The 246,100-nt window shown below is 47.6% G+C and overlaps 10 protein-coding genes and 3 long non-coding RNA genes across 35 annotated transcripts; 6 read left to right on the top strand and 7 right to left on the bottom strand.

The window, feature by feature from the left end:
- The first annotated feature begins 9,282 nt into the window (after positions 1-9,282).
- Positions 9,283-42,349, top strand: PATZ1 (POZ/BTB and AT hook containing zinc finger 1). 12 transcript variants are annotated; one of them, XR_003571055.1, is made up of 9 exons: positions 9,283-10,580; positions 12,972-13,035; positions 16,212-16,283; positions 18,625-18,796; positions 24,382-24,519; positions 26,349-27,548; positions 28,877-28,998; positions 37,045-37,148; positions 42,294-42,349. XR_003571055.1 is itself a non-coding variant. In XM_027881969.1 (7 exons), coding segments are annotated over exons 1-7 (1,857 nt in total). In that variant the 5' UTR covers positions 9,283-9,288; the 3' UTR covers positions 27,471-27,870. The 12 variants fall into 12 exon arrangements, 2 of the variants coding, with proteins under 2 accessions (XP_027737770.1, XP_027737769.1); XR_003571058.1 differs by lacking the exons at positions 37,045-37,148; positions 42,294-42,349 and having other exon boundaries at positions 26,349-26,731; positions 27,469-27,548; positions 28,877-31,598; XR_003571056.1 differs by lacking the exons at positions 37,045-37,148; positions 42,294-42,349 and adding an exon at positions 31,132-31,598.
- On the top strand, positions 39,699-46,251 carry PIK3IP1 (phosphoinositide-3-kinase interacting protein 1). The gene is made up of 6 exons (XM_027881979.1): positions 39,699-39,904; positions 40,051-40,158; positions 40,252-40,371; positions 42,294-42,479; positions 42,597-42,675; positions 44,636-46,251. The coding sequence occupies exons 1-6, from the start codon at positions 39,808-39,810 to the stop codon at positions 44,835-44,837; spliced, it is 792 nt and encodes a 263-aa protein (XP_027737780.1). The 5' UTR covers positions 39,699-39,807; the 3' UTR covers positions 44,838-46,251.
- Positions 46,252-46,983: 732 nt separating this feature from the next.
- Positions 46,984-77,416, bottom strand: LIMK2 (LIM domain kinase 2). Of its 4 annotated transcripts, none has more exons than XM_027881972.1 (16): positions 77,356-77,416; positions 74,783-74,882; positions 61,593-61,728; positions 60,225-60,334; positions 59,828-60,019; positions 59,312-59,417; positions 57,853-58,049; positions 57,003-57,189; positions 55,066-55,152; positions 54,236-54,367; positions 53,918-53,974; positions 53,685-53,750; positions 52,702-52,876; positions 51,254-51,309; positions 49,556-49,713; positions 46,984-49,013 (listed from the first exon to the last, which is right to left on the bottom strand). In XM_027881972.1, the coding sequence occupies exons 1-16, from the start codon at positions 77,369-77,371 to the stop codon at positions 48,857-48,859; spliced, it is 1,932 nt and encodes a 643-aa protein (XP_027737773.1). In that variant the 5' UTR covers positions 77,372-77,416; the 3' UTR covers positions 46,984-48,856. The 4 variants fall into 4 exon arrangements, with proteins under 4 accessions (XP_027737773.1, XP_027737775.1, XP_027737771.1 ...); XM_027881974.1 differs by lacking the exon at positions 77,356-77,416 and adding an exon at positions 67,888-68,637 and having other exon boundaries at positions 74,783-74,885; XM_027881970.1 differs by lacking the exon at positions 77,356-77,416 and having other exon boundaries at positions 74,783-75,968.
- LOC114056638 lies at positions 69,224-83,567 on the top strand. Its single transcript, XR_003571064.1, has 3 exons — positions 69,224-70,259; positions 81,502-81,680; positions 82,972-83,567. It is a non-coding gene; the product is annotated as an uncharacterized LOC114056638 (long non-coding RNA).
- Positions 78,646-91,487, bottom strand: RNF185 (ring finger protein 185). 3 transcript variants are annotated; one of them, XM_027881976.1, is made up of 8 exons: positions 91,381-91,487; positions 87,627-87,792; positions 86,527-86,755; positions 84,890-84,908; positions 84,168-84,280; positions 83,575-83,629; positions 81,530-81,647; positions 78,646-80,236 (listed from the first exon to the last, which is right to left on the bottom strand). In XM_027881976.1, exons 3-8 carry the CDS (start codon positions 86,703-86,705, stop codon positions 80,139-80,141), a joined length of 582 nt encoding a protein of 193 aa, XP_027737777.1. In that variant the 5' UTR covers positions 86,706-86,755; positions 87,627-87,792; positions 91,381-91,487; the 3' UTR covers positions 78,646-80,138. The 3 variants fall into 3 exon arrangements, with proteins under 3 accessions (XP_027737777.1, XP_027737779.1, XP_027737778.1); XM_027881978.1 differs by lacking the exon at positions 87,627-87,792 and having other exon boundaries at positions 91,381-91,478; XM_027881977.1 differs by lacking the exon at positions 91,381-91,487 and having other exon boundaries at positions 87,627-88,475.
- A 1,237-nt stretch (positions 91,488-92,724) lies between these two features.
- Positions 92,725-96,714, top strand: CUNH12orf43 (chromosome unknown C12orf43 homolog). The gene is made up of 6 exons (XM_027882035.1): positions 92,725-92,905; positions 93,279-93,327; positions 93,747-93,845; positions 94,455-94,528; positions 94,848-94,938; positions 95,323-96,714. The coding sequence occupies exons 1-6, from the start codon at positions 92,725-92,727 to the stop codon at positions 95,690-95,692; spliced, it is 864 nt and encodes a 287-aa protein (XP_027737836.1). The 3' UTR covers positions 95,693-96,714.
- A 661-nt stretch (positions 96,715-97,375) lies between these two features.
- Positions 97,376-112,943, bottom strand: HNF1A (HNF1 homeobox A). The gene is made up of 10 exons (XM_027881975.1): positions 112,479-112,943; positions 105,460-105,659; positions 104,591-104,777; positions 104,176-104,414; positions 103,264-103,421; positions 101,406-101,607; positions 99,996-100,187; positions 99,624-99,745; positions 99,198-99,339; positions 97,376-98,635 (listed from the first exon to the last, which is right to left on the bottom strand). Exons 1-10 carry the CDS (start codon positions 112,811-112,813, stop codon positions 98,508-98,510), a joined length of 1,905 nt encoding a protein of 634 aa, XP_027737776.1. The 5' UTR covers positions 112,814-112,943; the 3' UTR covers positions 97,376-98,507.
- On the top strand, positions 110,462-118,568 carry LOC114056636. Its single transcript, XR_003571063.1, has 3 exons — positions 110,462-111,262; positions 114,513-114,641; positions 115,259-118,568. It is a non-coding gene; the product is annotated as an uncharacterized LOC114056636 (long non-coding RNA).
- Positions 118,569-121,689: 3,121 nt separating this feature from the next.
- SPPL3 (signal peptide peptidase like 3) lies at positions 121,690-175,526 on the top strand. 2 transcript variants are annotated; one of them, XM_027881966.1, is made up of 11 exons: positions 121,690-121,909; positions 153,303-153,380; positions 158,761-158,855; positions 161,552-161,671; positions 164,218-164,296; positions 165,012-165,124; positions 170,010-170,116; positions 171,084-171,247; positions 172,207-172,406; positions 173,451-173,560; positions 174,239-175,526. In XM_027881966.1, exons 1-11 carry the CDS (start codon positions 121,887-121,889, stop codon positions 174,308-174,310), a joined length of 1,161 nt encoding a protein of 386 aa, XP_027737767.1. In that variant the 5' UTR covers positions 121,690-121,886; the 3' UTR covers positions 174,311-175,526. The 2 variants fall into 2 exon arrangements, with proteins under 2 accessions (XP_027737767.1, XP_027737768.1); XM_027881967.1 differs by having other exon boundaries at positions 121,691-121,909; positions 158,761-158,849.
- A 962-nt stretch (positions 175,527-176,488) lies between these two features.
- LOC114056629 lies at positions 176,489-178,845 on the bottom strand. Its single transcript, XR_003571052.1, has 2 exons — positions 178,027-178,845; positions 176,489-176,700 (listed from the first exon to the last, which is right to left on the bottom strand). It is a non-coding gene; the product is annotated as an uncharacterized LOC114056629 (long non-coding RNA).
- A 1,248-nt stretch (positions 178,846-180,093) lies between these two features.
- Positions 180,094-193,713, bottom strand: ACADS (acyl-CoA dehydrogenase short chain). Of its 3 annotated transcripts, XM_027881962.1 has the most exons (13): positions 193,484-193,713; positions 192,882-192,995; positions 192,293-192,404; positions 191,881-192,053; positions 186,394-186,554; positions 185,282-185,431; positions 184,995-185,106; positions 184,466-184,617; positions 184,023-184,193; positions 182,676-182,813; positions 182,328-182,423; positions 182,028-182,084; positions 180,094-181,446 (listed from the first exon to the last, which is right to left on the bottom strand). In XM_027881962.1, the coding sequence occupies exons 1-13, from the start codon at positions 193,692-193,694 to the stop codon at positions 181,294-181,296; spliced, it is 1,800 nt and encodes a 599-aa protein (XP_027737763.1). In that variant the 5' UTR covers positions 193,695-193,713; the 3' UTR covers positions 180,094-181,293. The 3 variants fall into 3 exon arrangements, with proteins under 3 accessions (XP_027737763.1, XP_027737765.1, XP_027737766.1); XM_027881964.1 differs by lacking the exons at positions 191,881-192,053; positions 192,293-192,404; positions 192,882-192,995; positions 193,484-193,713 and adding an exon at positions 186,850-186,898; XM_027881965.1 differs by lacking the exons at positions 180,094-181,446; positions 182,028-182,084; positions 182,328-182,423; ... (4 more) ...; positions 185,282-185,431; positions 186,394-186,554 and adding an exon at positions 187,005-191,047.
- A 6,932-nt stretch (positions 193,714-200,645) lies between these two features.
- Positions 200,646-207,558, bottom strand: MLEC (malectin). Its single transcript, XM_027881961.1, has 5 exons — positions 207,336-207,558; positions 203,943-204,121; positions 202,421-202,597; positions 202,206-202,263; positions 200,646-201,016 (listed from the first exon to the last, which is right to left on the bottom strand). The coding sequence occupies exons 1-5, from the start codon at positions 207,538-207,540 to the stop codon at positions 200,787-200,789; spliced, it is 849 nt and encodes a 282-aa protein (XP_027737762.1). The 5' UTR covers positions 207,541-207,558; the 3' UTR covers positions 200,646-200,786.
- Positions 207,559-212,617: 5,059 nt separating this feature from the next.
- CABP1 (calcium binding protein 1) lies at positions 212,618-239,317 on the bottom strand. Of its 4 annotated transcripts, none has more exons than XM_027881959.1 (8): positions 238,482-238,756; positions 226,135-226,382; positions 221,292-221,468; positions 217,705-217,735; positions 216,882-217,025; positions 215,530-215,639; positions 214,977-215,124; positions 212,636-213,241 (listed from the first exon to the last, which is right to left on the bottom strand). In XM_027881959.1, exons 2-8 carry the CDS (start codon positions 226,177-226,179, stop codon positions 213,216-213,218), a joined length of 681 nt encoding a protein of 226 aa, XP_027737760.1. In that variant the 5' UTR covers positions 226,180-226,382; positions 238,482-238,756; the 3' UTR covers positions 212,636-213,215. The 4 variants fall into 4 exon arrangements, with proteins under 4 accessions (XP_027737758.1, XP_027737760.1, XP_027737761.1 ...); XM_027881960.1 differs by lacking the exon at positions 238,482-238,756 and adding an exon at positions 235,116-235,557; XM_027881957.1 differs by lacking the exon at positions 226,135-226,382 and having other exon boundaries at positions 212,618-213,241; positions 238,482-239,084.
- Positions 239,318-246,100: the final 6,783 nt, after the last annotated feature.

Below are 246,100 nucleotides of genomic sequence, written 5' to 3'. Positions count from 1 at the left end.
GTGTGTGTGTGTGTGTGGCCTGTGATCTCCGTGTGTGTGTGACCCGTGCGTGTATGATCTGTCTGTGAGATCCGTGTGTGGATGAGATCCGTGCGGGTGTCCGATGCAGCCGCGGTGCTGTCGATCCGGCCCGATCCGGCTGTGCGGGAGCTGTGCCGGCGGCTCGGGAGCGCTGCGGGCGCGGCTGAGGCGCTGGGCGGTGAGGGGCAGCCGGGCTGCGGCGCCGGGAGGAGCCGCCGTGAGGCGATGGGCGCTCGGCTGCTGGACAGGACAGCGTGAGGGCAGCGGCCCCGCCGGTGCGTGAGCAGCGGGGCTCTCGGTGCCCGCCAGGGGAGGAGGCTGTGCCCCGCCCCGCGGTGAACCGGCCCGGCCCCCGGTGCCGCAGCGGTGCCTCGCCAGGTGTGTAGCTGTGCCATCCCGTGCCTGCCGAGCCGGGCGGCGCTGCCGCACTGCCCGCGGCGGAGCCTCCCGAGCTGGTGCTTTGTCACAGCAGCGCTGTGCTGGAGCGTCCTCACGGCTCCCCCAGCCCAGCCCCGGCCGTACCGCTTTGCCCCAGGGACATCTGTAGCTGTCCGCTAGATGCGGGCTAATTAAATAAAGAATTTTTTTTTTTTTTAATGGCCCCTTCAAGCTTTAATGAGCCAAGTATTTCCAGCTTTTGGTAGTATCATAAGAAGCCAAACAATTGGATTTCAAATATAAAGTATTTTTATAACATAAGGCAATACATTTTTGTCAGTGTTCAGGATTTTGGTCTCTAAGTTTGTTTCCCTGTCGTATTATGTCTGAATTGGAATACTTATAGAAACCTTTTTCTCCATAACTCAATATCCTTTCCAGGAAAGATCTTCTGTCTCCATTTATTGCAAAGTCTGTTTTTATACAATGTACCTGAATGTAAATGTGCTTTTTAAACACAAACACACTCTCCTGGGCCCATGCTGTGAGAAGGGACATTTGCAGAACCACCTGCCACATCTTCAGACGGGATTCTGAGGACCACACAATTGGCAAAATTTAACAAGCCTTATAACAGTTTTGGTAGCAGAATTGTTATTGAATCATTAAATCTTCTTTAACTTACAGTGAAAAGAAAAAAAAAAGTGCTAGTGCACTGAGAACCAAACTGCTATTTTCTGCCTCTTTCTGCCTCTGCATTTCACTGCTTGTCTCATCTTAATCGAAAAATCAGCCTTTATTGTCATAAACTCTTTATAGTAGGAACTGTCATTAATAAAAGCTTATAGAGAGCTTACTAAAATAGAATCTCAAATAAAATGGGATTACTATTCCTGGTAATGTTAGCTCAGCTAAGCTAGAGTAAATATAAATGCACCTACCACTGTATATTTGTTCATGGTTTTCTAATTATTCCTTTTGAACAATATCCTTTTCCAACATGGGACACAGATTTGACCCTGGTATAAATTTTTTCCTACTTACTTCAGATGGAGTTGGACTTGTTTTTATGCCTCAGCTGAATTCAGCCATGCAATCAGTCCACATTTGTGGTCCTTTTTAGTAAAAGGAAAAACACTGAGAAAAATACAAATTCTGAATGCTCAAACAGGATTTAAGACCACCCCTCTTTTTGCAGGAGATGATGGTTAACTTCAGAACTTGTTGCTAGAAACACCACCAGTTGTTCTCATAAACTCACTCCAAATCTCACATACTGAGTCTAACTACATTTTTTTTCCCAAATGTGGACTGAATGCATAAAGTTGTCAATAAAATATATGGTTTGAAAACTTAGTTACAGGGGGGTTTTTTACTTTCCTGGTTTAGGTATTCATAGTGTTCTTAATGCACAACTGCTCAGTTTGTGCCCTTACGTCCTTTTTTACAGGAAGTTACTGAAGAAAAGGTCCTACAGGGAATTTAGACATCTAAAAACTTATTTCAATGTTAAGTATTTTCCTTAATTACCTGAAGGGAATAAGAGTTTAATTAATACAGATAATTAGTCTGACTTTTGGTAGCCAAATGAACACTTTCTAATTGGTTAGGATATCTTAAGTAGTTCATATTAGTTTTTAACAGCACCATCTTTTGAGCTTCAGAAAGGCTTGTTCAGTAGAGATTGGTTCCAGGTTGTGAACACAGTGACATCATTTTTATTTACTGTGATGACTGCTGTGAGTTTTTTAATAGAAAGGTGTTTTATGTGATGTGGTGCTTGGAGAACAGGCTGGTTATGACCACTGGAAATAAGGTGTGGCAGCTGGAGAGTGACTGAAGGGTGGGTGACTGGGAATGGATAAGGGAGGTCCTCTGAGGACAGCAATCCAAACTAGAAAATGGAGTGCAAATGATAAAAGCTTATTAGAGAAAAAAAAAAAAAAAGTCAGAGAAGGGAAAAATCAAGGAAAATATTAATGGAAAATTGGATATAATGTCAGGAGAGGAAAAAGCCCCCAGTGGAACCTGAGAGAAAATGAAAGGAGATGCAAGAGACTGAGATCTGCTTGAAAGGTTAATTGAGCTTTATAGTGGGCACTGATGGAAGCTGGAGCATGTGAATTGCCATTTTTTTTAATAAAACATTTATATGTTTTTTAAATTGAGCTAATTCCATTTAGGCAATCTAGAGGGAGTGCAACAGGGGCTATACTTCCAAAGGCTGGAACTTGCACAACAGTCCATTTCCCTGGTGACCAAGTGTCAGACAACACAGAATGAACGTTCAGACCTGGAGAAAAACCCAGACACGATTGAGTAGCAAATGAAGGGCTAAGGGATGAACTGGCAGGACATAACTCCAGCACTTTTCTAATATTATTCTTAATAAAATAAGGAAAGCAATGTACTAAAGAGTATTGAGCAAGTGCAGATAGACTCTGTCTGACACAAAGGATGTCTCATGAAACAATTAAGGAACATGACACAGTATGGAATCACTGATTGGGAAAAACCAGGAATGTTTGTTTCCCCAAGCTCCAGTGACAGGAATGTGACTGGCATGGCACATCCCTCAGCAGCAGGATTGGAATGATGGAGGGCTGGAGAAAAATGGGCTTCAGAAATTCATATTCTGCACCCTCCAGTCCTGCTGACACTGTTTCTGAGCAAGTCATTTCCTTTACTTGTGCCTCAGTTTTATTTTTGCACAACAGGAATGTGCAGTTGCCGCAGAATAATTGAAACTTTGATGTTTCCATAGCACTGCCCTGCGAGGATAACTGGAGCTCACTTCAATAGCAGAGCTGAGTAGTGGGAGAAAGCATTCAGTGGTTTTCTGTCAAACTACCAGTTTTAAATAGGCTGCTTCATGATGGGTCAGATTCTGGAATTTTTTCCAAAATGAGTATTTTAGCCTGAGTAAGGGTTTTACTTACGTGAGATGGTGAGATGCAAGCTGAGTATATTGAGAAGAGGCTTGCAAGTCTTATGGATAACCATGTAAAATTTAACACCGTAAAATACAGGGTAAATACTGTGAGTATGAAATTAATTGTGACAACTCGTTTATGCTTCATTAAAATCACATAAAGACCTTTCTTAGGAATGAGCAGTGCGTGCTCACCTAGTTAGGTATTTTTAATTTTTTTTTTTTCATATTTTAGATTCTAATAAATAGTTCAAATACTTGTGGATATCAAGTTTACTCCCAGCGCTCTGAGAAGGTCATTTTAGCCAAAGAGCCACTCTGGTAGTACAGCACTTGTGGTTTTGGTAATTCACCTTATGGCAGAGCTGCAGACTATCCTGGCAAACAGCTGATTCTGTGGGTGTGTTTGTGGGCTTGCTGGGGCTGCATTTCTAGCTTATGGGGGGATTTCTGCAGGATTTCAAAAAGTGAGAGGGAGGTGACAGGGAAGAAATGGAATCATGACTGCAGGTGAAACAAGGCTCTTGAAATTTCATATCCTCTCAGAAATTATCACCAGCCCAGACAAAAATAACTGTATCAAGTGATAACCGTGACCTGAGTACTTATGGTTTTAAGAATTATGGCTATGGGACCGTAACCATCCTGCCAGAGTTCCCTCACGAAAAAACAGGGTAACTGCAAGTTAAGGCATGTAGAGAATCAGTTCATTTTAAAGTTCATTTTTCTGGTTTGGGGTTTTTTTCCCTTTGCAGTTTTTACAATTTGGCAAATTTGCCCCTTTTTTCCCCTATGAATTGTACTTTGATTTGAGAGCTGACTGCTAATTAACCATATTTATGTATTTCAGGGGAAAACTGATCACACTGAAGAGAAGACAAACCTGTAAGGAGCTGACTAAGGGCCAGCCTCACACCCGCTTGGAGGAAAGAGCTTTTGAGAACCCATCATGAAAAGGTAAGACTTTTTATACCTGTACTATTGAATCTTCAATGGAAGCGTAATACTGATTGTCTGAGGTGAAGCTGATACAATTCATATCCTAATTAACTCTTGAGGCAATCAAGAAAGTTGTGTATCTTATGAAGGTTGTAAAACCTAAAGATATATCCATTCTTAGTTGTTTTCCTGGATTAACTTTTTTCTGCCGGTTTATTTGGTATCTATGGAGAAGCTGTCCTTCTGGGGACAGCACAGGAGTTTGGCTCTTAATCTGTAAATACCAAACCTTGCACGTTTAGGATTGTATTGTAATGTATGTTTTACATAAGAAACTCGTCTGTCAGGTTTGCTTAGCCAGGCACGGATGTCTAATTCATGGGGAGGCAGCGAGATGGAGCCCTAGGTTGTATTTCCACTTTGACCAGATCCCTAATGGGGCAATCTTGTTTTCAATGGCTCAGGTTGCATTGGTTCCAGGCAGTCTAGAATAAGTTAAACTGGGCAGAGTGAAGAAATGAGGGGAACAAAAGGCAGATTAAGTATCAAAGGTTGGCTTCCAAGACTGTGTTAAATTAGTTTAACAACACAGAATTCTGAAGTTTAGCATCAGCTCCCCGGACTTTGTTGTGGACTGCCCTGCAACAGACGGACTGCACAGCACATGAGTACAGTGAGGAGAGGGATCAAAAAGAGGAAAAACAAACAGTGCAGTTTTCCTTTTTTTAAATAACTCTTCCCGCACACTTTCCACAGCATCATAGACCTCCCTATTGCTGTTGGCTTTGTGAGGGTGCTGGGTATTTTTAAACAAGAGTTTTTGTCTGCTTCAGTGGAGAAAGCTGACAAATCACTAACCCACGTCTGGGTTGCAGAGGACACTGTGCTGTCTCCAAGTCTGAGACTCCTTGCTGCTGGGGTTGGCACTCTCAAGGGATGATTCCAAATAAAAAACTGAGCAAGCTTTAAAAACTAAATTTAAGTAATCATCAACCTAGTAAGTAATGAATGCTGAATTAATTGCTTGTTAGATCTGTAGCAGTTAATTAAAACACCAGTGAAAGCTCAGAAAAACTGACAGCTACTCGCTGAAACTGCAAGTGTGCCATGAAATACACAATGTCGTGTATTTTTGTGGAACACACATAGAAAGGAAATGGTTCATATGACTGATTAGCTGGCACAAGTGCTATGCACAAATGTCTCTGCTAATATTATAATCCATGTGAAATAGTGACTAACCTTCTTAAAGAGTGCAATAATGGAACTATTCTGAAAAATTTCAGTAGCCTCAAGACCTACACAGATTCATGAGTTGAGAGTGTTGAACTAATAGGTATGAGTCAGCTCTAATTAACATATATCCAAATATGTTGGAATGGATTTGACTGTAACAGTCTTTTGTTGCCTCCTGTATTTGCACACCAGTTTAAGGTCTGCACTCCTGGGTAAGGCCAGTAGCAATTGATCTGCAGTGAAGCGAGCAGTGTACAGTGTGCAGTCCCAAATGGCACACACATGTGCAGAGCACAGGAGGATTATTAATACTATTGAAATACCAATCAAAGTGCTTCAGCAGGCACCAGGCAGCTGCAAAACATTTAGGGACAGCTCAGGAATTCCCATGAGCAGAAGTGAGACAGGAAATAGTGAGAAGTTGAATAAAGTAGCTGAGGAAAATGCCTTTATTCAAAAGAGAGATGAATTCAAAAGAAGTTCAGCATATCCCAGCACAGAAGTCAGAGAAAATAGATTAGGAATAATCTGAAAAGGGGAAGAAATCATACATGCTTTTCAGTAGAATTGAAATTTAATACTTTCTTCAACATCAGCTGGAACTTTCTCTTCAAACAGTAACTAGCCAGTTGTGATGGTAAATGAGTTCAAAAGTAATCATTCCTGTCTGCTTATACAGTTATATGTGGAGAAATGCCATTTAGCCATCATATTAAACTCGGGGAACTTCACCTTACCAGTCTGTTTATAGTGAAGAGCCAGATTTTGTCTCAGTGTGGCACAAACTGTTTATTGTCAGAAGGAATTTGGCTACGTTACAACAAACACTAGAGCTGAATGGCTACCTCGATATCTCATATTCTGAGCCAGGGTGAGTTTGGGGCCAGAAAGTGCTGTAAGGAGTGGTCCTTTAAGTGCGTTGGTGGAGCCCCAGGGACGGGAGGTCAGAGTAATAATGCTGGAAGTACTAACAGGAGTCAGCGCTTTGGCATGGCAGAGCTCCGAGGAGCCAAGGCAAAGGCTGTGATTGCCTGGGACTGCAAGGTGCTGGGGGTCATCCTGAACGAGCATCCGGCAACTGCCCGGAGTACGAGCTCCCGGAGTGCTGATCTGCCATCCTCGTGGCAAGTGGGAGGGGGTCCCTTGCCAAGGAACAGCGATGCTTTGGGGATTTCTTAACTTTTACCTAGAGAAACAGGCAGAGTGTGTTGGATGGTGCCTTTTAAACAGGAGGGTTGGAAGCTGAAACCAGAACATTCCGTGGCAACTGGAGAAAGTTCTGAGGAGAGTGCAGTGAGAGCGGCAGGACCCCCCCCTCCCCCTGCCTGGAGGAGAGACAAAGAACAGGCGAGGAGGGAACTGAAATAGGAAGCAGGAACCATGTTAGGAGGCTGGGGGCTAAAAGAAAGCAAATTAATAAACCACTGGGGGAAAGGAGCACAACTGTCCAAAGCCACTAGGAAAGATAAGCAAATTCCAGATTCTTTAAGTGCTGCGTGTGTGTGTGCAGCCTGGCTGGTGTGTTAAACATAATCATCTTCCTCGCTGCAGCGAGAACTACTCGTGTGTCTGCACACAGACGTACAGAATATGAGCACTGTTATCTATTTAATGTGGTGTATTTAAGCTGGGTTTGTCAGCATTGCTACCACTCAGCCCAAAATTTCTAAAAATACATGTTCATATCAGGGTGTGTGCACACATAGTGCAGTAATAAAAAGCTACTGGTAATATTCTGCCTACAGCGGGGACAAACAGTTGCTATCAAAAGCAGGGAAAATCTGGAGCACAGGCTGAGGGCACTGTGTGGCCTTAAGTGCTAATGTAATATTTTGGAAGTTGGAAGCTTGGTGCGCTCATTTGCACATCAGTACCCAGAATGCTTTTTCAGTTCCACCACTATTTAATTCAAGTGCTGGGTTTGAGCTTTTGGAAGACTCGGTAGTTTGTGATGCCCTCACATGTGCCAAGTTCAGTATTTTCCACAGAATAGTTTAAGTGACGATATTAGACTGTGAATAGGTGGTCCAAGGATTCTTAATTAGGCTTGATATTACAAATGCAAAAAAGTGCCCTCGAACAGTCCCTTCCCTCCCCCCCCCTCCCCCCCCCAGTGTTGTCTTTAACAAAACAAAGAACTCTGTTTTGGGAATGTGTGTGTTTGTTGGGCGGGGGAAGATACTTCTTCAAAACTCGGGGAAAAATTCTTCAATGAGACAGAAAGCAGATTTCAGCTGCAAATGAGTAATGATGATGATGATGATGGAAAAGCAGCTCTTTCATAGAGAGACCTCGAGCCCACAGAAAAGATTCAGCACTAGGACAGTCCAGGCAACCCGGGGCAGTGAATTCGGCGGTGCATTGGGAGTGTTTAACCCGGGCCCGGGGAAGGGTAACTCGCGGGAGCGGGAGCCCCGCCGCGCTGGGGCGTGGGGCGCCGTGGGAACCCCGGGAGCGCGGGGCCGTGCGGGGCAGCGGAGTGTCCCCAACATGGAGGCACTCGGGGCTGCCAAGTGCCCGTGCCTCCCGCAGCCCCCGGCCCGCGGGTACCGTCCCTCCCAACAGCTCCCGAGGGGAGGGCATTTTTGCACTGGAAGAATTCCCGCTGTACCCCTTCCCTCCCCCACAATGCCGGCGCCTCGCTCTTGCAGCGAGGCTGAGAGTTGATCGTGGTACGGGGGGTGGGGGTGAGAAATGCAATGAAAGACCGGGGGGAGGCCGGTATGCTCTGCAGCCCCTGGCCCCTCTGGGATCGGCTCTCCTCGGGCGAGCCGAGGAGGTGGGGGCCGCTCTGCGCCTCTGCAGCTCCGGGAGGGTTTGCATTGGACGATTCGCGCCTGGGGAGGGGGGGAGGTTGCCTGCAGCCCCCCCGCCGGCCCCTCCTCCTCTCCCCGGCGGGAGGGGGGCCTGGGGGGCGAGCTGCAGCCCGGATATTTGGGGGAGGGGGCGAGCGCAGCCCCGCCACCCCCGTGTGCCGCGGGCGGGGGCCTCGCTGCCGGCTCGGCATTGGAGGATCGGTGCTGGGGAAGGGGGAGACTGCAGCCCCCAGCCCCCGCGGGCGGGCGGGGTGGGGGCCGGCCTGCTGGCTCTGGCTGCTCTTGCATTGGCGGATGCGGGGAGGGAGGGGGGCAGGAAGCGGGGGGGCAGGGGGGAGCCCGAGTGGCTGGAGGGGGGGTCTCTATGAATAGGGTGGGGGTCTTCTCGTCCAAAGAAGAGAGGAAAGTTTGCGGCGCCGGTGGTGAGGGTGCGGCGAAGCGGGCGGGGCCCGGACCGGAGCCGGCGGCGGCGGCGCTCGGTCGGGGAGCAGGAGCCGGGGGGCCCCCGCTGGATTTTTGTAGGGGGGGTGGTATCGCCCCCTCCTTCTCCTCCCCCCAGGGGTGAAAGTGCAAGAGGAAGTGCAGCCGCTGCCATCTTTCCTCCGCTCCAAACACACAGGGACGGACGGAGCCGGCAGCCCGGAGCCGCCGCCGGACCCCCCGTCCCTCCCGGCCGCCGCCGCCGCCGCGCGCGCCCCTTCCCGCGGCGGCCCCGCGGCCGCAGCGCCTCGTGGCGGCCGGGCCCGGGCGGGGCTCGCGCGGCCGCGCGCGCGCCTCGGCCGCCCGAGCCTTTTGTCTCGCCCCCCCCGCGCCGCGCGAGCCCCTCGCGCCGTGCAGGGAGCGCCGCGCGCGCCGCCGCCGGCCCGGGCAGGGGCGGGGAACGAGCAGGAGGAGGCGGCGCGCGCCGCCGCGCGGCCCGAGAGCGCGCGCGCCCCCTGCGGGCGCCGGCGGGGCGGCGCAGCCCCCATGGAGCGGGTGAGCGAGGCCGCCGCCTGCGGCCCCTCGGCGGGCTGCTACACCTACCAGGTGAGCCGGCACAGCGCCGACGTGCTGCACAGCCTCAACCAGCAGCGCAAGAACGGCGGCCGCTTCTGCGACGTGCTCCTTCGCGTGGGCGACGAGAGCTTCCCGGCGCACCGCGCCGTGCTGGCCGCTTGCAGCGAGTACTTCGAGTCGGTGTTCAGCGCCCAGCTGGGCGACGGGGCAGGTGGCGGCGGCGGCGGCGGCTCGGACGGGAGCGCGGCGGAGGCGGCGGCGGCCGGCGGGGCCGCGGCGGCGGCCGGCGGCGCCCCCGGGGGCGGGCGGGAGCTGGAGATGCACACCATCAGCTCCAAGGTGTTCGGAGACATCCTGGACTTCGCCTACACGTCGCGCATCGTGGTGCGGCTGGAGAGCTTCCCGGAGCTCATGACGGCCGCCAAGTTCCTGCTGATGCGCTCGGTGATTGACATCTGCCAGGAGGTCATCAAGCAGTCCAACGTGCAGCTCCTCGTGCCCCCCGCACGCCCTGATATTATGCTGTTCCGTCCGGGGGCCGCGGACCTCGGCTTCCCTCTTGACATGACCAACGGTGCCGCTTTGGCGCCCAATGGCAACGGCATCGCCGGCATGCCCGAAGACGAGGCCACGCGGGCCGCGCTCAGCGCCGCGCAGTCCTCCCTGCCCGTGCTGCAGGGCGTGGACCGCCTGCCCATGGTGGCGGGACCTCTGTCCCCACCGCTGCTGGCCTCGCCCTTCCAGAACGTTGCTGCTAGCGCTCCCACTTTAAGCACCAAGAGGGGCAGAGGTCGTCCCCGCAAGGCCAACCTCTTGGACTCCATGATGTTCGGTACCCCGGGGGGCCTGCGAGAGGCCGGGATCCTGCCTTGTGGCCTCTGCGGGAAAGTGTTTACGGATGCCAATCGTCTTCGGCAGCACGAGGCTCAACACGGGGTGACGAGCTTACAGCTGGGCTACATAGACATCCCACCCCCCAGACTGGGTGAAAACGGTGTCCCTGGTCAGGATGACCCCGACGCACCCCGGAAAAGAAGCAGGACGAGGAAACAGGTGGCCTGTGAGATCTGTGGCAAGATTTTTCGGGACGTGTACCACCTGAATCGGCACAAGCTGTCGCACTCTGGCGAGAAGCCCTACTCTTGTCCGGTGTGTGGCTTGCGGTTCAAGCGGAAAGACAGGATGTCCTATCACGTTCGATCTCACGATGGCTCTGTGGGAAAGCCCTACATCTGCCAGAGTTGTGGAAAAGGCTTTTCCAGGTAAGGCGGTGCCCGTAAGGACCGTAGACACCAATGGAGACCTAGGAAGTTGTCTTTCCTATCCCTTGGGATATGTGCTTAGGATAGACTGTTCCATTTTAAAATGTCTCAAGAAGTGGGACTTGCATCATTTCCTCTGGGACGCTATTCTGCAGTCTCCTGAAAGGGTTTAAAAGTAATTAAGACGTAGAACTGGGAGTCACTTGGCTTCTGGGGAACATGCCCAGCTTTGTCCCAGACTTGGTGTAAGCGTGTCCTTGGGCAAATGAGTCTCTCCCTCAAATGCCTCTTCTGTGAAATGGGTATTGAAATAATTACCCGTGTTACAGAAGTGCCTGGAGACCACTGATTTGTAGGTAGTTTGAAGGTGCTGTTGAAGTGCAAAATAAAACATCTCAAGATTATTCTTTTTCTCGTATCCATTTTAAATTTTCTTTTTCTTAACTTCCCTTCATTTCTCTTAGTTCGTAATGTTTTTTATCACCCAAATGTGAAGGAAGAGGTGAGATTTCAAAGGCTGCAGCATCAAGTATCTTTTATTACATGATCTTTGTGTCCTTTGGGTTTACATCCTTCTGAAGGGGATCCTGTTTCTGCCCTGCAACATACGTAAGATCTGTGCATTTAATGTTGCTGATTTTCTGTTGTCGCTGTTTGTGGGAGCTAATTTAATGAGTAGTTTGGTCCACGTAGTTGTGTTAGTGGTATCTTGTAGTCTGAGTCAATGAATTTGAAACTCTTTTGGAAGTTTGCTGCTCGCTTTGAGATTAGAAGTACTGGGGGGGAGGGGGATGCATACACTCTATTACTTCAGTCAGTTTTCTACAGCCGTTGCCTTGCTCTAGCAGGAGGGAAGGAGTCAAGATATGAAAACAAATCAAAAGGCCACCAGGCTACATAAATTGTGGAATTGTGCCCCTGCAAATCGTGGAATTCTGCCCCCACTAGTTCTCTTTTTAATAGAGGGACTTTTTGTTAGAGGGACTTTTTGTTATTGAAAGAAATTATGAAAATGTAGCCCTCCCCTCCTTTTTTTTTTTAATCGGCAATAATTAGGGATGCATCTCCATAAGGACTGCAGATTTCATGATGGAAAGTCACAAAATGAAAATTTCATCCATGGCTAGAAGTGAAAGCATTTTTCTTATTATAGCGCTACCTGGGATCGTGTACCAATTTTTATTGTTTTTATTGACTCTTAAAAGATTTCTGCTGTTGCTGTATGAAAGGTTTTTGTCATCAAGGGAGAGGATACACGTTGAGCTCTCATTGTTCCCAGCAACTTAACGTGGACAGGCAGGAACGCTGTTACAAAAGTAAACAACAAAAGTGTTTGCCTATCTTTGTAAAATCGCAGCATGAATGAAAACTCCAGACTTTAGGTTTCAGTCCTCAGTCGTAGGAGCAGCCACGGGAGGCTGGAAGCGTGATTGTCTAATTTTAGTCTGCTTTCCTTTATTCAGTAGCGCAGCACGTGGGGTGGCTGGGCTGGGGGTAGGCTGAAGGACCCCAACCAGTCTGTCCGGTTCCACCACTCCAGCCCATCGCTGGAGCATCGGCTTTAGGAGCCTCACTGCAAAGTTCAGCCTCTTCTCTGTCTGCAGTGCGTGAATTCCATCCCGAGCCCTCTCATTGGCGCAGCTGCGAAGCTGGGGGAGGAGAGGGTGGGGAACTTGTTTCCAAGCAGTTTTGGCCTCATACAATGAAAAGCTTTCTTCCCACTAGGAGAAACTCCCACCAGGAAAATCTGCAGCTCTTCAGTCCTTTCTTCTTCAAAGTAGGCTTTGCTCCTTGTGTAAAATAGTCTAACTTTTTTCAGTAATAATTTGCTCTTCCATTGCACCTTCTAGTTGGGACCTTCAGAGCCCTTTGTTTGTATCAATGCAGTCTCCCCGCTAAGTTGTGAGTTAGGACAGTATTTTTTCATCTTTCAGGTGGAAAATGTGTTACAGCAACAGAGTTTAGGCTCAGTCTTTTTGCACAGAGATGCTTAAAGTTGACTTTTTATATCCGTGTTTGGGACATAAACCAAAAAGGTCTGATTTTCAAATATTCAGCAACTGTAAATCAAAGCGCCCTGATTGTCAAGATCTAAATAGGATTTTGGAAGGGGACATGCAGGCTTGAAAAACTGTGACTTGTATTTCCCATTTTCTTTGATCATTCAGTCATAATTTCTTCCTGAGAAAATGCTGCCTTTTTAGCAAGTTGGAGAGGGTACATAACAAGGTAGAATCCCAGTTGTTGGTGATCTGGTTCTTGGAAAGTTAAATATCGTTATATTTGTAATAGAGCCAGCACTGGGATTTTTTTGGTGTTTTTTTGTTGTTAAAATTGTAAGTTTATTTTTAGTATTTGTTTTAAGTGTGCTTATGTGTATTTTCCTTTAAGGCCAGACCACTTGAATGGACACATCAAACAGGTGCATACCTCAGAGAGACCTCACAAGTGTCAGGTAGGAGCCAGAGGGGTTTGGACTGATGTGTGGGTGATCTTTGGCATAGGATTTATGTGTGCAGCCAATCTGAAGTACCAGTAAAGATTCCATGTGTGTGTGAGTGGGGATAAATGCTGGTGAAGAACAGTGTTCCAGTGACAGCTGCTTTACATCCCTCCCGTCCCCTCCTTTTCTATCCCCTCCCATCTCATCCCAGCCCCTCCTGTCATCTCCAGCTTTGGTCCTCCTGCTTCCCTCCCTTCTTCCCTTTCCCTGCTGCTCTGTCCCAGTCTCCCCCTGGATCTCTTCCCCAGCCACCTGGCCTTGGAGTCAGTGGCACTGATGATTCCCTCCACCCCCCTCCCTTTTTTTTTAATTGCAGTTGTTGCCATCAGGAGGCTCCAATGCCAACTTCATTTTTTTTTTTAGAATAACTTCAAATAAAAATAATAATTATCGTAACTTGTCAAGATACCAATTTTTTTTTACCCACATAGCCTTCAGAACATTGCACTGAGCAAAATTGGAAGCTGTTTTTTATCCCAGGGTGAATATAAACAACGGCATCACAATATCTTTTGTCATACAATGTCATAATGCTGTATATAGCTTTTTGCAGCTAATAAATTATTTGTAAGGGTTTGAAAGATCAAATGAAGGGATATATTTTGTAATTCATTTATGGAGAGATTTAAAAGGTGCAGGGAAGTATCAGTTAACACCAAAGCTGAGAATCAGCTCCACTATCATACACTGCCTTCACACAGATGTTGGGCAAATTTCTCTAACATTTCTTGGGCTAAGAGTCTCCAGGCTTGGTTTCTGCAGAGAGATTTATTTAGTACTTAGTACAGAAGTTGGAGCAAGATTATTCTCTTTTTCTTTGAAGACAAGGATTTTTTCTCCTAAAATATTCACCCACATTTTATGAACCCAGTCAGTCCTACAGGACTGCTGCCTCCCAATATGCATTTTTGCACGTTTTGGTACATCTCTCCTATGTTTCCTTCAAATTGTGAGAGTTTTGAAACATTTTGCAATTTTAATCATCCAGTGAACAGTTCTCCAAATAGCTGGAGCCATCTGAAGGTTTCTGTTGATCTGTGGAAGCCCAGCACCTCTGAAAGTCAGGCCACAGAGCCATCACTTTGATTTAACTGTATGGCCTATATAAAGCTTTAGATTGGTTTAAGCTTCTTAGGATGATTTAGGGTTTATAGATTTATACAAATTGGAAAATTCCACTCATAAAAACACTTCCCAATTTGGGGACAGCAAGGGGTCTGGGTGGATGAAGACAACCACAAATTTTTTCCATAACCATGTGTTTGCCCACAAGGACAAAAATGAATGTTTAGTCCCAACATGGACAGAAACTCATCAGCCTTTTGCCAGTTGATACCAAGGTGACACAGTTTATGAATAACACTGATAGATGTGAATTATCCTTTGCCAGCTGATGCCTGATATTTTTTTTATAGTTTCTGATTGATTTAAGCATATTAAATATAACCTCTCTGTGAATCAGACACTGAGAGCTAGAGAGTAAAGAAATGTGGAAGCTAAGATTGTCCAGCCCAGCTGAACCCCATCTCCTTGCACTCGTGTGTTCTGTGACAGCAGTTTCTAAGAACAGTCTCTCATCCCGTGCTGTCTGAAGTGCCATTACACTGCATGCACTGTTCACCTCAGTTACAAGGCATAGGCTACAGGTCATGAGCATCAGGACAGAGTTGAGGTTGTCCTTCAGGCTTGGTTTGCTCTTGATTTTTGACTGCTTAACCCTGCAAAGTTAATTTTTTATGAAATTTAAGGTGTAGAAAATTTGTTAATGACCTGTTGTGTGTCTTTGCAAAAACTACTTGGTAATATGTTGTCAGATTTAGAAAGTCTTCTTAAACATGCCCAGAGCTGTACATGGTACAAACACAGAGGGAGTGCTGTCACACTGAACATTTGTTTGGAATATGAAAGCTGAGGTGTAAATTGATAAAGTTCTTGTGATTATCTCATAGCCACTCACGCTTCTGTTCCAGGATGTGTATCTAAACACAGGATCTGGCCACAGAGAGGGAAAATAGCTTAATATTGGCATATTGTTTGCCCATTTGCCATTCCTTTTTTTTCCATGGATTTTGTTTGTCCAATTAGCTCCCCATGAGAGCAGCCTGAGCAGCACTGAGCATCCTTTCTGAACCTGTTGAGTTCCCGCTGAAAGTTCCTGTTATTGTCATGCTTTGTTTATGTTTACTGAATTACTCTGTCAGTAAACAGAAGAGCATTCCAGAACCCTCTATTGCAATGGCATTTTTGGAATTTGTGCTCTGTTGTGATTTAAACAAAATCCACTGGCCCTTTACCTGGGCCCTCCTGTATCTTTGAAACCAGTAGATATCTGTGTTTTGTTGATGTGGCATCATGGTACCCTTGGAGTACCAAAACACAAGCGAGAAGGTATCAACCCAACTGCAGAATAAATAAAATGGCAGTATGAGGAGCAGGACAGTTCTAAGCTGAGCATCACTGCAGCAGCTGTACCTTTCAGTGCTCAGTTTGCAATCCTGCACTCAGCCCCCTAAAATCTGGGCTTCACGGCTCTTTCACAAGCATCCCACCTTTCAGCACCTGATGCCAAAGACACGACTCCAGCTTTTTCATTACAGTTCAAATAGACTCAGATTAGGGGAGGTCTCCCCAGAGCCAAGGCAGCTGAGAAATCAGCCCCGAGGAGTGGCTTTGGTGTCCAGGCAAATGGCGCCCTGGATCTTCTCCCCTGCATTGCTGCACTGATGATTTTTTTTTTTCACATTTTTTGTTCTTTTTCCCAATGTGCCAGTTTGAGTTCTGGCAGTAGGAGAAGGGGTAAGTCAGTTTTGTGCCGCAGTGGGATGGCTCTGAGTGCTGACTCCATGGGAAGGGTGAAGCTGTCGGCTTTGGCGTGTGAATGGGTGAACGTCAGGAAATGGTGATCTGAAAATCTGTGGATGTGAAAGAACAAGGGGACAAAGCAGAAGTTCGCTCCTTCTCAGAGACAAGAGACAGGTTGTTCTTCTGGCACATTAAATAAAAAATTAAAATGCAGGTTAAATTAAAGCACAGCTTAATTGGCATCCCAAGTCCAGTGCTTTTCCCATTGATTTCAATGCAGAATGAGTTTCTTCCTGTCCTAATTTCTCTTACTTCCTGCCTATTAGCAGGAAAATGGCAGCCACCATGGAATAAGCTCAGAGACATCCACATCCATAGAAAAGTTGAAACTTCAAGAGGTATTTCTTAAACAATGTTTTTTAAACTTTATATATTCTTTTTTGGTCTATTTATATACCTGTGCAATGTTTGATAGGAAAGCACTGGAGAGTTTTCTTCTATGATTAACAATTAATGATAAATATTTAGCACTCATTTAGCGCTTCACATCTTTTGTAAAATAAGACTTTTTTTTTTTCTCTATACCTTTTATAAATATTAACTATTTGAATATTAACTTTGGGGTTTTCCTTAAACCTAGTCCTGTTTCCCGTTGTTATGATTCAGCTAAACTGGTTCTTGCTTTCTCCACTGGGCTTAATTATTTTTTAAGCTTCTTCACAGATATATTTTCCCTATAGCTTATCCAAAAGTGAGCTTTGCACAGCTCAGCAGCAAGAGTGAGAATCAAACACAGAAATTATGATGTTGCCTTTCCCTAAGCTTTCAGCTTGCTGAGTTCCCTCTGAGTCAGACGTGGTTTCACCTCTGGCATCCCTGTATTTGTGTGATTTGTCTCTGATCTGTGTATGAGCTGGTGCCCCCCCAGTGCTTGGGAGGGGACGTTACTGCGGCTCAGTAGCTTTAGATTTACTGATGATGGATCTCTTGGCTGTCGTTGATTATCCAGTTATCTACCTTTAGCTGATATCCAACACACTGATTGCTATCAGTGCTGCAATGCTGCCCTCAGAGAGTGTTTACCTCTAAGAACATTTCAGTAAGTGAAAGCTGCACCTGTTTTGCTCAGCGCTGTGTCCTGGGATTGCAAAGGAGGAGAAACCTTTCACGGTCAAGACTTTGCCTCTTAATCCTAAACTACTTATAATTTATGGATCTTTGTCCCGTGAGCTTAGTTCAACTGTACCACAGAAATCCAGATAATTTTACTGTTGCCTTTTTAATTTCATTAAGTCCTGATCCTCTGAGGTGTTAAGTCTTGTGCTTGCTTCAGAGCAGCCTCAGCTCTTGGGAGTTTGCCACACTGAAGCATCTCACAGGATCGAATGAGTGTAAAGCCTGTTGAAATTGATAGGTACTTTTCAGCTGCCTTCAATGTTTTTTGGATTAAGCTCTTGATTAACTGAATTCACATATAATTATATGTGTTACCCTCTTCTGTATTATCAATTTCACTTATGTGACATTACAATTTTGAAATTTTACTAGGATTGTTACTTTAACAAGTTTAGTGAAACAGTGATTTAATTACGTATCGATACTTGAAAAGATAGACTACATCCAGTTCCCAAGTCACTTAATAGCCTCATATTATTTTTAGGGGGTTCTGGTTATGCATCTTAAAACTTCTACTTTATATAAAGGTGGTGCAAACGAAACACTGTCCACTCTTGACTGTCACTGCTGCCCCTTGCTCTGGTCACTGTGATGTGTGTTTGCTTTGGTTCCTGCTCTCACACTTGGGAAGTGGATCAGACTGTGTCTCCAACACTCTGTACAACCCAGGGCTGGGGGTTTATTTCCCTTCAGACCTCAGAGACAGAACAAGCCCCTGAGAACTGGCAGGCAGCTGGCACAGGCTGTGGGCAGAGCCTGCGTGCCTGCCCATCCTGGCATTATAAAAATGGGAGGGAGCCTCACTCATCACGTGGATTTCATCTGGGAAGGGGGCGAGTAGAATGGATATTATGCCAAATCAAGTTTGTTTCATGATAGTAAGTGGAACAGGATACCTTGATCAGGGGTAAGTTATAAACAGATTACAATGTCCTGCAGTTATTTTGATACCTGCTCAGTTCTGAGGCTTCACTTCTACAGTTTGTCTGCACTGCTGCTGTGGATACCAGGATGACTCTTCTACTGTCTCTTGTCATGTTCTCATCCCAGATAATTCTCCAATGCTTTGTTTGTATGTCTTCATACTCCAAAAGATTCTGGGTACTGAAGTCAGATTGATCACGTCAAAGAGTAGAATGTAGGGAAGTGACAGAGAGGACATTTTGAGTGGTCCAAAGTGATTGTAATGGCTCAGTGAAATGGCAGAAATTACTGTAAATGGAATGAAGTGGTTTGTGCTATTTCTGTTGTTAAATGTAATTTAAAATGTTAGTATCTTTATCCTCAGAGAGGAGCTAAAGCCTTACACTCTATCTTAAGTTTTACTGTCTGTAGTATGTTAGAGCTGTTTCCTTAGTTCTTTCAAGTAGTAACATCGCACCTTGTGCAATGTGTCGGTGATCCGAATTTTTTTATTTGTGGGGGAAAATGGCTTGTGCGTCATGTCGTTCGTGTCTTTGCTCAGGATCTGAGGTATTTGCTCTAAAGAACGCTAAATATATTGGACAATATCAGTGCTTTTGGCAGAGCTGATGAGTCACACGGTTCTCGTTGTACCTGCAGACTTGTAACGCTTCCTTTGCCACTCGTGACCGGCTGCGCTCACACCTGGCCTGTCATGAAGACAAAGTCCCGTGCCAGGTGTGTGGCAAGTACTTGAGAGCAGCATATATGGCAGACCACTTGAAGAAGCACAGTGAAGGACCAAGCAATTTCTGCACTATCTGTAACCGAGGTAATGAAGGAACTGTGCTTTTCTTTCCGTGGGCTGGGACAGCGCTGGAGGGGAGCTGTGGGGCTCAGTGACTCTGCCTGCAACAGGAGGAGGTTGTACCACGTGTGTGACCATCCCCTGAAGCTGCTGCAGCTGCAGGGCTGGCCTTGTCACCTGGCTGGCAGTTCCTAAAGAAACTCAGTTCAAATCTGAAGCAAATTGTTTCTAGACAGTTCTAAGAATTTTGATTATTAAATAGCCCCGATCCCTGTACAATAACCCCCATAAGCTGCCTTGCTGCTGTTCACCATACATCTTCTTTTCTATATCTGGTTAGACTTGAGTCCTTGCAATCAGTTTGGAAGAGGAATCTCTGAAATAACATCGAGTTGAAAATCCTACACTGAGCATAAACAGATTTGCGTCATGTTATCCAATCTTGCTCAGCCTCCTGGTGCAGCAGAGTCAAGTGGCTTCTCCCTCTTAACCCAAGAAAATGCTTTGTATTAATGTACATTTCTAAACCAGATTTTGTAAAGAGCACTAGAAATGTGTTTTATCTTTATTTGTACAAATACAGCTTTTCATAGTATCACAGAATATCTGGAGTTGGAAGGGACCCATAAAGATCATGGAATCCAACTCCCTGCTCCTTGGGAGACTACCTGGAACTAAACTATATGACTAAGAGCTTTTGAAGCTTTTCCATCTGTTTGTGGTATTCTTAAGTTGTAGAGAGTTGGAAATTTAGGTTTTGTGGGATGTAAGGCAAGCTGGAAAAATGATTTTGACTTATTGGTGTCTTTTTTTTTTTTTAATTATTAATACACAACTTCAAAATGCACTGTTGGCTCACACAGCTAGTAAGGGTTGGAAGAGGTTGCTGCTGTGTTTTGGAATCCTGTTTTTTCTGATGAGTTATTTTTTTTCTGATGTGTGTTCCCTTTTCTAATTTAAGAGATGTGAAATCTTTTGAGAGAGAGAATAAAGCTGTTCTGTGTTTGATGTGAGGACTGTTCAGGGAGCTTTTGGAGTTGATGAGTAATGAGAGACATTAAATTGAAAGGGAAGTATTTCTACTTGTTGAGCAATGTGTTAGGTCCTGAAAGTGATATTAGCAGTGTGAGTGGAAAAGGCATCTGGGTTGAAAATTTTGAGGTTCTGAAGCTCCAGTAGATGGTGTGAAATGAAGTTTGCCCTCCTTTTCAGCTTCTGAAAAACTGCTTAAGCTTATCCCGATTCTTTCTGTGGTAACAATGGAAGATCCTATCCAAGGTGCAGGTGCTGTCCTGCTCTCCTTCAGCTGTGCATGGTGCCAAACAGAAACTCCCCTGAGCCGGGAGGAATTGTCTCGTTTCCAAGATTTGCAGGCTTGAGTTTCGATGGAACTACCACTGGATGTCACTGCAGCTCTTTGGAAATGGAGCCAGGGTGACAAAAACAGACCCGGCATTCAAACAATGAAATGACCAAGGGCTTTATTCACATTTTACAAGTCGGAATGTACAGTGGAAATTTAAAAGTACTTTTCTCTGCAGAAGGACAGGGGACCTGTTGTACAGTCAGCTTTAGGCAGCTCCTTTCTTACAGTTTGTGTTTCACAGGAGTTGTCAGAATTGTGTACTGTGAACTTCAGTGTACAGCAGGGCTTAGAAAATGTAATTAATGTGGTGAATTCCTGTTAAATATCTACCCAGTGTTAGAATTCATAGGAAGGGGGAGTCACAGCCTGGATTTGTCAGATGACTGTGTTGTGAACTCACTGCTTTACGCTGTAAGTGTTGGTTACAGATTTATGAGCAGTGACAGCAGAAGTTTTCATCCCAAGCGTTCTAGAATCAAATCATGATGTTCATAGTTTTAAAGAGATATCTTTTAAAACTGTAGAGCCTGACAAGTCTAGTGACAGGTTTCTGGCTCAGGAACACCAGTTTGGTGGGCATTGGGACAGTCAGGAGCTGCACTAACCCCACTGTTGTGCCGTGGCTGCGCTGTTTGTGCAGTGGGCTTTGCTTTATCCTCCCCCTGTCTAATGTGCTGAGGTATCTTTTAATTGAATACAGTAACTGTCAACCTCTGGATATAATAATTGTCAAGCAAGAATGCTCTCCAAGCTCAAGCTGCTTGTAGAGAGAATTTTGGATGTTGGCCCACAAAAAAAAAAAAAGGCAAAAAATGGACAGCTGAACATTCCCAGTGTTAATGACAGAGCTTAGAATCCCTCAGTTGGACTGAAAGCTTTTCTGGGGAACTTAATTAAGCATCTCATGTTCTTGTAAAGGTTTAATGGATTTAGGAGGTGGGGCTGGAACTCAGTTCCTGACAGAAAGCAGCAGCCAGTGGTTTGCCATGTCATGTGTGTGCCCATTTGTTGATCGTATTTATTTCTTTTACAACATGGCAGTTCAATATCCAGAAATTACCAGCTGTGATTTGATGGGTTTTCCAGGTTATTTTCTTAATAATCATGGAAGCATTTAAATCTTTTAAATCAGGGAAACAGTACAATGGTTTTGATGGGGGGGGGGGGGGTGTTGGTTGTTTCCCACCCACCCCCCCCCCGGGATTTGATTGTTTTGTTCGGTTTTGGGGGTTCTTTTTGTTTTGTTCTGTTTTTTTTAAAGAATTTGTCCAAAATATACTTATAAAAACCTAATCCTCAAGCCTCACTTTTTAAGACAAATTCTCTTTATTCAGGTTAAATAAAAAAGACGTGCTCCTGTTGTGTTATTGCATAAACTTCTGTTACCATCCTTAGGAACTTTATTTGATTGTGTGGACAAATTCAAGAGACTCATGACTTTGGCAGGTCTAGAGCTGGTACTTCATAATAACAGGTGATCTCAGAAGTTTGGGGTCCTGTTTCAGATACAGACACAGTTTGTTCACAGAAATCAAATGAGTGAGGAGAAGGGTAAATATTCCAATCCCAAGTGGGATGGAATTTATTTTTACAATAAGGTGAATTCTTGCACTTTTCCTGGGGGATACAAAGTCCATTAAAGCAAGACATTCTCTGCATGTTCCAGCTAAATCTAAAGTAGAATTTTTGAACAAAGAGCATCCTGCGATTATTTCTCTCATTTATCTCCACGTAGAAGTTATGTGGGAGATCAAGGGACAGGTCCCATTTATATAAAGCAGATCATTTCCTCTCTGTGCATGTTTCTCTTCTGGTACAAGGAAATAATCTGTTTCTCAAAGCAGAGAGATGTGTAGGGTAAAACAAGAATTACATTCCTTCTCAGAAAAATGCTGCCACTATCCCCTGCACTGACTTTGTTCTGAAGGAGACTTTTAAAAGGAAGGGATTTTTGTCCATGAAGGCCCATCTTTCTAGGACAGGCATTCAAAACTAGTCTGGTGGAGGAAAAAAAGGCCAGTGCTAAGTGCTTCAGGAAAAAATTAGGGTGAAAACAACCCCCCCAAAATCTCCCTTTAAACAGTTTCCCATGAAGCAGTTGGCATTCTTATGGCTTTGATGGAAGTTGATGACTCACACGTTCATCTGCCAAGTGCATAAAGGGGAGCTAACACACTTTGCAGCAGTTTCCATTATATAAAACAATGTACTCTACAAATAGAATTGCAGAGTTCAGAAATAATATTGTGTAGCTGAGATTACAGCTTCAGATACTCCTGTGTCAGTCCTGGTGCAGAGAGCCACTGAATACCTGTACGTAGCCCTTTTCTGATGGTTGGCAGGGAGATCTGAGTGCATTGCTACATAAAAGAGGTTGAGCTCAGCATGCCTGTGGTTGCTGGACACGTAGGAAATAAGGGAAGCAGCTCGTAGGTGGAAGTGTCACTGTTCTGTCTGTACATTGTGCCCTTTTCTCTGCCAGTCAAACACTGGTTCTTTCCACATCTACAGAGAATTTTTGGTATTTATAAAAAACACATTCTGTTGTTGCCCAGTGAGGTTGTCCGTGCAGCGTTTGGGGTGTGAGGGCAGGTCTGGCATTATCCCCTTACAGGGATTCCCTGGATGCCTCGGCCTGGCTCATTCTGCTCCCTGGTGTTTCCAGGGTCGTATATGTTCTTGGTGTCTTGAATTGTGATGTATCTGCTGTTCTGGGCTTTTATCTTCAGCTCAGGGGTCCACAGGAACTGCCTCTTGGTCATTGCCATCAGCCTGCCCTTTTCCCTTCAGCAGCTTGCTGGGGAGTTCTGCCTGGCTTTGCAGGCCCTGGATACTCTTTGATCCTGGCTTGTAAGGAAGAGTCTGGGTAGAGGGATATTCTGTTGGCTACACATGGGGGAAATCTACTGTAAAGCCACGTTCAGGATGAAATTCAGCATCTCAAACTAACAGCTGCTGTCAGAAAATCCACCCTAGGGATGTGTGCAGGATGGGGTTCCCATCCTTCCTAAGATATCAAATGTAAATACAGTTACATCACTATAAAATGGCTTTACAGTAGAATAACTATTCGTATTTTAAGTGATTGGTATGAAAGTTCTCTTGCTGTAAATGCTGCATTGGTTTAAAAAAATCTAGGACTTGTGTTTTCCCTCTCCAGAAAGGGAACCTGGAACTCTGGGTCTGTGACAGTGAACCTTGTCCTGTGTTCAGTTGTTAAAGGAAAATGTTTCTTACGTGAAAGTGCCGTAATATTCTGTTCAAAATCTAACAGGAAATTCAGCTTCTTGTTGGGAGGTTTACCTGTGTAGGAGATCTTTAAAATTCCGTCCTCCTTGTACCTCATGTATGGTCCAAATGTACTAGTAATAATTGCAAATCTTATGGAGATTGAATTTAAAAGCATTCCAAAGTATATGTGAGGTAATTTATTGCATTAAAGGAAAAGGACATATTTGTGAGACTTCAAAAACAATTTTAAAAAGCACATGCACAGATGTAAAAAACCTGTTTTGTTCAGAAATCGATTGTTTGAAATACATGTTTTTAATTTCAGTGGTTTGGGCTTACAGATCAGAGCTGATAGAAATAGTGAAATTTATTTTTAATATTTTTTGTTTACTGTAGAGAAAATACTCAGGATGAGCTGAATGCAGGAAATGTGTTCCAAAAAGTACTGTACAACAAAACTGTATCCCTTAAAAACTCAGCAGTTTGAGCTCTTTGCCTTTCTGGAAGTCCCTAAAAATGCCAGAAACCTGAGGGGAAAGCACACCAAATACCGATGAGGGGTGTTGCTAAATGGCATTCCTTTGAATCTTAAAAGCATAAAATCAACTAATTGGAACTACCTTCCAAAGTATTATCAGATGATAAAGGCATTTTTAATTAAAATAAACAAAACAGCACAAAAATGGTGAAGAGGCATGGGTGCCTTTTTCTGTGATGTCTCTTCTGCCTTTTGTCCAGAAAGTTCCATGTCACCTGCTCAGTTTGGTTCCACAGACTTTGTTTTGAAGGAGTTTGTGCTTTCATCATGACTAGCAAACAGCAAACACAGTCTGATGAAAAGTGTGCAGTTCATGACTGCCTGATGACAGGAACCTACCTGAGCCCGTGCCAGGGAATTATCTGGTGTAAGGGCAGCTTTGAACGGGGAGCAGGAGTAAAAGATGAAAGAACAGGGAAGGCAGATGTGTGTCTTTGCTGGTGGCAGGATCTCATCTCCTTTTATCTTGTTTAGGTTTCTCCTCTGCCTCCTACTTAAAGGTCCATGTTAAAACCCACCACGGTGTTCCCCTTCCCCAGGTCTCCAGGCACCAGGAGTCCATCCCGAATGGGGGAGCAGCGTTCCACTGCGGCAGGACCTATGGCATCAAAGGCAAGAGACTCGCTGCTCTGACCTGCTGCTCTGGGCAGAGCTGTGTGTGCTGGGGTTGGGGCTGGGAGGGAGGAAGCACAGGGAAGCGCTGCAGACAAGCTTAGGGACATGCAGAGGAATTCCATAGTATCATGCAGGATGTGATATCTGACTTGGATAGGTGATGCGACAGGGCTGGGGGAAGGAGATGGACACGGAAGAGCGTAGGAATTTTTGGCAGCTTCTTTGATTTTGGAAATTGAAAAAGCCACGTTGGTTCATCTTGAGCCTCTCCCGTGGAGGAGCAGTGTCTGAATTTTGCCTGAGGGTGCAGATCATGGGCCAGTTCCTTAGTCCCACTCCACAGGAATCTCGTGTCAGTCAAACCAGGTCTCTGGTTTCTGGTGAAGGAAGGGGCAGCTGCAGAATGCAGTTCACAAAGACTCATCCTCAAGATTATGAAGGGCCATGCAACTCTCCGTAGCTAAACTTACACTTCTAAAAGCTGTTATTGGAGAGAAGAGGCAGAGGGTGGTAATAGCACTGGTACTTGTTTGTTTGTTTGTTTGTTTGTTTGTTTTTAACCTGCATTTAACTTCTGGGGGAAAAAAAAAGGAAAAATTATTATTGTAAGCCTAGCTAAAGAGTATTTAACTTCTGAACAAGCAAAGCAGTGTGTTTATCTGTGTAGAATAGCTTTTTGCCTTTTTGGTTTGAGCTGTCCGTGTTTGTGGTGAAGCTGAAACATCAGAAGATGTTTTGCTTTAAACCCATGGTCCTTACCTTTTTTCCTTGCCCAGGAGAACACAGCAGGCTGGGCCAAACAAAGTCTGTGCCATCAGAAAGCTACACATGTGCAATTTTTCCTGTCAAAGCATTACAGAGTTACTGCAGTAGCCCTTTGGTTTTGGGTGGTGTGCTGACTTAACAAGAGATTTACTCCAGCTCAGTGGTGTACTGATTTCATGCATATCCTGTTTGGTTTGTAATGCTGAGTCCAGAGCAAATCTGCCTTTTGGGTTGTGCCAAGTGGTTCTTTGGTCTCTTAGAGTTAATAGTAGGTACAGCTGATTTGTATTCAGGGACTGGTTCAGTGAGTATGTCTGGGTTTCTCACGCTCATTCACATGCACTGAGCAAGAAGTGTGGACAAACTTCCCTGGCATAGTGCCAGAGGAGAATGGGGAACACTCCAAACATCCCAATGGCTTTGGTAGGATATGTGTCCAAACAACTTTAAAACAGTGTCCCTGACATCTCTCCTTTTTCACACTACAGCATTTAAAGATGGAGCAATTTCAGATTGTGAAGTTCACTTTTAACAGTGTTGTACTGGTGAAAAAGAGTTCCTTAGACTCAGTGTAATTGCACTCAAACTGCAGGAGCTCACTGCTGTTGCTGAGTATTTTCCGGTTTCTTCCCATCTTGCTGCAGCTTTGTGAAGTTTCTCAAGGCTCTCCCCCAGAGTATCAACAGTATTTCAGAAGTGTGTGTGTGAACTGCACAGTTATAAACTCATCATTAGGCCCATCCTTTTGTAGTATCTGAGGTGTAAACATTGTGAGACATCTCTGAGATTCAAGAAGTGTTGTATAAACCAGAGACCCATTATGGTTGCATCCAGTATCATGACAAAGCCCTAATGAAACCCCAGCTGTTGCTCTGGGAGCAGCCTGGAAAGAGGACCTGTGCTCAGGGGCTGGAGAACGTGAGGGACTGGATTTTCAGCGTGTAACTCTGTCATGCCAGGCGTGAATGTGATCAGGTGTAACCAAGACAAGCTGTTTCAATGCTCAATAGCTGTTTGGGGCATGAGGTTCTGACAACTTCTCTCTTTTCTTTTTCCTGTAGAAGGCCAGAAATGTTCCCATTCGGACCCGATTGAGAGTTCTGATTCATACGGAGACCTCTCTGACACCAGTGACCTCAAGACTCCTGAGAAACAGAGCACCAACGGGTCCTTCTCGTGTGAGCTGGCAGTGAGCAAAAACAAAATGGAGACGGAAGGGGAGAAGAAATACCCGTGCCCTGAGTGCGGCAGCTTTTTCAGATCCAAGTCTTACCTGAACAAACACATACAGAAAGTTCACGTCAGGGCCCTGGGTGGCCCCCTGGGGGACCTGGGTCCTGCTCTGGGATCCCCCTTCTCACCCCAACAGAACATGTCTCTCCTGGAGTCCTTTGGGTTTCAGATCGTCCAGTCAGCATTTGCATCATCCCTGGTGGATCCGGAGGTCGACCAGCAACCGATGGGGCCAGAGGGGAAATGAGATCAGTGTGATCTTAGCAAAGCGAAGCAGCAGTCTGGCTATAGTGATAAGATGCTGTGAATGAAAGAGGAAATAATGAAATTGGGTTCTATAGCTGAGAATTTTTTATTTGTTTTAGCTTCCCTCTTTGTCTCATGCCCTACCCCCACCTTTAAACTTCCACTGGGGAGAGGGAGAAAATGCTTCTTAGCTGATAAATTACAGAAGATGGTGGCCTTGAATAGGAGATGTGACCCAAAACACTAAATGGAGCTTTAGAGGCTGCTGCTGGTGTTTCTCCGTGTTCCTCTGGAATGATGGAAAGTTGCCAGCTCTGGTGTGAGAACGAGGCAGTCCTAGTGACCGAGGCACCCGGGGAGCTACAGCTACAGGGAGCTATGGTTTTGTTCTCTCTCTATTCCCCACCCTCCCTAAACTACCCCAGAAAAACAGTAAGTTTTAAAAACAGACCCACTATTGAATAACATTGAAGTCAAATGCCCCGTGGTTCCTAGCAGGTTACAATGCAGTTGTCCTTCTAAAACCAGAAAAAATTTAAAGGAGGTGAGAGAATTCGAACCCCTTCTGCCTTTGTGAGGCTGTGAGTGCTGCAGCAGGACTGAACTGCTGACAAGAATCACCTTTCAGAACAGGTTGTTTTTATTACTTTTGACCGTTAAACTTGCTGTCAGGTTTTTAATTCTTTATTATTATTATTTTAGGACCTGTTGTAGTGAATTGCTACTGAAAAGCCAGTCTAAGGCGATACGCAGAGCACTCGTAAAGCAGCAGTCACATTAGGGTTAGTATTAATTTTTTTTTTTTTTTTAGATGTACCATAATTAATAACTTGGCTAGTTGGTTGTTTTAAGTCTATGAAAGGAATAGTTTTTACGAAAAGAAAAAAAAAAAAAAAAAAGGAAAAAAAAAAGGAAGGAAAAATACCATTGCAGTCTGGTTGACTGGTGCTCATTTTTCATGTGGGGACCTAGGGTATGAACACGATCAGCTATCGGGTTGACACTATGTACCACTGACTTGTTTAGTGTGAATAAACCCAGGGGTTCACAGAGTGATTTTGGTTTAATTGGACTCTATTAAAGAAGTTAGTATGTTACTTTGCATCCCCTCGTTTTGTCTGGTTTTTGAGCAATTCAGCCACCTGTCCGAAAGGTGTGCAAGTGAGAGCCAGTAAATAAGATGTTAATCCCACTCTACACTGTGCTGTATTCTGAGCTGGGCTTTTTGGCCACAGTCGTGCTCTCCTGATCTGCCTCTAGTCAGGTTTGCAAAAGCCAGTCTTGCTCCTTTCTTTCCCAAAGAAGGGTTCTAGTATAAGAGGTGGGAATTGCAAATCTCTGAAAAAGAGTTGATCACAAAACACAAAGAAGCTGGGCTTTAGGCTGTTGCAGGTTCCGTTCAATCTGAAAATACCACTTGTGCAGAAATAATGTCCTTTCTTGACCCTCCCTTTCCTCCCATGTTGCTTGTCAAGGTTTTATGTATCAAACCCAGGTATAAATGTTGTTTAACACAGGGTTAGGAGTTAGGAATACTCTGAGTTTTAATTATGGTTCTGCTGTTGATGCTGAAGGTCACATAGTACAGTTCCCTGAATTTGTTCCTAAATTTCCCATCTGTGAAGAGTTATAGAGAGGGTTAATGAGCAAAGGTTTAAGCAGTGTTTTGGTAAACTGCTCTGTGTTCTGAATGTCTCTAGAAGAGCCCAAGCCCCACCCCAAACTTGCATCCCATGGAACAGAGCCTGTGTCCATCCTCAGTACAGTCTGGAGCAGGACAGATCCCTCCGAGCAGGATCCACACCTGCTGCAGGAGACGTGGCTGTGGTAAATGGGATGGAGCCACAACCTGCTGTTGCACCACAGCCTGCCTTGCCCAGGTGCTCCTGATCCAAACCCTGCAGCTAATGCAGAACTGAAATCAGACACATTCCCATTTGGGTTTTATATTAGAATTATGGGACCTTTTGTAAGTATATGGATTTGGGAATGACCTCCTAAATTCTGCAGAATTAGAAGCCCCAGATTCTCTTGTTAGAAGCTACTTTTTTGTACTTGCTCTCCAGTATTATAAACCCAGGATGAATAATCAATGGCTTTCTCTTTATAGCACCAGCACTTTCTAAATTGAGAGCATGTTGCAGTGGACTTGATGTTTTGCTATTAATCTGTGTTGGGAGACTGAAGGACATGTTCTTCTCCAGTCATCTTCTCCCAGAATCCCTGGAATAAGTATGAGTCTCATGTAAAAGGAAAAAAGCAAACAAGCAAGCAAACAAACCCACCTTCAGACTAAAACTTCGTGGAATTACTGTTGCTGTACTGGTAAGATTAGTCGGCAGGTAGAAATAGAACATTTCAGAAAAGTGACAAAACATTTTAAAATACCTTACAGTACCTAGACAATGCTGAGACAACCTTGTAAGCTGCCAAGGAAGTCAGGCTGGAGCAGGCTTTCCAGTCAGCAGAACAATTCATGGGGATTAGCAGATGCAACTGCAGTCAGTGTTTCACTAACAGCTCATAGTTAAGCCACGAGGGAAGTTTCTGTTGAACTGAGGCTGGGTGCTTGAAGAGAGACGTTTGTGTCCCTGATGTTCCCACGTGCGCTTAAAGGGTCACAAAATTCAATTCCAAAAGCCAAATCCAGAGTATAGGACAGTTTCATCCTACATTTAGCTGCACTGACTTTAGTGTTAGTAGTGGGTTGACTTTTGGCCGTGTCTATCGATTTAATTTGGAAGGCTACAGAATCTGACCTGGTGAAACCAATGAACAACCTTGAACTAAAACCGAAGCCTTCTAAAACACCAACTGTGCATTCTGCTGTCAAAGAAAGTGCTTACTAAGGTGTCATGAATACACTGAATGAAAACTACTTACTTCTCAGTCTAGTGGACAGGGAAACAATTAGGCAGGAAGTTTACAATCCTGAAATGAGAGTTCTAGATCATCCTGGTGTAAATGGGAGAGATTTGTACCAGCGCAAGAGGCTGGTCAGGCTTAGTGCCAGCAGGAGGTTGGGCAGGTCTTGGGCAGTGCTGTGTTTTCAGGGCCCTGTGCTTCTTCGGGGGCATTACAGTTCCATTCTGGACAGTAATGGAACCTACATGCAAATCCTTTCTGTTCTGTACTTTGGGAAATGTCTGCTTCTCACAGAACGTGAGACAGATCAAAGAGAAAACCCAGCTCACGAGTTCAGAGGGAAGTAGGTAACATGCCCTGAGCTGCAGCTCACTTCTTGCTGTTCCATTTTAGTTTTAATTGCCATATCAGTGTATAGGTGATAGTTCTGATGCTGGCCCACCCTCCTTTCCTTGTCATCCCCTTTGGTGGGACTGCAGTCCGATGTTTTGAGTCGGTGCACGTTTCTGCCAAGGAGGGAACTTCTGTTCATACAAATCTGGATAATCAGAGTTGTAGTATTTGTATTGTAGGATCCCATAACCTTTTGTCTGAGGCTCAGTCTTGTGTATTAGGTATGATGAAAACATCTTCAGTCATTCATGATCTAAACACTAAAGACAGACAAGAAAGGAATAGGTGCTTATAGGTGAGTGAGTGACAGAAAGATGAAGGACTAAAAACCACTTGCATGCTTAAGTGTTGTGTTAAATGTAGGGGCGCAGATTTATCAGGCTTCTTTTATTGCCTGATTTGATCTTTATGTATGTTAATCCACAACAAATGCAAGGTAAAGCAATTTAATACGAATTTGTTCCGTGCTGAGTTAAATGAGGTGACATGACCTTGCATTTGTCATGTCTTAAATGTGTGCAAACAGACCCACCGGTGGGGCTCACCTGGGGCATGGGACTGTGGTGCATGTGAGCTCTCAGTGCCGAGTGATTTGCCCAAGATGATGTGGGAAATTGATAGCAGAACCAGAAATTGAACACAGATTTTTCCTTCTCTCAATCCAGTGCCTTAATTATAGTAGGGCAAAGTATTATATGTTGGGGGGGGGGGGGATTTGTTTGTTTTTTAAAGCCAAGATGGTGTGGAGTTGGTCTTCCTACCAATCTTTTGAATAATTGTAAATGCCCAGTCACAATTTTAGACCTGTTTGAGTGCCAGTGACTTAGGGAATATTTGTTATTTCCCATGTATTCCCTGAAATTATTGTTCCTCCCTCAACTGCTGTGGGCAGTAAGGAATGACTTGAATAGAAGAGCTGTGTAACTGAATGTCTATCTAACTCAACTAATTGAATTGCTAGTATGAAAGCTAACCTAGATTTTGTAGGCTCTGTTGTAACTTTAGTGTCTTGTTTTTTCACTAAATCTTTGTTCCTAGAAATCAGTATCTGAACTTATGTCTTGAGTCGGGAGTGGGGTACCACTTTCAGCTTTAATTTTTTTTAAGGTGCTTGCTTGAGGAAGTAGATGCCAAAGTAAACTTCAAAGGAACTCCAGACTTCAGTGTTGGAAGAATGAACGGAGAGCAAGAGCTCTCTTTGGGTTTCATGAGAGATAAATGGACAAAGTAAAAAACAGCCACCAAAATTCTAAGTCACGAAACTGGACAGAAAACAAGAAAAGGCTTTTCTTTACCGCCCACAAAAACAATCAGATATTTTCAATTGTTCAGCGTGGCAGAAACTCTGAGAGCAAGTGCCAAACAATCCCATGGAATGTGCTGGCTTTTTCAGCATTATTGTACCTTACCAGCATTATCAATATCCAGATGTAAATCGAGCCAGCTTTGTACTGTTCACCTTTTGCCTGGGCACAATAGCTGAGTTTTAATGAACAGAACATAAGCTCACAGTGAATCTCTGAGCTCATGCTCTCAGTTCCACTCTGGGAGACAAAACAAATGAGCAAAAAGGGAAAAAAAAAAACCACATTAGGAGAACTTAAAACAGATCCTGGAAGATTCCAGTGTCTCCTGAGAGAGTCATGGTTTTTATCCTGAACATCCTTTTCAAAACAAGATCCTTCAGCTGTTGTGAGGGAGCCTTTGGGAGCAGATTTGGCTTCCAGCCCCACGTGCTGCAGCTCCCTGTCCCTGTAAGAAGGTGTGTTTGGAGCATGGGGCTGGAGCCGGAGGGAGGGAGGCAGGGATGCTCCTGGTGTGAGCCACAGGTACTGCCACAGTCAGCAGCACCAGCACTGCAATGGTGTCCTGCCTGCTCCCCTGACACCCTCACCCTCCTCACATCCCTGTGCCAGTGTGGTACCTCCCCAGATGTGCCCAGCTGTGTGAGTAACTGTGAGTTCTACAACAAACCAGGGAACTATCTGGCTACAAAGAAAAAAAAAAAAACCAACCATTTAAAAATAGTGATGTGACATAACTGCAGAGTGATGCAGAGCAGGAGCCCTGCCTGTGAGGGGTTGTGGTGATGGCTGGAATGGTTCTGGAATGTTAGTGGAAAACCACAGTTGAGAGCTCTGTGTAGCAGGCAGTGACTGCCTGTTTGTAAAGAATTAACACCCTGTGTCATCTCCAGCCTCTTCCTGTGTTTGGTTCCTGTCTGTAAAATGAGACGATGATAACCCTGGGGTAAGGACGTGCCAGTATTTGATTGACATGCCAAATTGTGCTGCACAGTCGTGCTGCTGAACTCTGCTACAAATGTTTGGCCTCGCTGACTTCAGGTGTAATGCAAAGTTAAACAAACATCTGGTCACATTTTCCCTGAAAGGTGAGATATTTAAATTCATTTAAAGGCTGCCTGGCACTACTGATCTGCTCTCAGGGTTGATGTGAATGAAGCTTTCCCTGGGTGGCCTCTCTACTTGTACTGCAATTTTGGAGACCTGGAGGTGCTCTGAGCCGAGATGTGCTGAAGGAAGGAGGTAACTGGTACCTTCACTGATGTTCCAGTGACCCCCCTCCCACCTCCTGGTTTCCGTGGGGAACCTTCAGCCACCGGCAGCCAGAATTGCTCTTGAGCATCCTGCAGTCACACAGTGGCCTTGGGTAAGTGACTTTCTAATGGACCAGTCTCATGCTTGCTAACAGCCTTTTGGCTGCTGTGCCCACAAACTGGTGCCTTCTCCAGGCAATTTTTCCATGCCCTCTGCAAAGCTGTCAGGCTGACTGCTGGCTCCTGAGGAATCAACCGAGCCTTGCTCTTGGGCTCACAGTTGCTCTTCGGTACTGTTGTAATCTGAAAGTTTGCTGCAATTAGTGCAAATACCAGAGGGAGAAAATAAAAGGCTGTTCTCAGATGTCTGTAGAGTGAACAACTGAAACATGAGTGTGGGATGAGCCAGGAAAACTGGCATTTTCCCCTGGCTGCACGCCATATGGAAGAGACAGTGCCTTGGAAGGGAAGGAGCAGAAAAGTTTGCCATTGGCTCTGATGAATCCCAATCCTGCTTATACTGAAGTCGTTGGGAATCCTCCCATTGTCTTCAGTGTGAGCAAGAAAGGATCTTAGGTGAGGATGGATGACTCTTTCCCTACTTGAATGAAGTCTCTTGCCTATTTATGGGCCTGCTTCTATTGAAACCGAGCCTGTTTTAGCCTTTTTGGGTTCTTAGGGACCTGTTTGTATAAAGCAACTTACCTACCTATCTTTTTTTTTCTATTGTGTGTATTTTTTTGTATGTTCTGTTGGAAGGTGAAGCCTCTGTAGAAGGGGATACAAAACCTGATTTTTAAATAGTAATAAACCAAAAGAGAATTAAACTCTGCAGGCTGCATGCAATTCATTTCCTGGAGATGGAGAGTAGAGACCGTGAGTGCACAGAGAGATGGCCTGTGCTTCTCATATCTCAAAATCTTCCTCTCCTCAGAGACAGTTCCTGCCTTTGCACATCTCCACAGCTCTCTGTGAAAATCCATAATTGCAACACTGTGTACCAGGATGGCCTTATTTTGAGGAGGAAATCCTTTCTCTGGCACTGTGCAATGAGATTTCTTGTTTCAGCATAAGTGGATGGAGTAACAAGGATCTGTGAAACTCAGTATTGTATTCATTGAATGGCAGTGAGATAGAACCGAGACAGGATATATAAATACATTTTTGCTTCTGGCCTGCCCACCTCAGGTGCTGGGGCACTGCCCAGTGCACAGTGTTCTAACTCCACACCATTACAGTCTAAAGAAATAAGTGCAAGTATTAGGTGAAACTTTCCTAAGCCTTTGTTCCTTCCTGGCTTTTTACCTCCTGAGGATGTTGCCAGCTGGAGCTCTGACTTTCTAAAAGAGAAACCAGAAAGACCAAAATAACAACAGAGTTTTTCCCTGTTCTGTAAACATGCTTAGGGAACAGAGCGTTTGCTTTTGTAAAGAGATGTGAAACAGTCCCCGTGCATATGTCAGTCAGGAGAAAGGCTATCTCTGCATGCCTAGGGCATGTGTGTGACCCAGAGAAAGGACAGAGCTTTGCCTTTCCACACAGCAAAGAAAGGGCAACTTCCCAAAATCAACAACTCCTCCCGCAGCCTTCAGGCAAACACCTGTGGAGAGAGGTCTCAGTACCTGTGTGCCAATGGTTTTATCTGCTTTCAGGTCAGCTAAGAAAACAAAATCCAGAGGTGGGAGCTCTGCATTGTAACTCTGTGAGTCCTGCTCTTTATGAGGAAGAAGTAGCTCTGCTGCAAGGTTTGGTCTCTGCATCTCTGTTCACATGTTGAATTACAAGGACAGCCATTACAAAATGAGTCTCTGTTTCTGCTCTTACATTATGACTCCAGTCCTCATCCCTAAACCCCAGAGAGATATGAAAACATGTGTTTGGGGTTTTTTTATGTCTGCAAGTTTATAATCTTCCTGCCTTTCTGTTGGCTTGGAATATGGGTCACTTGCTTATGAGTGCCTGAGCTATTTGGACATGGTGTATTTTCCACAGGAACTGGGAGTTTGGCATATTTAAGTGCAACTCTAACCTCAGGCTTTCCACAATGGAATCTAACTCCTACTTTGATAATATTCCATGATTCTTGAAGTTTAAACAGCAGATTTTTGAGCTATCACCTCTGTTTGACTGTGAAATCGGATTCCATGGTAAGGGAAGGGTTGGTATAAAGATATTTAATAATCCAATTCACTGGAGGTCAATTTGAACAGATATCAGAACAGAAATCTTTATTCCTTTTGACTCAAATCTCCAGACGTTTTTGTGCTGCCTTGTCATGTTTCTCATGTGCAAGATAACCCATTATTTTTAGAAAGGCATTTTCTAACGAGTGAACGTTGGTTTATCAGATTGCTCAGCTTTGCCAGGTACTGCTGGGCACAGCAGTGGACTGAGAAACAAGAAAGCTACACAGGTACTTCTATACCTGAAAAAACAACTAAACAACACATTCTCCAATTTTTCTTCTTGCATTAATGCTTGTTTGTACTTTTCATCTAAGTCAGCTCTACACATGCAGAACTTGAGAACATCTCAAGTCCTTATGTGCATATCCACCTTCAGGATTCCTTCCCCTGGAATACCATTTCATAAGGTAGGTACTGCGTGTCTGAGGCTTTCAAGTACTTTGCAGACATTTAATAATTTCTGCCTCTGTGACATAAGTAGTATTAACATGGGAAACCAAGGCAGAAGCTTGCCTAAGGTCAAGCAAAGATCAGTCAAAGAATTTAGACCAGGGCTCCTGTTCTTGGCTCAGACCTATGTGTTCTCTGAGTAGATCACAGTGTCTTTCAAAATAGCTTCCCTTCCTCCCCCCTTAAACATGCAGGCTCTGTTTTTTGTCAATAACAATCTGCATCTGGGAGAAAAACCAAACAATCAAACAAACCAACCCAGCAAAAGCCAGTGCAATGGGGGACTGAACCACGGTTAGGCAGCTGTACCTAATTCCAAACAATATTGCTATGGTTGATGGTATCCTGCCAGGAGACCCCCCTTTGGACGGCAGGTAGAGCCGTGTCTGTGATCCAGGCACCGGGAAAGAGCTGAGGGCCGTGATCCACGGGGAGTCCTCCACAGCTGCCTCAGTGGGCCAGTGTGAACACAATGTCTGTGGGCACTTGGGCCCTTCAAACCCACTGAGAAGAGCTGTGGGAAGGCACTGGGCAGCGTGTGACAAAAAGGACAAAGAAGAGTTGCTGTTGGAGAGGACTGCGTGTGAAATTTCTGAAGTCAGCGAGTGTTTGGTGCTAATCTCTTAATGCTGGCAAAGTGGAGCTGCGGTGCTTCTCCCAGGAAACAATAGGCCCCACATTGCCCTCCCGAGGCCTCTGTCCTTTTAGTGCAGCCCACACAGAAAGCTCATCTGAGAAAGCACTCGCAGTTAGTGGAGCAACCCCTGAACCAGTCTGAACCAGTTCAAATATCGCATCTGGTTGTTTTGCTTCTGCAGACTTCCTTGTTAGTCCTTGGAGGCTGGGGCTGGCATTTACTGAGCAATAGCTCATGCTGTCAGACCGGAGGGGGAGGGAAAGTCTCTCCTTGAGCGTGTCAGCAGGGCCACGCCACAGTGCCATTGGATATTCCTGCCCCTCCACACCGGCTCCTTTGGAGTCACTGTCTCTGTCTCGATTTTGGGTTATACTCGGCTCAGTTTCATAAACTCAACATCTGATCCTTTTGTTGCAGCCCTGATGCTTTTTTCTTACATTCAAATTGTTTTTGGGTTAGAAATGAAAGATATTTGTTTACAACTCCTCCATCATTGCTTACAGAAGGCTTTTTACAGGTGAGACCCACCATAATTTTCATGACCAAGACAGAGGCAACAAAGGAATAGAAACCCTGTTTTTGTTGGAGTTGGAAGTACATAATAGTGTTTAGTGACATTCGATGCTTTAAGCACAAATTGCTCTAATAATCTCTTCATGGTAGGCGAGGTCTCAGGATGTACTTTATTCTTGAGCGTTGCAATTTATGAAGGAAGCGGAAAATGGTTTAGAAAAACAAGTTTTGAGGGAAAATTGTAACAATTATTTTGGTTGCCTAGGAATAAGAGAGGGAAACTTATGGGAACATGACATGTGTTCTATTACAAGGAGGGCAGTGGTCAGCTTTTTCCATTTTAAGCATTCCTTGTTAATTTGGCTAAGAAAGATTACTCAGATTAGAAAACTCATTTTGCTTACTCCCCTCAGTGTCTTATTTGGTCAGATTAAGTAATAAAGCATGTTGGTTCTTGCATAGGAGATCAGATGAATTTTTGCCCAGGAAGATCTGAAGGCACTAGGCTGTGGCCAGAGAAGGAGGGTGGGTTTGATGGGTTCTTGCAGAGTCATTCCAGAGCTGTACCTCTGTGGCTGCCTCCCTTGGCACAGCATGCTGTGCTAGGTGGGAGATGCCTTTTATTTTTCTATTTTTTCTTTAAGGAAAGTCTCAATGCACTTTGAATTTTTCCACAGGTGAAAAAAAGTAGAACAAACAAACAAGAAAGAGCAGCTGACAGACAGGAGAGAGAAAAAAAGCAGACACTGTTCATTCTGGAACCTGTATAAACAGCAGAAAGGTACCAGCTCACAGCTGAAACTGGTTCACACTGAGTTTAGGGAGGATGCTTAATGTCCCTTTTTCCTAAAAATAGTGTATATACTCTCCTGTGAAGTGTTTGTGGATGTGGGGATGTGCTGTGATACATGTATGTGTACACACCTACAGAATTCTCCGTGTAAACTGTGTGGGGATGTAGCTGCAGAGCTATTGGATTACATATAGTTTGGGTAGTTTAAAATCAAGTCCTGGGAAATAATGTCACGTTTAATCTGTAAAAGTGTAGCAAGAAGAGCAAACCCATTCCCAAGCAGCAGAAAGAGCAATTGAGTCTGCCTTTGACAGCTGCCACCTGGCATCCTATTAAACTTAACTCTGTGAAACTGCCAGGCATAAATCTTCCCTCATCCTGGAGAAAGCTAAAGATGAAAGAAAAAAATTATGCTTAGAAGTCAGTTGTGGAAAAGACTTTGATCTTTACCATTAATGTGAAGGTTTTTGCATTTCTCCCAGATTCCCCATTGTCCCTCTGTGGACTAGAAACTCAATTTGTTTTCTGCAACTTGGCTGGGTGTAATGAGAAGTGCAAATTTATCTTGTTACATGGCAAGAGAGCAGGGAAGATCTGAGATTTGTTTCCACAGAGATTAGTGCAGTTCCTGGATCAGTATGTACAGGAGGAGGTGCTTTCTGTACTACATGGAATGGAGGCATTAGTTAGTCTCATGAAATGAGCAAAAAGAAATTAATTGTGCGGGTTGGCCAGCCCTCTGCAAACTGTTGTGGACAGGCAGTGCTTCTGGATGCATGTGTGGCCCTGCAGTTTCTGCTGAATGGGATCTGTCCCATAAAATCTGTGATGAAGAGCTATTACAAACAGAAGGCTTGATTCAATAGCCCTTATTAACAATTCTTTCTGACTCCAGTTAGCCTTGCCTTCACAGAGAGTAACTGGAGAGCACCAGGAATGCAGGAACGGGGTGTCTGTGCAGACAATGAGCGTAATGCCACAAAGGAGGAATCTTAGCAGTTGGGACTGACACGCACAGTTGGGTTTTGGTTTATTGGTTTGGTTTTTTACAACCTGGCTGCAGGTTTGTTTTTTTTTTTTAATCTGACATTATTAAAGTAAATTTTCTGTAGTGGTAAATCATATTGTTAAAGCATGAATCACACACGAGTGTGTGCTGAGGCCTGTGGTCTCATACTCAGTGGTAGTGCTGCTTAATTGACCTGTTTTCCTCATCTACCCATCTGTCATGCTGATATGTCTGTGTTTTTGTGGCTCCATTGGGGACTGGATGCAGCAGATAACCTGGTTGTAAAGGGGTTAAAGTATTCGTGACCTGGTGAAAAAGGGGGGAAAAGTTGGGTTGGATCAGCGCCTTGAGCCAGCTTGTCACACAAGTACCTGTAGCAGCCTGAGAGAGCCCTGCCAGGATGGAAATATCTGGGAGGGGAAGGGAAAGGCCACTGCTCCAGCCAGCACTGCCCAAAAGAGTGATTCATAAAACACTGAACACAACCTGCAGCTTCCTGGCATAGAAATACTTTTTATGTTTTCAGTGGTTTCCATGTGATTTCAATGCACTTTAAAAGAAGGGAACTTCCCCGTCCTCTTCTGAGAAGGGAGGTTTGATTGTACCTCATGTAACAGAAAGGAAAGGAAAGCGCAAAGAAGTGAGGCGGGCAGGCAGACTGGCCAAGGTCAGGAGGAACTCTGTGGGAAAGCCAGAAATAGCACCTTGTGCTGCAGGCCTGTGCCTTGGCTACAAACCCATCAGTTGGCCCAGGCTGCCTTTGCGAGCTCATTGTCAAACAGCACCAAGTATTCAGTGGCTTGTTTTTCACTGGTGTAAAATAGAAGCATTGCTGAGGACTCCAGATGCTTGTGTACAGTCGCTGGTGTGTTCAGGAACAGAAGTATCTATTGTAACCCATTTGAAATGTCTGCAGAGAGGCTTTATCACAGTGGCTGGGTGCCTGCAGTAGAATTGCTCTAAAGCATTTTAATGCTGTTTACATTGCTTTTTCTATGAGCGAGCACATCTCTTGGGGGATGTGGAGTCAAAGGAAAGCAATGGATTAGCAGAGGTGAGAATGCAAACCTTTAATGGGGAGGTGCAGTGTGTACCACCAGCAAGGTCTCCTCTCTAGAGAAAAGAGAACTCAAAGGGAGAATCTGGGCAGGAGGATTTAGTCCTTCGTGGAAGTTCTCTATGGGAGTGACCAGTTTTAGGTCCCTTTAGACAAACACTTTCCCTGCCTCAGGCAGCGATTCAAGCGTAGTTCCGTGTGGGAAGTCTCTTCTGGCCCAAGACTTTTCTGCGACTGTCGGAGACGAGCCCAGGGACGCGGAGCTGCGCCTCGGCAGCGCTTCCCCGCGTTCCTGCCGAGCCCCACGGCCCGGCGGAGCCGAGCCCCCACCTCAGCGCTCGGTGCCGCGGCTGGGACCCTGCTGGGCGGCGGGGGAGCGGCGGCAGGTTGCCGGCTGGCCCGAGCCCTGCCCCGCGGCGGCCGCCCCTTCCCCTCCCGGGGGCGGGCGGCGGCGGCGGCAGCGTTAGGACCCGGCGGCGGCTGCGGGCGGGGGGGGGAAGCGCAGCCCGGCGCTTGTTTACCGGGGAGCGCCGGGGCAGGGCTCGCCGAGCTGCGCGGCCGGGCTGGCGGCGGCTCCGAGGATGCTGCCCGGGGCTCCGCGGCGGGCGCTGGGCGCTGTGCTGCTGCTGGGCTCGCTGCTGCTGCTGCCGCTGCCGCCGGCCGCCCGCGGCGCCGAGGGTGAGTGCGAGCGCCGGCCCTTTGTGGGGGACAAAGGCCGGGCTGGGGAAGGAGGGAGACCCCCGTGGGGGAGGGAGGCGGGGGCCGTGCTGGGGGCGGCGGTGGCCGGCCCCCCGCACGGCTCGGCTCGGCTGGTGTCTCCGCAGAGTGCCTCCGCGGCAACGGCGCGTCCTACCGCGGCAGCCGCCGAGTGGCCTCCGGCGGCGCCCCGTGCCTCAACTGGCTGAGCGTGCGGAGCCCATCGCTGCCGGCAGGTGGGTCCGGGCCGGGGGGCGGACAGGGGGGGCCCGGGGGGCCCGGGGGGCCCGGGGTGCGGCGGCCGCGCTGACGGCCCCGCTGCCCCCCAGCAATCAGCGAGGACCACAACAGCTGCAGGAACCCGGACGGCGCCGCCGCGCCCTGGTGCTTCGTCCGAAACGCTGCCGGAGACCCCGAGCGGCGACCCTGCGACATCGCCCCGTGCTCAGGTAAGAGCGACCCCCCCCGTCCTGCCCTCCCCGGGCATCCCTCTGCCGGGGGGGGCTGGGTTCGTCGCCAGGGTGGGGTCCCCCCTGCGCACAAACAACCCCGGGCTACGCCAGCACCTCCCCCGGGAACACGGCGTTCCCGGGGCTCCCCTCCAGCACTCCCCCATGTATGCACATCTGCCTCCCAGCTGTGCCTCGCTCCACCCCTACAGCTTTTCCATTAGTGCCAGAAAAGGCCTGTGGAAAGTCCCCACTCCCCCACATTTCACTAGTCACCATAGGGCTCTTTAGCGGAGTTGCAAAAGGGCCGAGGTCTGGGCATCTAGGAACGGCAGAGGTGTTGGGAGAGTCCTACTCTGGGGCATGTTACAGCTGATTAAAGGAGCTGCTAAACGATTCCTAGTGGGAATTTGAGTACAGGTGGGGGAAAGATCTTGGAAAAAAAGAGAATTTTAAGGGAGGACTTGAAGAAATGAAAACCCCAAACACTGGATTCCCTCTGGATAGTCACAATAGGAATAGTTTGCCAAGAAGACTGTAGCTGAAGCCTGTTTCAGGGAGAGGTGATGTCAGTGTTGACTGACGCCAGAGTAGCCACTTGGGGTTTTTTGAACTGTTTACTAATTTCTGAGTCCTGCAAGATTTACGCACTCGCCGTCCCTTGAGATTGCTGTCCTCGCGTGTACATACTTTTCCCACACACAAACACCCTCCCCTTTTCTTCACTTTGCTCTTTTTTTGCCTGCTTTTCCCTGAAGATGGAGCAAAACAAATGTTCTGCTGCAAAGAGCCTTACTCAAAACAGTCCTGCAGCTTTGGGATCAGGAGAGTTGCCTGCCCTTTTGGCCGTTTTTATGTCTAATGGGTTTGACTGTTTCTGTGTCTCACAGTGGGCACCTTTCCCTCTGCAACAGCTCCCTTTAGTTCAGCTTCCCTGGCTGACCCTACCTGAAGTTATTGTGCAGTGCAGGAGACCCTGATTTCCTGTCTCTAATCCCCCTTCTGTACTTCCATTTCACGTTCCACTGAGGCCTCAAAATGGCTGCAGGTAGAAAATCCACATGGAGTTATTGCCAGCTGTGGGGCAAAATCCATGTGGAGAGTTTTCAGGATTTATACTGTGCATAGCATTTCCAAAAAGTAGGGTTTTTTCCTGTAGAGCAGATAATAGATACCTACTCTACACTGTCACAGCTTCTACTGTGCTACAGCTTCCATTTGAACTGTGCCATGAAAGAAGGTGCTACCTTGAAAATCTTTCAATGCTGCTGATAAAAACCAGCACTGATAAAAAGCAGGGCTGGGAAGGGACCTGAGTGTCCATCCTTGGGTGCCTTTGGGCCCTGGCTGAGCAGGAACTTGCTGTCCTTACACTCACCAGTGGCTTTGTTGCCTGGGGGGCTGCTCTGACTTAGCCTGTCCAACATACTAAAGGAGTTTGCTGCTCCACTGCAAAGAGGGGCTGGGGGAGAAGAACATCCCCCACGTTGTTTTCACACCAGCTGGAGTCTCCTTCTGTCAGACTTCCCTGTGTCAGGAAGATTGAGGCAGAAGAGAGATAAATAGGCTCCTGGGAGATCTGGGATGGAGATTCTCATAATCTTGTTCACGTCTGTTCAGCATGATTGAAGCTGCAGCCTGTATATCGATCTATACATTAAATGAAGTCATTGTGCATCCCCTGGACTCGTGCCCTGAACCTGGGTTTTGTGCTGCTGCCTGACTTCTGTCTCATCTGTGGTGCTGCCTTGGACTCTTGGTTAAATGGCTTCATGTCAGAGGAAGGTGGGGGGAGGAGAGTACATTTCTTGTCTACTTTGGGAGGATTTCTGGCAACAACTTAAGAGGGAACAAACACATGTTGTTTTGAAGTACTCGTCAGTGCTTGGTATGTTGTATATATATTTTTTTCCTCTCAACAGATGCTACAGCTGCCACAGCCCCAGTCCCTACAGCAGAGGTTGGTGCTTCTCAGGAGGATGAGCAGGTGTTTGAGCCAGCTGATACCTTGCCCTCCCGGAGCGAGGCAGCCGCAGTGCAGCCCGTCATTGGGATCAGTCAGAGAGTGCAGATGAACTCCAAAGAAAAGAAGGACTTAGGGATGCTAGGTACAAGCCCAGGATTATGTGCTGGATCCGTTCCTGTAATTGTGTTGGGATGGATTTGTTTTGAAGCTCTGAAAGGTACTGCCTCTAATTTTGTCTCTTTTCTTTTTCTTCTCGCAGGGTATGTGCTGGGGCTGATCATGATGGTGATAATCATTGCCATTGGAGCTGGCATTGTCCTGGGATACATCTATAAGAGGTGAGTGGCTGTTCTCATTTGTCCAGAAGCTGATGTGTATAGAGCAGGAGTGTCTGAGCACCTGCAGACCTAATCAGATCCCAAGGAAAAGGGACATATGTTTGGTTGTGGGACATTGAGCAAGAGTTTTCTTTGTGCCGCTGAGGAAAGAACTACTGAAGAGTTAATCCCATTTTCCATTTCACCCATCAGTGTGGTGTTCTGTCCCATTTAAAGTTTCAAATTGCCCTCTTTATTCTTTGCTTTTTTGTGTGTGCATGTGTGCCTTGATGCGGCTTCCTCAGATGTGTTATTGGGAGCTGGAATTTATGCAAAGCTGGAGAGAGCAGATCCCAGGTGCCCTCTGTGATCAGAAAAAGAACAATCCTTCTAGCAGGCCACCTGTTCCCCTACTTTCTCTAGTCTAGCTTTAGAAAACAATTGGCAATTTTTTTGCCACTCGTGCATTGTATCCTGTGAAGCTGAATACCAACCAGCACTTCTTTTTGGTCAAAGTTCATTTTACCAAAGCTCTCGTATATGTAAGATCAGTTTTCATTCTCACTTCAATTACTGTTTCTTCATCCACTTCACTGTGTTGGATGGAAATGTTTCTGTAGCTCAGCAGCCTTTGAGGGAAGTGGCAGCAGCAGCTTAGTTGTAAGAGAGAGGGCAGGATTGACAAATAGCAGTGATTGTCGCTGCAGCGAGCGAGGGCCCAGGCTCCCTCCTCTGGGAGGGTTGGTTCTGTGTTTTGGCTGTTTGACAGCAGTCTGACACAACCAAGCAGAAGGAGCCCTTTCCCAAGCTGGGACACGTCCTTATGTAAGTGTTTATAATAAATGCCGACAGGAAAAAAAAAACAGAGGGAGGAGTGTTACATAAGGGGCAAAACACAGAGCGCTGCTTGTCGAGGAATCTGATTTGAGGTGTCACTTCAGAGAATGCTGTCTTGTGTGCTGGCAGGGACGGCAGCTGCTGCTGCACGCTCGTAGGCAGCTTTGAAAAGCAGCCAAAATGCTGACAGGAAACCCCAGCAGCTCCGCCTGGCTGGGATCACGAGCCCCGGGAGGAGCTCTGTGCCTGTCCCACCTCGCCGCTCTCCTGGGCGGCAGGAAGCAGTAGACCAGCGTTGGGCTTTGTCCAAGTGCAGCTTTGCTTCTCCAGCCACAGATTGCTCACAGCAGGACTGCAGTGCAGGTTTACTGTCTCCCTCCTTGCCTTGATGTCCAAATTGCATGTGCAAGCTGGCAGGTTTGGGTAGGTGTGGTGAGAAACCTTTAATGGGTTTGGTAGCTTTGGGTATACATAGCTTTTCTGGAGACAACATGCTATTAATGCCAAATCCATTTTTAAAGTGAGGCAGCTCTTCCTCAGCACAAATTACAGAGGTGTTCCTTCCCTTAGCAACAGGCAGGAGGCTGAGGTAGGTTTGAGAGCTGGTTGTGGAGTTAGGCTTTAGCTGCAGCAGCAGAAGGCAGGGCCAGCTCTGAAGTCAGCTTTAATACTTTCAGGGACAGCTTAATTCGCTGCAACAAAAACCAGAAGCTGTCACCAGCTCTGGTATTTGTTGCAGATGAAGCAGGTTACAGAAGCCTTTCTCCACAGCAGTGGGCTCTGCACTGTCTCACTGCTCCCCTGGGCCTGCACCAGGCTGTGCAGGGGGACTGTAAGGGATAAGGAAACATATGGCAGCTCCGTGGTTTGGAGGGGAGGCCTGGCTTTACAGTCATCATTTAGCAGCAGCAGTGTCAGTGAATAAGCCAGTTTGAGGGAGGGACAGACTTCACTTGGCTGCTTGTTTTTTAAAGATGCTCAGCTGCTTACAGTAGGGAATATTTCGGGCCCTTTTTAAGTAGCTGAAACAGCTGTTTATCTTATAGTAGAGAAGAGGGGACTCTGCTCTTTTCCACCTTTACTGAGACTGCCTCCAAGCAGCGGCACTCACCCCTTGCACATATGTTTTTTTATTTTAATGTAGGGGGAAAGACCTGAAGGAGAAGCACGAGCAGAAGGTTTACGAGCGGGAAATGCAGCGCATCACGCTGCCGCTGTCCGCCTTCAGCAACCCTGCGTGCGAGCTGGTGGAGGAGAACACCATCGAGGTGCACACCACCCAGACCCCCCTGGAGGACACGGGCAGCGGCCCCCTCATGGGGCAGGCGGGGACTCCTGGGGCCTGAGCAGCTCAGGCAGGCGATAAAGGCTGAGCAAAGCCTCCAGCTTCCCACTGTGAGTGCAGGGGGTGCGTGTGTTCGTTTCCGTTTTGTTTTCTTTTCGATGAACGCCGGCTGAGGGTGATGCAGAGGAACAGAGCAATGGGCTATTCATCACCATCTGTTGGAGGGGCACCGTTCAGTGCGTGACCGGCTGGGAACTGGTGTGGTGGACCCTGCTGCTTCCTCCCACCTATCTCCGTGGTGTGCCAAGGAGCTGGGGGGGATGATGGGCCAGGCTCACGACTGGCCACAGATCCCATAGCCCAGAGCGTGGTCTTGGCTTCCTCTGTTTCTGTTCCTTTCCTATTTAATGGTGTGCACTGTTTAAGTTTCAGCCTGGAACCCCAGGAGGGAGCAGTACTGCAGGGACTGAGGGGAGCTTCACATCAGACTTAGCTACATAATTACACTCTGATTATAGTTCCTGCCTTTTGCTTTAGTAGCTGAGAGCTGGAAGCACTGTCCAGAATTCTGCTACTGGATCAGTTTTATTTTCCAAGGAAGAGTTTATTTGAGGGATGTCTTTGGCCAGGAGCAGTGTGTTTAGCCCCAGTGTCAGTTTGGAAAAGCTCTCCTCAAGCTCTTGACAAATCCAGGTCTTCCAGGGCTGAGGCCACGTCTCCATTCCCCTGTGGTGGTACATGCACAGCCCCAGTTGTAGGTGTGGGTGTGGTCTGTGTGTGCCTCCTGCTCACTTACACAGATAGGAGACCAGGGGCCAGCAGAAGATACTTGTGGAGTGAAGAAACTGCCCTTCAGTTATTAGAGCAGGTAAACACTGAGGAATAGATATCCTCTCTGGAATTCCCTTGGCCTCCTACAGAGCCAGTGCTGGACAGAGTGGCCAAGCTGTGGAGGTCACCCAGCTCACAGTGCAGCAGCTCTGGCTCCAAGGGCAGGACAGGGCAGTTGTTTGGGAAGATCCTGAAGTCATGGCGTGGCTCCCGGCCCAGCCTCTGCCACACACACTCAGCTTGTGCAGCAAGACTACTTACTTACAGAGCCTGGCCCTATTCGAGAGGTTCTGTAATGACTATTATTAGCATTTCAGGGGGTTTGGAAGGGATGGTTGCTACAGTGTCTCCCAAGTGGCACCAAGGCAAGGCCAGTTCAGGGAAACACCCGTCCCCACCTCAGGGGATTCAAGCCATTCAAGTTAAGTTTTCTAGCCATCTGCTTTATAGCTGTGGGCCTAACAGGGAGCAGCACTTGGCAGCAGGGGTTTTAGTGTTAATGTTTGATTCTGAAAAGGGAAATGTTTTATTTTTAAATGCCTTTGAATACCATTTCTTTGTAAAATGTTTTAAATACCTCATTATGAGAAGGTGCAGACTGTGCTACCTTGTATTAAAGCTTAAAAGAAAAAATGCTCTGTAGACCTGTGTGGACTGTGGCTCATCTGTGCATTCCCCTGCCAGAGCAGCACCCTTTGGATTGTTGCAGATTGAACTGAGGAGAAAGGAAGATGCCACTTCAGTTTGCCAGGCCCAAAAGTAAATTCCTACAAGCAGTGCCTTCCCTCACCAGCACTGACATGGGACATAGAGCTCGTCTCCTTGCTGCCAGCAGCTGGTCTTGGACTGGGACACTGTTCCTGAAAAGCAGCTGGTGACTCAGCAGCCTGGCCCATGGCAAGACACTCTTGGTTCCAGCCCCTTCCTGCACTGACACGGGTCAGTTCTGCTGCGGTGCTGCTCAGCAGCAGCTCCTTCCCTTGGGAAGCACGATGGAGACGGAGCACAGCGCGTTACAGGAGCCACTCACAGAGCATTTTTGTTCACTTGTTGCCTTAACAAATGCCCTTGGACTGCATATTTCAGAATAAGAGGTTTCCAAGAACAGGCTGTATTTTTATCCCTACACTAGAAAAGGAAAACGAAAGGAGGCTCCATGTTCTGCTGATTCCTGTCCACCCTTAGAAACCAACCAACCAACGAACAGAACTGAACAACTTCTCCGGGTAAACAGTCCTACAGAGCCCTTGCACTGAGAGTCTGCAGTTGTGTGAATGTGGCAGAGCCCACTGACTCAGAAGGGGGGTTGTAGGTGGTACCTCACCTGGACACTGTTGATGTTGCCATGTTGTGACTACAAATGAAACCCGAGAAAGTTACAGCTTCCGGCTTTATTGAACACAGAGACCACAAACTCTCATCCTCAGAGCGTTCAGTTACTGCTTTTTAATTTAGAGCGTGGAGCTGTGCAAATCACAGTTCATAAACCCCACCCACACATCACCCAGGACTCTCCCCTTCAGGGGTCCCCTCACAAACCAGCCTGGGAGGGGGAATGAAAGGGCAAATCCTATTAATAATCCTGAATCCACTGGACCCAGTTTGGTGAGGCTCCTCCACTGACTCACAGCACAGGGAGTCCCCAGTGTTTCTAAAACACCACTACATGGACTAAAAACACCCCCCCTCTTGCACATCTGTTGTCATGAGATGGCTGGTCCCATGTTTTTTAACATAATACTTTAAACTCATGGGTAGGGGGAGGAAATCAAAGTAACAGCAAAGACTAACACCCATTCCCCACCATTCAATGCTGAAGGGAGGAGGGGGAGAAAGGAGCACACTCGAAATCCAGTTAAGAGCAGGACTTGATCCAGCTTTTGGTTCAGTTCTGCCAACCACACGAGCTACTGCAGCAGTAGCTTTACTTCCTCTCCCACCCAGGGAGGAAGAGAAGTACTGGAAGAAAATACACCCCCACCTACCTCCCAGTGACTCCAAGCCCTTTCTTCTCCCCCAAAGCAGGGAATGACCCTGAGGAAAGTTTCTGCTTGGAGAATCAGTTCAGGTGCTGCAGCAGCAGCTGCAAGAAGGACCTTCAAAGGGAGCAACTTGCACAGTCTGCAGGAAAGGATGAGGTAATGGCAACTGAATTACTCGTTCTCCAGCTGCCACTCCGGAGAGGATGGGACGTTCTCCAGCACTTCTCTGTTCATGACAAGTCCATCCTTTAAGTAACCTTGGGCAAGTCCCCTTTGCTGTTGTCCACACGCAAGGTCTGAGCCACTTCAAACCTTTTGCTTCCGGACGAGCACCTTTTGCCGCCCTTTCTGTCACCTCACGTCCACAGGCCGGGAGCTCAAGCAGCTTCAGCACTCCAGGAATGTCCCCAGCCAGTGCCTAGTGCAGTTCTACACATTCAGGTTCAAACACCTTCACCTGGGTAAAGTCTGGGGCAGGCAAAGTCACTGCAGGCGCGGGGGCTGAAGATGCCCCAGTGGCTCATTTGCTGCCTGCCTCATTCACCATCAGGAGGGGCAAGCAGAGCTCAGTCTTAGTGTTTCTAGGCAGGCTTTTGGAGGTATTCTGAGACTGATAAGGAAGAAAACCACAAAACCAAAACAAAAATCCATACATGCTTTCCCAGAGACAAGGTATTTCAGGAGAGCTGCCCAGTTCCTGGGGCTTTTCACTGTCTCCCCGATGCACGTGGGAGGTCAGCATCTCAGTGGGCTGTTCTGGGAAACACATGCACAAACATACACACGTGTGCTGTCCTGGTGGAGTATTTTGCTGGATATCCAATTTTCCCAGCTTTCTGAGCAGGGCAGTCAGTGGGAGAAGCAGTTCCAGAAGTGCTGGTTCTTAGCCAGGAGAGTCTCCTATAGCAATTCCCTCCCTGGCAGACAGGCCAGGGTGGCTTCACAGCTTGCAGCCAAGTTCTAAGGCACCACAGTAAAGAAGCCTGAAAAGGCCAGAGAAACATTTCTCAAGCCAGAAAAATAGTGTTGAGCAGCTTTCCTAGGTGCAGTTGGCAGGAAACAGCCCTTTTTGCTTCTGAAACACGCCAGAAATCCACAGTGAATCAGGATGTCCAAGAGGAGGAGCACTGGGTGGGGAGAGAGAGGCAATGCAGCAAACGCGCAGCGTGGTGCCCCGTTAATGCCCTGGAAGTGGCTGAAGTGCATCTCCCTCCCTGACACTCATCCCAGCTCCAATGGAAGCGATGCAGGCAGCAGGAAGAGCGGACTAGGTGGTGTTCTCAGGTAGCTTGTCCCGGGTCAGTCCATACTGCACACTCACGTTGTGGTCCAGCTCCTCCAGCTCAGAGGGAAGGGGGATGGCAAGTTCTCCAAGGTAGAGAGAGAGAGCTTCAAAGGAATCTTCCAGCTTGGAAAAAGGGGGCCTAGAAGCAGCAGTGAGGAAATGTGAGTGGGGAAGAGGAAGAATAACAGCATCTGGAAAGGCTGAGCCCGATGTCCTTCCAGACCACTCTGCCACGTACAGAGCCGTGAGCAGGGACATGATTCCCTCCCCATTCAGCTTCCAAGACTGCAAAGCCCCCATCTCTCTGGGCTACCCATTTGTGCAGCCAGTGATCAGGCTCTGGCTCTTTGGAACCCACTTGGCATCAACACTGTTCTGAATGTACAGGTTTCACAACTGAGATCAAAAGAGGAATTCACCTTGCTGCCAAGGGCTGCCCCTACTTTTGGTACCTGAAGGAGCCCCAATCACTCCTCCTCCTCTACACACTCTGTCTTGGAACTGTTTCAGAGATCTCCAGCATAAAGAGTGGCCTCTCTGCCAAACTGACGAGTGTAAAGTCTCTCCATGCGCAGAAGCCTTTGAACATTCCCACAGTAGGTTGGAATTGCCCTCCACCTTGGGAATACAGACACAATCCTGCAGGCTTAGGAAGAGGAGCCTTGCAGACCCCAAACCTACCTGCTCTCTGGCTCCAGCCTGCAGCAAATAGCAGCCAGAGGGAAAAAGGCTGGAGGACAGTCAGCAGGAACAAACTTCTCCCAGAACAGCTTGACATTAAGGCCAAAATCCAGTGTGCGTGGGAGACAGTCTGGGTCAGCATAAACCTGGCCTATGATCTAGGGAAAAACGAGACAAGCACTTCAGTACTGCAACAGGTCCAGAGTGTTATCAGAGAACTTCAGCAGCAAGCAGGGGCTCCTTCAAACTATTATGGTGGAAGGGAAAGAACAGAAACATCGTTCCTCCTGTCCAGTGGGGCCACTGGAGGCCCAGACCCCTTCTCCTGCCCAGGGTCTCTCTGCCAGAAGACACAGGATGATGTGCCCCTCCAGGGAGCTCGACAGTGTCTCACTGCTGGGGATGACACAGCCCCTGGTGACTGCAGGTGATCCACACAACCTGCACCACCATTCCACCTCTGCCCCGCTGCTGCCCCAGAACTCACCACCTCCAGCACGAGGGCACTCCCAGGGTACCAGAGGGAAGGAGCCCAGAGCAGAGCTCGGGGGTGATCTGGACTCACAAGGTCAGTGTCAATACAAACTTTCACAGGGACACAGCATTAGGTTTAAAGCCTCATCGGGTATCACAAAAAGGGTGTTATTTATACCCACCCAGGCTTTTTTATGTCAATAACTCACAGCAGGGCAACCACATCCTGTAACTAGACAGTGGCACACCCACTATGTGTTTTGGCAGGGTTATTTCCTTATCTGAGTGTAGACCTTTTTTTTTTTTAGCATTGTTGTTTTGGGGACAAAGAAAACATTCATGTGCTCCTACCCCTTTGTCTTTTTTTTTTTCTACATGAAACAATTGTTTTAATCCCACATACAGATTTTTCAGGTTCCTAGATCTATCACTCACAACCACAACATTCTCTGAGAGGAGGGCCCAGAGTAAACAGAGCTCCAGATGAGGCCACAAAGATTTATGCACAGACATTTGCTTTGTCCCCTTCATCCAAACGCTGACGATGAAACTGTGCTGGCATCCCCTGGTGTTCCTGTAACTGCTGTGTTACACATAACACCCTGCCTTTCATCTGTATTTCCACTGTCATACACACCTTTTAAACTGAAAACACCTTGTGGCTTTCAAGTGGTGCTTCTTGTTCTGCAGACAGAAAACCTGATAGAACAGTAAGACTGTGCATTGGCTCAGAAATAAACTAAGCCCACAGACTTCAGGGGGCAGCTTCATTAATCGACCTGCAAAGAGGTTTCTGCTTCCCTTCGTTTGAAGTGAAGTGCCATCCCCAGTGGAGGCCCTGAATTTGCTGAGATTGTGCAGATGATTATTCTTTCAGTGAGGCAGTAGAAAAAGAAAGTATCACATTTTTGGGTAATACTTTCAAATGGATAGCAGGGCTCAGTCAGAACTTGATGACTTTTTTACAGTTTCTCTCAGTCCAGGAGGAACCTCTGCATTTCTTTCAGTCCAGGAAGAAACTGGGACCAAGAAACTACAAGCCAGTTACCTCCCTTGAGGAAACAGAGGCAGGGTACGCTTGTTCTCCAGTCTAATTCACTGATAATGTGCTGCAGGTCACAGACTGCACACTCGGGCACAGAGACCTGGCTGATACCATGTGTGCAAGGAGATGGCAGTGGGGAAAGGGGCCATTAAAAATGCCATGTCACATCCTTGTCTTACCTCACAGAGAACAATCCCAAATGAAAAGATGTCCACCATCTCATCGTAGCTCTGGCCTGCAGGAAACATAAGACAGTCAGCTCTGTAAGACACAGTTGCCCATCCAGCTGTTCCAGGAGCTGCCAGGCCAAAGTTTATCTAAGCCTGTTCCCTGGAGGGCACTAAAATAGGTGACAAAGCAAAGGCTTAACTCTGAGCAGGGTGAGTCACCCCAAGGTATGTGCACACAAACTGCACCTTCCCATACACTACCACCACAGATTTTAACCTTGCTCCTTTCTTATCCTGGGGAATTGCAGCACAATGCAGGGCAGTGTGTTGTACAGACCTGGGTATCAGCTCTGAGCAAGCGCTCAGGATAAGTGTGGGAAGCTTTTGTCCATTCCCCTGGACTGCTGTTGTAATGCATCCCCACAGTGCAGTCAGTGCTCAGCTTCCCCAGCAGGCAGCGAGCGCCGGGTCCCTCTGCAGTGACTGCAGGGATAATAAATTACACACCGGCAGCACTTTGATCCCGGGAAGGCAGGCAGGCTCCAGCCTGCCACGCTCTGCTTACAGACACACCCCTCCCAAGCCGGTATCTGGTAAACAGAGGTGATGTCAGACTATGCTCTTGCTGTTCTCCTGACAAATGCCAGGACTGAGACAGGCTCTGAGAAACACCCCCAGACTCCTGGGCTCTCCAAGGCTCTCGGGCCTTGAGAGAAGGTGAACAGAACAGCACACAAGAAAGCAACATGGAGAAGAACTGAGCTGAGGGAGAAGAGCCCAGTCCTCCCTTTCCTGCTGGACAGTGCTGATACCCCAGCCAGCCAAACTGCCCAGCCTGATCAGACAGACCTGCTCATCAGGAGGAAATTGTGTCCATTGTATTCCCTCACTTCCAATCCTGCAGGAGCGGCTTTTCCTCTAAGAGTCTCTGCTGAACCTTAATGCAGCTGAGGGCTGTATGCCAAAACCCTGATTTCCCTGCACCGGGACAACTCCCACCTCAATCCTGAGGCTTCTGCAAACCTGGCAGCAGATGGCTTCTCCCTGGATCTACACAGCAGCACACATAAGCCTCATCCTGGAGTTTACCCATGCCCTGTTTCCAGGGGCCGTTCCAAAGCACGAGGCTGGAACAGAAATTGATCTCAGGTTCAGTCTTATCTCAGGCCTCTTTGTTTTTCCCTGTTATCTGGATTATAGGAAGCTTACATCTGCTGCCCTCCTGAAGAATCCTGCTGTCGAGCCAGAAACATTCCCTGGGCTGGCACAAAGGCTTACCAGGTCAGGCACTGCAGCTACAGCACCTGTGTGTATAAATAAGCTCCCACATTAGCAGGTCTAAAATCACTGGCTCTAATAGGTTTGATTGTTACTGGGGCCGGAAGCTTTCAGTAATCCTGTCATCCCTGTCCCCTGTCACAGCTGTCCCCTCCCCTGCTCCTGCTCTGGGATCTTACCATTGAGCATCTCCGGGGCCATCCAGTACGGGTTCCCCACCACCGTGTAGCGCTTCTTCCTGTCGCTCTTGCGGAGGGTTCGCTTCTTGGCCGAGGGTTTCTCCAAACTGGGCTTTTTCCTCTCCTCCACAATCAGCCGAGACAGACCAAAGTCGGCCACCACCACCGTCTTATCCTGCACAAGGGATTGAGTACAGCCCACTGATTACACTCAGCTCCTCTCAGGAGCAAAGAGGCTGCGATTCCTGTTTGCTGAGAGGGCAGCTGTTCCAGCTCCCTGCGGCCAGATGAACATACAAGATGCATAGACAGGTGTAAGATACCCAATTCACAATCCCAACCCATCATTTCCTCCCTTCATTGCCTCATTTCCCATGTGGTCGGTAACACTTATCCCTTCAGTTTGGCAACACTTGCCAGGGCAAACCTGGACCTTTCCTTTCAGACCTTCCTCTTCTACCTGGCCAGGAATTAACTTGGGCTTTCACCCTTGGTCATTTTTTTCACCCACATGCTAATCTATCCCAGCCAAGCGAACAAGGGCAAGGTTTGAGGGAATGAAGCCACACAAAACTCCTGAGACCCAGAATCTCAAAAAGAGAGAGAGCACACTCATGCACACTCCCACGCACTTGTCTGAATCCTGAGTGCCAATAAAAAAGTCATCAAGTGGTTAAAAGAACAGAAGCAGCTGTAGAGAACATCTCATAGCTGAGATAAGGAACAGAACTGTACTAACTCCGATGACTTACAGGAGTTGTTACCAAGGGAAAGGGGGGAAGAGAACAGAACACAGAAACAGAGAAAGCCAGATCAGTCTGGAAAACCCTGTGTGCAGATGAAGCTCCCTTGTTTAGGGCACTAGAAGCCTCTCTGAAATCAGTTCCACCCTGACAAAAGAGGAAGCATCAAGCAGAGAAAACCAGGGGAGGAAGATGCCAAGGAGAGGAGCAGCAAGCTGTGGGAACAGAGGTGTTGCTCACCAACTTGATCAGGCAATTGTGTGAATTCAGGTCTCTGTGAATGATGCACATGGAGTGCAAGTAAGCCTGGAACAGAGGGAGAAAAGCTGGTGTTAGGAGTTCCCAGGTGGGCACATCCCGTCACACTTGCAGACTTGAGAACCTGATGCCAGTAGTCAGGCAGGGTCTGCAGCCCCTCATACACCACCCTGCTGAAGCTGCTGACCCTGTGACAAAGGAACAGCCCAACTCACCATTCCAGAGGCAATCCCTTTGGCAAAGCTGACCTTCTGCTGCCAGGGAAACGGGTCCTGAAAGACAAGTCCTCAGTGGTCAGCCCTATCTTATAGCAGCTGGGGACAGCAATTCCTCCACACCAGGGGCTGTCACAGCAGCCACAGACACGACACAGCCCCGGAAAGAAGAGGTTTCCTGCCTCAGGCCCACACACAGCTCAGAAGCAGCTTTACCACACAGCTCCAAAGCAGACTAAGAACAAGCAGATCAGGCTGGAACAACCAACCCCCCAGTCAGGCTCACGGAGCACAGCTCTCCCAGGAATCCCAACTCACTGCACTGCGCAGGAAGTCCTTCAGTGTGCCCCCCTCGATGTACTCGGTGAGCAGGTTCAGCTTCTTGTCCTTGTACAGCACCCCAATGAACTTGAGCACGTTGGGGTGGTCCAGGCTGCGCATCACTTTCACCTGCAGGCAGAAACATCCCACCCCAAAGAGTGAATGGAACAAGTCCTGACAGATTGCTCTGGGGTGACAAGCTCTCCAGCGCTGAAGGTCCCCTCCAGAGATCAGAGAACACTCAAACCCCAACCTCAGTCAGTTAAGTGTTGCCTCTTCATTTTCACACCGTGCATTTAACCTGATCTTAGTCGTTAAGGAGAGCACTCTTGAGCTGGCCTAACTTTTCAGAGCCAGCAGCTGTCCAGGGCAGCTCTCAGCTCTGTACTGCAGGTGTCAGGTGCTCAGGGAGCTGCCTTTAAGCTAAATCTGACTTTGAAAAACATCGCAGGCACCACTAAGAAGATAGTTCAGCCTAAATACAGCGGGAGTCTTAAATATCTTATAGATATTGGCCCTCATCCTTTGTATTTATGCACAAGGCTCAAGGGATAAATCCTTTATGTACTGCACAGCTCAATTTGCCTCAGACTTGGGCTGCATTTTATCACTGAAAAATTAATGAACTGGAGCTGAAGCCACATCTATTGCTCAGGGTGAGTCACACTTCACTGCAGCAAACTTTCAGCTCACGTCAGCTTTTCCCCCTGCAATGTCTCCCACCTTGATTCCTGCCAGGCTGCTGGCAGGATCTCTCTCTCTAAAGAAGATGGAAGAGAGTTCCACCACACTACAGGCTCAGAAGCTTTTTGAAGTCTTGCCCCTACCTCTGTCAAAAAAGTCTTCTGTGTTTCCTCATCACAGCGAATCAGCTCCTTCATCACCATCACCTTTCCCGTTGCTTTGTGAGTCACCTGGCGGAAAGAAAACCCACAACTACAGGCAAGGTTCAAGAATACACAATTCCAATGCTCCTGCAACTCTTCTGAAAGAGAGGGCAACATTCCCCTCCATCCAGAGAAGAGGAATAGAGGTGGGAGAAAATTCAGAGGCCAAGGATCTGCCGAAAACTGTGTAAAATTTCTCCTTTTGGAATCCAGCAGATTCTGTTTGTGAAACAGAACCCACCTAAAGCTGACAGAGGATCATGCCAAGAAGCAGAGCTGAAGCCTCCTCTGGGTAACACAGTGCTGAGCATGCACACAGGCTGCAACTCTCCCTTTCTGTTGCTGAACTCGGACAGCTCTGGTTCCCTAAGATCTCCAGGGAACTAAACTAAACAACCACCTGGTCTCTAGGAACAGGAGGGACCAATGTGACCAGCCACAGTACTTGCTGCATCAAACCCAGTCAATCTGGAGCTTAAGAAAAGTGTCACTTTTTTTGCCTCCTACCCTTTAAAATAAAAAGCCTTTCAGAAAACCTCCAGAACTGCAATCCAGAACTCAAGACCCTGTTCCAGCATTTAGGAAGCTTATGAGCTCTTGCAAACACTAACTCTGTTTGGAACCGTGGGACATAACAAGGCTGGTATGGTGTGAGTGTGGAATAACATGGAATAGCACAACAGAAGCAAGAGTACAATATTCTCCTGCTCCATAATCGAGCATCCATACACAGGCAGCGAGCCAGGGAACACCACACATTTCAGCCAGGGACATGAAAGCCAGAGACATCTAAAACCCAAAGATGAAGGGCAGTGAAGAGACAAAGACAAGGCTCAGTGGGATTCTTAAGCTGACATACCAGCAAAACTGAAACAAGTGTCATCATGGAACTCCAGGGGGGCAGTTTGAACTCCCAGAGCATGCACCTCAACAGGATGGCCATGGGGCAGTTTGAGCAGAAAAGAAATGCCTTTGTGCCAGTAACTGTGGGGACACAGGTGACACAAACATGCGACAGAGCAAAGGTTCCACTTACCTGCACCTGTTATTTCTCTATGAGCAGAGGAAAAGAGAAATATGCTCATTAGTATGGATCGAAAGCAGTGGGGTTGTAGAACTGGCACATCACCTCCCGTGGAAGCATGAGATGCAGATGGTGGTTGGACACCCCAAGGTTATACCCTTGTATATGTAAGGAGAGATGTCCCATATCATGGTGAGTGCAATCTGAGTCCTGAGGAGCTCACAGCACCTTAACAAGGCAGAGGAAGCTGCCCCCTGGTGCCAGGGATGTTGGGACAGGAATTGCTGGAGCACCTCGTGTCAAGACCCCAGAGCTAAAATGCGAGAGAACTGCTATTTGATGGAGATTTTAACTGTGAAAGTCATGCAAGACCTGACCACTAACCCCACACTGACAAGATATTTAAGCTCTGCTGTGAGTTCAGAGATGGTCACGACATCAGCCTGGCAAACCCCAAGCCTGCCACACTGAGGGTGGGTGAGGAATGCTCTGGGGAGCTGAATGCACCTCCTGCATAAGGAAGATGCCTGGAAGAGAAGGTGTGGCCTGTCCCCTGTTCTGTCCCCCTCACCCAGGCAGCTGCTGTGGCACAGGCACTCAGAGAGCTGAATCTAACTCAGGAGATGAGTGTGTGTGGCCAAGGTTGGCACTCAGAGAGGACAAAGTCAAAACCATCTGCAGCCAGAGACACTCAGGGAATGAAACAGAAATGAATCTCAGAGCAAACCAGGGAAGATCCAAGACCAATCACTCTCAGCAAGGCAAACACCACTGAGACAGCAGTGAAGGATCCTGAGACAGGCACACATTGCTGTAACCAAAGTAAATTATGAATGTCTGGGGACCCCCTCACCTTGATTGCTTGTCCAAAAAACCCTTTTCCTAGAACTTCGCCATGAATCAGGTCACAGGGCCGGAAGATTTGCTGGGAGCAGCTGGAAGAGGAGCGCAGGGATTCAGAACGACTGATGTCACGGCTCAGCAGGAGTGGCTCCTTTGGAGAGCTGGGGCCAGGAGACTTGGAGATGCTGTTACTTCTCCTAGGAAACAAAAAAGGCAGGAAGATCAGGGAAGCTGCTGGGAAACATCTGGTCCAACATATCCCATCATTCCTATGTGTCCTTCAGTGCCCTTAATATCCCCAAAGCCAGATGCTCTCCCAGCACTGGGGAAGCTCTTTACGAACCCAGAGCAGATTCCGAGTCAGGGCTGCCTGACAACAACACACCTCCTGCACTGGCAGTCAGGGATGGAGCTCTGGGAAAAGGGGGAGGAAGCTGTGAAGACACAGCACTTGCTATCTCTAAACAAAGATTAAAACACTGGTAAAATGACTAAATGAGCACCTGAGTGCCCTGCTCATGTAAGACAAGGTCTCAGCCAGATTCCCCTTAAGGACACATCCTTCCCCAGCCATTTAAGGCCGGTAAAAATCTGACCTTTACATTTTTTTAACTGAAACTCAGTAGCTTTTCTCTGCTAACAGGAGAGTTCTTTACTTCTATTAAGGAAAGTCTGTCATCCTGAAAGGGAGTGGAGAGAGTACACATCAGCAGCAGAACCCAAAGCTCTCCATGGCTTCTCCACTGATTTATCCCACTGCCCACATCAGAGATAAGCCACGTCCCCACAGTCACGGCAGTGCCAGGCCCGGGCACAGAGCTGCCCAAGCCAGGCCAGAGGCAGCGCTTCCAAGTCTCTACCTGAGGGAGCGCCGGCGGAGCGTTCCTTCCAGGTTCTCCTTGATGTCCAGTGGGGACAGGGAGCGTGGGGAGATGGGTGGCTTTATGTGGCTGGGCAGGCGGGAGTCCAGGCGGAGCCTGTCCAGGCGCTGCGAGACGGGGTCGTGCTCTATCAGCAGCTGGAGGGTCTGGCTGGTCTTGCGAATCAACTCCTCCACCTGAAATCAAACCAAAGGACAGCGCTGCAGCACACAGGAGAAACACAAACAACAAGAGACACAGACAGCACCCTCAGGACTCAGAGGAGAGAGTTCAGCGAGGTCACCCCATAGCTGTGGTTTAGTTGTGTGCACCACAGTCTGTCAGACAAATCAGACCAGAGGCAAAGAAGCTCCTTGTGCTGCCCAATCCTTTCTGGTCAGCTCCAAGTAACCTACACAGAAAAGATGTGGACAGGCTGGAGAGGGTCCAAAGAGGGGCCACAAAGATAATCCAAGGGCCGTGAAGCTGCCACGTGAGAAAAGGCTGAGAGAACTGGGTTTGTTCAGCCTTGAGAAAAGAAGGCTGAGGGGTGACCTTTATCACCATGTTCCAGTGTTTAAAGAGTGGCTACAAAGACGATGGAGACTCCCTTCTTGCAAGGAGTTACGTGGAAAATACAAGGGGTAACTGGTACAAGTTAATCCTGGGGAGATTCCAATTAGACACAAAAGGACAGTTTTTCACAAAGAGAACAATCAGCCCTTGGAATAATCTCCCCAGGGAAGTGGTGAATTCCACAACATTGGACACTTTTATGTTTCAGCTGGACAGGGTGCTGAGCCATCCTCTCTAAACTGTCCTTTTGCCAAGAAAGATCAGACCAGAAGATCCTTGAGGTCCCTTCCAACCTGGTATTCTATCAAATGCTTGTTCCAAAAACTACACAAGTTTCCACCTCGAACAGTGCTGTAAAAAACAGCTTTGAAAGAGCTACACACAGATTTATCTGTAAGATGTCTTGTGCTCGTGTTCTCTTCAGCACCAACAAAAAATAAAACCCTTGGGAAGTGAAGGTAATGATGGTCTCACTCCACTCCTGCAGCATCACCTGATATCTGTGTAAAGCTCCCCCTGTGATCAGCCGGGCCCTTGTGAATAAACTGTGTCCTCTCAAAGGCTCAGAACAGTGCACTTCACTAGCACTACATGGGAAAGTTTTCACAGCCTCTCTGTCCTCTCTCCCAGCCCTGGACTTTCCTTATTGCCTCCCTTTACATTTGAATGCCACAAAACCATTCCTGCATCCTGACTGCATTTCCATCTGTTACATTTTCCTCTCCAGCTGGAAGGCAAAGCTTGTCCTCATGTCTGTTCCTACTGTCAGCACAGAGTACTGGGGCTGTACACACTGTGTGTAGGGTGGGAGAATGGTGTCAGGAAGCAGAGAAGGTGTAGGAAGGCAGAGGAGAAGGAGGCTTCAGAACAGAACTCCACCCACCTCCTCCACCTGTAAGGTGCGAATGGGAGCTCCGTTGATCTCCAGGATCCGATCCGCAGGGTGGATGGCATTTCGGACATCTGGGCTGATGTGCATCCTATTGACTCTAAACACGGGAATTACAGTGTGTGTGAGAAGTCAGTTTAGCCAAAATTATAAAAAAAAAAGCATCCCTTCATATTGGTGTTTTGCAATAAAACAACGCTTAATCAACCAGCACGGGGAGCTCCCACGACACCGAGTGCTTCGGTCTGGGCTGGTTTGGAGAGAGCTCGCCATGACCAATGGCAAAATTGTCACTCCATTACAATCCTCCAAATGTCTTGTGTCCAGTGAAGGAGACAGCACTGAGAGATAAAATTATCAGTTAAGGCGGTCACAAGACTGAAATGGAGACCAAACACAGATGAGAGGTCCCTGCGATGCCGAGATCCCCCCAGGACAGCAGTGGTGCAGGATCCGTCCCAGCTCCCCCTGCACAGACACGTCCCCTGCACACAGCCTGGGCATACTCACTCTTTCACCTGCACACCAGTGGCATAGCTGGAGCAGCCCCCCCCCTCCACAGACACGGAGAAGCCCCTCTTGCCATCCGTGGCGGCGGGCATGGAGATGAGGGTCAGTGTGTAGGGCAGCTGCTCCCGCAGGGACTCCGTGGAATGCTTTTCTATCATGGGCGTCAGCACGATCTGGTTGTGGCATTTCCCGCTGAAAGAAGTGAAGAAAGTCATCATGGCAGCGTCCTGTCCCTCCCTGCCAAACTCACACCTAAGTTCTCTCACTGACCACAAGCCGCAGCTTTTAGTGCTTACACCTTCCTGCTTCCCTCCCTCCAAAGGCAGCTTCCTGGCATTCCTTAGAGCAGCATTTGGCCGAACAGGGCTTACGCTCAGCAGGGAGCAGCTCCTCTTACCAGTAGAGAGTGGAATGTTGCACCAGTGCATAAGTGTCCCCATCCTCGATGATCACTTTGCAGCTCATACAAGCGAAGCACTCGGGGTGATACTTGTATTCGCCAGCCACCTACAGACGGAAAAGGGAGTAACTTAAGCAGGGCCAAAATCCATCAGCAGATGCAGCTCCTGTTTTCCTCTCTAATTAACGAGATCATCCACAGCTCAAAGTCAAGCGGCAGGTTTTTACTGGAGAGTTTTATTAGCCCGTTCTGTTTTTCCTGAACCCCATCCTTGGCACCTTGTTTGCAGAACTCCAAAACAAACATGTCAGCAGGCAGGGCAAAGCTGGTGTCCCAGGGACCTCTGCTATATTTGGCAGCTGCTCAGCTATCAAAAATAGTTGATAGTCTGCTGGAGACTAGTAAACAAGGTATTAAACCTTCCTATTCAGTTGCTCTTGGCAAGATAACTAATGTTACGCCTGAATTAATAAAGCTGAAAGGGTTTGGGTTTTTTTTGGCAGACAGGCAATGCACAAATTCAGATGCTTCACCAGCCCAGCTGACAGAGAAAACTGAGACAAAAAATACCTTTAAAGAATATTTTTATTCATTGATCTGTTTTTCTGTTCTCCTTATGAGAACTCCCCTCATTGACAGTATTCTGCAAAGACTTCTGCAGGCAATGAGAAATTGTCTGCACGTTTCTCAGTGCTGCCCTTTGAGGTGGTAATGGTATCCCTGAGTACCACACTGCTTTTATTTAGGCCCTAGAAAAATAACAGTCATGTTTCATTCTGACAGTTTTAAAGGTTAAATATTTGCAAGGTTGTGGCAGGAGGGGAACATTTAGGTGAGCCCCATATTGTGCAGGCAGAGTTCAATGCTTCAAAAGCAAGTTCAAGCCTGAAGCAACTGGGTCTAACACTATTTCAAGACACCGTCAGCCTGAAAAACCACTCTGGTCACAGCCCAGGTGGGACTTGGATGGCAACATTCCCCAAAGCCAGAACCTGCTGCTTAACTTGAGCCGAGAGGTTTGATTCCACTCTGCAGTGGAAAATCACCCTGTGCAAACACTGGGGCACTCACTGTGCTCAGGAACTGAACACGTCCCCCAAATCACTCCACTGCTTCTCAGGCCTGTGCATTTCAGCACTTCACTTTCTTTGTTCATGTGCTTCAGATCCTCACAGCTCCCTCCTTCAAGGGCTCCCCCCATGCAAAATCAATCTTCATCCACAAGATGCACACACAGGCTCCATTTCTAATCTTTGATTAGAGAAGCAAGGAGACTGTTACCTTCAGGTTATTTGCTTCTCTTTATACCTAAGACGACACCTAACTACGTTTGAGGAGTTCAGGCAGGAATCCTTCAGCCCTTACCATCACAGGTCCAGTCATCAGCAGAGAGCAGCCATGGCAGGATTCCCCAAACTTCCCCCAGTAGTCTTTGTGACAGTACAGCTTCCCATCCTTCTCGTAGTACCAGTTAGTGAGGGGATCCTGACATTCAGAGCACCTTGAGGAAAACAAAGGAACAAAGTTCCAGTTGGCAACAAGTCACAAATCAACAAAAGAGGTCCTGTCCTGCGTGGAGGACACAGACATTCAGCAGCAGCTCACCACCAGCTCTTCTAGCTGTGGATGGACTAAACTCTACTGATTCCCAATGCTCCTTCAGCTGAAAATTAGCACCAAACCCAAGGTTTGTAAGGAGAGGTGAATCAACCAGCACAAAGTGTAAAACAAATCCCACACATTAAAACACACCAGTAGCTTTATAAACTCTGCTTTATATTTTGCTCCTCTGCTCTCTCTCTCTCTCCCTGGATGCAAGTTTCCAGCCACAGAGTTGCCCAGCACAGAGACAGCTCTGCTGTGTTCCTACTTGGTGTTTCTACAGCATCAACCATCTTGTGCCAGAGCACTTGTCCCCTCAGCCAGTTTAGGAAGGGGCACAGAGAGGCAGGATCCACTTCCCTATGCAACACAAAGCCAGATTTGCACCAGCCTTTGTGGAAAGCTTTGCTAGTCTTCTGTAAGCAGACCTCTCCCCAAAAGATAAACAACTCCCCCCCCCCCAAAAAAAAAGAAAACAAAGGGAAAAAAAAAAAAAGAAACAAGGGAAAAGATGCAGCAATTCTACTGCAGATACTTCTTAGCAATCACCAGCAGAACCCAGATGTTCGGGCTTCCTGAACACACAGTAATCCTGCCTCTTCAGCAGCAGGGAGGTGTGACACAATGGAGAGATAAGGCACAGACAGCAGTTGCATCACTAAAGATGATTCCATTAGCCCAGGGCAGCACGTTCTCAGACTTTAAAAGGAAAATTAGTCTGGCATTGGCCATTGGTGAGCCGGGATCCCAGGTGGGTTAGTCACCAATAACCCGTTCCGAGAAACACCTCGAGGATCAATGTGTCATTTCCCCAAAGGTGGAAGAGTCTCTTTTGCCTCTTACCTCAATACCTGTCCCAGTTTCTGCACTGGGGTGGGGGGTTAGGTCGGTGGGGGTCCTCCCACAGCACCCAGTGCACTGGAGTCACTGGTGGCAGTGGAGGTGCACTTTTGACGTGCTCCCAGGGCTAAGAGGAGAGCTACTGTTGACTTCACCTCTCACAAGTTTCCCAAAAGCTTATTTGTGCCAAAGACATTCCTTGTAAACTCCACCAGCTCGTAATGAGCGTGATGATATGTGAAGCTGGTCGTGCTCCAACACAGAGAGTTATTTGCTCCATCTCAAGAGACTGCACAGCAACAGGGTAAGGCTATTTGTAAGCAGCCTCTGGTTTTAGGGGAAAACACCTCATGAAGTACTTAGTGCCATACCCTGCCCTCAGGAAGACTGCTCCTTCTAACATATTTGGCTTATACAGTGTTTGTTCTCCCAGCTGAGGAGCATCAAATCCTGCTCTCCCTCCAAGTGATGGGAAAGGACTCCAGCACGTGCAACAGGCCCTGCCAATTCTGTCTGGAGCAGAGGGAGCAGCGAGTCAAGGTTGCTGTAGGTGGTACATCCATCAGTGCAGCCCCAGCCCGGGGGCACTGCCGTGGTTACACCCTGCTCATGGTATGCAGGAGACCCAGAGGGCATTCTGCCTCCAACCACCGGCCTTTGGCTTCATCTGCAGTGAATACCCCTCGCTGAATGAGCAAGGGGGTGAGTGGGAGGGAGAAAAGAGCAAGTGGAAACTAACAGCAAAGATTTCTATCTCCTTGTGGCAGGAACATCTGGCTCAGCACGGGCAAATCGGATCCCTCAGACTTATCCAAGTTCTGCATGCATGCCTGTACCAGTGTGTGCTCCAGCACTGATTACATCTTCCAGCAGAGAGCTGTGACCAGACCTGCATTTGGGATGCAGACAGCGATGCTGGAGACTGCTCCACCAGGACTTCAACACCTGGCTTCCTGTCTAAGTTCTCTCCAAGCAGATGGGTTACTTATTTATTTGTTTTTAGGCACAACACCTTCCCTTCCTCAGCCCTCCTCAATTCCACCTTCAACCACCCCTTTTTCTCCCTAAGAAAATCTAAAATTTCTGCAAAATCTTCAACTCTGTTTAGGTGGGCTCCGGGGGATTATGTACTTTGATTTGTCTTTCCTTTACCCCTCTTCTACTTCTCCGTGGTTTGATCCAACCTCCCAGCACTTGGGTTTTTTTGCTTCCATCCGGAAATAAGCACTGGTACCTGATGTGAAACACACCCACAGAGAAAGGAAGGTGAGGAGGTGGAGCCAGCAAGCAGTCAGTTCTTTGCTATGTAATTAAACAAATCTGGGCAGGACAAGTTTGCAGCTTAAGGCTCAGAACCCCACCCTGGGCAATGAGGCAACAGGAACAGAATCCCAGAGAGGCTGGATGCTGGGAATGGGCCTAACTGGCTGCTTCCTTAATCCCTGCCAGTGAGAGGCCAAGGCTGCAGCCCACAGTGCCAAGCAGCACCCCTGTTACTCACCAGGCACCCTGGAACCCGGGACAGGCTTTGGGTTTGACAGGTGTGGGACACCGGCTGACAGCACAGCTGTGGTTTCAGTGACTCGGCCCAAAGGATAAAAGCATCACAAGGTTGTTCCACACGGTTCTCACTGAAGAGATTGCTGAATGTTATCCTGTCAGAATTTTATCACAGGAGATACAACTTCTTCCTTTCCCTCCTCACTAGAGCTGTGGCACTGCAGCAGGGCTGACATCAACTGAGACAGGAACACAACTACTGCTGCAGGTATTTACAAGACACCCTTTGCCAGCCACCATGACCAAAGGAAAGGAAGATTTCATGCTCCTCCATGCTAGTCGTTTATAGATTAGAAACTACTAATCTTCTCCTGGATGATTTGCTGTTCTTATTACAGAGTAACAAACCATGGCAATCAAGTTTCATGGAGGGCTGGTAACAGCCATACCTGCCCTGTTTCCTCTTGCACCATTTTCGGAGCCACAGAACCCTGCTCTGATTATACAGACCAGACCTCACGATTCTTCACTTCCCAGACAAAATAAATTAATCTGCCTCCCACAGCCACCCCCCAGGAACCCCAGGCAGCATTTGGGTGCAGTGCTCAGTCAGGGTGATCTGCAGCACAGCAGGTGCAGGAAGAGTTCACAAATCGCTGCTGGATGGACTCTGGGTTTTGTGGGGGGTGGCAGGAGGATCAGGTCACAACAGGTAACCAGCCTGGTTTCAATTGATGTGGCATCTCTTTTACAGCTAGATGAAAACCAATACCTTCATGGAAGCAAAGACTTCCCTGGCACTGAAGAGACAGATCCCTTTGAGAAGGGCTCATTAACAAAATGCCCCCCTCACACTCACTGTCAGGCCGGATCAGTTAACGCTGGGCAGGCTCGGGAGAGCCCCGGGTCCAATGGTGCAGGCAGCGCTGGGGGGGCACAGCCACACACACAGAGCTGCAGGATGGAGCACAGCCCCAGCCTGCAGCTGACACAAGGGCTTACTCACCCGGGCTCAGGAGCGTGTGCACTGCCCACGTCAGAGACACCAGCCAGGGAAGGACAGATACTAGAAAACAGACTACTAGAAGACAGAGCATTCAAGCTCTGACTATGCAAAACCATTTCCACACACTTAAGAGAAGGTGTATCCATTAGCATAATACCCCACACATATTACAAATAATGAATGTCTGCTCACTTTCCCTCTTCGGAAAGCAGATGCTGTTTCAGAAAGTTGGCTAAAGCAGCTCATCAAATGCACAATATTTACTCCTGTCCTAGACTGCTTCAACAAAAGGCTCCTTACTCCCAAATCAGCACAAAAGTGTTTGCAGAACAGGATCAATAACAAGCAAATCCGAGCGGAGGGGATAGGAGGCAGACAATGAAAGTGCAAGCTGTGCTTTTCCTCATCCATCCACCTCATCAGCACATCAGTCACCAGCCCGGCTGTGTTCAGCCCCGCTAACTGTTCTCACCGCGGACATGCAATGCAATCAAAGCCTGATTCTGGAGCTATCACCTTTCTCGAGTCTCATTTGTTCAACTGGACCAAGAACAAATAAAAATTGAACAAACCAAAATACCCCAGAAGAAGCCTTTCCACGCAGGGGAAGTGTGCTGCTCATCCCCAGTTACCCGCAAAGCACCTGATTTCTTTCCTCAAACAGGATTATGCGCTGCCTCGCTGCAGGTTACATCACCTTCCTGCACTCCCACAGCAGCACCTCGGCTCACCCTGTGCCGTGCCCAGGCACAAGGAGCTTTGGAAAAGAAGCAGCAGCAGGCACAGTAATCTCGTTCCTGTGCCAGTGAGCGAAGCACGGGGCACTGGGCACAGTGGCACATCCCGTGCTCCCTGAGGGGGAGCCTGCCTGGGCTGAGCACACACTGGAGCAGCTTCTATACCCGAGAGCTGGGAAGGGGTTGGCAGCAAGAACCTCCCCTGTTGCCTCCTCAGAGACACACAGGATCCCAGTTTGAGGCCGGCTGTTCCCGGCACACAAGCACCGACGCTTTAGGATTCCATCACAGGAGGGGAAACGACACTCTGGAGGTCCAGTTGCTAATCCTGGGCGAGACTTACCGAAAGGGATCCTTAGGAGCGAAGTACGCTGGGGCAGACAAGTAACTTCCCATCTTCAACACTGGATAAACCGGCTCAGCCACAAACTCGTCCAACTGCCTCTGAACAGCTCTGTTCTGCCAACATGGCAGCAGCCAGGGCTCATTTACCCTTGCGCTGATTCAGATACTTCACCTCTCTTTGAAGCTGCCCAAGGAATGCCAGGTCTCTCGGCTGCTCATTCCTCTTCAGACTTTTCCCGGCTCCCATGGCCATAACCACCTCCTCCCGCACTCCGCAGCAGCAGCACCTCGGGAAGGACAGAATCCCTGCTAACCGGGCTAGTTGGACATGCTGCTGCAGTGGTTCCTGCGAGCTCTGCTGCCTGCTAACTATTGTCAAGTTTTCCCTTCCCTGGTTCCACCCAAGGGTGGGAGGGGAGGAGGAGCCATGGCAGGCGGACAGCGGCGGCTCCAGAGCCTCAGCAGGCTCTGCTCCTTCACAGGGGTGGAGCTCTGACCCAGAGAGGGGCTGCGTATTCAGTGCCGAAAAAGAGCAGCTCTGGCCACAGGATACAAGCACAAACACGTGAAGCTTCTCTTTGCAGCAGCGGCACATTCAGATGAAAAAGTTAAGGAAGACAACGAGCCGCATCTCCAAACACATCAAATGAACGTTTACTATAAACATTCCTAAACCCCGCACAGTGAATGGGGCTTAACTGCCTTCACAGCACCTACAGTCCCTTCAGCCTCTTGCAGGAGGTAACTCACAGTGTGCTGCAGCCAAGGAAAAACAGCTTCCTTTCCAACACTGTTTTAACAGAGATCATTACAATCCTTTAACCTAATCTTCATCTCCTGACTGGAAGCTGAGGTATAAATCAGCACAGAGCACTCTCTCCCGCTCGCAGCACATACAGTTGTATCATTGTGCTTGTCTGAAGCCAAGAATGATCTCTAGTGACCTAAGCAGCTCAAGCTGCTCGCAAGACACTCAGAAATGCACCAAACATGTGCTGCTGCACCGAGCCCGCTCCTTTCTGTACAGTCAGCGAAGCCTGGCGTGCCTGAACACAGCCTGCAAACCGTGCTCTGTTCCAGCGGCAAGAGCGCTCCAGTGCTTTTCCTGGAGATGCTCGTCTCAGCTGGCACCCTGTTCCAGGGACGCTTGGGGCTGGAACAAGGCAGGCTTGGCTGCAGATTTGACAGCCGCTGCTCGCTGTTGAAGTAAGCAGAAAGCCAGGCAGCTTTTTGGATTGTTTTCTTTTTTTATCCCCCCTCCCTTTTTTTTTTTTTTTTTTTTTAACTTCTAATAAGCAGGCACCTTTCTGAAGGGAAAAAAAAAAATCTCCCCATTTCCCCCACTGAGCGCAGTTTGTAAGCCCGGCTGTAAAAGTGCAGTGAAGCCTAGTGCTGCAGAGCCCGACGTGCTCATCAGCTCCAGCACGGGTCTAATTCCTTCTGACATTTCACACAGCTCCACTGGAAGCAGCAACACGGTGAGTCTGTGTCTAGGAATGCGCTCTGGTCTCCCACATTCTCTATATGTTGCCTCTGAAAAGGGGCCAGGCTCGCAGTGCGGCGCTCCCCGGGCCATCGGCACCTCCCCACGGCGCACAGACCCCGGCCCGGCCCTCCCCGCCCGCCTCACCTACGGACAAAAGCTTTGCCCCCCAACCCTGCTGCCCTGGGCCGAGCGCCCTCCGAGCGGGATTCCACGTGACCTCATAAATCCCAACTCTGCAGACAAAACCTTTGAAGATTTGATCCGCAGATGTGATAAGCAGCCAGCTAGTCTGTGAATGAAGCCAGCAGATAAAGCCCAACTTCAAAGTAATAAAAACCACCCAGACAGCTAAGCAACTAGGAAAGGATTTTGTTTAAGACTTCCTTAAAGCCAAAGGACACATAGTCAAATGTCTATTTAAACAGGAAACATCTTATCAAAATGATTTTACTTTTGCAGCAAGCCCCAGCAGCAGCAGCCAGTAAGTTACATTTGGCTACACAGAATTCTCCTGTTACTTCTTGCCTTTTCTGTTGTCTCTATGACCTATTTGAGAACACAATGTCTCTGATAAAAGGGCTCTGGAAAAGGTGTTAATGTGTTCCTGCATTCTAGATCTGAATTCCTGCCAGAATGTCTGTACTTCAGAAATGCTGATAAACAGGTGTGTGTGTTGGGGGGGGGGACTTTTTTCTATGTAATTTTACTGATACCATCTCTGGGGGGCCACAGTGCACCGAAGCAAATTTCTTTTTCACCAAGTGAAGTCAGACATCAGCACTTTCTCTCTCGCAAACGCTGACAGCATTTCAACTACAAACAGGTTGCAATCACGGGAGGGAGTTGTTTTCCTCACGATGATTTAGAACCGTGCAGGAACTTTTGCCAGAAGGGCTATAATAAATAAAAAGGAACACATGAAAAACCTCCACAACGACTTACACGATATTTATCACCAACTGAGTCGCAGGCATTACAGATTTATCCCCACAGAAGCGATCACATAGCACTACCGTGATATAGGAGGTATATCTTAAACGGGCTGAGGTTGGGCTGAACCTCTCAACACCCTCTTTACCGCACAGCTCCTGCCCGTCTGCAGACAGATGTATTGCTCAGCACATCCACCAGCCCTAAGACACACAGATTTATCCTGGCACAGGCAGGCACTTGGATATGTGTGGGACCGGGGGAAGAGGAGTCTGCAGCCAGCCTTTCTTTCAGCATGGGCGCAGCTTGGAGGCATTCCAAATACTTCAGTACAATCCCAACACCTCACTGCAATTCCAAGGCACTTACATGGAACACGTGCTTTGTTGCTGTTGAAAGACACAGTCAGCTCCTGAAAACAATCTCCTTTGGATCTGCACGTACCTCCGAGAGGGGAACTCGAGTAAACTAAAACAAACAGCGAAGCAAAGCCCACCTCCATCGCTGAGTTACTTCCGAGCACCAGCACAGCCTCGGAACAACAGCAAGGCTGCTCGGTGCCTCACACCACTAAACACAACGTTAGGGTGGAGACAGGATTTTTATCTGCACCACACTCACCTAATGGCTGCAGATCTCCTGAATGTGTGTGGGCTGAGAGGCAAACCAAAGAAATTCAACCTACTGGAACCTCACAGGTTATATGTGGTTTGGGGAGCAGTGACTTCTGCACAACCGGCAGTAACACTGGCACTTCCACCACTGCATCCTCACTCCTCCCCCGGTCTGAGCAGAATCCTCGGGGAAAGATCCCCTCTCACTCCCGTGGAAAGCCTACCACAGTCTGGGCTGGGTGAGTAATTCCAGTTACCCCGAGGTGATAACGCTCTGATAACAGCGCCCTAAAGGACAAGCTGCCAAGACAACTAAAAGAAAGTCTGGATTGGAATGCCCCGTTCCTCCTTAAATATAAAGGGTGGTCATCGATGTCCCGCAGCTGATCCATTCCCCTGAGGAATGTGGCCACCTGCAAAGTGCTTCATTGTTCCTTTGAATCTGTGAACTCTTCAGCAGTCCTGGTGATCTGTGCGCTAAGAGGCAACTATTTCTCCCTGAATCTGATAGTGAGCTGGTGAATTTCAATGCTGATGAAGACACCACCAAAGCAGCATTCCCAGGAGTCTGCAGGATTAGTGGAGAGCTCTCATATCATTAGCTTTCTGTAACTGCCAGAAACTGGAGAAGACAGGGAAGAGGAGGAGATTCTTTCTTCCTTCTTCTACCTTAATTCAGCTGCCTTTTGTCACTATTGATCTTTCCCCCTGCTCTCAAATTCAGCTGCTCTGAGTACAAACCTGCCTTGTGCTCACAGCTGAAAAGCTAAAGCACCAAACATCCCCACAATTTAAATTAATTTAATGTACACCTTTGCTTACATCTTCATGTGTCCACATTTCTTACATTTGTGCTTCATATCCATCCATTTCTCTTTAGGGCACGAAGCTGCTTTTGGAAAATGAAGGCCTGTGCCAGTTTGAACCAACAGAAGTGATCAAAAGTCTAGAAAAGACACTCTGGAGAAAGAAGTAAGTCCAGTTTCTTCTGTCTAGGAGGGAGTGATGGGAGAAACGATTGCTGCTTTCTGACAGGAAAAGGTTACATGGATAAGAGAAGCAGGGGAAACCTTGTTTTCTGTGACCATGTCTAGAATAAACTGATTTAAACTGCAACACAGGAGATTTCTGGAGATTCTGCTGAAGGATAATTAAGTGCTAGTAAACAGTATGGGAGAGCAAACCCTACAGTGACTGGAGATTAAGTGACCAATTTCTTGATCATTCCTAAGCCACAGAAATTGCTTGCTTCAAATGTAAGTCGATGGTTAGAGGATATACTAAAACAGAAAACAGATTTAGAAAAATACCCTCAGAAGTCATCTGGTTTATCCTGCACCCCTAAACCAGGTTTAACTATATTCAGTCTTACCACAAGTTGGCCTGGCTTACCTTCCCCTGCCCCCAAATGGAAAAAGAACCAAAGTGATTTACTAAGTTTTGCTGAGCAAAAAATTATTTCTGCAGCGCACAAAATAGGGCATTTAGCGCAGAAAAAAAAAATTGGCATTCAGTATAGGACAACTGCATCTGTGTAAGACAATCAAATCACCAGAGCTGGCAAATTAATAGTGGGTCTCTTTCTGCTCAGCAGCCTGGAGCTCAGGGCATCCCCTGGATGCACAGGGAGCTCATCCAGGGATGTTTTCCACCCATGGACAACTGTCACACTGCAGAGACCAGGGATTCTGGGAACAAACTACTTTTAACCTTGTTCCACTACCGAGAAATGCTCAAAAAAAAAGGAGCGTTGGTTTCAAATTCCCTTCAGAATCCCAGCAGGAGCCAGAGCCAGGAGTTCTCCTGCGCTCTGCCAACACTGGGCCATTTTTAACAAGTATCCATTCAGGGAGAACAACCCTCTGGTGGTTACAACAGTCCTTGTGTTCCGGGCTGCCCCAGTAATGGTTAACAGGGACTGAAACGGAGCAACACAGTCAAAAAGAGTGCAAGCACCTGAACCCTGAACAGCCTGTCAGGGAACTCACTTCACTCCGGGTAATAAGGCAGTTTTTACTGCGATTTAAACAAATTTTGGTTTAGTACTTTAGCTTTCTTTACGAGTTCAACAATTTCTTAACTATTTCAAAGCTATTTAATTTCAGCCAAACTCTTCTCCAGCAAAGTCAACTTACTGCTTACGATCACTTAAATACAATAATGCAGTGTCTGACCGGTATAAAAATATTTCATATATATTTAGTCAGATACCAAAAGCTCACACCTTTTAGTCACACAGTTGTTTATATTTTAAGTTAGTCCAAATGACGTCATAACAAAACAGAAAGCCATGAGAATTTTTCCTGAGGTCACACTGCATTGCATATCCATAAAAATCTGATGTATTAAGCAAAAAAGAAGTAATTGTTCAAACTGGATTAACAGTTTCTGGTCACCATCATCTCCAGTGCTTTAGACCTACTAATGAAAAAATTTTGGATTCATACAGATTTTTTTCTGCTTCCCTTTCCTCTCCTGGGAAAAACAAACAAAAAAAAAAGGATGATGAGCTTTTCTGCTCTTCAAACTCCTGATGATGTGTCAGCTTTTAATTAGCTGGTTTTGGTATAAACTAACTGGTATATTTTTAAATCTGTAACTGTAAAATCATCAGTAACCCATCACCTTCAGTTATTTTTGTTGAAGATATACTGTGAACAGTTTTTCAAGGTTTGGCTTTTGGTTGAGATTACTGCTGCAAGTCTGTGTTGCTTGGCTACTTAAATTAGATTTATTTTATAGACCATGGTAATATACATCCTCTGTTATTTCATGGTTAGGAAGGAACTGAACCTCAGCTCTCTTCCTTCCTAAAAAAGTTCATATGCACCCTGCTACAGTAGGAATTCCAACCACCATTTCCAATTATTTTCTTCATATGCATCCCAAAGCATTTTCCACCTGGATGCAGTCTACAGGCTGGATCTGTAGTCATGATTTTCAAATAATCAAAACTGGATTTTTAACAAATACCGTGTCCTTCAGATAAAGCCATGCAGCCTCATCTGGGTCTTCTCATCCCATCCTACTCCAGTTCAAATGGGCAATATCCCTACAGAAAGTGGGAATCGTCTTTAGCTTCATTTGTCATTAACACTGGGAAAACAAAAACAACCCAAACCACCACAAATAAAAACTGGGAATAACACTTTATTCAAAGGTATAATTCAAGGCATTACCTTCTATTTCGTAATATGGAAAAAAGTTGGGACTGAAAACAATAAAACCAGCAAGCTCTGGGTCAAAAAAAAGCTCTTCCAGTAATCCCCTGAGGTAAAAGTGATCCAGCCATAGGAAAAAGGCACTTTGCCACTCTCTCCTTCCCTTTCCTGGGGTAATGTTTGAAGTTCTGGGCAATGCAATTTCCAAATCCAGCTGAACTGTGAAAAGCAGTGACCTTTGAAAGCCTGTGATGCCTCAACAGAGTTCAGAGGCACAAAAGTACATTCAGAGTTAATTCACAACAGACATTGTGACAGGAACATCTAAGGATCCAACCCAGCCGATTCAAGCCCAAGGACCAGCTGGCCAAGGAACTGTTTCAAATATCCCAGATACACACACAGGGATTTGCTCGTCCCTCAAGCCACAGCAGAGAAAACGCAGGTTCCAGAGACAAAGCTCCTGCACAGGCAGTTGGAGGAAGGAGGGAAGTGACAAAAACTTAAATCCTCAGAGACATGGATGTACGTCAGCTCCTGCCAGAGCCAAGCCTGACCAAGAATAAACAGAGCTAACGAGCCTGGAGCTGTGCCAAGCAGCATTAGAGAAATTATGTGCCAGGCCAGGGAGTCAGCTAATCCACAGGAAGACTGTAAAAAACACTCCACAAGGGCCGCCGGAACTCACAGCTCCCGCCTGCCAAAGGCTCCTTCCCTCAGAGCCTCTCTCGACTTTGGCTTTGGGATATCGAGCACAAACTGCTGCTCAGCGTGGTCTGGGGACAACAGAAGGAAAGGAGGGACACAGGGCAAACTGGAAACTTGTTTTTGTGCACAGTCCTCCCCTGGAAGTAGGAAAAAGGGAAGGGCAGCTTCCTTTGCTGCAGATTCCAGCTGTTCTTGCAGCACAGCAGCCAAGCCGGGTGCCAGAGCTCAGCAGGAGCACAGAGCACGAGAGCTGCATCAGAAAATGCACTTATTACACAGCTCAGGAGGAAAGTTGGGGTCTTCACTTGTATAAAAACAAACCAACCCAGAACCAACAACCAAAACCTTCCACTCTAAAATATAACCTCGATATCAAACTCTCTGTGAAGTGTCCCAAGGGCAGGATTTTCTCCAGTTCAGCTGTTCCCCACCCTGACAGCCCCAACAGCAAGAAGCTTCAAGACATTTGCAAGTCAAGACCCACAAAAGAAATACATCCAATGGCAAGAAAGACAGACTTCAGCACACACAGCTTTGGGTTTGGCCACTAGCAGGATCTAGGGAAGCTCAACAACAGGATACTAGTTCTTTAGGGAGAAGAGAAAACCAGGAATAAGACAAGCTGCCTCAGTATAGCTAAACATGAACACTCAAACCAACAGAAACCCAAAATACTGGGATTTGTCAAGATATCAAGCTGTAATTGTGATTATTAATGTGACATTGTAACTCACAGCATTTTCCAAATCAACAGAGCCAGCACTGCTTTGGCAGCATGAGATGTTTTCTTTCTTTTAAATACACCAATAACCATAATCCTCACTTCAACAAAGTTGGGGTATTTTGTTCCTTAAACGAGGACAGTAGATGCTTATCTTGGCTCAGCAAACATTCCTCCAAAGCCACACTTTGGCTTCCTTTCCCCCCATTTTCTTTGATAGCATCCAAAATTTTAGCCTCTCCAGACCCAAGCCAACACAGAAGCCAGTAGAAGCTGCAGGTACTCAATGCCTCTCAGAAATATAGGTCCCTTCAAAAAGGTGGTTCTGGAGCATGAAAACTGGACTGAATATTCATGAAACACTGACCAGGGGCATTACTCCTACCACCAGGAAAAACCATGGCAGATTTCCCTTTTTCTCCTTGCTAACAGCAACATTATCCAGTGGATTTCATAAGTTTGTCTGTCTTCAGAGTCTGAAAAGGAGAGAAAGGCAAAGGCAAGATCTCCCTGCCCTCCCTCCCCTGTATCAGCACCCCGATAACACCGTGGCACCTACCACATATGGACAAAGCACCAGGCTATGCAAATTGCCTGGGTGCTACCTTGGAATGCAGCTGAAGGCAAACGTGCAGCCCGCGGTTCCTGCCACCACCAGTAAATCAGAGCCCTTATTTGCACTTTATCTGTACCCCGTGTGCGTCAGCACAGCCACCCCCTCTGCCAGGCAGGGTCTGACCCATGCTGGGACCGCACGCTGGAGAACGGGCTCAGAGCAGCTCGGGCACAGAGATCACAGCAACAGCTCCTGCTTTATGGTGGTGCTTCACCCAGGTACCACAGCACCAGGTCCCAAGCCAGTGGAACAGCACGAGGAGGGCTGAACAGGCCAAAGCTTTACCTACCGAAAGCAGGAGATGTGCCAGGCTTCGTTGACGGTCTTGTAGAGGCGCTGCCCGGCAGCAATGCTGTCCCCACATCCCAGGCATCTCCAGACCTCTTCACCTGCAAGCAGGGATAGCATGACAAACAGCAACCAGTTTACATCAGAGAAAACAAGGATTGCTGCCTCCCTCTTAAAGAATAACCTCAAATTAATTAACTGGCAGGAAAGTCTTCACACACGGAAAGTTAAACCAACACCAGGCAGCCTGTAACTCGAGACTGGAGCTCCCAAATCAAACTGACACCTTGGATATTACTTTTTTTTCCCCTTCAGACATGACATCTGCTCCTTCACGTTCTGCAGAAGGAAGCAATATGACTTTCCACAAAAACCAGCTCAGTTACAGCTCTGCCAGAGCAGGGATTTCAGGAAGGCTGACTGCTCCAGCACAACAATTCCCACAGAGAACCACACCAGGCCAGGAAGCCACGCTACTGCTTCCCCCACACCACTGACTCAGCACACAGAGTTTGCTCTCATTTGTATAATTAAATGGATTTCCCAGAACTGAAAGAAAGGAAAGGCAAACTTTATTCAGTAGAGAACAACTTGACTACCAGGAAGGAATTACACACTTGAATGAATATTCCTGTAGGGGCTGTACAGCCAACACCAGCCTACTGTCAGACTTAGGTAGAGAGAGTGATGCTACTGGCCTGTTGCCCTTTCAGAAAATACTTAAAATAGTTATAATAGAGTTATAATAGTTTCTGCTAGAACTGCCAGAAAGCCCCAGAGCTGGTTACTTAGATGCAGGCGAGCTAGGAGAACAGAATGAAAGCCTGTGCACAAAGAGCATTTGGCACACAGATAAATGCTTTCCCAAATCCCAACAGCAGTGCGGGCATACTAAAGAGTCGGGGATCTGGATGAGCACAGGAGGGCACAAGGACCATGTGCCGAGCAGATCTCAAACCTGTTTCTTCCTGCTACCAACAGTTTGCTTGCACGAAGGTTGCATAAGGAAAAAAGTGCACTTAGAGAAGGAAAACCACAAACCACGAACTTCCATTTTCCAAAGAACGTTACAACTCGGTAGTTGCTCAGGCAAGTCGTTACCATGATTAAGTTCCTTGAAGCTACACAAAACAGAAGCCCTCAGCCTTCTGTGCACTTTGATCCCACCGTGTAGGTCAGCGACAACGTTTAAAATTAACCAAGGTGAAGATCTCGCATGTTTTACACAAGTAGCTATTTAGGAGGAAAACCACTTGTTGCTCAGCCACAGGCACCGCTCTCTCCAGCAGACTGGAGCACCCAAAAACATCTCCCTGCAGACTGCAGGGCTCAGAGGATTCATTAAACAGGACGTGGTGCAAGTTGCCACATCAGTTCCCAGTGGGCATCGGCTCCACACCTGGGAGCAGCTGTCCCTGTGCCCTCGTGCCCGCCAGAACACCAAGCACTGCACCTGAGCTCAGACCTGCACAGCAGAGTAAGGGTTAGGAGAAACTTGGGAAAAGCTGGCACTACCCGTGTTCTTCTATACAGCAAATTGCTTTTCAGCCACCGAAGGGGCTTGGGAATAAAGGCAAAGCCACGCGTGCCTGTGCCTGCATGTAAAGCCAGTGGAGACTCTCCTCTCCAAGAAGGGCAAGCCCTGGAAGTCAGGTGAACTTGAGGAATTGCTGCAGGCCAAGAACACCTGCAAAGCAGACACCCTGCAGCTCCAAGCACTGCCGTTCAGTGCCACCAGCACAAGGAACGCGTGTCAGTGTGGTCAGTGGATCCCGTTAAATCCAGATAAAGACCAAGGACTGCGCCACAGCTGATCAAAAGCAACAGGTTCTTCCACAACCATCATACAAGACACGACCCACAAGCGCCCAAGCCCCGGCAGCAGCCGCCTGACTCTGCTGCGGTTATACATCTGTTCGAGCGTCCCCGGGAAGGCTGATTAGCTCAGAACGGAAACGAACAGTCCTAAATCCGACCGAAACTGTTCAGGATCCAGGAGAAACGACGGAAATGAACAAAACAGAGCAGGAAACGGCGCGAAGGAAAAGCAAACGGACATAATCAATGTAGCAGGTCCTGCCGGGTCCCCCAGGACGGCAGGAATGTTTGAGGGGCGGCAAGCGAGGAGCGGCCCCGGGGGGCACCGGCCGAGTCCCGGGGGCACCGCGAGACCCCGAGTGGAACACGGGCCGGGGGCAGCGGGGCCGGGGGCAGCGGGGCCGGCGGCACCCGCGCTGCGGGACCCCGTGCGGGCTGCGGCCGCACCTCCATCGCCTCCCCGCGGGGTTCGCCGCAACGGGACCCCCGGGAGCCTCCTGCACTGCGCGGGGAGCCGCGGACCGGCGGAGGGAACTACGGGCCGGCTGCACCCCGCTCCCCGGACACGAGCTGACAACCGGTCAGGGCACGGGATCCGGAGACGGCGGCCCCACGGCACTGCCGACCCACCGGCGCCCACATAACGGGCCGGGGGGAGCCACGGCCTCGCGCCCGCGCCCCGGTTCCCGCGGGGGCGGAGGGCGGCCCCTCCCGCGGGGGCGCGGCCCGGCCCGGCCCGGCCCGGCCCGAGCTCACCTGGCAGCGCCTCCATCCCGCGCCCGCCGCCCGCTCCGCCCGTCGCCAGCGGGTCCCGCCGCACCTGGACCCGCCTCCCGCGGCCCCGCAGCGCCGCGCCCCGCCCTCCTCCTCCCCGCGGGCCAATCCGCACCGCCCGCCCGCCGCGCCCGCCAATCCTCGCGCTGCCCCGCCCCGCCTGCCCCGCCCCTTCCGCGCCGCCGGCCAATAACAGCGCGGGCCGTCCCGCGGCCCCGCCCCGCACGTGCCGTGGCGGGCGCGGCGCTCGCAGGCCCCGCCCCCCCCGGCCCCCTGAGGGAGGCGCGTCCCCGGCGCTCCCGGCCCGCGGAGGAACGGCGGAACACTCCGGTCAATGTAAAACCATTTGTTTTTTAATTCTAAATCACTTTCACAACAGTGAAAATTAGTGAGAAGGAGGAGGAGGAGGAGAAGGAGGAACGGTAACGCACTAACCGAGCCGTCCGGGCCGTGTGCGGGCGGGTGCGGGACAGGGGTACATACAAAAGCACACCGGGGAAAGGGGGAAACCAAGCGTTAACACTTTTAGACTATTTCATCCTGGAATTGCCCGAAAATAAGAGCTCTCGATCATGTTTCTGCACTCTCCTCTAAATCCATTATATCTCTCACCCATAGATGGAACCCCCCTCAATGCATTAAAATTCCGTCTTTTAAAACATAAGTGTTAGTTAAATATGTTTCAATACCTCTTGAACCTATTGCAGTCAGTTCTCTGTCCTCTTTATTGGAAAAAGGCTTCCAAGGGATGCCCTGCTCCTCCCTGGACGACCTGTGCTCCCAGCAGCGAGTTTCTCCACACAAAAAAGAGAAGGAATCCATCCCTTCCCATCAGCAGGTGGTGCTGGCTGAGCAGGAGAGGAGCCCGGAGCTGCGACATTGCAGGACAGCCACACAAACAGCCTTTCTCCTGGAAAGGGCCCCAGTTACACAGTATGCACTTGAGAAGAACCCTGTGCAGAAGTTCAGCTTCCCAAAAGCGCCACACAACAAAAGCTGAAGCACCACTTCAACTATAAATAGTTGAGCAATACACTGTGCCAGATTATCACCCAGTCAGGTATAAATTTGACCACATGTGGCAAAACACTGCAGAAGCTTTGCAACATTCTACTTGCCAGATAGAGTTTTGGAGGTAGGCAAGTTAAACGTCAGTCATCCTCTGTCTTGACACTAAAAGTGAACAGTTTATAATCACATAAATAAGCTTCTACAACAATTAAGGTGTCCTGCCCAGGAACCTCTTCCATATACACTAGAAAACCCCCAAGCTATTGAAACAAAGTTCCTATTTGTTGATTTGTTTTGTCAGTTTTCTGTCTATTGCCAGAGAAGTCACAATATTCATCTTGCAGGAAATTAATGAGACTATCAGCGACCTGAATCAAAACAATCTAAAAACAATAAGAGAAAAAAAAAATGGAATTGCCTAGTCAGAGAAATATGAAAACTGTTCATCTTGCTAGGGAATCTCTCGTATCTGCTGTCCTGAAGGAATCTACACAAATACATCAGGAGTACTCTTTAAAGCTGAATACCCAGCAGGATTCCAAAACGGCTACAGAGTGCTCACCTTCTGAAATATCCCCTCAGCACATTAATGGTTGTGGTCTCCTCCAGCACTTCAAATTAAGCTCTTTGGTAGATTCTGCAGAGACTCTTGTGCTGCAGCCGTGCTGCTGTGGCTCGGAGAAGCTGTGTGTGCACCTGCAGAGAGAAGGCCTTCCAAGGGTCCCCTACCGTGCACGTGCTGGCAAAGGCAGGGTCTCACTTTTCCTCCTGTGCAATTTTACAGTATGACAGCTTTAACCTCAAACCTCACGTCAAGATGCCTTTTGTTCCTCTCCCCAAACGAGCTGATCTGGGATCTGTAATAGGATTTTATTTGGAGTACATGACCTCGCGTAGAAAGTCTCCAAGCCTTGGCAGGGGATAACTGTCGCTACCGTGACGAGGCTGTGAGGGTGAGGGGATTATCCACCAGTGCAGCCCCGGGGCTGTGCAGAGCCAGGGGAGACAACACTGCTGGTCACTGAGGAGCTGGGCTGGGTGAGGCAGCGCCTGTGTCCAGCCCCACCCGGCTCCACAGCCAGAGAATCTTCCAGTGTCTGGCTCCAGCATGTTCAGGCTTTAAAAAATTGCAGCATAAATTTGTATCCCTTCTTCCAGGCAGAACCACGTCAGGAAGGGGTTTCCGTCACGCCGGGAAACAACAGCAGGAAAAGGAACCAGTCTCCGGACCCGGTTCCATTTGCACCACGTGCTGTGCCCAAAGAGTGTCAGCAGTGCTGCAGGTGATTTCCTGGAGAAGGCTGGATGTTGATGGAGACATTAAATAACATCTGCAGCTCTGGCAGATCCACTGTGGTTGCAAAGCATGAGATACTGGTCACGCTGGAGAAGTTTCCTGACCTGCCCAGTCTACCTGGGGGTCCCTGTCTGTCCCACAGACCTGGTGTCACTGATTGGCACAGGATTTCAGAGCAGCACTCCCTCTGGGAGCACAGCTCAACACCAGGCCCGTGGTTTGTTGCAGGAACCTGTCGTACAAGATAGCTGAGCTGAAATACGCTTTTTAACCAATGTTTAATTTCCAACTCCGGTGCAAAATGCGAGATTCCTCATTGTGCTGTGGTACCACCAATTCCTGAAGCCCATAGTTAGCTACGGAACCAGACCAAGAGGTTTAAAGTGGGATGGGGATGCAGTTTGTAACTGTTTCAGTGGCCGTGTTGGTCATGAATATATAGAATAATGGAAAAGATTTATGCAATCAACAGCCAGAACATTATCATCAGTGCCACAAACAGGAAGAGGCGGGAAAGGAACTGCTCATCCACATATTGAGGAGTCCCTGGAACAGCTGGAAAACAGGAAGTGAAAAAAAAAAAGAAACAAAAAACAGTTCAGCTCCTTCCTCTTCTCCAGGATCGTGCATATTCTGAACACAGTAGGCAGTGCTGAGCCAAGTTCACTGTTCCCAAGGAACTTCACTACCTCCACCTGAGCTGCCTCTGTTCCTCCCCAGAAGGTGAAACCTCTGAACAAGGAAATAGCAAAAGGGTCAGAGCTGCCTGTGCAGCCTTGCCCAAGAGAACTAACGAAAAGCACATGAGCTCTAAAACTCAAGCTGTGCCTTTCTGGAACTGCAGCATTGAATCCACCCAGGAAAAACAGATAAGGCAGTTGGTTAAATTATGGCTGTTACAACAGCACGTATTTACACACTCCTGGCTCAGTCACCCCACACACAGATTTTTAGGGGACACTGAACTATGGTTAATAGGGAAGGTAATTGGACCCAAGGACAGCACAGGACCATGGCAATATAGCTGTGACACGAAGAATGAGTTTGCTCCTCATAATTCCTGTGCCATATGACGTGCTGGAAGATTTGCCAGGACAACCCTTCACAGGGGAAGTCCTGAAAATCCCGGGCAGTAAACTTTTCTTGTTCAAAACAGACAGACTCAACTTGTCTCCAGTGCAGATGGGGAAGAGGTTTTCTAGGGATTACTTAATTTTTGGAGAGCAAGGTCACCACTTGGAGTAACCCAACTTTTTTTTGTTAATTAAAAACAGTGAAATAATTTCACTGGAAAGTTACTTCTTGTGGAATAGAGATGACTGTCTCAGAGATAAATTTCTGAAACAGGAACAATCTCTGCATTCATTATTTCATGGTACAGAACATATTTAAATTTTTCCTTCTCATCTTTCAGGAAATGGTCCTCTCCTGCTGTTTTCAAAATCTGGGTCTCCTTCATACACCCCTAGTGACTCCTTTTTATTATTAGAAACTCTACTCCAATTTGTCTCATTTTTCAGAGGGAGTCTGCTGGAGTACCAGAGGAGAGATGTAAATTCAAAGGGAGAAGTCTCCAGTGCCACTGCCCCTCTGCAGTGCCACTGTTCTCCCAGGAGGGCCTTTGAATTAGATGGAAGGGACAAACTTGCTTCTTTATGAGCCCGTGTACAAACCGTGTCAGCCACAAACCACGCCCTGTGCTGGGCGTTTGCCCTCCCTTTGTGTTTCTATTCACAGCACTGGTTATTGCTGACAGCGTTCTGTCATTTAGCAGGTTATTGTTTAAGAGTTACAAGGGAGTCTAAAACATGTTTTGACAGGACCCTTGGAGGAGGTGGATTCTGGTACCTGGAGGAGGTCGCCCGTCGTTTATGTTGAAGGCTGTTGCAAATATACCAAAGGGAAACGCCCCAATTCCAAAGGACATCTGGAAGCCACCATCACCAAAGCCAAAGCCCTGGAATCCCTGCAGAGAAAAAAGCAGCAGGAGACAAAAAAGGTATGAATCATTTAAAGCCTATTTCAGAACACTGTGTAGAAGCGCAGACATTCCCTCTCCCTGGCTGTCCCACACCTGAAGGAAGGCCATGCTGTCTGGCAACTTTCAGTCTGACACACTATTGTAAATATCTCCTACTTCTCTTGGGTTTAAAGTGTTTTACACAGTAGCAAACTTTTCAGAGCAACCCAAAACTTTGAGAAAATGAGCACTAGGAACCACAGTTCTTGCTTGAAAGCCCCAAGTTAACAAAAGTGTATCTGTAACATTTCTCAAAGTAGTAGACATCTGCCAATGCATCAAAATCAACATTACCAATCCTATTCAGAATATCTAAACAATATATTGTGTGTTAATAGCTATTAGCTACATAACAATAAGAAAGGCATTTGAAATTAATAATCTCCACTGGTTTTTGTGATACATGTGAGTCATTCAAACACTCAGTGAAGTGATAAACTGCCAGTGGGATGCAAAGAGCATTATAAGGAATAGTACAAAAAAAAATTTACCAGGGGGACTCTAATTAAGGTGTCAGATAAAGTCACCTGGGGCAGGAATGCAAGACATAAAGAAAGGAGGAAAAAAGGAAGAGTTACAATGCAACACTGACCCCATGGGATCCAGACTAAAACACCACATCAAGTCAAAAGACAAGTCTTGTGAATGGAGATGGATCCCGCCGTGCACAAGCCCCGTGCTATTGGAGAACCAGCTCTGTGTGGGTCTAGGGAGTGGTGTCATGTTTAAAACTACTGAGAGCCCACACTTGTGAATCCAGCAACCTGCCCTCTCATCTCAGAACTGACACAGTGATATCAGTTCTGAAAGACCCTCTGGGATCTGTCACCTTCCAGCAGTAAAAGGACAAAGGTGATTTCTCTCATATATTAAAGCCAAACATATCTGGGTTGAGCCTTGATTTGAGGAGTTGGTCTTTTGACTGTGACTCTTCTCAGTGACTTTGCCATAAACTACGAGGGACAGCAAAGCTCTCTCTGTTCAGGTACAGGGCTTGTAGGGAGCAGGAGGGCAGCATCACTACTGGTCTTTGTACCAGACCCCTCTGACTTCCACAGCAGCAGCTCAAAGGTTCACACGAGGTGCAGGAGCTGATTTAATAAGGCAGCAACTCCCCTGCGAAAGAGAACAGCTGAGCTCCCCACACATTCAACACAGAAATGTGCCCTAATCACACCCAGCAGAGTTGTTTGCCTGCAGCACCAGGCAGATAAATCCTCTCTGAGGATCCCAGGCCGTGTTACACGGAAATGTGCCCTTGTTTCATCAGGTCCTGCTGAGGAACTGTCCTACTGCCTTCTCCCACGTCTGCTCAGGCTGTGCCAGCTGCTGTTTACATGCACTCCGTGTCATCTCCTCAACAAAACCAGAGATCCCTCTCCAAATGAACATGTATCCAACAGATACCTGCTTTCTTTTGCTTGGAATGCCATGGTGCAGTAACATCCCACAGAAATTATAGGAGCAGGTCTCAGTGCCAAAAATCCAAGTTCATACATAAATTATGTATTTTCATGATAGATATATTTTGATGGAAACACATTTCCACAAAGCATTTTCAAAGCAAAGTGTTCCTTGTATTTACATGGAGAACAATCAAGCGTGAAGAGCATTTCCAGTGATACAACACTGGGTCGTTTTCACGAAGCACAATCCAAGTTATCCTGTTCTTTGGGATGCTAAAGAGTACTGTAGGAATGGAGTTCTCTACCACATCACAGCTATCAATGACCAGCCAGCTGGGGAATGAGCAAGGTGTGTAAGCTGTAGGATCCTCACACGGCATCTCAAGCACACACTATGTCCTCCAGGAGGAATAAATACCACCATCAACAGAAACAACTTATCAGCCCGAGCTTGTTTCTTCACTTACCCCTCTGTTCTCTGGTTCAGGTCTCTGTCCTTGGGGTCGTGGTGGAGTTTTCTCTCTGCAGGAAGTTGTGAAATTAGCCCAAGTGCAAGGACACACGACAGCAGTGCCTGCAATAGCCTGGCTAATGAGGCAGAACAACCCCAGAGTCGGTCCCAGGGGGCCAGGCTGCAGCAGAGCTGGAGCAGCGTGTGAGGGAGCCAACCCTGCAGCTCCTGGACCTTCAGCAGCACATCCCGAATCGATGCTGCACTTCTGATTAACAGGAGTCCCATGGCAAAGGCTAAAAACTCAGGGCAGGAACATTTTAGAAGAGCTTTTCCAGCCAGATAACAATCATTGCAACCTGCCACGGGTGACTGCTAATTAACACCCAATTAAAATTCAAATGAATTGCCAGTTGAACATGAAATAAGGTGTACAAACCCAGGCCCTGAAAGAGCCAGAAATATTTGTCAGAAACATCAGTTCTATCTATCCTTTGACAAAGCAGTATAAATTATGAATCCAGAACCTTGACAGTTTAATCTTAAGACAGTAAACTACAGTTTCATCTTTAGTTTTCAAACAAAAATAGTTGTATTTAGGTTTCTTACCTGGGGTCCTGCTGCCCGGTGCTGCCTCTTCCATAGAGAGGAATAACTTTATCTCGACTGATTCCTGCTTTGCACACAGGACACACTTGTCTGTTTGGCCTGGTCTCTAACCACTAAAAGAAAGGACATGATAAGGAAACTAGTAAAGACCATGAAACAACAATATGCAAACCTCATTTGCAGCCAGGCAGAGAGGCTTTAGCAATTCCTCAGAAAGCCCCAGAGCAAACCATTTTACTAAGTGCCAGGTACTCTCCAAAGTGGAGCTGGCACTTTGGCTGCTGTTCTGGTATGATCCACTTGCTGATGTGCACACATTCAGATCTGCCCTGGAGTAAAATATGAAGACATAAACAGTGCCAAGAGTCCTGCATAGGCTCAGGGCTAGTGCAGACACCCTCCTTTCACCCAGCTTTTCCATAATGGTACCACAGTGTAAAACATTACAGATGCAGAGAGAAGTACACCCAGCACTTAAACCTGCAAAGGAACCCCCTACAGTAATTCTACCAAAACTGGAAATACTCAGGTGGAACAGAATTAAACTTTCTTGTTGCTGAATGAGCAGCTTGCAAGGTGTTGCACAAGCAGTTGCATTAGCAGGTTGTGATTGCCCTGGAGAGAAAAGCACATTTAAAAAGAGGGGGATACTCCAGAGAACCAAGGGCTTTATTGAGCAACAGGAGCTGATGAAAGACAAAGCAAAAGGAAACCTGTCTTACCTGGTGTAAACAAGGCCAACTGTGAGCATTCCCAGGACAATTTGTTCGCAGAGCAGAAAAAGGGGGAAAATAGAATTAGTTACTGACAACTCGACCCGACAAATGTACACGGATAGCACGGCCTGGCCACAGCAGAACCCTGGAATCCAGCTGGGCCAGTTCTGTAACCTCCCATTACAGTCATTTTGGAAAGCACAGCCCAAGACTGATCTCCACTGGTTCTTTCAGGTTACACAATCTAAGTTGCAAAGGTGGTTCTGTGCATATCCCCTTCGCTTCCTCGGCCTCTTCCACACCAAAGGCCCACACAGAGGCTGCACTAACCTTGGGGTTCTCTGTGCAAACCGTCTACTCTGACACCTTGAAAAGATACCTCTGAGCTAAGATGCAAATGAGCAAGATGTCAGTAATGAGCCTTTAGGATGTCCAAAGATTTAGCTGAAACATCAGCCACATTCACAGGATCATGGAATAACTCAGGCTGGACGGTACCTCAGGTAGCCTGTCGTCCAACCTGATGCTCAGAGCAGGGTCAGCTGTTGAGATCAGACCCAGTTGCTCATGGCAGAAAAATTCTCATTATACAGATTAAATTAATATGGCAAATTAAAAAAAGGTCAAAGAAAACAAGGCTACAAGACAAAACTGCAAGCAGCCATCTGCTCTCAAAATGGTCACGACAACCCTATTCAGACAAGACACATGCTATTTTTAAGGTTCCATTCTTCCAGATCCCTTTGTGCAATAATTCAATCTAATTTTATCTCAACAAGCCATCAGCCAGTGATTTTCCACCTCCTCAAATAAAAATCTGGATTTTCAGATGTTATGTACATTTACACAGAAAAGAAATGCTCTTTTAGGCCTCTTTTTATTAAAGCTTTAGCCTACTGTGTAAAATAATCCCCTAAACCCCCACATTTGGCCATGTCAATCCTTAATAACTTCCTAACATTCAAGAAAGAGTCTCTTCAAACCACGTTACCCAAATTAGAAATGCTGCATGTGTATTATATCCGGGCTGTCCATTATTTCCATGTCAGATCAAAGAACTGAAAAGTTCCTTTTACAACAACAATACCGTGGAAAAAGAGAAATACCCCACATGGAAAAGCTCATTTCCTTTTTTTTTTATTTTTCTTTTTTATGGTTTCAAAGGAAAAAAGAGCAAACCTGTGGGAAGAGCTCCAATCAAGCCTCCCTAACCTGGATTCAAAGGCAGGGTTAGGTCTGCACAGGTTAGAAAGGTCTAAAGAAGGTGTCTGTGCTAGGCCAGACAGCACAAATAAAATAACACACGACAGCCAGCAGTGTCAGCGAGCACTGAACTGTCTGTGTGGGGCTGCTTGTTTGCTTTTACACAACAATCACAATATTCTGAGTTGGGAAGGACCCACGAGGCTCATCGAGCCCAACTCCTACAGGAATGGCCAGAAGGACAGGAAGTTTAACATGCAAGAAACCCACTCCTGGACCATGAGCAAAGAGCAACAGCTGAGAAGCTTCTCCTAAACCAAACCCATGGTCCTTACTCATTTTTTACAGGACATGTGACATCTGAAATCACCAAAAGCACGGGATTCTATGGGATCAGCTGGGTGGTGTTCTGGCTGAGCTGTGGGGGTGGGAGCACTTACCAGAAGAGGTGCCCACACAAGCTGATCACTGCATCCTTGGCAGTGTCCAAGCAGATGTTACATTCAAAGGTGTTGTCCTGATTAGTGTTGTCCCCAGGACCGTTACTGCTGCTGCCACTGGTCCCTCCAGTGCTGGAGCTCTTGGTTGATGCAGAAGCTGTGGATCCTTTGCTTGCCATCCTCAAGAACTACCCAGACACGAGGTCAAGGAAATCTTCCTGATGGAATCCTAGCAGAGAGAAAGAGAAAAAAACCAAACAAACCCAATTTCTTGGCATTATAACGTGGCATTCTGGTCCTGGTAGTGATTTATCTAAGAAGCTCTTGAATCCTGTTGTTGATGGTTTTAGTTTAACATAGCCAAGAGGGATCTTTTTTTAGAAACTAAGCTACTTTACAGTCCTGTAGTATGACCTGGCTGGTGTGTGACCTGTATTTCACTGCTGCTGATAAGCAACTGAGATCCACAGCCAAAACAAACCCCTTGTGTTTTCTCAAAAATGCCATTTGCTGTAAGAGGAATAAGCTCACCTAGTCTTCCAAAATTCAACACAAGTTAGAACTGCAGGTGCAGTCTGAAATGGGATTTAATCATGAAGCCATTCTCAGTTTGGACAGATGGACAATGCAGAGTTTGAAGTTCATTGCTCATTAGTTTGGAATATTAATGATAATACTAGTCATTAACATCATCATATTTATCAGAGAACACCATTTACTGTATTTCAGTAGCAACAACCTCCACAGTCTCATTCCTTGATATGTAAATTCCACAGTACCTAAATCTTTGAGACCTAGCACAAGGCATTTACGTTTCCAGAAACAAACACTCTTAGCAGTGTAATATTTTTAATCTAAGAACTAGAGAGTTTCACTAGTTACAAATATTAATTCACTGAAAAAAAAAAAAGGTTAAAAATATTCCACTGTGCTTTCCACGAAACTCTGACATTACGTTGCTGCTGCAGGAACAGGACTACTTAGTGAAGGTTATGAGAAGGAAGCAGGTGATTATCTGACCTTTTCTGCAAGTGTACAAACAGCAAAGCACTTTCAAAGGGCAACCTGAATTTTTCAGAAGAAGTTTTTTGCAAACTCACCCCACAGGCATTAAAGGCTTCCCTGGCTGTCCCCTCTCTGTAGCAGAGCTGCAGCACAGGAGCAGGGCAGCAAGACAAACCCTCAGGATCTCTGGCTGTCGCTGCCAGCAGCTTTTTCCATCCCACACAATCCCACCGCGCGGCCAAGGAAGCCTCACACTCAAGCCTGGTGAGGTATTGCAGCAGAAACTCTCCGTTCCAGCAGGTGGAACGTGTTCCTGCAGAGCTTTTTCACTCGGTTACATCACTTTGCACAGTGTCCCAGAAGGGCAGCTTTGTGTTCACAGATGCTGCGCTTCACCATACGCTGCTCTCGGCAGTGCTGACTCTCAGCCTTTCACACCGTGACTTCATTTACACTCAGAGCATTGCACAGAATTCAAATTCCTGGTGGTTCAAGGCAGATGGGAATGCTGCCAGCCCACAAACTGCATGCTAAAGACACTTGGATTTTTCACACTTCCTTACTACCAGAATCTTCAGCCTGTCTTGCTGAGTGGTTTAAGTGAAAACTCACCAACCTGGACCTATATATCTAAATATCAAAACTGAGAAAACCTCCTTAAAACTAAAGAGTTGAACACACTGTAAAAAACACAGCATCACTTTATGGAATGGGCACAGGAAATGTCTGGCTCTTATATCTTGACATATAACACAAGGAAAGGATGTAGAAGAGGCAAATAAATTAATTTCTGGGTTCCTTCAACCAATGTGGAAGAAAAGGTAATTTTCTACAAATTAAATTCCATTAAATGTAACACCACAAATCTGGAAACTCATCAAAAAGATAAAATCTGTATCTTCACTAGCACCTACTGAAAAAACCCTTAGCTTTTAGTAACTATGAAAAATTAATAAATCATTAACTCACTGAAATACCAGTACGAAATGAAACAAAATGGCTGAGACAGAAGAAAGATCAAAATGATAAAACACAAGAGGTACTGTCCCAGAAGAGGGTCATTCCTAAGTCTGTTCTGGGGATCCCCTCCTAATTATTTGTCCACTGGCTGATTGGGTCCAGTGACCAATTTAAAATATCAAAAATATATCAAAACAAACCAGTAAAAATAATCAGTCTCCTCCTGAGAAGCCTTCTCGCACATTTGCTCTTGTCCCTGGGATATCATTTCACACACCCAGGTCTGGAACAAGTGCTGCTAAGGGTCTGTTCATCCTCCAGTTCTGCCGCAAGTGTGTAAAGAAGAAACGTGAAACAGTATCCAATGGCTCATTTACATCTGTTAATCATATATTGTGTCACTTGTGAGTGTACTCTGAGGATCCTGAAGTCAATGTTCAACTGCAAATTCACCTCCTCTGACTGCAGAACGAGCTCCAAATTGTTGAACTGTCACTTGAACTACTCAACTCTGAGACAAAACTCTTTAGGGAAAAAAAACCCCAAACCAACAAACCATAAGCAAACCACAGACTAAAAAACCCAACAACCAAGACAATAGGCCAAACCAACCCCATTCTCATTTTGATTTAGAGTTCAGAAGGAAGACTGTGAGTACACTGGGATAGAAGATAACTTTTGGGGTTAAGTAAACAGAATTTAGAGATGCCAGTGGAGGTTTGCCAAACCCTGGTCTCCAAATCAAGCCTGGAGGCATCTTGAGCAAACAAGTGAAAGGATATAAAAATCAGCTGATATCTAACTAAGGACATTCAAAGATCTTGCCTTTTTTCCTTTTTACTTCTTTGCTCGTTAGGTATTGACAGGAAAACAGCATCTTTGTTACTTAAAAGCCACCTATATTAGCTATTTAATTCCTTTAAATCATGACCCCTATGATATCCCAACAGGCTGTTCCGACATTCACTACACCCTAGAATCAAGCAGATTAACCGTTAAGAAACAAGGAACTCGACTGCAAGTCAGCTCCCTGAAGAAGACAGGGAGGTGAAGGTACATGAGATGATGAAACTGTTCCTCCAAGAGGCACGTGGGACACTGGGACAAGCGGGAGCTCAGGAGGTCCACGCTGGGGGTAAGTGCAGGGGAAGGTCTGGTTGAGTGTTTCGATGTATTGTGTAAGCACTGGGTACAGGTCTCACCAACTGGCAGCAAGAAAGACCTTTTACTCAGACACTTTAAAAACTAAATCTGTAAATCTACTGGGGGCAACTGCACAGCAGGAACACGGGAGCTGAAGGCTGCTGTCACAGGTCACCTCTCTGAACTCAGCAAATGAGAATGACTGCATTTGCCAAGGTACACTGACCCAACCCGAAAAACACAGGAGGAACACTTCAAGCCAGCCTGGCAGAGTTTCCACTACAAGTTAAAGCATACAAAAAAAAAAATCTTACTTTATCTAGGATTACTGAAATTGAAATAATCCAAATCTAGTTTGTTTGCAAAACAAGCTCGGATTTAGTTCCTGAACCTTTTACACTTTAAATAAAAAAAAAAAACACACCGTGTCAGATTATTTTTCTTATCACCACAGTGACACTTTCCGACACGTGCGACAAATTTTATAAAAGGAATATTAATATCATACATTCTATCTCAATCTAAAACTACTACTCAGAGCAGTATAAATACACCCACTCAAAAGCCTAACAAAAATCTGATACCTAACCTGTTACAATTGCCCGGGCTTCAAGTACAACGACCAGGTCATCTCGGCTGGTAATTGCTGACAGGGCCTAGAAGAAAGTGCACTGACTTCTTGACAGTCATTTTTAGATATTCTTAGCAAACATGACTGTCCTTCTGTTAATCATTAAATACTCATTTATCTCTAGATACCTTTTTACTCTCTTCTGTCTCCCAAACATGTTACATTTTAACTCCTTGGGAACATTTCCCGAGTTCATCTTTTCACCTCCTACCCTGCACAGCATTAGGCACCAGCTTTTCAGTATTAGGACGAAGTGGTCCCAAAACTCATGTGATCACTCGCTCTTGCAAAACCAGCCATTTGCCTTCCAGCCCAATATGCCCTTGCTTGGCCTCGTTTCTTTAATTGGGATTCTGCAATGTACGTCTGTGTTTCAGCCCCTGCTCCCGGGGCGAGGGCCCAGCTGAGGGGCTGTTTGGGGAACCCCGAGGATTCCAGGCACTTCACCAACGCAAACAGTGAAAACCCCCAAGCGATTAAAGTAATTACCTTTTTATCCATTCCATAAAGCTTTAATATAGACCCAAAAAAAAAACCTTTCGACAAAGATTTTATCCTCTTACCTCACAAAGTCCAAAGGGAAAAAGAAAAAAAAAACCAAACCAAACAAAGAGCACTGCTATAACCAGTCGGGTAATGCTGCCCGAGCTGGGCTGCAGCGCTGTGACAGGGACGTGCCGGGCTGACCGGGTTAGCAGTAAACGTGAAAATAACACCAAATACGGCAGCAATGACGTGGTTTGAGAAGCAATAGGCGATTCTCAACATATAAGTAATTTTTGAAATATTAGTAATGCCCTGTACCAGAAGCTGATGACCGCGACATTGCCAGAGCCAGACCCCTCTAGGTACCCAGAGCCGGACCCATCTGTCGCGACAGCGGGTCCGGCCCGGCCGCAGAGCGAACACGGGCCCCCTGCGAGCCCCAGCCCGGGGTTTCGGGGCAACCCCGGCCGGCAGCGCCGGGCCCGGGCCGGGGCCGGACACAGATCGGGCCTGCCGCGGCCCCAGAGCCACCGGGCGGCCCCGGGGGTCCCGCCGCGCCCCCGCCCGCTCGTTCGGAGCCCCAGGGCAGCCCCGGCTCCCCCCGCCGCCCCCGGCCCGGCCCTGCTCACCGGCGGTGCGGGCCCCCAGCCCCGCTCGAGCAGCCGCTCCGCCCGCGCCGTCACCTGACGGGCCGGAAGCGCGGCCGGCGGAAGGGACCGGGCCGGGCCGGGGCTGGGGCCGATCCGCCCCGCACCGCCCGCGGCTCCCCCGCACCCGGGCCCGCTGGTGCTGCCCCGGCGGCCCCTCCGGCCTGGGCGCCCCCAGACCCCGCGCACGGGCGTTACCTCGGCCCGTTCCGAGCCCCCGCCCGCGCCCCGAGCGCTGCGGCTGCCCCGGTTGGGCTGCCGGGGGAGGTGTCCAAACGGCGGCCTCTGGGGAGAGCACAAAGTTCGTGCCGAATGCGGAGGGAGGGAGGGAGGAAAGGAGAAGGAAGGAGCTTTAAGGGAAACAAGTTGTTCAGATGTGAACAAACAGATGTGAGCAGAGCACTAGGACTGGAGCACAGGAGCACCTCCAGGATGGGAACAGAGAGCTTGGTAAGGATATTTGTGTGGCTGTGAGAAACCCCAGGGTCAGAGGGACCAAAGGCGGGGAGAGGAGATGACCTGGGGTCTGAAGGAATGGGTCAGCACTGAGAGATGCCTGAGAAGGCACCTCTGGAGGGTGTGTCCCAGCTCTGAGGGCACCTCACCAGCCCTGAGGACTCCCAAGGTACGAAACAGTCCAAAACTTCTTGTTTTGCACAGTGGAGGGTGGTTTAATCTTAAACCAGCTGAAGGTGAGCCTTATGAGGGAATAGCTAAGAAATTAAGGGGGGTTAGTGCCAAGGGAGACTATTGGAAGGAGCCCAAGGATGTTGTCAGAGGCCTGTCTCACACGTTGGCTGAGACTGCACATCTCTAGTGTGAAGGGTGGAACGTGCAAGCCAGGAGTGTTCAGCAGTATAAAAACACAGCTCTACTGAGCCTTCCTGCTGCTCTTGGCAGCACAAAGCCCTGGTAAAACCCATGGCAAAGGGGTCGCCCAGAAGCCCTCCTGGAGTTGCCAAATGTGTTGATGTATCACACTGAAAAATTCCTAGTTGAGGTGAAGATGTGGTGTGTGAACATGGCAGTGGTGGTGGCATGGAGAGCACACAAGGCAGTCCTACCCTCAGGAGCAGAATATTTGCTATCTGTGAAAATCTCTCTAACAAAGCACTCTTCATTTTCAACCAGTCACTAAAGGAGCAGGATTTGGTACAGCTTCTGCATTCAAACAAAAGTTTGGCATCTCGGTGTAAAAACTGATTAAAAAGAACTTAACAAGACCCCAGAGGTAGAAGCCATATCCTGAACTGGGTGGGGGAGCGCAGGAGACAGGGTGGGACTACAGCTCCCGGCATGCCCCGCTCTGGGACCACAGCTCCCGGCATGCCGCGCGCCTGCAGCATGGCGGCGCCCAGGGGCGGCTCGGGCCCGGTCCCCGACACCGGCAGCAGCTCAGACTCGGACTCGGAGGGCGGCGGCGAGGCCGCGGTGCGGTTCCGGGAGGCCGCCTGGGACTGTGCGGCGCAAGCGGCGGTGGCGGCACCACGGGCGGAGCCGCGCGGTGGTGAGGGGCCGAGAACAGCTGCGCTCTGCTGTCCGCGTGTTCTGCTCTGCCCTTCCTCTCTTCTCTCCCTCTCCTCTCCGAGCCCCTCCGCAGCCCCGGGGGCTCCTCTGTGCCGCGGTGCCGGTGTGGGAGCCGGGTGGGGTCCTGCCCAGGCTATACCCGGCCTTCACCCCGGCCTGGAGCCCCTTCCCGGCAGGACTGGTCGGAGCCAAGTTTCTCTTTCCCCTCATAACTGTTTCCCCCCACTCCCCTCCCCAAAGGTGGGCGAGAGTTGTCTTTCGGGCACGGTTCTTTATGCTGTAACATGTGGCTGAAGGGTTAAAGAGGTCCTGGAGCAGGTCTTTCAAACGTGCCTTTGCTTCTTCCTTTTCAGGTGGCTCTAGGAAGGATCGGTTACAGCCCAAGGATCAACCAAGCCTGAGGTATTTTTGCTTCTGGTTTTATGTTTCACTGAAGAAAAAATCAATGTATGTTGTATTTGGGCTATTTACAGTTAATACTTTGTGATAATTGTCACTGGAAGGGACAGTGACAGTGAAAAGGACAGTTTGGGAATTAACCCAACCATAATCTGAAATTATGGTTAATCTGAAAAAGACTAAGTTTTTTTGTAAGTACATTTGTCATCCCTCTACCAGCAGGGAAATAGAGATGTTGAAAACTTACTGCTGCTGTCATTTACAGCCTTAGTTCCACTGTCAGAAACCACCCAGCTCTGTAAGTGTCCCATGAAGGAATTAGTGCAATTACACATACTACAGTCTGTTATCTCCTGTTTGGGGGAGGGCACCGGGTGTTTCTGGCGGTGAAAGAGAATAATCCTTGTTCTTGTTGTCAACGGGCGGGAGGTGAATGGCCGGCAGGAGGGGGACAACGAGCTCCACACAACCCCAGAGTTCAGAGCACACGTGGCCAAGAAACTGGGAGCGATGCTGGACAGGTATGGGTGGCCAAGGCTGAAAAGGTTTGTTCTGTGGATCAGCCACACTGATGCTTTTGTGTGCTAAACCCAGGAAATTCAACATCATCTTGTCTCCTTCATCCCTGTATTTGGTGCAAGCTTCCAGTGTTCCCTGATCTAACCTTGCCGATGTGCTGTGCCCCTCTGGTAAAGATCCTGTGCAGCACTGCCTCTGGCCATTTGCTTCTGTGGTGAATGTGCTGTGGGGAGGAAAAAAAGGCGAATTTGGGAGCCTTTGGTCATTTAAAGGGTGGCATGGGAATGTTCCATTTGTTCTTACAGTCAAAGCAGTGCCCAGTTCAGGGTTGTGCTGGCAGTGGGCCTCTGACTGGGCTGTTCATTGTGTAAATATGGTCCTGGAGAACTAGAATTCCTGGTGTTTAGAGCTGGCTTTAGAAAGGCTACTTTTAAATCATTCCTGTGGGGTGTTGCTGAGGGGAGAGAGCCTGATCTGCCCTGAAAGCAGGGACCCGAGACAACCTCATGAAAAAAAGTGTAAAACATCTCCCTCTAGCCTTGTTTCCCAAAAACATCCAACTTGAGCTGAGTTTGCACAAACCTAAGATCTGACTGGGATTTTCTGTTTAGTTTCATCACTGTCTTCAAGGACTCATCAGGACCTTCTCAGACCTCTGTGCCACAATCTGACTCTGCAGACGATGGTGAGTTCCAGTCCCAGCCACTGGGGCTGTGTTAGTTCAGTGATGACAAGTGGCATGGATCCTGTCCATCACCAGCTAATTAGCTGTACACCCAGCTAATAAACATTTGCAATAAAAGGTTTTTCTTAGTGCCTGTGAGGGCTGTTGCTTTGCAGCTGTGACCTTTGTGCCCCAGGTCCTCCCACACAGTCCCCAATAACTGCTGTCAAGCACTGTAGCAACAGCAGTTACTGAGAGGAGAGGCTTCCAGGGAGATGGCAGTTGATTGTTTTCACCTCTGTTTTACATCGTGCCTAAAATTCCCCTTCCCATACTCCAGGTTTTCGGCTCTTCTCTTCCTCTGTCCCTGGAGACTGTGGGGAACCAGAGCCTTGCCCTGCAGCCAGGAGAAGGCGCCCAGTGAGCTCCAGGTGAGGTGTTGGCAGTTGCTTTGCTCCTCAAAGGCTGTTGCATCCCACATTTCAGAGGCAGCTGGGACTCCCACAAGGGAACAGGAAGCTGAAAAGCTGGAGAAGTGTGGATTCATGACTCTTATTCATGACTAGACCAGAATTTTGTTTCTTTTTTTAGTGCTGAGGGGACTAGAAATGTTTGTGGGAGATTTTCTTTCCCCTCCTTGTGTGTGTAAAGAACACCCTGGCCTTCCATCTGGTTAAATGCAAACTGTAGGTGTGGGAGTCCCAGAGCCACTGGGTGTTTATCACATGCTCTCATCTCAGATTACTCTGCTGAGTTTGGGGTGAATTCAAGGCAAAACTGTAACACAACCTCCTTCCCTCTCGTTCCCTTGCCAGTGACACGGACAGTGACCAGGAGTGGGAAAGGTTCCAGGAGGCTGCTGTGTCAGCTGCAGATATTCTGAAGCAAAGTGCTTTTCCTGCACTGCCCCAGGATTCCAGCCAGGATCAGAGTCAGGGCTGTGTAGAGCACACCCAGAAAAAAAAGAAGAAGAAGAAGAAGAAGAAGAAGAAGAAGAAAATGAAGGGAGAGAACAATATTCAAGAGAAAAGAATAGACCCAGCAGGGTGTGACCAGATCTGCAAAGATTTGCCTCAGTTGGTGTCTGCAAATGGACAGCAGGAGAGACAGAACAGCAATCATGGAGACAACTCAGTGCTGCCAGGAGCTGTGAAGAAGAAAAAGAAGAAGAAAAAATTAGAATGATGATTTTACTCTGCAAACAGCAGGCGCTTGTGATGGATGAGGGAAACTGAAAGAAAATCCAACAACCAGAGTTGCTGAAGAGCAGGGAAAATTAATTGGCAAAGCTTCTGTTCTAAAAGCTCAGTGGCCTGAGAGACTAATTAAGTGACTTCCTGTGCTGTTGGCACCCCTGAGGAAGGGAACATTGTTCTTCTCACACAGCACTTGTCTGTGCTGCTGCTTGTGCAGGCCAAGCCTAAAAGGACGAAATCCTGTGCCAGCCTTGTGTGTCAGAGGGGTGTAATCACAGCTGCATCCCTCCTGCTCTGCCTCTTCACATCACGAAACCAAATCTGATGTCCTGGAGAAAGTACAGGATGAATTGAATTTGGTTTACATGGCAACAGGTGATCAACTCCCTTTTCTCTTTGCCTCTTGTAGGCGCCTACTAAGAATAACTCCAGCCCGTGGGAGACTCATTTATCAAAAGCATCCTTTCAGATACCAGGGCCCCCTTATTTTTTTCCTGTGATCATCATAACAATCTGTTGTTGAAACCTGCAGTGTTACTAATCCCTCTGCAATCTGCAACCTCTGCAGGGCCCCAGCACATACACGGTGTGCAGTGAGCTGATGTCAGGGTTGGTGTAAATGGCTCCTGCTGTTCAGTTGTGTCCACTGACATTTTTTTTTCATGTATAGTTTTTTATGGCATCTGTTGTTATTAAATTCTGTTACGCTATTGGGCTCATTTAATTTGGTAGGTTTTGTGCAGCAATGGCTTTCTTGGTGTGTTTGGATTCTCCCCAGCAGAGACAGAGATGTCTGAGGGTGGCTCTTGAGCTGCTGTGAAATTGCTACAGGAAGGACTTAAGCCTAATTTAAAAATTAGGACTGTTTCAGTCCTTGGTTGGGTTGATGATTTTTGTCTCCAAAATATTGAGGTTTGGTGGTTTTTGGTATAACTCTTAGTCTCTTTATGCTTCAGTTCCAGCCTTTCAGGAAATTACCTGTTACTAATAAATATTCTTCTTCTCTGTTAAGATTGTTGGGTTTCAGTAGATCCAACTTATTTGCCCCAATCAGGAGACCAGAGAGCCAGATTAGAGAAACCAAAATAGTGAATTGTTGCTCTTTGAGTGGGGGAAACCTGCTGTAAGATCCTTGCTGGTTTTCAGTCAAGAAAACACAGTTGGCATCCAAAAATGGAGAAGCAGAGTAGAAAATTGGCTTGTAATCTAACTGAATGTGCCAGCAGAAGTTACTTCTCTTATGGGCAGTTAAAGCTGCAGTGCTCTGCAGCTTGGACCTGGGCTTTCAAATGCCTGAATGTTACCTTTTGATTTAAGATTACTTTTGTGCTGGTTGGGAGTTATGTATATATTTGCAGCTGATGGGAAATTAGGAAACAATTCTAGGATAAAATTCCTCAGAGAATCTAGTGACTGAAATTGTTGATGGTGTCTAGAGGAAGCTCCTCTCAATGAAACCTGTAATGGACGTCTGCAATTTTGTAATTTCCAGATAGGAGAACTGAAAAGTTCATTGTTGGGCTTTTCCTTTTTTAATTTTCCCTTCTAACTTAACCTTTTAAGAGTCTTGAGCACATTCTACTCTCAAGGCTTTTCATCCATTTCACAGTGGGAAGAGCAGCTTGGTTTCAGTCCCAAAAACCTGTTAACTAGTGACACATCAGTGATGTGAGTGCTGAGAGTAAACAGAGAGGAATAATTAGGAAAGGAATTATATAAGTAGATCCCTGGGACTAAAACCCTACACTTAGTGCAGGCAAGACTCTTAGACCCTGGGGTGATTATTTGCATATCAAGAGCTATAGAATCGAGCCTACAGGGAAGCCAAGAATGAGCCGTGTTCTGTAAAATGAATCCAAGCTGACATGTTCATATAGAAAGCTGAAAGAACCTCTGCTCTCTGTGGAGCTTGGGAACCTCTCAGGTGTTGTGCAGTGTCAGGGACCAGTGGGGAATGCCATCCTCCAGCTCATTCAGCAAATCACACGAGATGAGGATCCACAGGGTTAATGCAGAGAACTGGAATCTCCTCGCTGCTGTTAAACTTTAATTTCTGCATTTAAAACAAAGCAGAGCTATATCAAAAATAACCAAGCCATTTCCACTGGGATAGCATGATTTTAGAGCAGGTCATTTGTAGCTGAGAATGTTTGGTACTTTGGTTGTTAATTAAGGATTTGTAGCTTGTAGTCAGTGATCCCACACTGACAGGTTTGTGCCAAGCCATTCCCAGATGTGTTTCTTGGTGATTTTCATTGCAAAGTCAGGAACCGAGTTCTCTCTCTTGCCTCCAAGGTGCTGTTATTGTCATTATTGGTGCTCTTTCAGCAAAGGAGGAGACTGTTTTAAAGATGGTGTCCCTTCTTTGGCAGCTCAGCTTTGCTCTTCCCTTCATGGCTTAGTCTGGTTTGTACGAGCCCAGCTTGGTGAAAGCTGAGCTGAATGAAAGCCCCATCCAGGCCCTGGCACTGCTGCCGTGTTTCAGTCACATCCCTGGCGTGGTGGGATTCCCTCTTGGGCAGCCACAAAAGGATGTCTGGTCATTCTGTGGTGCCTGTGTGGTTTAGGTTTGCTGTTTCTTGGGGGGAGGCAGTGGATTTTGGCAGTGCCAGCATCATCTTCCCGTGACTTCTGCCTGGAGCCTGAGACATTCCCTCTCCTGGAGGCAGCTGAGCAGGGGTTTGTGTGAGGCAGTGGGGGCTGGCTCAGCGCAGCAGCCCTTCCTGCCCCTGGTGACAGAGGTGGCAGTGATGGCAAACACGGCTGGAGATGCACCTGAGTCACCCTGAGGGCAGCTGTGGTGATCACTGGGAGGAGGAGGCCATCTGTGTGGAGATGAAGGTCTCGATGACGTTGTGGGTGGATGGCAGCAGCTGGCTGTGGCTGTTGGCGGGGTCGGAGCTCTGGTACAGCACCAGGCTGCTGGAGGACACTGCCAAAGGCACAGGCACGAGGTCAGTACAATCCCCACTGCAGGCCCCTTACCCTGTGAGCACCCTCACCTTTCCAGCGTGGCTGCACTCCCCTGGCACAGGGGGTTAACTCCCTTTATCTGTCTGTTTTATGTGCTGTTTCATACCCAGCTTATGTCCTGAAAACACAGAGGGCAGCAACCCTCAGAGTTCAGTTTTGAGGATTCTAGCTGAGCTCATAGTTCTCTTAGAACTGGGAAGATCCAGCTGGAATCTCTTTATGAGGGAGCCTTGGACTTTTCAGCCCTGAAAACTGCCCACAGGACTGGATACTCATTGACACATCATATTTTTAAGGTTATTTTCCTCTCTAGTTTCTGAAGGAGCCCAGTCCCCCAGTCTGGCCTTACACAGAATTTACTCTGAATTTTTACCTTGTACCAGCTGTTTGACCCATTCAGGACACTGGTATAGCTCTCTTAGGGAATTGTGAGCCCCAGTTACCGTTTCCTAACTGGGTTTTGCAGTGTTGGGAAGAGAAACCGGGCAATATGTGGTTTGAGACAAAAGTGCTGCTCTTACCCGCAGGGCTCGAGGAGAGGCGTGGGCCTGGCTGAAGGTGCTGGATGGTGGTGTCCTGGTTCTGTAGGTGGATTGTTGGTGCCTGGGACACTGGTGTGTGCATCCCAGACTCGGTGTGGGTCTCTGAGTCAGGGGTGAATGCCTAGAGAAGAGAGAGTTGACAGTTCCTGGCTTCTACATCCCTTCTAACAGGTGTGAGAGAAGAGCAGGCGCTGTTTCTAAGGACAATTAAATCCCCCTTGACGATGCAGTGAGGAGCTTTCTCTAGTGCCTCCAGTACTGCAGCTGGCACCAGAGAGGAGATAAGAAAGGTGGTCCTGCTGGGATGACACAGACACCACACACCCCAAACCTCTTTGACAGGCAAGGAGCTGCCTGCAGACTGGTGCAGTTCTAAGGTGGGGGAACAGAGGCATGTGCTGTTACCTGTTTAGTTGGTGTCAGGTTGGTCAGGGCACTGAGGTTGGCCGTGTCTGTTATCACCATGGTTTGTGGTAAGAGGCCTGTGTGTGTGTACTGGGCCACTTCAGACTTGGGGCCGTAGAGAGCTGTGCATGAAAGAAAACAAGGTCATGTGGATGCTGCAGCTTTGCAAGAGGCTGGTTTGGCTGAGTGGTTCTCCTCGTGTCTGTCTCAAACACTGGGAGTGGAGGGACAGGGAGATGAATGCAGTAGAAAAATAATTAGAGAAACAGTAGCAGAGGAGGAAACCAGAGTGCTGCAAGCCCAGTTCCCAGCAATGCTCCAGGACAGAGGCTTTGTTTTGGTTTGCTTGAGCAAACGAGTTCGTGCTCTTACCGTGAGGGTTCTGGATCTGGGCCATGGTAGCCATGAAGGGGCTCTGGTTGATGTGGCTCTGGACTTGCTGCATGAGGGGCTGCTGGTAGGACGGGTGCAGTTGCTGGGAGAACTGGACAGGCTGCAGGGTAGTGAGGCTGCTCCCCATGCTGTTTATCACAGGTACACTCTGGGGCTGGGTTGAGGCCAGGCCTGGAAAACAAGGACTGATGACAGTGGCGTCACACACTGTGGGAGGAGTGTGGCTGTCACACAGTCACTGTGGCAGCCCTGTCGTTGGAGGGTGATTACAGATCCTGCTTTTCAGGAGTTTCATTAGTTATCTGTGATGAAGAACAGATTTCATGCCTGTGAGAGGGAAGTGGCAATGTGCAAAATGTGCAGATCCCCACCTCTGGTTCCCAGTGCTTGTTCCCATCCACATCCCTGTGTACCAGTGTAGCCCATTTTCCACTTTAGTGATGACCTGACACAGAGGTCCACTGGGGAGGCCTTGCTCAGAGCATCATTTCAGTGCCCAGTTAATTTTACTCTTTTTTTTTAATGAAGCTCTTGGCAACAGAACTAGGCTGTGGCTGTCCAGCCACATGGAGTGGTGTTTAACCTCTTTTTGCTAGGGCTGCCAAATCATGGAATTTGTGTCAGTGATAAAGAGGTAGAAGGTTTCACACATTGCTGCCCTTTTCTCACAACTGCCCAGACCCTGTTCCTGTAAATCAACAAGTCTCTCCAGCACTCCAATTTTATGTTTTTTGTTTGCACAGAATTTGAATCCATATCATAATGTGTGCTATAAATGGAAATGGAAATTAATTCAGAGCTGTCACCATGGAACAAAATAAGGCCTCTTTCTTCCTGAGAAGACAGTGTAAGAGGAGAGTATACATTTTGTTTTCCTGTATTTAATGAGATGCACTTTGGCAGTAGACTAGTCTTGGAATGAAAAGAAATCTCATACAAGTCCAGAAAAGCTGTTAAAGTGAAAAATATATAAAAAAAATACTAATTACTGTGGAATCCAAAGGCATATGCTGCTCCTCGCAGGAAGTGGAACAGTATGTTTTGTCTTTCAAGCGCCATGAACATACTTTGATTTTCATAGTTTTAAGGAAGTATTACATTTATATTTGGGAAGATGAAGAGCAGCAACCCAAAACATTGGCATAGGAATAGATTGCAAAAGTCCCTTATTCTTGAGACGTGGGTTTGTGTGTAACCTAATTCTAACGTGAGGAACGTCTGTCCCTTAATCCCCTTGGAACTTGGAATTACCAAGTGCTGCTGAAGGTCCTGAGTGACAATTCCCTCTCGTGTGTCACTGCCAGCTTAGTGCCTTGGCCCCTGGAAGGGAGCAGGTGGTTGTGGGAGTGAGAGGCAGCGTTTGTGTGAGTGCTGGCAGGGACGACTCACCGATGACCAGGGTGGAGGCTCCGGTGTTGGTGAAGGCGGGTGCCAGGGACGGGGTCTCGCCTGCCCCGATGGCCATGACGCCCGGCAGGGATGCCATGATCAGGTTCTGGGTCTGCTGGCTCAGGGTGTGTGGGCTCTGCTCCAGGCTGTGCAGGGCAGTCAGGGTGCTGACAGGGGGGAGGGTTCCTCCGGGGGCTGACACCTGTGGGAAAGGAGGAACCTGCAGCAAGGCTGTGAGAAACGTCCTCCCTCTCCTCCTGCCTGCTCTGACCCTTTGCTAACCAGGAAGGCTTCACATTTGCTTGTCTGCAGTTTCCCTGTGCTCAGTTGACATACTGAGAGTAAATCCCTGCTGGTTTAGTTATTTCACGTTTAAGAAATCATAAAGGTGTTTCAAACAGGATTGAGATTAGGCCCACTGCATTCTCTATAGGGAAAGAATATCTTTCACAGCTAAGGGCAGAAGGTGATGCTCAGAGAAATGAAGAGGCTCGGGTACACAGTAGTTCCAGCTGCAGAGTTCAGCACAGAATGCAGGAGTTCCTCTTTTCTTGTTCACCTTTTCCCCTGAGAAATGTCTGTAATTCCCCCTTCTCCCTGCAAGTGTCTGTTAGTGGCCAGTGAGCCTTTGGAGTGAGATTTTAAAGGACTTGCTTTAAAAGTCCCTTGGACTATTTTTGTCACACAGTGTGTTCTTTAGGCTGTGTTACCTGTGAAGTACCTGTTAGATAGAACAGGACTGTTCTGTGTTTGTCTGTCTTGCTGATTGAGTTGGGAAATTTAGTAACTTGACTGTTTTCTCAGCCTCTAAAATGAACCACATAACCTGTGTCTGTGCTCCAGTGGGGGTTTGAGTTTGCAAGTTTGCAATGCCCTTTAGAGAAACCTGCAATCAAAGTACTGTGGAAGAGCAAAAAAGCATTCTAATAATTTGGCTGATAGAGAAAGTTCAATGCTTTATATTATACCTTTTTTTTCTCTCCCCTCAGACAAAAAGCTGTAAGGAACCTTTAGTAAGAATAAGCACCAAGAGGTTAAACAGTGGGACAAACCACCTTGATATCAGTTTAGAAGACAGATGTAGAAGATTTTCAGGACCTCATGAAAGACTTTTTTTCCTCATCAAGAGACCAGAAAGCAGCAAAGTGAGTGACTGATGGGATTTAAATCGTGCTCATTTTTAGTGACCTTAACTTTGCCTCAGGCCAACTTGCACCATTGCAAACTTCTGCCAACTGTTTCTCTGTAAGCAAGGGAACATGTGCAATCTGAAAATGATCAGTTGTGTAGTTCTAGGGCTTCACTGCTAATTATGTGGGAAAAGGTGTAATCAGATCTCACAGTGAAATTGGCTCTGAGAAGGTGGATTGCTGCAATCTGCATATCCAGTACTGTCTGCATACAGGCTGTTGGGCTTCATTTTTACAGATGTGGTTCTGTGTTGTGTTAATCCCACTGGTCTGATCAGCTATCCTGAGATATGTCGAGGTCAAATGAGAATTGGAGAGGAGGTGAGAACCTCACTGTGGAAAGGAGGAGAGAACAGGGTTTCCTGGGAGGAAGGAAACTGTCATAGCTTGAGTGCTGTGTTTTCAGGATAGGCTGTTTTGATTGCTCATAAGGAAATGGTTTCTTGCTTTCGTGCTCTGATTCCTGCCCTCACTGCAGTTTAGAGGGCACTTGTGTCTCAGGACTGTTGATCTTACGTGGTCAGTGCAAAGTGACTTTGTAGTATCTCTACAAAAAGGTGGGTTTAAGAAAATCCGGGGAAAAACTACTTCTGAATAGTCCACGTTGTGACCCCAGTCAGCAGAGCTGATGTCCTCCAGTCAGCAGAACTGAAGCATCCATCACTTACCAGCTTAGTGTCCGTGCTCAGTAGGTTCTGGCTGGGCTCCAGTCCTGGGGGAGAAACCTGATGCAGGATGGTTTGGGTGGTCACCATGGAGCTGTTCCCGTGGGGATTGCTGCTGGAGGACTCTGCCTCGCTGGCTGGCTGCTGGTTGTACCTCACTCCTGCATCACAACAGGAGGGAAACTCGCTGTCAAAAATGAGAAACTGAGGAACTTTGACAGGTGCTAAATTCAGTTTCCTCTGCAGGCACTTGCCTCCAGATATTTGGGCAGGGACTTAATGGTAGGGGAACCAGAAGAACAGGCATTCTCACACCCTGCCCTGGCTTTCCTCTGTAACTTGGTGCAGCTGCTTCCTCAAATCCTGCCTGGCTGTGAGTGCTGCAGGGAGCAAGCAGGGTTCATTAGAAACCACCCTTCTGGATGTGGTTGTAGGGAGGAGAATCGTGGTGAGATCATCTCAGAGCAACTCCCAGCTCTGACCTATGAAGATGAAAAAGCTCTGCTCTTTTTGGATGCAGAATGACCCTTCCTGATCCTAAAGAAGTTTGATGGGGCTGGTATTGGAAGGAGAAAGGGGCACACAAGTGAAAGGATATGGAGCTGACTTTTGGCAGCAGGCAGGGATGACTCCTCCGAAGGGGATTGCTGGCTGGGAGGGAGGGCAGGGGTTCACAGTGAGTGGCAGCTTTGGCTGTGAGCTTTGTTACTGAACTTTGTCACCCTTGCCATTCTAGCCACTCTCCTCACTCACAGACGTGGTCTCTTTGCCACCTGTGCTCCTCCCTTGTAGCAAGTCTGCTTTTCCTGTCTGTAGATTCCCCTCCTAAAGGGGTGGATGTATGGGAGCAGTTTTGGTGACTGGCTTTGGGGAGGTTCACCCCCTCTTCCCCATCTCCCTCTGGTTGTTTCTTACCGTGAACTTTAGTGGGTGAGAGAGCAGCTGGTGGCTGGAGGGAGGAGGAGTTGTGAGGAGTGAGGGAGGGGCCAGAGGTGGGTTGGGGTCCACTGAAGGTGTCCATGGCCAGCTTGTGCCGGAAAGCCTCCTCCTTCCTGCGGTTGGCAAACCAGTTGTAAACTCTGACCTCTGTCACCAGGTTGGAGCCCAGTCCCTGGGCCTGAGATGGGGAAACCCCCCTCTGGATACACTCAGCCCTGTGGGGGGAAAGCACAGGGACAGCCTTGCTGAGCCAGGCTTAGCTGGGGACACAGAGTAAGTGCACAGCCCCACAGGGGGTGGGTCTGGCACGCTGTGCTGGGGGATCATCATCAGCAAGGCACAGGGGGGCCCTGCTGTGCCCCCTTCCTCAGAGCCACACACCCACCCTCACCTGTTGCACTCTTCCACCAGGGCCTCCCTCTCTTCTTTGCTGGGGTTTTTCTGCCTCTCGTAGGCCTGGAACAGGATCTGTTGGGAGGCAGGACCCCACTTAAAGCGGTTTCTTCTTCCCTTCTTGGTGGGCAGGTCATCTCCCATGGGCTCCTCCGTCAGGATCCCCTGCCCAGCGTGTGTGAATTCTGCAGGCACAAAAGGGCAAGGATATTGGCTTTTTGGAAGGATTTCCAATAGTTCTGTGTATCTGGATGCCTAGCAGGCCCCATGCAGCTCACCCTTGGAGAATATCTTGGATGAGACAGAGGGTTGAATCTAAATATTGTGAAAATAAAGTGCCATAATCTGCTAAAACTGATGTTTCTAGCAGGATCATCTTTACCTGGTGGTTCTCTCACATGCATTGCATCTCTGCTCACACCTTGCAGTAGTGAAAGCAAATGCAGCTGAGTTTAGAGAAAGCACAGAATCATAAAATGAGCTTTAAGATCATCAAGTCCAATCATTAACCCAGCACTGCCAAATCCACCACTAAGCCGAGGCCCCAAGTGCCACATCTGCCTGTCTTTTAAATCTCTCCAGGGATGGTGACCCTGCCACTTCCCTGGGCAGCCTGACAGGAATTCTGTCAGTCATCTGCCCCCTGGCCTGCCGTGGTCTGAGGATGGGTGTAGAGCTCTAACTGCAAACAGGGAGCATTTGGTGGCTGCTCCTCAGCCATCCAGAGGGGGAGGCGGGTCACTGCTGCTTCCTGCTAAAAGTGGCTTTTGCTTCCATTTTTCCTTGACAAGAAGAGGGAGCAAGGATGATGAAGGCCGAGCAGAGGCCGTTCTGAGGAGGAGAGAGAACAGCTGGTGCCGTACTTACGCTGCGCCACCTCCCGCTGCTTCCGGACGTACCAGGTGTACAGGGCTGCCCGTTTTTGGGTCTTCATGGGAGTGCCCTTGTTGAGGTGCTGTGAGAGGTGGGACTGGTTCAGACCAGTCGTGTCCACCACCTCCCGCTGGGGGATGTTGTGCTGCTGGAGGTAGGATTTCACCATCTTTGCCACTCGCCAGGGATCCTCTCTGCAAGGAGCAGAAAACACTTCTCAGGGGAGAGAGATCAAACAGCTGCTTGCAGCAGACCTGGATTCCCGGGAAGTGCACTGGTACCTCCTGAGGGGCACCTCGCCTGTCATCACCAGCATGTTTGGTGAGGCCAGAGTGCTCTCTGGCTGCAGGAGGGAAAGCTCAGTTCCTCAGTGGGGTGCCTGGTTCAGTCTGGACTCTGCATTCAGGGTAAGAACTGCATGGCACTGGAAATCAAGTGCAGAGGATGTAGCACTGGTTCCTTTGAACTGCTCTTTGTAGGTACTTTGATCTCCCCTTAGGAGGAGGCTCTTCAGTTACCAAGGGAATTTCCCAGTACATGGCCATGGTCTTTGCTGTCTGTGCTCATTTTCATACCCGGTTTTGGGCTGTTCTCTCTAGGCAGTTGTCATCTGTGATGACACAAAGTGCTGAGCAGTGGTGTGAGCAAGGAATGGACCTTTCTCCTGGCAAGTGCCGTGGATTTAAAGCACTTTTTCAGCTAGTGAGGAATGGTATGAGGAGGGAAGTGGTGTTGCATTTCAGTATTCAGATGGATGTTCTGTGACTACAGATCTCTTTTCAGAGGCAACCTTTCCCTTCCTTTTCCCTACATAACTTTTCTTCTCTATCCCCCTCTCTTTAAGGCATAGGTGCTTGGGGTGGATGTACCAAATCTTCTGAGACAGGTTGATTGTGATGTTAGGCTGAACCCAGCTCATGCCCTCGTTCTGGTCCAGGCTGGGTTGCCTTGCAATAATTCAGGAAATGGTGGAAGCAGGCTGTCATTATCCTGTGATGTGACAGCTCTGCATGCATATGTATGTGACAAGTCATCCAGGATTATGTTCTTACACATCTGCTATGTGTTATTCAAACACACCTAGAGCCACTTGGAGCTTCTAAATGCAACAGAGAAGAACAGACAAACCACCAATTCCTCCTGTTGCCACCCTCCTTTGGAGTAACAGCTGAGGGAATAGACCTGTTTCAGACCTGCACACAAAACTTGAGAAGCCAACGTGGTTTGGGATTTTATAGTTAATGTGAATCTCTGGGTTTTATGATCTCCAGTTAGAACATCCATGGAAGTTCCTAAGGAAAACAGAGAAAACGTGACTGTGACTTCCTTGTGTGTATTGGTTTCACCAGAGCTGACAGTCACAGTAGCAATAAAGATGTGAAAGCAGGTAGTGTAAATCCAAACAGCGCAGGAGCCTCTCTGCAGAAAAGCCCCTGGCTCACTTCAACACGAGCATCTTTCTGTGCCTTCTGTGTGAAAGGGCTGGAGGAACTGCTTTGCTTGCTGTGGACAGAGTGGTGTCACATTCAACACCAACATCAAAGGAGCAGCGGGCAGAAAAAAGGTCCCTGGGATGGTGCAGAAACTGTCACAAGAACACACTTGTCTGAGCAACAGGCACCACAGCGCTGCTCGTTGCTCTGTTGACTCAGGAGGTTGCTGGAGGCTGCAAAGTGATAAGGAGGACAAAGTCCACACCTGTTCTCTCAGTGCAAACACCCTTATCTCTGTTCTCTTGCAGCCTCCCAATGGTTGATAGTCCAAGGAGCAGCTCCACTGCAGTTAAAGTATGATAGAAACAGTGTCAGCTACAGCTTTCTGAAGAACCTGCTTAAAATAGAACATTTGTTTCTCTTTTACAATGGAACACTTGCCATAGAGACTTCTGGGTTTTAGCTTCTTCCCTTAACCATCTTTGTTTTTCAAAAGCCTCACATTTGGCTGAAGTTATGAAAGCTTTTCTTTTCTTGGTGTGTTTTCTTTCTCACTCCTGCTGCCTAAACCACTCTCCTCCCTTTGTGACGGTCTGGCCAGCACGTGCACCCTGCACTCCTTGAACAAGTCCCTGTATAGAGGAGAAAAGACTGACTGGGAACCTGGTCTCAGGTTTGAGTTCTGGCTGGGATGGGAAGAGGAAAGACTGTGTTGCCACTGATGGAAGGCTCTGTTACATGTTGGTTCCTTTCTGCACCCCAATCATGAGACACTCTTGTCTCCCCTGTTGAGATTCTCACTTCTCTGTGGTAGGAATAAAGCAGGAAATGTCTGTGAGTCTCTTCTCTCAGTGGTTCAAGCCCTGTGGTTTTTGTCTGCTTTTGGACAAAGCAGGGAGCTCTGTGAGGCAAAGCAGTGCTGGGAATCTTAGAACAATGTGATTTCCTGGGACAGTTGTCTGAAATCCTGGCTACTCTATATGCTGTCAAAGCACAGTCTGTAGTGTCAGCGCAGCAATCCTTGGGGCCAAGGCTGCACCAGAGCACAGGTGATGACAGGCTGGTCAGCTGAACCCTCTCATGAACCAATGCCCAAATACGCAGTTCCACCTGCAGAGCCTCCACCATTGGCTAAGACATCATGAGTTGAAACCTTTGCTCTTTCACTGGCCATAAGACTGTCATGGACTGTCAGAGGGGAGGATTTCACTCTAAACCCAGTTCTCCTGCTTGTAGTTACACTAAACTCTGAACTGCTTCAGTGAGGCAGAACTGCAGAAATGGGTCTGCCTTAAGCTCTCTTTCCTTATCTCCAAGCCTGTTTTCTGCCTTTTAGCTTCCCTTTCTCCCCAAATGCAGAGTCTCCCCATTCATCTCTTGTTCTCCAGGCTCAATCTCTCTCTCCAAACTCTTCTCACGCAGTTAGTTTTGACTTCTCCCGAGGTCTTGCTCTCCTGCCCTCAGTTGCTTGTTGCCATCTGAGCACAGCCCCTCTCCATGGCTTATCCCCACCACAGGGGCCTGGGTCCTCTCTCCGTGTCAGCTTCCCATTTTCTTAGTTCTGAGGTCACTTTTTAAGGGCGTTTTCACCTCCCTTTTGTTACCTGAACAATAAGTAACCCAGGTAGTTAGTTATAAACTCAAAGGGAACAAGAGGCTGGTTGATAATTTATAGCAACATCTCAAATTTAAATGGAAAGTAAATATCAAGTTGTTAGCATTAAAGAAAACCCAGGGAGCTGGAGATGTAACATTCAGGGGACCTTCTCCCTCCTTCGCTCTTCCTGACTTTTCTTTCTTTCTCCTTTGTTCCTGTCTTTCCCCTCCTTTTCCTCATTGTTTCTCCTTCTTTCCTGTTCTCAGATTCTCAGGTGAGAGAAGCCTTCATTTCCCTGAGGTGGGTTCTGAGTTGCTGCCTTGGACCAGAGCCCGCTCAATCAGAGGTTCAGGGCTGTGAAGTGCTCAGGACCATCCTCTGGCCCATCCTCAGGAGCTGCTTCAGAAGCCCAGCACAGCCTGGAGCCGGGCTGGGCACAGAGGGAAGGTAAGACCATCCATCCCAGCACTTCCTTTCTGTTGAACTTGGCCTGGTTTGCCTCATCTTGGTTTATATGTGGAAATGAAAGGGGTGTGGCAGCTTCATCTGCAGATTCCCCACTCTAAGGTGGGGGGAAAGACTGAACCTTTATCATTATATATCTTTGTTCTCTTTTTTCCTCCTGGAAAACACACTTTTATCCCTGCCTCCAGGGGAAATCTGGTGCTTATCTCAATTTCTCTCTTTCCTAATGGAATTTCACCCCTTGCCCTACAGGTGGATTGTTGCTGTTCCTCTCTCCATTTGCTTTTCCCGCAGTTGAATGATCTGTCCCTTCCCCCAGGGTAGCCTCTCTCTTGCTTTCTACTCTGGGAATACCTGGGAGTTTCTCCACACAGCTCAAACTCCCTCCTGAGTCATTTATTTCTTATCACAGATGCAATTTGTTTTCTGTGTGGATTGATACGGGAAGAATGTTTTTATTCAAACTGTAAATTTACAGAAGATCAGTGAGACATATGAAGGCACCAAATGAAAATATGTTAATTCCCCTGTTAATATCTGAACTGCCTTTAGCATGTTTTCTCTGTGGGGGCAAGATCTAATCAACACCCATAGGTGCACCTTCTCTACATCCTGTTTTACTCAGCTTTGACTGCAGCTTTCCATACTGTGGTGGGGCATACTTGGTCTCTTGGTGCTGTCATTTTTTTCCCTTTCCAGCTCCTGGAAAGCCTAACAATGGACACTTTCCTGATTCTACTTTATAAGCAATGGCTGCAGTCACCACAAAGACTTCCTTGTATCAGCAGTAGCTGCCACAAGTCAGTCTCTGTTAAAATCTGGTCAACAGTACTAGGCCAGGAATTGTTAATAATGCCCAAAGAGGCTTCTGCCTAAAGGCAGAAGTGCCTCATCAGACTTCTGGGTTTGAAACCCTTGTGTAGATGCTGAAATAGCTTTGCAAGGATTGGCCTTTTATTGGAATTCCTTGGGCATGGAGATTCTTGCCTTCCTCTCTTTTATCTATTGCTGGGACTAATTTCTATTATAGACTGTTCTGCCCCGCCTTAAGGTACTTTAACACTGTTTTAAGGACATTACCTTTAGGCATCTTAAAACCAAAAAAAGTTTATTAGTGGATCACAACTTCTTAGATATTCCCAACCCCTGCTACTGGTTCAGCTGCTTTGAATGGGTTCTCAGACACGTCACTTTGAGGAGACATTTGAAACATGTCAGTGCAGACTTCCTGCTGTTTTCATTTCACCTTGATTAATTTAGACCTATCATATCCCTCCATAAGTATACTTCTCATTTTTTGCTGAAACTGAGGCTTCTGGTGCCTTCACACTACCCTCAACAGCAGAGGGGAATTGCTCTATCCTGTGATGGGGGGACTGATGACAGAGAACTCAGCTGTTTCAGGGTAAAGTTTTTGGAATCAACACCCAGTGTGAGGCTTAGGAGATCCCTGTCCTTGCTCAGTCCCCTCTGCATGCTGTCTCAGGGGGTTAGGTAGGTCCTAGAATTTGTCTGTCCCTCGACTGCCATTCATGAAATGGGAATGCTGCTCAGTGGACTGTCTGGAGACAGCTGTGAGACTGTTCATCAGAAAGTATTAATAATTAATGTCACGGGGTTGCAAGAGAGGTAAGATTTGTGGGGAGGCTGAAAGTAAGCACAGGACACACTGGCAGCAAAATCCTAGAAAGGCAGGGAGGATCAGAAGCCAGAACTGGTGCTGAAGTGAGGGTGGCAGGAAGGAATTCCCTCCATCCCTGTGTCTGATCTCGGATCACAGCAGATGGCACTTCAGTCCTGCCTCAGCCCTTCACTACAGGAAAAGGGACAAAGCCAGGGGGGCTTCTGCAGCTTCCATGGCTTCCTTTGTGGAGAGATACTTGATAAACCATCAGAAGTTAATGATCAAAAAGCTTATCAGGGTCTTTTCATCTATAAATTTATAAGACAAAAGAGAAATAATAAAGCCATTGGATAATTAGTAACTAGCCAGGGCCCGCCCGGTGCCACTGGGCTCAAACTACCCCAAGACCTGCACGCAGACTCAGGAAGATGAGAAGGAGACGAGGATGAAGGGAAGAAAATGAGTGGGAGGCAGAGGGAGAATCAGCCAAGGAGACAACAAAATGGGAGGAACAGCAGCAGAGACAGAAGTGAGAAGGGAAATGGGTAAAAAGAGTTTGAAAGAGGTAAAGGGAACAGGGGAGACTTAAAGATGGAACAGAGCTGGAAGTGGGGAAGAAAGGAGAGACATACTGAGCCAGAAGGAAGACTGAATTATTGGGAATGTTTCCCCACCCAGGTAAGAGCTGATCCAGTGAATTTTCCTCTCTTGGGTACTGCAGAGTCATCAACTCTCAGTCTGCCAGGGAGGGTGTTTTTAAGTATTTACAGTGGATGCTGCCTCTTGTCATGCTGTTTTTCTACCTCTGGCCTTTCGTGGTGGGATTCAATGTTTGCTTGTGCTGTTACATTTTCTGTTGATTTCCTCTGCACGTGAAAGAGAGTGATCAGAAAGCCTGAGAAATTCTCTAGATGGATTTTTAGTGAAGATTTCAAGTGCAGGACATTGCTATATCTCTTTGTTTTCTATCAATCAGCTTGCCATTTCAAAATACCCCCAAAACAGGCAAGAATCTGCCATGATAGATGGTAGGATGGACCCGATCCTTGCTCGGACAACCCTCTTGGGTCACCCATGGGAATTGTAATCTCAGTGAGAATCCCAAATGGGAAACCTGGAGAGTGTTGGAGTCTGTTGTGAAGCTTACTGGTTCAGGGAGCTTTTCCTGTCTTTTGATCTCAAAAATGCTTTTTGCCAAGGCAGAGCTGTGTGGCACTGAAAGCTGTAGTTGTTGCCGTGCGTGTACTTTGTAGCTGTGACAGGCAGTGGGTGGTAGAAACAGAGTGTTCTGTCCAGGTTTTAACCTTTGCGTGTGTTTGGTGTGTGCTCTTTTTACCAGAAAAATCCCCACTGAAGTCAGGGAACTTTGCACTCAGAACGAGTTCTCTTGCTTTGTCTTTGCCCAATAATCAAACCCCGGTGAAATTAACAGAATTAATCCCCTCAAATACAGCAGGGAAACATTACAAATTCTCCTTGCTGTACCTCCTCAGGCAAATGTAGCACCAGCTCAGTGACCGATTGTTTTTTTTTTCTTTCCTGATGATTGAAATTGTGAATCCTGTTAAAAAAATTAAATCCTAAATCCTGACACTCAGTCAGAGAGATGCAGGTTTTACAGGCCTTGGACTATTCTGGAGCCTGATGCTATAAACACGTTGAATCAGGCTCTGTGGCTTCCTTCACGCATTTAAGGGAGATGAAAGGAAAATTTGAGCATTTATAAGGAATTTGGGGGTGCTAGGGGGCTGCTAGTCCTGCCATGGATGAAGACTCTCTGTGTGCAGGTAGATCAACTTTGAACACGAGGGAACTGAGCAGAAGGGGAAAGGAGAAGAGATTTAGAGGGAGAGTGCAAGAAAGCAGCAAAGAGGAGCAGTAAATCTGTCCTTACTGTAATAGTCTTTCCACCACAGCCTTCTGGTGAGCAGCCTCCTCAGGGCTCAAGTTTTCCAGCTCCTTCATTATTGGAGGGGTAAATTCCTCCCCGTCATCGGAGGTTTCATCTTCCGATAACCTGGACTCCCCGATTCCATTGGGGAGGTTGGGGATGTCGGGACAGGGCTCCCCTTTCTCTGTCTGCAGGGCATTGATGGCGCGCTGACTTTCGCTCTGGAGCCCGTAGGGTTCCACCTCGCTCAGCGCCTTGATCAGCGTCTCCTTGGTCAGCCCCGACTCCAGCAGCGCTCCCAGCAGCTCCACTTGGAGATGGCTCAGCTTCGACACCATGGTCTTCAGCCCGGTGCCTCCTGGCTTTCGGGTTATCCTGCTTGCAGCTTCCCTACACCATGTTCCCGGGGTAACGCGCCCGACTGTCAGCGGAGCGGGCACGGCGCAGCCTCCCGCCTTCGCGCCCCCCCCAAAAAAACAAAATACAAAATTGAGCCACTTCAGACCCCCCACGACTGTCCTGAGCCAGTGCTGATAAAGGGACCCTTGGCTATCTGTTTACATTGGAGCAATGTAAATTCTCCAAGGTTCATATTTATCTGTGTGCTTAGCAAGTTACTGAACTTTGGACTTCAGCACCGCCGCAGCAGTTCACAAAGTGCAGAGGGAGAGAAAGCAGGGGGAGGGGGAAAGGGAGGGAAGCAGGGGAGGAAAATGAAGGATAGGAGGTCTGCGGCGTGGAAAAGTGAGCTATGGAAAGAAAACCAGGAAGATGGAGAGGCATGGCTTTCTCCTGGCCCCGTTAGGTTTGGAGAAGGCAGGAGGTGGAGTGCCCAGAAGGAAGAGCCGCGTTGGGCTGCGCGTGGTTCATGGAAGGTGCTGCTGTTGGGATATCGCAGAGCCCGCTCGGAGCTCTGGCAGTGGGGAAGCTCAGCCAGTCTGAGCTCTCTGGGCTGAGAGAAAGCCACACTGGCAGCTTCCCTGGCCTCTGTGCCACCCCCAGCAGAGGAGTGTGACCACTCTATGGGGTCTGTGTGAACGTTCCCAAGGCTCGCAGGACATTCTGGAGCTCCAGCTGAATTCTGTGGCAGAGCATCAAATCTTAAGTGACTTTTTCACTCTGGATTTGGTTCACTGGGTATCTTGATGTGCTAACACTAGTACCTTCATTTTAACTTGCTATGTTTATTGCTTTTATTTATTTATTTTTATTTATTTATTTATTTATTTATTTATTTATTTATTTATTTATTTATTTATTTAATATATTTATTTTATATATTTTATATATTTATTTTATTTATTTATTTATTTATTTTTATTTATGAGCAAGAGCGGTTGTTCCCACATAATTCAGGGGATTGCAGGCCTTGCCCCTCTGAGCCGGTGATTGAAGGGTGTGATAAGGAATAGCCCTGGGTGTTGGTTCATGCTCAAAATCCCTGCCCTATCATCAACTGCCCTCTGCTTCCGATGAGTGCTCTGGGCAGGCTTGTGGTTCCCATTTATCATCTTCCTCCATCCCTTCTTGATACCAGCCCTGCTCTGAGGTTCTGCTCCCACCTATTGGGTGACTTCCTAAAACACCATCCCTGGCTCGGCTGGAGTCACTTAATGCGGTTCTGCGGTTCTGCAGTTCTCAGAACTACGTTGTCTTTTCTGGTCTGAAATGAAATGAATGAATCTGTCTGCTTTGAGTGGCTAAATTAGGGAATGACTTGATGTGCACGAGCGTCTCACGCGAGTGATTCCTTGGAGGATTTAAAGGTGTTGTTTCAGCGGAGGCTTCCTGGGGGCAGCTGCCTGTGTGTACACACTGCCAGCAAACCTAAGCTTACAGGAGCCTGGCACAGCTGTCCCCAAACTGGCTCATGTCCCAAGACAGTGCTGCAGAGGACCTTGTCCCCTGTTTTCCCTCCGTGGGCACCGTCGGCCGCGCTCTCCAGGCTCCTGAGTCAGCAGGAGCGGGGCAGGACCCTCCTCCCTCGGGCACAGCCGGCTGGGGTGGGACTGCTGTAACTGCTGGCTTTTATTTCAGACATGGCTGCACCCAGAGCACCACGTGGCCTCCCTGCAGGGTGTTAACAAAGCTCAGATGGACACAGAAGACTTCCTTTGTGTGGCTAAAAAGAAGTAACGGTTCGGAGTCCACGTAAAAACATTTAATGTAAGAAATTTTCACGTGAGCATTGATGTAAAAAGACATGTTTAGCTTCTAAATATTTTATTTTTAGTCACGCTCTCAACAGAGAGCAAATGAATGGTGAGCTTGGCATTGTCCTGTCAATGTCTTGACACATTTCCATGCATTTCATTTGTTATCACGTTTTCCTTTGTGTCCCCCCCCCCACCCCTGCTAGACATGCCAACATTACTGGCTGATAACAGTAATTGTCAACTCTAATTACAGTATCCTACCATGACATTATAGTTTCTGCATGATATGCCCTTATAATTCAAGGACTTTGCAAACAGAGACAACAGATTCTGGAACTCTTGCAATATGTGCCAGAGGAGACACTGTCACACTGTGTTACTCATTTCTGCCTCTCTTTGGCATGGTTATTTCTTTTACCTAAACCAAGATGGAAAATATTACCAGTGTTCTGTTGAAAAGATTGCCCAATCTATATTCTGTAAGTATATAAACCTGTTGAATGCTTGAGGGGAAATGGGGATGCAGACCATTAAGTTTCAACAAAGAACAGCAATATTTGTCAATGCAAGTTGTAAAGAGAAGAAAGCACAGCAACAAATTATCTGTCTATATTGTGTGGTTTCAAGGATTCCTTATACACACAGAAGGCCTGACGGTGCTGCTTCTGCTTGCCTTGGAGACCTTCAGCTGCAGAGGCTTTTTTTTGAAACCAGTGAACTCTGAAGTCCATAAACCCAGAAATGAACATCTGTTTGTGTGCTGGGACCTCGCTGAACGCTACAGCTGGATGCCTTGTGGAGAACCCTTAGCTGAGCATGGAAACCTTTCAAATACTAAGGAGGAGGTAAATATTCTCTACCACTTTATCCTGAGGGGCTTTTTCCCTTGGTCTGTTAGAATTGTCCATTTTAAACTGCAGGAGCCTTGGGGAATTAGCAAAAGAACAGCAGACTTACCCACTTGGATCATTCCATTGAGTGGAACCTGCCACTGAATGGTTCAGCACTCCGTTAAGTATTTCAGATTCTTCAGTGCAGGAAAACCAGTGAGCTCTTCAGTGTTTCTTAAATGTTACAGGTGTAAGGAATGGAGGGGATTTCTGCTGCAAATCAGCCACTATCCCTATTTTACACCCTGGCATTAGGGATTGCAATATCCTATTTCCCAGTGCCGTGATGTGCAGTTGTGAGGGGATGAGAACAGTAGAGGTCAGGGGTGGAAGCTGCAGAGCTTTTACCAGTTAGATTCTAGTTCTAGTAGTAGAACAAGAGCTCATTTGCAGAGTCTGGCCATAATCTAGTGTTCTCCTATAATGAATTGTACTCAGGGGTTGTGCCTTGAGAATGAATATTTGAGATAAGGGGTCTTGGGTTTGCTAACCCATCTATTACCAGTGCTTAGTATATGTTGCTTTCCTGAATTGTGGCAACTTCCCAGGCCATGACTTGATTCTCCAGTCACTCTGATTAATGTGATTGTGGTAGTTGTGACAGGAGAAGCTTTTAAATTTTGGAGACACCGAGTGAGACCTGCTTGTTTGCAGTATTTGGTTCTGTACTTTTTTTCCCTGCAGAATCACTTGGTTTTCCTTAGGTGTAATTAATCTGGTGGTTGAGACCCCTCAAATTCAGTGTTTTGTTGACAAGATATAAGCAGTTTTACAGCATTAATTCTGGCCAGCTTAATAGCAAGCTCACAAACAATGTTCCATTAACAAATCAGTCTGGATGCAGATTGGAAAAATATATCAGTAATCACAAGAAGTCTGATTTCCATTTTATTTTAATGGTGAGTTTAATAAAGATTTTTTAAATACGTTCAACACTTTGTGTTCTCCTACTATGCTTGAATATAACTTCTGTGCATTTTTTAAGAAGTATTTTCTTCTCCTGAAGTAGCAGACAGTGTGACAATCCAGTGACAGCTATCTTACAAAACTGGCTTCCCAGAATTCTCCAATATCCTTCTAGGCAATGGTCGTGGGCTCCTCTAATGAAATTCTATTTTATTGGTAAATAATAGTCTGTCTTGATTAAGTGTTCCAAATTAATCCCTTCTCCGCTACATGTAATATTGAATTACTAATTAAATGGATTACTTACTAACACTGAAAACAACTGCATGGAAGTATAAATGGGTACACAGTAGGAACATTACTCCTATTTTACTCCTGCTGGTCTGCATTCTGCTTGTTGCACTTGGGCAAAGCCCCAGTGAGGGACAGGAGAGTGCTGTGAACAGCGTGCAAGGTAGAACAGGCTCCCAACACCTGGTTTCTTGTATCAACACCGTTTTTACCTCTGATGTTTTAATTTACTGAATAATACCTACTATTAAGTGTACATGATGAAAAATACAGTAATTTGCTGGGATAAAGCCAGTGTAATGTGGCTTCAAGGAGAATACAGAGAAGGAAAAAACCCTAAATTTATTTATGCTAAAAGTGCTTCCAGAGGGAGCCTGTGTAGTCCCCTGAATAGGGTGGCAAAATTGCCATTGGCAAAAGAAACACAGAGAAACGGTTCTATTAATAATTTTTTACCATTTTAATGTTCTTCCTGCTGAGACTGCTAAATGCTTTACTGCCCTGAATGACATTACCATAATCCCCCCCTTGAAATGTGAGAGTTATTATGATAATGTTCACCCTCGTTTCTGTTATTGGGGGGAAGAAAGCTACGCAAGGACCGAAACTGGTGATTAGTTGTGCTTTGGGAGCTCAGTCCCAAAAGGCACACAGGAGTGTGAAAAATCTGAGGTAATTGTCATTTATATGTTGTTTTCATGGGGTTGGATTTCAGCTATTCGTGCAAACCCCAGGTATCTCAGTGGGGAAGGACTTGCTCAAATACATGGGTTTAATGTTTCAAGTACATATCCATTTACCTTCCAATTTAGTAGGTTTTGTTGTAAATATGTGATTGTAGTTGCAAAATGTGATTTTCCAGAGAAGGAAGCTGTGTTTTTTTTATTGGTGCCTCCTTCCATACTTCTAATAGTGCAACCAAAACTTCCAGAGCCAAGAAGGTGCAAGGCTGCCTTTTGACTGAGGCACTGGAGTGACTTCTTGGGTTTCTCCTTGCCACTGTTTGCAGGTTTCAGTTGCATTCAGAAGGACAGATATTTAACTCTTTATATTTGTTACACTTTGGGAGTCTCAGTGAAACTAAGGAAGGTGTAACAAGCATTAGGAACTGGGCTGGATGCAGAGCTTGGAGTCACAGTGAGATAATGGGGTTAAATTACAGGCTCTCTCTACACATTCCTCCCCCTGTATGGGGAAGCAGGACTGTCCTCCTTCCCAGTCACCCATCGGTTCCCCCCACACTTATTGCCTGTTTTACCGTCAGGATGAGGCTGGAGAGCGGGAGCAGCTCTGGAGTGGGGCTATGAAGGAGTTTCCCACTAGGTGGTAGTGAAGAGAATCCTGTCACACGTATGGTCAGTGCAGTTTTAATTGAGCTTATCGAGGGGAATCCCACAAGGATCCTACAACTTAACAGCCCAGCGTAGCTCCCAGCTGTACAGTCAGAACTGGATCTCTTGATTTTTATTTCTTTTTTTTTGCCTTCCCTTTCTGCTCATTTCCATGCTATTTGTTCCTCCCAAAACCAAGCAGGGTTGACAACTCTACCTGTCATGTCCTTTCCTGAAAGGTGAAGTGTCTACATGAAGCTACTCTGGTTCTTTCCACCTCCATTAGAGCAGAATCAAGACATGGTTAGCTAAATGTCATCCTCTGACATTTAAACAACTTGGAGGTGAGGACTCCTTGGAGCCAGTACTTTCATCTGATTTTTCTCCACCACACTTGCCTCTGGGAGCTAACCTTCCAAATACAAAAATTGAAAGAAAAAAAACAAGAGGTTTTGTTTGCTCCTAGTTTTGAAATGCCTTGACAGGTCTAAGCAAAGCATCAGTCTACATCAAAGGTTCCAGACAGAACAGGTATTTTGGAAGGACTTTGTAATGTCAGAGTAAACTGTCGCTGAAATTCAGAGTAAAGCTCTCCTGTAGGTCCAAAGAGAGACTGTACAAAAGATATGCTGAGGAAATTATCTGGGGAATGCAAGCAGTGCTCCAATTTGCAGTAAGAGCAGATGCTGGGTCTGCAAGGAGGAATAAATTTCTCCTGTGAATTCATCCCACTGCTATCCTGTAACGATAAAGCAAGCTTGAGAAGTCATTTAGTAGTCTAGTCACAAAGCCTGAGATGCTGAAAGAAATTGTACTTTAATTGCTCATCAGCTATAAATCATTTGTGCCAAATTAATGTGCTGGAAATTTTGCAAGACTGAGGAACTGGAAGCTACTTCAATAAGGACACAAAGCAGGGATATTGTTTCATAGATACCAATATCAGTTTAACATCCAATTCTCAGGGAAAAAAGAATTAAGAAGGGCTCTTTAGTGCCAAGACAAGGCTGAAGCCCTGATTTATCTTTCCCTGCAGTGATTTAAAAGGACAGAGAGGTTCTTTTTTTCCTCATACATTTACTGTGTTATAATCCATGAAAAGGGTAGCACAGACATTCCAGGCACTTGGGTTTGCACCACAGCAGTGAGGATTTCAAATTATTTGGTCGTTATCGAAGTGTTCCTGTCGATTTTTCTGCTGTGCTGAGGGAGAACAAAAGCAGGGAAGTTCTGTGTTGTGCAAGTCCTACCCAGTGCCCGAGTATCTTTTACCTTCTGTGTGAATGTGGGAACTGCAGAATTTCCTCCAGAACGGGCTGCCTGTCTGTGTACCCAGAGCTCCAGGTTCTGAGCACGGCTCCTCCTCCCTCCTTGCACCTCATCTCTGTGTCCACTGAGCTGGGCACGGGGACTGTGTGGGGTGTAAGACGAGGGGCAAAGATCAAATATGGGAGGAAGTTTTTCAAGGTAGTCCAGCCTGAGCTGGATGAGAGGGAATGTCAGCAGTCCTCACCCTCCCGTCCTCCCAGCACACCCAGCTGCCAGGACTGACCCCATCAGGGAGCCTGTGAGCTGGCCAGTCACAGTCCTTGGAGTGTTTCCATCTCCCAGCCGATAAATCCGATTCTCAAACAGATGTCAGTGAGTGGGTGAAGTGCTGACTGTGTCAGGAGCGCTAAGGTCAGCCTTGTCCACAAGGCCAAAGGGCCGCGAAAATCAGAGGATTTGGATGCTGAGGTGACACAGCCCAAATCCCTTGCTGTCAAAGCACAAAATGCAGGGGCAGAAGCCCTGGGAGTCCAGCAGTGTTTATCTGGAATAGAAGAATCCCAGGCATCACCTCCAGCAAGACCAAGAAAACCTGTGTTGCATGTGCAGCATCGTCCTGCTGCTGCATCCCAAAACTTCAGGTGGCTGCAACGTGTTGCAGTTTCCTCTGTAATGATGCAGGAGCTGAGCTAGCAAGGATGAAGTGATCCACCCAGGACTGCACAGTGGCTGCTGACAGAACAGAGGTGAAATGAGATCCTCCTTATTCTCAATCCTCTGGCATGACTGCACACCCTGCTAAGATTTTTCCATTTAAGAGAATAAATGAGATGGACAGAACAGAATTAATTTATTCAATCCACTAATAGAAATAAACTAGAGTGGGCTCCAAATTGCATCCAGCATCCCTGCAGGTGCAGTGAGAATGTCCCAATGTCCCATTAATTTTTTGAAGATTGTAGGAAAATTCTCTTAAAGCATAGAATTTCTCTGTCCTTTTTCTTTTTTTTTTTTTTTTTAAACAAATGCCTATTTTTACCAGACCCAGGCATTGTTCTTCTATTTTTATGCCATGCAGTTACGTCATGTCCAACTGTATGTTCAAACTGGCTCTTGTCCCTCCCACGCTGGAAGGAACAATGAATGGGAATGCACAGCTGGACTGGGACAACGGATCCAAACTCCACAAAGCCCCACTTGGACAAATTCCCGGGAGGTGGGAGCAGAACACACCACTTCTGCACTGGGAGAGACATGGAAGGACCGAGGGGCTGGCAGCAGAAATCAGGGACGGGAGAGACAAGATCAGTATAAATGCAGCAGTTCCTCTGCCTGGGATTGTGCAGGTTTGATACAGGGCTGGTGATAACACAGAGCACGTATATTTTTATTTGGTCAAAGCGCATGGAACGTTATTTTCCTTCCTTAAAAACCCACTTCGAGCATCTGATCCTACTGATTTTGCTTGGTTTCCAAGATCACAAATTCAAAACCACGGCAGTCTCCAGAAACACCTCTGTATTGAATAAATTAAACCACCGGCGTGTGTGAACTACCTTACCTGAACGGTGCATTTACCACCCACCCCTCCCTCAGAGGAACCCCCCGAACTCCTGGGGAGGTCACGGGCTCGTGGGGGGTGCGGGACTCGGCCCCAGCCAGAACGGCGGGAGGAGCCCGGGGGGTCCCGGGGCCCCGAGCGGAGCGGGGTCACCGCCGGCCACCGGGACGGAGCCGAGAGAGCCCCGCCAGCCCCGGGGACTGCCCGGGGGGTCGCGGGGAGCGGCTTCTCCGGTGCCCGCTGCGGGAAAGGAGACGCCGGCTCGGGGGTCACCTCGAGCATCGCGGCTCCCCGCCGCAAGCCCGGGGAAGCCCCCAGCCTCAAAACCCACCCTCCTTCCGCGCTGCCTTCGTGCCGGAGCAGCTCCGTCGCTCCCACCCGGTGACCCTGCGGGTCCCGGAGCCCGCGGCGAACCCGCCCGCCCGCGGGGCTCCCCACGAACAGCGGTGCGGGCGGGCCCGCCAACCAACGCCCCCCCCCCTTCCCCCCGCCTCCCTCCGCTCCGCCGTCCCGTCCCACGGCGCCTGCGCGCGGCCCGCGGCGGCACGTGAGGCTGTTGTGGGCACGTGACTCCCCTCGCGCCGTCCGGGCCCCGCCCCCCCGCGGCCCCTCCCACTCCGGCGCGGCCCCGCCCCCGCCGTGCGCGAGCCCGGGCACGCGGCGCGGCCTGGCCCGGCCGCCGGTGCCGCCGCCTCCCGCCCCGCCCCGCGACGCCGCCGCCGCCGCCGCCGCCGCCCCGCCGGCCATGAGGCCCCGCCGGCGCCCCAGCGCGGCCCCGCGTCGCGGCTGCTGAGCCCCCGCCCGCCCCGCCGCCACCATCGCCCTCCCCACCCGCGCGGGGACCCCCCCTCGGCTCCCCTCCCTCCTCACAGCCGCCGCCATGTTGGGCCGGGAGCCGCAGCGGGGCCGCCACTGAGCCCCGGGAGCCCGCGAGGAGGAGGCGGAGGAGGAGGCGGAGGAGGAGCCCCGGCCCGGCCGCCCCGCAGAGCCCAGCGCCGGCCGCAGCCATGGCGGAGCAGACCTACTCCTGGTGAGCGCGGGGCCGAGGCCGCGGCGGGGCCGGGCCGGGCCGAGCGGGGCCGGGCGGGGAGGGGGTCCCGGGCGGGGCGGGGGGCGCCGGCGGCGGGGGCTCGGGGGGGCCGGGCGTGGAGCACCCGGTGGCGGAGGGGCTGAGGGCTCGGCGCGGCGGAGGAGGAGGGATTAGGGGCGAGGGAGGAGGGACGGGGCGGCCGCGCTGCGCGGATCCCCCCGCCGGCAGCGGGACGGGAGCGCTGGAGCCCCGGTGGGTCTGACACCCGCCGTCCCGGGGGGCTCCGTGCGAGCCGAGCTCTGCGATCCGCCGGGCCCGGGCAGGGGCAGCACCTCGGTGAGGCTGAGAAGCTGCAGGTCACCTCTGCCCGCGGCGAGAGCGGGGCCAGCGCAGGCTGGTGAGTCGGTGTGTGTGTGTTTGCACCTGGTGACAATGGGCTCGGGCTGTGTACAGGAAATAGAACGAGGAGGAAGAGACCAGTTCCTGTGGGAAGACATGAAGTGTAGCAAATGAGAGGGCATTTTTTTTCGGTGTCCTGACACTGTCTCGGGCCTAGCTGGTACTGGATCAGAGAGACGGGGTGCAGCTTCTTCGGATAATTCTGGTTTTTTTGTGCTGTCATGGATAACGACCAAAATATCTCAAATAATTTACCTGCGTATCAGCTCTATTGACCTGACCACTGCAGCAATTTGTGATACTCTCCCTGCATTTTAAATCTGGTGATATCATCCAGAGTTGTTTCTTAGATTTGTTGGGAAAAAAAGGAGTTAAAACTCAGCTTTTGACCTTGGTGTGTGCTGTACGTGGAGAAGGAGTACTCCTATCTGAATGGTCCTGGAAATCTTTCCCATTACTTTTTCAAAACTTGGAACCCAGTGGGGATTTCTCTTCTGCCACATGTTGAGACTTTGGTAACCCCCTTCTTCCCTCTTCTGTCACTTCTCTGTCAAGAACCAATATTTACATTGATCTTCTACCTTTTAGATGTTGTTATTTTGTGTCACAAGCCCAGTTCAGGCAATGGTGTGCTCTGCTTTAAAACAGCAGCAAAAAGACAACTCTTCTGACGTACAGGATTGACTACGTGTTGTTCTGGTAAATATATGTGGGTACAGATTTAGGCAGTTTGATGAAGTTCAATTAAATGTGTTTAGTGGACTGTTGTCTTAGTGTGTTTTGATTGCAGAGTGAAATTAAAAATTCATAACTACCCTGGGATTTGTCATCTTTCTTTAAAGAAGTCAATGGAAGGAAGTGTCAGTTGTATGTTATTTTGATCGTGAACTCCTTTGCTTTTCTGAATGAGAGTCTTTGCCATGGTAATAGTCTAAAGGGAAGGGTTTTGACAGAGGCTGTGGGGAGGATTTACTCTTCTTTAGGTTGCATATTTTAGGGGAATGAAGTTGGGATTTAAGTTGTTCTTCCCTGTTTCCCAGATGGGTCTCAAGCGTGGAAGTTCTTTCTTACAGTACTGAGGTTGTAACAGAAGGAGGACGTGAGGCTCAAACCACTGTAATTTTGTGTCCCTATTCACTGATGTCCTCATGCATTTGAGGTTTCTGTCACTTTGCATGGGGAGCTCTGGACACAGCAAAAATCCAGTTCCAGACTCAGGAGTGCTGCTCTCTTCCCTGTGGATGTTTCATTACTTACACTTGGAGCAACGATCTTGCCGTAGTTTATTTTTAATTACGGTAATGCAGCTCCGCAGAAAATTGGCCGGTGCTTTAGTGCTTTTAGGAAAAATGTGCGTTTTGTGACCTGAGGAGAGCTGTGCAGCAGAGCTGTGCCCGGCACTGAGCAGGTGTCCAGTTTGGAAGTGGGCCTGTTCCATCCTGCCTGTGTGCCAGAGGTGGCTTTCCAAGCACAGGTGTGTTCCTGGTGCAGTGTCCAGCTGCTGGGCACACACCTCATTTCACGCCTGAAAGGACAGAATTTGGCGTGAAGAAAAATCCTTTCACACCCCTGTCTTTGCGTGGATGTGAACCGGTTCCTGGCCACAGTAGCGCTTCCCTTTTGTCCAGGCATGTAAGGCTTGATTGCTCCTTTTTGTGCATAACTCTCAGCATGTGTTGTTGAATCACTGGAGCTTCATAAGACGATAAAGGTTTATTGTGGGTTTGACCGATTTTAAAAAATTGTCTCAGTTGTGTTAGAAATACCTTGGAAAAATGGACTTGCCAGCTGTAATTACTGGACATTGGCAAACAAACAAAACAGGGCTTTTCTCACTGACTGACATCTCGTTAATTATGTTGTTTGGAAGAAATGAGAACTAATTCACATTCTTCTGTATTTATTGTCCAGTCAAATATAAATCTGAGATTTTAAGGTAGGGTTATATTTTTCTTTTAATTACCAAGTGGGACTGATTGCAATTACTTTCTTTCATTAAGATATTTTAAGAAGGAGACTTACACTTTTTGCCATCTCTTTCATAGTTTTAAATACAGGAATTGTGTTTTGTCACTGTTCTTGTAAGCTACTTCTTCCAACAACTTCTCTTTTTCTTCAGTAATGCCCACACCTCTAACCATATGTAATTTTATTTAGCTCTTTTTTAATGTCTTAAATAGTCTTGCTGAGCCAGTATTTCAGATAGAGGTGTGTTATCCTTGAAAGGAGTCTCTACTGAGAATTTTGCTGGAGAAAATGAATACTGTCATCCTGGAAAAACTAATTTTAATGTGAAATGTGGGATAAGTGCCAGGTGGAAATGCTCTTTCAAAGGATATGCACTTTTTTTTTAAAGATTGCTTGTCAGTAGCGAGTAGAGAAAGTTTCTTTGTCGAGTTCCTGCAGTAATGGAAGGAAGGGAGAGCTGTGTCTGATCCTGCTGTTACTCAAGTCCACAACCCCTGCTGCATCAGAAAGTTGTTTCTACCTTAAATAGGAGCTGAAATTAATTTCCTACCAGTGGGATGGATTGTGAGAGGAAAGAGGTTGTGGAGTACCCATTTTCCCCTCGCTTCCTGTCTGTATTCCAGCAAGGAAATGGGACTGGGTAGCGACAAAAGTTCCTGCAGCAGCAGAGGAGGGAATAAATACGGGAAGAGCTGTTTGCCTGTCACCCACGAATGCTTATGTGTGTAAGAGATTAATAAATACAAAGACATTTATCTTCAGGCAGCGAGCTGTTGGAAGTATTACAGCAGATGAGCAGCAGGACCTGGATCGTTACTTTGTGAAATACTTGGTCTTGCCTCAATTTCTAGCACTTGGTGGTGAAATTTTTGTGCTGGAGCCTGTTGAGAGGGCACAGCAGTGTTCATATCTTGTTTATCTTCAGTTAGTAGGTGTTCAGTGTTTTTCAAGGCCTGATGTAACACCCCCTCCCTTTTTACTGTTGCCCAGTCTGGCAATAGAGATTGCTTTGTTCCTTTTTCGCCCTTTGAATGCACAAAAGATTTTTCACAGCTTCCTTCATTTGTGAAGAGGGAAGGAGAAGGAGATTTCTACACCAAACCTGAATGGGTTTTTAATATTTCCTTTCCCAGAGGGTTGCCTGAGAGCAATATGGATTGCAGTGTGTGCGTGTCCTGTCAGGGTGATGATGAGGAGACAGACTAGGAGGGTGAGCTAAGAAGAAAAAAGAAAGGCACTGGATTGAGTCACTGATCATAAAAACAACTGAACTCCCTCTTAAATGTTATAATCAGTGCAATAATTCTTGTATTAGCCATCAAATGTTTCATGAGTGAAGTGGTGATATATTTAGAAGCTTCTCTACGTAATGCAAAGGGCGTGGAAATTAAATCTAATGATGTGTCATAGTAATCAATAAAGCTACTGGGTTTTGGAATAAATGTAAATGTACAATGCTGTCTTTGCTCCTGGGAGGATTCAAATCAGTTGCTGTTAGAAGTCTTGCTGGATTCAGAGGTCTGAGAATTTGCTTTCATTGCAATTAGGCATTTAACATGCTGCTGCCATGAATTAAAATGCAGTCTCTTCCAGAAGACTGAGGTGGTGCTTTTAAGTCTTAGTTGGCTGGATTAGATGTGTATGTGGGAGGGCAGGGAGTAAGAGGAGCTACAGCTTGTTGCCAGAACTTGTCAAGCACTAGTAAAATAATTTTTTGCATTCAAGACTTTTTACTTGTTTGTTCAGTTTAGGTTGGGCCCCCTTTACTGACTAATGAGGGTGTTTTGAGGATGGGAGGCAGTTTACGACAGAAAACAAATCGTTCACCTGGCTTTGAAAATACTGCACTTCATAGGCAACAGATTGCAAAGCCCATAGATGAGATTCTGTTGTGCTGCTGTCAAAAATCGGTCATGAAATCTTGGCGTACAAACATGGAGTTTGGCCTTTAATCTCCCATTTTTCAGGAACCAAAATTACGGCCACATTCCATTTTAACGATTGTTAGGAGCCTCCTGAGAACAAGGATGTCATTGTATGAATGTGTGTGAGTGTCTGGCATCAGAAAAGTGACTTAAACCTCGGTAAATTTGCGAGTATCACGTTTGTGGTTCATGTTTGTCTTTCAGTACTGGTCTCACTCGAGTTGTTTGTTATCCTCCCTGGAGCCTTTGCTATCTCAGGCTGTGTATCGTGCAGACGGGGCACTGTCTACAGCGCTGGGCTGGAAGACAAATAAAGCAAAGAGCATGGGATTAGCTGGAGTTTACAGTTACTTGAATGTACATGTGTGTAATGACTCTGATTAGCAGAAGGAAAAAAAAAATTTCTCTTCAGTGCAAAGCCTGTATTTACTATACATTAATAATTCTTTACGAGAAATGTTAGAGTGAAGATCATAAATCAGCGTTCTCTTGGTGCTCGTGTGCAGTACCTGTTTTAATTAAGATTTGTGTCAGTTGTGCCTTCAGCCTTTTCAGGGTATTGTGGCAGCAGAAGTTAATGGTTCCTTGTTTTTTACCCGGTGATTGGAGCACTTGGCCAGGATGTAGGAGATCAGTTCCATCCCCCGGGGTTTCCGGCCTTGCATCTCTCACCTTCCAGGGGAGTGTTCTCATCACCAAACTATGTGTTATTCAGAGGGTGAGCTTTGTGTGTCCATTTTAATCTGTTTTACTTCATATAGGACACTGTAAATATTTGCTGGGCCGATCCCCTTGTGCCTGGGATTGGCAGGGACCTGGACTCCACTTCCTGCCTCCATAAAAGCTGTGGGAGCCTGAGGGGTCGCTGAGTCTGTGTATTCTGTGGGGCGAGTTCAGGCTGCTTTTCTAGAGAGGGAAGGTTGAGTTTACACAAGCAGAAGATGATCTGTGTGTGATTTCCTGTGTCACAGGTAATTGAGCTGTTAGGTGTGTGCATCTGCCATTGTTCTTGTGGTTTGTGTGAGGTTTGATGGACCTGAGAGCATCTCCTCCTCCTGGAGGGTAAGATCCAATAAAGGAATGGCTATTTTGTGCACTTTGGGATTTTGGTATGAGTTAAACAACCTGATGCTGTTGGAATTTGAGGAGTTGTGTGGGGACCACCAGACAAATTAATTAAAGATATGAAGTTCTTCTGAGATAAGTTGTGTTTGGGTGAATACCACAGTTTTTGACTCTAGATTCAGTTGTTGAAAGCTCTGTCAATAATCATTTGTCACTGAAGCACAATGCCAAAAAAGGGTATTTATGAAACCTTCCTACAAGAAGTACTTTGAAATATGTGTCATGCTTTCTAAAATGCAGTGATTTTGATTTCTTAAAATTTGAAAGAAGAGCAGAACAGACTCTGGTCTTTTTTAGTATCTCAGCTATTTTATTTCATTATTTGAATAGTGTGATGTGTCAACACTTGTGGCATAGGTGCCACTGTCTTTATTGCCCTCTGACATTTTATGATGACTCTGAGCGCTGTAATACACTCTAAAAGCAAATAATTGACAAAAGTCATTTACTCAAACCGTGTGATTTAGTTCTGGTGACATATGAGTAAAGTTTACAGGAAGAACCAAGGCTGAAATTGGTAGTAAAAAATAATTGTGCCCATTTTCTTTTTGATGCTACATTGCTTTAGTGTCGCTGATTAGAATTCTAATTTGAAAGTTCAGCCGGTGATGGGGGTTGAGTGAAGCACAAGCTGGTGTGTGAGCTGGGCAGGATCCAGGCAATCAGCCCCACTGTGAAAGGTGATGATTTAATAAGATTAATGGAGCACACGTGTCATTGCAACACTTGCTGATCCCCCTTCTCTCTTAATTCTTCCAAGGATGCTAACGGTGATGATCTCTCCTTCTGCATCTTTTGGTGTCTGTGCCTGAAATACTCGGCTCTGCCAGACCAGGGTTCTCCCCTCTTTTCCATCCCAACAGAAGCTCAGCTCTCAGGATGCATTAAGTGTCTCTCTGTCCACCGGATCCCCCATAATGACATTGTCCCAGAGCTCATTAATTGTGTGGCTGTGGTGCTGTCATCTCCAGTATTAGACTCTGGCGAATATTTCTTTTCAGGGCCGGATCTGAGCCTCAGGTCCCAGATTCCCTTGGAGAGCCTCCATATCTGTGTGTCACATTAAGTGGTATCGTATAGACAGGGTAGTCAGAAAGAATGTTCTGGATTTTTGGAAGGATACTGTGTAACTGATAACTAACCAATTAAACCAGAACATTGTTAATATCTTACAGCAACAAGGATTCAGAATAATAAATCCATGAAATGAGACTGTCCTTGCACTCACTCGTGTTGGGTGCAAGGATTAAGTGATTGGTTTTTTTTCTTTCAGAATGTCAGAAAGGAGGTTCTTTAAAATCATCCCAACCATTGTCCTGAAGTAGAGGAGAATGCAGTAAGACAATTACTCTCTAGTGCACAATGTTGTGTTTAAGATGCCTCCCTTATTACTGAGGTTGCCCATGTAGAAGCTGGAGAGATAAAATCTCATCTCCCAGTTTATACATGGCAGCGTTTTCTCTGTCCTGTGGCATCTGAAAGGAAAATGACACAGTTTGACTCTCATTTCTTCTCTCCTTCCTTCTGTGTCTCTCGGGTCTGGCTGCTCTCCCTTTACTTCCTGCAGCTGGTTGGTTCCTAGACTGCTGACCCAGGAGAGTCTTTTCCCGTGCAGTGGGGCTGTAGCTGAAGGTGTGAAATGATTCCCTTCCTTTTTTGTGTCACAGCCTGGTTCCTCCAGGAGCCTCCACAGCAGAGGTTGCGTGGGGGAAGCAGGAGGGGACACAGGGAGTTCCACCCTCTGTTCACACACACAATCTTTAACTTTAGACATGAGCTGGCAAGCTCACCTGCAGGAGTAGGCTCAGATCTAGATTAATCTTCAGTTCATCTGCTAAAAGAAAAAACAGAGCTCTGTGCAACATCAACTCCCGGCTTTTAAAGCCCAGCACCCTCCAGTCCTCAGTTCTACCCAGACTGTGCTTCTGGGCTGACCACTTGGTCTCATTCGCTGCTTCCTTCCTGTGAACTCTGCTGGGTTTGGACAGAAGTGTCTCTAAAAAGTCCTTTTGTTCATCACATAACTAGACAGAAGATAACTTCGAGTAAATTTGCAATGATACATAATTTTAAGTATATTTGAAGGTTTTCAGAAGTTTTCAGAGATCAATAAAAATGTTCAGAACTGGGAGTGTTTCACTGGATCACAGAAGTCTGGGGACTCTGCTTACAGCGTTTTCTCATGTCAGTAGTACTGCACGTAGAGAAAACCTCTGCAAACATGGATTCATGGAGCACTGTGGGTTCAGGTGGTACAAAAAAATCGAGTGATCTCAGCGTGTTGATTGGTGCACCTTTCTGTACAGCAGTGATGCACAGACAGTTTTGGAGAGGGTTCTCTGCATGGGTTAAGTGAGTAGCAAGTGTGTATCTACAGGATTTATCTTAATTTCAGTCATCACTTGAAATAGTGAGTTCAGCTTACTCCATGTGTGATACACAGCTTGGACAAGAACCAGAATTACAAAATGTTTGAGCTCTGCAGGACAGAGGTGAACCCAACAGCTGAGTTACAGCTCTGCTCGGTGTTACTTCTGGTGTCTGTGGCTCCTGGCCATCCATCTGACATCCCTTCTTCTGTTGGATAGGTTTAAAACTTGATTTAAATTGTAGTGGGTAGGAATTCAACAGTGAATTCTGGATAATCATTGTAATTAGGATCAGCCAGGTGTCGGTACAGATCCGTCAGATGTACGAGACCAAAGCCCAGTGATAAAGTTCTTCTACAAAGGAATGTTTTTACTGGTGTAAATGTACTACTTTCAGGGTTACAGTTGTGATTTATTTCACCATCATCTGTGTCAGACCCATTTGGCAAGATAAAATAGGTGTAGCTTGACTCTGACTTATTTAGTCACTGGGAAGTCCCTTTCCCAGGTGAGTGTTAGCTAAAGGTGAGGTTGGTGAAACAGCAGGAGGCAAAGGGAGCAAACAGAGCTGGATGATATGGATTCTGTAGCCTGCACTGCACGCTGGTCAGGTGAGGTGTGTCTGTGTCTTGCTTTCTAGGTTTGATGGCACAAGGTCATTCTGGTCCTTTTTAGAAGTTCAGATTGATTGTGTGTGTGGTGGAGGAAAGATTATCTGCTCTCTGAACTCTCCTTGAGGTGGCTGATCCTGTACCTTCACTGGAATAGCTGCTCCAAGAAGTTACCACAAAGGGCTAAGAGCTCTCATGGGGAACATTATGATCTCTGCAGGGTTTTGAAGATGAAGAGTAGAATCTAATTAAGCTTTATGTTGAAAATAGTTTAAAGAGTGCTTTTTTATTCCTCATGAAAAAGGAAACTTTAAAGCTAAATAGCAAAGAGCTAGGCTTTTTTTTTTTTTTTTTAATTTTCTGCTAACTTGACTGCTTCTACAGCAGATGCAGCTGTAAGCATTTACAGATGGTACAGAACAGAAAGAACCTCTTTATCATACTTAAGTGCCTTAGAAGAACCCCAATGTTAGTTTTCCAGCTCGCTACCTTTATTTTTTTTTGTTTTTGCAGATGGAACATAAAAATGAGCTACCTTAAAGCTAAATCAAAAGATGAAAAGAGTCTATCATAAACCAGAAATACTTCTCTGCAGGGGGCTTCACTGGAAAAAGTTTCTTAAAATTCCCAAAGCGCCCTCTCTAAAGAATGTTCCTGCTTCTTGTTGTTGTCACAAAGCTTTTTAGCTCTTTGGGCAGGAGTTTGTTGCAAACACCATCCGTGTGTTCTGCTGCCCGTTTTTTGCTCCTGGCCCTGCCCCAGCTGCCCTAAGGTGAAGCTCAGGTGTGTTAAAGGTCTGTGTTTCCCTTGCACTCAGGTTGTCAGGCAGAGATCAGGCCCTGCCAGTCGGGTCTCCTGCACGCACTTCGTTTGTGGGGGAAGTGGCCACGTTTGCTGCTGTCAAGACATTTTTTTGTCTGAGTTTACCTCTCTTGGTTGGAGGTAACAAAATCAAGGGGCCTGTGCTGATGGTCTGTGTTGTATTTTCATGCCAGCCGAATCTCCTGTTCACGTGGTGCCGCTGCGAGCAGTCGTGTTCCTGTCAGGATCTCACCAGCCATCATCTGACAACGTTAATTTGTCTTAATACGGGCCCGGCACGATGAAAGCTGCTTAAATCTGGCCAGACAGACTGGCTACTCTATAGCTTTGACTCATCCAGGAATGCACTTTCAACGCTGTCACTGAAGATTCATAGTTGCTGCTGATGGTGTTTAATCGTTCTTTTATGGAATTTTTATGGAATACTGTTTAATTCTACCCAGGCACGTCGTGATGGGGTTTATAATCCTGTGCTGCGTGGGTGAATCAACTCATCAATAGCACTCAGAGCTGCTCTCTCTGTATGACAAGGTCATATTGGCCAATTTGACTTTGGTGCTGGCTTGTTGATTGTAAGGCCTGATGGTTAAATGCTTTGATTAAACTATTAGTTGTTAGTTTTATTTTTTGATCTTACTTCTGAATGCATTGCTAAAAAGAGTTTGAATTTCTATGCATGTAATCAATAAATACCAGCTTAAGTGTCAGAGGTAGGAGGTGTGGTTTTGTTTTGGGTTTTTAAGTCAACAGTAGAGTCAATATAGGTGAGATAACATCCTCTTTTCTGCCTTCTGTGATAAAAACGAAAAGTTTTTTTTTTATTACAGAGCTCACTACATTCTGGTATCTTAAGAAGATTATTAGAGAATATCGAGGTATTTTATGTATTTTTAAGTTAAGTACAGGAATTTCTGTGGAAGTTAAACTTCAAAATATGAAAAAACATTTTTATATTGGGACGGAAAACTGTGTTTTGTCTAGGAATCAATGCAGCACTGAGATCAATGTCCTCCACACCTGACAGGGCTCCAGAGTGTCTTTGTATGTTAAGTCTTAGGTGAGTGTTCATCCATAGGTTTGGGCAGCTGCATTTTTGAATCTGTGTAAGCTGCAAAGTGGTGATCCCCAGTTGCTGGGGAGATAGAGCCCTGGGTCTGTGCTAGGGTGTCTTCCTGGGACCTATTCTAGCATTTCATTTAATTCATTCTTCCTAGTGGTGCCTGCATATTAAGCTTTTCTGTAGCACTCACTGCCAAAAACGCCCGTATCTCCCAGATAAACCAGTTGTGTGGTTCTAGTACGAGTACTCTTGCACTTTCCCACTCTGAACCTCTGTTCTTGCTTCAGTTGTTACGTTTCTTTTATGAGGAGACAGCGACTTACCAAGGAGGTGGGATTTGCAGCATGTTCTGCTGTCAGAGTTCTCCTCTGCGTGAGCAGCTCTGTCATTTACAGAAAGAAACCTTGAGAATGTGAATAAACCCTTCTGTTGGTCCTTCAGTGCAGCGAGTGTCGCACTCCAGACAGTTACAGCAAGGTGAGTGGGACAGTGTCTCTGCTGGCTGTAGGTGTGTTGGCAGTGACCAAGTCCAGAACTGGGCACAGCCTTTGTGGTGGTCAGGGACAGTTTGCTCTCTGATTAGAACCTTGGGATGCCCTCAGAGTGAGAGCCTGGGGATGAAGGTGGAGCTGGCCACAGGGGAAAGAAGTTAAGCAGGAATATACACAGGATGTTTTTAGGTAATACCCTGAGAGGAGGTTAGGCTACTCAAGATGAACTCTCCAGTATAATCTCTGTGTGTATATGTGAAACTGTATACCTGGGAGAGGATCAGCTAATTCTGGTTTTGGCTTCTGGATGAGATCAAATATAGCATCAAGTAGTGATATTCCTCTGTGTGCTTGTTAGGAAACCTGCTGTATTTTTCTGTGTTGCTTCAGGTGGAGATACGGATTCAGTCTAAATTTTTTTGATTTAGTCTGTTGCTCTCCTCTCTGCACCCCGTAAGATTCCAGGTTTGTTAAGATTTATTGTCTTAAATATTTAAGTAGTCGTTTAGCACAGTGTGTGGTTTCCTGTCCAGGCGAAGCTGCCAGAATGATGACACACATTTGTCTTACAGTGCTTTACAATGAGATGTTCAAGGTGAGGTCGTTCATTGGGTCCTCAGAGGCGTCACAGCCTGTCCCATCTCTCGCTCTGGATTATCGGTGTCTCAGCTCGGCCAGCTCTTGCTGCAGCAAACAGAGCAGTGACTGCAGCTCCCACAGCTCAGACACCTTGGCAGGTGTCAGACAGACACACCGTGTGCCCACCGTGGCTGGGACAAACGTGTGCTGGGCTGAGGGACGGCCGGAGCGCTTGGCAGAAATGTGCAGGCCTGAGGACATACAGGAGTGTCCCTGCACGTCCTGAGAGTGGTCCCTTTCTGCCACTTAATTAATGTGTTTTCTTTTGTCATTGTCCTTTTCTGACTGCTTGCTGGCTCCATGACAGCCCTAATATTCTGCCTGTGATGGAATGTTGATGATAAATATGTCCAGGATGATGGGGCTTGGCTCAGTTGCACTTCAGATGGACTCTTAGCCCTGGATCTGCAGCAGATTCTGACTCTTGGGGAATGCGGTTGTAAGAGGAGCAAGAGGAGGAAGGTGGAGTCGAGCAATTCATTGTAGAGAGTATTTATCTCGAGCAACCTTATTCAGAGAAATGCCTTTTCTGGGCTTGGATGACTGACAGTGTCTGGGATGAGGCTGAATTGCATTATTAGAAGACAGGCTGTGTTTTCTTACGTTAAAGACTCAATTGTCTGGAACCTTGTTCACACACATTACTGCTCCAGTTCTGGAGATCACTAATATAGTTTATTTTTATTATGGTAAAGTGTGAAAATATGTTATCCTTTGTTACTAATAATGGCCTTGAATTCACTGTTTGTAGTTAAACTGTTGGGGAGCTTTTCGTAATGGAATTTTTCAGTGCTGTTAGGAAACTTGCTGTTGAATATCCTGTATCTTGGTACTGCAGAGGAAATGGAAAGCTTTGGAAGAGCAGGATTCTAGGACTCCATGACAATCTATTAATAGGGTCTGTATGATTAATTTGGAATGGCTGCAGTGCCATAGTATTTCAAAATTTGTTGAAGCGAGATAACAAAATCTCCTGACCCCTCTAGACACTGAATAATGCCCAAATCATCTGAAGAAATCCAACTTATCCTGCATTTCTGTGGCTGTTAATTCTGTTACTGGCAATTTGCACAGAGAGAGGAACAAAAGGAAATAATTTAAAAATAGGTGTAGGAATGATGTGAATTCACAGAGCTTAGCAAGGATGGTCCCTTAGCAGAGGAGGGATGTCCTGTAGTTTTTCCATGCAAGTTTTTCAACACTCTAAAATCAAACAAATCAGTATTTAGAGTTTCTTAAAGTTGTGGACACCTGAGGACTGTAACTCTGTAAAATGCCCAACGAATAGAAATTTGTAGTGCTCTTGTTTGGAATCCAAAGTTGCTTTGAGTGGTATCTGGTTTGTAACTAAAAGCATCTTGGGTATATAATATATTGAGGTATTTTTAGAAATCAACACTGAGTGGATGTTTTCTTCATCATGAGGGAGGTCCTCAGTTAAATTTTTAGCATGTTGTAACTAGGCTTTTTTTTTTTTTTTTTTTAATCTAGTGTTACTAAACTTAAAGATACCCCACCCACCCATTTCTGATACAAATGTGGAACATAAGGCCAAATGGTAATAAAAATCCTGCTGAACTCTGTAATGCCATTTGCAATTTTCATCGCTAAAGTCATTTTCCTTCCAGTTGTTTTATGGTGATATAAATGTACCAGAACTTGCTTTTGATTTTGCAGTAAGAGAATTTACTAAACTGAGCTGGGTTCTTCTCTTCCCAAGAGGAGAGAACCCATGAACGTGAAGGTGTACTGGGTTTAACCTTTGGAAAGAAATTAATTTCGACTGGTGGCTTATGCTGTGGCATCAGGACTCTGTAATCAAGTGCTACAGTCACTGCTGTTTGGCTCCAACTTGCCTGTGACGATCATCTGAACATTGTTAGGGACTAACAGGGACCTCCTTGGATGTTTCCAGGCTGAGTTGCTCACATTTCTCACAGCTCACCGTGAGGATCATCTCCGTGCTCATGTATTGGGTGTTGTAAAGAAATATTTCACTTGTGCAATAATCTGGGCTTGGATGTGGTAGAGATGCTTATATTTTATTTGTCTTTTGCTAATCATGTCTCGGGAGGTGCATCTGCAGCCAGTGTCTTGTTTGAACTTTCAGGGAAATCATCGTTCTGTGCTTTGAATACCTCCCTATTACCATGGCAAATAATTCATGCTGCTAATTAAGACACTGTTAGAACTGCACAGAAAGATGGGCAGGGAAGGAATACAGCCATCTCATGCTGACAATTTATTTGTCTTATAAATTTATAGAACTGCTGAGGTAGCTCACAGTTTACAAATGAAAATATATGACCTTGTGATTCATGGTCTCTCATCTACTGCAGGTAGAAGGGAAGAGATTCATATTTCAGAGCCGTGTTTTGTCTGGTGCGTGTGGACACACATGGTTGGGAGCAGCGTTGTGCCCTGAACTAGATTTGTGTTCCACTGGAGAGAAATGCATTCAGAGAGACCCTTCTGTTAAGTACTGAGGCCTGGAAACAGGAAGGCCCAGAGTTCCCCAAATAACCGATGACGGAGCAGACTTTCTTAGGCAGGTCTCAAAACCAAAAGGAGACGTTTCTGTAACAAAAGAACGAGAAGCCGTTGCAGAATCTGGGAAGTGGGTTATAAATCCAGCAGACTGTTTTGGTGTCAGCTGGAGTTCAAAGAGAAATTAGGAGAATTAATTCAAGTATGTGTTAAACACCAGAGAAATACCAACACTGAAGCAAACTGATGGTGTCTTTGTTGTCCACATGTAATAGTGGAGACCCCAGAACTAATAATTCTGTGGTATGCTGTGACTGCTTATCCCAAGCCAGATATGCTGCTTCTGCCTCTTTTCTTTTCCTGCTGTTAAAAGTAATATGAATTAAATTCCATGTTGTCTGAATTCTGGTGGATAATTTGTATGTTCTCTTCTGTCTTCAGAAAAAGTTATTAGTAAATCTTGCTTAATACAAAACGATGGAAATCATCAGCCTTGCCAGTGACGTCGTGTTTAGTTCGTGCTGCACTCTGTCTGGAACTGGGCAGTGCTGCCATTGCACACTTACTGCAGAAAATGAAATGCCTGATGTTAAAAGAGAATTTTTTTCTAGTCCACCTTCTTAATAAAACATCATGTTTTCCTTTGCGATTAGATATTTATCCTCCTTCATTCCCAGAAGAGTGGACATTGTGGTTCATATTTTGTTTTGTGAAACAAGATTTCATATAGCTGACTACGCCTCTGGAATCTATGTCATTCTCCCCCTAAAAGGAACTGAAAGCAAACTGGCTTTCTAAAACATGAAAGAAGCCTAGAGCAAACTCTTTGTCATCACATTCCTGGTCAAATCCAGCATTTGCCTTCCACAGAGATTCTAATATTTAGTAACGTCTGTGGTTTCCCATGGGGTTGCTTGGGTGAACGTAATAAGGGAGAGCTGCTGAAAGAGAAAAGAATGAAGACTTCATCATGGGCTAAATGGAGTGAAAACTCTTGTGGATTGCTTGCATGTTTTGTTGGTAGTTTTTCTAAAATCATATGAGTGTTAATTCCCATGTTTCTTGCCTTCACGGCAGGTTATTAATGAGAGAAAGAAAATAATATACAAAACTTACATAGATTAATTGAATTCTTATTTATATATGCTTCAGAAATTATGGGGTGATTATCCACATCAACTTAGTTTTCAGGTTCAGATTTAGGACTGCATAAATACCTGAAGTGAATGGAGAGACCAGGGGACACCTGCAAACCCCTGGTAGAAACATGCCCCTCTCCCTCCCTGCCCCGAGCAGGCTCTGGGAGGTGCTGCAGGTGCCCTGGACCGAGGGACTCCAACGACATCTGTGTCCATTTGCTACAACAGTGTTTGGCTGAACATCCCAAACACGTTTGTGGAGAGCACAGCAGCTCAAAAAGCAGGGAAGTGTTCCCATTGCCCTGCTGAGGTTCCAGCAGGTCCCGGTTGCTGCCTGAGAACTCGTCTCTGACTCGCACAAGTGCAGCCCCGGCATCTCCCGCAGCACCAGACACCGAGAGCCCTCGCCTGAGGTGTGGCAGAGCCTGGCTCCCTGCGTGTAGTTTAGAACTACTGTGGGGTCAGAAATGTGATTTCCAAGAGTTTTACTGTTACAGTAATTTCAGGAGAGATTAGAGAAAAACGTTTGGACAAACCAGTGTTAAGTCCCGAGTTAAAAAAAGTCACTTTGAAGAGAAGTTCTCTTCATTTTCTCATCCAAAACCCATAACTGTCCTTTCTTGTTACATGTTTTTTCTCTTTCTTACATTAGGATGTTTCCCAACTTTCTTCATTTTACATATTGTTCGCCTTTTCCTGCGTTTCAGATCCTTTGATTTAGAACTCTCATAAAATTAAAATATAGGAAACAAAACAGGCAGGAAAAATGTCTGGAACTTTTTGCTGTTGTGATTTTTTTTGTTGTTATTGTTGTTGTGCTTAATGCTGTACAACACAAGTTGCAGTTGCTCATGAATAAAATCTTAACTTTAAATGTCCCCCAGATGCCAAACAGTAATGACATTGTGTTTGAAAAAACAGCTTTATGTCAGCTACACCCTCGTGGTGCTTTACTTCTGACACAAAAGTAGTTTTCAAGTAAAATGGTAAGGATAATTAAGTGATATTTTTAAATTACTGGGTTTACTTTGTTCATCACTCTGTGCATTCAAATCCAAGTAATGTTGTGAAAGTTAAATGGCATTTTAATGTTATCATGGACTCAAAATAGCATATATCTTTTAGGTACAGGAATCAAAGCAAAGTGACAAACTCAGTGTGAATTGTGTCTAAATTTAGTAGGTGACTTAAACTAACAATCAACCAATAATTCTGATGTTTGAGTCAGCTTTGTCATCTTGCTACTACATTTTCCTGAGTTTAACTTTTGCTGGAGTTGAGTTCATGCTCTTCTGGTTCTGATGTGAGTGCTTTTGCCTGAAGGGTGCTCTGGAATTACAAGACTGTTCCAAGGGTGAACTCGGTTATTTTTAGGAAGGTTAAACATCTGGATGTTCACTACAAAATCTTTTCCAGGAAGGCTTTTTTTTTTTTTTTTTCCTCTGAGCAAGAAATATCCCCAGAAATATAAATGCAGCCCAACAGTGTGTCATCTCTGCCTTCCCAGGGTATTTTCAGGCTGGTGTTGTGCTTAAGGTACCTCTGGGGATTACAGGGGGATATTGGGAGGATTAAGCTCTGTAGTATTTTTGTAGGTGGCTTTGAGACTTCAAATGCAGAACAGGGATGAAACTGAGCCGAGGAATTGTTATGGGGGACACGAGGAACACATTTGTAATGTTTCTGAGACTCCAGGTATTGGCATTCTGGCTGGGGGAAAAATAAAAAAAGGAGATTTTTGATTGAGGTTGGTTGATTGGAAATAATTGTTCTCTATCAATGTCAAAGAGTTTTCTGGATTCAGAAAATAAAGAAGTGTTACAGGTGCAATACAGGATTTGGGATAGAAAACTAAAGATTGTATGTCTGGTTCTAAGGCATTCCCATATACATTGTGTGTGTATGGGGAAAAAAACCTCAATAAAGGTGTGAAGTTCAATGAATTAAATGTGTTTAACTTGAATAACTTCACAGAGAGGCAGATTTCTGTTTTATGAGTTGTCTTACACCCTTAATTATACAGAATAGAGCTTTTAAAACGTAACCTGGCTGCCTCACTTGAACGACTAGATTAAAAGTCTTATGCAAATATGCTAATATATTATGAAAATCCAAATTTCAGCAGCACTGATTGCTGAAACGTTGCATTTGCAGCTCAGGGGAATCTTCCCCCTGCGCTGTTTCCAGTGCTGCTTAGGGAACTGTGACATTTTCATTTGCTTAATACATTTTGAGTGTCTTTAGCTCTATACATTGTGGTTTTTTCCTTAAGCAGGAAAACTTCAGGTTTTCAAGTGTTATTTTGTTACTATCCCACTTTTCTAATATTGTTGATATGATGGTAAATATGCTTCTGATGAGAGGCAATTTTTGTCACTAACTGATGTGTGGGTGTTTTATGTCCCGCTGGAGGATACCAAAACCTCTGGTATTTATGTATGGAAAAGCCCCTGCCTCTCCAGCTGTGTGATTGCTGGTGTGGTGACAGGTTGCTCCTCCCTCAGACACAGTTTGATTCCAGTTGTTTGCAGGGTGGTGGCAGGGGGCTGTTGCTGAGTTGAAAACGCTGTTTTGTTTACCTGAAATGTTTGAATCTGGTCGCTCACTTTGATCTGTATTTCGTTATTTGCTACGGACATTGCATGAAAACGTGAATTGAAGCGGATGGTGAAGGATCAGCATTGAGGCTTCCAGCAAGTGGAGTTCCCTGGAAAGCTGAGCTTTGTGCTGTGGCATCAGCACCGTCTTCAAACCGCGCCGTGCTTGCCTTAGAGCAGCTCCTGGATGCCAGGCATGCCTTAGGTCCTGCTGAGCCTGCTCCTTCATGGACATCCTATGGACCCTACCACTTCTGGGCTTTTCCTCGAGGCTGTTAATTCCCTAATCCTGAGGGAAGCTGTTTTAAGTTAATGTGAAAATTGGAGACCCTTGCTTCAGGATTCATGCAGAGGTGTCAGTGTGCACTTCTCAAACCAGTTCTGTTGAAGATGGGAAGAACAGAAGTTAACCTGTCTTGCGTTTTATGTGCTTTTCCTTTCTATTCCTGTGGCTGGAATTGTCAGGATTTTTAGTATCACCTGAAAAATCTGATGTGGCTGCTCCTGCAGGGCTGGCCTGGCTTTCTGTCTGGGTTAGGGCTGCGCTGTGGAGATCTGATCTGACTCTGCCCTAGCATTTCATGAATACTGAAGTAAAAACTTCTAAAAGAAGTGGATCTCTGCTCTGCTGTGCTGCAGTTTGTCTGGCCTGGGACACCCATTAAATGAGTACAGCTTGAATTAAGGAATAAAAGGAGTGTTACACTAAGGGGGGATGGGAAAAGAACGGAACACCTTGGGTCCCTTTGCCTTGGAGTGTCAGTTGTGTGTTTAGGGTGACAAGTGCGAGTCAGTGGATGAACTGAAGCAGGAGAGAACTTGCTTTCCTGTGCAATGTTACCTCAATGCCTTTACAGAGAAACTGGCTTTTTAAAAGGCAAACATTTTGTCCAGTCAAAATAGTATTTCAGGTTTTGGGGGGTTTTCTAGTAGCTTTTGAACCTGGTTACCCCTGGGCTTGCAGAAGTTTTGCAGACTCACCCTCTGTGTTGTCTGATGGTGGATTTGGGGAGTGCATTTCAGTTCTGTGTCAGTAGCAGTAGGGTGGTACAGAGTGAAACGACAATTCCTCCTGATAAAAGTAGCAGAATTTTCAGCTGTAATTTGATGCTGGTCAAATATAAATTTCACTTGGTCTTTTACATGAAGACTCGTGTACTTCAGTTTGTGCAAAAGGTTTGTGTGATGCGATATTGAAGGCATCACAACTGCTGTTAAGAAAATTTGCTGTTAATAAGCATTTCAACATTTGGAGGCTCAGCTCAGCATGTGAGATGCCTCTAATAATCTGTCTGAACATTATCATTTCATTAAACCTCAACTGTTTAGAATAAGAGAGTACAAAAGAGCAGTAGGACGTGTTCTGCTTCTTTGTCTTGTTTCTCAGGAAGAAAATAAAGCATACTGGATAATACATTTGGACCTGGTCCATTTGGGCTTTGTGTTCTTTGGGTTTTGGTTCCCCCCAAAAGCACAGTGCATGAAAAAGGAAGAACTGCCACCCCTTGTGTTACCAATAAGCCTTTTTTGTGACTGTGGAGATGTTAATCTTAAAATGAAATTCGATTTGAGAGGGGAAAAATTGTTTGACTGGATTAGTTTATTTGGTGTTTGGAAAGAGTGTGAATTCCCCTATTGTTAGCAACACAACTTTGGGTCTTTTTAATCTCCTTCTCTCCTGTGGTGTTTCATTTTGCCTGTGAGGCGGCTTCTCCCCTTACTGTGTATTTTTCTAGGCTAAATAAACTCACTTCTTATCTCTCCTGGTCATCTTAGAAACTCTTCTCTGCACTCGTCCCAGTGACAGGCTCCTCTCCTTCCTGGGCTGGATGCATTGTGTGCTCTCACTCAGGATGATTAAAGGAAGAGAAATGAAGAGAACACCTCAGGAAAACAGATGTGACTACAGAAGTGTCTCCAAAACACTGGTATTAGTAGGCTCAGTAGTATGGGGAAATCATAATGCTCATAATGTAAAACCTTAATTGACTTCTGTACTCAGTCATATGCAATTTTAACAAGATAATTGCATTAGAGTCTGTTTGTATGCATTTAGAGCCATGCTAACAATTGAAGCTGGAGTTCTGTTGCCAAGCTTTGTGCTACCCTGAGTCACCAAGCCTTTGGCACAGGTACCCTGGGAACAGGCTGCACTGATTGCCTCTGTTTGTGTGGAGTGTGTCATTTTGGTGCTTTATGCTCAGGAATTTTCCTCCTGTAATAAATACACCTCACTCTCTGATCTACTTGTTTGGGTTTGCTTTCTACACCCAGTAAATAACCTTTCCTTCCCGTGGATTAAGAGACTCCGTGGAGTGTGTCCTGTGCTTGGGGGTGTGAGCTGCATCAGAACAGGAAGAAAATCCCAATTTTAAACTTAATTTCCCCCCTCTACTGCCTGGGTTGTAACTGAGCTAATCATGGGAATCGTGGTGTGCTCAAATACAGCTTTGTGCCTTCTCTCTGGGTGGGATCCATTCAGTAGTGAAAAGCTGCAGTTTGACACACTGCTAATGCAGATCCTACTGATGCTTGAGTTTTTGTTTGCCTGTAAAGAAGTTGCCTTGCATTTGCTTTTCAAACAACAAATTATGTTGCTGTTTGATTTTTTTAATTATTTTTATTATTTTCAAATTGTATTTCTGGTTTAGTAAACAGCAGTGTATTATTCCTACAAATGAAGTGCTGGAACCATGGAATATTATCATTACAATATTACAGGTGTGAGATTTTACTTCAAGCTTTTCTTTTTAACTGCAGGGAAAGGTTTTTTTTGTTTTGTTGTTTTTTGTTTCTTTTTCAGCTCCTTGCTTTTCACTTACATAGCAAAGTAGAAGGGGGTGGCTTTTTCAGTCCTTGCTTCTGCTTCAGTGAAGAAATTAAACATGCCTTATGTTTCTGGATTCCATGCTGGTAGTTCCTTCACTCACTTGAAGCTGATTTTTCCCCCAGCAGTACTTTTTTCTTGTATTATCCGGAATAACGGTGGATAATTCTTATATCAATATGCCTTTTGATCGTATTTATGTGTTTAGAGAATGGATGGGCTCAGTTTATGTGTTTGACTTTGTGTTTGTGCCAAAGTAATCTGACACTGCTGTCGAGCTTTTGGTCTACTACGGACCTGAGAAGCTCTTTGTAGTTCCTAGGTGAGCAAGTGTAGAGCTGAAGTCTTAAAATCCCCCACTTTCCTAAAAAAAAAATTAAAGTCAGAGTGTCACAGTTTTAAATTACTCAAAAGTAAGGCTAGTCCAGTATGTCCAGTTTTATGAGCTTACTTTGGTGGTCTGGGAATATCTGGTAGAGAAGGTTGGGTTTGAGTGTTTTGTTTGAGTTTCTTTTGTTTGGAGTTGGTTGGTTTTTCTTTCTTTTAGTGAAAATGTAATTTATTGTGTGGGTGTGTAAGAGTGTTACAAAACACAAATGGTTCTCCTGTTTTGTATGATTATGGTCATGGTTAAGGACATATAAAAAGACTTATAGAGATCAAAATGTAGATGGGAGCCGAAGGTGAAGATTTTGGGGAGGTTTTGATCTTCTTCCTTCATAAAATGAAAAGCCAGCCCTGAGCAGCCTTGTGTCTAATGCAGAGCTGTGCAGCCAGGGGACTGAAAACTGGGTTGCAAAATAACTGGGGTATAAATTGATACCTTAATAATCCAAAAGGGTCGTAGCCATCAAAATTGCAGGAAGCTTTCCTGCACCAGGGATAACCACCGGCATTTCCAGAGGGCCCTTCCTGAGAGCACAGGGTTGTTTGGATCATGAGGAGGCCTCGATCATAGAACTGGAGGCAGTTTGCACAGTGGTACTTTGTAGACTGAAATTACAGTGACCACACCCTTGATTTGCCTTTTTTCCTGATGTAAAAAGGGCTATTTTTTGAAAATCCATACAGCTGAAAGTGGTAATTTAGATAGAAGAGCTGTTTCAGCAAGTCTTTGGGGTAAGCTAAATATTGGCCTGACCTTTGCAGAGTTCACTGGCCTGTTGGAACCTGAGAATTTACCCAAAGAAATGTACTTGTGGCTCTGAGGAGGGAGGGTTGTGCGTTACAGGTCTTGATTTGACCTCCTTTCTTCTCCCTCCTTCCAGTTGTCCTTTTGGTTACCTGTGGAACGTGGAAACAATTCTCTACACGAGGAAGGTCTTCCTGTGTGGTCAGTTGGAGCTGCAGCCTTGCTCAGTCAGATGGCTCATACTTATATTTATGGACATTTTCGTAATTACATATTTACATCTTGTTCTGACATTTGCTGATTTGAATTCCTCCACAAAAACACTGTGTTTGTTCATACTTTTGCTGGGCAGTTTTGTGGTACTGCAGCAAAGCTTGAAGGTATCCCCTGCAGTACCCTGAAGTCTTTTATAAACTGATGAACTATGAAGGCAGTTACAGGCAATGCAATTTCTTTAATTAGTTCAGCAAATGAGTTTTATGTCTTTTTCTCATTCTCAAGAAACAGTTTTTTTGTTGGATGGCCTGTGCCTCAAGGTGTTGTCCTGTGGTGGGAGCAAAGGTGTTGCAGAACTGTGGGTTATAAAAGTGCAGGTGCTGAAAGGGCTTGTGGGACCAGAGAACTTGATTACAGTTTTCAGTGGATGCTGCTGCAGCCATGGGTTTGCTGTGAAAACAAATCTGAGAGGACTGAAACAGCACAAAATATATATATATATAAATATATAAATATATAAAGTGTTGTCATCTATTGCAGCAACTACAGTACCTGTGGTGTGTTTGGAAAATTAACTCCATTAAAGCGTGGAGGGTTGGTTACAGGAAAACAGGAAGGTTAGTTTTGTTTAATCTGCACGAACCCCTGCAAAGCTTGGATTACAGGTGTGTGTGTTCCAGTGGGCTTAACCAGATCTAAGTGTAAGCTGCTCCTGGGAGGGTTTCAGTCCCACCTTGTCCCTGGCCACGTGTTGACTCCCCCTGTCCTGTGTGACACGTGCTGGCGGTGCCGCTGATGGAGGATGAAACCTCCCCGCACAACAGCGGGGCTGGGCCGATTTTTCCACTTCTTTCTTCTTTTCCTGCCTGTGAATAATACAAGTTTTACAAGCAAAACCCAAGGTAACTGTAATGGCAGGTGTTTGGAAGAGGAGGTTTTGTTGGCAGAGCTCTGTTAATGCTGCTGAAGTCGGAGGTGAGCTAACTGAAGGGGGGTACAATTTACACCGTGGGGCTTTCTTGCCTCAACCTTTTGATTTTCAAACCAGTACAGGCAAATCCTACCATAGACTGGAGTCCTTCAGATTTAATTGTCAAGAAGGGATAAAAGTAATAGTTGTTTCTCAAAAATAAAAGCAGGGCTGTGCCTTGGCTCAGCAGTTTGCTGGGGCTGGTCTGTAGTGGGATGCCAGTGTTCTGGAAGAAGCTGGCTGATCTGAAACAGCTCAATTAAAATAAACATGGCCCAATAAAATGCAAAAATTGAGGAAAACATTCACTCAGTCTGTGTTTTGATATCAAATGTGTTTTTCCACATATTCTTGTTAGTTTAACTTGTTGAAATGATACGTCTTCTTCCATGGGCATCCCCTATCGCAGACATCATTGCATGGATCTTTTGTTCACATTTTCAAAAAAAAAATGTTTGCAGTCACAAATACTTGTGATACAGTTTCAAAATCTGGTTCTGGAGAGGATTCTTGGCTGGTGGTGACATATATTTGGCAATAAAAGCATGTCCTGCTTTTCATGACATCTTGTTGTTTCTTTCTTTGAGGAAGAAAAAAAGAAAGAAAGGGCGGTTCCCAGGTCTTTTTTCATTTGTGTGGTTCAGAGCAAAACTCCCAACACAAATCAACCAAACAGCCCTCCTCAATAGCAGAACAAACCTCAAAACAGTAATTTCTTTTTTGTGTAGGTAGGAGATGAAAATTATGTATCCAGGCTCCCATTGAGTATGAAATAAAGGCAGTATTTTCTGGGACAGCAATGCCAAAGATAATCAGTAGGGTTTTGGACATGTATTTTGGTTCAGGCTACTTCACACTCAGATATGTGTGTCCAGTACCACTTATTTGCAGATGTAATTTTTCTCCATGAACCACTGATTGCGAATTTTGCTCCCAAATACCCTGTTCAATGTGGTTTCACTGGAGCAGTGGGGACTGAAAATCCCTTTGAGGTACATGGACATTATCCAGTGTTGATTTGGAATAATGCTCCTTTGAGCAAGCAGAGTATTCTTATGCTTCTGTGCAGGGAATGGAAGTTGTGCCCCCATTTCTGTGAGGAAATGAGTGCTCCAAGCTGAGCATGAAATCTGGAAATCTGCCAGTGGCTGTGATTCTTAAACACTCTGAAACGTGTCATTCTTTGTTGTGCTGGCAAACGGTTGGGTGAACCAGGAGAGGAGCTCCAATAATGTTTTGAACAGAAAATACTATTGTTTTTTTCAAGACTGTGTCTCCTGGTCCCTCCCTGGACACACACTCCAGTTTCATCACAAAGTGTGCTCAGGGGAGGGTTCACTCTTAGCAGTTTCATTGGGAGCTTAGAACTTGGGTTTGCAGGGAGAATTTTAGGGAAACAGCTTTCTGGAAAGGGTAGAAGAGGAAATTGAGGTTTAAAATTGTATATGTAGATATATATATATATATTTATAATATGGAATAGTGTGAAAATGTTGTTCCGAGTTCTCTGCCCGATAAACAGCAGACTTGTTCTCTGGTTACCAATTGAAATGCCTGCCTGAGCCCTAACCAAGTCTGTATAAAGTCTGGTTTTAATGGAACATCTCAAATTACTCCTATTTCTCTTTTTTGTTTTGTTTCACTTTAATCTTGTTTAAAGCTTTTTTCCCTGCCATGATCCATGTTTCCATAAGTTACTCAGACTCACCAGACCTTATCTTCACGTGACAATGAGATGAAACTGTAAACTTTCTTTAGAAAACAAGCTATTCCTGTAGCAATTTGCTTGTTTTTCCTATGAATCACCCTAAAGAATGGAATAGTGTTGAGATATGTTTACAGCTGTGGGTACCATGACTTCACGCTTCAAATTATACCTTTAAATGTTGCACTCAGATTTAACTTTGGTTTGGCAGCAAGCCTAATGGAGGCTCTTAAATATGTGTAGATCTTGCACACTCAGGGCATTGAAAGAGGCTTTTGAGTTATACCCTTGACCTGGCGTCCAGTGAAGGAAAAAAGTCCTGTTGGTTTTACCTGTGGAGGGAGTCCACCCTCCAACCAAAATGAATATTGGTGCAATTAGCTCTGATTGATCTCCGTGTCCATGGAGGGCTCTTCTTCCCTGTGCCCCAGGGCCGTGCTCTGCCGTCCTTGGGTTGGATTTTTTCCTCTTCACAGCTAGTTCTGCAGCGGTGGCTCCCAGCAGAGATCAGCCTGATCACTGAGCTACCTCCCACTTCTTTAGGGGAACAAAATAGTTGGCAGAATGTTTTGAGAGTGAGCAAGGCACACAGGTTCAGGACAGTGTTTTCCTCCTGAGCAGCACACTCTGTTGAGGAAAAGAAAACACGTGCCTGTGGTCACTGCAGCACAGTGAGGGTGAGTGTTGTTGTCTACATAGAGCTGATCGCTCAAAAAACCTGGGGTGGAACAGGGCAAGTGCAAAATACTCTTCAACTTGCCCTGAATTTACCGACTGGTATTTCTTGACTTTGTTTTTTCTGTTGTTGTAGCAATCACTGATGTAATAAACACATTAAAAAGCTTTTGAAATACACAAAACGCTTGGAGGAGGGGGAAGTGAGGACCTCGTCCATCTTGAGTTTGACATTTAACACCAGATTTCCAGCAGAAGTTGGTTGTTTGGGTTTCATTGGTGGTTTTTTTTGTTTTACTGTTTTTTTTCTGTTTCCCTCTGAAAGAACTGACTGTCTGCTGAGAGGGGACCCTCACACTGAAGGTCTGCATTCAGAGAGTTCTGAAAATCAGAGGTAACAGGGCAGGGAGGGAGAAGCTCCATCATCACCCTTCCAGCGCTGCCACTGCCAAGGAGGAGTTTTCTTTGCAAGGAGAATCGGGATGCATGTTTTGATGGGCATGGATTATTTTATTGTGTTATATATTATGTCCTCCTTGGGAGGACACAGTGGACATTTGAGTGATATTTGAAGTGCAGGTGAAGAGCACCGGACTGGTTGAGTAAACAGCCATGGCTTTTAATGTGGGCTGAAGAGTGTTTGAAGTTCTGTGTGGTAACTTCTCAAGCAGCCACATCTTTCAGAAACTGAGGTGTGCAAGTGAGCTCATGTATGGATCCATTTTATCCCAGATGAGGCTGGTTATGACAAGCTCCTCATGAGTTTTGAAGGACTTTCTGTATAGGAGAAACATTGTGGACTAAAATTGTAGTCAAAAAGACTTACATTATAAGGCAAGAAAGTCTTCTAATTTCACCAGTGAGTGTTTTAAAACAACAGATGAGGTAAACACCTGTCATGACTGATTGATTGTCGCTCCCCAGAGTAAGATCAGTGAATTAAATGATCTCCTTATGTTCCTATCAGGGTGAATTTCTGTGATTCTCAGATAGATGTTTGTAAGTTGTAGATTTGGTCCCGTTAAACAAAGCAAAAGCTCTTCTGTTTTAATCCCTCCTTAGTCTGGCCTATTTAGTGTGCTCACCTTCCTTTTGTGGCCTTATTTTGATTAATCTTGTAAACTCTTGGATATTCTGATCACTCATAAAGGCAAATACGTGATGAAATGCAATCTTCTCTCTTCATGTGAACTTTAGTGAACATAGTTCATCTGTTGCACCTTTAAAGTCGATGTGATTTATTGTTTGCATTTTTGTACACGTACAGTAAAAGCAGGGAAAGTTTGTCTTGCTGCTGTTACAGCAGCTTTTGTGTGAGCATGATCCGTGTCCAAGGCCTTTAGGTGGCATTGCTATGGAAACTTCAGGGCACAGCTTCCCATTCCCACCTTGGCAGAATTCCTCACTGTCATTCGTCGTACCTGGAAGTCAGGGGAGTGATGTTTGCTCCTGAAACATCGAGGGGCTGAATTGATCATACACTGAGTAAGTGTCTTGTGCAAACAGAAAGAGGTTTTCATTCTAATTACATCAAACTTCCCTGATGTCTTGGGCAGTAATTTGGGGGTACTTAAGACAATGCTACCACTGAACAGTCTTCCCTTTTTGATTTTATGTTCAGAAACGGGCCAGATCAGGAATCTAAATCTCCTGAGAAAGTTTCCCCTTCACTCTTCATCATTATTCAGGCAGACAGGTTCCCCAGTCTGGTGCCGTGTGTGGTTCTGCAGATGGTTCTGCAGGCACGGTATGAAGAAGAGTAGGTGTCTGGAAAAGATGAGAAGTTTCTTTTGTAATGACAGTGTTTGGGCTCGTGGTCAGTTCAGCCTGGCCTGTGACAAGTGGGTTGTGTTGAGGGTAACGCCCTGCACTCACCTAGAGACACTTTCTCTGGGTCCTCACTGAACAAAGCAAGTTGCAGATACTTATCACTCGACAGGGAGGGCAAAAAGAAGTACCAGGCTTTGCCTGAGGGTGGTTTTGCTGGTTTGGAAGGACTGTTACCCAGAAACTGCTTATCTGAAACGTCAAAACCAGTGCTTGCATTGACTGAGGGATTTTCTTGAGTGGGAGAGCAATTAAAAAGGAATTACAGACTAGGAGAAGAGTGGGCAGATGGCAGAGACCTTGTAGGGTGAATGTTCCCAAAGACAGGTGAGCTTGGACCTGAGGGGACGGGGGAAGAGAACTGGACCTGCAGCTGCCGATGCAGAGAAAAGAGCTTGCAAGTGTCTCTCATGGGGCACTATTGCTGTTGTTGTGGCAACTTCCATTAGCTGGTTCCCATCTTCTCTAGCTGGGAATGAAGGGGGTCTCTGTTCCCTTGGGAATACAGAAGTTATTCATGTTTTCCCAGAAGAGGGGAGAGTGCTGCCTGGAACGCCAGCTGGAACTGGCGTGGTGTGTTTTGCGTGGCTACTGTTTGGAAGTGGTGGTGTGTCCCAGCGGCCGGGCATCCCTGGAATTGTTCTGTAGGTAAAGGTCTATGGAGCAGTCTGTGCCAGGCTGGACAGCTCGCTGCCTGGATTGTTGTGCAGACAATACTGGCACTGTCTGGCTGTGGGGCAGACTCACAGGGCATGTTCTGGAACAGTGCTCGCTGTGTCTCTGCCCTGGCATGCCTGCGCAGCCTGTGCTCGGAGCACTTGCCCGTGGAGCTGCCAGAAATAGATGCCTCGTGGCAGAGAATTTGTGAAAATCGATCTCTGCCTCCTAAAGATGCAGGTTCAGAGCGAGATCTTAGCTGGAGGAAGCGTTTGGGAAGTCACCTCTCAGTGGCTGGCTGAGAAAAGGGACTTAAAGCAGCAGAGTGCTCGGTTTTATAAAACACTTGGGTCCAGTAATTAGTTATTTGTTACTTGACCGAGCAAGAATCTGACAACCTGATTAAATAACTTCTAAACCAACTGCCTTACGTGGATGTTGAATTTCAGGCGTGGTAGCATAAGAATCCCAAAAAATGTGCTTCCCTGGGAAACCCAATGTTGACTTAGCATTTTGAGCATTGCTCTGGGTATGTACTGGAGTTCAGAAATGGGCTGGTAGCTGTTCTTGTAACATGGCACACACCTGAACTGACTGAAGCGTCTGCAGAGGCACCTTTAGCATGGCTTTACCAAATATTCATTTTCGTATTGAGAATGAAGAGTAAGGATCTTTTCTTTGTGGATTGTCATGTAGTAAGTACTAAGAATTGCATTTAAATCAGTATTTAAGTCGAGGGACAACTATGCACGGGCTTGCTACAGGCGTTTCTTGTGCACAAGTTTCCGTGGCTTGTTCCAAGATTAAGCAGTTTTACAGAAATACCTTGTTAGAAGGAAGCTGATTTCGGTTCTGTGTGTGCAGAGGGAGCCTGGTTAAATGTGACTGCACAAAGTCTGCTGCAACTTCTGAAAAACATCAGTAGTGTGGAGTTCTGTTTTGATTTTGGCTGATGCCGTGGCCCTGATGCCTTGTTTGTCTGTGAGAGTTAATATGAACTTGCATATTTGAAATATGCCTATGGCAGAATCCAGTTATGTGCATGTGGAATCTGTTGGACTTGTAGGAGGTCATTTAAATTTCAGTTAAAATTACAAATGGGTTTGCAGATCACCGACATTTTGAATAATATTAACAACTTGGAAGTAATCTTACTTTTGGATTCTTTCATGTGATAGTCGTTTGCTTATTACCTCTAGCCCAGATTAATGTGTTAGGAAGTGTTTATTTGGGTTCCAGGATTTTAGTCTCTTAATGAACTGTCCGTCCAGTCAGGATTTTAGGAAGCAGTTCTGGTTTCAGGTTTTGTGCAATACCTTATATAATGCAGGGAAAGGAGATGTTAAGAAGTTGCGGGGTTTTATTGCAATGAGCTTCAGTTCCGCACTGTAAAATTATCCCTGGAGTTTGTTTGTGGGTTCCTTGCGTTGGAAACTTTGCCTGGAATCTGGACGTGCCCGAGCTGCTCCCTTGGCTCAGCCTGTCACACAGTGTGTGTTTTGCCTTGTTCTTCTTCCAGCTGCCTCGGGAAGAAGGAAAGTGTGACTGTCCCTCCCTGGCCCTGTTTGGGGAGTACCAGCCAGGATGAGTTTTCCCAGCCCACAAGTGTGATGGCAACGGCGAGTTTTTAGGGTGTCCCGCTGTAGAGATCTCTGCGAGGAGAATACAGGAAATATCCCAGGGCTGTGATGAGTTTTTAATTGCACTGTTGCACCTCTCTTGTGCAGGAGGGATGGACTGTAATTCCCATTTCCCCCTTGCACAGCATCCTGCCCCCCAGTGCAGCCTGTCAGCAGGTGTGTTGTGCTGGATGTGCTTCAGATGGGCTTGCATTTATTGCTCCTCTCCTTGTACCAAAGGGCCCCCGGTCTCTAATACAAAACTTCATGGATTGTGCACAGGCCTGATCTGGGTGTCATCCACATTTTATCTGTTTTGTGAACCTTTCTAACACTTACAGCCTTGTTTTGACTAATGTTTAGTAATTATGGTGAAATGGCATATTAATTATCCTAGCCTCCAAAGTTGTCACTGAGTGATGAATTACACGGAAAACACTGTTCATCTCAAAAGTTCTTTCCAATTTGCGAAGATCCAATTTCATGAACATCAGTTAATGAAGTTCAGTGCACAACCCTGGACGTGTTTGATACCAGTTGAAATTCCACTCAATCATTTTGCTTTTCTCATAAATGTGGAGTTCCCCAATGTTCTTTTAATAGTGCAATTCCACTGTCTATTCTCAAACCCAAACAGAATTCAAAGCTTACTTTCCCTTTGCACGAGGTTGGGTGAGGGACATCCATCAAGTGTAATTATCCTTAAGCTGTTCCTTTTTGGTGTGAGCTTGGCTGTAACCACTGGATAAAAACAATATGCTGTGAACTGCGTTGTGTAGAACCTGAATTTTTATATATACGCTGGTTGTAAGTGCTGAGTTCCTTGTTGCATGTGTTTGCAGTTCAGTATCTTGATCTTCATGGGTCCTTTTAAGACCTCTGTTCCACAGCCTGCAAACTAAAGGTCAAACATGACCAAAAAGTTAAGTATATAAAGCTTAAGATTGTTTTTACGTGCTGGCCAACATTCTGAGCAAATAAGATCTCTGTTTTTCACTCCTAGTGTGGGGTTATGTTGAAGTTATTTATGGTAATTAGCCAAAGTAGTTCCTAATTTCTTAAAAGCTTAATTCACAAGTATATAATTTCATCTAAAAGAGGCTGTCTGTTTGTCAGTGATGTTTAATATTGAATTTCTGCAGTAGAAGATTCCCATTTGTGTTTATGTATTAAAAGAAAATATTTTAAACTGTGTTTCTAGTGGTTTGGTAATTTTCTCTAAATTGCTTTTAAATTGAGAATGGGATGAGTGATTCTGTAACTGTCTGGTATCTTTGGTTTTTATTTGCTCAGTGATACTTAATTTGGAACAATCATGTAATTCAATTATCTTTGTTTCATATCCACAGTCTTGTTGAAATGAGGCCTTTTGGTTGGTTTCCAGAAATGTTTAGTTATCTTTTTTGTAGGATAAGACTAATGCACTTACCCCTGGGGGTTGTTCTTGCTCTTTTCCATCACTTTAGCACAGGTTGTGGATAACCTGTTGGGAGTTGTGGAGTGGCTGCAGAGCCTCTCCCTGCCCACTGTGCCCTCCCAGCAGGGTGAGCCTCTGCTGTGTTAATATTCCAGTTTCCATGCTGTCCCCACAGTGTGGTAAATTGGGAAACCTACCCAGACAAAACTGCTTTTTAAGCCTCCTGTCGAGCTGTCCCTCAGCAATCCCGTACCGAGTGGTCTGCAAGGTGCAATGGGGCAGCAGTGCTGTGTGGTTTAATAAATGATTGTTGCAGCTTGTTGTGACGTTTGGGCTTTGCTTTTTGGGGGCTACTTTGTTTTTTTCTCCCTGCCTAAGTGAGCCTCAGCTGCTCAGTAGTTGTAAATGAAGCAGTTTTAACGAGTTTCAGGGAAAAAAATCTGAATCTGGTGAGTTCAGAAAAAATTACCACAAGGCTTTTGAGCTGCCCTTTGGTGGTTGTACAGGGTTTGCATGCTGCAGTCTGGAATATAAAAATTAATTTACAAGGTACAGGTTTTATGTTCCTAAAGAAAAGGAGAACTTCAGAGAGAGCTGCCATAAAGATTTGTCATCCAGCTCTCTGTTTATAATGTGATAAGAAAAAGAATTAGCAAATGGCACTGGAGAAATGGACACTCATGGTGACACACTTGCCTCTTTTTTCCTGATTCCAGGGCATATTCCCTTGTGGATTCCAGTCAAGTGTCTACCTTCCTGATTTCTATTCTCCTCATAGTCTACGGCAGTTTCAGGTAAGATTTTTCCTTAAGGTTCTGCAGAATTTTTGCTTTTCAAATAAAAACATTGCAAGAGACCGAATACAGTTTGTGCCTTTTGTTTCGTTGTACCTTTGTCACACTGATGGCTGTGGTGTAAATGAAATGGTTTTGCTTCTGGAAAGGAAATGGAAAAGGAAGAAATAGTAGCGAGCTGGTACAATCCCGTATGAGATAACTGAAAAGTCAGTCCTTGTAGACAGCTCTGTAAAGTTGTATTTTAGAGGGTATTAAAGGATTGTTGAGAGAGAGAGAAGGGAATGGTGTCGATAGCAGAACTGTCTCTGTGGTTCAGTGTTGGTTGATGGAGCGTGTCCTCATGCGATGGCAAACAAGTCCTGTCTCACAGGGATTCCCAGGTCCCACTGCTGTTGGCTCCAGTGGGGAACAGCTGAACACAGGAGTGGGGAAACACTGCAGTGCTGAATTCCAGCAGAGCATCTGAGAACTGCTGCAGGATGAGTTTGAATCTTCAGAAATCAAATCTGTCTCATTTAGGAGACTCGAGTGTAGTTTAGAGAAAACACAGCTGTCCCTTTAGACTTGCATGTTGTGTTGTCCAGTTTGTTGCACTGCGGTGGCACCCGAGGATGAGGCTCCTCCTGACATACTAAAAAAATAAATAATCGCAACATGAAAGTATTATTTTTTTTTAAACTTAGAAACAGCATGTTTCTCTTCCTGCTCCTTGAAGAGCAGCGCTTCATTTCTCAAGTGTGTGATAAAAGGCCATCCACTCAGTGCAGTCTCTGAGCTGCTGGGAGTGCTCCTGACGTCGCTGATAGCTGTGGTCACGCACGTGATGGGAGTTGCAGCTGTCAGGATAAGAGGTTCTGTGTCACCATCATAAGTTAATAAAGTCATGTAATGAAAGAGCCAGTTTTTTGCCAGAGCTGGTGTGTTGTTGATAGCAAGCATTAGGTAACAGCACTGCTGGTGGAATTAAAACAGAAGGCCTTAGGAAAACAAAATCGAGAGGTGATCAGAACGAAAAAGTAATAAAAGGTTGTATTTGTTCAGGGTTTTTGTCATGTTTTGAGTCAGATTAGCATACAGTTGTGGGACTAATTAAATTATTAACTATTGGAATTTATGCAGTTGTGTGAAAAGGAACTGTGCATCTGGCTGCAAGAAGCCATAGCATTTATTAAAATTCAATTATGAGAACATAATGCAATATAAACCAGCAGGAGTGCTTCAACTTCAATTGCTTGTCCTTCCTGGAGCTTCTTGCTCTTAAAAATTTTCCCCTGCTGTTTGCCATCTTATTTGTATCTGTGCATGCTCTTTACCATCTTGTCCTGTGCTTTACATTTAGAGCTACTCACACAGCAAGGACTGTGAACTTCAGAGCAGTCCAACTTACCTGACGAGGTGGTGCAGTGGTGATGGATGCAAATCCCTTGAGGAGATGTCCTGTTCTAGGCCACTTCTTTGCATGTATCCTGAAAACCCCAAGATGTAACCTATTGTAGATCAAGAGGGGGTCCCATATGTGTAAAATTACCTTCCTAATTAATTTCCTGTATCAGTTCCTTTAAGTTGTCTGAGCTAAAACCCACAGTTCTGATGGAGAACTGGACAAGCTCCAGTTCTGCTTGGTCAGAGATGAGGTCAAAAGCAGCTCTTTACAGAAAATGTTACAGTGGTGCTAACAAAGATACAATTAAGTTATTTAAGAAATTAAAGAGTGGTAGTAGGTTACAAAATTATATTCAATTGGAAATTCCTAAAGAAGTAAAATAAAAATTTCTGCCGAAGGGGGTGAGTTTTCTTAGGAAAGTGTCTTGCTGGAAAGCTGAAAGTCACAGCTTAGGGTGCTTGTTCTCATATGGCAGCAGTGATGTCTTCATCTAGATCTGAGTGCTTTAAAGGAGCTGTCACAAGCCAAAAGGAAAATAGCACTCCTTAGTTAACCTCTGTGTGGCAGAAAGCGGGTTTGGGTTCTGATTTTCAGTTGGAAAGAAGCAGGTAGAGTTATTATGGTATTGCTGCCAAGTGACTGAGACAGAAGTGCTGTAATAGGATCAGAGAGAATTGGGTGGGTGAGTCATTAGGATAAAATCCATGTGCGTGGTGGATCTAATCCGGTGCAGGAAGTTTCGGGACACTGAAGGAAAGCCTTGGTCCAGTGTCCTAATTCACAAAAGCAGCATTTATCCTGCACCAAAACAAACCAAAATATCCCAAACCCTCAGTATAGCCAGAAGAATGTCTAATAAATCCTGGGTGAAGCCCACAGCTAGAATGAAGGGCAGTTGGTAGAGCTGAGTTCCCCTTCTCTTGCTGTGCATGAACGAGCATTGCCTTCCAACGTTTGTGCCGGGTCAGCAGTTTTAGCTTCCAGCCCTCTGGAACGTCTCTCCCATGGACACTCTGACTGTCTCTCAGTCCTTGAACTTGACATACTTTTATTTCTGACTGCCAAAGGGGCAAGTCTCATCCTTTAAACCCTTGCAAGCTGTAAACTGGAGCATGCAAGGATCTGTGTTAGTTGAGGATTTTTAAAGAGGTGAGCTCAGCTTGAAACAGGGTGTTTCCTGGGGCAGGGCAGACACCTATTCTTGTCCAAATGCTTCCTTGGGACTTCAGTGTTGGGGCTACTTTGCAGGCAGGTAACAGCTAAATCTTCTTCTATCCTCTCACTTCCCCAGACATGGTGTCTCAGCTTATGTAAAGCCAGATTTAACCCAGGATGTCCCTGTCCAAGTCCCTGCTTTTAAACCAAACCAAAGAACGGGCTGGAACTGGAGTCTTCCGTCTCCAGGCTTTGGGTATCCAGAGCATTTGTAAATAGAAAGCGGCTGACATGGTGGACTTGGAGTTCATGTGAACATGGAGTGCTGCTGGTTGGATTTCCAGCTGGGCATTCCCACAGTCCCAGGGCTGTCAGGTGGTGATTGTCCTCAGGAGCAGGAATTACTCCGTGTGTTGTGTCTGCAGGCGCTTCTGTAGATACATCCTTGCTTTCCCGTTCCCTCTGTCGTTCCGCACGAACGTGTCCTGGGGGCTCCCTGGCTGCAGTGGAACTGATCCATGGCTGAATCTGAACTCTCAGGACAGTGACGTGCCAGCAGCTTACTCATTCCTTTGGCCTCGGCGTGACCCTCCAGAGCGGTTCCCTGCGGGAGGGACTCCTGCCTGCTTTGAAACTCTGCTGGAGATCCTCCCAGCTGGAGCCGTGGGGACCCACAGCAGGAACAGAGGAGCAGCTCAGTGCCCCATGGGAGGTGCTGGCCCAACATTCCCTTTGGAAGCTCAGGAGAAACTTGAACAAAACAGCAAATGTTTCCCAGCTTGTCGTTTGTCTTCAGTCCAGTAGTTTGGAGAATATTTTTTTACAATATATTTTTTGGCTTTCTTGGAGGGTGTTTTAGCGATCCCTTCTCAGGTTTTTTTATTATGTTAGTCATAATTGTAGCAGAGGGAAGAGCCAAATCATAAAACAGTTGGAGATTATTCAGGAGTTGGCTGGGATCAGCAGCTGTGTTGCTAAGTGAAAGTAATTTCCTAATTTATGCTTACTTTTGAAGCAGGGATGTTTTAGGTAATAATAATTGCTGACACCATTGCAGTGAAAGGAGAGGGGCTGAGGTTGTTTATGAGCAGTAGATCTAATAGTTTTTATTTCCAGTTTTCTCTGCTGATAGCAATCCCTTAAATTATGGTTGCCTGGTGCCACTGGGAGAATGATGGTGTGAAGTTCTTGCTAAACTGTGCTAATTCAGAGGGGAGCAGAACTCTGCACTGAGAAAAGAATGATCTTGTTTGCCTGAATCTTGGAGCAAGGCCTGGAGGGCTGTCAGCCTCCTCCCAGATTTTAGAGCTTGAGAGGAAAATGATGAAGCTACAGTGGATAATGGGGGAAGAGGGAGCGTGAATGAGGGATGGAGGCACTCCAAACAAGAGGCAGAGCGGAGAGATCTTCAGAAGAACAAGCTCAGAACAACAGATTAATTTGTCAGAATTTCAGTGTTCTCTGTTGCCTCTTTGTATGTTTGATAACTCTTTGGGTGATGATCCATCATCTGTGTTCAAGCACTGCGTGTCTGAGGTGGAAGCTTCCTCATGCTCAGCCTGGGCCCAAAAGCTGCTTAAATCTCCTGTCACTGTTGGGGAGCACTTGCTTAATAGAAGCAAAGGAAACAAAGAAGAGCCTTTTCCTTGGTTTTGGTTTATGCAGTGAAGCTGCTCAGCCCCTCTGTCTTGCTTCTTGTTTAGAAGATCCTGGTGCATTTATTACTTGTCTGACAAATTAATAGAATTTGTTTACTTAGCACAGCACATTTACAGCTAAACTTGAAAAGGAGTTAATGCCTGTTGACCTGGAAGTTTCATTGAAATATTTGGATGCTGCTGCAGATTGAAAATGGTGCTCCTGGTGCTTCTCTCTTGCTTATTTGAATAAATAAATATGCAGCTAAATCATGGATAACATACATGCATCTGAATGAGAAACTATCATGGTAAACTTGATTGCTGGTATCTTTATTAAAAAATGCGTGGAATTTAGTGATGGAAGGTATTGCTGGTCAAACCACCAGACCTTAAGTGAAATTCCCCCGTTTCAGAAAGTCATGCCAGATCTGTCAGAAAATAATTTGCAAGTTGCATCAAAGTGAAGGACTGTGGCAAAAGGAGTAGGATACTGTGTTATTTTGGAACTTTTTAGAAGTGTGTATATCAAAATGAAAAGATGACTCAATAACAGCTGAGCTGGGTACACAGGGGAGTGTTGTCATCTCCTGTGGATTAATTAAATTATGTCAATTTGTGCTATTTATTCAGAGTTTCCTCTGGGCATCTGTTCTGGGTGTATGTAGAATTTAGGCTTTGCTGAAGTTTTTTCAATGAAATAAGACCTTACATTCAGCAGACAGTTAACTTGTAAGCTAGTTTGGGTCATCCTTCTTAGCAGCGTTTAGAGGGAGGCAACATTATTGTCTTAAAAATTAAACCATTATTGATTGCCTTAAAAATGAAATAGTTAAATTTGAATGAAAAGGAACCAAATGAGAACTTGGAAAGAATTCAAATTCATCAGAGAATTGAAACATTTACTGTGCTTCCATCACGTTCTACTCTTCCCAGAAATGCAGGTAACAACAAAGCACAGCAAAGATATTTAACACTCCCCAGTGCAGACACTGCTGAAAGGTCTTCCTGTCAGAACCTGGGATTTGGTGCCTCTTCTGTAACTAAGCATTTTATTTGTTTTCATTTCCCAGGGTGTTTGGTGTTGTTTCTCATAACCAGCACTGAGAGCTTTTTCAGGGAGAGGGTGCTGTGACAGGATGGGAATGAACCTAAACAGGAGTTTAAATCTGCTCTGTTTCCATTTGCTTTGCTCCTGCAGGTCCCTCAACATGGACTTTGAGAATCAAGACAAAGAGAAAGACAACAGCAGTGCCACTGGGTCCTTCAATGGCAACAGCACCAATAACAGTAAGGGTCAGCTTTGCTCCTTGTTTTCCTTCCCTCGCTTGTGTCCTGCACCTTCTGCTCCCCCTGGCCACGTGTTCCAGCCGCTGCATCGCAGATTCCCCCAATCCAGGGGATCCCTGGGCACTTCCCACCTCACTGTGCCCTCTCACTGCTCTCTGGGTCGCTCCGTGCCCATGGAAGCCTCATTTTAAACATCAGCATTTCCATAATGCATACGAATTGCATGTGCACAACTTGTCACGTTCCAGTGGAAATGGAAACAGCTTTGCTTTCCAAAGCCACCCCCGAGCGAGCAGGGGCTGTAATTCCTTTCTGTCTGGAGCTCCTGGGTGTGATGTGTTGGCCAGTCCAGGGCAGGGACAGGCCGTGGGGTTGCTCTGATAGGCCCCCAGGATGATTCAGCCTTCTCAGTGGAGAAACTACAGAAGAGAGTTCACAGGGCTTTGGGCAGCTCATTTACAATGGACAACAAAAAATGTGTCTGCACTGCCTATTCAGAGCGGGATTAACGTGTCGGCTCCTGCGGGGGACTGTTCCTCTGGGAGCTGTAAATAGGGTCCAGGCAGCTTGGCCACTGGAGTACACTGTTCTGCAGGTAAAAATGGGGAAGTGAACAGTTAGAGTGGAACACACTGTGCTGTAAACTCACACCTGATTTTGACTTACAACAGTTTATATGGCCATCTTCTGAGAACAGGCTCTACAATGAAATATTTTCCTCAAGTATAGAAGGCAGCAGTGAGATGCTGTGCATGAAACCCTGAATGCCAAGCTTGTTTTGTTTAAAGTAAGAAATATAGCTTTAAAATTATAAATTAAATAACATATGTTGTATGTGTCTCTTGCTTTTTTTCGCCTTTTTTAAAATAGACTCTTGGAATTTACATAGTTGTCAGACACGTCTGTTGGCAGCACAGAGCAAAGAGGTTGCTGTGCTTGGTGATTCAGCAGTGAACAGTTGAGGCTTTTGGCATCTGGGCAGTAAGGGAAGACAGTCTGGGGCTGGGGAATAAGCACATTAAGGGGATTAGCTGTCAGAATGATCAGAAATGAAATGAAGAGCCCTGACATTTAATGCTGCAGGCACTCATTCCCAGATGCCAAGGTGGTGTGTAGTGTGTCATTTCTGGGGTCTTGTTGTGTTCAGTTTTTCCCTTGGGAAGTTGAAGGGCATGTGAATAAATGTGCCTTCTCAGAGCAAGAGAAGCAGATCTCAGTCACAGATGAGGATTTCTGTGTCCTCACACTGTCATCACTGCACTGGCTGTATTGCACGGTACCTTTTGTGCCAGACTTCAGCAACCCAGAAATCCCAAGGGACTGAGTTCCTCTGCTTTTTATTTTTAAAATTTACTGTGCTGCTTATGTTTAATAGATCGTGGCATGAACTAATAAATGAGTGTACAGTGCAGGTGTCAGGACTTCCCTGTTTGTTGTTTAGCTTTCCTTTTATGAAAAAGGTTGGATATTTAAGACAGACAGATTGTTGTGAGCGTGTTCCATGGGAATTTGAGGGTTTTTGACATAATCAGATGCATCAGTAACTGAGTTGTGCAAGTAACCCGTTATTTTAAGACACATTCTTCCACAGAAACACACACACAAACAACATGTGTGTATATTTTCTTGTGTGGTTATGTCTCTGTATTCTGCTTGACAAACTAAAAACTTATCCTTAAGATCCTTAAAATCCCCTTCATACACAGACATAGCAGTGTCTAATTATTTTGGGATAACACAGGGATGTTCAGCTGGTTTTATATCTCTCCTAAGTCTGAGTATTGTATTATTTTCCACTGGTCACTTATCAAGTGACTACTTCAGATGTTACCTGTTATTTTAGTGCTCCACAGGAGTAACTGTGTCTTGTATTTTTAATTGGGTTATTGCTTACGGCTTCTTTCCCCTCTGGGGATCAAATATAAATGCAGCTACAGAGACTGGTTAATTGTTGGACTATATGGGGATATTTGGGCTTCTCAATTTTGTTAGTAATTCTAAAAACTTGTGGTAGAACGCAGTAAAAAATATCCTGTCCCATTACTAACATCCCCAGTGGTCACACTGCAGGGTTGAGGGGGGGAAATAATAAAATACCTCAGTGTGTGTGCACTGTTTAAAATTGCTGCCAGCTATAAAATGAGCCTGAGTTTTAGCAGAAAAGGATTGCAGAGCTCTGCTCTGAGCTGGGGGTTTCACAAACAGGTAAATGTGATTTTTGGAAACTGCCTGTTATTGTGAGGCTCGATGTTATCTGGTGACTGCAGCCTGTGATGCAGATGAAGCGCCTGGTGGAGTTCGAAGCCGTGGCCCCCTCTGCATGAGCTGGGTCAGCCCAGCACGGGTCAGGCTCTTCCCCTGCTGCTGAGGGGTTCAGTAACCCTCTCCTGTGCTCTGCCCCTCACCTTTGTGTCTCAGTGCAACGTGAAGCAGACATGTCACTGCTGTATCCTAACCCTAAGTAATGTTAACTTTCACAGCTCGTCATTCACTCTCCCTGTGGCACAAGTGACATCCGTTCCTTGTCCTGCAGCTCCCAGCTCTTGGCTGTGCCGGGCAGTGTCTACACTGACACCTGGGCCGGTTGTGACCGAGCTGGACGATCTGGAGTGAAGTGGAATGTGCTGTCAGAGCCCTCCCTGGTGCTGCTGAGGGGCAGCAGTCAGTGTGTGAGCGTTAAGTGTCCCTTCTCTCTCCCGCAGGTATTCAAACCATTGACTCCACCCAGGCGCTGTTCCTCCCCATCGGAGCCTCCGTGTCTCTCCTAGTCATGTTCTTCTTCTTTGACTCAGTTCAAGTTGTCTTCACAATATGCACAGCAGGTGACTAAGGGGTTTTTTCTCTCTCTCTAAGAATTGGAATAGAACTGAAAGTGTTGATATCATTAAATTGTGTTGATAAGAATTATAATACTTGCCACAGTACATTAAAAAAAGGATCATCAGATTTCACAGTTGTGTTTTCGTGTCTCTGTAGCTATAAATAAAGTGACAAGTATTATTTGAGAAGTATTTTCCACTTAGAGATTTGCTAAACCTACTGAACTATAAATTGCCAGAGCTTTAAGCCAGATGTATTATTTTGCATGAAGTTCACTTGTTTATAAATTGGTGCTCAGAACTGTATGTGGTATTTCATAATTCAGGGACTTTATGGGAAATAACTCTGGGGATCCTGCCCAGAGATTTCTTTTCCTAGTTTCATTTTGCTTTCATGCAGTTTTTCTGTTTCAAGAGTCCTTATGCTCTCACGACCATTTGAGTGTTAGTCTTTTACACTGCTTGAATTTAGACCAAAATTGAAAAAAAAAATGCAAATCCTCCACTCCTGTTTACTGGTTACATTTTGTCATTTAAATAAATACCAGGGCTTCTCTTTCTGGAAAATTTTGGCCTTTTGATCTTCTTGCAGTTTTTCAAGAGACCAGCTACTATTGAGAGTAGCAAGATTCTTCCTGTGCTCCAGATGTGCAGCAGCTCCTAAAAATGGTACTCAGTCCACACACTGAGCCCATGAAGCTTTTTAAACCCTTAAACACCTTTCATCCTCTCCCACGTCACATATTCTCATTGCAGGCTTTCCTTATGATTTAACTCCTGACATGTTCATCCTCTCCAGCCTCCAAAACAGGGCTGATGTTAATGGGTGACATCTGAATCTCTAGTCTGGAGACTAATCCTACCCCCTGCAGAGGCCTGTTGAATTCTGCTCTTGTAACTTTAACCTATGACACACATCTTCTTCCCTATTAAAAAAAATACTTCAGGTAAATTCTACCACATGTTAGATATTAGGGGAATCTACACACAAATACACAATATTATATGCCAAAAGATAAATTTTGTCAGGGTCCTTGGTCCATTTATTTCCAGAGTGACCTTGACACTTGTAACTTGGTTTGTAACGTGTGTGTCACTGGAGGATCAGCTGGGGCTTGTTGCAGGTTCGGAGGATTGGGGATCAGTTCTCCTGGGTAATTGTTCTTGAACCTGCTTTTATGGTACTTCTGTGCTTTTCCCTGGGCTTGCATCAGAGTGTCATTAAAGCCAGAACCTCTGGAATGCAAAGTGCCCTCAGAGGCTGCTCAGCAGGATGGGGACCCTGCTGGAGTTGGGAACCTGGGGCTGTGGGACTTTGGTCCCTCTGTCCCCTGCAGCTCAGGTTGTGCAGTGTCAGCGTGTGCTGAGCTGCCACACTCTTCATTCTTTCCCTACTCATTCTGCTTTTTGTCCCCTCTCGGAAACACTGACAGAACTGTGAGTTTTCCTGGTGCTCTTTGCATGCAGACACTTCTTAAATTTTCTTTTTAGGTTATTTGATCTCTCCTTTTTTAATTTTGTTTTGTTTTCAATCTTCCTCCCACCCCAAAGGAAAGATGTGGTTTGACCAAACCAATTCCTTTTCTCCAGTTGGCTGAAACTGTGCTCTAAAAAGAGTGTTTGACTCCTCCTCATGTTCATTAAAAAGAGAAAAAAAATCCCCTTTAAAACCCAGCAGCAACCATCCCAATTTGAAAGGAATGAGTAGAGGACAGCACAAAGATCTGATTTGCAGGATGCAGAAGGTTTCAAGTGCCTTCCATTTTCCTGTCCGTGTGTTGTTGCTGCAGCAGTTTGGGATGTGCTGCTGACATGTCTGTGTCTCCACGCCCTCGAGCTCCAGCCTTTGAAACGGCCCTTTAAAAAAAAAATGGAAGGAAAAATGATTATAAATACCAGCAGTTACTAAACGCTTTTACAAATGTGTGGGTGGGATGAATGTGCTGCCTGAAAAAGAAAATGTTTATGGAAATAGTCTGTTTGGATATTTATGTATTTTTATCGTCCTGGTTTCAAAAACTTAAAGCACTTTGTGTTTTAAAAAAGTGAAGTTGCCAGGCTATAACTTATTTGAATTTGTACCATGTTCAGTAATGAATAAAAAGGTTTGAGTGAGATGGGGGAAAAAATTACTACCTGAGTTAAAAAGTGGGGAAAAATCCTTTGTTATGCTGAGTTTGTCTGCGTTGTATGTTGGAAGAATTTTCAAAGAATCTCACAACCAGTTTGTAGTAAGATTTTTTTCTGACTCTCAGAATATGTGAAAAGCTGTTTTTCTTGCTGACACGACCATGAATAGATTTAAGACTTTTTTTAAGGTTTGGGAATGGGGCATTGAATCCCTTTGAGAGCTTTCATTTCATTGAAGTCTGAAAGCCACAGCTCTGCAGAAAACCTCGGAGCCTTGAGCTGCTCTTGCTGTAATAATAACACTGAGCATATGATAATAGGACATTGTTGCAAGAGCTTTTTCCACTTGGAGCAGCCTGTTTGTGTACTGCAGAAATCAGATCTGGGTGTCCTAACATCACCTTTTCTTCTTTTTGTAGTCCTTGCAACAATAGCTTTTGCTTTCCTCCTGCTCCCGATGTGCCAGTACTTAACACGGCCTTGCTCACCTCAGAACAAGTAAGGACCTGAGCAATCCTTTGCTCCTCTTCTTGTGTGTTGTGTTTCTTACTTTTCAAGGGAATTCTCTAATGAGCGTTAACTCCAGGGCTGCTGTTTGAGGCTGTTTTCTGTGCCAACTCCGTGCTTCCACTTTGAAAGTAGGAAGCACAATTTTCTGCAAGTCACTGGCCCTTGCCAGCCTGGGAAATGTGACCCCATTGCAGGGGACTCGATTTCCCAACTGTGGTTTTTAGGAAGTTTGGCTCATTTTGGCCGAGATTTCAGAGTTTGGGATTTGGGTATTGGATTTTAATGTTTGTTAACACTGGACTCTGGATTTTAATGCTGCCTCTTCTGGGGACTGTAGTTACATCAGTGAAAATTACAGTTGTTTTGAAACTCATTTTATTTTTTAACCTTGTGACTGGAGTTCATGTTGCTAAAAGCACTGTCTTAGGTGGTGTTAGGAAAATAGCGTGGTAACAATTTCAAGAGAGGTGCCAAGATTTACAGGGCTTTTTCCATCTCTGCAGCTCATGCTTTATACACACTATTTGAATGTGAGGAAAGCTCTTATTTTGTTGCTGTTTTGGTACCTACTTGTGACAGAGGAACTTCCCTTCAGTTGTTCTTGGCATCTTTCATCAGCAGTTGAGCCTTGTTCCAAGTGTCCATTTTCTGCTCTTTAAATGGAAACACAAAGTCCTGTGGCTGATGTTTGTGTTGTTCCCAGGATTTCCTTTGGCTGCTGTGGGCGTTTCACTGCTGCTGAGCTGCTCTCGTTTTCTCTGTCTGTGATGCTTGTCCTTATCTGGGTCCTGACTGGCCACTGGCTCCTTATGGATGGTGAGTATGGGAATTAAGGGGTTTTACTGCTGGTTTGTGCCTGTTCTCACACATCAGTCACCTGGTGATGATGGGTGAAATTTGCTGATATTAATGGCTTGCTGAGTTGTGGAGCAGAGTCCCTGGAAACAACCAGGAACATGCCAGGGAGTGTTTGGGACACCTGTTTTTCTGGTTTGTGAAAGCTTCCAAGGAAGTGCCAGAACACTCAGGAAAGATATTCCACCCCTGTGTGGTGTGGGGTGAGTAGCCAGATTGAGTTAAAGATGTGTGGAGACAGCGGTTGTTTGTGATTCATGGCCTAATCTTTGCAATCTGGTTCATTTTTGCTGTGCATCTTGTTGTTTATTGGTTCAGATGATCAAATAATTTGTTGTGAGGCAGCTCACAGGGGCTGCCTGTCTTTGATCTTTGTGCTGCTTGCCATGGGTGGTGAGACGGTGCCGCTGGCAGGCGGCCAGTTGGCTTGGAGGTGTGAGTGAGTGGGGTTTTTCATGCTGGTCGAACTGAATTCCCAGCTTACTGTTCCGAAAAGGAGCTTTCCTCCTCCCCTCCTGCCTTCCAAATCTCTTGTGCTGGCTCTGGCACTCGCTCACTCACATGGGGAGCTGATTGAGCTCCCCACAATGGCAGCGTGCTCGGCTCCTGCCAGGCTGTTTTTGTGCTGCTGCAGTGACTTGAACTGGATTATTGTGCACTCAGGTATGTGCTAAATTTGGCAAAAGGTAAATTTGGCAGCACGATGGGATCTGAGGGCATGGCGTGGGTTTGATGGCCAAGGGGCAGCAGGAGCAGCACCTCTGCTCTCAGCAGGGTCAGGCAGCTGAACTGGCTTAGGACATCCTGCAATGGCACCCTGAGATTGTGATTGCTTGAAGAAAACTGTCAGAACAACATCACCTGCCCTTGGAATTGTTCACTACAATAGAAAACATTCATCCCATCGGCTTCCAGCTCCTCCTAAACGAGGCAGCAGCAGAGGCAAGTCCTTAACACAGAAGCCTCTTGTTGCACCTTCATTGTTTCTTTTGTGCTAAGGCACTGTGCTTCATTCATGCTTTTTGCTGCTTTAAAAGCCCCACCTGTTGTATGGAAGGGAAATACCTTTTAAAGTACCAGATACGAAATGAAAAAAATGCAGGCTGAGTTTGTTTTGTGATAAGCAGAGTGGCCCACCATGAAATCAAGGGTGACTTTTGATCTGCAGTAGCTGCAAAGCCAAATGGAATGTCAAGTGTGGATTTTGGCAGAGTCTGAAGAGTTGTCTACACTGAGATATCAGCAGAAGCGTTTAGTTAAAAATAGTTATTTTTGTGAGTGCTTCAGTCTGACATCGTGGGCTTTGAGGTAATTTATCTGCAGAGCTCTGAGCTGCTGGTGCAGTTGTTCCTGGCTTTTATTTCTCCTGGAGGTTGATTATGATTTACTGAATTGTGTTGCTGCTGTCTCGCTTTGAAGTATTTTATGTAATTTATATGAAGGCAGCTTGAACTATATAGGTGATCCTCCTGTCATTTATTCAAATCCAATTAAATCAGTGTTTGCCAGTGACACTGAACAGGGAACAGCATTTACTGGCCTTTGCAGACTCAGCAGCTTTACTCCTTGGGCTGTGGGATCCTGTCACCTCTGCCTTTCCCTCTGCTCTGCTGTGACAGTGGAGCAGCCCCCAGTGCCCCGTGTCTCCTGTCAGCACAGTATCCCAGTGCAGCACTCCTGTCCTGAGGCAGTGCCTGCAGCTGCTGGGGGTGCAGGGCCCACCAGGATCCTCTGTTTGGCAGAGAATGGACCAGATGTTGTGACCGTGCCCGGGAGGAGCGGGCGGGTGTTCCTCCTGAGCTCTGGCTGTGTGGCTGTGCAGTTGGTTCTCTCTGTGTGAGAGAGCTCTGCTGCTCAAGAGCTGAGGAAAACACAGGAGAAATACTCCATGGGGATTTCTTGTCCTCAGAAAATCAGGGTGTGGTGGTTGCTGCCCAAATCCCACCGTGCCCCCGCCGGCACAGCCCTTGGTTGGATGGCTGCTGGGGGCAGGGTGTGTCACAGGGGAGAGGGAGCAGATGTTGTCTCTGGGGCTGTTCTGGCACGTGATGGTGCACATTTATAGGTCTTGAAATGCTCATTTCTCAGAGCAGATTGTTTGATGACAGAATCCCCAAGGATGGTCACTGTCCCCAGGTAAAGCCTGAGTAAAGGCTTTCCTAAACAGTGGACAGTGGGAATGCTGTAGCTGGATGGAACGTCTGTAGTTCCAGAGTGAACTGCGCAGGCACAGATACCCCGGGAGCTGCTGTGGCAGATCCACAGCCGGTGTTCTTATTCCCTCCCTTTAAGATACACTTTGGTCAGATCAGAACCTCAGTACCTGTGTCTTTCAAAGGTCACTGTGGCCTGTGGGGGAACTTAAATCCTCCCCAGCTCACGCTGTGCTTTGTAAACCAGACCCCACACCAGCAGCATCGGGGGCTGTCACTGCTCTGGGTGCAGGAGGGCAGGGGAGCTGCCAGAGTCTAATCACACAGGCAAGAATATTCTTAATCCTCAGAATATCCCTGTTCCATAAGGAGTGTGCTTGCAGGGACTCTGGATTTAACTAGTTCTGTTAATTGAACGTTAACTCTTCCAGTTAGTTCTTTCTTACTCAGCTTTGTTAAGCCAATCCCCAGCACTTCCAAACCAGAGCTTCTCTTTGTCTGGCCACTCTGCCTCTCTCTCTTTTCTCTCCTCTTTGTCTCTATTTTTTTTTTTTTTTAATGATTTGGAGTATATTTCAGTGAAGATCTGCCTTATTTGTTTGTCAGTACCAGCTTGGACAGGGATTTGTTCCTCTCCTGGTTTCTGGGCTCTTCCATTGGCAAAGGGAGGTGGCCTCCATTTAGCGAAGCCCGTGGTGGTTTGGCTGCTCTTTGACCCATATTCCTCGCACTTGCTCCCAGGCATTCTTGCTTCCCTTGTTCTTTAGATTTACCAGTATTTCCTAAAGCAGTTGCAAAACTGTGTAATTATTACAATGTGTATTTCACTGTCAGCTGAAGGATTTTTTCCCTTCTCCTTTTCTACCCAGTATTTGCTTAGTCTGATGAAAGTGCCTTGTGCTTGTGTTCATTTCAGTGATAGAGAAATGGAGTGTGTGAACAATAGATAAAACTTCTCACTGGTTAAAATATTTCAACTTCTGGTTAATTATAACCTGGAAATCCTCTCCTAAATACAGGCTTGCTTGAGCTATTATTAACATTGGCTTTAGAGAAACCTCTTTGATTTAAGACAGACTGTACCCTTGTATTTGCTATTCTGCCAGAGGAAGTCTGTAACTGAGGGCTATATTGAGTTACTGAATGCAGTTCTTTTTCTTGCTGCTTTGCTGTGTGAAATTCTTTAAACCTCAGTAACTTGCTTACATTTTGTAGCTGGTTTCAGTTGTGCAGTGTGATTTAGGGTATGTTTTTGTGACAGTAATCCCACTGCTCCGTTCAGACTGGCAGCTGTGACAGGGAGTGTTGTGGCAGCTCTCGGATCAGGTGGGTTTGGCAGAGGTGCTGGGATGCAGCCCTGGCACTGCAGGCACCCAGGAGGGCAGGGGACTTTTTCCCTTGAATCCATATGGATGTGTTTCCATAGTGGTGTTCATGGAAGGACTCCCCAGCTCTCAGGTGAAATGCAAGCGTGAGCCCATAATTACAGTGTGAGAATCCAAAGGTCAGCCCTTACATTTTGGCCAAGTCCAGCTGTCCCACTGGGGTCAGGTATGTCATGGATTGGCTTTCCCTGCAGTTCCACTTGGGCCAAAATGGGATTGTAACTTCTTACAAATTCTGTGTCATGTTAGACAGAGACATTTTGTTGAAAAATATCTGCATGATCGAGTGTAATCTGGTCCCAACAGGGCTCCATTATTCCTTGTAAATAGACTGATATCACAGATGAAAGCTGATTTTTAAGGGTTTTTTTATTTTTTTTTTTCATTGTAAGTATCTCTGTAGGGATTTACTTGTAACCAGCTGAAATGTATTCAGACGTCAGTGGAGTATCTTTGGTAGCTGAGGCTGGGCTTTAAGAAGCAGGAAATAAAAGTCAAGGCTGGGATTTTTGTTTTAGTTTAACATCTTGCCTTTCTACCCTGACAAAATTCGCCTTGGAACAAAACAAACATCTGAGCTGCCTCGTATCATTCAGCTCATTGGTCTGGCTGCAAACTCACCCTTGGGAGAGGGGTTAGGAAAAGACCCGTATTTTTCCCCTGTTAGGGAAGGCTAGGCTTCCACACAGGTTCTTGGGAAATCCCTGGATATCTAAATGGTGACGTTTCCTGGTGTTCTTGCACAATCTTGCCCAAGCAGAAGGTTGGTTTGAGGGGTTTTTGTCAGACCAGGTTCTAACATGTCATGTCATTGTGCTATTTCTGAATTAAGAGTCAAGGATTTCATTTATTTTGGGCATTTACTAGAAAAACTCCTAATAGTGTAAAAGTAGAGGTTTATTTTCAGGGCACAAAGAATTCAAAGTTGTTTTGTTGCTTCTGTTTTGAAGTGGGTAGTCAGGGTTGTAGAGGGAGGTGGAGGCTCTGGGACACAGGACATGGAACGTTTCTTTGTGGTGGGTGGTGGAAGTCGAGTGGAATGGCTGGCTGTGCCTGCAGAGGGATCTCTGCTTCCACGGGGACACCTTTGCAGTTGGCTACTGAATGTAATTTGACTTTTCTTAACCTTGGTAACAAGAATTTCACTGTCTGGAAACAGCAGACAGTCATCCAGTGCATGCAGAGCTGCACAGGTGCAAACAGAGGCTTCCTCAGGGTTTTGTGGGGGGAGATACTGGCTTGGGGTTGGTGGTTTTTTTTGTTTGTTTTGCTGTTTTTAATGAACTAATGATGTCTTGCATTTTGTAGCTCTGGCTATGGGCCTGTGTGTTGCAATGATAGCCTTTGTTCGGCTGCCGAGCCTGAAGGTTTCCTGCTTGCTGCTCTCTGGGTTACTAATTTATGATGTCTTTTGGGTAAGTGTTTGGTTTGGTTTCACTAAAACTGTTTTTATCCTTTGGATTTGTAATCGGCCTTGGGCCAGTTTTACATCAGTTGTGCTGGTATGAAGTTGATGAAATCTGGCAGAGCCAGATCATCGGCTTCATTGCTCCATTCCGAGGTGCTGAATTCTACAGCAGGAGACAGAATCGTTTCCTTGCTAATTAGCTGACAAAAGCAGAAATATGATGAGAGTATTTCAACTTTTGCATATTATTTAAAAAAGGGAATTGGACCTGGAATTTTGGAAGCTGGCTGAAGATCAGAACAAGCATTTCCAAGTCCACACAAAGCCGTACACAGGACAAACGTGCCAGCTTCTGATTAGCAGAGAAATCTGCAAAACAAGAATGCAAATGGATTTGTAGCCAGGAAGGTTGGCATAGAATCTTAGCAGACTTCAACAAGAAACATGACAGAATGTGCTTTGTAACAGCAAAAAGGTTTTGTTTCACCTTTGCATAACACCGAGCGCTGATCCAGGGCAGTGCCCGCTGACAGCTCTGGCAGCCAGGCACTCTGCTGCGGGATGGGCTGTAGTGTAAGAGCCTGTTGGGGACCAGGATTGCCTCATCCCATCTGTGAGTGAGCACTGTGCTCACCTCTTCTCTGCTCCCCAGCTTTCCCATGTTTTCAGCATCCTGTTCCCTGCCTCGGACATCCGGCACCACCTGCTTGTAGTCCAGACGGATCCTTTGCAAAAGATCTTAAGATACTGATCAATGCCTTGATATCAGAAAGTATATGCCAGTTATCCTTGAGGATTAATAGTGTAAAAAGCTCTCTCTGAATTTTTGAAATGCTTATGCCTTTTATCAACATATGTGCATGGAAAATTTGGACGATATCCTTTCTTTTCTTGAATAAGCAAAGCAAAAATAGATGCAGCTTTGAGTTGCTGTGGAATTGCAGTTTGTAATTTCTGATTTCCTTGTTCCACAGGTCTTTTTTTCTGCCTACATCTTTAACAGCAATGTTATGGTGAAAGTGGCCACACAACCAGCTGATAACCCCCTGGACGTGTTATCCCGGAAACTTCACCTGGGACCAAATGTGGGCAGGGATGTTCCCCGTCTGTCGCTGCCTGGTAAACTTGTATTCCCAAGGTAAAATCAGTGGCTCTTTTACTATACTGCATGAGAAACATTTTCCTTCCCTGTCCTTAGTAGAATTAATTCTGTTGGAAATTATCATCTTTGTTCCCTGAATAATTGCAGACAAACTGCTCTAAACGAGGGCTGTGTGGGGGGGAGATGGTTCCAAACCTCCCTGCTCCAGGGATTCCTTGCTGGCTCAGGTCTGTAAGCAGACACGTGCAGGCCTGACGGGGCAGCTCAGTGCAGCAGCAGCAGGCAGTGGGTTGTGTTGGTGTATTTACTCCTGTTTCTTTAGGTGTGGGGATGCTGAAATTACAGAGATGAGAAGCTAATTGTCTGCAATGATAAAAACAAAACTGTTCACTTTGTCAACCTTGTGATAACTCGATTTGCCTTCATTTTCTTGAAAAATACCTTGGATTTAAGATCATGGACGATTTTAGCTCTTAACCTACCTCCCAACTGGCTCTTTTCTGGGAGTCTGGCGAGACTGTAGTTTTCTGTTGTCTGAATGAGGCCAAAGGTCTGAGAAGTCAGAAGTGGGTGTACTGCCCTGTTAGACCTGTGTGCACAGGCATGGAGGGGCAGTGTCTGTCAGTGTTAATCAGTCTGATAAAAGGGCCAGCTGGTCCCTCCCATCAGCGCCGAGAAGAGAGAGGACTGAAATACTGCACTGATGGATCTGTTTCACTGAGTGAGTTAAGGGCAAAAGCAGCTTAAACGCTGCTGGGAGAAGGAAGCCGGTTTGGAGTAACATGTCAGCCCTGCCAAAATGGGTTTGTGTAAAGCTGAGCTGAGGTGGTGGAGAAATCACTTTGGAAAACTTCAGTAGGCAGCATTTAGCTCCTGCCACGTCCAAGTTTGCCAGGGAAAGGAGGGATGTGCCAAACGAAGCTCAGAACCAAAGTGGAGTCTAGAGCTTGTCACTTCGTGTTTTGGGCATGAACCCACTTCTAGTTGCTCTCCAGTTCCACAGGCAGCCACTTCTCCATGCTGGGGATTGGAGATATTGTGATGCCAGGGCTCCTGCTCTGCTTCGTCCTGCGTTACGACAACTACAAAAAACAAGCCAACAGTGACTCCTGCGGTGCCCCAGGACCAGGGAACATCTCTGGGCGGATGCAGAAGGTCTCTTACTTTCACTGCACACTTATTGGCTATTTTGTAGGTGAGTAATTAGTGTGATATGGAGAGCTGCCCAGTGGGCAGATGTGGGATTATTGTAGGAGGGTTAAAAGAAGATGAAAGCAAGTGTAAAGAGGCTTTAAGAGGATGCTTGGTTATGTTCTTTTTTAATCCTCCTCTGTTTGGATTTATTGGCATGGTCTAGGGAGAAAAACCCTTCTGCAATCTTCCATTTAAGATTTTTTTTGTTGTTGTTGTATTTTATTTGGAGGATGAAACAGATTATCAGTGTGTTTTTGTTAGCACTTACTCTTTGCTTCACTAGATAGTTTCGTAGCTCATACCTGGGTTATGGAAAAAATATGGGATTTTCCAGATTAATTATGCTGTGCAAAAGTACATACTACATCTAGGTAATTCATCTAAATAATTTCTGCATTTTTGTATTCTGCTGTTAATGATCTCTTCGTTAGATTTTATACATTGTAATACATACAGAAAATCATCAGTAGTCACAAGTGGAATGCTGGTTATAATTTGCTGCAGCCACCCCTCTGCTCTCTAACATAAAATAGGCTTTTCCCTCAGGTCAGGACATGTGTGTGCATATCCTGACCTCCTGCAGCCCTTCTGAGGATGAAAAGGAAAGATTCATTTCCTCACCCATCGTTCCTGTGGTGTTCCCTTTGGGTGGGTGTCCAGGAATGTCATTCCCGGTGTGTGCAGCCCCTCCTCAGAGCCCCCCCTGCTCACACTGACGGTCTCCAGAGGTGCCAGCCCTGCAGCAGCTCTTCAGCGTGGTGCAATCAGCTTCCCCCTTCACCTTCTGCTGCGTTTGGGTTGAGTTATTCTTGGCTTAGTCCTGAGACTCAAACCCGGAGCCAGTGGCCCCACGCAGCCTGATACTCAAACAGAATGATTTTTCTCCGCTTGGTTTGTTTCAGTTGCGTTCAGGAAGAGCAGAGCAGAGAGAAGTGACTTTTCCCCACCTTTTTAAAATGGTGGGGAAGGAAGCTCTGGTGGATGAAGTGCTGAGAACATCCACGTGCAACCCGGAGATATTTATAGTCCCTTTCTTCTCTTGCAGGTCTATTGACTGCAACAGTAGCTTCTCGTATTCACCGGGCAGCCCAGCCTGCCCTGCTCTATTTGGTACCGTTCACTTTATTGCCGCTCCTCACCATGGCCTATTTAAAGGTAAGGGGGGATGGACGTGGGCAGCAGGAAGCCCTGGGCCAGCTGGCAGCAGGGGCAGTGTCCTTGCAGTGGCAGCAGCGCTCAGGAGGATGATGAGTGTCCCTGAGTGCTCTGGCCCAGAGCTGAGGGACCACTGCTCATCATTTCTGACTGAGGGAGGAGTTCCTAAAATAGAAAATAATTTATGTACATGAAGTATTGGTAATTACAAACTAACTAAATTATGAATATTAAATGCTGTTTTAATTAAATAAATGAATTTGTCCTTGTCCAGCTGGTCATGAAATACCACATGGACAAAGGCTGAGCAGCGATCAGAGAGGCACAGCCTTGTTTGCCTGTTCCCAGTCACCTGCTCTGAACAGAAATGTGAGAGTGTACCATTCCTACTGAAACACACATCTGGCACTCTGCAGAGCAGAACATGAGAAAGGACAGGATTTTCCACCTGCATAAATATTTCCTTCCCATCAGAAACCCCTTTTGGGTAGATCTGCTGCCAAAATAAGTTGTTCTGGCCTGACAGGATTTATTTTAACTTTGTTGTAATTTGCAAGACAGGTACAGAATAGGTTTGCTCTAAGATATGCTTGCAATCCTGTGTGCATTTTAAAATGTGATTCTAAGCAGAGTTCAGAGTTTCTGAGGGCGTGGTCTTTGTGCTGTTTCCCTGCCCAGGGCGATCTACGTCGCATGTGGTCTGAGCCTTTCCACTCCAAGTCCAGCAGCTCCCGTTTCCTGGAAGTATGATGGAACGGACAGGAAGTGAACCTGAACTTCTGCCTTGGTCCTTTTCACTTTAACTTGTGGCTTTGTCGTCTCCTAAAGCTGGACTGGCTGGTACTCAGGAAGGTACCAATGACGGGACTCGTTTGAAAGGACTTTGTATTAAGGGAGGGAAAGGAACAAAAGCGAAGATCCTGGAGCTCCGCCTGACTCCGGATCTCCTGCAGATGTGGAATTGGGGACCCTTTGTGCAACTGCAGCCACTTTCCTCTTTTCCTCACTCGGATGGATTAGTACCAGACTATTACCTTGGTGAGAGGGGAAGAGACAGACTCGAAACTGAAAACGGCTTGAAGTCGTTCAAAAACTTGTGAACACTAAACGCAAAAACGGTTAAGAAACTGAAGCTTCTTCAGAGAACCCTCGTGGACATTGGGACCAGTCTCCTGCGGGACTTCGGTTTTGAAAAGAACTGAGACAGAAGGTCTTCTGTCACAATATTGGGGTTTTTTTGATTTATTAAATATTTCCTGTGGTGTGAGGTTACTTATTAAATCCACAGACATGGAGTGACTTCTTGCAGTATACATATAAAAATTTGTTGTAACAAGTTACATTTCCACCCAGATGTCATGTTGCAGTGAAAAAGGGCACGATTTTTATACATATATATATACACACATATAGATATATATATGAATAAATAAAAAGGAAAACCTGCTAAGATCATGCTGTGTAGCAGACAGGGGCTTGCTGTAATTTTTAGCATGTAGCACAGTTACTCTGGCTTTATGTATATGGATCTACAATGAGCTGCTGTTTTTTTCCCCCTCCTACAACTGAACCTGCAGTTTAAAACCAAGTGTAGTATTTGTACTGGTTGTACCATGGACTTTAGGGGATATTTGGTTTGATCAATGTAGCAAACTAGGGAAGAAAAAAGTTCAAACCCAGCCCTGTGTGTCTGAGGGGGGAGGAGGTGGGGGTGTCTTTTTTTCTTTTTTTTTTCCTCCTTTTTTTAATTTTCTTTTTTTTACAAACAGCTCCCTTGCAGGTTTTTAGTAGTTCCTTCTTGACCCAGTGCATGTATTATAGCAGCAATTGTCTTTGTGCTTTCTGATCATAGTAATGTATCACTTGTAAATACATTTTTTTCTATTTTCTATTTTTTTGTATTTTTTGCATTTTGTTTCATTAGTGTGCTGTATCTTTCCATGCCCCTGCCCCTTAAAGAAAACAAGAAAAAAAAAAAAAGGAAAAAAGAAAAACTGTCCTTTACTGTTGTGACTGGTTGGAGTTTTGTGTGTTGACTGCTTTGTACCTGTAGCTTGTTAAAATGTGGATTTTATTCTTTTTTCTTTAAACCAGCAGTTCCAGTTGTTATTTTATTGACTGAAGGGCTTTCCTGAGGTAACTAAACTTTTTTCCTTTAAAGCACCGTGCCAAGCTGGGTTTGGGGAGCTCTCCCCAAAAGCTCGTAGCTCGTTGACAGAAGGTGGGAATTGTTGGTGGGTGGGGAAGAAGGAATGTTCAAGGATGGCTCTGCCCGAGCAGGGACAGGAGGCTGGGTCTGGTTTTGTTCTGGTAGGTGAGGAGGGTTTGGTGAAACACCTGCTGGGGGAAACAGCAGGAGCATACTGGGCATGGCAGGAAATTGCATCCAGCCAGAGTGTGCACTGTCATTAGTTAATGGCACTAATTAACGCCCTCCTCTGTTCTCAGGCAGGTCTGGCACTGCTGGCAGAGGAGCTGATGGGGCTGATGCCTCTGAGCTGGCTGGGACACACCTCCAAGACAGCTGGAACATCCCAGGAAACAGTAAGAAGCAGCTGAGCCATCCAGGGAGGCCCTGAGATTTAGCAGGTGTGGGTGGGTGTGTCAGGGGAGATGCTGTGACTTTATTTTTTATCGATTAAATAATTTATTTATTATCACACCACCACACCACCCTCAGTTCTCTCTCTCTTAGCTGAAAACGCTCCCTCCAGCATGTACCTGCAATGCTCATTGTCAGCTACCTGTCACTTTTAGATGAAATAATTTTTGACTCAAAACCTGTTTTTTCTGTCCATAGCAGGTCTTAGATCCCAGACTTGCTAGGGACAACAGAAAGGTATGAGTTTTCAGCTACACACCTGAAACCAAAGGTGAATAAAATATTCAGGAGGGTATTCAGAGAAAAAAAGACACTTTTTTGGTGGCTTTTTTTTGCCCAGAGGTTCCAGGCAGTGGAATAACAACTTCAGATCCACATTGCTGCTGCTTTATCTGCCCAGCCCTTGCACCCACCTGACAGTCATGCACAGCTCAGGTGCCAGCAGCTTCACAGCAGTTCCCTCCAGCCTTTGCAATTAAAATACAAGGTCTTCCTTTGTCTTGCAGTGGCATTTTTAGGCCCTGCCTGGAGAGCATCCCTAGGAACAATCTCTATGCTTAGAAGCATTCTGGGAAAAGCCCTAGAAATGCTAATGGATAAATGTTAATTGATAAACGCTTAAGGACAATTAATTCAGCTTTCCAGAAAACCCCTGGCCTTCCTTGTAGAGCTGCATTGCCCTCCTGCCCCAGGAGGGCAGAGTGTTGTAGCTGAGCCCTGTCTCTGCCCCACAGGTTCCGCTGGCACTGCCCAGGAGGGCACATGCTGCACTGACAGGTGTCTGCTGCCCCCTCAGCTGGCAGCAAGAGGGTTTTGGTGCTTTGCAGGGGTTCTCTGAAGTGTAAGTGGCCTAAGGAAAAGCGCTTTCCCAGGGCTCTGAGTTCCACCTGCAAAGCTTTGTCCCACAGCTCTCTTGCCCAAACCCACCTCAGCATTGAGGGTGATCACAGATGGATCCTACCTGGCTCTGGGCCCTCCCTGCACAGATGGACCTTCTGTCCTTGGCTCCCCAGCCTCTGCCTGAGGATCAAACCATTCAGGCTGCTTTGGGCCCTCTGGGTTTGGGAGCCCACACAGGCCCTGGGTTCCTGTCCCTGTGGGGTCTGGAATGGTTGCTGATGCTGCCATCATTTAACAGTCTGTTGAACTCCTTAACAAACTGTTTGACACAAAGTCCTGCAGGTGAAATGGCCAAACTACCTGCCCTTTATTCTGAGAAGTTGTCAGAATTTTCTTGATAATTTTTTGACTCACTCAAGCTTTCTTACAGGAATGCAAAATGAGGCTGGCAAAAAACTGATAGACTGGAGTGTATTTATAGCAATTGTCAGAATATGGACCAGAATTGTACTGTACAAATCTGCTGACAGTCTGGAATCAGTTCTCTACTGTGTCTTTGGGAATAGTCAGCTTAGAAATGGCACTGTCTGTATGCTGAAGCTTCCCTAAGGTCACACTTAACCTTGCAAACATGAGGAGTTCCGAAACGACCTGGGGTGTGTGGCCAGTCTGTGTGGGCAAAGTGCACGCAGGTCCCCCTGTGTCGGTGTTGGCCTGTTGGGGCACCCAGGGAAGTGGCCACAGCCTGACCCAGGCAGTGTGAGGGCACAGGGGAGCCTGGGAGCTCAGTGTGTTCTGTGAGAAGGGGAAGCACTCACTGAGGGAATGAGGAAACACATACTGAGGGCTGGGTGGCTTCCCCAGTTCTGAATGACCTCCCTGGAGGGGGAAGTGCAGGAAAGGCTCCCAAGTGGTTTTTTTTCTATACAAGTAGTGAGTGAGTAGCATTTGAAATTAATTTTTTAAGTAAATGGTAATCCATTCCATTTTTCAGTCAAGTTACAGCACTGTCACATTTTCTTACCTCTATTCCATGTCTTCTTCCTGTTATTCTTACAGGCACTTGGGTTTTTTACTTCAGGCTGTCTTTCAGATTTGGTGTTTTCCATGCTTTCCAACATAACCTGAATGTGTGGTCTGTGTTGAGGGCTCTCAACTTGGGCAAAACAGAGTTTTAATTTAAAATCAATCTGATCTTTTTTTCTCATAGCTAACACTGTCAGAAGAGACTGGTGGAGGAGCCTGTTGTGCTGTGAAAGCAGTACTGCAGCACATTCAGCTGAGTCCTGTAAAACTTGATTGCTTAAACATGGAAGGCTGAAATGGCACTTCGGGGTTGGTTTGGAATTGTGTGAAGAAATGGGAGTGATGATCCCTGTCCTGCTGTGCTGCAAGGTAGATGCTTCCAAGGGGAGCCAGATTCCAGGCAGCTCGTCATTCCTGCTGAGGGATGGGACAGAAAGGATGTGTCTCATGTCTGTGCTCCCCAGGAGGAGTTAAGTATTTCTCACCTGTGTGTATTTAATTGTAACAGCCCAGAACGGCTCTTCTCTGCCTTTAGTCTGGTGGGAACTCACATGAAGAATCTGTGAGCTTTATATGTGATATAAAATCTATCAATCCAGTGGTCCTCTTTACTGTAACTGTTTCCTCAGAAAGGATTCAGTTCGGGCTCCCCCCGTTTCATCCCCAGCAATCTGCCTCGTAACCAGTTTCATGTACACTTAAGAGCATTGGGGGGCAAAACCCACAGTCCTTGAAAAGTGTTGCTTTTGTCCTTGAGAAGTGGCTTATCTCCTTCTTCACTCGTTTCTAGTTTATGTATGACCTGATTTTCCCATCTGGGCGAGTTTGTAAAGTGATAAAAAGTTGTGGCTTCCCTGCAAAGAGCCCCTTCTCCCCCAGGAGAGCCTGGCCCTGCCCACACCTGGCTGGGTAAGAGCTGCTCATTTAATGCTGCAGAACTCGTTTGTGTTTTGCACGTTCAGCACTTCCTTTGAGCAGCCCTGAGGAGCAGAGGCAGGGGTAGCACAGAGTTCTCTCAGCCAGCAGCAGTGAGGAGGAGAAAGCTTGTAGTATCCTGCTCTGAGAAAAGCCATGGCTTTGCTCGGGGCCCTTTTGTGTAAGTGTGCTGTTTACCCCAGAGCGCTGCTGGGGCACTGCAGTGTCACTGAGCTCTCTGGACCTGTGGCAGCAGGGAGGCTGTTGCACCCAGGCATTCCCAAAAGCAGGTTCTGCTCACAGGCACAGCAGCAGGGCTCTCCCAAGAACAGGCCATTACTTGATTCTCTGCCCACAGGGGATTTGGTCTGTTGGGGTTGTAGGTTTTCAGGTGTTGTGTGTCAGCTGAGGTGTCACTGCCACCATGGGGTGTGTACAGGGGGGGTCTTTGCTCGGCTCTGGAGAGGAGCTGCAGCCAATTAGAGCTGGTAATGAGGGAGGCAAGTGCTGACAGCCAGCAAGGGGGATCTGAGAGAAGCAGCTGGATGAGAGGGGAACAGAGCAGCAGGGGGGGCAGGAGTGACTGACTGCACTGGGTCACCGGGATTCCACTGGAGCTCGGCACATGAGGTCAGTGCAGATGAGCATGGAGCAGAACTCTGAATTCTTAAAGTCCTCACATCCCTGCAGCTCCTGTTCTGAGTGGCTGCAAGGAGAAATTAGCACAAAGTATCACACTTCCTCCCACACAGTCATGGAAGTGAGCCTTCAGCAATCGAAATGGTCATACAGGCTGAAATAAAGCTACAAAAGCATCTCTCTCCTACAAGCTGTCCCCACTGTACAACAGAATCACAGTCACAGTTATGGGGATGGTTTTCCAGTAGGACTGTTCCTGTTGAATGCACTGCCTGGCTCTGTTTCTGTCAATCCTTATGTTCGTGAGAGCAGCAGCAGCTCAGCACCTGAGGGCCTTGCCCCAACACGCTGTTGCCCTCCAGCGCCCTGCAGAGGGATGACTGACATCACAGAGCTGGTCTCACTGGTACACACAGGCCCTGCTGGCTTCTGCTTCTGTGTCTTGTGACTGGAAGAAAAGGATCTAAATTAACTCACATTTGCATTAAAGAAAAAGGGGGAGGGACTGGTGGTCCTTTTGAAGTCTGGTTTTATTTGTCTTCTGTGCTCTCTCACTTATGGCAGAATCCTGCTCTTCTTCTCTCCACACAAGTCTAAATGAATGGCACCACAGGAAAAGAACCATTTACCTCTAGTGTACTCCTCTGGACAAGGGGCTGGACCGGACAGTCCAGGCTGTGGTCTTAATCCTCTCCTTTTCCTGAGTTTAGAGCTTTTACTATGGCTGGTAAGTCTTCTAAAAGGCAATGTCTTGACAAAGATCACTGATTGAGGACATGTGCTACTTCTAAAGTTTCCTGGTAAGGTTTGTGTGTCATCTGTTTTCCTCCTTGTTGCCCAAAACACGTAGGGATTAAAGGCTGTTACTGCCCCTTTATGCATTTCCTTTCCTATCCATAGTGTAGAAGCAGATTTGGGAGCAGGGGTTTCTTTGGCCTTTTTTTTTTTTTTAACAAAAAAAGTCCTAGGCACTGCAGCTTTTTTTGCCCTTTGCTTCTACCCTGCATCCCAGAGCAGCAGAGTGAGGAGGTGCTGGGCTCTGCTGGCCAGTTCAAGGGATTCTTTCTGATCTGTGTTTTCACATCTCCACAGAGAGTAACCACAGCCTGTGCTCAGACTCTCTGTGCATACGTAATTCCTGCATGTCCTGTCTGGATCCTCTCCTGCTGGAAGAGGGAAGAAGTGCCCTGCTGCAGGATTACCTACTCCACACAGCCTGTGTCCATTTAGGAGCTCACAAACAGCTGCATCCCACGCATGAAATTAAAGGCACTGTGACCTTCAGCTTGGATTGGGGTGAAGGGGTCACAGCTCTCAGCACCTCTAACTCTGGCACCGTTTAGCCAGTGCCTGGTAGTGACAAATCTTCCAAAACAGGCAGTGGCTGGGAAGTGCACAGGGAGAGCTGCTGACTCCTCTGAACAGCAAAGCCATTTTGGCACTACCAAACCCATCCAACGCTCCAGGAAAAGCCCCACACTGCCCTACCAGCACAGGCTGTCTCCTCCCTCCTGCACTCACAGCTTACAAACCTCAGTCCAGCCTGTGTGCCATCCTGTGTCCAAGGAAGAGTCAGTACATTGTACACTGAGGGTCAGTTCCTCGTTGGTGAGGAAAACCTCCATCACTGGCCTCATTCAAGAGGGTCAAATGGATCAGTGTTGAGCACCGTGACGAGGCCCTTGGGCAGAGTGTGGCTATCCCCGCCGCCTCAGCCTCGGTAGGCCTTGAGCAGCTGTCCTGCGATCACCAGTCTCTGGATCTCGCTGGTCCCCTCGTAGATCTCGGTGATCCGGGCGTCCCGGTAGTGCCGCTCCGCCGGCATCTCCGTCACGTAGCCCATCCCACCCAGGATCTGGATGGCCTGAAACACGGGCAGCAAGTTAGACAGGAAGCAGGGTCAAGGAATTTGTTGACTACAGAACACAAGCTGAGCCCACTGCAGGTGTGACTGGGAGGGGTGGCACCCAGGGGGGTGACTGCAATCAGAGGAATAAACAGCAATACTGACGTCCCAGACAGAGAATTAATTGCTTCAGAGGTATCTGTTAGTGATCCATGTTCAGCTAAGATGCTTTTATTAAGGAAGGGGACACTAGAGACACACAGGGTCTGCTCCAGGTGTAGTGATGCTGACTGGTGCCCCAGTGCTCTCCCACACTGCTGATCCTGCTCAAAACTGCCACTGCCCTGGACAGCAGCAGGCACAGATCACTTTAGTAATACAGGTGCCACAGGCCAGTATAAATCCCTGCTCCTATCCTACTCCCCCTCAACCCAGGAAGAAGGCTTCAGCTTCAGCCACAGGGGTTGAGCAGTTGGTTGGCTGGTTTGTTTAAAAAATAAATAAATTCCATCCCACCTTCCCAAAGCACTTGCATTGTGTGACAACCAAAAGTCCCTTTCCACGAGGTGTACATCAGAGGTGTCAGTGGAAGCAGTTACCTGATGAGCGATGGCCGTTGCAGCTTCTGATGCAGCCAGTTTGGCCATCGCCGCTTCCTTTGGGGAAGGAAAACATCACTGAAGATGCAGATGTGGCAGAAAGGAACCCCTCACCTGCTTGAACGCTCCCAGCCCAGCTGTGCAGAGAGACAGGCCTGACGCTGGTGCCAGCTGGGAGCAGCCACCCCTCTCTCCTCAGCTCCAAGCAGCACTGAGTGCAGTGACCTGCTCAGAGCGCGGCTCCCTGGCCCTGAGCCTGTGCCTGCTGGCACTGCTGGGCAAATGCAGGGCTGGCAATACCTTAGTGAAGGGCTTCCCGTTGTCCTTCAGCATAGCAGCTCTCCAGGTCAGCAGGCGGGCGCCCTCCAAGGCCACGGCCATGTCTGCCAGCTTGAACTGCAACGACAAACGCTGCCTTTGGCCCAGGGCCTTTGCTGCACAAGGACACACCGCTGAATTCTCTGGGGCCACTGGGAAAGGAGTCTCCATCCAACCAACCAGTTGTAACAGTGGAAATGGAAATTATTACCCTGTTTATCCCAGGCAGTGCAAAGTGCACTGAGTGCCTGACACCACGCCTCAGAGCACACATGGACTTTCCACCAGCCCCAGCACTGTGAGGAGCTGCCCCGTGTGCCCAGCTCGTACCTGCACTGCCTGGAGCTTTGTGATGGGTGACCCAAAGGCCATTCTCTTCTCAGCATAATCCACAGCACAGTCCAGAGCTGCCTGTGCTATTCCAAGAGCCTGTGAAGCAATTCCAATCCTTCCTCCATCCAGAGTTTGCTGAGAAAGACACAAAACACGTATGTTAAGTCAAGTCATACTTTATCAAAAATAGATTCACATTTCTGTTGCTGGGAAGCTGCTGTAGCCTCAGAACCCTCTGGTCAGACACCTTCTTGATTCAGAATATTCCCAGTTATGTAGGAATAGCTATAACAAGGACTGGGCACTGTGGAGAGAAGGGAAGCAGAATGCAGAGGTGTTGGTTCTTATTAGCTGGGGGGAAGGGGGGGGAAGCCCAGTGCAGAATAAGGGAAACAGCACAACAAGAAGCATCTGCTCTGGATGGAGCTGGAAAGAACCCTTCAGCCAGACCCCTGGCTCACTATGCAGCTCAGTTTACTTTAACTGAAAAATACTGGAAATCTGGTAAATTTTCCTCCTTTGCCCTCATCATTAGGACACACACAGAGGCATTTTTTAAACTAAGAAGTGAATCCAGTCAGTAACCTGACTTAGCTCAAACACCAGCCCATCAGGCTTTTAACTGGTGCCCTGACTCACTGTGCACAGGAAGAAACTGCAGCACAGGGAGAAAAGGCTTAATCTCCTCAGTCCAGGGCTGAGGGTCTTCAGAAGTGATTGGTGACTGGTAGGTTCTTTTAGTTTAAGACATAAAGGAATGGGCTGTGCTCCAGGGAGCTTGGCCATTTCAAAACACAACAAAGGGTGTTTTGCCCCTCCAGAGAGAGCAGTGACCACTTCCAAGGGGCAGTGCCTCACTGCAGGGAACACACTGTTCCCAGCTGCCTGGCTCCTCAGAAGTCACACACATGCCATAACTCAGCTGTCATCCACCTTGAGACACTATCCAGAGGTTGCCCTGGGCCTCCAGGACAACTTCCCTCTGCCACAGTATTTAGGCAAAATACCACGTTTTTTCTTTATCTGTGGGTACAAATTGGAGGAATAGAGGGCTGGGAAAGGAGAACACTCAGAACGCACCACTCCTGCTGACAGAACTTCAGGGGTATAAGCATTGCTTTAGCTGAGAACTGCCACAATAAAAGTGCTGCCAAGGCTCTGTGGTAAATTAACCATTCATCAAGCTCTGGGAATGATTTCTCCCACAGTGGCAAGAGGGGTCAACAGCTTAACATGACAGAGCACCTTATGGGAACAATCCTCAGGGAAGTGATCATGACTCTGGAAATGATTTACAAAAGGATTTACTTAGGAACTGCAGCTGTGTCCTGATCCCTCTCTTACCATGGCGATTTTGAAGCCCATTCCCGGCTGCCCCAGGAGGTTGGCCTTGGGTATCCTACAGTCCTCAAATATCAGGTTGGCAGTGGAAGAGGCTCGGATTCCCAGCTTGTCTTCTTTCTTCCCCAGTGACAGCCCAGGCGTTGGCATGGGAACTAGGAAAGCACTAATGCCCTGCAACAAGAGCCAAACTCCTAAGAATGGTGCCACCTTCCCACTAACCTGGCTGTCCACGGGCTTCCTCCGTTTTTCATATAGGCCACACGTCCAGGTAACCAGGGCAAGGGAGGGGAGAGCTGAGACAGAACAAAGCCAGTGCACATCAGCCCCTCCTCTGCTCAATGCCCGCAGAGTCCTCCAAACAGAGTATCCAGACCTCAGCAAGTGCTTCTCCCACACAACTCCTTCGCTCCCGCCCGTTCCCTGACTGATGCAAAGGAACACACCTTGTGCTTCAGGGATTTGTCCGTCGTGGCGAACACCACGGTGGCCGAGGCATCCCAGGCGTTGGTGATCCAGGCCTTGGTGCCGTTCAGAACCCACTCGTCCCCGTCCAGCCGTGCCACCGTGGAGGCTGCGCCCGCATCGCTGCCATTCCCTGGGCAAGGCACCGCCAAACCAGCCTCAGGCCACCTGTGCCAGCCTGGGGGACAAACCCACTCCCTGCCCACACCCCCCTCAGCCCATGGCACCTCCTTAACTGTGGCAGTGTCACCACTGTCCCTCCCACAGGACCCAGACCGGGAGCGGAAAGGCCAGTGTGCCCAAGATGTGTCCAGAGTTCTGCTCACTGAGGGGATGAGCATTTTCAGCAGGGACCATGGGATGGCAGTTCACATCTTGGGCACTGGGACTTCACTGAGACAGAACTGCTGATAACCACCTTTCTACAAACTGTTACAAATTCACAGACGTAAAGGCCACCCTAAACCTGACCACAGAAAGAAGCAACAGGGATGGTAACAGTCACATCACCTGGTTCGCTGAGGGCAAAACATCCAATTTTCTCTCCACTGGTGAAGGGAGCAATCCACTTGTGCTTCTGCTCTTCAGAGCCAAACTTGAGTATTGGGCCTAAATACAGGGACTTCAATAATGGAGTGTTGTTAGTGCCTCCTGAAGGTACAACCAATCCAGTAACTCCCTCATGCTCTCCAACACACCAGAGCTCACCACAGCAACAGATGCCCCCCTCCCAGACATCCCTCTCCATCAGTAACCCCCAGTGCCAGCCAGGCTGCACCCCTGTCCCTCCCACTCACGTTGTTGACGCTGACGATGACGCCGGTGGAGGCGCAGCCCCTGCTGATCTCCTCCACGGCAATGGAATAGGCCAGGTAGTCCAGGCCTGCTCCTTTGTACTTCTCTGGCACATCCATAGCCAGCAGCCCTAGGCTACCCATCTTCTTCACCTGCATACAGGGAACGGAGAGGTCAAATCCTCTGCACCACCACTGTCCCACAAAATACAGACACGTGGACACAAGGACGGCTCGTGGGAGGGCTGCACCCAGGGAAAAGATGCCACAGCTCCTGGTGAAATGGGAATCGGACTGTACAGACTGGTAAGTGTCCCCAGGGCCTGGGGACTTCAGCAGGAGCTGTGCTTGGTCACTGTTATTTAGGCTCTTGCTTGTGTACAGAAGTCTCTTCAGCACCAGGAAGGGGGGAGCCTTGAAAAGGTGAAATCAGGAGACAGAACCTCACCAGCACTTCTTCAGCCTCCCACCAAAGTTTCTCCCCTAGCATGTCTCCTGGCTACCTTCCTTACTCCTTAATAGAAAGATGAGAGTGTGACAAAACTCACGTGCCCCCAACTGTGTTTGCTTGGAGCCTCTTAGCTAACACAACAGGATCTGTTTTTCTGAAGCTTCGTATTTCAACACACACAGAGTACACTGCTGTGTCTTTCCACAAGAGAAATCACAGGTTTGGCTGGAATCTCACTTGGTTCACAGCCCCAGAGGATGACCAACATGCATCTCTTATCTCCTAATCACTTCTTTCCACCATATGAAATGCACTCAGGTCATCTCTGCCTTCTCACTATAACCCATTTTTATGGTAATGTGCAGCCTTTAAAAGTATTTAATTGATTTCATAACTCAGTTGTATTATAGCCCATAGCTATGTAGGTAAGAGAATTGAAAATTCACACTACTAAAGCCAGACAAACAAGTAAAGATGAAGGGCTTAGAACGTCCTGTGGGCTTTAAGACCTCCACACTCACAGAACTCTCCCACAAGTTGGTCTGAACTTCAGTTTTCCGCTAAGGTGGAGCTGGACGCACGTTTTGCCTCAGCCTGGACGGTCCTGTCCCAGAGCAGCGGCCGCGGGGGCTCCGGCCGAGCCATTCCCGCTCCTTGTGCCCACCTGCTCGGCCGGGAAGCGGTGCTCCTTGTCCAGCTGCGCTGCCAGCGGCATCAGCTCCTTTTCTGCGAAGTCCCGCACGGTCTCCCGCAGCATCTGGTGCGTCTCGGGCAGCTCTGCGCTCTGGTACACGGTGTGCAGGCGGCGGCACCGCAAGGACAGCGCTGCAACGGGGACGGGGCTCAGCCCAGCGCCGCTGGGGTAAGGGTGGTAGAAGGAGACGGGACTGTCCCTGAGGGACCCACGGGCCCCCCTCCCCGGGACCGCAGCCGGGGCTCCCCTCAAGGGCGGCGCCGCCCCCGCGGCTGAGGGGACCCGCCTCAGGCAGGGCCTGAAGGGCAGCAGGGCGCCGCCTCCCGCGCAGGTCGCGGCCCCTTCCCGCCCTTCCCGCTTTCCCCGCACTCCCCCGCCCCGAGCAGCCGCGGCGGAGCGATGTCAATGCCGCTCCCGCACCCTCACCCCGGGGGGCCGCGCCGCGGGCCAGCACAGCCGCCATCGCCGCCGCCATCGCGCCGCCTCACGGACCGCGCCCTCCGCGCATGCGCCGCGGCAGCGCCCCCTGGCGGCGCAGAGCCCGCCCCTCCCCTCGGCCCCCCCGCCCTCATGGCGGCCCGCACAGCGAGGAAGGTCCTTTATTCCTTTTGCTGGTGACAAAATCGGGGTGGTACAAACACGGCGGCACCGGGGGCCGCACCGACACCCCGGCACCCGCGGGGACCTGGGTCCGGAGGGGACAGCACGGAGGAGTCCACGCGCCAGCAGCCCCAAGGCCACACTGTGAGAGATATTTATAAATAAGTGTCCTGTGACAGCTCTGAGATCCGGGCAGGGCAGGGGGGTGCTGGTGATCGTTTTCCCGTTGCTGCAGAGGAAGAGGTGCTGCCTTCCCTTGGCCTTGTCCTCAGCACAAAGCTACAGGAGAGTCCGAGGGTCTCACCGACAGCCAGGCAGGCTCGGGCAGCACGAAGGAGCTCCCTGGGACAGGACAGAGGGCAGAACGCGGGGAAACAGCTGAAGAGGTGATGAAACACAGAACTGAGAAGAAGATTTGCTACATTTGGACCTTACTGCTTCACCACCACCTTCTTCATCCATTTCTGTCTCCTGAACATTTGTTACATTCTTCCTGAACCCTCCAATAAGTGGAATAAACATCCCCAACACCAAAGAGGAGCCTGATGCTCCTCTGCAGCAAGAGACATTGAAAATCCTCAGGAAAACACACAAAGGAAGACACTTCCTACCAAAAACAGAGGACAAGGACAGCAGTATCCAGTCCATACAATAAGAGATGACCTTCCTTCACAAGGTGCAAAATGTATTCCACACTCAGGTCATGAAAATAGCTCTCCAGAAATTTGCTGGCATGGATCCAAAGCACTTGCCTCAAAGATTTGAAAAAGAGGTCCTTGTATTAATAGGACAAATACTGGAAAAACTTAGCATGAGTTTGTGGGTTTGGTCCCTTTTTTTGTTAGAGCAGAACTCAGTATGATCCCAACTTGTTTTTCTTTCCAATTTAGCACACAACCTGAGAGAAGCTGCCTGCACAGGTACCTTTTCCCTTGCTCAAACTCCAACTGACTCAGAGCATCACCCCTGCCTGCAGCACCCGGCTAGGGCTCACCATCCACCTGACAAGGATGTGATCCCATTGGAATTTCTTCCTAACTCACTGGCATAATACCTTTGACCCATCATTAAAGCATCAGAGCACACACTCTGGAAGGAAACTGGTCTGTTAAACCGTATTTACCAAAGACATAATCCCTGCCTCAAAGAAAAGAGGCTTTATAAAAAGTATCTAAGAGAAAAGGAATCCTAGGGAAGCGACTGAAGTAGGGACAGGAGTTTGGAAATCCCTGACTTTTGGATTACAATCAACTTTTTCAGTGCTGGGTTGCCCTCTTGTAGGGACTCTTTTTTTTCCCTGCAGCATTCACTTTGGGCAAAGACCACCTGATTTGGCAAAGCAGACAAATTCAACTACAAACCACGGGGTGCTACTGCCGCCTGTGAGTCTCCCGGTTTTCCTCCAGTTTTCCTTTTCCTTATTGCTGAATGGCTGATACATTCACCAGCGCAAAAGCCACCGCGCCGCTGCTGTTTCCTGGTCTCTGCTGGTGGCAAAGGACAGCAGGAGTTGTTCCCTTTTCCTGCCGGCAGCGCGCTCCTGCCGCAGCAGCCGCTAGATGGGGCGCGCTCCCCGGGCGCGCTCCCGCCGGCCACGGGCCCTTCTGCCTTTGAAGAACCTTTACACGCTGACACAGAAAACAGACGGGCGTCACCACACTTCGTAAGGGACGCGAGAGGTCGCTTCGTACAGGAAGTGTGATAGAAGTAATATTCGAAGGCACCTGGATCTATACTACTTACAAAATTCAGCTCAACATGCTAAAGTTTCCCAGGGAATAACTAGCAGGCTCTTCAGACACTGCTTCTGAGCACTTCAGGGTGAAAAACACACTTCCAAGGCAGTTCTGCCTTATTGCATGTAACTCCAGCAAAGCAAACGCTTCCCACCTCACTGGCACCACGGGAGGCCTGCTGAAGACACTCACTGCAAGAGGCATCTCGAGCTCCACCTTCCCAGCAGCTTTAACTAATCCTGAAATAGCCACACAAGATTGCCAAAGTGCCTGTGGAGATGCTGGAGGGGATCCATGGTAGCAGAATGGTTCATCTTTCAACCACGCCAGACCTTGCCCCTCCGCATTCCCGAGACATTTGTTGTGGTTGCTCGTGATTAATGCTCCACCCAGCACAGGTCATTTGTTGTGGTTAATCATAATTAAGTATCTTCCCAAGAGCTGGAGATTCTTTCATGGCTGCCACCCCACACACTTTCCCTGCTTACCCTGGTGCCAGCTGATGTTCCGTGCCAAAGTTACTTCCATTAATCTGGAGGTAAAGGCAGTGGTTTCCTATTGCTGTCTACGCATTAATAAGCTCTGGTTTGTGATGCCCCACTCAATCCTGCTAAAACAAACTACACTGAATCTTACTTAACAGGTAACCAGCTGTATCCACCAAGGAGACAGGTTTCACCTGTCTCAAGAATAAACGGAACTAATATTAGAAAAGATCTCTAGTCTAGACACAACCTAACTCCCATGTTAGAGAGACACAGCTGATCAGCCCACTGTGGAGACAGGAGAAGTGCCAGTCTCAAGAGCCAGCAAAACTGGCAGAAGGTGGTTTTGATAGATGAGACTTTGCGTGGCCAGGAGCTGGGCCCCAGCACGGCTACTGGCAACACACAGGTCTCCTCTTCCCACTGCATGGTGCTATCTCCCATCACCAGATCCCAAACACAGCTGGGAAACGCTCCCTCTGGTCTGGCGGCTCGGCAGAACAACTTCCTAAACCGTAAATAAGCAGCTGAGTAGGCAAAGCAGTGATGGGAACCCCAGCAATTAAAAAGAGAATCATGTATATTCTCACTTTCCAAGGATCCCACTCCGTAACACTGAGTGAACTGACCCAGGAAGCTCTTAACTGCTAAATATCTCCACTGAAGCAAAGCAGATGAGCTGGTGCTCCTCACAGCACCTCTGACAGATCATTCGGGTTAGAAGTACAGACTGAAGCCAAGGAAACTCTGCTTCCTACACATTTTTCAAGTGATTTTCCACTTTCTCCCTTTTTCCTCTAAGCCTCACTCCCCTACACCCCAGCCAGGCTCACAGTGTGCTGTCCATCTAAAAAGCAACACATTCTGTAGCAAGAGCCAGAATTCCTACACAAAGGGAAGCAGGAGAAATGGTAAATATAGTGAGATTAACTTCAGCTCTAAGACTGACCATTGAACTCTCACATGCAACAATTTGCTCACAAGACTTCAAAGAGAAATGCTATAGGAGTGATAAAACCTTTTTCCCCCTATCTTGTATCTCTAGTGAAATCTCCTGTAAAACACAGATTAAACCGTTCTCAGGGGCAGCTCAGGCCCCCAGAGGCAGATGGAAGATTCCTGCACTGTTTAGAAGCTGAATTAGTCCCTTAGTTTATCTTTCTCACTGCAGAATACCGGGATGCACCCTAAAAAGCAATGTCAGCCATGCTACAAACTAAACCACTGTGCACTAAAAAGAGGATCTATCCAACTAGAGAAGAGATCTGCTCTTCAGTCATCACTGGCTACTTGAAGGGGTAAGATTTTTCTGGCTAAGAAAAAGCTTAACACAAACAATCTGACCGCTTCAGAGAGGGCAGTCACCCAAGAGGTGAAGCATCAGAAGCACTAAAAGTGCAGCCTAACTATAAAGACTAAGAGCAAGAATTGTGCCTCTGATCCACGACCTAACCAGGGCATCAGAAGGTAGCCAGGAACAGAGAAGGAGAGGCAGGATACATTGAGTGTCGGATAGAGAAGAGTTGCAGGGAGATTTCCTTCAGGAGCCTTCGCCTTTGCTTCGTGTCCTCAGCCTCATGCACGTAGAAAAGGTTTGGCAAGAAGCCTTGTTGCACGAGACAGCAACTCCAGTCCACTCCTGCACACCTGGAATGGTTAACGGCATCACAGCATCCAGCAGACAGAATGGTTACTGTCCTCCATTGTAAGCATAGTCGGCCTTGTTGTGCATTATCAACTTGTTGTCCACAAAGTAAAAGCTGTCCGAGCGTGTCTCGTACGGGTTTTCAACCATCAGACGGACTGTAAAGAGAAAGCTCCATTACATTCAACAGCCTGCCACAGTCAGGATAAAAAGGGCTCTGCCACTCCACTGCATTTACCAGGCTGATGCTCTGCCCTACCCAAGGGAGAGAAGCCAACTGCTGCTGAGCACACTTCAAAGGCTCCGGTCTGCCCTTTCTTCCTATTCACAAGACAAGTGCTGTTAAAAGCAAACAAAGGGGGATCAAGCAATTTTACTCAAAAGGACCTTGGAAACCGTCAGAGCTGTGACAGCAGCAGAGCAGTGATCACGTCTGTGAGCAGAAGGAGCACTCCCCACAAGTACACAGGCAGGGTACAAACCCTGTATCTCCTCCTGTAGCCAGGCGGCCGCAGCAGGGCCCACGTGCTGCTGCTCTATCCACCCCCTGAGGTCAAACATACCCCACACAATGTGTATTTGCAGAGACCTCAGTAGGCTCAGACACACACCCCTCAGTTCTGTTCCAAAGCAGGAGGCTCAAGCCCTAACAAGCAGATGGGTGGCTACCAAAAGAACCTTTCTCAGGGGTTTGTTTTCTTCTGGGCTACACTACGAGGCATCAGGCGTGTCAGCCCTGTGACTCTGATCACTTCTTGCAGCCTGTGACTTAGCACAGGTTGTCTCAGGCTTTCATTTTCAAAGGAGGAGGCTTTGCAGCACAAATCTGTAATTCAGACAAGATTACACACTGCCTAAACCAGGAACCTGTATCTGTTTGTTCCTGTCGCCTCCATCTCAGTCACAACTTCGTTCACAAGTAGAGAGAGGGAGAAAATGAGCAAATGCACACAAACAAAACACCACTCTGCGTGGCAAAGGAGGTACTTACTGAGGTCTTCTGAGAGCTGAGGGAATTCATAAATGTGTTCACATGTGTTCCTGCTACTGGGGATGCAGAAGCCAAAATCAAAGTCAAAGTTCTTCAGCAAACGATCTCGGAAGTAATGCCTCTCAATCATTCGGAAGTTTGACACTGGCTTTTCTCCCACTGTGAATTCCACTCTGCACGCAGAAAGCAGGAAAAAACAGTGAAGATGATATTCCTCCCTTCCTATTGGGAAGAACAGAGCCTTGGACCCCAGGCTACACAGCTGTGCAACGGATCAATCCAGAAAGAGAGCCATCGATATTTGTAGTGTAAGATGGGCTCTCTCTAGTCTTTGACGCAGTTTTGTTATAACCTGTCAAATGACTCTTTGTGAGCACCCGATTCTCCCTTCATTCCATGAACCCATACTCACGTTGCACCAACGGTCCGAAGCCGGAGGAACGCTGGGGTGAACTGGTACCGAACAAAGCGACCTGCACTCGCGTCCAGTTCACTGCTGTCCTCCTCATCCTCCTCCTCGTGCTCTGGAAAACACACCAGCTCAGAGTTACTCTGCTGACACTGTGTCCATGTCAGGTGATAACGCCCAGTGGGTGTATCAGCACAGGCTGGCCCACTGCTTAGGCACCAAATGTAAACACATTTAATAATTGGTCTGATTCTTATAATGGCCCTAAGTAAAAAAACTAAAAGATTTGCCGTGACAGTTGGTATTTGGTGGCTTCAGAGCTGATCTCACAGGATATACCCCATCACATGAAAGCACATGAAACCAACTCTGTATCATAACAAGCCAAAAAAGGAAAGATTTGCAGCTGATAGGACTCCCCCATCTCACAGTTTTACGACAAGTTTCTCAGCAGAGATAAACTCAGTCCTATGCTTAAAGGCAAGGAATTTAGTCACCAGGACATATCAAAGGACCCTCCTTCTGCTTGGCTTGCAGGGGACCTGCATTGCAACTTCTCAGCTCTCTGTGTCTCTACTGTCCCTGCATGTACCTGAAGCAGACGGCTTTGCAATTTCGAACAACACTGTTCCAGTTTCAAGGTCCCGGATCTTAAACCTGGTGAAGTCAATGTTGTAAATGTTGTCCTCAGGTTTGCATAAATAATCTAGAAGAGAGAGAAAACATATAGTAATATTTCAAAATACCCCCTATCACTTACCGAATGAATTTCCTTTTTTTTGCTACCCCCAGCCCGTTAAGGGGATCATTGTTTTGCAGAAGCTTCACGAAAGCAAAACAAAGTTAAGGACGGAAGAAACAAAGGCACGGTAGGTGCCAGGTAGCGGAGCGAGAAAGGGAAAGGATCGGGAGAGAAAAGCAGAGATCAGCATCCCAGCAAAAAACAAAGACAAAACAAAACAAAACAAAACAAAAAAAAAACACCAAAAAAATCCCCAAACCCCCAAACTTTCTGGAAGTTATAAGGAAGCTGCCGGCGGGCGCACCTCGCGCCACTGCGGCCACCGCCGCCCGACCGCTCCCTGCCCGCCGCTTCCCCGGGGGACCCGCCGCTCCCGCCCGGGGGCCCGTCCCGCAGAGCCCCCGCAGAGCCCCCTCAGAGCCCCCGCCCCGCCGGGCCCGGCCCGCACTCACTCTCCGTCACCCGGCACAGCCCCAGGACGTGCTCGGGCCGGACGGTCTCCAGCGCCAGCAACTCGGACTCGGTCCAGGGCGGCCGCGGAGCAGCGTCGGCCGATCCGCGGCGGCCCCGCAGGCGGCTCAGCGGCCCCGTGGATCCCGGCGGCGGCTTCTTGTCCGGCCCCGCCGCCGCCGCCGCCGCCGCCCGCGCCCTGGAGCCGCTCATGGCCGCCGCCAAGATGGCCGCCGCCCGCCTCGGTAGCTATGGGAGCGCGGGCGGGGCGGGGCAGAGGGGCCGTTGCCCGGCAACGCCGCGCCCGAAGCTCAGCAGGGCCCGGCGCGGCCGCGCCCGGATGGGTGACCCGAGAGCCGCGGCACCGGGACGGGCCCGAAGGGAGGGGGAGTTACCTGAGGGGAAAAACACAAGAAACAAACCAAGCCAGCCCCCCTCCAGCTGCCCCGCTGCCGGCGGCCAGCCCCCGCCCCGCTCCTGCCGGGGGAGCCGGGCATCACCCCGGTGATGAAAGCACGGCCAATGCTCACAGAAAGCGCGCGTCCCCCGAGAGCCCCGCTGTGGTTACGGGACGGTCTGTTTAGGGCACTTTTCGGGGGGCTGGCACGGTGTCAGGACGGGGAAGCCATGGAGTGACATCCCCCTGCTGCCCGGGCCTGGGGACACCCCGGTCCCCGTCCCTGGGGAGTGGGGCAGTGACACCTCCCTGTGCCGCTGGAAGGCTCTCCCGGGTCAGGAGACTCCCGACTGTGCCACTGCCACCCACCCCAGGTGAGCGCGCACCGGAGGTGACAGTGGCAGACCCCGGACGAGTGTCCTGAGCCTGGTGGGAGGGACTGGGGAGGTCCCACCTGGAGTGACTCACAGGAGCATCACACGGAGGAAAGGATGCATTTCCTCCCAAAGAGGGGCAGCCCACCAGCCCCCGGTAGGCACACAAGAGCCGCTAAGAGTCATCTCCAGCCCTTTGGGGAACTGGGGTAAGAGCAAGAAACATCTGCATCCTCTTTTTAGTCTCCAGCCAACACTGAACACACTCCTGATGAACAGAAGCACATTTAGAGCAGTGGTTAGTGATGTTTGCTGCTGCATGTGAGCAGCACACCTACTGCCAACCAAAAGCTATTTCACAACAGCCTGCCCAGCCAATGCTCCTAAATCCTCCTCACTGCATGGGGTTGGTCCCTCCATCCTGTGCCCTGGGAAAGACACACCCAGGCTGTCTGGAAGAGCAGCTGCTCTGCATGGGGCTAAAGCCCCTTGAACCCCAAGTTCAGGCACGTAGAGCACAAAGGTGCTGCCTTCTCTTTGCTCCAGCTCCAGCCCCTCCTGTCCACCTCTGATGCGGTTTCAAGCTGAAATGGGGGCAGCTTGCAAAGCCCCAGAAAGGCAGATTACATCTCTGGTGCTCCTGACCTGAGCAGGAAGCAACAAGGTCTGCATCAGCACTTTTAACAGGATGTTGTACCATTCAACTTGCACTTAATCGCCCAAAATTACTGGCAAGAGAACACCAGGGCTGTGCCAACACCAGGGCTATGCCAAAGGCAGTGTCAGGGAGAGGCTCTGAGTGTAAAAACCAGAGGGGGCTCCTCTGCCCCCACCACCAGAAAAGAGGTACCATCTCATCCAAGTGACAATATAATTTTGTTTATTTTCCTTTAGCACACTGCTGGTTCAACTGCCAGACAGTAGACTTCAGAACATTCCCTCAACCAAACATCCTGGGGAAATTAAAAAATAAAACTGCTACCGTGTACCAAAAATAAAATAGCCCACCCCCACACCCACCTTTCCCCCCAAACTAGTCCCTGCAAAGCCGATGCAATCAGAAATAGGTATCTGTGCTTTTCACCCAGGGCCCAAGCTCGCTGCAAAACAAACTAAAAAAAAAAATGTCACTGCAAGTTGTTATAACAAAAAGCAATGGACAGTAAAATAAAAAAATCCTCCTTTAAAAGCCTGGTGACAGACACAGATGGGGATCCCTCCCCATGCTGCTTTGGCCTTTACAGGTAACTCTTTTACCTGCAGCTTTACATAGTTTGTGATGTGTCCTTAATGCCAAGGGTATGGGTTACTTCCACACATCCCCAGCCAGACACCGTGGAGTGGTGGGACCATCTGCCAATGCTAAAAGTGCTGCACTGATGGGACCCAAAACACCACTGTCACCTCTCACATTCCTGGCTACTGCCTCCTGCCACGAGCACAAATCCTGCTTCTGCTCTCACAGGCTCTGGGGCTGCTTTACCAACAGCTCTGAAGACACAAAGCCCCAGAGGAAACCACAAAAAATTCAAGCCCTCCCTTGCCAACAAGTTTCCAGTCACTGCTTTGCTCCATCACCCCAGCACAGGGACTGCCATGGTGTGACAGAACAGCCACGGCAGCCCAGGAAAACACATCCCCCTTATATGTGACTGGGAACAACTCCAGGGCTGGGATCCTGCATTTCCTGGATTCACACTCTCCCCAGTTAAAAACTGGTTCAAGCTGTACTTTGCCCCTTGCCTTCAAATCTCCATCACACAAACTCTTTAGCAGAGACGTTTGATGTTTCCAAAAGATTATTCACATTTTGTAATCAGCCAGCACTGTTTCTAGGAGGGAGGAAAGCACATTTTGTTGATAATTTTTTTCTTTTTTTTTTTTTTAAATAAAGCACTTTTTGAGAAACAAACAAAACAGAAAAAAAAATCAAAATCTATCAATAACCTGCAGTAGCATCCCACTGATCAGACTGGAGACAGCATCGTCACATCCCTCCCCCTCCCTCATCTTCCCCTCAATCTTCAAAAATAGTATTTAATATACAGCAATAAACTCTGAGCAAGCCAGAGTCCCGGAAGACATGGACCTGCTTTCACCTCTCCCATCCAGCCCAGCACCTTCCAATGCTACTACACTCCTGGGACAAATCCTTTGGATCCAAGGTGAGTGCACGTGCCCCAGACCCGCTGGGCAGCACGAAGCAGAGCTGCAGCACAGGAGGCCCAGTCACGCTCACCATTCTGAGCCCTCCCAGCTCCAGCCTGGGGTGTTTGTGCCGTTTGAGAACACTCGTGTGAGCCTATTTGGGACCAGCCGGTGAGGACAGACTGGTGGAACCAGGCCGACGGCAAAATGGCATCCTGGAATTGTATTAGGCTTTGGCATTTGTTGCGGAGATGCAGAAGTGCCAGTAGGTAAATTAGCTCAGTGCTGGCCCAGCTCCCATTTCCCTGGGATTCTCAGCAAGGGTATTTCCCTCCTCGCTGTAAGTGCAAGAAGCAGACGGATCTCTCCCACATTTGAGCACCAAACAGAGCCTGAAACATTTGGTACTTTGCAGCTGCTCAGTATCTGTCTCACAACAAGGGCTGAACCTGCTCTGATGGTCCTCTCCCTCCTCCTGCTGTTTTCTATCAGCAACAGGCCTGTCCAGCCCAGAGTTCCCATATCAAGACACTTCCCTGGCTCTTGCAATCCCATTTCAACTTAGGGAAGGCCAAGGGACAAAGCACAAGTCCCTGCTCTCTGTTCAGACCTGAAGAGCACAAGGCAAGACCTCAGAAAGTAAATGTGGGGCGCAGGACCCCCCAAGCCTCCCCCTGCACCCAGAAGCTGTAAGAACCAGGACCCAGCCATGACTCACTCAGCTCTGAACTGCATAGACACACAGGCACCAGACTGTCTGCAAGTTCTCCATCCTGCCTTCAGGAGATTTCTGGGACCTGAAGGAGCTCTTCCAGTTCTTCTATGCCCTGTTAGGCTTTCCTTCCATTGACCTCAAGGGCTGGAAACAAAGATAATCGCTCACAGTTCTCTGCTTCAGCTGTGACCTCCAGAGGTGGCATCCAGGGACAGGGAGACAGACCCCAGCTGATCTCAAGGGCAGGGAACGTCTGTCCCTTGGGGAAAAAGAAAAAACTCAGAAGCTCCTTAAAAAAAAAAAGAAGCTCCTTCAAATAGACTTTTATTCAAAGCCTGAGACAAAGGCACCAAAAAGAGAAGGGAATTCATTTGGGTTTCTGCTCACTGCCACCTGGGACACTCAAAAGGGTCAGAGATGTTTAATTACACACACAGAAAGGGAAAAGGTCCTGGCTTAAAGGAGGGGCTGATGGGGCAATTAAAAAAGGCTTTGAAACCACCACGCTGAGACTGCATCCAGGCCCCAAACATGATCAAAGGTGTCATTTGCCCTTTAAGTGGAAGCTTTATTAAAACTGCCTTATCTGCCCCTCTCTATACAACATGAATCAAGCCAGGTCTGTTCTGACCCAGCTCCCCACACTGCTGAGCTCCACGTGCCTGCTGCTGGTGGGAGAATCAGCTCAAACAGGCTTGTCCCTAACCTGCCTCATTTAAACAGCGTCTTGGATATTCCCTCAAACACCCATTCTGGAAAGCTACAGACAGCCCAAACTTTTTCTTTCCATGCTCAGGACCCATTTATCTGGCTTGCAGATACTAGACAGAGATGGCGAGGGGAGCCAGAGTACACCATTCCCAGCAAGGTGCCCACTGGCCACCCTCTACCACCCTCTGTGCTCCAAACACGCCTTGTTTGAAGGTTCCTTCAAGGCAAACCTGCCAGGAGGGGATGGATCAACAAGGAAACCGCTCACAGCACCTTAACAGGGTCAGGAACCACCCAGACACCAGCTTTGTAGTGACAAAGATGCATAAAACCAGAGTCAAAACAACTAAATTGAAGCCATGAACTATTCCTCCTCCCTATTCTTATTCAAATAAGACAGATTCATTTAAACTGAGCAACTGGAACACAACATCACACTGCACAGCTCTGCCTTGGGGCAGCCGATGGCACCAAATGGATGCCCTGGCTGCCGGGAAAGGCTGGGATAAACTACCCTAGAAGACTTGTCTCCAACTTTTGCACATTTAAATGCACACCCCCTTTCCCATGCCAGGCAAGGTGCAGAGATTACTGGCTGAGCCACAAGAAGAGTGATTCCTTACTGCAAGGATGTTCAAATAAAACGCAACCCAAAAGGCCTGGAGGAGAGCAGCTCCTTACAGAGACGCCTTTTTTCAACTCCGGGTTCTTTGCTTAACAAATCAGCGCAGTTCATGCTTCTCAAAACTGATAAAGATCTAAATGTCTCTGTGCTCCAGTTAGAGCATCCCAAAAATGCTGGAGAATCCCTGCAGGCGCTGTCACCGAACAAAACAGAGCTTGTATTTTATGAGTTTTATAAGTATTAGGATTTTAACAGCAGCTAGAAGATGAAGCAGAACACTTCAAGCTTACCACCTTTTCATCCTAAGGTTTGTTCTTTAAGATTTGCTCTCCTTAAAGCCTGCCTTCCCCTCTTACTGGGGCAGGGACTCTTGATTCGCCCAAACTGGCTGTAGACATTTATGCAGTTGGAGAGAAGATAATTAAGGTCCTGCTTGCTTTTCAGCTCAGAGAGACAGAATTAGTGTCAGGCCTATAGCAGTGATGCGTGTGATCAGAAGAGGTTCAGTGGCACTGATGCAGAGGGCAGCGCTTTGTCACCTCCCCCAGCTCCCAGCCTGAAGCCCTGAGCTGACAGCTCCTATCACAGCTTGAGGGTGAGGAGGAAGCGAAGGCTTCAGCTGCCTGGGCCCAGCAGAACAGAAAAGGCTGCTCCTCCAGGTCCCTTTCTAGCAATAACGCAATTCGGCTGACCCTGCTCAGCTCAAACAAAGGCTGAGCCACTGCAGGGGATCAAACCCAGGAACAATTGCTGGGAAAACACAGGCCCAGAGAGGCAGAGCAGCATGGAGGTCACTGCTCAGTGCCACTGCTCCGGGGAAAGACAGAACACTTCTGAGGACAATGGAGAGAGCGTGAGGTAAAGCGTTCTGTGAGCTCTGCAGCATCCGAGCTGACCCACAAGGACCCAATCCTGCCTGGGACAGATCCCGTTCCAGCCCAGAACATCTCCCTCCTGCCAGCCAGAAATGCTCAAGATGTTGGAGGCCAAAACCATGGGAAGGCAGCTCCTCAGGGCCTGCAGCTCTGGATCAGCAGGAGCGGCAGCAGCTTTCACTTTGCTCAGCCTCTGTCAGGCAGGCACAGGCTCTGCATGTGGAAACAAAAGCCTCTTGCAGGAATATCCCTGGGGAAAGCAGGTGACCTTTTCTCCAGTGTTCTGCTCACTTTTAGATCTCTGGATGGCAACAAACCACCTTGCTCTCCAGGACTGAAATGCTGGACATCTGCCCCTTTGCTACACTGCCTGGATATGCACAAGGCCAAGCTCATTGTAAACACTGACCAGGCTCCACTTCTCCCTGCTGCAGGGAGGCCTGATCCCTACACAGGGAGCATCCACCAGGTTGCTCTGCTCTGTCCTACAGCACAGGTTGTTCAGAGTCATAGAGAAGGGAGCTAACCCGTAGGAAGGTCAAGGATTAAGTCCCTGACCAGGTTCCTCTCTAGGTCATCTGATTTTCAGCTTCTTCCAAAGGAGAGGTCGCTTGCTAGAAAGGGCAAAATAAGGAACTGGGCTTGAAACAAAACCTTCGAAAATAAAAGGATATTAAAGGAAACAAAAGCCATAATCAATAATCAATACAGAAAACAAGTGCATCTGATCAGACGCCAACAACGTCAGCCTCTCACAGGCTACAGCAGAATCCCTCTGCGATGGAACAAACATTGCAACTGCCAAACTAGGAAAATCTCTCCCAACTGGTGCAGCAAATCAGGCCTGATAAATCTCTCTGCTCCTGGTGCAGCTCGCAGTCCTTGGAGGGGACTGTCTCCACGGAGGCTGGGCGGAGAGCTGGAGTCTTGGGATCTTCAGGCAGGCGAGTACCATACATTGTGCCAGGCTCTGTCCTTCATAGTCGTTTGACACCCAACAGCACCACAACACTTCCACGCTCCTGGACGTGTGCCCAGGCCTTGTTTTAAGAGCTGCTTCCCTGATTAAGGAACCGTATTCCACCCAGTAAAGGCAGAGATCTCGCAGCACATTGCCATCCCTCAGTGTGGGAAGTGGCCCAGGACTGGTAGCATCGGCTTTCAGCAGCTCAACACACAGCCAGCCGGGACTCAGTTCACTCTTGGATGCCCCAGGGAGAATTGGAGCCTGCACATGGTGCGAAGGGGAAGGCGAGGGCCGTGCTGCTTGCTGGCAGGGGGAAGGTAAGCTCCCTCTTACCTGGACCTGCTATTCATTGCTATTCATTCCAAATGAATCACCTTTTTTTTCTTTTTTTTTTTCCTTAAATTATGAACAATATGGAGAAATTGAAAGCAACCGTGTTTGGTCCAACTCCTTCCCTCCCAGCCCCTGGGCTGATGCACTGTGGGGCCTGCTCTCACAACCGGCAGAGGCAGAAGAGGGTAGGAATGAAGACACCAAAGGCCACCAGTATAGGAAACATGAGGCTGCTGTTGTCCGAGGCATAGGGGTTTGGTGTGCGTGGGCCTGACTGAACCCGGTTCTTATTTGCCTGTTTTTTGACACTGGAGCCATCGTCATACTCATCTTCGTCATCATCCTCCTCTTTTTTCTCCAGACCGGGGTGCGGCTGCAGCTTTGGGACATCTGTTGGACAAGACAAAAGGTTGCAGTGAGGCAGGATGTGAACTGGGAGATCACTGGAGACACTCCCTTCCTTCCCCTCTCCCTGATCCAACACGAATGGTCAGACAAGAGGACACCTGATACCACACTGAAACCACAACCAGAACACCCCAGAAGACAGGAACATCCTCCCTCACAGAGGATAACACCACTGTTTCTTTCTTCCATGAGGTAAGAGCATCCAAAGAGCCAGTCTGCAAAAAAAACTACATCCTTCCACCCCATCCCGGTGTCACACAGAAGTTAATGCACAAAAGCACACTTAGAGCACACAGTCAGATACTGCTGCTGCTCAGGGAAAAAGCAAGAACAAGCATCTGCTGCCTGCAGGACCAGCAGATACAGGTGCAAACAGGAAATGGGAAACCCTTTCCATGAACAGTCCTACCCCACATCATCGCACCCCCCAACCCCAGAGCTACCAGAGCAACATGTTCCTACCCCACTCAGATCCAGCCCTCTGACCTTAGGGCCTGAACTGCAGGTCCCCCACACAGCAAAGTGCCACCTGGCCACAAGGTTCTCACCAAACCTTCAGCAGCACCTGGAAATCTCTGATTAACAGTAAAGCAAAGTGATGGTTTGGTGAGAGGGGTCCTAAACGCCCCCTGTTCGGGAGCCAGAGGGGCTCCCAGTCCAGCACACTTACAAAGAGGGTGATGGAAGAACGAGAACTTTTCTAGCTCTCCCCACTGCTATCCAGAGGATCTGATACCTGGAAAGAAAACACTGCCTTGTTCTCGAGCTGAGAAGGCAAAACAAAGCTCCAGGTAAGAAACACTTAACTACTAGCTAAAAGAACTCTGTAAATGACTTGTCTGCAGGGCTGCTGCTGACATCCAACGCCAGAGGGAATGTATCTGCAGCTATAAGCTGAGACTGACCAGATGTGTTCCCTTCTCTTCCCCATATACAGGAAGTTCCAAAACAAACTGATTTTTCTCGTTCCAAAATGACACAATTTGTGACTTCGAGAAGAACGAGGACATTACACACCTATTTCACTCCGCAACTGCACTCTGTGGGAACTCGCTGAGAGAGAAACAATTTTGGCAGATGTGGGTCAGCAAGAGCTATGATCTCATAGTCTGAGAAGCAACAGGCTGCTCTCCAAGGGGGAAGAGCCTTCTGGCTTGAAAACTGTGCTTACCTTCCACTGTTCCTTGCAGGATGTATAGGGCACAGATTTTTGGATTGTCATAGTAGCCCTAGAGAAAGCAAAGGCAGCAGTCAGTGCTGCGGCTCTGAGGCAAGGGATGGTCTCCCCACCTGCCACCATCTCTCCTCCAGCACACAGCTGCACCACACAGCTGGGGAACAAGGGGAAAGGGAAGATCAGGGCTCTGCCCTGGAAAGCGTTATTACCTTTACAAACTCAATGTGGAGCTTCCCTGTGAACGTGGAAACCTCCCCCTGGACACTCAGTTTCCCCTTTTTGATACTCATGGGAATGATCTCATCGTGAGCTGTGCTGTGTCCAACTCTGTCAAAAATGTCCAAGTCTTTCACCACCACGTGGCCATTCAAGCGAACATCAAATACCTTCAGGGTGAAAGAAATGACAGAGAGTCAGAAAGATTCGAGCACGTGACAGCTGAAACTGGAACAGAACGGGAAAGGTCTCTGTTTGTTATGCACCCAGGACCTGAAAGCATTGTAATATGCACTGCCCCACTCCCTTGGGAAGGATTCGGAGCCCAAAGCAGGCAGGTAGAGACACTGAAGCATTAACATTGCTTTCAAACACCCTGAAACCTGCTTCCTCCTTTTAAAATACCCCCTACATCTGCTGTTCTGAACTGAGGACAGAACAATTTTTTTCTGGTTTATTCATGCTTTTCTTTCACAACTTTCTTTCCACCTCCTGTCTGAGGACCCGCTCCTACCACCCCGGGGTGGCTGTGGCACACCACACCCTAGGGAGTGAAGCCATTTCTAACTAACAGCCTGCAGCAGAACAGAGAAGAGGAAACAAGCTGGTGAAGAACACAGGGTTTGAAGGAGGTAAAATGTTTAACTGCTAACCACATCTGTGAATTCATAGTGAAAGTCCTCCTCAGGGCTGCAATGACTCAAACTTCACTCAGCACCTGGGGAATCCCAGCAGAACCACATCAAGGAAGAGGAACCAAAGATGCCTCAGCCCTTCAGTTTAATCTGAGGCTGCTTTTTGCATCCGTTCTGTAAGCCAGCCCCACCAGTTCTGTTCCCTGAAATACCTCTCTGGCAGGAAGGCAGCACAGTGCTTAAAGAGATCAGCTCTAAAGAAGCTGATGGAGTCAGGGGAAAGACGGGCTATTACACAAACCACTCCTACCCCAATTTATCACAGGGCTTTGACTTCTCTGTGCTTCTGCTTCCACCTCTGTACACGGGGTATTTCAAAAGTGGACAAGAGCAATAAAGAGGGTGAATTTAATTCTGTGCTTTCAGGATCAGACTGAACCAGTATCAAGTCTTATTTCATTCGTAAAAATTGTTTTGAGTAGGTTCCAGATCACCTCCCTGCTTCAATCTGTGCAATACTTCCTCCAACACAACCGTGCTGTCACGCTAGGAACAAGTGTTCAGGAAAAAGACAAAAAACCTCTTCAAAGCCAGCACAGCTTAAACAGGTCGTGAAACTCTATTGCTAGTTATGTTTAGTTGGACATGGTTTTTTGAATGCTTTGAAATGCAGTTTTCCAGTCTGACTGTATAGCTGGAACATAGCGGAGAGCTCTAAAGTTTCACAGCCCCTGAGAGCTCTAGGATCTCTAGGATCTAAGTTAACCATCAATGCCTTACTTCACTCCTTCCCCCAGCATGCAAAGCAGCAGAGGCAACCTGAGCGCACACAGCCATAGCCAGGAACTCACATCAGAGACACACAGGAGCTGTTGCTTACCTTCTGTTGAGACTGTGCAAAGTAGACCTCTGCAAACTTCAGCACCAGCACATAGTCACCCTCCTCTTTGATGGGAACTTCATAGCCAAAGGTTTCCTCGTTGTAGCGCTCGGTCTGGTACAGAATCTGGTCTTCTGCGTTGGACCGCAGGATTGGCAGCTTCATCCCATAGTCAGAAGCTGGGTTTCAAGCACAAAAGAGTGAAAGGAGGGGTTATTTTCTGAGGCACATGGTAGAGACACCTTATATACTCTTGAAGTGCTTAAGTCTACAAGTGGCACTTGCATCCTTGACAGACCTGCCTCCCCTCCTTGCTCTGACCAGATGGCGGCACTACTGGAGCAGAAGCAGAGGGAGCCAAAGCCCTGGAACACCAGCCCCATAGGAAAACAGATCTGGACCTGCTGCAGTCCAGACAAAGTAAACTCACTTGCACCATTTCAGAAAGAAGAGCCTGTTTCACAGACAGTGCACAAAACCAAAGGACTTGGCCGTTGGCTCTTGTTCCTAAGAGGAAAAACACCTAGAATATTTTTATGGTGTTCTCAAATCCCAAACTCTGAGTAGAAAACAAAAACAGGGGGCACAGGACTGACTTGACTCATTGATACAACAGATTTGGAGGGAGCAGTTGATGGCATCAGGTTTTAGAGACTCATCCTCCTCAAGTGAAAACCTAGGGGATGGAAGAAGTGTGAAAAGCATTAGGCATGTTACAACACCCTTTCTTCTCATCACAGCCCCACAATACTGTCAGCCTGAACACAGGAAGAAGGAAGCAAGATACACAAGGGTTTCAAGAGCACCAAGAGCTCCATCAGCTGCTGTTCTCAGAGCCACCCAGCTGAAATGGGTGCTGTCTGCAGCCACCTGAACAGCCCCCCAAGAAGGGCACAAACAACATTCCTAAGCAGGACAATAACTGACAAAATAACAGAAACCATAAAATTTGCCTCTTCTCACTCATTGTTTCACCACGTCTAGAGCAGCCCCCAGAAGACTTTAACTCAACTTGGCATTTTATTGTGTCAGGGTTACTGTACAAATGCAAACTGATGCAATGCCTCCAGATCTGCAAACCCAGTGACTCCCCAGCGAAGCAGGGGCAGGAGGGAAGACTGTGGACACCATCTGCCCACTGGCACCTGAGGCAGGAGAAGTTGATCCAGACGAAGTTCTCTGCTGACACTAACCACTTCCACCCCCATTTCCATGGGAACAGACACTGCACTGGCCAAGACAAAGCGAGAACTACTAACCCAGAGCACGTTGCCAAAGACGGAGCCAATGCAAACGAGTGAGGGGAAATTAATGCCAGTTCTCAGTCTCCTGTTTCACACAGAGCTGTTCAGGCGATCGTCCGCTTCTCTTTACCCCTCAAACCTGGGCGCAAGGACCGAACACTCTAATCACCAGAAATACAGAGGGTGAAAAGTTTAACCTGTCCTCCCACACAGGTATTTCTGGCCAGCTACAGATTACAGTGACAGCAAACCAAGGACTCCAGAGAAGTCAGTTTCTATTAGAGGAAAGCTTGCACCGGAAGCAAGTCCTTTAATAGCCAAGAAGGTAACTGGAGAGGAAGACCTGTCACCTGCGTGTCAGAGCCCTGCTGACAGAGCTGTGGAGGCGAGCTGGGTTTTACAGCAGGCTGGGTGCTCACCGGGAGCAAGCAGTGCCCATCAAGCTGTAACTCAACTACGCCTGGCACCTGCCTAATTCCATAATTGCCATCAGCACATTCAGTCCTTCAGGGCACAGCGGCTGAACTGAGCCTGGAAAAAAAAAAAAAAGGTTTTAATTTGCCCAGAGGCAGGACAGCCCAGAATTACTATCCCTAGGTCATTTCCTCCCAGTCAGCCATATATTTCTGCTGAAGCCATTACATGCCTATCAACACAGAGGGATCCAGAGCAAACGAACAATGGTGCAATAAAAAGCCATTGAGGGAAATGCAGCTGAGAGCTCAAAGGGGTAAAGTCTTCACTGTGCCTGGCACCACCGGCTGAAGCAGAATTACTGCACCAGCCTGCTGTGCAGAGGAGACACCACAGGCTTTCCCAAGAGGAAGAACATGTCACAATGTGCTTGAGAAAAACCCCTTCTTTCTCCTCAACTCAGAAATAAGTTGTTCCAGTCCACAAGGACATTCAAGTCACACATGTGAGAAGTTTATGAAGGGAAGCTGACCTACAGCAGTTAGGGCACATTGTGCAACTACGGTGCCAGCTTCCGTGACTGCGAAAGACAAACCATATTAGAACTTAGATGTAACCTCCCCTGTATCCACTAGGCCCAAAAGGCTCTCCATTTGGGACAGCACTCATGCAGGGTAAGCAAGGCAGCTCCAGCCATATATCACAGGAAAATCCTCACCATCCTAATGGAAAAAGGTTAGACTCAAAAGTCAACATTTTCTCCACACTCCACCCGAAAATGACTGCAGAGCAGCTCAGCGCAGCTAACTTTTTATATGTAAGTGAATCAACTAGGTTTTGGTGCACCGATTATCAGAAACATGCAAGATTATACAACTGGAGTGGTTTCAAAGGAAGTAAGAAAAAGTAACCCAAGTGCAGTATCACTTCTACATCCTGTCCTAACTGGCAGAGTGAATATTTCACTGATCAGTAGCTAGAGCAGCTGATGATATCCCATCTGCCTCCACCTTTGCTTGTATCCCTGCCCTTGAACACCCTGCCAGGACTGGGGCGTGGAGCAGACCAGATAACTGCACCTTCCCCCTACCCGGGCCCAGCAGGACCAGAACGCTGCAACCACCAGCCCGCACCGCCAGCGATCCGGACCCGGCTGCGGAGGGTGGGCAAAGCGTGTTCTCACTGCAAGGTGCTTGCTGCGGGCTGGCTGCGAACCGGCAGGTCCTGCTGAGGAACCCGGGCTGTTCAGTGAAAAATGGGAGAAAGAAGGATCCCGGCGGCCGCACGCGGCCAGGCTGGCAGCCTTTCCAGCCGAAATCCCACTCCAAGCCCACGCGGAGCCAATTCCCCCCACGGCATTACACAACCCCGCAGCCTGCGGACACCATCCCGCAGGGCTCATCCCGCAAGGCTCATCCCGCCGCCTCCGGGGGCCCGGCCCCGCGGGGACGGGGGATGCGGCCCCGGCTGGGCCCGGCGGGAGGACTGGGGTGGCCGCAGTCCCGCGGGTGACAAGTGCGGGCGCTCCCCGCGGGCCCCCGCCGTCCCCGGGCGGCCGCAGGAGCGGAGCCCCCGCCGCGCTGCGGGAACACCCCCCGCTCCGCCGCGGGCCGGCAGCACGCGGGTCCCGCACCCCGCTGGCACGGCGGGACCACACCGCGCCGGCGGAGCGGGACCCCGCGGAGAGCCCCGCCGGCAACCCCCTCGCGCCCCCGGCGCGTTCCCCCGCCCTCACCTCGGCCCACGCGGCCCTCGAGCGGGTCCTTGCGGAAGTGGATGCCGTTCACGTCCACGTGGGCATCGCCGCCCGCGTTGACGGCCCAGACGACGCTGTCGGCGATGCCGCCCGCCGCGCCCCGCAGCAGCAGCAGCAGCGGCGGCAGCAGCAACAGCAGCCCGGGCGGCAGCAGCGGCGCCCCGCGCACACCGGCGCCCACCATGTCGCGCTCCCAGCGCCGCGCCCGCCCCTTCCTGCCGCCGACAGGGGGCGGCCTGTCCCGCTGCCGGGGCGGGGCACGCACCAGCCAATGCCCGCGCTGCACCGAGAATATTAAATAACTGCCCGCCCCCCATTGGGCGGCCGCCGCTGTGTATTTACATATTCATAAGGCGGCGGGCCAATGGGCGGTGGCGGTGGGCGGGCCGGGCTGAGCGGCGCGGGGCTGGCGGCGGGAGCGGGTCCCTGCGGGCCGGGGGCACGGGGCGGGAATGAGGGGGAACCGGCTCCGCAGAACGGAGCGGGAGAGAGCAGCAGGAACAGCCCGGCGAGCTGCCCCGAGCGCCCGCCGCCAGGGCAGAGCCCGCCCCTCCTCGCCGCCAATCGCGGGACTCCAGCGCGGCGGAGCGGGGAAGCGCGGCCGGCGGGTTGCCGGGGCAACGGGCGGCGCTGAGCGGGCCCGGAGCGATCGGGGAAGGGGCCGGGAGCGGAGCGGGTCAGAGGGAGTACCGCCGCCGCGTCCCGGGAGCTCCGTTCCCGCTGCGCTCTGAACAGCAGCCCCCGGGCCTGGTCCGCGGCCCCGGCAGAACGCGCCGGCTCTCCCGTTCGGCCCTGCCACAGAGGATGGGGGAAGGCAGCTGCCGCCCGCCCGGTAAGGAGCCAGGCGGCCTTGGACTGCAATAACTTGCATGAGAAGGAAAGGAGGTGACCGTGACACGGCCAGCGGGGCTGCTCCCTGAGCTGCGCTTTATAGGAGAATGTTAGATCGTGGTTTTTTTCTGGAGGCCCCTGGCAAGGTCTTATCTTAGGAGGGCTGGAGTGAGACATCCCAGATGGAGGCTGAACGAAACTCAGCCCCTACACGGCGGGGGAGCAAATAACGCAACGTTCGCATCTGTGGTTGCCCTCCTGTCTGATCGCGGTGCTCCTCGAGGCGTCAGACACCGGTCAGGCCTCGGGGCTGTGCTCCAGGCACCGGCTGCATTAGCAGCGGCTGCTCCTGAGTCCCAGTGATGTTTTATTAATTAGAGTCTGCTACAAAGCATTTACTTTTGGAAATAAAGACTTGGTGCTGCAGACTGAGAATTAAATGAGTTTGTTGCTTTTGTAATGCGCTTGGGGGCCTCTTAACCAGGCACAGCCTTGGAGAAGTGAACTGTTTGGGGGGAGTAACCACCTACCCCTGCTCCCCAGCCTATTCTCCCCAGGCCAGAGTGTGCCCTAGAACATGTTACTGCTGCTGTCACATCAGCTCTTGGTCTTGTGATATAACTAGACCAGGGCAGACATGGCACTGCTGTGCTCCCATGCCAGCACTGCAGCCAGGAAGGGGTTCCTGAAGCGACAAGGTGCCTTAGGAAACCGCATCCAGAAAAGTAGAGTGAAACGCGCACGCTTAGCACCTCTCCAGATTCAGCCGCCTCACACTGGTTCCTGGCAAATCATCTCAGTGCTACAGACCCCATCCCTGGCAGCATCTGATAAAATCCAGGCTAATCTGCCGTATCCCTGCTGTGTTTGTGACCTGTTGGGTGTCCCCCAAGTTCCATTACCAAAGGAGTGCAGGCAGCCGTGGCCAGGACAATGCTGTCCAGTTGGCGAGGCCGAGGGAGGCCTTGTTAGAGCTCATTTGTACTGATTACAGACGATCCTCTCTAATCTCCCAGCTTAAACTGCGATGTGCTCGGGTCAGGAGCACAACTTCAAAGCACATAAACACTTTGTGTGTCACCAGGTGACTGCCACGAGCCATGAAAGTGAGGTGGGAAGAGGGATGGAGTAAATCATCAGCAGGCGGAGGGGTGGCTGGGGCACAGGTTACAGACAGCAAAGGGTTTGAATCCTTGTATTTCCAGTCCTGAAACCCTCCAGGGCAGCAGGAGTCCCACTGAGTGCCCTGTGTGGCCCAGGTGGGCTGAGGCAGGTGGCCCCATTGCCCTCCAGTTCAGCAGAGCTTTCAGGGGTCTCACACACACACACACAAAATGGCACCGTGCAGCCGGCGACTGGGGTGTCATTGCAAACCCACCACCAAACTGCTTACCCCAGACACAAGGTGCCCATCAGCAGGAATTCTGACATGAAGGGATTTACTAGATAACGTTTAGGTATGACCAAGACAGATCCCTCAGCTGAAGGGAGATTCACAGGGAGCTCACAGGCAAATATGAGCAACATTTCCTTGAAAAGAGAAGAGGTACCTTGAAAAGGAAGAGTTGCTCTCCTTGAACAGAGGGGAAAACTCCTCTCTTTCTCCTCCATCCGAGGACTCAGCCTTTTGAGAGGGCAAGGCACTGAGCATTGCAATACCTCCTCTGCCTCTCTGGGAAGAGCATCTTCCAGTAACTAGCCTGGGTGATCATTTCCCAAGAATCAGCAGCCTATCATGAAGCAAGAGGGATTAACTGAGCAGCAGTCAATGAGCAGGGACAGTGACTGTGCTCATCCAGGGGCAGGAGCCCTGGATCATGGGCTGGCCACGGTCCCTGGCAGAGGACAGCAGGCATGCCGTGTGGCCTGTGCCCGTGATGTCCTACACTGCTGCCCCAAATCGATACTTGCCGGCACCAGCAACTTGATGCCAGCTTGTGCCCCAGATGTCAAAGGCTCTATTCTGTTACTAATCCACTGAGCCATCAGTCAGTCCCTTGATACAGGCTGGATTTACACCAGTAACCTACAAGTGAAAGGCTCAGGGTCGTCTTCTCAATCCCTTGATCTCTCCCTGTCCCCTGGCAGCTGTGCCACAATGACTCAGTCATCAGATCAGTCCTGCCTGGTCTACCTACAGCCCTGATCGTTCACAAGCGACGTAGGGCACAGGTTTTGGGTATCAGCCATTTCCTGCTGTAAAATGGGATCAGGATTTGGGATGTCCAAAAGGAGCAACAGAGACGTGTGTGTCAGTAGCAGACCTCCTGGCTAATGAGGCATCTAAGAAGTCATCGTAAGCCAGCCCCGCTGCTTGGACCACCTCGTGAACAGTATGGAGCTACAGGGCTCAGGTGCCCAGAGGGGACTGGCTGTGCCTTGCCATGTGGAGCTCTCTGGAAGCCTCCCTGGTACCAAACTGGAGATGAGAGTGAAAGGATTATCTCTGGAATTAGATTATTTAGATTGGAGCTTTAATCTCTGCCCCTGTCTGCACAAGAAAATAGTAAAACTCTCTGGGATTATTTGGGGTTTGTTGTGAAAGTAAAGTCAGGTTGGCAGCAAGAGTTTCTGCTGGGAGAAAAATATATGAAGGCTTTTGAGACCTGCCCTGTCTGACCTGTTCACTGTATCATGGTGAGACCTGCAGAACAAAGCTGCAGATGATTTGGCAGACTCAGCTTTCCTCAGAAGTAGCTGTGACTCCAGGACTGCCTCTGCAATGACACAAAGGTGTCCTGCAGCTACGCTTCCCCTGGTGTTGGTGTCTGGAAAAGAAGCACAGCTCTGCCACGGTGCAAACACCTGCTTGAGTGAAAATGGCTGTAGTTTGCAGAGAACATCCCCACCCACTGTGATGCTGCACTGTGGGTGAGTGCAGCTTCTAGAAATGGGCTTACCAATTTAAATAAATTACGATTGTGTCCTGCCATCTGACTCTGTGGGCAAAAGACATGTCTGGTCAGAGCAGAGTCTGGGAAGGAGCAGGCAGAGGCAGCCACCACATTGGTGGCCTCTGATTGCCCACTGGGCTTGTGCATGCTGGCTGTGGCACAAACCATGTGCCCTGAGCTGTCACTGGTCCCCAGGGGCAGGCACAGCCCTGCAGCACAGCCGTCCTCCTGCTCTGCATGCACAAGCAGCTCCTTCCTCAACAGTCTCCAGTGTAAGTGAAGCACGGTTGGGGAGCAGCAGTCCCTTTGGCAGACACCGGCCTGCACAGGTCTCTGCCTCCCCACTGTTACCCTAAGCACATTTATAACTTACAAGGACTCTGTCCCATTTATCACCCTCACCTCCTAATCACAATACAGCTGCTGTGCCAGTAAATGTAGAGATCTGTAAATATCCACTTTCCAGTTTCTTGGCTCACACACACATTTCTAAGCTGGGACCAGCTCCATAGATACACACACATAGTTTGCATATACACCCACTTGCACACAAACTCTTCTGCTGCTGCACTCCCAGGTGCCCACCCGCACTCCTGGCTTTTACCTGCACACACGCAAACTTTTCCCAGTGCACACAGCTGTGCAAACACAAGTACACACACACACACACAAATACAGGAGGAAACACAGTTTTTCCATTCTGGGATATCAGTCATCTCTGCAGCTATGCTGGTTGGCACAGCAACAGAAAGACAGAAGAGAAAATTCTCCTTTGGGATAGGGATTTGTGGACCCCAAGAATTTGAAAGAGAACCTGGGAAGTGAAAGATCTGAGATGGAGGAAGCAGGAAGATATTAGTCCTTAACCTTCCAGCTGGATTAAAGAGACACAGAGGAAACAGGTCCCAGTCACACTGAGGAAAACAGAGCAATGCTGGCAACTTGTGAGCGAGCCTCAGCATAGAGAAAGGGGACAGCTATAGGTCTGGTAGAGTAGGGGAAGGGAGTGGTAGGTTGGGAGCGTCATGGGGAAAGGGGAAGGAGGGTAAGCACCTGATGTGTCTGGAAGCAGCTGGTAGGGCCTGGAGGCTGCTGTTGTGGTCACCACTGCAGATAGGGCAGCACGTCCCCACTGTACATGTGCTCACAGTTGTGTTTGAAATGGTCTGAAAGTGCCAGGGGGTGGCTATTGCTGCCTGTCCCACTCCCAACCCGCTCCCTTCTGAGGCTTCTCTCCCATTGCTCCTTTGCCATGGTACCACAGAGGCTCTCACCTGCCCCCGTGCCAGCGGAGGGGACACAGGGATGGGGACCCTCCACTCCGCCCTCACTGTGAGGCACCTCCAGGCCCCTGGGCCGTGGAGACAGCAGGAGAGAGGGCAGAGTCCTGGCACAGGCTTAGTGGCCAGCAGGGACTCCCCTGCCTGTGGCAAGGACTGGCCTCCACACCCCGGTGCAGACACTGGCGTGCACATGTGCCCAAGCCCTTCTCCCCCAGCCCAGCCACCACCTCTCACAGGGACATCCAGGCTCCACATCATTTCAACGTGCATATTTATCGCTTTCCCCCCGCAAGACATGTATTTAATTTACTCTTAGTAAACATAACCATAGGAGATGCAAATAAGTGCTGGGGAAGCATAAATAACTCCACACGGATAGACACACACACAGAGACAGCAAACACAGACACGGTTCACCAAGGGAAACCAAGAAGTGCAGAGCACGCCCTGAGGCTGCCACCAGTCCCAATGGCTTTGCTCTCATCCACCAAGCCAAGAGGATTTCTCCTGCTCTTGCTTTGCAGCAGCTGGTGGGAGAATAAAGCTGGGGAGGAGGAGTCTAAAGTTGCAAATATCCCATGAAAGCATCATGGCAAGTCCTGGCTCTGCAGTTTCCTGCAATCATCTCCAAGGAATGGTTCCAGTTGTAGGAAGTTGCAAGTCTTTCACAGTGTGAAAGGGTGGAGGGGCATGGGGACCACCATGAGGGAGGAGCAGCAGGTCATCTTGCAATGTCCTAATTGCAGCCAGCCGATAAACCTTCAGGTAGGAACATCGGGGCTAGATGCTCCATCTAGGTCCTCTTCTGCCCTCTCTAAGGTGCTGATTCTTCTTTAGGCTGAGAATAGTCTTCAACGGGACATCATGCGAACAAACTCTGCAACCAACAACACAAAACAGCCCTGAAGCAGAAGGCACCCACAGTCCCCAACCCAGCTCTCGTTCCCTGGAGACAGCAGGCAGCCAGGGTGAAACCAGGAGTCCCCAACGCTGCCAGCAGGTCTGTGCACTCCGTGACCGGCCCTGAGAGCTCACACAAAATGTGCTTTAATCCCTGCACTAGACATGGTGATAAGATCCCTCTATCAGGTCAATTCATTGCCTTGGACTCCTTCCCAGCCACGTACAGTCTTGTTTGCACAAGCGACTCTTTGTGAGGCACCATGGCAAGCGTTGTCTCCCTTCACTGGAACTTCAGGGAGCCTTGATTTACAGTCTTGGGAACGCTGTATGAATTCTTAATAAGCTTGCCACTTCAGAGACACCAGTGTGGGAAAGCACAAGAGTTTTGGTAGGTACCAGCGTTTTTCCAGAGGAAAGTTTACTCTGATGGACTTCTTGTTCTTTTAAAGATACAAGTTAACTGTAAGGGTACCCTGGATCTATTTCTTGACCACCCTGCAGCTTGTGAAGTCAATTACAATTGCTCAAATTGAGTGTAAATGCCATCAAATATAAATGTGTTTTCATTCTGCACTTGAATTGACGAGGAACTAATGGCTCTGCAAAGAGGAGGGCAGTGGAAATTACCCCCTTGACTTCTCCTTTTCCATTGATGGAGCTTTCCTTTGACAACTAAAGCAGTAACTCACGGAGAAAATGATACTGGGATAGCATTTCATGTATTTTAGCTGTCTAACATAATTTAGCTGTGGGAAACAAGGAGAGCTACTGTCATGTAATCAGCCAGTGCATTAGAACAACTGCAGCTACCAGATACTTTCTAGGGAGACACTTCCAGTTTTTTAGCATTTTCAAAGCCCTCAGAGGCTCCAGTAATCCTGAGGACTGAGATGCCTTGTCATGTAGGAGACCCACAAATGCCTCTGAGCCAAAAAGTTACATCAATTTAATTCTGCATTTCCTGTGCTTCACCCTTATTGCAAAGGGACATCTGGATTTGCACCAGGGAAACAAACACTCTGCTATGCTCTCATACCTTCCAGCTCTTATATCTTCTTAGCTGTCTGATATCAACTGCTTCCTTGCCAGAAACCCTGAGCACTATTATTATTGCTCCTGCCATGGCTAATGGCTAGGATAGTAGCCTAACCACTCTTATTTTTCCAAGTCTTTCTGGCATGAAAAGTGTGAGAAGAAATGAATTATCTCTAGAATTTAACATGACACCTGTAGATCAGATATCTGCTGTCTTAGTGAGCACACCTGGCACGTGATCATCAGAAGATAAAGGCATAAAGGCATAGAAACAGATTCTCTATAAACCCAGGTAACGAGGTGAGCCAGACGAAAAGGAAGGTGCAATGCATTCTCCAAAGCAATCCAGCCCCCTCACAGCTCTTGCAATAGATTTAACAGAAAGGAAAATGCCCCAGCATGTGTACACCAGAATCTGCTTCTCTGTGACAGGTTCTATCTCTTAACATCCTAGAATTATGGAGACCCAACTGAAACTGAGATGCAGCAAGAGATGATGCACAAATGAACAATTCAGCCAGCTAGAAAAAAAAAAAAAAACTGTTTGATTTTTTTCTCCACACTTCAGATACCTGCACCCCGAGCATGCAAATCTTCCCTTCCGCTTCGGCCTCTGAGCTGAAACTCTGACTCACAGCAGAGCAGATGGGCAGCGAGGGCTGATCCCTTCTCACCTTCAAAATCCACACGCCCGTCTCCATTCAGATCCACGTCTCGGATGATCTCCTCGATATCCCGATGCCCCACCTGCTGCCCTAGAAGCTTCTTCATGGCTTCTCGCAGCTCACTGGTGCTGATCTCCCCATCACCATTGGTGTCAAACTGCAAGAACATGAAAAATACCAGCGGGGGAAATACAGTTAATGGAAACAGATCTTGCTCTTGTTTGAATTTTGTGGTGTCCTGCTTCTGAGTGCCCTGTATTTTCTTCCTTCCTTCTGTGTTCCTCCTTTTCCTCCTTTGGGTGCCTTTTGGATCCAGTCTGTCTTTTCTCCTCAGAAACCCCTCACTGCTGTGTCATTACCAGCTTTCCTCTTCTTTGCCTCAAGGGTTCCCTTGTCTTAGTGACTTTCTCTGCTCCTCCCTTATTCTGTGCCTGGCTTGGCTCTCTCTCTGTCTTTCCACTGTGCTGCTCTCTCTTTCTCCTTTTCTCTTCCCCAGTGGGTGTTCTCTCTTTCCTGTCTCCTGTTGCTCACTCTCTGGGGGTAGGCAGGAGGGAGCACTCACCTCTCTGAAGGCATCGCGGAGCTCTTTTACACCAATCATGTCTGCAGTCTCCGCTAGCAGCTTTGGTCCCATCAGCTCAACAAAATCTTCAAAATCCACGTGGCCACCCACTTGGGACAAGATGAAAGATTGTGTGTAAGAACTCCGTGCCCAGCGCTCACTTTGCACTTCTGTGTGCCCCAGAGAGCGCTCGGCTCCCCAGGAAGCAAAGCACAGAGGGTGTGGGACAGCGGAAGGAAAAGCAGAGGTGGTTTGACACTGTGAGTTCTGGATTCTGGGCCAGGCAGAATGAGCCCAAGCTATCCCATATTAGGCAGCCGTGGAGTGTCACGACCTCGTGGCATCACATACTACGTATTAGAGGCTCGATCGTTGCAGTGCTTACAGCAGCGCTGCGCCTGTGCCAAAGGGCACGGCAAGGGCACAGCACGACGTGCCCGCGTGGCCCGGGCAGTGCCCTGCAGCAGTGGAGTCCTGCTCCATTACAGCAGCTAAAGCGCGTCCAACTGTTTAATCATTGTATTAGTTCTTTTACTCGTCAGTGCCCTATCTGAAAGCTGTCAGTAACACTCTCAAATTCCCAAGCACTTGTGTGCCAGGGCTGTCAGATGCATTTGCGTGTGACCGGGTGCCTATGTCACAGCTGTTTTCCTTCCCTTGACCAAGTAACTTGTCCTTTTAACATCTTCCCGTGTCAGAAATAACATGCACTAAATATTCTTTTCCCCACCTTGCTGAGGGTGAGACCCTGCACTGCCACAGATGAGAGGTGACAAAATGGCAGTGAAAGACAAGGGGCACAAACACAGTTACAGTGAATTGGATGCGTTTGTCACATCTTTCCATGACTGCAGCAGATGCTCCCATCTGACACTGCCAGCACAGCTCACTCACAGCCCATCCCCAGGCACACAACAGAGCCACAAACAACCACTGCAGAGTGAACAGCCATCCACCACCCATCTGACCAAACCATCTCCACCTTCCCAGGCTCTTCCTTCATTCTGACACCATCTGACAACAGCTTCAATACAACAGCACACACAGCCTGTGCACCGGTGTCTGACTGCCTGCATCAAGGGCAGTTTCATACCTGACAGCATAAGTATGAAGGACAACCCCTTCCACTCACTGTTCCCATATACAGCACAGTCCACACAGTCCCTTTGATAAGCAAAAACAAAGGCATCGGCTTCTTGGGACCAAAAACAAACAGGGGAGATGATAGGGAGTGAAAATGAGAACCAAAAGAACCGGGATGGAAAAGAGGCAGCAGGGAACTGAGAGAGCCTGAGGCAATGATGTAGGGCACAGCAGCAACAGGCAGGTACAGCCAGGTGGGAATTACTCACGGTTCATGTTGATCTGCTGGGAGAGCTCTATTAGCTCCATCTCAGTGGGCATGTAGCCCATGGTCCGCATGCAGTTCCCCAGGTCCCTGCAGTTAATAAACCCATCCTTGTCTTTATCAAACTCCTTAAAGGCTTCTCTTAACTCTGTGGGAATGGATCCAAAAAGAACAATATTGTCAGTGACAGCTTGAAATACCTTTTCCAAGAAACCTCCCCAGAATCAGCAGCACTCTAAGAGGCCAGACTCCCTAAGATACTCTGCATTTTCCCAGTACATCTCCCTGGAAAGAGGCAATGACCAGAGCAAATGTTAAGTTCTTCTGTCAGCAGCACTGCTGACCCATTCCTTACAGAAAAGCTTGACTGGACTGTGTCATAAATGGTTCATTGCTAAACTGTGCTTCATAAAGAAAATGAAATTCATAAGTTTTTCCAACTTTTACACCTGCACTGTGTTATAAACCTCTCACTGTAGGGATCAGCAAGTAAAACAGTTTCCCTGTAGCCAGACAGTTGTGCCGTGCTCTACAAGAGTTTGTGTGGGAGCTGGGGGAGACCGCAGTTCCCTGATAGCCAATATCCCATTATTTACTTTTCCTCCCACCCTGAAGAAGCTGCAATAGATGCAAATTCCTTCACAGTCAGCACTCTTCTAGTTTTACATATTATTTCTTTTGCTGGGGTTTTCAGGAATTATTCCAGTAAACATCTCCCTTGGTTTGCCCCAAATTATTTTACCCCCTGGGTCCAACCTTGAAGGGCCAGTCAGTAGGTTTTCACTGGGCAGGGAGAAAGGGGACACAGAAGAAGCAACAAATTTTACCTTCAATTTCTTCCGGGCGCAGTTCTCTATCCTGCAAAAAGAAAACATATTATGTTAAAGCCATTTGTTTGTCACAAACATAGTTTCAAAATAGCTGTTTGTTGGTACAAACAGTTCTGGGACAAGCCATAAAGTGAGAGAAGAAACAAGAAGGTGATGACATGTTTAATACCATCTATCTAGGAAGGCTTCCCAGTTCTCCTCCCCAGCGGGAGGGGTGTTAACCTGTGGAAGCCCCTCTCCCTCTCCTCTGCTGGACCGGGGGATGGCAGGTGCTCCCTCAAAACAGAAGAGACCTGGGCCAACACAGCAATATGTGCAGCCTCCCCATCTGATGTACTATTGGCACCTCCGTGAAGCTCCTACATTGTTCCCCAGCACCAGGTTCTGGAGCAGAGACTGCCCCTGCAGCAGTTATGATCTCCTCTAGAGCTCTGATTGTATTTCCACCGCAGCTCCCGCTGACACAGCCAGATCAAAACAGCTGGAAGCAGTCTCTGTAACCAGCAGGTCTATACCATCATCTGCTCAAATCACTGCTTGATCTCTGTCCTTCTGGCAGGACAGCAACAGCCACGAGCTCTCTTACAGCCAGTGTCCCAGTGATGTGTCCTACAGTCTGTCCCCACGAAAAGGTAGGAACTCCCCCCTTCCTCCCAGCCTCAACTCCATATCCAAGCATTTTGAAACCAGGCATGAAAGCAGACACACAACATATACATCATCAAGGTTATCTACAAACAAAACAGGACAAGGATTCACCATGTTCAGGAAACACTGCAACTTCAAACATCCAATTTGAATTTCTTGGAAGAAGGGGGAGGATATAAAAGAGTATAGGAAAATTCCAACACTGCACCAGGAAGAAAAGATGAGCATGGAAATGCACTGCTTTCTGGTTTAAATGCCCTTTCTAATTCCTCTCATGGCTCCCAGGCAAATCCAAAACATCTGAGGATTTGGAAACACAGAAACGCGATTTCTTATGTCGTCTCACTCTCGGCTTTCCCCCTCAACCGTGGGGAGTTTCTCCTTGCCTTCCAGGTGTCCTCCAGCCTCACCATACATCCCTGGAGACAGTGCCTTTGATCAGTTTGAGAAGGATGATCCTTTGCTATTTAACCACAGGCTCCCCTGGAAACTCTAATGGCAGCTGCTCAGCGTGCAGAGCAAACTAGGACACACACTGGTTTACGTCTGTGCAAAGGGGGCCGTGCCAGAGAAATGACCAGCTTGCCACTCATAACCTTCCCAGAGGCATCTCTGTGCTGGATGGAACTGTTGGAGCGCTCTGGCTCTGCTGTTTCATCCTTCACAGACCTGGTATTTTCAAACATGTCATCCCATTTGTTCTGCTTTCATCAACACCAAGTAATAAAACAATTCAAACTCCTTGGACCGGATGCAGGAGGCATAATTGCCTTCCTGCCTTCGATAAAACAGCGCATGAAAACCACCCATGATCTGTTCCAACACCTTGTGCACTCTGTTCCAGAGACTGCAACCATTAACCCCTGGAGATCGTGGCTGGGCACACAGCAGGTGCAGGGCTGTGACCGCCCGTGCCGCGGTGCAAAGGGTGCCGTGACTCACCCGCGGTGCCGCCTGTCTTGTGAGAGTGGCTGGGGTGGGGCCCGGGCCTTCCTCCAGCACAGTCATCACAAGACCATCCTCCTCCTCACCCACTGAAGACCACGTTGCAGCCGACAGGACTGACACATGTCAGAAGTGGAGGCTTCAGCACCGGCTCCAATTTTGCACCCCAAGGCATTTGCGTTGGCAGGGCTCTGAGCGCATCTTTGCACATGCAGACTGTGCCATCAGAGAGCCACCGACTGAGAATGCAGAAGGAGGGGGAGGGTTTATGTCCCTCCAAAAATCTGACTCAAGCGATAACTAACGTCATGAAGAGCTTTCTGTTTTAAATGTGGAAGAAGATCCTCTAAAATGATAAAGGAGTAAAATTGCTCGGGATGAAATGGGTTGAATCACTCTAAAGCTTTTGGAGAGCACATGGGAAAAGGAATGAAACTGTTCCAAGAGTTCAGATCCTAGATATGAGTAGAGGTGACCCCCAGAGAGTCCATTATACGTAATGGTCTCAACCTCATTTATTTCTGTTCTATGCACAATAAATCCTGTTCATCTAGAGAGTCAATAAAAGTAAAGCTGTTTATCAGATGCACTTATTTTACATCAGGGTACTTAGAGACATCACTAATCCTACTTAGGGGACTTCTTAGGGTACAATGGGCCTCCATGGCCTAAGGAGGATGGATACCTGTCCAGCTGTGAGCCTTCCACTAGGGAGCTGGATCTATCTCCTGTGACAGTAGCTCTGTGCATGCCAGCAAGATTGCCTGTGTGAGAATATGCGTTGTGTTTTAGGGACCTGCCACAGGGACTGTGTGATCACTTAGTGGCTAAAGGTTAGGAACAGCAAAAGCCCCTTGATCCATAATGACACATAAAGACTCTTTTTTGGGTTTTTGGTTGAAGAAGAGGTTTCAGAAATAAAGACCTAGGTGTCTCCTACAGCTGTAAATGACCACATCAACACGCAAGTAAGACAGAGGTTTCTTACGGTGGCAAGAAAACTCTGGTTCTTGGGTAATTGGGGTGAGCTTTGTTTCACCATAGGAACATGGAAAGCCCTGTGAATATGTGACAATGCACATATTCACTCTTACATATCCATAAAAGACGTGTTAATCATATATTTCTGTATGTCTTTAAATTCATGTTACTGTAGAACATTTGGGGCTTTAGTTCTTCTAAAGACACAATGCTGGGGTGTATATTTAAGTATATTTCACATGTCCAGGTGTATACATTTTAATTTACAAACAAGCACATATTTTTATTGTTTGCATAAAAATGCACACATGAGATGCATATGAACACACAGTTACTATAGGTGTGACTGAATGGATAGATGTGGTTTTGCTATTTATCAGTGGGGGGGGGGGAGGGTAATAGCATTTGGTAGCCTGGCACTATTTGCAAATATGAGGAGAGCCTGATGTTCCTTGGTTAATTGGCTGGGACTGCTGCAGTGTCAGGCTGGGTATGACAGTGCACCAGAGATTGTGTTTGGGTATCTGTGAGGAGACAGATGCCTGCTTATTTCTGCTGGTACTAGTGTGCTCACTGTGAACTGATAGGATAGTATCAAATATGGACAGCTTGTTCCCAATATGAATGACCTGATTTGCATTTAAGTGGCTATTTAGGCCTTAAATGCTAATCTGAGCCTCTGGGAATGAGAGGTCTTGCTTTGAGCACTGGACTCCTCCTGAGTCCACATGATTATTGCTACTTGAGTGTAGGCCTGGATCTCTCTTCCATAGCTGCATTTTTAGATCCTCCTTTCTTGGTGTTTAAGCACAGGTCTATCTGCACATCCTTCAGGTTAGACATTTACCTGTGACTGTATTTGCACTTGGAGCTGGAGCCGGGACGCTCGAGACCCAGGGCTGGGGGTTTCAGAGCTCCACGCAGACGGAGCGTGGGGACGGATCCGCATCCCCGGCTCACGTCCCCGTGGCTTTGTGCGTGTCTCGCCCGGCTGGGTGTAACTTACGTACAGGCAGCCTGTTTTCTGCGAAGCCCTTCCTCAGGAAGATGCAGGCTGGCCCCAGCAGGTTGTGCATGACGGCGCAGTTCTGGGCCAGCACCATGAGCGGACCCTGGTAGTCGCAAGCCGACGACCCCTCTTCGCTCGTCTGGACAGCCTTATAGCTCGTCTTCTCGTCATGGCGGATCTTCCCAGCCAACCAGCAGCAAGCAAACAACACAACAGAGGATGTTACCTCCCCATCTCGTTCCTCTGAAGTTTTACTGAACCGCCTCGCAGAGACATTACTGCTAAATTTCCTTCGTCTGGTCCATACTGCATCCCCCCCCACCAGGCTATCAGGATTTGCACAGAAGCAGTTAAGTCGGGGAGTTCACTTTCAAAAGCTGATAGAAGTACAACCAACCGGGAGAATTTCGCTTTGAAATGACACCAGACCCTCAGCACTGCTCACATGTACCCAGACACAGCCCAAAGCGCCACGCTCCCACATCAGCCCCAGAGTTAACGATGCCCTGAACGAGCTGCCAAGGCCGAGCGCTGCCCAGCCTAACAGTACGTGTGCCAGCCCGTCCCAGGGCGGAGCTGCCGGCCGGGGCATCCCCAGCAGACCTGGCAGTGCCTGCACAAAGCCACTGCGGGAGGCTCCACCTTACAGTTCAGCAACACAGTATCACCCGCTTTATCATATTATCAGAGGACCGTTTACAGCATCAGGTGGCTCTGCCAACTGCAGGCTCACGCTCTCCGTGCTGCTACTAATTAGTTACATCCTCAGGGTCTCAGGCAGTTACTGCTCTGCCTCTTCTAATCAGCGACACTCCCGAGGTGGAGATTAGGCACGGGCACAACATTTTTGTATGTTTGCATTTGCACATTTTCCTAAGTGCACACGTCCTGCTAAGCTAGGGCTCCAGAACAGAATCCAGCACTGGATTTTATAAGGAGGCACTGCTTTCCTTTTATAGAAATGCATTTCCCTGGCTCTGCAAAAAACCTCTTATCCTGATATTCCCATGCAGCTATAAAAAGCCAACACAACCCACAGGACCCTTGGTTTTACAGAATAAACATTAATCATACATCAGATTCCTCTTCAGGAATGATTCTACTTTTACAGCCGGTGTTCCCAGGGGTGATCAGAGAAGCTCTGTCAATTGTCATTGTCTCTATTAACCCTTTCCTTAAAGCCTGAGGTGATTTCTCAGGCGAAAAGGCCAGATACACAAACACACCCCCACCATTCACTCTTGTCTGAGACTATTGTGTCTACTTGCTGAGTCTGCCATGTGCTGTTACATTGCAGGCATGGTTTGTAGCTTGCCTTTTTGTACACAGTCTTACACCAATCTGCTCATGTATAATGTCATGTGAATATCAAGCATCAAAACAAAAACAACTCAAAAGGAAGCCATGGAGAAAGAAAATGATGAAGCACAAAAGAGTTTTTGTTGCAGTCACGGTTGAGGAAGGAATCTGTCTCTGATTAAATCTGACACATAGGACACTTGTCCTTAAAAAAATGAAAGATGAGCATCCATCCACAAATGGCATATTACTAGCTCAGCTAAATGTCAAAGCATCTGTGTTGAACTGCACAGCTTTGTTATATCAGTGCAATGTATTTTCAAAATTATCAGCTTTATTTCCTGACACATCTTTCAGTTTAATACACCAAGTAATATGAATCACTTTAATAGCCCACATCAGTTCTGTGTTTAATCCCACTGAAGCCACACAAAAGATGCAAAGCCCCACAGCCCCAAATCCCTGTTTGCCAACCCTTCCAGGCAGTAGAGGTTATTGCCAAGCCACAGAGCTGAACCTCATTATAGTCATCCCATTATTTTTCTGTCTAGATAGAGACTGCCAGTTTGACAAAACGGTTGCCAAGAGCCACTCAGGATCGTGACCAGACAACCTGCCACAGTGCCAGGACGCTGAGATGCACAGCTCAGCAAGATCCCAACAAGGGCTCCCTGCCCTACTGTGCCACTGCAGGCAGGATTTATGCCATCTGATGTTCCCTCTGCCAGCAGTCTTACAGGTTCTCCTGCAAGTATCCCCACAAGTTCCATCCACCGCATTCCTCCTACATCCCAGCAGAGTGGGGAAGGGAGCTGTGGAATGGGTAAGGGGCAAAACAACGTCAGCTGCCCATGACAGGGGAAACAGCAGCATGATGACAAGGACAATGCAAGAACAGGACTGGGGAGATCAGGCTTTCTCTGTCCCTTCCCTGAGGGAAGGACCACTACCCCTCCTGGCTGAGTCAGGCCCTTGGCTGTGTCAGACAAGCAGATGGTGGAGCAGGAAGGGACCAGGCTGATTTAGAGATGGTCAAAGTGGTAGAGAAGGGTGGCAAAGCAAGGGACCTGGGTGCCAAAGCTTTTAATTTCTGCATAGCAGAAGCACAACAGGATTCACTTCATTTTCCTGCCTGCATGTCAGAGGGGCATTGCAGAGCAGCAAGTCAAGAGGGGCCTCCGTCCAGACTGCAGTGTCTCTCGGAGGGAAAGGCAGCCAGGATGGCTGTCGGGATCACTGTGGGGACACTGGGACAGTGGGAAACTGAAGCTGACAAAAAGAGACATGGAGTCAAAGCCTGATCATTGCCACCTGAACAAGCAAGGTACCCCGATGTAAGCCAGGCCTAGACCGAGCCAGCTGGTGCCAGGGAGTGAATCCCAAAATTTGGGTTGAGATCGTGTGTTCAGAAGTTCAGACTGTCACCCAGGAGCAGCTTTCCCACATGTTGTTTACAGTTCCTCCTCTTTAACATTTCAGCAAAATGAGTTTGCCCAAGGCAGAAGCTGAGAAAAACGACCAAGATCATGAAAGAGTCAAGTGAAGTTGTGCAATGCTAAAGACTGATTTGCGAAGTCTCCACTATAATCGTGTGTGTTGTGATCAGAAGAACAGCAGAGTCCCAGGACCTGTCATGATGAGTGCCCAAGGCCTTAATTCATGGCTCACTGGAGTAATGTCTGAGAAATTCTCTAATTCAGTTTGTCTCTCTTCAGTCCTGACATCCCAGGTCTTGTAACTAAGCACAAACTGCATTATTTGAAGCACCTTTTAGGGAAAAAAGAATAAATTACCTAAAAGACTGATGACACAGAGCTTATAAGTTCTTGAATCCATTTTGATTCAAGCAGCCTGGCCACATGTCAGACTTTAATTGGAATTGCCCTGATCATGTTGAGCACAGCTGCAGCCAACTCCTTTTATTCCAAGTTGGAGGCGACCTACAAGCAACCAAGTTGGTTGTTCACATGTGCAACATTTAAGTGAACTTCAACTACCTCTGCCTCTCTTGAAGGTCACCCTGACCTAGGGACTGGTCTCAGCACTGCCTAAGTGCTTGGTGATGAATTCCCTCCTCATGTATCCCAGCTCCCTCACAGCAGTGCTGTGCCATTACTGGCTTTGTTTACAGAAGTTGAGATAACAAGCAAATTGTGTTTCTGCACAGAAGAGGCAAACATACAGCCAGAAGAAACTCTGCTAGGGAGGTCCTCTCCCCAGCGTCTCCCTCCCAGAGGAGCTTTCCTGGGTGGCAAGATCTCCTGGGTGGCAGGATGGGATCTTGATGGCAGTGGGATTTCACTGTCGTCAAGGTCTCCACAGAGGCAGCTCCTCACTGCAATACTCTGGATGCTCAGCATAACTTTTTAATTTATGAGGAGTGAACGGTGTAGCTTTGTGCTGAGCTGTTAGATTTGCAGCAATGTCAGCTGAGAACTGTGTGGCCGACAGGTACACGGTGCTGTAAGATCTTCATCAGTCAAACAAGAAAGTTTTCTGGGGCACGTCATTCCCATTTCAATCCCATCCCTACCAGCAGAATCATTCCTGAATCTAATTCATCCTGGGATCACTGTAAAACCTCAGCACAGAGCAGACAGTGGGCTGAAGCCTAACAGATACACGTGGCAGGTCTCAGATGAAGTCCAGCTGGGCCCAGGCATGGACTTGGACACAGGGGCCATGCTGTGGAACACGATGCACAAACATGCAGCCAGGGCCCAGCGTATCCACGCACAAACGGACGCGTGGACCAAGAGAGCACAGAGAAAACCACGCTTGTGTGCCCAGACACACACCAACAAAACCAGATGTGTGCATGGATGGATAGACAGAAGAACACATGCATGACCCCACACAGGCTTCTGTGAGGACACCCACTAGCAGGTGAGCACACAGCACCGTACAAGCAGGGACACGAGTGTGATACACACAAATCCCCCCTTACACACTCACAACAAACACTGCACGCCTGCTCACACCCCTCAGGAGGTGTATGTGGAGACGTGAAGAGCCGAGGACAAGCACACACTCCAGATGGGCTCAGAGGTGTGCACACTGTCCCACACCACCGAGAACACGCACAGACACGTGCCCCTTCACACGTACAGGGATACATGTCCCTACGCCCATGACACAACGTGCTCATGCAGGTACCTCTCAGCTGAAGCAGATGTGCACATGCACAGACTCACACACGTGCACACACACAAACTCACACACATGCACACACATCAAGATGCCTGTAGAGAACTGCGCCCATAGACAAGCACATGCTTGTACCTACCCAGTGGAAAGCTGTGCACACACACCAAGCAGGACACGAGCCTACACACACATTTATTTACACACGTTATGGCTCTCGGTGTCCTGGGCTCTAATGGCTGCACTTGCAAGAGCAGCTCTTACACAAAAAGTCTGGTGAATGGAGCTGAACCCTTTGTACACACCTCTGTGTATTCTCCCACCTCCCATTCCCATCTGCCCACGATGTCACCCATCCCAAGAAGCAGGGCTGGAAATGCACTTTGATTCAGGGAACATACCTTTTTAGAGAGGTTTCTCAGTGGAGACTTCACACAGTTGCCCATAATATGTTGAGGCTGCCTTTCCGTTGGACTTGGTTATAAAGGAACTGAAGCAATTGATCCCATTAAAGGTATTCCTTGGGAGTAAAGCAAGAAAGGCAGCGCCAGGCAAATCCAAACAGCTACTGGCTGCTGGGCTTTCCCTCTTCAGGGAGCTTTTTCTCTCTCTGCCTCTCTCTCTCCGTATTTTACTTTATGTTCACTTTCTTGAAGAGATGAAGCAGGAAGGAGAGGGAGGGGAGAGAAACAGACAGAAAGAGAGGGAGAGAGAGGGAGAGAGAGAGTGAGTGAGAAGGGGAGAGAGAGGGAGGCGGATGTATAATCTACATCAGATTAATGTTCAAATCCCTCCCACCCCCCTCAATCTGCAGGCAAGATTGTTTCACTCATAGGAGAGGGCTGTTTCAGAGAGAATTAAAACAGAGGCAAGGCAAGAAGTGATTTCAGTGATGAGTTCAGTGAATCCAGCTAGTTTGGGTCCACGCAGCCTCTGAACATCGCATCCCTACCCACCCCCCTCCTAACTCCTCTCAGCTTTTCAATCACCAGAGCGCTAGGCTGGCCAGAAGGCAATCCACTTAGGGGCTTGGAGCAGAGTCCAGAGCTCGTTTCGGAGCAGAAATGGACCATTTATCTGGGTGGGACCTGTTTCAGTTTATAAATACCAGCAGACCTAGAAGTGACTGATTTTTTTCCCTCCATGGTAGAAGCAAGAGCGGAGGCAGCAGTCCCAGGACCCTACAACACTCAGCCCCAAGACAGTAATTTTTAACCACAAGGGAGAGACCTTGAGCCAATCTTGTGGTAAAGTTTTTCCAGCTTTCTGCAAGTAAAAATCAATTGGCAGTTTAACCTGCACAAGTCTGCTAAAGATGGGCTCGCACTTGAATCCTAAATCTGAACAGCCCCAAGTTAGATAATGTGAAGCAAAGAATTTGGACGTCAGATCCATCCATTCCATTTCCAAGCGCCCAAGTCCTGGAATAAACAAGAAGCACCTGAACCTAGAGCCAGCTCTAAACTTTGGACTTCATGCCTGTTGTGGTAACAGAATAATCTCCAAAAGAAAAGGGATGAGTCCCCTCTACATTCTCCTCTAATCTCAGGCTAAGCATAAGAGCATTCAGTCTGAAGAGAGATTTAAATTGCACAGAAAAGTCATCATCACACTCAGGCAACTGGCTCGAACAGGACAGTGAATGCACCTCAGCTATGGAGCCACCACAGATGCAGCTCCACAGTGATAAGAAGCCGTGGCATGAAAAGCTACCTCATTCAAGAACTGTGAGGACTGAGATGACACTGCTCTTGCACCCTGTTATGCAGTAGGCTGGCTGGACACTCAGGTGTTCAGCTGAGAGCTTTCACAACTTTCTTTGTGAGTGTGGTTCCAAACAAAAGCTTCAACAAAGACCTAAGCCACAGGCTGAATACTTGCACCACATGCTTTTGTGCAGGAGCCACAGACTCACTCTCCTGGCAGCTCTAGGGCTGTAGGACAGAGAAGGATGAACTGTCAGTGTCACAACAAAGCAGGGATTTCTCCTTCCATCCTGATGCTGCTGTGGCAAATTAAGTATGATTGTGAGGTGAATCAACAGTTACTTCAGAGCTTAGAGGCTTCTTCCACCTAAGGAGACGATATTAGGAGTCCAACTATGACAGAAGTCAACAGCTTCTCCAGTTCCAGTCACAGATAGAAGTGATGGCCACAGGGGATGGTGTTTCTTGCTCTCCCTTGCACTAACCACTTCCCAAGAGTCAAGGCAGTGGAACAGCCTCCTCTCAGATGCCCTCAATGCCTTTTTCATTGCATGGCCTGGGTAGGAGCTACACCAAGAAGCTCCTAAACAAGAAGCTGAAGCAGGAGAAGCTGGAAGACACTCCTTCAATCCATGGCAGACTGAGAGGGGCAGAGGGGATGGGGAAGCTCTGCTCTGGAAGACCTCAGCCCACCCACAGTAGGCTGGGAAGTGAAACTGTTCCTGAGCTGGGCCTGTCTCCTGCTGTCACAGTTTGAAGACTCCTAATGCTGGGGAAATACACAGTCACTCCTTGGGGGCTGTGCCAGCCCGGGGACCTCACAGTGGGGAACTTTGCAGGATGCAAAAACTCCCAGCTCCTCTAAGGCTGCCATCTTTAGCTCTCTTTCCCCTCTTAAAGCAGCTAATGGGAGGCTGATCTACCCTCCGACAAAGTACCAGTCATTAATAATGTCCCCTGTCAGCTGCAGCCATTCCCCAGGCTCCTTGTTTATTGACAAAGTGCTTGTCTCCCTTGAGCAGAAGCTGCCACACAGCGAGTGAGGCGCCTGGGCTCCTTCCCGAGACAAACGACTTCAATTCCAGAGCAGAGAGGAGAGAGAATTGCCTTCCTGCTGCTAATGAATCTCCCCCTGACAGGCAGCACGGAGGCCAGGAACGCCCTGCAATTGAGAAGTGCCCATCTCCCCCATTCTCCCAGAGAGAGGGAGTGCAGCAAGGGAATCAGACATCTCTTGCCAGAAGGATCCATCACAGCCCCCAGACTGCCGCGGGACAGCTTTGGCAGACAGCTGTGGAGTGTGCCTCACAGAGCCCTGAAAGCCTCTCAACAAAAGTTGAGATGGTCACCCTGTAAATACGAGCTTGCAGCAGAGCACTCAGAGCCAGCCACCATGGCACGCCGCCGCCTGTGCCTGCGCTCCAGCTTCTCTTCCCTGCAGCTACAGGCAGCTGCAGGGCAGAGTGAGGGCTGAGACCTGCTGCCAGGCTTGGCAGCGATTTCGCAGTCCAGGAAGGGAAGAGGCAACAGGAGCCCACTCGTACCAGGTTTGCAGCACCACTCTTCAACTCTGCAGGAACTCTAGTGGAGCTGCAAGGGGCCCAAGAGATGGGATCATAAGCGATTTCTTTATCTCCTTATTTACCTGGAATCTCTTAAGAGCAATTAGTCAGAACACATCAATCTAGCAAACAGACCCTGCTGAGCTCTGAGGAGGAAAATCACTCTCTACAATGGGATCTTCTTCCCATCACCAGCAGGGGCAGCTTAGAGATAGGCAGGAAAGCGGAGCTGGCAGAAAGGTCATTAGAAGATTAGGTTGGAAGGAACATATTTTCTCCCTTCCTCCAACTGAGGCTGCTGTAGGAGAACAGGATGCTGAGAATAAGTATTTGTGTGTAGGTGCTGATCTGTGGGTATGCCTATATCTGGGGTAGTCAGTATGCGTGTGGGAGGGCTGCACACGCATGTATATACTGGTTTTCCCACACTGTTCTTTGTGGCAATCACGCTATTCTTTTAAGGTCTGGGGCTCTATCGTAAACTTTCTAAAAATCGGTAGGAACTTTGTGAAATGTGAGTCTTGCTGATGTTTGTGCACCCCTTCCTCTCCCCTGAGTCCCAGGTGGGGAGCAGAGACCTCAGGGGATGCAGCTTGGCACAGAGCAAGGTCTCGGCTCACGGGAAAGAAGCATTTTGGCACAGTGACTACTGACCTGAGCACAGGGGAGGAAGAAGGCTGGGCGACTTGGCATCGAACAAGGAATGATTTAGGTGGTTTAATATGTCTGGATTCTTTAAAAAGCAGCAGGGCTCTACTTTGGGCTGGCACCTTTGGCAGAAATGCTCATTTCATAGGAAAATGTTGGATCCCACCACAGCTAATCACTTGGCAGTTGCCAGGAACTTTATCCAGTGGCAGCAAATATCCAACAGACACAACAGAAAGAATAAAAGTCAATACGAAACTTGGGATTGCTTATCAAACTGCAGCTTTGCTTGGCAAAAATTTCCAGCGGAAGTATGGATTTGTACAGCGAGACTGTTCAGATGCCAGGCCTGTTTCAGTGCAATAACCTTCACTTGCTGGAAAATTACCTCAGATGGTTGTTCTCTGCACAACACAAACAGTGCAACAGGGTGACAGGTAGTGAAGAGTATGCAACAGAGCAGGAAAAACTCATTCCTAGCATCTTTTCATTGAAGTCCATAGCTCTACTGAGAGCCTGTTGCATGTGTCAAACATTTAGTATTTTAAAATATGCCCCCTTATTTAATTTATTCTAACAGGGTGGGAATTTTTGGTCTATTTTTTCCTATCCCAGAGTGGAGAGTGCATATATGGATTAGTAGCTTTCAAATCTGCTCCCAGTCACCCTTTAGCTGGTAGCTGCAGATTTGTATTTTACAAGAAACAACCCAGTCTTGATTACTGGCTGACCTCAGATGAGACTAAGCATTTGGAATGGGTAACATCCTCCTGTTGCCAGTGCTGTCAAGGGCCTCATTTCAATCTCATTGCTGGAACATGCACTGGCACTCCAAACTTCTGTGACTGACTTCCCTCTCTTCTTCTGCATCAGCTCCCAAGTGCTTTTGTTGCACATCGAGTTGTGTCTCCTGACCTCGAATGAACCTCGGATGGTTCCATATCCCAGCCAGACACGTACAGGTCCATCTCAAGGGGAGGCACCAGCAGGTATTGGTGGATGCAGTCCAGATTCTCATCTAGGGGGAGGAATATTTCTCCAGAGAGTTTGGGAACTTTCTTTGCTGTCAGCTGTTCCAGGAAGAAAGTGTTGCTGACTCATGCTGTGCATAATATTCTCCTCCATTAGAGCATTTGGATCATATTCAATCACAAACAACAGAAAGGTTATTAAAAAGACCAAGGATATTTTCCATCCCTCTCAAGGTAACAAAGCCTGGACTGTCTGTCAACTTCTGTTTGGAACAGCTCTGTCTGTAAATAGCTGGCTTCATTCTACGTTGGATGAAAATAGATGGGAACGTGCCTTCCCCTGACACCTTCCCTGCAGATCTGGTCCATGTATTTATCCCAACTTCCAAGTCCCTACGCAGGAGATGTGCTGGCCAGAACACAATGTGCTGTGGATATTTTCTGCTGATGATCCTGAAGATCATCAATGGGCTACAAAAAGACAAGTACAAGCTTGACAGCTCAGAAGCTGCTGAGAGAATTTGTCACGTATATGCAGTACAGACATTGTTTAAAGCCAACCTTACATGGTCCTTTCTCTTTGCTCCAGAATATGAGAATTGTGTATCATTCTGTCTATCTGGGACTACTGCAACAGCAGCTAATTCTGCCTGGCACTTTCACCTCTTTCACGATAGGAGGGACAGGGGGTCAGTGCTGGGCTTGCACACTGAGGTGCTACTGAAAGTGTGGATGACCATGAGATGAGCAGAGATCTGGGAACCAATACCAAACAAATACTCCAACCAACCCTGCAGCATTAGGTGAAATACACCACCGTGAAATCGAGATCCACCTCACTTCTATTCTGAGTAGGGATCTGACAGCATCCTTTGAGGGACCAAACTGCACATGCCAGGACGAGATCTCTGGTTATATCTCAACACAGCTGGTCCCAAATTACCTAAACCCTTTGTGCATTATTTCAGCAGAATACAAGGGGGTTGCTGGCTGTTTTTTACTTCCTGCCTTCAACCGTTGTGACATGATGCTTTGCAATGTTCCACAGTTGCCATTTCCTTCCAAGAGCAGAGGATGTCTTTTGTCTGTGTGGGATGAAGCAACGCTGTGTATTCTTTCCAAAGATGGTTGCAAGATGCAAAGTACGTTAGGGGAGGAAATATTGCTAATGATTTCATTCAGGGAGAGTGTTGAGTTCATGGTCTTACACTGGTGCAGAAAGCTACTAAAAAACTAAATATGACCATACAAGCTAGGACAGGCTTTTGTCTTTATCCTTAAGCAGGGCATTTGATTGAAATTGGAGGATTACTCAAGTTCATTGGCACTGCTGTTGCTCTCTAAGGTCACAGGAATGTCAGAGGATTATTGAAAGGGAGCCCAAAGTTAGCTAGGCGTCTTTTACTGGATGCACACCATATAGCTGCTTGTTATTGGAAATCAATACCACTCATGGACTCATCAGGGAAAAACAGTTACTGAAGCTGGAATGCTACAAAGAACCACAGCTAATTCAGCTGACAAACCTGCAGCCCAGCCACTAAAGCTAAGGCTAAACTTCCCTGACACTGTGATGACACTCAGTATGGCACAAAACAAAAATCAAAGTAACAAAGGTTGATGGAATGGACAGCAGAATGATTTACATGATGATTAATTTATCATTGAAAGCTTTTCTCCTCTCCAAAGATAAGCTGAATCTAACCAGAAGGTTTGTGTATTTCAGTGCATTAGATCATGCTGCTGTATATTTCATGAACAGAATATTTAATGAATGTTCTTTTAGCTTGGTTTTATTTTGATGTCTTTCTATAGCCTTTTAAAACAGATTTGTTTAAAAAGTAAATCACTGACAAAGATTAATGTTTGCTGGCAGACCCACTGCAGGCAGGAGGCTTATCCATTGCCCCTCAGTGATTCTGTACGTCTGGCTCACATCCCTCAAGCTCTTCACAAGCAATAAATGTGATAAATTTTCCTCCAAGCTGCTAACGGGAGCAGCCGAGTGGATGTGCTCAAGTGGAACAATGTTTCCCTGTGTCCGAGTTTGTTACATACAGAAAACATGAGACATACCTGCGAAGGTGTGGCGGGTGTCAGCAGGCGGGGTGTGCGAATACGCCGGTCGAGGTTTTAAGCAGAGGGATGCATGAGCATGTACAGAGGTGCTTGTGTAGCCACACAGAAGAGTTAGCAGAGGCTGCAAGAGTAGGCTGTGTGTACATAGACAAGACACGTATACGAAGGCTTTTTACGTCAGGCTACATGCATGGACATGGGTTGTGGCAACTCATGCAGGGATGGAGGCACGGAGGCCGCACGAGCCCCGCGCAGGTACCCGGACTCCTGTGACACACCCCTGACACCGGCTCTCATCTACACCACGGCAAGCACGGGGCTGTCCCGGCTCTGGCACTCACCAGGGAGAGGGGAGCGGCCCCAGGACGGGCCGGGCGGGCCGCGCGGGGGCGCCCCGGGGCCGCCGGAGCCCGGGCCGGGGCCGCCGCTGCCCCGCCGGGCCGGAGCCCCGCGGCACAAAGAGCGGGACCGGCAGCAGCGGTCCCGGGGACACCTTCCCTCTCCCTTCAGGGATCCTTCTGGGGCCGGCACAGAGGTGTCTTCAGAGGTGCCATGAAACACAGAGGATAAGTCGGGGCCGGATACGGCATCTGTCTAGGATTTTTTTGCCTCCTGACCTGTGCAGCCACGCTCCATACCAGCGAGCCAAGACTGCGCCACGGGACCAGCGTCACTACGGCGGTCGATCACGCTGAGCCAGAAATCTGTTCACCCCACATTACGGTACTGATTTAACAGTGTAAATGAGCAGCTGTTAGAGGCTGTCTCAGTTTGCCACGAGCCCTGACACGCCACTGCTTTACCTGCCTTACAGGTATAACAAAGCACACGAGCACCTGCAAATCCAGACCTTTCACCTTCACCTTGCCATCCCCACATGAGAGTTTCCATCGCTGGTGTCACCACTCCAGCGCTGCCCAACACACTGCAGCCTCCCTCGCTAATGCACGGGGACAGCTGAAAACTTCTATTACTGAGCCATGAGCCCCTCTCCCTCGGCGGGGTTGGCCAGGACTCCCCGGCTTTCCACAGGTGGAGCTCCAAGAGTGGTCCTGATGCAGTGACTGCTCTTGGGCAAAACTCCCATTAGAATCAGCTGACGCCAAAGCCACGGGAGGGAACAAGGCCATCCTGCAGATGAGGAGACCAGAAGGGTGACAGACTGGACAAGGCACTTTTCCCCTACCTGCTCCCAGCTGGTTAGAGGAGAATATTCTTGACACCTGCTTGGCAGCCTGGTAACACTTCCTGCCCCAAAAGGGGACACTTCTGTCAGCCCGGTTTGCTGTAAGGTCCATTACAGCCAGTTGGGAAGAACTAAAGCTCAAGAGCAAAGGAAGATGCAGCAGGACAAGAAAAGGAAAATTTTACAGGAAATGCAGAAAGATTCCTTCCCTATTCTAATGGTAATGCGGACGATGACATTAAAGCAGGGATGGGAGATGGTGCAGATAGGAGAGGCTTTAAACTCCCTGTACAAATAGAAATACAAAAGCCCCTTTGGCCACAGTGCTAACAGCAGAACTCTGTAAATATTTCATTATTCTCTACACCATTGTTTGACCCCTTTGATCCCCATGCTACCAGAGGCAATTGACAGAAAACTGTTGGGAATCACTTCACTGAAAAATTTAACAGTCATGCAGGGTGTGAAAGTTAAACGGCACTGAAAATGTTCAGGTCTCACACAGCAGGATCGCTTACAAATTAATATTGCATAGCAAAGGCCCAAAGAAAGCTCTTCTTAAAGGTGCCAGCTAAGCCAGTGGTGGGGCACAGGAGGGATGAAGCGAGGAGAACCGGCGGGTCTCTGTGCCGCAGTCCCCGCACAGTGCCGTGCGGTGAGCCCGGGGCCAGGCTGTTGCTGCACCGTGGGCGCTGCGGCCACATCACCCCGGGAATGCCACAAAACTTGCGCTGCGGTCGCTGCTGTCCCAGTCTCTGTGCTGCTGTTTGCTAGGGTTGTACAATAATAAACAGTTCTGCTGCCAGGCTGCCACCTCACCGCCACCCCAGCTGCGAGGATCACTGCTCCTCTGCTGCTATGGACAGCGACTGCTCGATACCACACTGGTGCTAAACTGTGGTTCATAGCCACGCTACAGACACTACAGGACCCTCGTGATGTTCTGCTCTGCAGGGGTGATAGCACACTCCTTTGTGCTCCACAACACCCTTTAACACTTGGCCACTCCAACACTACCCTGCTATCAGGCCAAAATTATATGAAACATCCTCCCCACGCTCCCTTTCCTCGCCACTTTCCCACTTTGCTGCATTATCACACACACGTCTCTTGCCAACTACACCCGTGAGTCACTGCACTGCTCTCACACTGCACTGAGCTCCTGCCACTGCAGGGCTACTTTAAAACACTGCTGTCCCACTGTCCCACATACAGCCAGCCCATACTCACAGTGCACTCTGTCACCAGGTAAGTGTGTGGTGCTGTCCTCATGCTAAGTCACAGCCGTGCTTCCAAAACTGCGGCATGGTGGTAACACCTCACTCGCTGCCTTCTGGTACAGCGGGATGGTGCTGTCAGATCCGCGCAGCCCTTTGCTAATATCACACCAGAAGCTATCACTGCTGTATAGAATGGCTCCCGTCTGCAATATTGTATTACTACATCAGTAGACTGCTAAACTCTTCTGTCAGGCTACAACACTGCACAATTATCACACCCGTGCACTGCCAAACTCCTACCGCATGGCACCAGTATCACATCTCTGCTCTGCCCCGGGATTGCGTTACCACACCACCGCATTGTCAGTGCCGTGCTCTCCAGGCACTGGGAGCTGCACGCACTGCATGTTAACCCGGTTATAAACTCCACAGCACAGTGTGCTTTCCTGCAACTGCCGCCTGAGCCAGCGTGCAAACATGTCATTAGACTGAGATGACATCCTGGCTTATACTTAATACATCATTACACTACCCTACTTCTGTTAATTCATGTACCGCTCATTTGCAAAATGGTAAAATATCCTGAAAGAGTATTATTGCTTAATTACATTAGAGCATCACTGCACTAATATAGCATAAGCCTAATTAATAAAATATCACTGCATCCTGTATCCTGGCAGTGTCTTAGCATTCTCCTGGAGTACACACCCACAGTGCACTATATTGCTGTGCTGGTTATATAAACACGGCGCTTCTGCCTTCACTCCGTCTTTTTTTCTGCACAGCTACAAATCTGTCTCCCTCAGACACAACCCTGTAGTCCCGAACTGCTCCTTTTTGCTGTTACTGCAACAATGACATCTCCGTGAAGCCATCGCTGCAATCTTTTCCGCGTCGCTGGCTGTACCACTGTAGCGTCTGCATCTGCGACCACATCCCTGCACCGCCGTGGAACAGGGGATGATGTTCCACATCTGTAGAGCTGGAACAGGATATACTGGTGCTGCTGGACCACAGTGCTCTGCTGCTGCAGATATGCATCACTGTGCTCCTCTCCTATGTACTGCAAAATTACTGTTTTAAAACTGTTTCACAGTGGGCTGTGTGGGCTGGAGAGAAGTTCTTGTATTAAATAAATTCTCTGCTGAGCTGTTGCTGTCTTCTAATTACAAGGGGGAGCAGACTGATCTTACAGCACCTGCAGCCTCACACTGCAACCCTGGACACTTCTGTGCCTATGATCCTGCCTCAGCCCAGGCTGCAGCTTGGGCTCCTGCAGGTGTAAGTCCTTGCCTGTCTCAAAGCTTCATGCATATTTTTACACATTTGTTTCTTCGTTCACAGAAACAAAATTTATATAATTCCATTCCATGACAGAATTTCCATACATCACCTCCTTGGGCCTTTATTCACCCGAGGATTTTTATATCACTACAGGAAAAAAAAAAAAAAAAAAAAGTGCTTCATATACCTCTTCCTGTAACCAGCTCTTTGTGTATCCTAAATTACAGTTCCCCATCTTGTATCCACAAGTCCCCTGTATAGGCAGATCTACTACAGTCCACTCCCAAAAGTCAGTCCTAAAATCTCCACTAAATGGTCATTCACTCATAGTTACTTCAAAGAAAGCAAGTGAGAGATTAATACAGAGAGAAATGGGAATAAATAACATTACACTCTAAAAGAAAGGTGCTGATGTGTGTAAGCACTGGTGCAATGTACCCAGCGAAAAAATGAAAACTAGAATTGTATCTGTCTCACTTCTGTAAAGGGCACTGTCCAACACCACAGTTCAATTTTGCTAAGTTTACAGAAATGTCTTCTGACACTGGAATGCAAGCAACAGAGCAGGTAAAATAAAGACAGTGTTTAGGTAGGGGTCGAGTCCAAAACCAGAGTTTCTGTGAGTAGGAGCCCTGGCATGGATCTGTTTGTATGTCCGACACTTTGGGGACATACAGCTCCATAGACTTAAAATCTGTTCTCAGATACATCTTCACTTCCCTCAGAACTACAGACACAGCACAAGTCAGAGCCGAGTCCACGGATTTCAAAGCCTGGTGCTGGAATATTGCTTTGTGTACCCTGGTTGAGCACCAATCTGCTGAGCAGGCTCTTCCTTATTGCTACTTCAAGATTTTAATCGAGACTTCTGGTGCACCATTGGCACAGGGAGGGTAATACTTGTTCTGAGTTAAACACAACCATAACATTCATAAACAGCAGGCTGTCAGGGAGGATGGAAAACTGTTGAGGAGAACAGATGTGCTTTGATTTTTATCCGGAGAAGTCAAGATGAACCGAAGAAGACAACACTCCCAGGTTAAACATACGGGAGTATCACCTCCTTCCAACCAATTATAAAAAAATTTCTAGTTTTCTCCATAATCTCAGTTTGAATGGGCTCCCTGCAAAGCCTCCCAAATCTACATTAGAAAAAAAAAAAAAAAGATAACAAACCCCAGAAATCATAATTCTGGTTTATTTGATCATTTCCAGGGCTGGAACTTAGCCGCCCAGGCTACTGGCTTATACCCATAATTGTGCTTCTGGGAGATTGCAGTTACATTAATCTTCCTGGAGATTACATCTCCCAGTAGCATCCCTAAATGTCTCTAAAAGAAATTTCAAGCCAGTCTCCCTCTGCCTTTTCATTTTTAGAGGGTAACCCTGTTGGGTAATTTCACTACCACAAGCAGCTAAAAGCAACAGCTTTGTACCAAAAGAGCTTGCAAACACCGAAAGCATCTGTTCCATCCTAACATAGTGACTGGGAAGGCTTCGGAATTGGGTCAGGATTTTTTTTTTTTTTTTTTGTCGTTCTCCCCACTACCTTCTCCTGACAGCTTCTGCCATAAGAAATGATTCATATGCTGATTGTACAGAAATGTACCATAAGGAGATGTAAACAAATACAGCAAAGCAAGGCGGGGAGCCAGAGAGATGGAATCTAATAAGTAAATAAATTTTTAAAATCCGCTTCTCTGACTCTCACCCTCGGCAGGCAGAGCCACAACTTCCCCCGGCGACCGGCAAAGCACCGGCGCTTCGCCCGTCAGCACCACCGAGAGCGCCCTCCGCAGCGCCCGGCGGGGCGGGCGGGCGCCGGGGGCTCCGACCCGCGCCTCGTCCCCGGCACGGAGCCCTCCTCGGGGCCGGCCCCGCAGCGCCCCGGCCGTGCCGCAGCGCCGGGACAAGTTCGGCCGGGTCGGCCAGGAAGCAGTGCATTTACAGCTGCGGGCTGCGCCCGGGGGTGCGCAGGGCTCCGGGGCGAGGAGCCGAAGGTCCGTGAGCCGCAGGAGGAGGGGGGCGCGGAGGGAAGGCAGGGAGGGAGAGAGAGGGAGGGGTGGGGGGCGAGGGGCGTTTTGCCCCTTACCTGGCCAAAGACCGAGCTGAGCATGGGGTGCAGCTGCTGGATGAGGGGATCCGCTTCCTCCGACCGATCGCTGCCGCTGGACTTGGTGGAGCACTTGCTGCTGGATTTGGACAGAGGTGAAGCGCCTTCCGAGAGCTTCAGGGACTCTCTGCTGGACCTCTGCTTGTGACTGAAGAAAAAGTCCTCCTCTGCCTCCTCCCCATCCCTGTCTGAGAGCTGATGCTGGTCCTGGGGGTGGCCGTGGCTGGCGTGCGGCGGGAGGTGGTGGTGCTGCCTGGATGTCCGCACCGGTTCCTTGCCACTGCCTCTCCTTGGACCTCCTTCCGCCGGCTCGGGCTGGCTCTCCCCCCGTCCATGTGACAGCTTCCCCGCGCCCCTCGCTCCGTCCTCCCGGGCGCCCGGGTGGCAGAGCGGCCTGCGGGCACTGGGCTCCCCGGGGAGCGGCTCCTGGCTCGGCTCCCTCCCCGTCTGCCCGCCTTGTCCTTTGCCGTCCCGGACGCGGCTGCCGCGGGGCTGGGGTTGGCCGCCCGCTGCCCGCCGGCTCCCCGCTGCCTTCAGCAGCGAAGTGCGGGACTCGCTCTTCGCCATGGAGGAGCCGCTCATCGCGGGGCCGCTAGAGCCGCATCCCCGGCCGGGTGGAGCGCTGCCGCTGCGGGCACGGCTGCGGCGCGCCGCTCACGGCATGTCCTGCGGAGACCCGCTTAAATCCCGCACCGCGGCCCATGTGACAGCGCAGACAAAGGCCGCGGCAGGGGCGCTCCGGCGGGGGCTGGCGGGCACCGTCCCCCTCCCCCCGCCGGGGCTCCCCCCGCGCCGCCGCCGCCTCTCCAGGTGAGCCGGGGCCTCCCCCCGCCGGGGCCGGCTCGGGCCGGGGCGCGCCGCAGGCGAAGCGGCGCCGCCGAGGGGTGCGGGCGGCGGCGGGCGGCGCTCCCGCAGCGCGGCGGGCGGGCAGGGCCCGGCGGCCCCGGGCACGGCGGGGAGGGGGAGCGGCGGGGCCGCAGCCCCCCGGAGCGGCGGCGGGCGGGAGCCGCGGGACCATCGCCCCCGGCGGCGGCGCGGACGGGGAGGTTGGGGGCGGCGTCCCGGGGGCGACAGTGGGGGAGGCCTGACCCCCGAGGCTCCCGCAGCTACCAGGGCAGGAGCTGAGTGCCTCCGAGAGCAGAGCCGGGGAGGCGAGCACGTGCCCCGCTGGGTGCCCCACCTGCCCCAGGTGTACCCCTCGGCGGTTCCACTGCGCCGGTACCGGTGGCCAGCACGCTGTGGGGGTCGTGGCCCGCCCGACTGCCCCACCTGGATGCTCAGCCTACCGACACGGGACCGCGGTGACACTGGCCCTATAGGTCAGCACCTGTAGGTCTTACCACTATAACTAAAAGGATTCAAACTCTTGGTGCAGATTTCCCAAAGTTCAGAAGAGGAGGCTGGGCACTCGGCCACTGCCTGCCTGACATAGCCCACAGGGGAAGTTTTGATCCAGCCTTTGAAACGGACACAGAGGCTTTGCTAGGGCACATCATAAAAGGATATAAAATTGAAAGAGCTTGTACCTAAAAAGCTGATTACTTAACATCTTTGTAATCAAACAGAGGTAATTAAGTGGCACCAGGTGGTTCAATAACAATGTTCTGTTTAAAACCAGAAAAAGATAATGGCATCAAATCAGACATATGTTTCCAATGCGAAAAGGACCCGGTTGCTTCTTGCTCATCCTCAGACAGTGACTGTGCCTCACTGCCAGACTTGGATACCTCAGCAGTTTATCTACCCAGAAAGATGAAGGTGTGATTATCGCATAATAAGCTTACTCATGCTCGCTCTGCTCTTGCTGGCACATGCACAGCAGTTACTATGCAATGACAGTCTTCTCTGCAACAACCCAAGCACAACTTCTCTTCAGCCTGGGGTCCCACTGCAGCCAGTGCTGCTGTGCCCCCACCACTACAGTCACATGTGCTGATCAGGGCAGAGCTGCCATGGAAAGAGAGTCACTGCAGCCCTGGCTCGGTGTGCTCTGTCCCCTCACCTGTGCTATCTGCACCAGATGAACAGCAATTCCTGCATAAGGTGCCCTCCACCCACACTCAGGATGGCAGAGAGAAGGGGATGGCCCCTCTGCCCCTTCCCTGCTTTGGAGCTTGGCAGCAGCTGTCACGGTGGCTAAATGGGCTGTTGAAGGGGTTCATGGCAGGGACGTTTGTCAAGCACCCATTTTCCATTCAAACCTGCAGTGTCATTTCAGCTCCTAATTATAGCCAAGGTACCTTTTGGGGTTTTGTGGTGGGCTGTTTTTTATTTTATAACAGGCTGCTCCTTTTGATGTTAGCAATGCAGAATCACTACTCGTGGCTGGATGAACATAAGCCCTGGCTTTCCCTACTGTACCTGCTTGCTGGAGCCATGGCTCCTACATTGGTCCTTCTGCCAGGAAGCTCAGAAGTAGCAGGAGGCTGAAATGAACATTTCCCAATAGCCCTCTGTCTTGGGAAGTTAATTCCATCAGGATGCAACATTGCTTCTAGAGAAGCTGCCGTTTTTGGAGTTGCAGCTGGTGCTGACGAGGCATTGCTGGGAGGAAGTCCACACAGATAAGATTCTTGTCTAGTCTGACTAACACTGCCCTCACTCTCCTTGGGGTCTTCTGAGCTGTTCCTGAGGACTGGAGTGACACTGCTGTCTACAGGTGGGTTGTAGCTCCATGCCTCAATCAACTGAGCACTGCAGAATTGGGAGCATATGCCTCATTAGTGAGAAGGGACTCACTAGTGCAGGTGTGATTCATCACTTTGGAGAGCACGTCAGGGATCAGGGCACGAATCAGCTTGACTAACAGAGGTAATAACGATGCAGACAGGGGCCATGCAACAGAACCGAGCAACAAAACAGCAGCAGCAAATGAAAAAACTGTGTAGTGGGACAGAGAGAGAGCACAAAGCAGAAACCTGGCTGTCCACAACACCTATATCTGAGTTTCAGCTAGGAACAAACCCCGGCTGTCCAGAGAATCTGGATTCTATCCTTCTCACAAATTCCTTTTGGAGGTTCTTCATGTATGTCTTTTTCTAGACAAATTAGTCTTGGGATCACGGTGGCTGCACAGCATCCACTGCATACTAAAGAGCTATTCTGGAGCCAAATGCCAGGGAACAACAGTGCCCCGCTGCAGAGAGAAGCACATAATTCCAGCACGGCTGAGCAGCGAGATGTGCAGGGACATCTCTCCAGAGAGATCGTGGCTCCTCTTCCATCTGGCAGCACAAAAGAGGACAGGCCTGAATCCTCAAGACACAAAGATTATATTATGTAATGTGCACGCTCGCTGCTTCCTGAGACAGAGCTGAGTTAAACTATCCGTGTGATTCAGTCCGAGGCCAAGCCAGAGAGGAGCTGCATTTCCCTCCCTGAACCTGGGGGATTCTGGAGCAAGTGAGTAGCCTGAGGCTGGCGGGGGAAGGTAGATCCAATTCCAGCGTGCAATGACAAACACGGCACTGCCTGCAAGTGTAAAATCGTGGCTTTCCATAAGAGTGCTTATCAAAAAGCATGCCCACGAGCAAATGCATCAGCCTTTTGGGGGGAAGGGTTTGGTCAATTCTTTTCGGCTTCACTTGTGTAGAGGAAATTTTTGACAAAAATGGGAATACTGTTCAAACAAACAGAGGCTGCATTGCCTGCGCTGAACTCAAGAGACTGTATTTCCATTTCAATTTAAAGGCCTCAAAAAGGAGTTTGAGAGTGAAATGCTCATAAAATAAAGTCTCCAGCAAGCCATTGATGGGAAGGCACAAAGTGTCTCTGATGTTTTGCAGCAGTTCTCTTGGTAGTAGTTTCTTAGTCTCTATTATTTCTCTCACCTGCATTTGCAAGGACATGATCATTTTGGGTAGGTATAATACCATACAAACAATTTGCTAAAGCAAATGAAAGTCAAAGCTGGACTGGTCTGAGAATCAGGACACCAATCAGGAATCTGTCCTGCAGCACAAGATGGACTGCCTAGCCCTCATTTATGTTCTTTCCTTTCCCCTTACTATTTTTCCGTTGCTTTTAAAGAGTTTCAGAAATACATCATGTTTCAATGCCAAGTGTTGGTCTTCTAGCATATTGTATTTGGACAGGCATGTATCTCCTCCAGAGGAAGCAAAAGCACTGACAGCTGGAAATTCTGTTTGTTTGAAGACTTGGTATTCCTCTTCAAGTTTTACTCCACAGGAGAGGAATAATCCTGACAGTATTACAAAGGCATTATTGTTCCAGCTGTAATCCCTATGCTCAAATCCACTCTGGTTACTCCATCCTGATTGCAAACAGAGAACTTCCCTTTGTATTTGTCAGGATGTGGCAGACAGATCGGAAGTCACTGTTTTCTGTGGTCACATGGCATTGAAGGTGGAAAGACTGCAGTGTGATCCTGTAATAAGCCTACAGGAACGGGAAAGGAGAATGAAGGGCACTAGAACGAAAATAACAGTCCATGAGAGAAACGGATGAGTGACAGGAAAAACACAGTTGTGGAAAAGCCAGATGACAGACAGGTAAGGGGGAGAAGAAATGTGTAAGGACAAGGGTGAAGCTCCCTACACATTATAATGTACATACACAGGACTGGCCAGAGGGCCAGGCTGTGCCCACGAAGCCAGCAGAGGGAGAAAGAGGTAAAATGCAATCATCAGCGTGGAGGAAGGGAATTGTTTCCAAAAGGAAGTGACAAACTCTTTCACTGTGATGCTTTGTGAGGGCACAGACCTGGGCTTGACTCTACAGCTCCATGCTGTTGGCATGTGAGAGGCCAGTCAGAGCAGACAGGATGTCCCAACCCTTTCTTAGCTTATTAAACCGAATGACACGAAACAAGATGTAACATAAACTCTGCTCTCAGTGGGACAGATAGGACTGAGCTCCCTCAGCTATCACATGTGGCCTAACTTTAGCCAGACTCCTAAGAAGAGACCCAAGCTTCCCTACTCCAGGTGTGTAACAAAAGTAAATAATTTTCCTGGAATTACTCCTCACCCTGCCTCCTTCCCACACACCCTTTCTGAGTCTCAGTCTCAGTTCACACAGCTAAGAATGCAATTAATTAAGCTGATACAGCTGGCTCAGCTTTGCAGTTGTAGAGCACACGGCTGGTAAATGTCACCTCTTTCATATCAGACATCTCTGTTGCCAAACTACAGTCAACTTCACAGTCACATCTCTGTAGAAGGCACTGCTGTGCAAGTGCAGGTGAACCACAAGGCAGGCGGGAAGCACATTACAGGGGAGGTCTGAGTACAGGTTCTAGGGAAAAAATCCCCAAACCTCTGAAAATCACTGAAGCAAAACTGATGTGGTTTTAACAGTGTCAGTCATCTTTCTCTCCATTTGACACAGTCTTGAGGCATAAAATGAAAGTGTGCCAAACATTAAATAGCAAAGGACTGCTCAATTGGTCAGCCTGTCTTTGGCTGACGTTGAGATCGGCAATTAATATACGAGGGAGAAAATTAAATCACTTCACAATTTTCCACTTTCAGATGACCTGAGCTCTCCTTGGTAAGAGCAAAGCTTTTCACAAGCCCATGCAGATGTTTTACAAGCACAATAAACTACGTATGTGATGGAGTCATCTCTTTCTGAAATGTGATCTGAACCACAGGATTATGGCTGCTTTTCAGAGAGACAGGTGGACTCTTCAGCAGCATTAAAAAGGATCCCTGATTATCAGGTAAAAAGCCTGCAGGTTTTTTTCTGACTGGGAACATTTAATCTTTGCCAGTTTAAAAAAAAAAAAAAAAAAAAAAAAAGGATTATTTATCAACTGCCTAAAGAATTAGTTCAGGGAATGGAAGGGAAAAAGAGCAGCACTGAAGGCCAGATACTTGCAGTTTGGGTTGGAAGTGGTTTGGGGACAAGGCTGAATAAATTCTTATTGTTTGCTCATTGCCTGGCAGCCTGATCTCCAGCCAGTCTCCTGGCAAAGAAAACCTCTTGTATTTGTTTTGGGAGAGAGTTATTTTCCACTGGGAAGGGTATTAAGGTGTATCAAGATTATCATACATCAGCCCTCATATTTTATTCTGTCACTATTGATGCACCTGGGAAATCAGAATAAAAGTAGCTGCTGCTTTCATGCTTTGACCCTTTCACTGCCACCAACTAAAATATGAGCTACTGTCATGAAGCAACTCAGTTATACAACATAAACTCAGTTATACAACAAACAGGCAAGAGTATGAAATAACTACAGTGAGCTGAAATTCATTTGGGATCAGCTGGAGTGAATCACTCATTATCTCCAGGGCAGTTGTTCTCTCTCCATAGAGCTGCTCTCTCTCAAATATTTTATTTAATGAACACTGATACTGGTACATAACCAGCACAGTTCTGGTAGAACATAGCTCCAGGGAGAGACGGGGTTTGGCACGGATGGCATATAACCAGAAAGGAAGCTGTGTGAGTTACAGAATGTGGTCAGGTTTCTGCCAGCAGCCAGTAGTCCCTTTCAGAAAAAAATTACAGCCCTGAGATGCCAGTGGGGGAAGGACACCTTGTTCAAGCAGCAGCTGAAGCAGCTCCTGTGCAAACATGCCCACCTCCCTGCTGAGCCTGCGAGCTCACGGGGAGAGAGGGGCAAGATGCTGCTACCGGGGCCACTGGCACAAGAAACTAGACCAAGGCACTGAGAATTCCTAATCTTGGAGATCTTATTAGTTTTCTTCCTAAGCATTTAATAAAAGACTTGATGTCCTGAACAAAGTTACATCTTAGGTAGTAACACTGCCTAAATTACCCTTCAATTTCAGATGAAGTTTTTTGTCAGTTGTACAAATAAGTTAGTTGTAAAATGTTTTGTACACCTCATTTCAAAGGGGTGTTATGTTTTGGTAGTGGATCTCAGAACATCTCATGAGTACAATTATCAAGTAATATTGATTAACGTAAATTTTTAATGATTTCCAAGGAATCCTGGTAAACAGCTAGCAAAGCATTTCTATTTCATATTTACCTCTGTCATGTGCAGTGCAAAGATCAGCTTTGCAGTTTTTGGCAGGCAGCACACACTGGCGTGTGAGCAGGGAACTGGTGTGAAAGGCGAGTTAATGGCCACCCTGACTGCCTGTGGTTTTGTTTGAATCACAAATGATAACTCCTGACATCTTTCCCCCAGTGAAGAGTTCCTACAGGGACTTCAGCTTTACTGCCCTATGCCTTAGCTCCTTCCATGTGAAGCACAGACAGTAACACCTGCTTCCCAAAGGGGTTCTCAGGTCTTTGGATTTAAGAACTTCTGTTCAGATGCAAAGGAGAAAGTGTTGTGGGCTTATAAAAATTGTTTAGCACAGCATGTACAGAAGCTGGAGGAATCAGAAATGTGTTCTGGATGTGATTTCTAAATGCAAACTAGGGGCATGTGCTGTTATGTCCTTTGTCTTTTGGGGTGGGATTTCAGGAGATGTTTATATTTGCTGTCTGAAGCCCAAATCTCTCCTTTATCTACTTGTTAATAACATTGAACTGTATTAAAATTGTGTGTTTCCTGCATTAGTTGCCTGGGAAGGCTCTCAGTTTACACTTGGGTCATTGTTCAGTCTGAACAATATGTGTCTGAGCTGAATCAGTGCCCTGAAAAAATTCACCTT

This window comes from Empidonax traillii, unplaced genomic scaffold (assembly GCF_003031625.1).
Source record: "Empidonax traillii isolate 1590-97213 ecotype Southwest subspecies unplaced genomic scaffold, ASM303162v1 scaffold99:size1466351, whole genome shotgun sequence".
Taxonomy (NCBI): Eukaryota; Metazoa; Chordata; class Aves; order Passeriformes; family Tyrannidae; genus Empidonax; species Empidonax traillii.
Note: the sequence above shows the minus strand (reverse complement) of the source record. Positions and strands in the feature narration are given on the sequence as shown.

Coding starts and splice junctions, on each gene's coding strand:
- CABP1 (XM_027881957.1), bottom strand. CDS start 239,084: ATGAGCGGCTCCTCCATGGCGAAGAGCGAGTCCCGCACTTCGCTGCTG. Junction 221,469..238,481: donor TCAGCTCGGTCTTTGGCCAG/GTAAGGGGCAAA, acceptor TTGGCTGGGAAG/ATCCGCCATGACGAGAAGAC. Junction 217,026..217,704: donor GCGCCCGGAAGAAATTGAAG/GTAAAATTTGTT, acceptor CCATTCCCACAG/AGTTAAGAGAAGCCTTTAAG.
- RNF185 (XM_027881976.1), bottom strand. CDS start 86,705: ATGGCAAGCAAAGGATCCACAGCTTCTGCATCAACCAAGAGCTCCAGC. Junction 83,630..84,167: donor ACCGGGCAGCAGGACCCCAG/GTAAGAAACCTA, acceptor AACTTCCTGCAG/AGAGAAAACTCCACCACGAC. Junction 81,648..83,574: donor CTGAACCAGAGAACAGAGGG/GTAAGTGAAGAA, acceptor TTTTCTCTGCAG/GGATTCCAGGGCTTTGGCTT.
- MLEC (XM_027881961.1), bottom strand. CDS start 207,540: ATGGTGGGCGCCGGTGTGCGCGGGGCGCCGCTGCTGCCGCCCGGGCTG. Junction 202,264..202,420: donor TCCACATTGAGTTTGTAAAG/GTAATAACGCTT, acceptor TGCTTTCTCTAG/GGCTACTATGACAATCCAAA. Junction 201,017..202,205: donor CCTGCAAGGAACAGTGGAAG/GTAAGCACAGTT, acceptor CTTGTCCAACAG/ATGTCCCAAAGCTGCAGCCG.
- HNF1A (XM_027881975.1), bottom strand. CDS start 112,813: ATGGTGTCGAAGCTGAGCCATCTCCAAGTGGAGCTGCTGGGAGCGCTG. Junction 104,415..104,590: donor CTGGTGGAAGAGTGCAACAG/GTGAGGGTGGGT, acceptor TTCCCCCCACAG/GGCTGAGTGTATCCAGAGGG. Junction 98,636..99,197: donor CCTCTCCTCGAGCCCTGCGG/GTAAGAGCAGCA, acceptor TGCCTTTGGCAG/TGTCCTCCAGCAGCCTGGTG.
- PIK3IP1 (XM_027881979.1), top strand. CDS start 39,808: ATGCTGCCCGGGGCTCCGCGGCGGGCGCTGGGCGCTGTGCTGCTGCTG. Junction 39,905..40,050: donor GGCCGCCCGCGGCGCCGAGG/GTGAGTGCGAGC, acceptor GTGTCTCCGCAG/AGTGCCTCCGCGGCAACGGC. Junction 40,372..42,293: donor CGACATCGCCCCGTGCTCAG/GTAAGAGCGACC, acceptor TCCTCTCAACAG/ATGCTACAGCTGCCACAGCC.
- LIMK2 (XM_027881970.1), bottom strand. CDS start 74,901: ATGCTATCCCTGCTTGCAGGTGAAGAGGTCTGGAGATGCCTGGGATGT. Junction 60,020..60,224: donor CAACATTCCACTCTCTACTG/GTAAGAGGAGCT, acceptor CACTTCTTTCAG/CGGGAAATGCCACAACCAGA. Junction 55,153..57,002: donor TTTTTGGACAAGCAATCAAG/GTGAGGGGGTCC, acceptor TCTTTCCGCCAG/GTGACTCACAAAGCAACGGG.
- ACADS (XM_027881962.1), bottom strand. CDS start 193,694: ATGAGCGGCTCCAGGGCGCGGGCGGCGGCGGCGGCGGCGGCGGGGCCG. Junction 192,054..192,292: donor CTTCGGACCGTTGGTGCAAC/GTGAGTATGGGT, acceptor TTCTGCGTGCAG/AGTGGAATTCACAGTGGGAG. Junction 186,555..191,880: donor TCAGCTCTCAGAAGACCTCA/GTAAGTACCTCC, acceptor TCCCCGTTGCAG/CGCTGTCCTTGCGGTGCCGC.
- SPPL3 (XM_027881966.1), top strand. CDS start 121,887: ATGGCGGAGCAGACCTACTCCTG. Junction 153,381..158,760: donor ATAGTCTACGGCAGTTTCAG/GTAAGATTTTTC, acceptor TTGCTCCTGCAG/GTCCCTCAACATGGACTTTG. Junction 161,672..164,217: donor CTTCACAATATGCACAGCAG/GTGACTAAGGGG, acceptor TTCTTTTTGTAG/TCCTTGCAACAATAGCTTTT.
- PATZ1 (XM_027881968.1), top strand. CDS start 9,289: ATGGAGCGGGTGAGCGAGGCCGCCGCCTGCGGCCCCTCGGCGGGCTGC. Junction 10,581..12,971: donor TGTGGAAAAGGCTTTTCCAG/GTAAGGCGGTGC, acceptor TTTTCCTTTAAG/GCCAGACCACTTGAATGGAC. Junction 18,797..24,381: donor CTGCACTATCTGTAACCGAG/GTAATGAAGGAA, acceptor TATCTTGTTTAG/GTTTCTCCTCTGCCTCCTAC.
- CUNH12orf43 (XM_027882035.1), top strand. CDS start 92,725: ATGCCGCGCGCCTGCAGCATGGCGGCGCCCAGGGGCGGCTCGGGCCCG. Junction 93,328..93,746: donor AAGGATCAACCAAGCCTGAG/GTATTTTTGCTT, acceptor TGTTGTCAACGG/GCGGGAGGTGAATGGCCGGC. Junction 94,529..94,847: donor ATCTGACTCTGCAGACGATG/GTGAGTTCCAGT, acceptor CCCATACTCCAG/GTTTTCGGCTCTTCTCTTCC.